The 286438-nt window shown below is 52.5% G+C and overlaps 1 protein-coding gene across 4 annotated transcripts; it reads right to left on the bottom strand.

Annotated features, from left to right (window-relative positions):
* Window positions 1–113564: 113564 nt before the first annotated feature.
* GRM4 (glutamate metabotropic receptor 4) lies at window positions 113565–230513 on the bottom strand. 4 transcript variants are annotated; one of them, XM_082732352.1, is made up of 11 exons: window positions 229686–230513; window positions 217888–218783; window positions 176092–176308; window positions 149192–149327; window positions 146560–146714; window positions 144299–144439; window positions 131697–131897; window positions 131353–131489; window positions 127354–128289; window positions 120661–120907; window positions 113565–114558 (listed from the first exon to the last, which is right to left on the bottom strand). In XM_082732352.1, exons 2-11 carry the CDS (start codon window positions 218404–218406, stop codon window positions 114509–114511), a joined length of 2739 nt encoding a protein of 912 aa, XP_082588478.1. In that variant the 5' UTR covers window positions 218407–218783; window positions 229686–230513; the 3' UTR covers window positions 113565–114508. The 4 variants fall into 4 exon arrangements, with proteins under 4 accessions (XP_082588478.1, XP_082588476.1, XP_082588477.1 ...); XM_082732350.1 differs by lacking the exons at window positions 113565–114558; window positions 120661–120907 and adding an exon at window positions 120914–124639 and having other exon boundaries at window positions 229686–230455; XM_082732351.1 differs by lacking the exons at window positions 113565–114558; window positions 120661–120907; window positions 229686–230513 and adding exons at window positions 120914–124639; window positions 229009–229105.
* Between the last annotated feature and the right edge of the window lie 55925 nt (window positions 230514–286438).

Here is a 286438-nt window from a genome sequence, read left to right as displayed (position 1 = left end):
GCAGCAGGATTGGAGCAAAGATAAAACCCATGAGCCTGAGGCTAGAGTTCTCAATTCATTCATTCAACAAATATTTATTGAGCACCTACTATGTGCCAGGCACTCTTCCCAGCACTGGCTGGGAGGTGAATGTTGGGAGTCCATTGGATTATTGATAGATGAAGATGGGAAGAAGAGGCTCACGTTGGCAAGGGGCCATGGGGCTCCCAAGAAGAAGAGGAAGCGTCACCAAGGGAAGGGCTAGAATGGTCAGAAAGATGAGGCAGGAAGTCAGGAGGGCAGTGCCAGCTGGGATGGACATAGGAAGAGGAGCAGCTTCTCTCCTCTAGAAGGAACTAGAAAGAGGAGCACTGTCACGGAAGGGCAGGCTCCAGAGGGGGTGTCGGCAGGAAGCTGGCGTGTTTTGCCTTTTCCTCCTGGCAGCCCACTCAGCCTTCCTTACACCTTGGGTGTCTCAGAATGGTCCGGAGCTCATGGAAGGAGAAATAGAAGTTTTTCCTTGGACACCATGAGGCTCCACCCTGAGAATCTGACCCCCTTTTCTGTGACTTCAGCTCCAGATTCCAGCCCTCCTCTGCCGTGTTAACAGCAGAGAGACACAAGAAGGGTCAGAGAGGTATGGCAAGACCAGATTACAGTGGTAGGAGAGAGGAGAGTCCGGGAGGGACGGGGACTAGGATAAAAACGGAGGAGGAGGAGCCAAAAGATATCCCCAAGCAAAAGGGGAGTGGATGCACACAGAGGACACAGGACTGGATTGGAGGAAGGCAATAGAATACAGAGACAAATGGGACCAAAAAGGAAAGAGGGTATCATGAGATAACCACCAGGCACACTGGGTTCCGGTTAGCCAGCCAATGTCCTTCCAATGGCTTTTTCCTGTACTCTGTCCTTCAGGCCACCTTGAAGTCACGGGAGAGGGAGAGGTCTGGGGGCAGTGGGGGTTTGGGGGGGCAGTGGTGCAGAAAGGGCCTGGAGAGAGGTGGATGGTAATGCCCCAAAGACCAGGGTTCACTCCCATCCTCAGAGAGGTCGCCCTTCCTTCTACCCGAGCCCCCCAACCCACAGCCATTATGCCACCTTCCACAATGAGCTCCACCTTCTAGGATCACCTGCTTTTATGCTGTCCCATTCCCTACCCTACTGACCTTGTGATTTGACTTGAGCATCCTAGTATTAAGTCTTGCCGCCTTGCCCCAACAACGGATGGAACAATCAAGTTGTGCTCTCTTAAATTCCACATAAAGCTGTGAGGCAGATTGACCTAGGACTTCTAGCTTCCCCTAATGGCCAAGAAGGCTCTGCTCCAGGAGGAGTGCCACTCTGAGTCTGGAATGGTCTTTCCGGAAAAGCTAGAGAAAGAAGTCATTGTGGGGGTTGGGGGGGTTGGGGGGTGAGGTGCTGAATTCCTGAGGTCTTTTTCCTCCTTTTGCCTTCAAAGTCTCTGGGATGACAGCAAGGCCTGGTGTGTTCCATCAGCCCCAACCCCGCAGGTCATCAGGTCTCTCTCTTCCTGCTCCTGGCTCCCATCTCAGCAACTGCTGCTTGTGGAAAAGGAAAACAAAGGCAGTCTCTGGAACTGACAGCAGAGAGTAGCAGGAACCACCTGGGGAGGGATGCTGTTGCCCCCCCACCCCCGCCAAAGAAGGGTGGGGAGGCGACTCTATCTTGTGGTTCCCAGGGGCACCTGTGAGTAGCCGCAGATAATTCCAAGGAAGAAAAAGAGGAGAGGCAAAAAACCTTGAAACTGCTTAGAAGAGGGCCCGAGGCAGAGAGTGGCAGAGTGCTGAAAACAGATCCCCTTCTGGGGTTGATGGGGATGGGACTCCCCTCCACCCACCATGAAACTCAGCTGGGTTTCCTTGGGGCTGGGGAGTGGGAAGGGGGGCATGTAAAGCAGGTTACCTCCCACAACCCACCCTCTTCCCCGCACTGGACTCCCATGAGCACCCTTGGGGTCCCCTCGCCCTCACACTCTCCAGAATAGCCTCCAGCCAGCTCCCCAGGTTCTGATCCGGCCTCAGGGATGTGGTCGGGCCGCCTGGGGTCAGGGGCTTCTCTCACTGCTTCTGGCGAACTGTCCCCACCCTGCCCCCACTCCCAAACTTTGGGCTCAGGCCCAACGGAGCTCTGCTTTCTGGGGAGACCATTGGGCTGATGGCTGCTTGTAAACCACTCTGATTCTTACAGACCAAACCTCTTCACCTGCCTTTCCTTCACCACACACAGAGGAAGGGCTCACGGATGACAGCTGACAAGGCATGCACATGCCACAGGGACAGGGAGTGCCGAAGGCTGACTTGTGGCAAGGGGCAGGACATGGCCCCCTCTGAGGCTGGGCCTGCAGTAGGGGCTCCCAGAGCTCCCCCCATAAATTTTATGGTGCTCCCTCATGCTCTCCATGTGCCTAAGCCCTTCTTTAAATGTATTTTCAGCTTAGCAAACACTCCCAAGAGAAACTACCTGCTTCGTTCAGTGGGTCCTTTACAGTTCCCGGGGTGTTTTACTCCCAGCAGGGCATGATCTCTTGAGCTGGTTCATGATCTCTGCTGATATGCACAGACCCTACATCAGGATTTGTAGACAGCCCTCCTCTTTCTAGAACCCCTTGAGCTTCCCAGCTCCCTTCTCTGGACTAGAAGAAGCCTTGTATTGTCCTGCTTGAGGCAGAGTGAACGGAACTTCAAGTGGGTGTCAGGTGTGGAAGCTGCTGGCTATGTCTGAGTCAGATGAGCTTCGACTGTGCTTTCTGCTGGTGATCTCACCCCATCACTGGCTTCACGTGCTCAGGAGTGCCCAGATCACGAGGCCCTACTGGAAGTTGGGCTTCCCCCACAGGCTCTAACATTTTTTTTTTAAGATTTTTATTTATTTATTTGATAGAGAGAGATCACAAGTAGGCAGAGAGGCAGGCAGAGAGAGAGGGGGAAGCAGACACCCCGCTGAGCAGAGAGCCCGATGTGGGGCTCGATCCCAGGGTCCTGGGATCATGACCCAAGCTGAAGGCAGAGGCTTAAACCACTGAGCCACCCAGGCGCCCCGGCTCTAACATTTTTCTACCCTGAAGTTCAAGTCGGCCATTTCCTCCCTCCTGCCCTCCCCCACAAGCCCCACTGAGGCCTTTGGAGCCCTCCCCTAGGGCTGGGCGTCAGGACTCTCCTTTGTGTGTCCCATTTCCCCAGGAAATAAGACGGGTCCCAGTGCAGATCCTCAGACTGCCCTCGTACTAACGGTTCTCCATCCTGAAACACCTTTGAGTTTTGCTTTTGGTGATCCATTTCTCTTCTCTATACAAGTGTCTGATGACGCATCTTCTGTCTCAGATTTCTTCCTCCTTAACACCCAGTCCCCAGGGACCTGCCTGTTTCATTTTTCAGCAGTTGCCTTGACCAGCTTTCCACCTTGGGTGGCACTTCCCAAAGACGAGACCCTAGAGGCAGGATCCCGCCGTCCTCTACCTTGCTCTCCCACTTTTCTTCCTACATGGATGTGAGTACAAAGATCCTCTCCATCAAAGGGCGGGTTTGACTGGTAACTGTTCCAGGCAATACAAAAGGAGGACCAAGAAGGTGGGGGTGGGGGGACGAGGCTCTAATGATGTCAGGGAGTCTCCCCAATTTTACTTCCTGGTCTCTATCGCAGTGTCAGAGAAGGTCCTCCATCTTCATTTATGTCCCAGGGGAACTGACCCATCACCCACTCACATTCTTCTCCAGAGCCACTCTCCAACGCAGTCCGAGGCCACTCTGTTCTGCTCCAGGCAGCAGGAGGCTGGTCTAAATGGATTGCAGCAATGTCTCCAGGGGTCGGGGGCAGGCAGGTTGAAAGGCACAGACCGCATCCACGGGGAGGAGGATGAAGCTGGAGAGAGGACAGGCTATGTCCCCTGTCGGGGGTAGAGGGAGGCCACAGCCCAGGGCCAACTGCCCTCGGCATATGGCTGTTCTCCCCTGTGCTTCCCTAGCTCTAAGGTCTTCTGTGTCCTATGGAAGCATGTTCTAAATCCCGTCATCATAGACAGTTAGATCACTGAGCTTCACTCAAGCTACCCCGGGGTGACGTGCCTTTTGTCCTTGCTGGTTCTCTAGCTAAGACGGCCCTCCTCCAGTGTGGTTTCTGAAATCCATGTTCCTTCCAATGAGCACACAAATCTAGCCCTCCACGGGGAATTCTGATGCACCTCTTGGGTAGTGCGGGGGGCCCCCCAGCCCGTGCGATTAGGCACCATGGAAGCTCAGGAGAGACAGACTGTTTGCTCTGCAACCCACCTGCCAAGATTTTGCTGGGCTTTCCATTGTGGGGTCTGTGCTATGAAAATACTCGATGGTTTGTTTTCTCATCGGATTGTGCTTTTGTTCACAAGGTATCTTTCTGGGGCTTCTGGGACCTTCGGATGACATGGCTGGGTGCTGGGTAGGAAGCCTGAACTCTGGGGTGGGGGGTAAGGTGGGACAAGGGATGGGGAGAGGTGAAGTGGGAGGGTCCCCATAGTTGGTGTTGCTGAGAGGAGGAGGCCGAAAATGAAGATTAACCCAGAACTCTGGGTCCAGTTGACACTTCTGGGGTGGGCACAGGAAGAGAACCAGGGAAAGAGGACTCTGAAGGGTGGGGTGAGGGTGGGGGGTGGTGGAGAGAGAGAGATTAGGAAAAACCATTATCCTAGAAATCAAGAGAAGCGTCTCCAAAGAGAGTACACCCATCACCAATGTCAGACGCTGCCTCAAGGTTACATTTTGAAGATGCCGGCTGTATCCGTGGACTCAGCAAGGCTAGTAGTGAGCTCGGCTAGGGCTGCTTCGGGGGAGGGATGGAGGGGTTGCTGTATGGCTCCAGCGGGGAAGGAAGGGGCTGCCCAGTTAGCAGCTGGAGGGGGAGATGCCGTCAGAGCCAGAGATGCCATCAGAGCCATCAAAGATTACTGGATTGAGGGAGAAGACTGAGGGCCAAGTCATGTGGGGCTAGGAAAGGGCCCCGGACCCTGGTCCGGGGATCTGAGAAACATCTGGAGAGAAGCAGGGGCGGTTGGTGAGCACATGGGAGGGGTGGGAGACAGGTGAAAGACACTGGGCTCCAAGCCCTTCTGTCCTCGTGAGACAGCTGCTGTGAGGGCATTTTCAGAGTTCTTGGCTAGTGGTTACAAGGCGCCTGGTGACTTCACAGCCAAGGAAGAGGGAGGGTAGGTCTTGAGGTCACAGACCATCCTGAATGGCAGCTTTCACTTAGAGGCCTGATCATCTGAAGTTGAAAGCCTGAGTTAGGGGACTGTTCCCCGTTGGAGGTCTCCAGCGAGGCTGAGACAAATGGGCAAGATCCCAGAGGGCTGAATCTTGGTGAGACAGGGTCCAAGCAGTGAAGGAAGGAAGTGAATCCTGGATGCTGAGACCACCCCACAATGGGACTCCAGGGCCTGGAATTCTCCATGAGATTGAAAAATGGGGACATGTTTTAAAATGACTCTCTGACTACGGGATTATCTTTGTAATCAGAAAAAAAAAAAGTCAATTTAAAAAGTCTGAATGTCCATCAACTGTACAATGGATAAATAAATTGTGGTATATTCCTACAGGGGACTACATCACAATTCCATGCAACAGCATAGATACACCTCAAAAACATACACCTGTTGAGCAAAAGAGGTCAGACATAAAAGACTGGGTGCTGTTTGCAATCTTTTCTGTAAAGTTCGACAAACTGGCAAAAGTCTTCTGCGGCATTAGGTTTCAGGAAAGCAACAACTCCTGGGGAGAGCAATCCCTAGAAAGGGGTACCAATTGTTCCCCAGAGGCTGCTAACTATTCTGCCCACTGATCCTGAGGCCAGCTCCACGGCCCGTTCAGTCGGTGAAACGCATTGCCTTGTACATTTATGGCCTGGGCCTTTTTCTGTGTGTTTATTCTACTTCAATGAAGTTTAAAGAGAGACTATCTAACATGAAGCAATTCCCTTGGGCTCCAAGGCTGGTCGCTTCTAAGCCACAGGAGCTGGACCTCCTCTTGTCCAGGGGGACACAAAAGCTATCAGCGAGGCTGTTACCCTTCCTATCTAGTGCGCTGGGTGAAGAGTCCACCACCTCCCCCTTCTCCCCTGCCCTCCTCAGTCATGGCAAAAGGCCTTCCTGATGTCCAACCATGTCATAAATACTAAAGGCCATTTCCCCTTTGGAATCTTCCCGGCTCTGTGTACCCTGCTGTCATTCTATCGCTGATGGAATCCTCCTGTGCCCCAATGGTCCTTTAGTTCCTGTTTTTGATGTCTGTGAGGGGCCCCTTGGGAGGAGCAAGGTGGGGTACGCGAGGAGCCCCCCGGGGCTATGAGCCCCCAGCACAGCCCCCCACTCCCAGCGGGCTTTCTGTACAGAGTGCCTTCGCAGTGGCCCTTCCGTGGCACCTGCTCATGGCCCGAGACTTGTTTTGTTCTGCAAGACACTTTTTTTTCTTCTGTTTTCAAGTATTCTCCGAGGCTTTCTGTGGAGTTCTTGCTCTTCAGACAGTTTCTTTTGACTCCCCCCCCCCCACTTTATTAACAGCCACATTTCATCCTAGATCCTTTCCCGGAAATTGAGTACCTGTGGGGACCCAGCTGGGCTCAGCCCTCTCCCGCCAGACCTTGAAATACCACGTGGTCCCTCACCCTCCCCCCTCTGAGGACCCCTCCCACTCCAGGGTCAGTCCCTTTGGAGAAGGAACCCAGCCTATTTCTTAGCTTTATGGATGAGAAAACTCTGTATTTGAGGAAGCAGCCATTTATCTTCACCAAGAGACTCACGTCCCGGCCTCATCTCGATGAGGCAGCCGGCAGCAGGCAGCTGGAGCCCAGAGAGGAGAGGGGAGCTTCATTCCGAGGAGTGAAATGGCAGCTGACTGATGGGAATAACCACAGAACTCATCACCCAGAAAAGCAGCGCTGGAAAAGATGAAAGTTCTAGAAAGCTTTGGGGACATCCCGGGACAATTAGTAAAACGAGATTCAGTTCTCGAAACCACACTGCCATGGGCCCAGCTGCCTTCCACCAAATCTCTTTCACTCACGTGTGCCGAGACTGCCCAAACTACCCCACCTGAGGGCTCCACTTGTGATAGGTGTGCGGACACAGTTACACGTTTGTCTTTGCTTTTCTGCCACTTCCCGGGCCTCCCGGAGGTCAGATTTTCATGTCCTTAGCATGTTCCTCCAATCCCTGAGCATTTCCTCATGACTACTGACCGGCCCCAGGGAGAGACCAGCCAGAATCCCAGTGCAGTGTGACACCAATGGTCCTTTTCTCCTGTTTTTGTCAGAAGACCACCCTGATTCCATTTGAATTCCATTCCCAGCCCTCTCCGTCCAGCCCGTGCTTTCGGTCTCAGAGGCCCTGCCTCTGTCTTGTGTCCTGCTTCAGCGCTGAAGAAGAATTAGAGGGAAATGAATCCAGCTAACAGAGTGGGAGCAGGAGCCGGAGAGATGGTGAATGAGCCTGGAATAAGCTGGGCCAGCGAGGGTGGCAGCAAGCACTTCCTGTGTGTGGCTTGACCTGGAGATCCACGGTTCCAGACTCCTGGGCAAGTTAACGAGGGGGCTGGGGAGATGAAGAGGGGGAGGCAGAGGGAGGCAGGTGAAGAAGATACCTGACGTATAAGGAGAAAGGGAGAGGTGTGAAGATTATGCTGGGGCAGGATACTCTGTCGCCATGGAGTGGTTGGGAAGATGGGCATTCTGGGTCTTGGGAGCAGAGAAGGGCATAGGGGGAATGGATGGCCACTGTTGGACCACATCTGAGCAAATGATCAGCAGTGTGACGGGAGCCTCTCTTCTGCAGCCAGACTTGCGCTGCTGCGGGCTTCCCCTCCGCAACCTCTAGAGGGCTTGTCTCTGGTGGCTGTGGCCACAGTGCCTGCCCACCCACCCCTCCCTCCGGACCCTCCCCCTGCACCAGCCAGGCAGCTGAAAGGGCCTCTTTTCTGGGCACGGAGGTGGGCATGCCCTGCCTGTCTCATTCTCCTGCATGCCCCCACGCCCCAATTCCCCCCACCCCCTACCCCCAGGGCCTTTCCCCCCACTTACTTCCTCATTCCCAGCAAACTCTCCAGAACCATCCAGCCCTCAGCCAGTGTGTCTCCTGGAACAGACCAAAGAGAAGGCTGGCTGCTCAGGACTCTCTCTAGGGTCCCCAGTGCCTCCAGCGACATGACAAGGAAGCAGCTGGAAACAGGCCTCCAAGGGCTCTCCTCCTTCCTGCCCCAGGGATTCATTCTCTATTGTTGCTGAAGAGTATGTGGCTTTTTTTCCTGGGGCAAGGGCTCATATCTAAACACCTGTGACTTCCCATCCTCCTCCTCAATTCTCCTAGCACCCCAACCTGCTCTCTGAGGCCTGCCTGGGTCCTTCTCCTCCGCTCCTGCTCACCACCATCTCCCCAGTCCTCTGACAACGAGGGATTTTATTGTCTGCACCCAATATTTTATTTAACGCTTTTGGGCTTAACTTGGTTTTAATCTCTAAGACTAAAGCAAGGTCTAGCAAGATAATATTGCAGGCAGCCCTGACATTGCATTATTTGTAAAGCCCCACCCCAGCCCCCTGGGGATAAACAGGGAGCTTCAGGGAAGCCAGGCTTTCTGGGTACTGGTGGCTGATGGTCCAGTATAAAAAGGTCTTGAGTGTGTAGAGGGCACCGGCCATAGACAGCAATGGCGCCCGTTAGCTCCAACAACTGATGATATCTCCGTGGGGATGGAAGAGAGGAGTTCAAGGGCAATGAAGGAAAATTAAACCTGGTGCCTGGGACACTCTCGGGAGCAAGGGAATGTAGGGAAGGCTCAGGTGGGTGCAGTAGGAGGGAGGTAGTGGGGATGGGGGGGCCGAACAGGGAAGACCTGCTCAGGAAGGATGTGGACTTGGACACTGGGCTGAGGGGACACAGTTTTAGGGACCAGATCATTGTTTCAAGTGGGCAGGCTGAGACTTGGAACCACTGCTTTGCAGAGGGGACCTGAAGGCCTCATCATCAGTCCAGAACCTGCCAGGGGCAGCTCAGAGGGTGGGCTGTGGAGGGGGCAGATATGGTTTGGGGCACAGGGAGGGGAAGGAGTGTCCCTCCCAGGGCAGAGCTGGGAACTGCAGCCAGGCTCTGGGATGGCTGGAAACGGGGCACAGCCCACGTAAGCCATGAATACAGGCCAAATTGAACTGAAAAATGGAGGCAATAATTCATCCCTCTGATGTTCTTGCATCTTAGGGAAGGACAGACAGAGTGGGGAGCGGGGGAGAGGAACTCCGATGTGATTTTTGTCGGCGATGTTCTTGCTCTCCCTCCGCAATAACAGCCAGCTAGAAGTGGGGTCGCAGGGGAGGCTCCTAGTGGGGTGTTGGGAGCAGGGTTCCCATCAGAGACAAGCCTGACAGACACGGGGCAGAGGGGCCTCTGGGGAGCCCTGGATGGCCAATGGCTTTTCCCCCTGGGGGGCAGAGAGCTCGCCTTCCTCTGACCCCTGATAGGTTCCCAAAATAGAAACCTCCTGTTTTCTCGTGAAACACTTTCCTTTCTGTGCATTGCTGGCTCATCCTCCTCCTTCCAGCTCGGCTAATGTCCTCTCAGGAAAGCCTTCTCGGATGCCTCTCTGCTCCAGGGCCCACCCCTGTCCCACCGCCCTCCTCCCAAGACTGTCCTGTCACCTTGCTGGTCCTGTTTTCTTAACATTATCTGGATTGATCTTGTCCATCACTGTTTCCTTGTTGGTTTCTCTCTCTCCTCCCTGGAAGATAAGCTCCATGTAGGCAGGGTTCTGGTCATTCTCAAAGGCAGCTGTACCTTCACTTCTAGGAGGGAGCCTGCCACAGATGGACACTCAATGAGTATTTGTTGAATGGATGAATGGGTGGATGACAGCCCGTGAACAAACTCTGGGGTGGGAGTCATATCAAACCTCCCCGATGCTCATCCCAGGACCCCCCCAACCCAATGGGAGCTCCTGGCTGGGGTAGAGAATGCATTCTGAGCCTGGGCTAGCCGGTGTTTGCTCCCTGACAGAAGGCGTGCTAAGAGATTTGCAAAATGAGATAGAAGCCTAGTTTCATTTGAGCCCGAACCCCTGGAGGCTGGGAAAGGAAGGACAAAAATGTATACTTCCATTCCCCCTGCCTAGGCATGGGGCTTGCTCTTGAGGGCCAGACAGTCCGGAGGAGTCTCTGAGCATCAGAGAGGGGAAAGCATGGTCTTCAGACTGTCTGGTGGAGTGGGAGGGGTGGTGGTGTGCCCACAGAGTCTCCGGGGCATCATAGCTCTTGGGCAACAACAGCTGGTCCGGTGATGGACAGCGGGAGAGCCTTGAGCTAGGTGCAGACAGGTGGGGGATACCCCACTTCCCACCCAGATGCAGGAGTTCTAGACAGTAACTCTAACCTGGACCCCTTGTGAGCTTTCACATAGGCAATTCGAGCCCTGTTCTCCTTTCTAGCTAACTGCGCCGCCACGGCTGTCTCTGAGGCCCAGCATGGCCAATGCAATGAGAAGAATAGGAGGCATCTTGAGATTTCCCCTTGGCCCAACGGGATCCCACCACCTCGCAGTTCAGGAAATATCAGACAGTGGGACAGGGAAGCTCAGAGAGGAACTTGAGAACTTCACCGAAGGTGGGTTCTAGAATAGGTTGATGATGCCTTTTTCTCTCTTCTAAGGGGCTCCCTCCCTCTTTTTATATATGTGAGGGAGATCAAATCTCTTATTTTTAAGAGAGGAAATATCTGGGTTTGGAAAGAGGAAACCCAAGTTGATACCAGTCTGAGTTGGGGATACTTGGGGCTAGTCAAAACTAGTCAAAGTGCAAGGATCAGGGGGCAGATTGCCCTTGACCCCATCTATGTCCTCTTGGTTTGTCTGGCTTTGGCCAGGCCCCTCACACCCTTACAGAAGGTCTGGAAGTGTCCTGGAGCACCCCAAAGAACATTTAAGGCTGAGCCTTGGAGGAACCTCTAGGGCTTGGTGTCTGGGCCCAGGAGCCTCAGAGGGAGGCATGGCTTTGAATTCTCCTCACTTGCCCATCAGGCACTGATCTGATAAGCCTCTGCAGCCTCCCTGTGCTGCCGTCCCCACAGAGCAAGGTGCCCATTGGGCATTTCCTCTACGTGGACCCACCATCTTCCACATCGGTTCCCCTCATGTCACCCCTAACTCCCAAGCCCACTCACTTCCCACTTCTTATCCCAGCCCCCTGTGTTCATAGCAGGGCTCTTGCCACTGAAGCCCCGTCCTGCTTCTCGGGCTTGGGGCCATCCCTGCGGGTCCCCCTCTTGCTTGAGCCTCAAGGTCTCAGGTCAGCGTCCTGTTTCCTTCACAGCTGCAACCACCCACTCTACCTTTGCAGGCTCTTCTCCCTGCCTTCAGCAGTGACCTTGGAGGGCACTCCAGCCACCAGGCCAATCACCTCCCGGTCAGGCGTAGCATCCTGTCCATTCTAAATGCTTCTCTACCAAGAACAGTGGGGTAACAGATCACCTAAAAGGTCCTCAAGAAATCCCAGAAGTGACATGAAGCCTTTGTCCCTGACTGAGCAGAAGTGTCAATGGCCGAGAGGACCTCATCCTCTGGTTGTTTCTTTGTGGCCCCCAGTTCACTTTCATACCTTTTGGGGATTTTCTTGAGTCTCCTGAAGGTCAGCTTTGATCCAGTTTGCTCTGGGTATTATATGTGTATTTGCAGGCTGTAGGGAGTCAGGGGGGAATGTGGGAGGGCCAGAATCAGCCTTGGGGCAGCACAGGAAGACCCCATTGAAAGTAGGGTCATCATCCCAGATGGTGGTTGCTGAGACAGCGTGAGATCCGTGTACCAGTCCCTGGGCCTCCCTGGCATCCCCCGGACTCCCATCAGTCAGAGAAGACCAAGTAAGGGGCCTATGCAACACTAGTACAGGAAGAGGGGGTTTCTAGGCAGGGACCCCCACACTGAAGGACTTCAAAGGAAGCAGTCACCTTTGGGACTGATCTTGCCTGATAGGCTGGTTCATTAGCAAAGGGAATGGAATCCAAGCTGGGACATCTGGCTGCAAAGGCTTTTGGGAATGCCATTTTTGTAAGGATCAGATATTAGGGTTTCTGAGCTTTGACCTCACTGCTGCTCTGATTTCTGGGAAATACATAAACTTAGTAGGTTAGAGTAAATAAAGTTAAGGGGATGGAGGGCTAAGCCCCAAATAGCTACCAAAGCAGAAACCTGTGTGTGTGGCATTTGGGATCCTGGCTGTGGGAAAGGTACATGAGTGATCGTGGAAGCTCTGAGGTGCCCCTACTAGAACAAGGGGCAGCTAAGAAGAGTGGGAGACTTGCTTCCTGCAAGGCTGGCTTGGAGCCAGGAAGTGCTTTAGTCCTAAAGAACTGTCCATGGTTGAGGAGCTTGGAAGTAAAGAGAAGCAGGGCCCTGTGTCAGGACAGTCCATGGGGCCACGCATCCTCTGGATGGTGGCCTGGCCTTGAATTTGGTCTGGATAGCCAGAGATGCTTAGTTTACAGGGCACCTGCATTCTACCAGCTTCAACTTTTCAGGAAGAGAATATATGCAAGAACAGGGATGGGGGGTAGTTTGAGGATGAGATGGGGCTTTGGGTTCGTAATGGACTAGAGTGACATCAACACCGTTGGTGAACTGATCAGTTCCCATGCCAAAAAAAGGAAAAAAGTACATCCAGAAACAAGGGAGCAAATCCAGGAATAAAGCCAAGACAGAGAAGTGGCCTGGCATTACAGCTAAAGTTAGCATATGGGAGCATTCCAATAGGTTCTAGAAAGAACAGAAGAGGCAGTAGAAATAATCACGAGCGTCTGGTTCTATAGCAGCTACAATCCCAGGAGTTAGCAAACTAGGTCTAAGTTCTGAAAGAAGGTGTCTAACTCTCCCAATCATCTTCAGAAGCATGTTGAGGGCCGGGCCAAGTGAGCTGGACTATGGAATTTTTACTTAAATGAGGTCCAGGTTGAAATAGAAGGGGCAGAGCAGACCCCACCTGACCAAGGGGATTCTGGGAAGAAAGGAGAAAGAGAAATCCTTCTTCCAGGGTTCAGCCCTGGAGCATCTGGAGGAGAGCATTCCTAGCTGAGTACGGCCAAAACAAAGGGCAAGGGTCCCACAGACACTTTCAAGGGACACCTTTCATGGACAGACTAAGGGGGTCACTGAGTCTGAGTTTTCATGCTCACTTCGGCTGCACAGTCTGAGTTTTCTTGAGCTGCTCTGGTTCCTATGTGCTCTAGGAAAGACCTGGAAGAGGCTGGCTATTCTGTTGGAGGTGCCTGGCGTAGGGGTCCCTCCAGCACCAACACCGTGCTGGACCACGAGGAGGCGGCAGCTGACACAGAGTGCCCACAGGAACACAGCTCAGGCCACATCCCTGACCCCTGCCCCCTGCCCGAGACGGGGGGGGGGGGGGGGGGAGGGGGGCCGCGGAGGGGGCGGTGAGCAAAGAGCCCCACCCTGTAGACTGGAGTAAGCCACATGGGGGCGGGGGTGCCTCAGAGACTCCGTTATTAAATGGGAGAACTTCAGACCAAATTGAGCGTTGGGGCAGGTTATTTTAAAGCTATAGACCAAATAAAGAAATGTCATTTTCTCTGCCCAATTATCCTGCGGGTTAAAGGTTGGAGCCCCGCTCCATCAGCCACCACCTTGTCCAGGGAGGTGGTCCTTCTGCCCTCAGGAGGGCTCCTTGGCTGCCAACATCTTTGATCCTTTCCAAGGTGTTTGCAGGGTCATTAGTGTTGAGAGCCAGAGAGCGAGGCGCTGATGATGACTGATCCCTGTGGCCTTGGGCTGAGCAGCCCATGCCAACAAGACCATTCTGGGCCCAAAGTCTGCAACAGAGGGGCCGAACACACACATCTGCGCTTGGATCCCAGACGAGTGGGCCTGGCTGCCCCTCTCTGCACTGCCAGCCTCGAGACCCAGATGACCCCTGGACAGCAGGGTGTTTCTTAGGGTCTCCTAATCCTCCCTCCAGAAACGGGGTATAGACCTGCATGGCTTGGGGTTTCTAGCAGCCACAACCAAGGTAGAGAGGGGAGCCAGACAAACCGAGTTCAAGATCAGTGTATGAGCCCTTCCTCCAGGGGCAAGGAGGACTACGGGGATCTCAGCTCAGACCAAGGCTTAAAACACAGCATCATAAAAGCTTGTAAGCCTGGTAATGTCCTGACTGGGCTCGTGGACCAAGAGTATGCCTGGAGCCAGGGTCTCCTGACCAGGGGTGAGGGCACGGTGGCAGGGAAAGGGGGGATGCCTTCAGATCCCCAGCAGGGGCAGCCAGAACATCTGAGGAAGGCAGGAGTGGTCTCCACCAGTATATTGTCCAGTGGCCCAGGCACAGCGCCCACAACTGCTGGGAGAATTAAGTGTGGAAGTGGCAAGCTGGGGTGGGGGCCCAGGCCATCGGGACCTTATCATTCTACCATCCTTAGTGTGTCCCCTCCACCCTCATGCCCACAAAATGCTAATGGTCCTCCTGGCACCAGGCCCAGAAGAAAGGGACAGAAGACCTGATGGGGAAGACAGGGCCCTTTGGGGCCTATCCCCTCCACTTATGTCTCATCGGTCAGAACCATCTACCATGCCACATCCCTATGTGCAGTCACTGAGGGTGGCCAGGGAGAAAGAAGGGACTTGGGGTGCAGGCCAACACCCCCAGTCAACCGCGTCCCAGCATAGCTACCTCCCTATCTCCTCCTACCTATGTCCTGCCGAAGGCCCTCAGGTGGAGGGCGGAGTCCTGGCTTCCCCAGCCTTCCTGCTGGCCCTTGAAGAGTGGATCAGGATTTTCTGGCAATTCAGCAGAAAACAAGATGGAGATGGCCTTTGCCACCATGGGAGTGGGCAGGGATCTTATAGGAGTAGGCTGGGGACAGTGCAGCAGGCTGGAAAGCACATAGAAGAGGCATGACTCCTAATCTAGACAGGGCAACGGGAAGGAGAGCTTCCAGGAGGTGGCACTGTCCTGGCTGAAGCCTAAAGATAGAAAGGAGCAAGTGAGGGGAAGGAATCTGAGCGGAGAAGCAAAATGCCACAGCTAAGGGACAGGGAGGAATTGCGCCAGAGGGTCGAGGAAAAACATGGCCGGAGCAACAGGCCCAGGGTACACATGGCCACACCGTGAGGAGTGAGCAGAGAGGGGACTCCCTGCGGGCTGGAGAAAGATCTTGGCTGGCCGGTGGCACAGGCCAGGCTGGGGAACCAGGGCCAGTTAGGGGATGAGGGCAGTTAGGGGACGAAGGCAGTTAGGCAGGGATGTACAAGTGGGTCTTTGCTTTCCTTTGGGCCACTGTCCAGTGCAGGCAGCCGGCCTTGGGTGGGCACCCCAGGAGAGTTCCCAGAGACCTCCCTCCCCTACTCCCACCCATCCCATCCCATCTTCTTGACCCAGGCCTGCCTTCTGTCTTCTGGCACCCCCAGGGGCCCAGCTCCCCTGTAGAGAGACTCAGATTGCAAGACTCTGTGGGACAGCGTGGGGAGCAGTCCCCTCAGGCCTTTCAGATTGTTCCCAAGGGATACAGAAAAGGCAAAGCCCCACCTCTATCAGAGTGGGCTCTGGTGCAGACCACACTCTCGAATGCAGGGACCTGTCCCAGACGCCATCCTCTCTAGGGTGAGAGTGGGATCATTACTCCCTGTTAGTTCAGAGAATCCAGAAAATTCTCACCTGGAAACTGTGATTTGGGCTTCCGTCACCAGATGTGCTGCTGGGAGGCTGTCTGGGAAGTTCCATCTTCCAGAAAATGAGGAGCCTTCAAGCTTTTGGGGGGATGAATAGGGTTTCTGGCCAGTCCCAGTGTCCCAGATGCCAAGCGGGGTAAATGGTGTAGAGAGCCAGCTCAGACCCCAGGAGTGGCCGAACGCGGCTTCCAGCTCAGCAGCACCTTGTGGCCTGTCCCTAGAACCTGTGAGCTATGGGACACCCTCCATAAATCCCCTTACCTCTCAAACCAACCCAGGGGGCTTTGCCACACGAGAACGGCAGTCAGGGGAGAAGAACCCCAGAGGAGTGGGCTTGACGAGGTAAGCCAGGCAGAGACAGAGGCAGAAAAGGAGCCCAGGAAGGCAAACAGGGAGCTGGGCCAAAGCTGGAAGCCTTGAGGGGCCCCATGAGGGGAGGGGCTGTTTTCAGCAGAATTGCGATGAGAACAGTTATTCGCTCACCCATTCATTCACTCATTCATTCATTGAACAAATATTTTCTGGCCACAACCACGTGGCCAAGGCCTCAGGAATACATCTATGAACAAGACAGACAAGCACCCAACTTTCTGGAGCTGATGTTCTGGCCGAAAGGGTGGGGGGGACAAAACGAATGCCAAACAGAGTCTGAGGGCTGTGGGTATGGGGTAGGACACAAAGCCAAGAGCTAGCCTGGGAGTGGTGCGGGAGCAGTCCCTCGACGACACGGGGTCTTTGGGAGGCTGGGGGGATGACAGGCCTCAGCAGACCCCTGTACCTAAGGCTCTGTGCGTTATGATGGCAAAGACAAGGAAAATGCTTAGCCTTTATTTAGTGCCTACTACACGCCCTCTCCTCCTTGGTTGACAGCAATGGCCCTTTTCTGCCCCTACTCTCCAGCCCGCCAAGTTCCCAGCCACTCCCAAGTGAGACAGCTTGGTGGGTTCAAGGGACAGCCACTGGATATGCTCTTTGCCCAAGAAAAATCCTGTCTGTGCGAGGCCCAGGAATGGAGGCACAGCCCTGGGGCCTCTCCCTCCGGACTGCCTCCTCTGTCCGACTGCCTCCCCCTTTTGACCACCTTCTGAGCTCTGAGTGGTGGGAGAAGGTGGGGAGGTTTCATTTGCCGGGGAGGTGGCAGTCAGGGAGGGGAATGGTCAGTGGGAACCTGCGGGAGCCTGGGTGAAGTTACACTGGAAGATGGGAGAGACTGAGCCTGAGTTGGAGGTGGGGCAGGGGGAAATAGGACACAGCTGGGGAGACAGCCCCAGGGTCTGCAGGGCTGTATGCTACCCTACCCTCCCGGGTTTCCTTCCATGGCCCTTCCCCCTTGTGTTTCATGGCAAGGCCGCTCAGCCTCTGAGCTGGGCATCCCACCAAGTGACTGAGCAGTGAAAGAATAGCTTCGTGTCACTCTACCAGTACCCTTTGGTCCATCAAAGGATCTCCTCCCTGCTCACCCTCAGGAGAGCCCTGGGGGCAGGTCTGCCAGCTCTCCCTGGGGCTTCCGCTGTGCACACCTGGGCTGCAAAAGCAAGATCTCCAGCTCCACAGAGGACCTGGTGAGGCGGCTGAGTCCCCAATCTAGAAGCAGGGAGCGTCTCATCTCGATGGCTGAAGAAGGAGGCAGCAGTCGGCCCTGGTTCTCCAGGCTCTTGCATTCTAACGCACTTCTGAGCATCTCCAAAAGGACTGTGGGGCGTGGCAGCTGACAGCCGCTGTCCGGGATCAGGAACCCTTCCACCCTCAGGGACCCTCACCATCCTGACTGTCAGGCAGTGCTGTAGTCCCATGCAACAGACCACTCTTGCTGTTTTGGTGGGAATGAAGTGTTTGCACAATCCCCCAGCTCCCCTGGGCAGCCAGGTGCAGCCTGATGAATGGACATGCCACGATGGATTTCCGGAAACACCTCAAGGGGACCATGAGACGGAGGCCACATCGCCCTTGCTGACAGTTGACCAAGGCACCACCAAGAACCTGTCCCAGTTTGCCCGTGTTAAGGTGAGAAAGAAACGTTTGTCTTCTTTGTCTTCTTTGTTCATTTTTGTGCAGGCAAACCCTCCCAACCTCTCTCCCTGCTTTCTCCTTCTCCACCACACTGATGCAGCATTTACTGTGTGGAGAGCAGAAGAGGAATATGGAAGCCTCTAGAAGCAATTTAGAAAGGGGAAGATCTCAAGAAACAAGGCAACGGAGGTGGCACAGAAAGAGGGGAACAGCGCCTGGGGAGGAGAATTTGTCAGTGAAGGGTGGTGGGAAGAACCTTCTAGAAGAGCAGGGGCAGCAGTAACTTCCTACTCACTCGTGCCTAACCCGGTTCTCCCCTGGAGGGCCCAGACCTCCCCTCACCTCTCTGCTGGCCAGTGAAGACACAGCACCCCTTCCTGGTGGGGGCAGTATGTGGGGGGTGGGAGTGCCATTCTGGTGAGAAACGTGTTGAGTGAGGGCCTGAGGCTGGGGACAGGGAGAGAGCATCTCCCCAGAACTACATGTTTTCCCAAATCAAGACAACGGGTCTAGGGTTGGCCACAGAGATCCCCCCTCAGTTCTGAGCCCATCATACTATCCACGTGGCTTGCTTCTTAGAAGTGGCCTTTTACTGGGTCCCTGCCAAACTCAGTTCTGGAAACACATACTCGTCCTACTGTATATGCTACGTGGACATGGGGCTGTTATGCCCCAGTAATGGGTCTGTGATTAAAGGAGCGAGACTGATATAAAGTGAAGGTCAAGCAAAGCCTTATTTCACGCCAAGCATCAAGAATCTAACCTAACCTAACCTAACGGTTCGGTTCGGGCCGTACCTCTTACAAGAGAGGGCGACCCTTCTCTGTTTCACAGACTAGTTTTTAAGGGCAAAAGGCCATGCAGTCGGGCCTGGCCACGCACAGGTGACCAATGAAATTGTAACAAACACAGGAAACTCCACAGTGATGCTAAGTGACCAATTGAGTTACAATTTACCCTAGTAGACATTTGAACCAGCCCTTTTGAACACCTTGATTGGGATTGGCGCCCAAAGGGCGGGGCCCATACTCCTTGGTAACCAGGGAGACGGTATGCATCCCACCACGCCAGCCACACCAGGCCACTGATCAGATGTCTCCACCTGGCCTGATCCACCCTTGTATCTGGGCTTTGTTACCTGAAGCTGGTTTCCCGGACTTTTCTCCAAGTAAATCCCGAGGGAAGTGGAGCAGAGACAGTTTCTAAATAGGTCCTTACAGGGCCAAGTGCTAAAACGACCCCATACCGCAACCCCCCAGCACAGGCTACCCTGACAGGCTGCCCCAGGACTGTGGTGTACAGGTACACGATTAACATCCGGGTCTCTGAGTGGAAAAAACGTCTTGTTGTGAAGTCTTTGCAGACTTCTGTGGTCTGCATCCTCCACCATGGCAATTTCATAAACAGGAAGTATTTTTAGGGTACAGAGTCGAACACCCCTCAATTAGACAGAGAACATTCTCAATAATTCAAGTCACACAGCGAGGTTTATTTCCAGCTAGCTGGGGTCCAAGTATCTGCCCCGCGCAGCGGGTTTCAACAAGGACCCCGAGTTCTTGGAGCCAAGGTTTTATATAGCATTTTCAAGGCACTTTTTCATAGTTACATACATATCTTGTGCCACACTTTGACAGTTTAATTTTGTTTAACTTTTTGCCCCCTCCTCCCCCCCCCCCCCCCCCCGTGTCACCCTGGCGCCATCATGGGGGTTAAGTGAGATTTGGGTTTAGAAGAAATCTAACTTTATTTACATTTCCTTCTGCCTCAGCCTCCTTCAGTTTTATGGCGGGGAGGGCGACCTTAGGCCCCTCAAGGAACTGAGCCTGTTTGTCTCTGGAATTTGGGCCATTGAAAAGATAGCCTCTTTGTTGTAAATCACCAGGACATTTGCAAACCAAGGGAGACTCCTGTCTTGCAGGATTGTGATCTCTGCAAGTTAACTATTTGTTTTTCTTTAACATCTGGTCCGCATGGCGCCACCACCTAAATGCCCTGGTGGTATATGATTAAGTTGTTTGTTTTTTTTTTTTTTTTTTTTTCCCAGGTTTTACCTAGTTCCTCTTATCTCAAGTCATGTGCTGGGTTAGGGACGCAACCCATTCTTACAACCCGCCTTTTAGTTGTTCACAATGAGGAATCTTGCTCATTTGTAGGGCAGTTGTGGGGGGCCCTCAGGAGTGGGCCACTTTTCATATTGTTGTCTTAAGACCAGGAGTTGGATGGTATTAACATGGTCCTTTACAAAATTAATAAGTTTGTTTAGAATGCAGGGGCCAAAAGTTAAAATGAGCACAAGCAGAATAAATGGCCCAACTAAGGTAGAAACTAGGGTGGAGAGCCAGGGAGACTTATTAAACCAAACCTCAAACCAGTTCTCTTGTGCCTCCCTTTCTCTTTTTCTCTTAGCTAATCATTCTCTTACCTTAGCCATGGATTTCTTTACTACTCCTTAATGGTCAGCGTAAAAACAGCACTCTTCTAGTGCAGCACATAGTCCCTCTTATTGGAGAAATAACAAATCAAGTCCTCTTCTATTTTGGAGGACGACTTCGGATAGGGAGGTGAGAGATTTTTCTAAATGACTAATGGAGGTCTCTATTCTTTCTATATCTTCATCTATGGCTGCCCTCAGGGCTGACATCCCTGCTTGGTGAGTGACCAGGGAGGTTATGCCAGTTCAGGTCCCAGCTACTCCCAAACTGAACAGGGTAGCAATGGTGAGTGCAGTGAAAGGCTCTCTTTTACTCCTTAGGCTCAGGCCTTGATCCCAATGGGAATACATGCTTTCCTCAGGGTGGTAGGTAATGTGGGGCATCACAGTCACTAGGACACAGAACTCTTTAGTGGCATTAAGGATCAAGGTCGAGAGGCACGGAGTGAGGCCAGTCTTAGAACATACCCACCATCCATTACTTTCTGGGGTTAGCCATCTTATGTTATTTTCCTAACTAGGGGTGGCATTTATGGAAGCACATAAACCTTGTTTAACCTGTGGCACTTTTCCTACGCAAGTCCCTTTACCACTTATGTGTTGTAGGGTTAAGCCTATTTTATCGTACTCCCAAGGACACTGAGAGGGGTTTGTACTAGCCGAACCAGTATAAGTAGCATTGAGGCCTATGGCTTCATAAAATGGAGGTTTTATATCATAATATAGCCAGCAGGAAGCCGTGAGGTTAGGGCTGGTGGCTTTAAGGGTTTTATACACAGCGCACATCAGTTTCCATAGGGGGTCCTTCGTGGCCTGCATAGCAAGTGCCAGGGGGATTACAGGGGTATTATTCTTATTATACTGGGGCTTTACGGTACCTGGGTTCTTGGTGAGGGCGGGAGGAGCCAATATCTGATTTGGACCCACAGGAGCCATGTCTTTCTGTGCCTCGCGGATAACCAGTTTAATGGTTAACAGTCCACTTGGGTAAGGGCCGGCCCCGGAGAGCCGGTCCATATCTAGCTGGAAACACCAAGTCACTCCGGACACCCAGGACTTTTCTCTTTTTGCCCGCTCCTGGTTAAATTGTACACGCACTTGGGGTACCCTGTTGTCAGGGTCTCTGAAAGTGAAATTAACTAAATCCCGATTCCCGTCAGCCCACTTCTGGGGCCCATAATTAGAGGTTACACAACTCCAGCTCTAACAGTGAACATTCTCTAAGCCACCACAGGTCTTCAGTTATTTTTTAAATTTCCAGGGCAGGCCCAGAATCCCTGTGCTCATCCTTAAGCTTAAGCATTTCACCTCAGGGTCCAAGTCCCTACTCTGCTGTTTTGGGTATACTTGGGCCCAAGCTTAAGCTTGTCAAATAAACCTCGCCGTGTGACTTGCATTATCGAGAGTGTTCTCTGTCTAATTAAGGGGTGGTCGACTCCATACCCTAACAGTATCAGAAGGCAGAAGGGGAACGCCCTTGACGGACCCTCAGGAGTCACTCCAGCCTGCCACTGTCACGGTCTTCTCATCACTTACAGCGGTATCTTGGACCTGAGGCCGAAGGTTGCCTGGCCTGCATTTGGACCCCTGAACCTTCCCACCAGCCCGTACCTTGTCTCTGGCAGGTTGGCCTCCATGGATGGGTAGAGAAGAACAGAGAAGAAAGAGGGGACAGTCAACCCCTAGAGCACCCTCCTGAGGTGCTCATTTTCCTTAACTTCGGCCGCTGCCCATTCATCCACCCCCCACACTCCCGCATCCCTTCCAGGTCTTCTCCTTTATCCATGGATTTTCCTCACCTTCCTGTTCTCCTCAGAAAGCATATTCCCTGGCATTTGGAGCCTGGGCTTCCTCCCAGCCCCCTAGCCCATTCTCTAACCCCCAGGCTCACAGGCCACACCCCCACACAGTGCTTTGGCAGCTGTCTCCTTCCCAGGCTCTCATCCCCACGGTCCCTCCACCCTCCTGACTGCCAACCCCCTGCCTGCCCTCGAGGAGGCCTCCTCAGACACTCGCTGCTCCGGGAAAGCTGCGGTTCCATCAGCTTTCCCCTGGCTGCCACAAACTGCTGTCTTCAAGAAAGGGTGGCTCGTCCCCCTCAGCCTCCCTGCCTGGCTCTGCCATCCCAGCCCCAAGCCTTCTGGCATCATCTGCTCCACCTCCAGGCAGCTCAGAGCCAGGCCCCCATCTGCCCTGGCAGCCTGCGGGCACTGAGGCTTTAGGGCCCCAGGGTAGGACACAGATCTGGGCCCCCAGGCCCCAGGCTCCAAGGTGCCCACCCTGCGGGGGGGCCGCTTAATGACCTTGTGAGCAGTAATTACACCCCAGGGCCCGCTCTTAATAACCACGTATTCTCCCTGTCAATGTGCCTTAATTGAAAATGAGTAGGCGATACAAGTTGCTGTGAAGTTGGCTGGCAAGCCCTTAACGTGATATTAATTGTAGTAATTAGTAGTCACTTTGTGTTGGAGTCATCTATAAATAGGGGGTCCATTAGTTTAGCAAAAGAGCGTGATTTAAAATGCAAATAAAAGCCCAATTAGACAGATAAATCACTCGTCTTTCCCAGCAAATTATCATCTTGAGGGTGGGGGGTGGGGGCAGCAGCTGCTCTGAGGATGCATGGGTCAGTTCAGGAGCGCTGGATTGTTACACCTGTAAGTGATCCCTCTGGGACACTGTCCCTTTAAACAAGTTTGCTCAGGCCTCAGGAGGCTGTTACTGTGGGGGGGGGGGGGGGTGCGTTTCCTACGGACACTTTATAGGCAGGCCTTGCCTGTGGCCCAAGTAGCTCCTCCCCCATCTGCTGATTGGCTCCCTCTGGCCACACCGGAGCCCCTCTTAAAGGCACAGTAGCAGAGCCCACCTCTAGGCCCGGGGAGAATGCTCTGGGGTGTGGGAGGGGTCCCATCTTTAAATGCAGCTCTTCCAGGTCCAGTGGGACCCCACAGATGCCATGTTATTTGGTGACGCTGAAGAGTTAAAAAAAACAGCCCCACAGCATTGTTCTGGGGGTAGACCACTTACTTTCCACTTCCCGCTCCCTTCCACAAAAACACGGAGGTTCCTGGAATCACACATACACACACACACCAGTATTTCTCACAGGCTTTGGGTGAACGTTGGACTTGGAAATGACTGGGCATAGAAGAGGCCAGCTGGGGAGGTGTTAAGGCCAGAGGGACAATGGATCGGCTAGTTAAGCCTTCATTTGATTAGAGCTTCACAAGTTCTCAACGCCTTCTCCCACACCTGTCTCCAATCTCACAGATGAGCTGCGTCTGGGCACGTGGGTCCTTCCCTCTAGGTCATGCAGCTGCCTCAGCCCTGGTGTTCAGAGCCCAGTTCTGAGCTCTTCCCGCCCCTCACATCTGCCTGGCACCACCCCCTCCAAGAGCCCATCACCCCCTTATGGACAATCAAGGCTGAATCCTTCACGGTATCTGCATTTTAATGAGTCAAAGCCTGGCAAAGAGGCAGCTGGGCCCAAACTCAGGTGAGAACAGCCCATTCCAAGAGGGCTTTCCTCCATTGTCCAAGAAATGAGGGGCATGAAGGCTGTTTGAGAGTATTATCCTTTCTTTTATCTATTATCCTTTCTTTTACAACACAATGCAACAGGTGGTAGTACTTGTGATTTTTAATGTCCTATTTGACAGCATAAAATGTTGGCAACCCTATGTGGATCCTAAAGACGTTTTTAGAAAATTTTGCCGGATATAAAATCCAACTGTTTGGTTGCTGCTGAGCTAAAAGACTGAATAGGAACTTGAGGCCAGATGACTCAGCTGGGGGGGAGGGTGGAGGAAGAGAGAGTGAGAGAGGGAATGTGTGTGTGTGTGTGTGTGTGTGTGTGTGTGTGTGTGGTGGGGATGGGGGGGCGATGAAATAGGAACGTGTATCAGCGAAGATTTCCCTCTCTCTGAAATAGCATAAGAAGATGGCTATAGGGGCGCCTGGGTGGCTCAGTGGGTTAAAGCCTCTGCCTTCAACTCAGGTCATAATCCCAGGGTCCGGGGATAGAGTCCCACATTGGACTCTGCTCTGCGGGGAGCCTGCTTCCTCCTCTCTCTGCCTGCCTCTCTGCCTAGTTGTGATTTCTCTCTGTCAAAATATTAAAAAAAAAAGAAAAAGAAAAAGATTGAGCTGTGCCAGTCACGGACCTGTTTAAAAAAAAAAAAGATGGCTACATCATGGATGAGGAACTAGAAGGTGGTCCAGGCACTGTCCAGCCCATCTTCCTACCTTATAGATGAGGAAATTGAGCCCCAGGGAAGGAAAATGACTGTGGCCAAGCCACATGGTGAGTTAGTGGTCTAGACTCTGGTCGGTGCACACCTCGTACCTTCCCTGCTGGCCCCTTGTCCTTGTGTGGGCCCCTCAAGTCAGCTTGAGAGTCAATGTCATGGGAGACATGGGGTCCGCCTTGGTTGGCTGGTGAAGGTCTAGTTCTTCTGCAGAGGGGACAGTTTGTAGGCTCCCAGAAAATAGAAAACGGCTCTGCTGACAATCAGACCAAGGAGTTCCCAGAGGAATGATGTCCCTGTTCAGAAGAGGCCACAGACCAGGCCACTGGGTGTGAGTGAGCCATTTTGAGGGACTGTGCTTCCCCACCGGTGACGGCTCTAGCCCTACAGAATCCTCCCACCTTTTAGATATAAATGAAGATCCTTACCACTGAATCGCACCCCACTTCTTGGCAACACCCATCCCCAGCCTGCCTCTGCTTTCTCAACCTCTCCACAAATCACTCAGCACCAGCCTGAACCCTCTAAGAGGACTCTCACAGAAGCTTCCTTTTGAGATTCTCTGGAGTTCCTGTGGGGTGGGTTCTCCTTCGCTTGCAGTAAGCTAAACCCAACTTTTTTGATTATGGGTGTGCTCCTAGTGGCATTTCGTGGCTGGGCTTTGAATATCCAGCATATAATGTGAACAGGCAGTGTTCCAGGCAATGCAGTGGTGACAAAAAGCAACAGAATTCACAACTGTGTGGTGATACAGGGGTAACTAGACTTACCGTGGAGAGCATTTTATAATGCAGAACGGTATCGAATCACTACGATTTTCACCTGAAGCCAGTGGGATATTGCATGTCAATTACTCCTCAATTAAAAAAAAGAATTCACAACAGTGTGGTACCAGCTTAAGGACAGATATAGAACGTGATCCATGGAATGGAACAGAGAGCCCAGAAATAAAATCATGTGTTCATGGTCAACTGATTTTTCAACAAGGGTGCCCAGACCATCCAAAGGGAAAAGAAGAGTCTTTTAAATAATTCTGGGCAAACTGGATGGCTACACCCCCAAGAATAAAGTTGGATGCTTAACTTACACCATATGTAAAACTAACTCAGAAAGGCTCAAAGACTTATCTATAAGAACTAAAATTATAGGGCTCCCTGGGTGGCTCATTTAGTTAAATGTCTGCCTTTGGCTCAGATCATGATCCGGGAGTCCTCGGATCAAGCCCCAAGTCAAGCTCCCTGCCTAGCAGAGAGTTTGCTTCTCTCTCTGCCCCTCCTCCCTGCTTGTGTTCCCTCTCTCAAAAAAAAAAAAAAAAAAAAAAATCTTTAAAAAAAAAAAACCTCAAATTATAAAATTCTTGAAAGAAAACAGGGATAAATCTTTATACCCTCAGATTTGGCAATGCATTCTTAGATACGCCACTGGAAGCACAAGCGACAAAAGGAAAAGGTAAATTGGATGAAAATTAAAACCTTGTGTGCTTCAGAGGATACTATCAAGTAAGTGAAAAGACAACCAAAAGGATAGAAAATATTTGCAAATCGGGTATCTGATAAGGGACTTGTGTCTAGAATAAAGAACTCTTATGACTCAATAGTAAAAAGACAAATAACCTGACTTCTAAATGGGCAAAAGGTCTGAATAGATATTCCCTTGAAAGAGATCTACAAATCACCAATAAATACAGGAAAAGCGGCTTGACACCCTTAATCATAAGGGAATGCAAATCAAAGCCATGAGAGGGGCACGTGGTTGGAACAGTTAAGTGCCTGACTTTTGATTTCTGCTCAAGTAGTGAAATCAGGTTCATAATCTCAGGGTCCTGAGCTCGAGCCCCACATCAAGCTCTGTGCTCAGCGAGGCATCTGCTTGAGTTTCTCTCTCTCCCTCTGCCCCTCCTTCCTCGCACACGCACACATGTACACTCCCACTCAAGTCTCAATAGAAAAAAAACACATTAAATATCACTTGACACTAGGATGGCCATGATCAAAGAGTCAGATAACAAATTTGGGGGAGAAAATGGGGATATCTGAACGCTCAAACTCTTCTGTTGTTGGGCAAGTAAAATGTTTCAGCCACGTGGGAGAGTAGACTGGCATAAGGGTTACCATATGATCTGGCCATTCCACCCCTAGTTATATACCCAAGAGAAATGAAAACCTATGTCCACACAAAAGTGTATACATAAATATTAATGTAACATTATTCACAAATGACCAAAAGGTGTGAACAACCCAGCTGTCTAACTGATGAATGAATGGATAAACAAAATGTGATCTATCCATACAATGGCATATTCTTCAGCCATAAAAGGAACGAAGGGCTCTTCTATACTGTTCCAACATGGATGAACCTTAAAAACTTTATGCTAATAAGCAAAGAAACTCAACCACTAAAGATGGTATATTATGTCCTTCCATTTATGAGAACTTTCCAGAATCGGCAAATCTCTGAAGACAAAGATTAGCAGTTTCTTAGGGCTCAGTGGTTGCTTAGGTGGAGGAATTATTGGGGGTGAGGGTGAATGATGGCTAAGGGGTACAGCCTTCTTTTTGAGGTGAGGAAAATGTTCTAAGTCAATGGAGTCCATGATGGCTGTCCTTACCTGTGAATATACTAATTCATTATACTACTGAACCGTATACTTGAACTGGAGGAATATATGGTGTGTAAATTATATCTCAATAAAATTGCTTGAAAGAAAATAGACAGGCCCTTCCCCATGAAGGGTCCCTCCTAGAGGAGAAGGTCTGCCTGAAAGCAATCTACAGTTTCCTCCCCACCCCCACCCCAGCATAAGAGATGTCCTGGGAAAGCAAGGCAAGGAGGGAGATGAGGCCAGGACTGTTGCATTTAGCAGGGACCCGGTGTCCTGCTCTGAGGGAATGACTCCTTAAAGATATCTTTTCTGGAGTGCCTGGGTGGCTCAGTAGTTAAGTATCTGCCTTTGGCTCAGGTCATGATCCCAGGATCCTGGGATCCCTTCTCCATGGGAAGCCTATTTCTCCCTCTCCCGCTCCCCCTGCTTGTGTTCCCTCTCTCCCTGTCTCTCTCTCTCTGTCAAATAAATAAAATCTTTAAAAATTTATATTTTTTTATTTTGTAGCTTTAATGAGTTATATTTTATATATCCTAAAATCCACTCCTTTCAAAGGGACAATTCAATATTTGTAAATTGACTGTGCCAGGCCTCTATCATTATGATCCAGTTTTAGATTATTTTCATCAGCCAGTAAGATTCTTTAAATGCATCTACAGCTAATATCATTCCTGGCGAACACTAATCTCCTTTCCGTTCCTGTAGACTGACCTTCCGTGGAAATTTCATATAGACGGAATCCTATGATATGTGATGTCGTTCATCTGGCTTTCTCCAACTAAGCCAGTCTCGAAGGTCCACGTTCTAGCATGTGGCAGTAGTTCACACCTTTTCGTGGCAATATGGGTAGACCACATTTTGTCCATCCGTTCACCAGGTGATGGACAACTGGGTTGCTTCCGATTTGGGGCTTTCATGAACAAAGTTGCTCCAAACATTTCACAGAAAGCCTTTGCTTGGATGGGTGTTTTTTGTTTCTCCTGGGTAGCTTCCTAGGAGTGGAATTGCTGGGTCCTGTGATGAACTTAACTTCTTAAAAATCGGCCACACTGTTTTCCAAAGCCTTAACTGTGGGGAAGTGACACTTAAGCTGAGCCCTAACAGATGACAAGGAGCTCGCCGTGTGGTAAGTGGGGAAACGAACGCTCCTGGGATGGCAGACTGAGACTGGCGTCCCATGTGAGGGCCCAAGGGCCCGGGACAGTGACAGCCCATGTGGACAGAGGAGCTGGATCGCCCCGGGAGGACCAGGTAATAAGACTTTGCATACTGAGCCACCTGCATGTGTATGAAAATGAGTCTGTCAGAGAGAATGAGCTTAGAACAGGCAGGCAGAGGAGGGACAGTCCTGATGTGGCCGTGGTGATCCTGGCAAGGATACAGGAACCCAGTGGAGGCAGAAGGAGGGGAGGTTGACAGGGTGGAGGGGCTACCTGGTGACTGGATTGGAGGCTGTGAGATGGAGTCCAACTGTCTCCAGGTGTCTGACTTGGGCTGAACACACAGGGGAAGACTGACGCCTGGGGGCAGTGGGCTTGGAGTAGGAGGAGGGGAAAGGGAGTGAGCTGGTCTATCTTGGACACACTGGGGGTGAGGTCCCTGTGGACAGTGTCCACTGGAGGCCTGGCAGATTTCCAGAAGAGAGGATTCTGTTTCTGGGAGACCCAGAGTGTGGATTCAGGTGTCCTCAAGAGTGGACTCCTCAGGCTCCTTGCCACCAACATGCCTGCTTCCCCAGACATCAGGAAAGGGCTGCTCTCCTTCCTCAAACATCTTGTCCCAAGCATGGGAAAAACTATTCCCTGATTCCCTGCCTCCCTGAAGGCTCCTGATTGAGCTAGACATACACCCACCCAATTACCACTGGATATGGTCATATGATTAAATCTGGCTGATGGGGTATAAGTAAGTGTCATTTCCAAGCAGTGTCTAAACAGGGAGGAGGTGTGGCCTTCATCGTCCCTCCTTCCTGACAGCTGGAATGCAGATGTCCTATCCGGAGCTCCAGCAGTGATCCTGGATCACGAGGCAGGGTGACCTTGGGAATGGAAGCCGCACAGATGGAGTGAAAAGTCTGGCAACCTTACATGGCCCAGCTCCGGTTTGGCACCCTTTCCATTGTATTTTATGGCAAACAGAAATGTGAAGAACGTCCCTTAGTTTGCAAAGTGGTGGCACTGGAGCCTGACCGCCCGACATAAGCATGCCACATCAGTCTCGACTGCTAAGGGTTCTGCATCCAATTTCAACACAGGGTGGGTGGGTGTGGTTTCCCCACATCACCAAGCAGTCCTCCAACACACCACTGGGGTGGCCTACACAACTCCATTCTGACCTGGTCTACCTGGAGATACCATCAGATTCCACAGGTTAAGGCTCCGTCCCAAGACTCCTCCCACTTCGGATGCCAACCCCAAGTCCAGGCAGTCACCTGTCCTTCCAGCGATTAAAGCAGACATTCACAGGACCCCCTCTTTGGGTTTTATTAAACTGCTAATGCAGCTCACAGAATCTCCTCCCCAGAGGTCAGTGGGGTGGGAATGTCCAAAAGCTACCTCATTAACATAACAAAAGAAACCATCAGAAGCTCTGTGCCAGGCACAGAGGACAAAGACAAACTATTTCTTTTTTTTTTAAATAAAGATTTTATTTATTTATTTGACAGCACAAGTAGGCAAAGAGGCAGGCAGAGAGAGAGGAGGAAGCAGGCTCCCTGCTGAGTAGAGAGCCCGATGTGGGGCTCCATCCAAGGACCCTGGGATCATGACCTGAGCCGAAGGCAGAGGCTTTAACCCACTGAGCCACCCAGGCGCCCCAAAATATTTCCTATTATAAATCACAATGTCACAACTGCCTACCTCTGGGCATTTTTTTGTAAGAGAGAAATGTACTGCCATTTGAGAATTTTCTGTTGTCCACAGTGGGACCAACTAACACCCTTTGGTCTAAGACCCAATCAGTCCCATGTCCTCCTTTCCCTTGCCCAGATCCATTGTGCCTTGGATGAGGGACTGTTGGCTCCCTTCAGAAGAAAGCTCAGCCTACCCTGACACTGGTCCCACAAGACGACCCAAAGTGCCCCAGCGGGGCGTCCCTGACGTTCAGACTCTTCTGCCTTAAGTTTCATCCAAACTCATCTCAGATTTGATTTCTCTATTGCCAATCATTCCAAACAGTGGCTTCACACACGATTTCTGTCTCACGGGTTTTCTGGGCTCTCCAGGCATTTCTAGCATGGGGTCCCCCAGAGATTGCAGTCAGGAGACGACGGCTGGGGCCCAAGGCATCTGAAGGCTCCAGGTTCAAGATGACTTCCACACACACATCCCCAACAGGTGGTGTGGGTGGGAGCTATGGGTTCCGTACAACACGGAGGTTGGATTCCAAGGACTCTCCCAGGGGTAAGGCGGTGAATGCCCCATCTCCAAACCCATGCAGCATCCCCTCTGACGTGATTTGGGTTGACCCAGGTTCCAGAAGAGGGGACTGGCCGGGACAAGAATACCAGGAGGTGTTTCCTGGGAGGCCCTAATATTGCAGAGATAGGAGTCTGAAGCTTGGAGACAGACTGGACCAGACCCAGACTGGGGTGTCAGCAGTGTTTCTGCGCTATTTGAAAGCCCAGGAATGGATGAGTTCCACGCGCCCTTGAGTGTGCGTGAGGTTTGTGTGGGTGTGTGTGTTGTGTGTTGTGTGTACATGCCCAGGGGGTGTTTAGTGGCACGTGCTGTGTGGTAGGAGCAGCACGGAGGTGGTGTGTGTACACGGTTGGGGGCGGGAGGCTGGCAGAGAAGAGACGGGAGTGGAGGGAGGGGCGTGTCCTTAAATTAGAATCTTCAGCGACTGGATTCCCTTTTCTGCCGCCTCCCACTCTCCTTCAAAGCTCCTGCCTCCTTCCAACCCACCCCTGGCCACTGCCAAGCAGGGAAGAAGTTACCAGGGGTCACCCGAGGGAGGAGCCTGGGTCCAGGGCCCCCAGGACAGCACATCTGGTCCCATCCTGCCCACGGTCCACACACACACCCCACTCCCTGAGTACAGCAGGCCCAGGTGGAGGTCTCACAGTGAGGCGGGCAGGGCTCACAGAGGCCCCTACCTTGCCGGTAGCTCCCACAGGATACCATTCCTATTGTACCTCTCTGCCCCCCACACATGGAGGCCTCTGGGGAGGGGGAGAAGGGGGTGCTGTCTGCTTGCCCAGGCCCTAGGGTCTGACATGCAAAGGTGACTGCACCTGAAGTCAGGAGTCCTGGCTTCTACCCTCGCCACATGACCGCAGGAAAGTCATGAGCATTCTCTGAGCCAAAAAGAAAAGACCAATTTAGATGCCTTCCAGAGCCCCAGGACTGAACACAGCCTCGCTGAGCCCCCCAGCTCTCTCCTTCATGCTCTTTCATTTTCACAGGGGAAACATGGAAGGGCCCGCAGAGGCAGGAAAGCACTTGAGCTGCAGAAGTCATCCCCGGCAGCCCCCTGCCTGGGTTCCAGGTGCCATCGCTGCCTGAGCCAGAGGCCCTCATCTGTCAGGCAGGGCCCAGCGGCTGCAGGGGAGGGAGCAGAGGGGGAGTTAATCTTCCCTGGAATATTAATGGCCCCGTCAGGAGTGCTGGGGACGAGGGGAGCAGCAATCTGCCTTTATTAACGAGGCAGGCGCCAGCTGGAGCGCAGGCGCCCCAGGAGACAGGAGAGGAAGAGCAGAGGCAGCTGGGAGGAGCGAGCGTCCTAGCCAGGAGGGTGGGGTGGCAGGTGAATAGCTGAGGGGGTGCCCCGTGCCCCTTAAGCCCCAGGCCCACTCCCACCTCAGCCACACTACCACCTACCCCCTAACCTTGTTCTGCCCCTTTTCTACCCCTTCTTCCAGTACGTGGTCATTCTCGGCTAAGACTCCCAGGTGGCGTCCTTCTGGGCTATGCCTGTCACCCCAGACCTGGTGCCCTCCCAGTAATTGTCTGACAGGGCGGTTCTCAGACCTACTGCACAGTAGGGTCACCTGGAGACTTCTAGAGGATATATCTGATATCTGCTAGATATCCTGATGAAAGTGGTCCGAAGAGGGCCTTGTCATGGATAACAATATGTGCCTGACTTAGGGGATCCCCCCACTTCTCCCCAGCAACCCCCTGCTGCCACCAAGAATGCTAACCCTTGTGTGTGCTCACTGCAGGCCATGCATAGTTGTCCGTGCTTTATATACTCATTGGACCCTCACAACAAGCCCAGCTGTGATGCCCTAGGTTATAGATGGGGAAACTGAGGCACAGAGGGGTTCAGGAACTGGCCCCAGGTCATACAGATTCAGGCAGTGGGACTCCAGAGCTGGGCCCTTAGTCTCTCTGCCAGGTGTCTGCACCAGAGACCTGGTGAGAAGGGCTCAAGCTGCAGTTACCTGTTCCAGTACCCATGTTACTGATGGGGAAACAGAAGCTAGGGGTCAGGTCAACTTCTCAGGCCAGTGCGGGCAGGGGTGCGGTGAAGCTGTGTGTGAGAATGTGCAGTACTGGGGTCGGAGGGCTGCCTCGCCGTCTCAGCAAGCATGTTCAGGCACGTGTGTGAGTAGGTACGCACATGCGCAGTACGTATGTGGGGCACACAGGCCCATGTGCACGTGCGCATGTGCGTGTTGTGGGGGTATGCACAGGTCTGTAGGCATGGGGGGCGGTACGCGGATGCCCTGAACCCATCTGGGGCCTGGCCCACACACCATCCCAGGACCCCGAGGGCATCGGGGTTCCCCGGGTCATTGGCTCCGCTAAGAAAACCAGCGAGGAGAGGCGGGGTCCTTTAGTCCACACACACTCTGCTTCGTTGTTTAAGGCACCACTGGGACAAGGTTAGGAAGCTGAGATTAACCTCTGGCCCTGTGACTAGAACCAACACATATGTCCCCTTCTTTCGCCTTTTTTGTTCACCACATTGTATTAGTTCATTAAAGTTTCTCACAATCGATTTGTTCTGATTCCCCAACAGTAAAAAAGAGAAATGAGGCGTTGGGCCCCAGAGCCAAATTTCACTCATTGCAGTGAGTGCCAGCTGGCCCAAGGGGGCTCAGCCAGACTGTCACATACCAGTGCCCCCTTCCCCCTGACCCACTGAGCTGCCCCATCCCCCAAGTTAAAGGCCACCTTGGCCACTCCCCACCAGATGGGACATGACCACACCCAAATGCCCCGCCCTCTGGCTCCAAACATTTCAAACTAAAACCAAATTCTGACCCACCTGTCTCTAGGGCGCTCATCCCATCACCACAAAGCTTGTCGCTTAGTGAGCTGTACTTTCCAAGGCAGAACTTCACAGGATGGGGGCACAACAGAGGCCTCGCCCCTGACACCTCATGCCTCAAACACCACCATCAGAATTGTTGATCATCAGGGTAATAATACTGACTAACATTTGTTGAGCGTTTCCCATATACCTGGTGCTACAAACTCGCCTAATGGTGGAGACATTAGAGGTCTCCCCATTTCACTGTTGGAGACGCTGAGGATGGAGCGGTTCAGTGACCTGGCCAGGGTTTCGCCAGCAGTAAGAGGTTGTGGTCCACAGAGCCAGTGAGCCATCCAAAAGCTATCATCAAACCTGCTTTCTCCATTTCGGAGTCTGCCTCCCAGGAACCCAGCCCATGAAGCCAGAGTTGGGAAGGCCTAAGACAGGTGGGCTGAAGAAAGCCTGCCGTCCATGAACAGAGACAAGAAGCAGGAACTTGGAACAGTGAGCGGTGTGAGACCACACAGCCCAGGGAGAGAACAAAATAAAACCCATCTCTGTGCTGGTGCCTAACATTGCCCAGCCCCTGGGGAAGCCCTCAGGTTCTGTGAGACACCCCTGATTTCTCCCAGTACCCTGTCCCCCTTTGCTGAGCTAGCTTGAGTGGATTTCTATCTCTTGGCGTCAAACTCTTCTGGAACAGGACATACTATTATTCTGTGTTTTATGAATAAGAAATCGAAGCCCAGAGGGAAGGGGCTTCCCTGAGGTCACAGCTCTTCAACCTCTACTCATGTAACAAACAGCTACTGAGGTCCTACTATGGACCATGAATTCTTTGGATTTGAGGCTTATGTCTTGTAACCAAGGCAAACACAATTCCTCTTATCATTGAGCTCCCAATCCAGTGAGGGAAAAAGACAAGTAAACAGATAACGACAATGCAGGGAAACAAGTGCTATAGCATCACTTAGGAGGGGCAATTATCCTGGGTGTAGAACCTCACAGAAACTCCTTAGGGGTCGTGACATCTCTGCCAAGGCCTGCAGGGGAGCCAAGCCCTCCAGGAAGAGGGAAGAGAATACCAAAAGGCTCAGAACTGAAAGGGAGTGTGTATGGAATCCACCCATGCTGGTTTTTATCTGCTCAGCATCTTTTCATTGGTCAGGGGAGGGGGGCACGGTTTCCCTGGCTCTGTGTGGCCTCTGGGAGGTGGCCAGTCCCATCACTGTGTCCCTCACCATTGATTCAGGTCCATGACACAGTCTAGTCCCATCAGCACCTCTCTTGAGAATTTGCATCTCTCCTGGAGACACACAGGGATGGAAGGTGGTAAGAGTTGAGGCAGTTTGGGGCAGTACTCGAGAAAGACTATGTTCCTCGGGTCCCCTGAGCTGCCCCTGCTCCCCTCCAGCCCGAGGCCCGTGGTCTAGCTTTCCCTCTCCCTCTGTGACCTGCTTTGCCACCTCTTCAATAAATCACCCACTCCTGTTTCACATCCTCAGAATCAACTTTCAACCAAATAATCCCAATTCAGAAATCAGTACCAAGAGTGAGATTCATGAAACTCTTCGGGATGTGTGAGCAACTTGGAATTGGTTTTCGTAACCCCACAAGGCCCACATCAGGAAAGCTTGGGTTCCTGTGATTGGACAGAAGAGAGGTTAACCGAAGGGACCATGTTTTACCCTCCAGTCACCCAGGACCGCATCCCAGCTGAAAGTGAACAAGGTGGCAGCTGCCACAGCCAGTGGATGAAGGATGACAGGTGCTGGGCCCATAGGCTGCATGCTTGTCCCTAACACTGGATAATTTAAAGCCAGCGAATGACAGGTGCAAATCAAAACGTTTGCCCCAAGGCACAGAATACAATTTAGAGCCATCAGATGACCATGTTGAAGAAATCTTTTATTGCACATAGCCAGGGAGTTGAAATTGCTGAAGACTGAACTTACAGACTGATTGGGAAGTTACGGAATGAATTCCCAACCTCACCAGCGCCCCTCAGTGGAAGGGCGGGCATTGGTCAGTAAACATTCATATCCCGTTGGAATGGAGATACCTGGGAAGATTGTGAGGACACTAAGCCCCTAGGTGGCTCACTGTTCCACCCCTGACTTCCCTTGTGACCCACCTTCAATTTCTCCCAGAATCTTGGGGAGTTGGGTGCCATGTCCAAATGGTACAACGCAGAATCAGAGGACTGATCTGTAGGAAGACCCTAGCTAGTACTTCTAAGGTATGAGGGATACACGTGGGAAGGAATTTTGAGGGTGCCTCCACCAAGCCAGGAGGGATGGGAACGTGGATTCAGCTACATTGATGGAGATGGGTGTAGTCACCAGAAATTCTGCATTCGGGGGTGCTCTCCAGGGCAGTTGGCACCAGTTCTGACATTTTGCTGAAGTCACCAATGCGAACCTGGGCCAAATGATGATCCTCGCTAATTGGGAAAAAAGGCCTAGAAAAATCCTTGGCATAATGAGAGGAATGGAGGAAAACAAGACAAGAATGCTGACTAGAGCTGTCAATCCCCATCCATGCCAGGGTGCTCCCTTCCTCCTTCCCTGCCAGCCAAAGGGGATCATAATCTTTCTTTTTTTAACCAAAATCAGTAACATATTTCAGACAAAAGGTACAAAGAATAATGTAACAAACACCCACGAACCTCTTATCCAACCTAACCTATGAAATGAGTGAATTCGAGTCCTCCATGAAAGCAGACATCAAAAGGGGACCCAGAAACGTCTGTGAAGGGAACCGGGGACAGAGGCGGAAAGGGGTGGCCGGGCCACCAGATTGCAGAGCCGCCTGACCACTGGGGAGGGCAGAGGGGAGGGAGGAAGCCTCGCTAGGAAGAATCCCAGATAGCAGTGCAATTCTGATCCATTCATCAAAGCCAATGGGATGTCTTCAACCCCAACTCCCTCGCAAGAGGAACCCTGCATGGGACAGGACAGGGCTTGCCCGGTGTCCCTGCCAGGCACAGCAGGGCTGGAAGCCGCTTGGCGCTTGTCGCCTTGACACAAGCCCAGTGGAGGACTCAGCTCCATAGCAAGGGCTACGGGGCCACGCATGAAACGTGGCCAGTACTGATCAAATTCCGTATCAACCGTCAATTTCCAAGTCTTTACAACGGGCTCACCTACCTGCTCTCCGTAGTTGAGGAATTCCTTGCAACAGGGTTTCTAATATTAGAGCGGGTGGAAGCAAGGAGCTTTGGGGGCCCTGCCCAGGAAAATCATCATGTGAAGATAGAAGGCACATTCGTCCCTGAGAGGCAGGGGTCATGTGGGAGGCAGAGATCACTGGGCATGGGTACTTGCTCGAGGGTCCTTTGGGACAGGATGAGCATGGAGCCCACTGAGGCCTTCCTCACCTCTCCGTTTGCTGAGTAACAGGCTCCCTCAGGGACCTGTGATGGGGATAGAATTCCCAGTCCAGGACTGGTTCCGACCCAGGGCCTCTCAGATGCAGGGGTGGGCAGTGCTTCTGAGCAAGGACCTTGTTACAACAGCACGCAGAGGATGTGACGAATCTTCCAGCCAGCTTCCCTCAAAGGACACTGCTGCCCTTTCCCTGGTTGCTGAAAACAGACGTGAGGGGGTGATTAGGCGAGGACCTGGCTAACTCACTCCTGGGGACGGGAATGCCACGTGGCCCCAGCTCAGAGATGACTTTGGAGTTCGGGGGTCACTGTGCCCCCCTGAAGTCACCCCACGCTAGCTCAGTGGGGCCTCAACCCCCTCCATGGGTGATGTCTCACAGGGGAAAGGGAGCTCTTCATGGGTGACAGAAAACCCACACCAGCTTCCCGAACAGAAAACTAAGTTCTATTACAAGAGGAGGGGCCTGGAGGAAGCCCTCACACCCCTGTTACCTACAGACACAGTGAACCAAAGCAGCACCATGACCCGAGGACACGACAGAGCTGAGTGCTACCCTCAGACACCAAAACACAGAGCTGTGATGGTCCTGATCACACTGTCACTCTGTCCCACCGCCCGGCCAAGGCAGAAAGCAGCCAGGTCTCAGCAAACCGCTGTGTCTTGCTGTAACCTTATGCAGGTGGTGACTCCGTGGGCAGCTGCTGTTCCAAATGGGGTCTCCCTGGCAGAGCAAATTAATTCAGCCCTAGTACTTGGTGTTCAGTGGCTGATCTGGAAAATGGGACGCCCTCCGTCCAACCAACAGAGCACATCAAAGGCAGGTCGCTTGCTCCTGACCAAAGTAGTAGGAGAACGTCACAGCTCTCCCAACAGGATGCTGGCCTTCCAGCTCCTCCCTGAATACCCTCCCCAGCCCACAGGGCTTCCCCCTGCCCATCATCTGTGCTCTGAAGTGTTAGCAACACCGTGACAGCATCCAACAAGAAGGACGTGTCACAGGTGCCCTAGACTTCTTGGTGAGATGTACGTGACAGAGATGGGGACATAATCCAGGGTCCGCCAGCTCAGTGAGGCTCCTGCAGCCCATGATCTGAGGCATATTGGGATATTCTTTCCAAGGTGAAGGAGAATTGGCTGAACTTGAACCTCCTGCCTCTGAAATGGAGGCACCATGCTTGGTGGACTTCTTTGGATTTTGGAAGCGGCCTTGAGGTCAACATTGCTGACATCTTTTCTAAGCGTCAAGCTTTGGGTCGTGTCCCAAGCCCACGGAGGCTCTGCAGGGGCCTGGACTGTGGCGTAAGCCCCGCTGACCTCAGTGCCTGCCCAGCCGGGCTCAGTGTCTGGGGCAGGGTTCAGTGCTACAGGCAAACACTTCTCCAGGGAGAAAGTCCCGGTGGAGTCTCTAGATCTTTCTCCTTTAAGGAAATGGGTTCTTGCCTCAGGCTCCACAGAGACTGAGTCACCAAGCAGTTGGCAGCCGGAACTATCCATCACAAATCAGATGCCACTGGTGCCCCCAGCCATATGTGGGGTGTGCCCAGCAAGCTCCATCTTTAGTAACCCCATGATTAACTCTGTGTCAGGGCTTCTCCTTTCCGTCCCACATTGGAGGGACTCTGTGTACTCTTTGATGCAGAAACTGGGAATATTAGGAGGGGATGTTTTAGTAGCAAGTAGCAGAAAATACTGGCTAAAAAAGTAGAAGGGCTCATACAATTTTGAAAAAATACGAAGTTAGCTGCTTCAGGTGAGGCTGGATCCAGCAGCCCAGTGATATCACTAAAGATCTTATTCCTGCCACTCCCCTGTGCCCTCCATGGTATAGATCTTAACCTAACATTACCCTCTCTGGCCCCCACAGAATGGCCATCAGCATTCTGTCCACTGCCTTCCAGTCTGCTGACAGCAAGTGCAACTTGGCTGGCAACTCTTGGGAAAACAGAGAGTCTCCTTTTCTGGAGTTCCCCAGCATCTTTGTGTCTCTTCCTTGGCTTAAACTGGGTCATGTACCCATTTATGGACCAATTTCTATGGCTGGGGAGTTCACTGATTGGTTGCAGACATCCAGAACCCACCACCACCCGCCCTGGGGCTGAAAGGAGCCCTAGCAGCATGACCAAGGGTAGAGAGGGGCAGTCTTCTAATGGAGATATGGGGTTTTATTGTCATAAAGTGGGGGAAATGGATGCTGGACCCCACAAACAGCAGCCTCCACAGTGGGAGAACAGGGAGAGGAATCAGGTTTGCCCCTCCCCTCATGATTATAAAATCACAGGCCCATGTTTTGGCTTGAATTTTATAAGCTCAGACTCTAACCCTGTTCATGAGGTTTTTCCTCCTCTGGGTCCTCTGTTTGGAGGGGATGAAGCTATGGTACCGGGGTGGGGGGGAGGGCAGAAGGGAAAACCCATGTGCTTTCAGCCCTAGCTGTTTCTCCTGAATTCCCGGGAGGGCTGGCTTCTCCTCTTACATCCCCCCACTCTGAGGGCACCCAGGGGGAGGAGGGTGGAGCAGGGTAAGCGTCCCTTCCGGACAAGGCTGGGAACCTGAGAGCGGCATTCTGGGAAGATACAGGCCTTTGTCTCAGGCTCTGCACTTGGAGACTTTTTGCCCTCGTGGCTCTAAAACAAGACACACAACTTTTCAAACAACTTCTCCCCTTTTTTCTGTAATAAAACCATTTCACCCCCAAACCCAATAATGAAATCAACCAAAAAGTAAAAGTTTTGCATGCTGTTTTCAAAAAAGACACTCTAGCCACCTGTTTGCTCATCTCTGCCGTCTCTAGGCAGAGGTCATCCTGTGGAATAATAAATATATCAGAGCGGGGCACCGCATCTGCACGGACCAAACCGGTTTGCTTTGTTACTGCGCACGGAACGAGGCAGAAGCAGTAGGAAGCTTCCACCCCGTCTAGCGGCAGCCCACGCATGTCCATCTGTTTGCGTGCGCACTCTGGTAAGCCTTGACTTTGGCCGGAAATCTGCTTTCTCTAGCTACTTTTCAGTGCAAGATAACCTCGAGCCCAGAAAGGCACCACCTGAAAGTGGGTTCCTTGGTGGGGGGTGCAGAGGGAGACGGGGGCGGGGGGTGCGCCCCACCCCTGCCACGCCTTTCCCACTTATGGCAGGACCCTGCCCTTCCCCTGCAGGAAAAAGAAATCTTGGTCACGTTATATTTTAGTTACCGACCACAGTGTTTAATTTCAGGTGGTGGTTTATTCCTTCCATAAACATGTTTCCCTTGTACAATTACTATGTTTTTCTATCTGTGAGAAATTGGGTGTCTTGGTATGGGATGGAACACACTGTAATTTTTTCATTAAAATTAATGAAAACATTTTTTCATCTTTATGGCTTTCCAGCCAGGGGCTGGGCTTTTAGAAATTAATTAAAGTCACCGAATGAGGGATAGGTGTATTTGCCCTGGAGGTTTGCCTCCTCCCTGCACCTCTGTTCCTGACCAAAAACCTCCTCCACTTTTGCCAAGGAGGCCTCTTGGGAAGGCAGGGGCTGTCCCCAGTAGGGTCCTCCAGGCCCCACATTTTCCCCTCCTGTCATGAGAGTATCATTCATCCCCACCCCTGGCCTCAAGGGTAGAGAGGTAAGTGTGGCCCAACAAGGTTCAGCCAAATCTAGCCTGCACTGGGCAGAGTGGGATGTTCTGGAAGGTTCCACCCTTCAGGGGATCTCCAAGATGACACTGGACTTCTCCCTCCACCATAGACTCTCCAAGGCGCCAGGAACCAGGCTCTTCCCTGTGTTCCCTGACCTCTCCTTTCTGGGCCATTTGGAAGAGTCCTGCCAGGCCATAGCACCCTACTCGAAGACTAGAGTCTGAAAAGAGTCTGTCCCAAACACACCTGCGTTTAGAAGGAGGTCCTGCCAGGAATTCGTGGGGAGAGGGCAGACTTGGTTGTTGGGGGAGAGAATAAGAGGGCACTAGCACCGTGAACAGGAGGCATTGGGCAGGAAAGGAAGCCAGAACACGGGGGTAGGCCTGCCCAGGTCGGGGCACTGGACTGGCAGGCGTTAGGACTGGGGCTGAGGTTGGTGAAGGGCTACAGTGGAGGCAGGCAGGGAGGAGGCACAGGTATTAGATTTGGATCATGTAGCAGGTGGGGTGTGTACTGGGCTGTCTAGGTGGGCATGTCTGGTGGGAAGCTAGGGGGAGAGTGTAGCTCTGGAGCCTGGAAAGAGGTCTGGGCAGAGACAGAGTGGATCTGGGGCTCATCAGTAAATCGGCTAGAGGATGGAGCCAGCTGCCCAGGCTCACTGGAGAGGCTAGCTTATTCTAAATATTCTAATATATTCCTTTCCTTGGCTTATTCCTTTAGGGCTTAAATATGTCTCCACCTCCAGAGCTCTTTCTATTTAAATCCAAATACCCATGGAGAGGTGACATCGTAAACCCTTGTAATAATCAAGCTGTAAGTCAGAGAAACTGTATACAAATTAGCTCAGTTTGCATTGGAGGGAGGTGGACTTATTTTCTCAAGTCAAGGTAAAGTCTGGAGCTTCAGGTACAGCTGGATTCAGGTGCTCAGGCAATGTCATCAGGATTGTCTTTACTCCTGGGAGCTGGCTTCACTCATGGGCAGGCAGGGAAGACCCCTGGCCCCTGCAGCTTTACCTTCTACTGGCGGGAAAACTCCCACAGAAAGAGAACACCTCTTCAAACCCCTGGCATTGATAGGTTTGGTGAGACTGGGGTCATGTGGCCACCTGATCTGGGAGTGGGAGCCACCCAACCCACACAGACTAAAAAAGAGGTGGGGGATCCCCAAGTAAAAACTGGGATTCTGTGGCTGGAGCTGAGGCCTGGAGGCAAGGCCCTTAGCCCAGCACAGGAGTTCCCAAGGGCAGGAACTGTGTGTTTGTTGTGTCCCCATGTCCTCAAACACATTTGTTGAATGAATGAATGAATGAATGAATCAATCAATCAATCAAGCTAAGCTATCAGACAAGGTCCAGAAACCCAGGGCAGAGAGGAAAACATTCCATAGCAGAGACTTTCCTCAAGGCTGTCCTCTGCGGAGCACTTAGTGTGAAGAATAAAGGAGGCAGAAATGTGGCCTGTCAGGAAGGACCTGGTGGGGACAAGGAGCAGCTAAAGACAAGCTTCACTTTGATATCAGCCAGGCCGTGAGAAGAGAAGGTGAGATATGGGAGAGGAGAAGGCAGGTTAAGAGGGGGATTCCCTAGCCCAGGGCCTTGGGGGCCAGGGGCAGAATGCCACTGAGTCCTCTTTGTTCTCTGCAGTGACAGGCACATGTACACCTTCTCTAGCTCACCTACAGGTTCCTTGGGCTCCTCTGTGCACCCAGCGCCTGGCCTGCTTCTCAGTACTTGCAGTACTTTGGAAATACTGACCGCTGAAAAGAAAGACCAGTGGTAGTCCTGCCCTCATCAGAAGTTGCATCTGGAGAACAAGGCTATGGGGAGACAGCCAGCCAGGCCTGGCTGGTTGTCTCCTGGACCCAGCATGCCTTACTAGCTCAGGCTGTCCTCCCCCGCACTTCACCCTGCCCTGGGCCAGAGGATGCTATAGCAGGTGGACCAGCACTGTCTCCCTGTAGGGTTACGTCCACAGAGAAGTTGGACAGGGACAAACTCCCAGCCCACATCCCCCTGGGTACTCAACCAGGAACAGTGGAAAAGGGAGAACACACTGAATGCAGGAGTCGAGCCCTGAGGAAAATGCTGCTACTGATTTCCAAATATCTGTTCCCCTGTCTTCCGTTTGGCTGTTTGGAGTGTCTAGGAGTGATTATCTAAGTTCTGGCCAATGGGACATATGTAGAGCTTCCAGAATTTTGCTTCAAGACAGTTGGCTTACACACTTGGCCCTTTCTTCTTCAGCCCTTTTTCTTTTCTGCTGGTGGAATGAAGATGAGATGGTGAGAGCTGTGGCAGTCCTTATGGACCATGAGGTGACCCTGGAGGGGAGACCATAGATAGTGAAGCAATAAGAAAGAGCTGAGGTCTCTGAGAACTGTAGTGCAGAACTGCTATGTCGTCCCTGAACTACTTGACCCTGGGCTTTTACATGAAGGAGAAATGTACTTTTGTATGATTTAACGTATTGATACTTTGTCTTTATTACTCTTGGTCAAACCTAATCCTATTGAATTCATGCTTTAGTCCTATGACTCTCTTAATGGGCCCATTATGAAAGCTGTGGGGCAGCTGTGGGGCAGTCGCAGAGTTCATATACACATATGAACCACATATACACCCCCATATTGGGATCCCATAGCCGGAGTAGACCTCGGAAAGCACTTGTGCCCCCTCACTCCCTTGGCAAAGTGTCACCACGGATGACTCTATGAAGGTCTCAGGGGTATATAGCCAACATGGCTTGGCTTCTCTGAAAGTTCTGTGTCACGGGAGGATGACAGGTGGGGAGCGCCACAGATCAGGTGGCCGCACGGAGTGAGAAGAAAGTCAAGGAGCAGAGTCTTCATGGTTGAGCCACATGCTGCTGGATGGGAAAGAGCATTTGAACCTGAGGAAGGAGCCCAGATGAATGTGGAAGGGCCGCACACTCAGGAAACAGGGAGAGATTCCCTGCAGCTGGGATGTGGGGTGCCTGGTGTAGGAAGATGGGAAGCAGGGCTGGAAAGCAGCTGAGCCAGGCCCCCCAAGGGTCTTGTAGGCTCACGGAAGATCCTGGGCTTCCAGTCCGTAAAAATGGGAGCCCCCGGGGCTCTCCTGGAGGGAAACTGAAGGTTGGACCTAGGATACTGATTTGACAGTTGAGGGAATTGGAGTTTAAAGAGAGGAAGTGACATCCCTGGGGTCTGATCACTCATTTATCAGAGTTTCCTGGTACACGTGAGCCCTGGATGTGCAGAGCTGCCTCCCCACCCCCCGCCACCCCTGGCTGGCCAGCCCAGGCTGTTCTCCAGGGGAAGGGCACATCAGAGGGATACACCTTGACTTCTCCCTTGTCCTTGCTCCCAGGTACCTGCCCCAGCCTGGCTATGAGTCATGCCCCCAAGTTGCTGGGCTACACTAGGTCACCTTGAGGACCGAGGGAGGAAGCTCAGGGGCCTCCTGGGAGCAGTGCCATTTTGGAGAAGGTTCTGCCCAGGCCCCAAGGCCCTGGGGTCTGTGTTGACTACCGCTCTGATCAGGCACCAGAGTATCAGGGACAAGCTGTAGAACCATCCCTGTCAGCCCCTCTGTGGTGCCAGACCCTGGCCAGGGACAGGGTGATAAATAAAACCCACTCCCCGTCCTCTGGAGGAGAAGTTGGATGTGTAGACAGTCGCCGAGGGAGTGCAGTTCCTGTGGCAATTTTCCCAATTGGAGTAGGGTCACCTCAACTGTTAAGCCCTCTGCTTGTTACCTGCCCCCCGCATCTGCTCGAGAGATCTCTGCTTCTCGAAGAGGCCCCACCCCCAGGGAGACCCCAGAGGGATGGCCCACTCAAACCCAGCACGCATATGCCCCTGGGCCAGGCTGTATGATCTAGAGACCCTGTACCCCAAGAACAGAGTCCTTGGCCCTCTGGCCTCCCACAGCACCCCACAGAGGCTTCTCTCATTGTCCTAATGTCCCTGTTTGGTCTGATTCCTATGGGTTTGCAGTTTGCTGATGACAAGAACCATTGTATCCCAGGGAGCCTAACCCCTGGCATTCAGTAGGTGCTCAAGAAGTGCCTATGGACTGAATGGGTGTGCTGGGACAGCACAGGAGGCATCCGCGGGTCTGTGTACACCTGTGTGTGGGGGAGGGTGTGGGTGTGCGCGGGTGCATGCCTGGGTAGGAGGGGCTGTGGGTGCCCGATGCCCAGTGTGGTCCTGCCTGCGTCTCACCTCACCCATGGAATTTTCTGGCAGGGCCAGGAAGGGTGGCCAGGTTTCTTTCCCGCTCCATTTGTGTGACAGGTGTTGGCAGTTTATCTAACTGTGATAATGAAGAGGATGGGGGGTGCTAATTCCTTCTCACTTTTTTGAATCCACCAATCCTTCACAGCCTCCGGGCCCTTAGAGGGGGTGATTAAAAGACACTTCAGCGCGCTGGTTATTGCCAATTAACAGACTTCAATATAAACAATTAATAAAGCCACTGTAGGAGGCGAGAGGAAGGGCTTCAATGCCCCAGCCTGGGCATTCTCCACCTGTTCCAGAAACCCCCTCACCCCCACTCCCGGGCCTGGCCACACTCAGAGGGCCCTGCCCCGGGAGCAGGTGTTTAAGGGTAATAAATACCTGGGAACGGGGAAGGAGAGACGCTGGCAGGGTCTGTCTTGTCTCAGATTTGGAAGTGGGGGAGGCCACCAGTTGATCCCATTGATACCAATAGATAATAGTCCCAGGGAGGACAGGGGGTTTGCCCAGATCCCCCGGGGACCACCTGTCCAATGCTCTTTGAACCACACCCTTCTTCCCCTGGCCGATAGGCCAGGGGTCGGCTGACTTGTTCCAGGGAAGGCGGGATATAAATATTTGAAGTTCACAGGCCACATACGGTCTGTCACAACCACCCAGCACATGGTGCAAAAGCCGCCGTAAACAATACGTAAACGAAGGAGCATGGCTGTGTGCCCATAAAGCTTTATTTATGGACAGTGAAATTTTAATTTCATATACTTTTCACACCACAAACTATTATCCTTATTTTGATTCTTGTTCACATATTTAAAGATGCGAAAACCATTCTTAGCTCACAGACCATCCAAAAACAGGTGGTGAGCCAGACTGGGCCCACAGGCCATGGTTTGCCAACCCCTGATCTAGGCTTTAGGAATTTTCCAGACTCCCCAAGCATCCCAAAGGGCATTTTTCCTGGGCTATGACCCCTCCAGGGGTAGGGAGTTGGAAGTCCCACGAGACAGCCCTGCTGTGGGAGAGCTGGGAGGGCACCCTGTTTCATGAGAACCAAATGGCCACAAAGCATGGCCATGGTGAGGGGCAGAGACAGGCTGAGAGGCAGGTTGTGATGGAGAGACGGACAGAGGAAAGGGTGTGAGTGTAGAGAGACAGACAAGAACTAATACCACCAGCTCCTCTGCCATCCAGCAGACTCTGGGGCAGGGCATGGGTAATCCAACATGGCAGCCAAGCTTCAGCATCAGGACCCAGGACAACCGCCTGATCTCACTTGGGTCTCTGGGTGCATCTCATGTTCTGGGACTGCAAGGTGTCTTTCTCTCCTTATTATTTATCTCATTCATTCAGTCAACAAGCATGTTCTGAGCATCTACTAAGGGTGGCTTGTTTTCCAGCTTGGGACAAAGTCTCCTAGTTTTGCAGCTGTCTTTGGAAATGACCCTGGAGGAGGGGGAGGTGTGTTGGAGGACGTTCCTGAGCTGCCTGGGAAATGAGAATAAATAGAAGACATCCATGTCAACAGAGCAGATAAGTAATCTCTTGAGGAAATCCCAGGGTGTTGGCAAAGCAAGTAATTTAGCAAAGCCAACACTATGCAGAGGAAGCAGGAAGGTGTCCTCAAAGACTTTTGTCAAAGGCAATACTGATTGATGGGAGAGGGAGAGCGTTTGTTCTGAAACACCCGAGGCTGAGCTGGCAATCTGGCCCCTGGTGGGGGTTCCCCACTTGTCCCTGCCTCCTGCCTCTGCTTCCACAGGACACCTTGAGGGGTAAGGATAGGCGGTGGGACCAGAGTTTGCACAGTGGGACCAAGTGCCCAGAACCTTTGGTCTCCCGCCAGCTCTCTGAGTGGGGTCAGGGAGTAGGGCAGGAGAGTCTCTCCTTTTCTCATTCTGACCTGCAACCCTCATCAGAGATCCTGCCAACTCTGCCTGAAAAGCCTGCACCCAAATCCAACTGCTCCTCCCACCCCCACTGCCATGACCCTGGATAGGAGCCTGGAAGAATGCGGTGGGTGATCTCCATGCAGCCAGAGCGCTCCTGTGACCACACTGGTCAGACCATCTGCCCCCACGGTCTCACTGCCCTTCCATTCCTAGGATGACTCCTGATTTTTAGCCTGGCTCAAAATTCTGCAACCTCATGGCCCCCTCTCTCTACCCACTTGGGCCCCTCCCCCCACCTCAGTGGCCTCCTCCCCATCCTCTCTTCCCCCAGATGCCCCCAAGAACCCTCCCTCACTTTAGCAGGGTTCCCCGGGGCTCTCTCCCTGACCTCCCCCTTGCTGGTTTTCCCTTTCTTTTCACCCCCTGGCTAGTAGCTGTTTGTTTCCCTTTGTCTCCTGCTCCTAGGAAAGGCTTCCAGTCCAGGGATTAACAACTGATCCCTGGGTATTCAGGGGGTCAGTGAATGGGAATGGGAAGGAAAAAAAATTATGTCTTTATTTTACTCATTTTTAGTTGGAATTTAGCACTTCCTTCACTATGCCTGGTAGCGACAAGCCATAGTAGTTGTCACAGAACCCTGGGGCTCTGTCACACACCGAAATCACAGATAATTTCAAATCCTATCATAATTGCAGCCCCAGTCTTGAAATATCATTTATGCTCAACCCTACTTCAAAGTGATAGTAGTTTTATTAGACCCACTGCTCAATCCTATTATTTAGTGCATTAATAAAGAAACCATGTATTATGCCATCCTAATTTCTCAATATTTTGATAATGGCATTTTATATAATCAGTTTCCTTTGACTCTTATAACTTTTATTGTGTGGATGTACAGATGTTATTCTGAGGGGTCCTTGGGTTCCTTCGGATGCCAGAGGCTCTATGGCATAGCAGCAGTGAGGGGCCATTGTGAAGAGAGGGCCCAACACAAAGCAAGAACTCAACAAATATGGATGGAAGGCAGGAAGGTGTGGAGGAGGGTGGAGAGAGGGAGGAAGGGAAGGCATGAATATAGCTCAGGGTAGGGTTTAAGTCAAAGTGGCCTGGATGAGCCTGGTCTCCAGTGTTGGGTTCATCACATAACCTGCTAGAGCCTCAGTTTCCTCACCTGGAAGATGGATCTAGTCTTACCTGCTTCGTATGGCCTCTGTGGAGAGAAAATAGTGTGATTGGTACATGACTAGGCATATGGTGGATGCTCGATAAATTATAACTCATTTTAATCAAGGCTGGGGCTTCCCTAGTTCTAGGCTTTTGCCCAAAGATCTGGCTCTTCAGCCGGGAAGGCAAAGGCATTCCACAAGCTCTAGCCCTGCAGATGTCCAGGAGCATGCTAAGGGGACTGGCCAGGGCTGGGCCATGGGCCGTGTCTGCAAATAGTGAGACAGGTCCACCGAGGCTAGGCTGGGGGTCGTGCCTGCATGGGCATTCTTGTCTGCGGGAGTGGGGTAGCATTCTAATCATGCCCTGGAAGGGGAAATCTTCTAAGACCCTAACTCGTGAGTCTGGAGGCATTTATGAAGATGGCCAGGCCAGGAAGGCATCTGGTCCAAACCATTAGGACAGCAGGTCCTGAGACTGGGCCAACTGGGCCTCACTGGCCAAGTTCCATCCTCACTGCTCTGTAGTCTGAGTTTCCCCATTTTATGCTACGGCTGTATCCCAGGGACAAGCATCCTTGCCCTTCCCGCTCAGTGAGCCCTGGGTTGGCATCTCTATGCTCCCTGGGGCACCTCTTGCCCGAGGCCCTGCTTCCCAGCCTTCTGCCCACTACGGCACATACAGAAAATAAGAACCATGGACAGCGTCCACAGTGGCAAAGGAGATCAAGGGAGCTAGAGGCAACTAGGCTTACCAGAACCCCGATGGCAAGGGCTGAGGACGCACACCGTAGCAGCTCCTTGTCCTTAAACAGCCCAGCACATTCCTGCCTCAGGGCTCTGGCTTTGGCCTTGGCCAGACCCTTCTGCTCTAATCCAAATAGCTACACAATTTGTCACCAGTACTGCTTCTCCTCTCGGCCCAGATTCCAACCTTCTGTGCAGCCTACCAGGCGTCTGAGACAATGGAAAGACCCTGGCTTTCCAGTCTGCTCATCTGTAATTAGGACAATATCATCAGCATCCTGGAGTTGGCCGGGGGGACAGAGATAGCATCTAGGCCCTCCTGGGTATAGCAGGTACACAGCCACTGGGCCTGGGATAGCCCACGGTCCTGGCTGCTAGGGAGAGAAATGCTCATTGTTCTGGGCTGGGACCTCCACCCAGCAAGGGGCCTATCCCTCCTGGGCCCCAAGCAGCCCTGGCATGCCTTCCTATTCTGCCTCATAACTTCCCCAGCACGAGCACACTTTCGCTGATCAGTTCCTTCTACTATTCTTGGAGGGAGGTGAGGAAGACATCATAGTGCCCATTTCAAAGATGGGGAATTGGAGGCTCCAGGGGGTGACGGAACAGAGCCTCCAGGCCGGGCTGTCATCCCTTATGCTAGACTGCAGTGGGGGTTGGTTCGGAGGCTATGTTGGGACCCTGTAGAGGAGGACCGTGTGAATTCAGGGCTCTGCAGTGATGTCTGATATTCTGCATTTCTTGAGCCCCGACATGGAGCCAAGCGTTTGACTCTGGAACTTGTTAATCCTCACACGTCTAGGAATAGGCGCAGCTGTCCCCGTGCAGTGCTGGGAGTGAAGGCTGGTCTTCGTGCTGTGAACGTCTGTGCTCCTCCCTCAGCGCAGCTGGCAGAGATGGGGAGGCGGGGACCGAGGGGAGGGCGTGAAGAGGAGAGAGAATGCTGTCTTGAAGAAACTTGGAGTTGGGAGAGTCTGGGAGGCTTGGGGGGGAGGCGGCCCAGGGAGCTGATTCAGGAGACAGCTCTAGCCAGGAAAAGCAAATCTGCAGCCACTGGGGAGCAACCCAGCAGGTCAAAGGAAGAAGGAAACATTTAGCCCCAGGATGTGCTCAGCAGAGCCTGAGTGGTGGTGGCGGCGGGGGGGGGGGGGCTCCTAGGGACACTGGGGTGATGCTAGGTAGTGATCCCCATCACTTCACCATCCCTGCTCCACCAAGCATCTCAGTTGTCCTGACTCACATCGTCCTTCTCCTGAGCCCAGAGTTAGGAGCCAGGGATCATCAGAACAGTAGGTCTATGGGTAGACAACTGTAAGTTTTTGAGGTTAGTCTCCCCAGGATGGGGTAGTAGCTGGGCCAGCCCAAAGCAAGAGGGCATTTTGTCACTTTTGGTGTCTGGGTGTGAGTGCACGTACTATGTGGTATCTGTGAATGTCTTCACGCAGGGGTCCCCTCGTGGGTTTGCACGTGCCCATCCTGGGTTGGCACAGGCATACGCAGGCATGTGGTCCTGGGCTCCAGAGCCCCACAGGGAGAGTCCTTGAATAATGGCAGGAGGATCCCTGCTTTCCCATCACCCCCACTGAGGCTGACGGATGGGGCCAGGCAGGGAAGGCCTAGGCAGCCCACTCCCAAAGGTGCCACCATCAGCCCTGAGAGGCAGGAGGGAGGAAGTGGCACTTTATTTAAATGCAAATGACCAAAATACAACTTTCTTTATTAAAATGCAAACTGCACTTCAGTCTCCCACCTCCTAGGGCCAAAGCCATGGAACACAATCAGGAATCAAAGCGGCAGTGCCCCCAATCACCTGGATGGTCAGAGACCCCCCTCTTGCTGGTTACAGGAAGAAATGGGGGACAGAGGAGGGGTCTCAGTGGGGCTTGAGATGCTGAGCCAGAGCCAGATGCTCGTCCTGCCTCTAGGGCTTCTGGGAGACCAAAACGGCTCCTGATACCAGAAGTGGGGTGCGGGAGACTTGTTGTTGACCTCATGGTAGACCAGGTTGGAGCTCGCCGTGGGTTCCTCGTGAGCGTGGGCTCCCTGGTTAGCCTGGAATCTTCCATGGGGTGATGGTAAGAATAGTTTGTCTAGTAGCCAACATGGTTCAACGGATTGCCCCTTGGATGATCAGAATCTGGCTGCCAGGGAGCTGAATGTCGCGGTCCACCTAAAGCAGCCCCCAGCTCTGAGCTCAGGCCCCAAGGCAGGCTTGACCCCCTCTGCCCCTCCTCCTGCTGGGGACTCAGGAGCAGGCTGCCAGGCACAATCTGTCCAGGCCATGATGGGACTACAATAGGGAAGCCTGGTCCCCAAGCTGCGTGACCTGGCATGGGGCCACATCCTCTGGGAAAAGGGGTGACTTTCTCTTCACCAGCAGACACGCTTGACTTACATCCTTTTCTAACTCTGTCCTCCCACAGAGGGCGCCTTTTCCTAATTTGCACACAGTGGCCATGCTAGTGTATGGGGGCATGTGTACCCCTGAGACCTCGGGCTTCTCTTCTGCTCTATACCTCCTTCTCAGATCTTACCTCTCCTCCTTGCTTCTTGGTCCCCCACCACCCCCATGTCTCTTCAATCTGTTCCCTGGACCCCCTCCTCACTCCCTATCTTCTGGCCATCATCCACCTCTCCATATCGTCTCTCTATGGCTCCCTTTGGTTTGTTCCCCCCTCTGAATCAGCTGGACATGGAGTCCTTACCCGCTAGGGTCTGAGTCAGGGGCAGTCAGCCCAGAAGGGTGGACCAGGCCGCCACTGGCTCAGGGCCGTCCTGGCACGTGCAGAGAGCCCAGGGCGTGGGGGAGGGTCCTGGCTCCTTCCATCTGCCAAGCTCCTAATATAGGCAGCAGCCTGGGTGCAGAGCGGGGGAAGCAGGGGAAGCAGAAGGCAACTTGGAGCTGAGGGTGACAGGGCTGCATTTCCTCCATATAAATAGTCCCGTCTGTCTGTCTCCCTGGGGGCGGGTGGCTTCCTGGGGCACCTCTGATGTCATCAGCTTCCCAGAAGAGCTCTTCTGGTGTAGCAGGGGGTAGGGGGTCAGGGGGAGCTGTGACGAGGAGACCGCCAAGGCGGGGAGGCCCCCAGTGTGCCTCGGGGCCAATGCCTTGGGCGGTCCTGGCCTCTCTTCTTGGTTGCCAGAAACCCAACACCACAGGCTGTGCGGGTCATGACGTGAGCCCCTCTGAGGGCTCTTCCTTGATGTCATCCCCAAATCACTCTGCTGATATCACCAAGCCCCAGGGACCCTGAGGAGATGCCTGCCTCATTTAGATCCCCACCTTGCTGTGAGCCAGGTCCAAGCATGACAGAGCCAGGTCCAAGAAATGACAGAGATTTTGGTGTGAGACACAGATGGCTCCTGGCTCTCGCCATCCCGGCCTCGCCCTCCTCAGCATGGCCCTGCCTGGGCTGGGCTCTGACAGCTCCGGGAGCAGAGCGTCCACATCCACCACAGCCCCACCCGCCCCAAGTGCCAAGCTGCTGTCTGGTGTTTCTGTGTGTCACTGTGGGCTTCTTCAGACCCTGCTACCCTGCCGAGAAGGTAGAGGAGACAGACCAGGAGTTCCCAGTGGACAGGGACTGCTCCCTCCATCAGAACTTTGAAGGGGAACCAAGGAGCTCTGCCACTGTCCTCAAACCAGTTTCTGTCCTACGAAGATGGTCCCGCTGGCTGGCTGATGGTGCCCCTTGGGATCCTGTCTCGAGAGCCTAATCTGTCCTTGAAAGTCCCTGGACGGGGGGTCCTTACCAAGACCCTGACTAATAAGAACAGTCTTAGGAGGGCACTGCAGTGGGAGAGAGGCCCTGGGTGGCTGCCAAAGGCCAGTGCCTATCTCTTGCCCCCACTTCTGCCACTGGCCTGAGCTGGGTGTAAGTCACAGCAGTACTATGACTGGGAGCCCTGGGGAAATTGGTCCAAATGCCCTCAGAGGAGGAAATGGGGAGGCTTGGGACAATCAGGCAAGAGACTGTGGGCCCCTCTGGGCCTGGTGGGTTTCCAACAGCATGGATCATGCAAGCCAGGGAGCTTGGGCTCTGGGGCCACTCCACTCTGCACTCAGTAGCTCTGTGATGATGAGAAAGACACTAACCCCTTCTGAACCTCAGCTTCCTCTGAGGGGACTCAGTGCCGCCATATCCCCTAAGCCCTTTACACACAGTGCCTGCCAGCTCAGTGTCAAGCCAGGAGTATCCCCAAGCTCCATGACAGGTCAGTGTTGCCCTCCTATGCAGCAGCCCTGAATTGGAAGCCCCTGGTGGAGTAACCGTGGGCTTGCTCTGCACCCCTTCCAGAGGACCCTAAAGGGCTTGAGCCCTCACCACCCATGGGACTGCCTTCCCACCTCCCAGCGTGTCCCAGGTTCCCCTCTCAATTAATCTTGAGTGTAATTAAATTTGAATTCTGGTCTCAGAGCCTACCTCTGGGGGAGCCAAACTGAGAGTTTCCCAAGGTTGTGAGCTAGTTCTCCCCAAGACCAAGTGACTCAGAGGCTGGACTTAGGTCAGAAGGAGGGCTCCTCCTTCAGGGCCTTTGAGGGTACAGGACAGGGCACTTTGTCACCAGGCTCTGCAGACCTTCTGCTGCCTTTGGTGCTGTGATAAGAGCTGTCTCCTTTCATGTTCTTGCTCCATGTGTCAACATCCTTTTATCAGCCCTTGTAAAGGAGGTTTTCACCAGTGTGTGGTAACAGCAAAGTCATGCCCAGTTCTTGAGGAGGTAGGGTCAGAAAATTGGAGGATTACAAACATAAATTAGAAATGATATCTTATTTACTCTCATAACTACCCTGGAAGCAAGGCTGCCACAAACAGTTGGGCAGGTTGTGCATTGCACAAGAGCATCTGGCTAAGAGGGCAGCACATGTTCTTCCTAACAAGCAGCATCCCTGGCACATATCCGTGTCTCACTGTGTGGTGAGGGGAAGGGAAGGAAAGCTTTTTGTCATTTGTCATTTGGAAACTGAGGCACAGAGAACTTAAGTAATTTGCCCAAGATTTCTTAGCATGTAAGAGGTTGGACTAAGCTCTGATTCCAAGAATTCTGGCTTCAGAGCCTCCAAACTTTACTACGTGACTTCATGAAGGGCTGAGCCATTAAGGAGGGCTGGAAAGCTGGGGAAGGCTTTGACTCTTGGGCACCAAGTCAGTCCTGAGACACAGGGTCTCCAAAGAACCGAGGGGAGACAGTCATTGCCCCTCAGCTGACCCAGGATCTGGGGGCCAGGCCTGAGCTACCTGCCACCTGGGATGAGACCACAGCCAGAGGCAAGGAGCCTGGCATCCTGTGGCTTCGTGATCCTGAGCAAGCCTCACACAGCCTCAATTTTCCCATCTGTAAAATGGAGTTTACAGTTCCTGCCCTGCCTGTCTCCCTGGCTAGGATTAAACTAGATAGTTGAAGGATTTCAAAGAGAGGGAGGTATACTCCAGTGCTTTAAATCACACCTAGAATTGCCTAAGTTAAAGCTTAATACATATTTTCCATCTGCTTAATAAAACCATTATTTCCCAGGTCTGTCAGTGGCGACACCCTCCCCACCCCCGCCTTTTACTGCCTGAGAGCCTGTCCCTCTCCGTGCCTGGTGCCTGCTGGCTTCCTTCTACTGGAACAGCAGAGAGCCCGAATGCCAGGGCGCTCCCAGCTAATGACTCAGCCTCCATAACGAGTCCAAACATCTGGCTGACAAAGGGCACGGCTTGCTTCCGAAGTGACGCCTTCTGCACAAATATGTTCTTAATATTCAATTAGTATTTATCCACCGTGAACAACAATTACACCACTGACTCTCAATGAAGTGCCTGGTTGATTAATTAGCGCCGTCTTTAACACGCCAGCAGTATTTCTCTGTGAGTGCACTGGTTAATAGGCATGGCGACGCCAGGACGAGCGAGCCGGGGGCTGGCGGGGGCGCCCTGGGTTCCCCGGGCTCCAGATGTGAGTCTGGAGCTGAGCATGCGTCAAGCAAGACATCTTCTGGGGTTAAAACACACATGCACCCTGGGATTTGTAGCAAGCCACTTAACCCCTGCCCGCCCCAGCCTCTTTCCCCCTGAGCAGCAGGAGGATGGGAAAATCACCAAGGCTCCCTGGAGTCCTGACGGCATGGCCTCCGTCTCTGATACTCACATCTGTATTGACCCCTCCCATCTCCCCACGCAAGGACCATCTCGCTCCACTCGGCCCCATCTGGGTCAAGGGGGAGCTGCTGACCACACCCCAAGCACCTCCTTCCCCTCCACCAGCCCCCTTCCCTTGCTCCCTAAATGCATGTTCCCCGGTGCTAAGTCCCCCTTCTGCTTCTGCTTCTGACCTCTGCCTTCTCCCAGGCTCCGGGTCCAGTCCCTCAGCGAGCAGCCTCCAGGTCCCCATGGCCCCCTTCTGCCCCCACCTTCCTAAGAGCCTACTGAAGGGACAGAGCATGGGGACTAAGCTGCCTGGATTCATCCTGGCACTCCAGTGCTGTGTAACCACGGGCAAGTCACCCAAGGCCCAGTGCCTCAGTTTCCCCATTTTCAGAAAGCAGATAATCATGTGGTTGTTAGTCAGTGTAGGCTAAACTGTCGTAATCGACCCAAAATGCAATAGCTCAGTTGTCATAGATGCCCATTTCCCACTCACAGTTTAGCCTGGGAAAGGCAGCCCACGTCGGCAGATGGGTCAGGCTGGCTGCCCGCAGCCCAGGGACCCTGCCGTTGTCCTCCCCTGGTTTCAGCAGGGTCTCCTCTCTGTCCCACTGGCGGAGGGGAAGGAGCAGGGAGACAGCGTGGTGGCACACCTCTCTTCTACTCAGATGCCCTTGCTGAGAAAGGGTTACATGGGGCTGGGGCTCACTGGGCTGCAAGGCAGGCCAGGAAATGGGTCAAGCTATGTGCCCAGGGAGGAGAGAGGGGACAATGATGGATGGAGAGCGGCCTCTGCCACATGCCCTCAGAGAGCTGCTAAGGAACATCAAATGAGTTAGTAAATATAAAACCCTTACCACCTGGCACATGGTAAGTATCCTACAAGCAATTGCTATGATGTCTCCGTGTTCCCACACTAGGTTCCGTGGATCACAAGATGAAGGACACACCCCCTATGAGTGAGGACCCAAAGAGGAGGGGGCAGAGGAGGGACACAAAATTCAGAAGGTGCCACACCTTCAGATGGTGTGGCACCTTCTGAATTTAAGGTGCCTTGGGTGGGTGGAAGTGAGGGCCTATGAGGGGACATGGGGCTGAGTCTTAAGGAATGGTGGCAGGTCGCATCTTGAGGACAGACACTGATCGAGGCTAAAGAGATGAACTTTCTCCCAGGAGCATTGGGGTTTGGGGGAAGTGAGCACAGCGAAGTGACATTATCTGACCTATATTTCAGAATGATCCTTGGGTGCAAAAAAGAGGGAGGACCTGAACAGAGCAAGGGACTGGCCTCAGCACCCCTTCCCACTCCCATCTGGCATGCCCGCCTGCAGGGCTTGGCAAGCTAGACACATTCCCAGACTCCCTTGCAGCTAAGTTCTAAAATCTGAATTTTCTGAATTAAGTTATGCCTAAAAAATCTGAATTGAGGGGAGGGTGCCTGTGTGGCTCAGTTGATTAATAAGAGTCTGCCTTCAGCTCAGGTCATGATCCCAGGATCCTGGAATCGAGTCCCACATTGAGCAGGGACCCTGCTTCTCCCTCTCGCTCTGCCCCTGTCTCCCACTTGGGATCTCTCTCTCTCAAATAAATAAATAATATATATATTTTTAAAAATCTGAAGTAGGTTCTGGCAGGTGGAAGCAGTTGCCCATGAGCTGGAAGGCACAGGGAGGTGGGGCCATCTTTCTCTTGCTTCGTCTGTTTCCTGTTGGCAAGGAAGAAAAGACACAGGGTGACTCTGCAGTGTCCAGTGTCCAGCCTCTAGTGCCCTACAAAGACCACTGCAGGAGACAGGGGCATCCTCCTCATGGCTTCCCAACCCCAGCTCTCAGCTCCAGGATATGGGATGTGTTCTTAAATGAACAGATCTAATGTTGGCCTTGAGATTCCCGATCTTCATGATCAGACAGAGGCACCCCTTTCTGGGGGGCCAGTTTTGCAGTGCAGGGCACTGCAATGCAGGGACTACATCAGCACCCGATAGCCTGAGATAGGTGGCTTCAGGAATGCTCTAGGTAAGAGATGGCTAAAAGTGGAGCACCTGGGTGGCTCAGTCGGTTAATCATCTGCCTTAGGCTTGGGTCATGATCCCAGGGTCCTAAAATCGAGGCCCCTATTGGGCTCCTTGCTCAGTGGGAAGCTTCCTTCTCCCTCTGCTTGTACTCTCTCTCTCTCTGACAAATAAATAAATCTTAAAAAGAGAAAAGAGAGAGATGGCTAAAAGCTTGAAACAGGGCTGTGGCCGCAGTCTGCGCATTTGGAAGACCATTCTGAAGACTCCATCTGGCTCATTGATTTGCTGGAGGTAGATGGGGGATTAAAACTGACTCCAAACCTCCTCATTTGCCTGGCTGGGAGAAGATGAAGCAAGCCACTGGTCAAGATAAGGAAGAAGAGGGGAAGAGTAAGAATGAGAAGGAAGGTGAGGATTCTGAGATGGCCCATTGGTTTGAGGCCTTGGGGGGTGTCAGATGGAGGTGTCACCAGTAGGCAGGTGCACGCTAGAGTCTGGAGGGGAAAGACTGGGAGATGTTGGCCCAGAGGTGGGGATTCCGGCCCCGGGGTGATGGGTGGGAGGATGTAGATGGAGAGGAGAAGAGGGTCCTAGGGTGAATTCTGAAGAACCCTGATATTTGAGGGGCGAACAGTGGAAAAGCAACCCAAGGAGAGATCTGAGAAGGGGTCGAGGATGGGCCAAAGGTGTCAGCTCCTAGTGTTGGCAGCAGTGTCACAGAAAGCCACCAGCAGGGGCAGACCAGGTCAGGTGGTGTTAGACGCCTCTAGGAGTCACACGCCCTGGGACAACCCCATCCTATCAAGAGGCTCCTTGCAGCCAGCAGCATGGAAGCCAGCAGCCAGGGCACCTGGGTGGCTTAGTTGGTTAAGCGGCTGCCTTCAGCTAAGGTCATGGTCACGGGGTCCTGGGATCGAGTCCCACATCAGGCTCTCTGCTCAGTGGGGAGCCTGCTTCCCCCTCTCTCTCTGCCTCTGCCTGTTGTTCTCCCTGCTTGTATTCTCTCCCTCTCTTTCTCTCCCTCAAATAAATAAATAAGACCTTAAAACAAAAAAATAAAAGAAGCCAGCAGCCTCTTGCATATACAAGGCTGAAATGAAATTTTATTATCTCTGTTTCCTGAAGGGTTTACTCATAAATTTAGCTCCTCGGTGGGCTTCCTGAGAAAATTGTCAGTATAAGACAGGCTCAGAAGCCACACTGTGAGGGACTGAGGAGCAGGTGGGAGTCCCGTAGACGGGAGAAGAAGCTACTCTTTCTACACGTGTGCAGGGGACTGGGAAGGTGAGAGAGTGGAAATAGCAGGCAAGGCTGAAAGGGGAGACACCACTTTCTCTTGGGGGGGGAGCAATACCAGAGACCAGGAGGAGGGGGAACCTGAGGAGGTGCTCCCTCCTCTCCACTCCTACTGTCCCCACTATCACTCAGATTGGGAAGCCCACACTGACCAGTCTCCTTCTCCAAGGCACACTCCAGGCAAAGGGAGTGAGCTCAAACTCACCACACCTCACCCTCCCTGACTGTGAATCACTCATTGACTCCTGGTGCCCAAAACTAAGTCCTGGATTCCTGGTGCTCCCAGACAGAGCGCGCCCCAATCTCCCCACCACCTGTCTTCCCAACCATTTGCCCTGCTCCTTCCTAACTGGAAAACGTGTTGCGGCAGCCAAACCACCGGGGCTTAATTGCCTCCGGACAAGCCATTGTCCCTCATGTGTGTGCGAAAGCCATTTCTGACTCTTTTGTTGTTGTTTTGTTTTTTAAGATTTTATTTATTTATTTGAGAGAGAGACCGTGAGCGGGTCTGGGTGGTGGGGTCAGAGGTTGATGAAGAAGCAGACTCCCCGCTGAGCAGAGAGCCCCTCACGGTACTCAATCCCAGGGCTCTGGGATCATGACCTAAGCCGAAGGCTGCTGCTTACCAGACTGAGCCACCCAGGCGCCTACCATTTTTGACTATTGAACACTTATCTGAGTTCCCCTGAAGGTCTCAGGAAGTGGGGAAGAGAAAGGTTTGACCCTTTGAGAAGCTGAGAGGTCACACCCACCAAACAGCTACGCCCTGTCTTTCACGGTGGGGGCTCAAGGAAGGAATGCTCCTCCCCCAAGGCCAAAGCCAATCACAGCTAGGGCATTGCCCCTTTTGCCAGTGATTGGTTTAAAGGTGGATATGTAGCCCAGTTTGAGCCAATAAGTCATTAAAGAGAAGTTTGCCGAGGGATTCTGGGAACATTTTTCTCCCTGCTGAAAAGAAAGCTCTGTGCTAGAAGGGGATCCTTTCTTTCCTGCTTTTGGATGCTGAGGTGTGAGTATGTGATGTGGCATCCACTTTGTGACTATGAGGGGAAACATGGTGGACACGCTGAGAATAGCTGAAGGAATAATGAGCAAGAATGAGGTCTAAGATAATGGGCTGAGCCACTACCCTCTATCTGCTCAACCTCCTGACGTCTTGTTAAGCAATCAACTTCGGCCTTCCCCATCTGTCAAATTTAGAAGGAGAGGAACCTGCAGGGAGAAGGAGAAGACCTATCTGATAATGTTGCTGTGCAGATCGAAGTAATTTGTAAACCCTTTAGATATATGCCTGTACATACACCTGGAAATACTGGTGTTCAATAAATAAAAATAATGAAAACTAAGCCCCTTTGAACTGACTTTTCTGGCACTTGGATGGTGAAGAATGAGCTCCTTAAGCAGAAGGCTGGGGCTAGAAAGCTGACATGGGAGGAGCCTATATGGGGGGAAGGGGTAAATGTGCAGACTTGGAAGGATCTGGAGCCTCTGGGAGGACAGTGTGGCACACTGGCCTCTGACATATGGTGGGGGGGGCAACTGCATTGTCTGGTGGTGGGGGACAACCACCACTCGCCTCCGGCAGCGCCCCCACCGCACAGTCTTGGCTCAAGGGGCCAAAGCTGTGCCGTTTACAGAAGGGTTAGAGCATGAACGGGGAGAAGAGCAAAATGTCTTGTCAGAAAGGAGCAGCAGAAGGCAAGCCTCTGTGCCCCTCAACTTCCCTTGCAGACCTTCTAAGAGCCGGTTTCCTAACCTGACAGGCCCTCCCCTACCTCAGCTCTGAAGACCCCTCCCTTTCCCCCAGTACAAACTGCAGTGCTGGTGGCTGAGGGTCCTGTGAGCACCTCAGGGTCTTCTTACCAGCTGTCTGAAGGCCACGGAGCCTTCCTGACTCTCCTGACTTCGAGCCATCTGCCAGATTCTGTGAGCCAAAACTGATCCCTTCCTGGGCGGGCTTCACAGCCTGTGACCTGAGCAGTCCCACTGACCCCACACTTGGCCTGATGTCCTGCTGTTGCTGCCTTGGAAGTATTCCTGATTTTCGAACAAGGGCGCCCATCGGACCCTACAAATTATGTAGCCAGTCCGGCTCTCCATCCCAGCTGCCTGCACTGGGATTTCTGTTCTTGTGACCACAGCCCTGAGCAAACGAACGTCCCTCCTGGGTCCCAGCATGAGCCGCCCTCAGACACGGATGCCTGGTAGCCTCCCCACCCCGGCCCTGGCAGTCTCCCAAGTGCCTCTCCCCAAGGCACCCTCCTGGGTTCAGATTCCTGTCGGTCTGGAAGACTGACTGTCATTTTCCCTAACCGGTCTCCTAGCTTCCAGTCTTCTCCCTCCTCTGGGAAGCAGCCACCAAATCTTTCTAAATTCCAAAGCTGATAATGTCCCTTACCTGCTTATAACATCTTAGGGGCTCTCAGCAGCTTAAGCTATAAATTCCAAACCCCTGTGGTCCAGGGCATGGTGCAATTCCTGATCCAGCCCCTGCCTATGTATCTAGAAATCACCCCAACCCATGCCCTCCCTGTGCCCCGCCATCCTCCCTGCGCCCTACACCCCCCCACCCCCATGCAGCATTGCTTCCCATTCCCAGAAAGGGCATGTCCCTGCACGAACCCTTCTGCTGCCAAGCACTCGCACTCCTGCTTCATCCAGCTAACACCTGCCGCCTTCAGAATTCAAGAGCCACCTCCTCCAGAAAGCCTCCCCACAGCTCTGAGTGCCTCTCAGGGTGGTGGACCGTCCTGATCGTTCACTTGTCTTTCTCCCGGGGTCCTCGCCAGACAGCACAAAGTCTCCCCGTACGGCAGGGGCATGCTGACCCCTCTGGCGCCAAAGCCACTTCTCCTCTCTGGGCCTCTGTCTTCCAGTTCATTGCGGACACCTGCTGCACAGCCGGGATCCAAGCAGCCCCAGACCCTGGCCTCAGGGAGCAAGATGAGCAGAAGGGGTGACAAGCATAAACATTGTGCAGGTGTGTGAACACCTGTGACAATGTCCGCTGGTGATGCCTGCTCAGCAGACCACAACAGATCAGAGAGGGACAGTGGTACTGTCGTCCATCAGGTCCTCGGGAGGGCCTCTCTGGCAAGGGGACACTCCTGAAGGAAGTGAGGAGGGAGCCCTGCTGGTGTAAGGAGTGCGGTGGTGGGGGTGTGGGTGTGGGTTCCAAAAAGAAGGGACAGGGAGGGCAAAGGCAGGAATGTTGGTGAGATCCAGGGACGGTTTAGGAACCAGTCTGGCCCGATCAGGGTGAGTGAGGGGGAGGATGGAAGATGGGTGAAGTCACAGAGGAACATGCGGGCCAGTACAGGCTGAAGTGGAAGCCCCGCCCTGTCCCACTTGGCCTTGAAACCCACCCACATGGATCTATACCCACTCTGACTTCTCTCGCTCCTTCAATGAATAGTTCATCCCTCCAGACCTTCTACCCCCTGCCCCTTGGCTTTCCCACCACCTCCTTCCTTCCTGCTGGGGGAACCCCTAGTGATCCCCTCACCTCCCTGCCTGTTGACTGCCCACCCATCCCTATAATAATGATTTGAGTGCCCTGCTCCATATCCCATCGGCCCTCCTGGGATCCCGGGTGTAGACAGCTCTCCATACTCAGACACCCCACCCCATCCACTCTCTCTGGGGGAGGGGCAGGGGCAGGACTCACGCAGCCTGAAGAGACAGCAGACCATGGGAGTAAGGGGCCAATACCCCAGGGGCAACCTCATTCATGGAAGATGGGAGCGGACAGATAAATATCCTCTGGACAAGGCTGGAATGCGTTCTGTGGGCTTCTCATGTCCCAGAAGGGGCAACCTCCTGTTGCCCATGGTGGTGAGCAGCTCAGTAACTCTGTCCTACCTTAGCTTTTCCTTTTCTTTCTCTCACTCCTTCTACTCCCTCATTTTTATTTCCTGGGATCGTCTCACAGACAAACCTGTCTCTGAGTTCAATTTGAGTTTAACTTGTACCAAGTCTTTTCTCAGGCTCTGCTTCCAGGGAATCCAAATGAAGCCAGTTTTTATGATTACATAATGGAGAAGGGGTCCTTCCTCTCAGCCAAGGTCACGCTTGCCACCACCCACCTGTGCAGTATAATTTCTTTCTTTTTCTAGAGAATCTCCACAATCCAGCCACGAGTGGCTCCTCCACGATCACTTACTCTCTCTCTCCCATCATTTACGTTTAAATAGACTCAAGTCTCTCCCATCAGAATGGAAAAATTAACTATTCTTCAATCCCACTTTTCTCTGGCTTCTAGGGCTCAGCTTGCTCTGCCTACCAGGTGGTTTGAGACCACTACCCACTCCCTACACCTTGAGACACATTCCCTGCTGGTTGCCCTCTTCCTTCTTGAGATGCATCTTCTCAGCCTCTTCTGCTGGGTCCTCCTCCTTGACGGGGCCTCTTGTATGGCCTAGGCAGGGCCCTCTGGTCCTCCGTTGCCCACACAGTGTGCTCTCTGCTTGGGGGACCCCACAGACACCTGTGTCTGTGTGTGTCCAGCCCAGGCACACCCTAAAAGCCAAGCACATGCTTCTCACCTCCACTTGCATGTCTCAAAGCGCACTAATCTGTACATCCCAACTTCCCATGGCAGCTCAACCCGCTCCTTCTCTTGGTTTCCCCATCTCAGCAAGACTGCCAGTCTCTATCCAAAGAGGCACAAGTCACACGTTGCCATGGGGCCATGCTGACTCCTTTTCCCCCGCACCCTACGTCCTGTATATCACCAAGTCCTCCTTTACCTCCTAAATCTTTATGGATCAGTCTACTTGCACCCATCTCATCGCCACCACCCCTCATCCTGGGCACTTTCCCTCGAAATAACATCCTAACTAGGGTTACCAGATAAAATGCAGGATGCCCAATAATGGATTTCAGATTTTAAAAATTCTTTTTAAAGTATAAGTATATCCCAATATCACATGGGACATACTTACATGGAACAATTTTCATTGCTTATTTGAAATTCAGCTGTATTTTTTCATGTTCTTTTCTTGTTAAAATTCTATGAAATTCTCATAGTATTTCAAGGATCATCTTGTATTTTTATTTGCTAAATCTGGTGATCCTGACCCTTACTGACCTCCCTGCAACTCCACATTTAGGGTGTGGGGGTGACATTGTTCAAACAAAATTTGCTGAGTAGTCAGAAAAGTTAAGTATACGTATTGTAATCGCTAGATCCACCACTTAAAAAAAAAACTATATGTAATGTACAACATAGTGACTATAGTTAATCATATTGGATAGTATATTTGAAGGTTTACTAAGGGAGTACATTTTAAAAATTCTCACCACATGAAAAAAAAATCATTAGTATGTATGGTGATGGATGTTAACTAGATTTACCATGGTGATCACTTCCACTTCCTAACATACACAAATATTGAATCAATATGTTGTACACCTGAAATTAATGTCACATCTCAATTATATTTCAATTTTTAATATAATAATTAAAATTAAAATTTTCTTTTTCCAAAAAAAAGTAAGTACAGAAAATTCTGTTTAAAAAAAAAGAAAATTCTGTTGATGGAAATAAATTAGTTAGTATTATCTTGAGTGTCCCCTGTGTGCCAGAAATGCCTGGAAAATGAGATGTTCCATTTAACCAAAAATCCTGATTAGTCAAGTTATCACAAATAATATCCACCAAACTTGGCATCACTATTTGCAAGGATATAACAATATAAGCAGCAATAATCTTTAATTCAGCACTTTGAGACCATGATGTTTCAGAGTCACCACCATAAAATACCTTAGGAGCACATTAGCCTAGAATCTGGAAAGCACATTGGACTGAGTGCCAGGGACACAGGGAGACAGGTCCTGGTCTCATTCTTACCTTACTATTGGATTTAGGCAAATCATTTTACTTCTCTCCGTTGCAGTTTCCTTCTCTGTGAAACGAGGGGCCACATTAAATGATCTCTAAAAGCTCTTCTGGCTCCGATTCAATCACCTTATAGGGTGATAGACTGAAGAAGTGCTGCCTCATGGTGTTTCTGTTGAGAAAATGCTGAATATACTAGTTTCTACTATATTTCTATAAAAATGAAAAAATCCATAACTTCATATCTTTGAGGAGAAAAGAGTTATCTTCATTGGACCAGAGAAAATACAGTCAATTTATTATGATTCTGGACGAAAGGAAATGGATTAAGAAATTTCTGTGGGGTCCCCAGAAATCCAAGGACAGAGCAGACATTAGATATCATTAATTCCAAGGGCAAAAGTCCTTGAAGAAAATCTTTGGGATCTACTGAAGCCAACATCTATGAAATGGGATGCCGAAGTCTGAAGAAAGTTTGCACAGCCTTTAAGCAGAGCGCCTTCCTCCTAGTTCAGGGAAATCCAGATGGATCCAGGTCCTCAAAGGCATGTATGTAGTAAAATAATACAATGTGTTTCTACCACATTTGTTTTCAAGTGGTAGCTTATGTTTCTTTCTTTTTCTTTTTTAAATTTTTATTTATTCACTTGACAGAGATCACAAGTAGGCAGAGAGGCAGGCAGAGAGAGGAGGAAGCAGGCTCCCTGCTTCACAGAGAGAGAGCCCAATGCGGGGCTCAATCCCAGGACCCTGGGATCATGACCTGAGCCAAAGGCAGAGACTTTAACCCACTAAGCCAACCAGGCACCGCAGAAGCTTATGTTTCTTTAAGAAGTCTTAGAAATTAGACTCTTGACAGATTCTTTATTAAACTTAGTTTGTATTGTCTCAAGGAGCTATGTGAAAACTTGGGAAAATAATTTAGAATCTATTCAACCTTCCTAAGGTAAAAGAAAAAAAAGTATACAAGGAGATAAATTTAAACACACACACACACACACACACACACACAAAACAAACCAAAAAATAAAACAAACAAAAAACCCTCAATAAATAAATTAAAATAGAATACAGAAAAATAGTTCAACAGAAAGCAGACATGGGGAAACAGAGGAACTAATAACATAGGGAACAAATGGAAATCAAATTATAAAGTGGAAGTTCTAGGGGTACCAGGGTGGCACAGTTCATTGAGCAGCCTACTCCTGGTTTTAGCTCAGGTTGTGATCTCAGGGTCTTTGGATCATGCCCCTCATTGGGCTCCACATTCGGTGAGTAGTCTGCTTAAGACTTTCTCTCCTTCTCCCTCTGCCCCTCCTCATTGTGCTCTCTCTCTCTCTCTAAAACAAACAAATAAATAAATAAATAAATATTATTTTTAAAAAAGGAAGTTCTAATCTAAGCATATCAATAATTACATTAAATGCAAATGACCTAAATTTCCAGTTAAAAATCAGAGATTTTCAAAATGAATAAAAAACTAGTAAGACTCAACAGTATGTTGTCTATAAAAAAATTTTATAGTGGACAGTTAATAGTAAAAGGGTGGGAAAAGATGTACCTTGTAAACAGTAATTAAAAGAAAGCTACAGTAGCTATTTTAATAACAGGCAAAGTGAATTTCAGAGTAAGGAAATTTAACAGGAATAAAGAGGGATACTGATAAAATGGTCAACTCACAAAGAAGACTTAACACTCCTAAATGTATACATATCTAAGAACAAAGCTTCAAAACACATGAAGCAAAAACCAACAGAAATGAACAAAAAATAGAGAAAACCTACAATTATGGGTGGAGATTTCAACAATTCTCTCAGCATTTGATCGAGAAAGTATACAGATCAATAAGGATATAGAACTGGACAACACCATTAACAAACCAGATCTAAGTAAATTTTTAGGACCCACCGATCAAGAACCAAGAACACATTCTTTTCAAGTGCACATGGAACATTCACCAGTATAGACCATATCCTGGATCATAAAACAAATGTCAACAAATTTTAAAAGTTGAAGTCATACAAAGTATCTTCTCCAACCATAATGAAATTAAAGTCAGGAACAAAAAGGTACCTGGTAAATTTTCAAACACCGGAAATAAAACCACACACTTATAAATAATCTACAAGTCAAAGAAAAAGGCCTCAAGAACATTGGAGCTGAGCAAAAATAAAATTGTAAGTCAAAATTGTGACATGTCGCTAAAGTAGGACTTAGAGGGAAATTTATAGCTTAAAATGGTTACATTAGAAGAAAGGTCAAACAACCTTGGAACCCAAGTTCAATTTTGAGAAATTATAAGACTGGAAACTCTAAGACTGGAGCTTATGGGGCTGGAGGAGGGGGAGGGCAAAACAAATCCAAAGCAAGCAGAAGGAAGGAATTAAGGGCAGAAACAATGAAACTGAAAACAGAAAAAGCAATAGAAAAAAATCAATAAAACAAAAAGTTGATTATTTGAAAAGATCAATAGAATTGATAAACCACCAGCCAAATTGCCAAAGAACAAAGGAGAGGACACAATTATCAATATTAGTAATGAAAGACATATGTCACCACAGACTCTGACATTAGAAGGATATTGAGAGAATACTATTACCAGCTCTACAACATTACATTCAAACAGGGTAGATGAAATGACTGACTCCTCGAAAGACACAACCACCAAAACTCACTCAAAAAGAAACAGATCAGAAGAAGGAGGAGGAGAGGGGAGGGAGAAGAGGAGAAGGAGAAGAAAAAGAAGAAAAAGGAGGAGGATGGGGAGGAAAAGAGGAAGAAGAAGAAGAGGAGGAAGAGGGAGAAGAGGAAGAGGAAAAAAAAAGAGAAGGAGAAGTGGAGGAGGAGGGGAGGAGGGGGAGAAGAAAGGAGAAGAAAACAGGACAGGTTATCCAAAGAGTATCCATTTTAAAAAATTGAATTTGTAAATTCAATTCAATGATTACAAAAAAAGAACTCTCCTAGCCCAGACAGCTTCGCTGGCAAATTTAACTAAGCATTTAAAGAAGAAATAATGCCTATCTCTTCCAGAATATAGAAAAGGGAACACTTCCCAACCTATTTCATGAGGCCAGCATTACTTTGATATGAAAGCCAGATATAGGTAGTAAAGAAAAATATCCTTTACTGTCCCTTATGAACACAGATTTTTTAAAAATCCTCAGCAAAATCTTTGCAAATAGAATCAGCAATAAATAGAGTGAATAATATACCATGACTAAGTGAGGTTTATTCCAAGAATGCAAGGCTGGTTTGGTATTTGAAAATCAATCAATATAATCCATCATATTAACAGATGAAAGAAGAAAAATTACATGATCCTATTAATTGAAGCAGAAAAAAATCATTTAACAAACTTCAACATCAATCCATAGTAAAAGGCTCTCAGCAGATTAGGAATAGAAAAGAATTTTCTTAATCTGGTAAGGGACATGTACAAAAAACTCACAATTAATATCATACCTAATAATGAAGAATAAAATGCTTTTTTTTCCAAAACCAAGAGCAAGGCAAGGGTGTCTACTCCCATCACTCTTATTCAACATCAACACAGGAAGTCCTAGTCCATGCAATGAAGAAGAAAGAGAAAGAGGTATACAGATTGGAAAGGAGGAAATAAAATGGTCCCCGTTTGCAGACAGTAGTTTGCTCAATGAATTGTGCCACCAGGTGCCCCTAGGACTTCCGTTTTATGTCTTTGCAGAAAATATGGAATCAACCCAAAAAGTTCCTAGAACTAACAAATGAGTTGAGCAAGGTTGCAGAATATAAGGTCAATAAACAAAAATCAACTATATTTCCATATACTAACAATGGACACTTGAAAATCAAAATTTTAGAAAACAATATCATTTACAATATTTCCCTAAAACAAAATTCTCAGGTATAAATATAACAAGACACGTGCAGCATCTGGGCACTGAAAACTACAAATGCTGACAGAAGAAAACAAAGAAGACCCAAATAAATGGCATGACATACCATGTTCATGAATTGGATGACTGTAATTTAATATCAATCCTCTTCTAGCACAACCCTAGTAAGATTTTCTGGTAGACATAAGCAAGCTGATTCCAAAATTTTTATGGAAAGATGATGAAACTAGAATAGCCAAAACAATTTTGGGAAAAAAAAAAAAAAGTCAGATGAATCACACCACCCAATTTTAAGACTTAATAAAGGCAAGATGAGATTAGCAAGGGATAAACAACTAGGGAAATGGAACAGAATGGAGAGCTCAGAAATAGACCCATGAATATGGCCAATTGATTCTTTTTTTTTTTTTTTTTAAGATCTTATTTATTTGACACAGAGAGAGAGAGATCAGAAGTAGGAGAGCAGCAGGCATAGAGAGAGGGGGAAGCAGGCTCCCCGCTGCGCAGGGAGTCCGATGCGGGGCTCTATCCTAGGGCCCTGAGATTATGATCTGAGCTAAAGACAGTTGCCTAACCCACTGAGCCACCCAGGTGCCCGTGGCCAATTGATTCTGACACAAGTACAAAGGCAATTCAATGGAGAAAGAGTAGCTTTTTCAGTGAATAGTGTTGTATAGATATATATCTCCACTTGTTCCCCTTGGACATATATATAGATATATATATCTATATGTATATATATATATATATGTATATAGATATATATATCAACCTAAACCTCACAATTTATATAAAAATTAACTCCAAGTGAATCATAAATCTAAATGTTAAGTGTGAAACTATGAGACTTTTAGAAGGAAACATAGGAGAAAATCTTCACAACCTAAAATTAGGCCGAGGTCTTAGATATGACATCAAAAGAGCAATCTATAAAGAAAACAATGGATAAAGTGGACTTATCAAAATTAAAAATTTTTGTTCTGTTAAATATGCTATTAAGAGAACAAAAAAGCAAGCTACAGAGTGAAAAGGAAATATTTACAAATCACTTGCATCTAGAATATATTAAAAACTCTCAAAATTCAACAGTAAACAACAACAAAAAACCCCACAAGTTTTAAAATGAGCGAAAGACTTTAAAAATAGTTCATCAAAGAGGATACATGAATGCCAAATACACCCATGAAAAGATGCTCAACAGCATCAATCATTGGAGAAAAGCAAACTAAAATCACAGTGAGATATCACTGCACACCGGAAGAACAACTAGAATTAAAAATATTTGATGCAGGTGAGGATCTGGAGCAACTGGAATTCTTCTGCGTTGCTGGTGGGAATGCAAATTACAGAGCCACTCTGGAAAACAGGCTAGCAGCTCCTCATAAAGTTAAATATACATGTATCATAGGACCCAGGAGTCCCACTCCTGGGCATTTAGAGAAATGAAAACTCATAGGCAGGGGTGCCTGCCTGGGTGGCTCAGTCGTTAAGCGTCTGCCTTGGACTCAGGTCATGATCCCAGGATCCCGGGATCGAGCCCCGCATCAGGATTTCTGCTCAGGCTGGAAGCCTGCTTTCCCCTCCCCCACTCCCCCTGCTCATGTTTCCTCTCTCTCTCTCTTTCTCCCTCTCTCTCTCTGTGTCAAATAAATAAATAAAATCTTAAAACAAAACAAACAACTTAAAAAAAAACAACTCAGGTATTGCGCTTGCACACACACATACACACTGTAAATGTGTGAATGTTTTATAAACATTTTATAAATGTTTTATAAACGTTTATAAACGTTTTATAAACTGAATGTTTATAGCAGCTATATTCCTAAACAAATACCCATCAATAAGCAAAGAGCTAAACACCCTGTGATGCTTCTAGTCAATGAAATACTACTCGGTACCAAAAAGGGACTGAGATCAATCCCAAAGGCATGAGTAAGAGTCCATCCCCATAACATTCTGGAAAAGGCTTAACTGTAACAATGGAGAAGAGACAAGAGGTTTCCAGGGTTTAGGGGTAGAGGCTAGGATGATTGCAGAGGGGAGTTCTGGGGGCTGATGGAATTGCTCAGTGTACTGAGTATGGTGGTGATCCCGGGAATCTATACATGTGTTAGAAACTCATAGAACCATATACAACCCCCCCCCCAAAAAAAAGTCCAGCTTACTGTACTTTAATTAAATTTTTTTTCTTAATTTGACATCATTTTTTTTAAGCTTGATTTTTTTTTAAAGATTTAATTTATTAATTTGACAGACACACAGTGAGAGAGAGAACACAAGCAGAGGGAGAATGGCGGATCCCAGAATCCTGGGATCATGACCTGGGATCAGCTGAAAGCAGGGGCTTAAAGACTGAGCCACCCAGACTCCCCTGACCAGCTATTTTGAGGCCTTCCCAGTGCGCTCCAACAAAAGCCAGACTCCTCCCCAGGAAGGGTCTCCAGCTGGCAGAGGGGCCAGCCCTCATCTCCTCCGGGCCAGCCTCATTTCCCACCAGCAGCCTTGCCTTCTACACAGGAGCCTTTCTTTTCTCACTTCTTTGAGAAGTGGAGGCTCTCTCCCCCCTCAGGGCCTTTGTCTATGCTGGGTGTCCTTCCCTGAGGTTTCCTTCCTCCAGTCTGCAGCCAAGGGTGAGTTTCGGGAAGGGAGTGGGTGAGGAGGCGCCCTTGAACCTCCCTCCCCGCATGCCCCCTGGCTACCCTGTCACCACTCCCCTGCTTCATCTGCCCTTGAACCTGTGCTGGTCCCCAAGGACCACGAGTTAAAGATGCAGATTGTAAGGTAAACCTTAGAACATACCGCTCACCAGCGGTCTTCATATTGGGGTACCTCAGAGAAACGGGGAGCAGGGAGGGTGGCTGCTGAATGCAGATACAGGTCGTGTGTCTCCCCACCCCTCACCCGAGGGGCCTAGTAGGGGAGGTGGGCCCCAGAAGCCAGCACGGTCCTGCACCCCCCGCCTGGCCTTGCTGCTGCTGCTGCTACATGGGAAACTGGGAAGCCCAGGTAGAGCCCTCTTTTCAGGCAATCCGTAAGCTCTTCATTGTATTCCTTTAAAAGGAAAATGGAAAACAAGGCTCATTCCTCTCTGCTTGTGTGGGAGCTCAGGAGAGCCCTGAATAGGTTGGAGGGCATGTGGGACCCTGAACCTGGGCAGTGGATGCAGGACAGAAGGACAGAAGTTTGGGGTAAGGAGGCTGAGGATGTGCAGGGACACCTTCCCCCAAGGTGGCACCTCCCTATTCTGACTGCCCATCACCCACTGCCTCCTCAGCCTTAAAGAGCCATTCACAACTACCACCCCTACCCCACCCCAGGATCTCCCACTGTGGCAGGAAAACACAAGTGCACATGAACACACACGCACACACACACATACATACACACATATATACACACACACACATACACACATAGATCCCCCTTGCCCATGGGGAGGTGGCACCTTCCTCCCAGCCCCACTCAAGACTTCAGACCCCAGGGTATACAGCCAGTGTTCATTCCCCTGGGGTTGATAATGAATGGGAGGGAAAGACCTTGGGTGGAAATTCTCCCCAGACCATAGACTTCCCCAAGGCCCCAGAAGTTTCCTAGAAGAGGCAGAGGGGCCAGTCATCCAAGGACAGTCAAGATACTGAGGGACAGGAAATGGGCTGGGTGGGAGGCTTGAGTTGGCCAGAAGCCTGAGGAAGACAGGCCAACCTGGACTCAACCCTGGGTCTCTGCTTCTAGTTGGTTCTACCCTCAAAACATATCCAGAATCCCAGCCCTTCTCATAGCTCTGTTGTCCCCACCCTGGTTCAGGACCCCATCACCTCCTACCTGGACACCTAAAGTGGCTTCCTTCCTGAGCCCTAGCATTTTTACCTGCCCTTTAGACTCAGTTTCCCCTCAGAAGCCACAGAAACCCTGCTAAAACTTTGTCCTATCCGGTTGCTCTCCTGCTTAGTACCCTCTCTTGCCCCCTATTTCTTCCCAGTGAAACACAGTGCACACAGGTCTGTGCCCTTAGACCTCCCTGACATCATTCCCCCACCTCCCCACTCTCCCCTCAAGCACCACACTTCCACTTGCTCATCCTCTGCTGTTCAAACAGACCAATCTTGCTCTCACCTCGGGACCTTGGCACTGGCTGTTCCCTCTGCTCTGATGCTGTTCCCCAGACACCCACATGCTCCCTTGCTTGGTTCAGGGCTCTGCTCTGATGTCATTTTCTCAGAGAGGCCCTCCCCAACAGCCCCATATGAAAATCAGCACCCCTTCTCCTGATACTGCACACTCAATGTCCCTCTCTTTGTCCACCCTGATGACCAGCATCCAAGCCTTGGTTTAACATCAGCTCGGTGAGGACAGGCTCTTTGCTGGTATCACTGTGTGTCCCCACATACAGTAGGTGCTCAATCCGTATCTGTTAGAAGAATATGGGATCCCGGGTCAGGATTTCTCCTCCCATATCTCAGCTCCCTCTCCCCTTCCTCCCACTCAATCTCCACCCACCACCCACCAAGGAGGGCCATCGGGTATGGAATAGCATGGGCAGGAAGCTAGAGCCTGAGGCACTGCCCCCCAGATGCAAGCCTGGGATTCAAGCCGGGGATCGGGCCCTTGTCCCCCAGAATCGTCATTCCTCATGGCCTCAGCAGTGGGCCTCGCCCTCTCCTGGGCCCCCTCCACCTCTCCCCAGCTGCTCCTCTCCCCCAGGGGCTGCCTGGCACACCGTGGGTGAGACAAGCAGAACTGTCGGGACACCTGCTGCCCTACCAGGGGCTCAGCAGGGTCTCCTGATACCTTACCAGACCTCAGGACTCTCCCTGAGCCCATTTTAGAGGTGAGGAAACTGCGGCCCAAGAGGCTAAGTGACTTGTCACAGAACATGCAGAGCATGAGATTCCTACCCACGAGGCCAGACGCGGGGACCTCTTTTCCCGAAGCCACACATTCAAGTTCCAATCAGCCTATAGCCCTCCCGTGCCCTGTAAGTCCGGAATTGCCCAGTGGCTCTTATTCCCCGCTCAGTCCTTCCTCTTCCCTCTGTCCAGCTGACATTGGAACGGGAGCCGTGGTTATCTGTGAGGGAGAGGGAAGGAACTGTTGTCCATTGGGTTCCTGCCACAGGCTGGTTATCACGTGGAACGTTTTACACATATCACCTCTGTGATCCTCATGTGACCCCACTACACAGATGAGTGAACTGAGGCCAGAGAGGTTAAGTAACATATCCCACACTGCTTCGCAAATAAGCAGTGGAAAGGGGTTTCCAGGCTGGCCGCAATATCCCGAAATGGTCTGTAAGTCCCCGAGGCTTTCCTGTCCTTCCTCTTGAAAACTCCAATGCCCCCTGCCCCAGGGGGAAAATGTCCCTGGTAGCCCCTCCACGGGCAGGAGAGTGTGAGCGGAGGCAGGCCAGGCCCTGCCAAGAGAGGGCAGCGGGGGCAGCCGCTGCGTTTATTAATTTTCTGCCTCAGTGGTTCGGCAGCCCCGGCCGGAGCCTGCAGAGTTACCGTCCAGTCTATTAAATAATTCTATCTGGGAAGAACCTGGCATTCGAAGGACCATGCTGATGGGCTTCTAAAATTTAATTGCTCTACTAAACGAGATCAGAAATGGGGAGGTGAGCAGGGTGAGCCCGGCTGAAAGGATGGCTGGGTTTCAGGAGGTGAGAGGGACACAGCAAACATCTTTCTGTCAGCCCCTGTCGGCCTGGCATCGCACACCCCACCCCCGCCAGACGGACCATGGGAGTTGGAGGGGAGCGCCCAGACCTGAGCTCCCTAAACCTCCATCACCGGCAGAGCATCCACTCCCTTGTGGTCCTGCCATTCTGGCGCTCCTTCCCCACCCCACAGGCTCCTCCAGGCCTGTCACACAAGTTGAGACACCTTTCCCGAGAAAGTTCCCTACACTCCCTAGCCTTTGCTCATGCAGACCCTTCGCTTAAGGGGCTGTTCTCCCTTCAACAAGCAAACTCCCCACTCTCCACCGATCGAAAGCCCCCCCAGGGGCACCTGAGTGACTAAGTCAGTTAAGTGTCTGACTCTTGGTTTGAGGTCATGATCTCAGGGTCGTGAGTTCAGGCCCCACATCGGACTCCGTGCTCAGAGTAGAGTCTGTTTGAGATTCTTTCCCTCTCCCTCCCACAGCTTGCACTCACGTGCTCTCTGTCTCTCTCAAATAAATAAAATAAAAATTTAAGGGAGAAAACACGTTCTCCCAAATCTCCCAGACAGAGCCAGGGGCCCCGTCCTCTGTGGGGTGGGACCCCTGCAGGGGAAAACAGAGTTCCCTCAGGGTTCTGAGAAAGGCAAATCGTGTGTCTGTGCTAGCCACTGGATAATACTGTGATTGGATGGTATTTTGATATTTTAAAAGCTCTTTTTCTGATTTTCTCCCTCCCTGCATTTCTCCCTTCACCGTTCTCTCAGCAGAAAAGTAGCCACCTCTGGGTCTCACTTCTCTGGAAAGCAAGGTCTAATGAGGGCCAGGAACAGGGCCCCAACTCTGTGCTCTCTTGCTCTGGTGTCTTCCTTTCACATCACTGACACCCAGAACCTTCGGCCTTCCTGCTGGCTTTCCCCGAGAGCAAGTTTTAGGTCTTCCCTCATGCCAGAATTCCTGCTTCCTCTCCCTCATACCAAGATGTCACTGTCTACGCAGCGTTGCTTTCCCCTCTGCTTTCCCATTGTAAACCCCTCTCTCCATTTCCCCATTCAAGGCTCTGAGCTTCTGTGCTTAAAAATGAAGTTCCCCCATTTCTCAGGAAATCATCTCTGAAAAGCATGCCCAGCTCCAAAGCTCTGAGTTCCTTGATGACACAAGCTTTTGTTGAGTACCTACTGTGTGACAGGCACAGTGCAAGGGACACAGCAGTAAACAAGGCAGATGAGGTCTCTGTCCCACGGAGCTGACATTTGAGCGTGGACAAACAAAATACTCCACGGAACAAGTAAACAAGATGTGACTTCTGTTACAAAGAAAAGAGAACCCCAGTGACAGAATGGGTAGAGATGGAGCAGGGGAGGCAGCACTGGTTGAGGTCGACAGGGGAGGCTGTCTGGGGAGCCTCAGACTCCTGAGACCTGAGACTGAGAGGCAGCCTGCTGTACAAAGCTTTGCAGAAAAGAACTTCCAGGTAAAATACCTATAGTAAGTGCAATGGTCCTGAGGTCGATGCATGCTTGGAGAGGATTGGAGAAGACCAAAGACCAGTGTTGCTGAAAGGGAGAGAAGGAGTGAGTGATAAGAGATAAGCTTGGCATGATCTCCAATGATCTCATGGTTTGATCCCCAAACCTTCACTCAGTCAAGACCATGTCTGTCTAGGGGCTGTTTGGAGAGAGGGCCTTGAGTCTTGCTGGTCTGGCCAGATGGCCTCTTTCTGTGTCGAAGTCAGAGAATCCATAGGGCAGACACACATGATGGAAATGAAGCCAATAGACATCTATGTGACCCCATAAATAGCCCTAAAGCCCGGCAGGGCCCAGAAAGGAATTCTGGAGAAGAAGACAGTTCAGGGCCCAAGGTAGCCACAGCCTCGGGGCCTCTGTCAGATTACAGAACAGAGCAGGATCAGGGATGGAAGACCTCAGCAACCTTTGTATTTTTCTCCTACCTATGGCCTCTTCTCCCACAGTATTTCTGCTCACCCGTGGCCTGTGGCCCCTGTTTCAGACACCTGCATACAACCACTCCTGAAGGTGACTAGCCCCCTCCCCCCCATCCACCACCGCCTCTCCTCCAGACCTCCTTCCTAGGAAAGAACCAGCCAGAAAGTTCCTGCTGCCCAGCATCTATGTATCCGGAGAGTCAGGGGCTGTAAATCTGAATGCCAACCCCTCACCCCACCTTGCTTGGAAAGAGCGCAAGCGCGGGGGTGGGGGGTGGGGGGTCAGCCTGGGTCACTTCCCTACAGTGACATTCCAGCGTTTTCAACAGCAGGGCTCTTTTCTCCCACAAAATCTAGGTAGAATTACAATGGGCAAAAACAGATAAAAGTCATATTTTGCTGGTATAAGTGCCCTGGATCTGCTACACGTATGCCATATTCTTATTGTAATAAGAGAGAACAATTGTAGCAAGATTAGATAAGATGAGAACAAGGTTGTTTTGTTGACTGTAAAATAAAGCCAATGCCTTACGGATGACGGTTTCTGTCCTCGCTTCCAACTTGTTTCACATTTGGTTTGTGTTGTACACAATTTACTCGTGCAGATAAATAATTGCAAGTTAAGAGAGGCTGTCTCATTTCCTCTTTTATCCCTCCTTGCAATACTCTTTAATTAAACACAGATGCGGGACAGTATTTAGCCCCAGGTCCCCTCAAAGCAAACTTTCTGATGATTTCAAATGGGTTAAAAGTTGTATAACCTAATTGCCAGCCTCTATCTATTTTTAAATACTGCTTTATCGTTAAAAACGATACCGGAAAGCAACTTGAGTCAGACATTTGTGGGCTCTGCCTCCCAAAGACCCAAAGGGGTCCAGACAGACATGATTCAGAAGTGTAGCTTTGAAGCCACATCTCACTCGGCAGTCCCTCCACCTGGAGCCCTGGGCCCTACCCCCCAAACCCAGTTCATTCCATGTTTCCCAAAGACTAACACAATCTCAGGGTAGGGAAAGACCTTGGGGCTATGTACGTACAAAGCCCATCTTCTGCAGAAATTCCTCCATAGCCCCACAACAGTTACTCCTTCAGCCTCTGCTTGAATGCCCATAGTGATAGAGAGCTCAGCACCTTCTGAGGCAGCACCATCTGCCTGGCCTGGTCCATGATAAGGCAGTTCTACTTGTTAAACATGGCTTCCTCTCTGAGCCTCTTTCTTTAGCCATAGGATGGACATAATAATACTTATTAAGCCAGGTTGCTGTGAAGACCAAACGAGACAGCACAGAGCTGACACATACGAAATGTGCAACAATGCTTATGTCCTTCTCTGCCCCCCAGAGCGCCCTACTTTAGAGGAATGGGCAGCCTTATGCCTGCAGGGGTAAGTACACAGTGTGGAATGTGCTTTGCAGAGCTGGCAGGGGTGGGGTGGGGTGGGGTGGGCATGCGCATTCTCTTGGGAGGTCCCTATGTGAAGCCTGCCTGGAAAGGCTGCCCACAGTAGCAAAGAGCACTGTGTAACCCTCCCACCTTCTATTCCCCCGCCAACCCCCACACCTCCCTGTGGGCTCCAACTCCACCCCCGCCCCAGCCCCCTCCCCTCACTGCCCTCAGAGCCTCATCTGTCTTCCCTCCTGTCACCAGAGCTGGAGGCTTGTCCCAGAGGCAAGGGGATTAAATCCCAGGGCCAGCCGCGCCCCGGCCAAGGAGCTGGCACTTCATTACCCGCCTGCCCAGCTGTCTGCGGCCATCGATCGGCCCTGGCCTGAGTGACCCCTGATTGATGGGCAGCACGTTATTTACTGGAATCTGTCCCAAGTCAGCTGGGAAGAGGGGAGAGCCTCTGTGCTCCTGAAGAATCAGCCACCAGCAAGCCCTGCAGTGGTGGTGGTGGGGGGTGGGGTGGGGACAGAAAGCAGGCGGTGGGGCATACTCCCCTGGAAGTCGGGGGTCCCGGGCCCAGCACAGCAGGGCGATCTTGGCTGAGGTCTCTGGCCTTCCCTATCCCTGGGCCTCAGCATCCTCTATAAGCAGGGCTCACAAAGTTAGTGGCCCTCAGGTAAAGAGAACAGAGTGGCAGCAGGTAATGAGAACAAAGTAAGGGGGCAAGCTGGGGCTGGTGCCCTGTTCAAAGGGGGCGACTTGCTCCCTCCATCTTGCCCCACGTCTTGTCTTCCCACTTGTCCCTGACTTGACTGTAGCCGGGGAAGCTCCTTTGTCCTCTAAAGGTAAGGGCTGGCCCACCTCTTTTCTCTTCATTCCTGCCATGGGCCTTCTTTTCCAAGCCAGCCCCTGTGCCCAGCAGCCGGAAACTGCAAGCAAGTTTGGCTTCCTGGTGGAGATTATATTTGAGAAGGGCTTTGACATAGCAAAGGACTTGGGGGACATAAAGACAGGACCGCTGAGGGTCATCAGCCGTGTCCCCATGGCTATGCCCCAGCCCCTTGGGTAGGTCAGCCTCATGAGGACCACATGACCTCATGCCAGCCACACGTGGACCAGAGCAAAACAACTGACTGGGGCAGCTAATCTCCAGTGACAGAGGCTGCCTTGACCTACATGGCTTGTGCTGGAGTCTGTCTCGGATCTTGACCAAAATGCAGTAGACAAGGCAGTTACCAGCGCTGGAGGGGCAGAGGAAGTACAAGGAGAGGCCACGATGGGCCCTGTGGGATCAAACCCACACAATACCACGTTCTACAAGAAATGGGGGAGCAGGCAGCCACTGGTGGCACAAGGAGAGGGGACCATGCAGAGGCAGGGGTGCCCAGCGAGGACTAGAGACACTCACTGAATGGGCCTCGGGCTCCAGGCCCCATGCATCCCTCAACAAACCTTTGATTAAGGCAATGTGAGTGTCTCTGCTCCTGAACTAGGACTTGAACCGGAAGGGCATTCCCAGCCCTGAGCGCGGTGTAGGCAAAGATGCAAAGGCAGAAAGTTGTAAGAGGTGTTCCCAGAGTAAGGATGGTGGACAGTGTGCCCAAGCTAGTGCCAGAGCATGGTATGCGGGTGCATGTATACACGCGTGTGCACAAATGTGCACCTGTGCCCGCCGGGTTCAGAGATGCATATGTATTGAATGGGTTAAGAGGCCAGAAGAGCAGGCCGGGGCCAGAGGACGAGGGCCCAGAGCAGCAGGAAGTACCTGGAACAGGCAGATGAGTGTCCTGGACAGAGCTGGGAGTGGGGAAGGAGGCTAGAGATGCAGATGGTACACGGAGCTAGGACAGGGCTGTGGAAGTCAGGATGAGATCAGGCCGTGCTGGGGGGATGTTACCAGGGCAGAAACCTGGCATCTGAGGTCCTAGTTCCAACTTGGCCAACCAAGAGAACTGCAGGGCTACCGACCCAGGAAAAGATGGTTGGATGGAGTCAGGCTCTGTGGCTGTAGGGTGGAAACAGCCAAGGCAACTGATCAGGAGCTCAGGAGAGAAGTCAGTGGTTCAAAACTATTTCAGAGACATTGGCAGGCAGGGACCTGCGGAAGAAGAGTTCTCCAAGAGTAGATATTTGTGTCCAGTAAGCCTGATTGCCTGCTCACCTTCCACTCTGAACCTAACCCCAATTCTGACATCAGTTTGGAACGGATTTCCCCCACACCAAGCGCTCTGTTGACAGCAGCTGGGTGTCCTACGATTTGACTCAACTGAGACACTGTCTCCCTAGAGATTCAACCTCCCAGCCTCCTTCTTTGGAAGTCTTAGGGTGGGACCAAAAGTTCCAGTCGTTTGTCCTGGCAATCAGCCCCCAGGTTCAGGTGCAGTCCCCAAGTTGCATCATTAACATAAGATGCACTTCTGCCTTCATGGCTTAGGAAATTCCAAGAGTTTCAGGAGCTCTGTGCCAGTAATGGGAAGCTCTGTGCCAGTAAAACCACCCTTTCCAAACTCGCTTGCAGCTGGTGGTGGCCACATGACCTCTGGGGGCAGCTGGGCCAGCCCTCCAGATTTCTTGTTCTGTTCGAGAAAAATAAAAAGGTGCCTGTCAGTCAACACTTCCTTGCTGGCTGCTGTGGCAGCTATACACATTCCCAACAGATTCAGGAGTCATGAGTGGTCCCTGAGACATGAGACAGCAGGGTGTGGAGAGTTAGCAAAAGCACTGGAGATGTGGTGAGCCAGCAAGCTGGAGGGTGCTGACTCCGGCTTGGAGGCGTGGGGGTGGGAGTGGACAGAGCATCCACGGGCTTCTCTGCCAAGGGTCATAGGGAGCGGGCCGTGCTGGGGGCAGCTGGATCTTTCCACAGAGTGTCTGTGGTGCACAAGGCGTCCTAGGAGGGAGGAGTCCATAAATCTGATCATTTTGATCTGGGGAAAACAGCTCAAAATGTTGGTTTGTAATGACTGCAACTTCCCAACAGCCAGGACAGGAAAAGTCCCTATAGCAACAGAAGGCCTGGAAGACCACACCAGACACCTCCCCTCCCCTCCCAGGATCGTGCTCTGAACACAGACGGATCGCGCACCCTTGCCTGCTCTCTCCCACGTCACTCCTTGACCCTTTCCCGTAAAATGCTAGGCGTCCATCTCGTGGGCAGAGAGGTCAGCTGTTAAGGCTTGAACTTGCTACCTAGCCCCGTGGTACACACACGAAATAAATCTCTCCCTTTCTCTTTTCCAAAGCCCTGTCTCTTGAGTTACTGGCCTCATTTACGACAAATGAGTTTATCCGAGTTTGTTCTGCAACAGCATTGGCAAACACAGCCAGGAGCTTGCTTTCCATTTCTCCAGACCCCTCAGGATTCCCCAGGCCAGAGCAGATGGCCCCAGTAGGGCGCCCGGGCTCACCTGTTTCTTTCCTGAGTTAGCAGCTATGATAGATGGATCAGTAACACTCCCAACAGCCTCTTTTCTAGTAACCAGGATAATCTCCTGTCAGCCACACTTAGTGGAGTTTTAAGGTAACCTCCCCCTGGGAGCCCTCCTGACTTGCCTTCTACTTACAGCAGTCAGTCCAGCTGCCTCCCCATTCAGCCTCACCGGGCTGGCTATCATTGTTTGCTTGTTCCCCACCCCACATGAACTAGACCACTATTTCTCAAGACTTTTGGTGTCAGGAACGCTTATCCTCTTAAAAATTACTTAGAACCCCAAACAGCTTTTGCTTATGTAGGCTTATCAATATTTGACCACATTTGAAATTAAAACAGAGAAAAATATAAGTATTCATTTATTAATTCAATTAAAGATAAAAATAATAAACTCAGTACATGTTAATATAAGTCATATATTTTTGTGAAACATAACTCTTCGGGGAAACAAAAGTGAGAAGAGGAGAATTTTTCACATTTTCGCAAATCTCATTAATAGAAGACATCTCGATCCTTATATGTACTTTTACATTCCATCTCCGGCAGTATGCTGTTTTGGTTGAATTAGATAAAGAAAATTTGGGGGCGCCTGGGTGGCTCACTCGGTTAAGCATCTGCCTTCAGTTCAGGTCACATCACGATCCTATGGTCCTGTGATGGAACCTCACATCAGGCTCCTTGCTCAGCAGGGAGCCTGTTTCTCCCTCTCCCTCTGCCTGCTGCTCCCCTGCTTTCATGCTCCCTCTGTGTCAAATAAATAAAACAATTTTGGATGGAAGGAAGGAGGGAGGGAGGGAAGGAAGGAAGGAAGAAAGGAAAGAAAGAAAGATGAAAAAGAAAATCTGGCCTCACCCAGATAGGGAGCTGGGAAAGAGATCATTTTAGTAGCCTCTTCCATTACTGTGGACATTCTTCTTTGATATTACACCAAACCTTGACCTGTCGTAAGTTCTTTTTTTTTTTTTTTAATTTTTTTTTTTTTTTTTGAATTTAGTAGTCTCTGTGCCCAACATGGAGCTTGAACTCATGACCCTAAGGTCAAGAGTCACATGCTCTACCAATTGAGCCAGTCAGGGGCCCCCATGTGTTGTAGATTCTTGAGGGTGATTGAGGTCTGGAATCTGAAATCTTACCAACCAACTTTTCATATTCTGGTTACATTAAAAATCTACTGGTCTATCTTACCTCTGGAATGCGTCTTTTCCCCATGTAAGATTTCATAATACCATATGTTAGCCATTTAGAAATAAGGTCTTGAAGTACTAGCAAACTGTCAAGTTCCCGGTTACAGAAAAAAGTGGTCCAAAATTCCAAATTTTGCTTGAAAGCTCAGATTTTATCCTTGGCAAAAAATACTGACAGTTGTTTTCCTTGGTGAGACATGCTCACTTCATTCATTTTCAAGAAAATGTATGTCAAATATCCAAGAAAAGTAATGAGCTTATCTACAGGTTTCTTTTTTTTTTTTTTTTCCAAGTAAAAATGAAAATGGCTGCTCTAGCTTCCAACTCAAACCATCCCAGAAGTGGAATTCTTTGAGGCAATGACCATGCTTCAAAATGCTGCAGAAATTCTTTAAACAAACTTCCCACTGGCTCTCACAGAAAATGGAAAGGATGTGTACTCAAGGATAGAGATTTAACAAGGTTAATGATTTTTATTGGCAAATCAAGGACTCTTCATGAAACTGGTGATGGGGTTCAGGACAGGCCATCCCAAATATGCCACTTTGACATATTGATTACTTGGAATTCTTGTCCTGGAAACAGCCAGGACAAGAAGGACACTCTGACCCTCCTTTGTCCCCTTGAAAGTAGCAAATAAATCTCCCGTGTGAAAGGAGTCCTCCCTGTGCTTTTGTCACTTCTCTGAGTCTTTTTTTTTTTTTTTTTTTTTAAGAGAGAGAGAGAGAGAGAACATGGGAGCACCCAGAGGGAGAGGGAGAGAGCATCTCAAGCATCCTCCCAGCTGGACATGGAGCCTGATGCCAGGCTCGATCTCACAACCCCAAGATCACAACCTGAGCCAAAATCAAGAATCAGACGCTGAGCCACCCAGGCACCCCTGAGTCTCATATTTCATGAGCTCCCATATGTGAAATTAAATTTGTTTTTCTCCTGTCCATCTGTTTTCTGTTGATTTACTTTTTAGACAGGCAGAACAACCTAGAATAGAAAAACAGAAAAGTTTTCCTCCCCTTCCTGCAGGGAAAGAAAACCATGGCCGCTGTTTATTTAGTACAGTTTGATGCCACTGCCTAAACATTTACTGAGCATTTTTAAGCACCCCAGAGCTCTGTCAGGTACCATCAGGTGCAAATATAGCACACAATGACAATGGCGAATAGCACCTGAGTATTATTGTGAAAATAATTTTGACCTTGAGGCCTCCCCAGAGAGACTTAGAACCACATCTTGAGAACTGAGCGCCTGAAAGGGGCTCCTTTTTTTGTTATAAGATTTTATTTTTAAGTAATCTCTACCCCCAACGTGAGGCTCAAACTCACAACCCCGAGATCAAGAGTCACGTACTCTACTGACTAAGCTGGCCAGGCACCCCAGGGGCTGTGTAATCTTGCCCCTGTGTCCTTGGCACAAAGACAATACCCAAAAAACACTCACAGAGTAATACTCCACCCTGCTGAGCGATCCCTGGGAGCTTTCAAGGGATGGACTCACTCCCCTCAAAACAAATTTTGAGGGGGGTACTTTTTCTATCACACCCATTCCACAGGTGAGAACACCAAGGCACAGAAAGGTGCCTCTCTCTACCTCCTTTTTGTTAAAAAGAGAACCAGCCAGCCTCCAAGAAACGAGGCTGGAAAATGATGACACTCTGTGTTCCTACTTAGCTCTTCAAATTCTACAGAGTTCCATCGATACCTGGAAACCTCCCAGAGAGCCCTCACCTCCCTACGCAGCAGCCAGAGAAACAAGAGACCCCAAGTGGGTCTCAAGCCCAGGTCTGCTTGGATCCTGGACCTCAATGTTACCAGATCAGCGGGAGGACACCTCCAGGGCTCAGGCAACAGTGCTCAGCCCAGCCCCGAGATCGCTGGGCTACAGTAGCTACCCAGCCCCAGTCCCTCCCCAGAAATGCTTCCCCCCATGTTTCCCTCTGGCTCTCCAGTGCTGAGCCCTCCGAGGTGTTGCCAAGCTGCCCAGATCCAGGGTGGATGCCAATCGCCTCCGGGAGGTGCCCAGCCGGCTGACAGAATCAGTTAACACACAGACGCCTCTGCGCTATTTGCTGAGGCCCCTGGAGGCCCCATGCTCATTTTCTCCCCCTTCCAGAAACCCAGAAAAGTAAATACCTACCCAGAAACGCTTTGGTGGGTAAACAACCTAGAGTTTGCTCTCCAAATTGCCACCTGCCCCCACCTCCAAAGGCTGACAGGTTTCTCTGTAATTCATTGCCCTGGATTCCCCTGTCACCCACACATGCTGCAGGCTCTCAGGGCAGGAGAGCCACGGGGCCCCAGGGCGGTGGGAACGACCTCTGTGGGGGAGCTCAGAACGGTGACATTCGCAAGCTCAGAGGGAGTGGGTCAGGCCTGAGGGGTGCAGACTGGAGGAGACTGAGGTCACCTGCAGCCCTCCAGGACCAAGGACTGTCTCTCAAAGAGTGGCTCACATAGGAGCCAACCCCCAGTGTCCTGCCCAACCCCCCCCCCCAGATCTCTGCCTGTTCACCAGGGGTCACCTCCCCAAAACTGGCCGGATCCCTCTGCTCTGCTCTAAGACTCTCTTCCCTTGTTCCCAACTTACTGTCATCCTGGCTTCTTCAGATCTCTGTCTCTTGCTACCCTCATGTCCACACTGTTCCCTGTTCTTGCCTCCTCAACCTCACCCCATCCTAACGAGGCCCTGGGGCTCCCACTTTCCCACCCTTGGGTCCCTCAGTGTTGGTCAACAGAATCACTGGCCACTCAGGTAAACAAGGTAGCACTGAGTAAGGTCCTGGAGGGCCAGCCCCAAGGAGCCCCTGCCCTGGAGAGCTTAGGACACAGACAAGAGGTCATACAGATCATGTCTCTACATCCCATGCATCCTTCTTCCCACTTGACAGATTCAGAAATCCAGGTGCCTGAGGCAGAGGGCCTTGCCCATGGTGACATGGCTGGCGAGTGACTGAGCTGGACTGGACTCCAGGCTTTTTCCCCAACTGAGGAAAGGAAGGACCTAGCCACAGAGCCACAGGACACTTTGGCTGGGAATCCAACCCTTGGAGGTGCCTGTTAACACCTTCGAGCCTCGATTTCTTCATCTGTAAAATGGAAGCAAACAATTCTTGCCTCAGGAGATGTAAGGACATCTGTCACCTACTAGGCATTTAGAGAGCAGTAGCTATAAAAATGTCTGACTCTTGATTTCAGTTCAGGTCTTGATCTCAGGGTCATGGGATCAAGCCCCGTGGTGGGCTCCAGGCTGGGTGTGGAGCCTGATGAAGATTCTCTCTCTCGGGGCGCCTGGATGGCTCAGTCGGTTAAGCAGCTGTCTTTGGCTCAGGTCATGATCTCAGGGTCCTTGTATTGAGCCCCAAGTCAGAGGGTCGAGGGGTAGGGTGGGGGGGTCCCTGCTCAGCAAGGAGTCTGCTTCTCCCTCTGCCCCTCCCCCCCATTTGTGCTTGCGCCCTCTCTCTCAAATAAATAAATAAAATCTTAAATAAATAAAAAAAAGATTCTATCTCCCTCTGCTCCCAGCCCCCACTCCCCACTGTGCTCACCCGTGCAAGTACATTCTTTCTCTACCAAAAAAAAAAAAAAGAAGCAACAGCTGTAACTACTACTATTACTGAAGTCGTTATTGTTGCCAGTCTAGTCAAAGTCCCGAATCCAAGAGTGACTTTCAAGGGATACAGATAAACAGCCCCTGGGATGGCCAGCTGGCAGAGTGGGGGAGTGGAGCGGTGACATCTGCAATCAGGAGCCGAAGGCTGAGAAAGCAACAGGCATGGAATCTGACAGCTGCGGGTGAGGTCGGCCTAAGGAGATTAAGATTTGGTGTGTGAACGTCACCCAGACCTCAGCAAGAGGGCAGGAGGCTGGCTGATAACCTGCTGCGGGGCCCCGATAAGAACTCACCGCCAAATCCCCAGGCCCCAGGAGGAGGGCCCTAGAGGCTGAGAGATTTTCTGGGAACAGAGGGCGACAGGGAACCAGCCCAGGAGCACAGGCTGAGAACTGGCCCAGCACCAAGATGCCTGGACCTGGGAGCCCCCCAACATTTGGATGGTTTTGCAGCAGGCTGGAGGGGGTCCTGCCCAGCGCACAGGCAGGCCAGAGGCACAGTGTGCTGTGGTCGCCTCAAGTGGGAGCCCCAATGGCAAGGTTTTGTGTTAGAAACTGCGGCTGCCCCACTAACATGGAATGTTGGGAGAGTGGGAGCTGGCTCAGAGATCTATGCTATTGGCTGGCTCCAGTTTTTACATGTGGAGAAATACATTTCTATCTTGTTTGAAGCCACTGTTAATTTGGGTCTCTGCTATGCATCACCAATCTGCCGTTGTCACTAGTGCCACCAGCTGCCGTGTCAACACAGCTCTGCTGGGGCGGGAAGGGCAGAAAACAGTCTCTCCAGCCAACTCTCCTTATTTGTTTTATGTTTACTCTTGTGTTATGATTTGTTTTTTTTTTTTTCTTTTCTTTTTTTGACTAGGTCATACGTGCCCATAATATCACATTTTAAAAGCACGAAAGTTTGTCATTAAGAATAAACTTGACAGGGCGCCTGGGTGGCTCAGTGGGTTAAAGCCTCTGCCTTCAGCTCAGGTCATGATCCCAGGGTCCTGAGATCGAGCCCCACATCAGACTCTCTGCTCGGCAGGGAGCCTACTTCGTCCTCTCTCTCTCTGCCTGCCTCTCTGCCTACTTATGAACTCTGTCCAATAAATAAATAAAATCTTAATAAAAAAAAAAAGAAGAAGAAACTTGACAGTACGAGACCGTCGTTTGACGGTGGCTGAAACCAGGGGGCTGTTTATTTCTCTCTCACCTGAAAAACCTGGAGACAAGCAACCCAGAGCACTTATCCTCCCTCAAGAGCTCAGGGGCCCAGGTGCCCTCTGGCCCACTGCTTCCCCCCACTCAGGTGTATCCTCTTCTCTGTGGTCCAACATGGTGTCCATGACAGCTGTGTCCCAGGCAACAGGAAGGAGGCCGGGGCCAAGGACACACCAGCTATCTCTTATGGACGGTTTCTTGAAGCTGCTGCACGAAGCTTCTACTTACACTCCATAGATAAGAGCTTAATCACATAACCACACCAAGCTGCCAGAAAGACTGGGAGATGTAGTCTTCTCTGGGCAGCCGGTGCACAAGGGGAGAATGGGTGCTGGTGAACAACAGTCATACAAAAGAGGTACAGGGAAGAGTCTCTGGCAGTTTCTCTGGGAAGGGGCATCAGGGAGCTTCCTGGGGCAATGGCATGTTCTCTATCTCGATGGAAGTTGGATTACACAGGTGTGTCCATTTTTCAGAGCTCTAGAAATGCTCCACTTTAGATCTGTGCCTTTCACTTTATGTAAATATCTCCAAACATCCCCCGCAGAAACATTAAAAAAAAAAATCCTGTAAACAAATATTGGACTCTAGTTAATGATGCACACCCTGCAGGGTTTAGGGATGGAATATACTGATGCTTGCAACTACTTGGAAATTTTTTTTTTAATTTTTATTTATTTATTTGATAGCGAGTGAGAGAGAGCACCAGTTGGGGTGGGGAGGCAGACAGAGGGAGAGGGAGAAGCAGACTCCCCGCAGAGCAGGGAGCCAGATGCGGGGCTCGATCCCAGGACCCTGCAATCATGACCTGAGCTAAAGGCAGACACTTAATGACTGAGCCACCCAGGTGCTGTGAAACTGCTTTGAAATGTTTCAAAAAATAAGATGGATAGAGACCTGTGGGATAAGGTCAGTCTAGCGAAATGGTAACCGTAGAATTTAGGTGGTGCATAGATGGGTGTTCTCTATTCCATTCTTTCAATCTTTCTTGAAAGATTGAAATGAAACTTATCATGATAAAATATTGGGGGGGAAAGTCCCCTTGTCCCCCTCCCATCCTCAAGCCACCAAATCCTCCTACCTGCTTCTCTTGGAGCCCAGTGGCAATAGCCTAGACGTGTGCAAAAATACCATCTATGCAGCAGTCTCTGTCTTATCCTTCACCAGCCTGGTATGTGTGCTGTTTGCTCCCAGGTGGAGAGAATCCCCTGGATCAAAACCCTCCTTGGAAGCCGCCATCCTCTGGGCTGGCCCAGGTTTAAAAAATAAAAATGGTGACTCCTCCAAAGACTTCCCCTCGTGACCTCAGATCCCATGGCTTCCTGGCTGCCCACCAACCCCCGCTCCCAGGAGTCCCATCAGCTCTAATGCTCTCCCTCCCCCAAAACCCTCCTTGGCTATCACCATCTCCCTCTCTCTGAGCCTTCCTGTCACCACAAGGCCTTGTAAAATCCAGATGATTCCCTCCCAATACTGCTCTTCATGGCTCCTGCACCCTCCCTGCCCCCTACTTCGGGATAAATGGGGCTGGAAGGAATCCTTTGCTCTCTCCTGAGTTCCTTGGTCCAGATCTTTCCTTCAGGCTCTTGTCCCCTAGGCTTCCTTGTTGATCTTTCTAGTCAGTTGTCCGGGTGACCCACTGCACAAAGGAGAGGCTCTGACTAGGGCTCTGAAGAGGCTCCTCAGGGAGGTGCCATCTTGGCGAGATCTGGAAAGGTTTCTACAGAGGGAGAATGGAAGTGGCGTTCCAGGCTGAGGGGATGGCACAAGTAGAGGTCGGAAGTTGGGGGAAAGCAGGTTCGGTCAGGGTACCTGAAGTCCCAGTCCTCCCTGCCTTTCCCTCCATTCCTGTCCTCCTCCTACCCTACTCTTACCAGGCTCACAGCTCCAGCCTCTGCACCTTACCCCAGGAACTCCTCCCCCGGAAGCCCTACCCAAAGCCCACATGGGCAGTGAGAGCCCCTTCTCTGTGGGCTGTGCTGCATGGGCTTGCTCCACCTCCACACCCATCTCTGTGTGTTGCAGCTCTTGGTTTAAAGCAAAGTCCCATGAGCTATAAGCAATTTGGTGAGTGCAAGTCTTCCAGCTTCCAGGCGGCCATCCTTCCCCTGAGGCCCTAAATTCATAGTAGCTATTCAGCCATCACTGCAGGTTTGCACCCTGCTGGTAGAATGGCCTTTCTCTATGTTTCCTTTAAAAGAGGACACAGCCGGGATGCCTGGGTGGCTCAGTCACCTAAGCGTCTGCCTTGGGCTCAAGTCATGATCCCAGGGTCCTGGGATCAAGTCCCACAACAGGATCCCTGCTCAGTGGGGACACTGCTTCTCCCTCTCCCACTCCCTCTGCCTCTTCCCCAGCTCATGCTCTCTCTCTCTTTCTGTCTCTCTCTCAATTAAATAAATAAAATCTTTAAAAGGAGAAGAAGAAGATGTTGATGACGTAGCTGTCACAAGCAGGGTGTAAAGATTTGGGTGGAACAAGTGGTTGGAGTTCAGTTTCTTGATGTCAGATTGGGGCAGGGACAAATCCAAGAACTCATAGCCTATGGATATGACTGATCTAGAGAGACTGACGGCGAGTAACTACTTCATGCACGTTTTCTTATCATGAGGAGAGGAGAAAGACACATGGCGCATCATGAAAGAGAAGACAGAGGGAAGACCCAGAGGAGTCCAAGCTCAGCACTGAGGCTCTGGGTTTGTCTGTTACTGCAGCATAGCTGGGCCTATACTGACAATGGCAGAATCAGATAGGAGAGCAGCCTCTGGCTCCCTTTATACAGACAAAGGGAGGTGGTCATAGAGACACAAGGCAACATCTTCAGCCCCAAGGCACTCACCAATCATTCAGTGAATGTTTATTGAGCCTGAACTGTGTCAGACAAGTTGGAGGCACTGAGAGTACTAAATAATGAACAAGAGTCAAAAGTCCCCGCCCTCACAGAACTTATAGCCCAGTGGGGAATCGACAGACAATGAATAAAAAAGCAACAGATATGCAGAATGTTTTTATAGCATTTACAAAGGAAGAAAAAGTGACACCAGAAGATAAGAGGCCTAGAGAGTGTGTGCTATTTCAGATGGGGTGGTCAGGAGTGCCTTACTGAGATGCTGACATGTGAGTAGAGACTAGAAGGAAGTGGAAGAGTGAAGCACGTGGTTATCTGGGAAGAGAGTGGTCCAAGCAGCAGTGATAGCAGGTGCAAAGGTCCTGAGGTAGAGGCTGCTTAGTACTTGGTATGCATCCTGGAGGCTGAAACTGGGACCAAGACTGAGGACTCTCTGTCTCACTTTCCAGCAACTAAGAAGGATAATATTAGAACAGATTCAAGAGAAGCAAGTCAGGAAGGCTGCCCTAGGAACTCCTCCCTTTGAATCCCCTAAACCATAGCCCTGGATGCCCGCTGCCAGCCCTGGTGCCCTCCCTAGGCAAGAGGTACCCACATAAGCTGCTTCATGCCAGGATTCCAGAACATGCCTTATTTGCAAACACCATAATGCCTAAATGTCCAGAATAACTCTCCCCAACCTGGATACTGTGGGCCAGGAACAAGACAGGGCCTTAGGCAGCCTCTTCAGTGTCCAGGTGTGGGAGGAAGGAGGAAACCTTGCAAGTAGATGCCTCACTCCCAACCCCTGGGAGCAACTAGCTAATGAGCGCCCTATAGAGGGCTTGGAGCTTGTGGCTATAGGCCGGTCGAGGGTCACCGCCCCATGTGCTTCTAAAATGATGCCACTCTGAGGCTATCTGCCCAGAGATGTATTCCAAGCATGCCACCAGGGCTAAAGATGAACCATGGGGTTATGGGGTCAGGCTGCCTGGGCCCAAGTCCCAGCTCTGTCCCCCACTAGCTGTCCAACTTGAGTAGGTTAATCACCCTATATGTACCTCTCACCTATAAACCAGGGATGGTAACAACAGAGTTATGCATGGCTAAATGAGATAATATGTAGTCCGTGACAAGTGCTATGGAAGTGTTTTTAAAGCAAAAAGGAAAGTGCTTGGTAAAGTGTATTTTAAAATCACTCTCTTCCATGTAATTGTATTTAAAATGTTCAGTAAGAAAAGGGTTTGCCCCCCTTTAAGAACAATCTGGGAAGAAACTTTTTATCAGCACAAAGTCAGTGATCAGGAACCAAAGCAAGAGCTACCAACGGTTTAATAAGGTCCTTTCAGCATTAGAGCGAAGCCCTCTGCACAGGTGTGAGTGGTAGCCAGCTTCAGGACAGCCAGCACCAGCTCTCCTGTGGTTTTGGGGACGCCAGCTGCCAGGGACCTGCCCCCTGAGCCTCAGCTGGCAGACTGAACTGGGCCCAGGGGCTGGAAGCTCAGCCTTTGAGCAACTGACCCTCAACAGCCAGAGAAGACCAAGGTGAGGGGTCTGTGGGGGTCCGGGCCTTGACCCTGGGTGATAGAATAAAACATAAGTGCATTGAGAAAATGAACAGTCCAGTGATAACAAGAGGAGAACGTCAACAAGCCACCTGAGCCAGACTTCCATTATCTGTTTGAACTTTATCGATAGATTTCATCTCTCTTTTTCCAGCTCTTTGATAACTAAGGCACTTTCAGTTTGCCCTTAATAGGGAAAAAAGGACTGGAGGGAGGTAGGCCTGAGCCCGGTCCTTCCCAGTTCTATGTCCATACTGGTGGCCTAAGTCTTCATTTGAGGACCAAACAAGAACCACTATCATTAATTGAACATCTACTAAGTGCCCCGCACTGTATATTCTTCACTCCTCACAACTGCTATTCCATACTGAGCCCACACTCCCATTTCCATCTCACAGAGAGGAAGATACCATAAATGGCTGCTCTGAGACATGGCCGAGCTCAGAGATCTCTCACGGAGCAGATTTTCCGGAAGAGCGGTGTTCAGTGACCAGGATTGTGACTAGGGTCCTGTCTGCCTCCTTTCCCTCCCTTCTTCCTCTCTCAGGGCCCCATACCCAGGGTGTCCCTTGGAAGGGCTGCAGCCAGGTAGTCCCTTCGAGTGACAGTGGTCACAGGGATGGAAGTTAATTCCTGCCAAGTGCCAGAACACAGTGGGGTTTTAAAAAGAATCCAGGTTGCCAAGAGGAATTAAGGAAGACATCTGTAAATGGAGAACTACATCATGCTCATGAGCTGGGTGATTCCATATGGGTAGTGTTGATTCTCCCCAAAATTATCTGTAGATTCAGCATAAGTCCAGTCAAAGGCCCATTTCTATAGAAATCGACAAGCCTATTATAAAATGTATATGAAGACACAAAAGACCTAAAAGAACCAAGACAATCACGAAGAAGAGCAAAGATGAATGTCTTAAACAAACATATTAAAACTTTCTGTAAAGCTATGGCAATTAAGACAGTGTTATTGGTTTAAGGGTAGACAAATAGACTAAAATAATAGAGAAAATCCAAAAATAGATCCACACATACATGGTCAAATGATTTATGACAAGGGCACTGAAAGGGAGCAGAATACATGACCCCAAAATATGCCACTTTGGCATGTAGATTGTATTGAAATGAAAGCAATCAAGACATAGCAGACTCAAGAAGAACTTTGACTTTTCCCTCAACTACCTCAAAGAATTTGAGCCTGACTCAGATAGAGAGCTATTACCAGAGATAACTTTCACCTGAAGGACCTACCTCTATGGCAGGGTAAACATCTAATTACCAAACATCTGCTTTTCTTATTGCCCTGTGAATTACCCTCTTCCCCTTTGAAGCCCCAGGGCCCTATTCCATTCCTTAGCTCAGAACAGGGTATAAGCATCAACTGCCCGACTTATCCTTGGGGCTCATATTTTTATGAGCCTCCCATATGTACAAAATTTAATTTTTTTAAAGATTTTATTTATTTACTTATTTGGGGGGGGGGCAGAGAGATAGAAAGCATGAGCAGGAAGAAGTACAGAGGGAAAGGAAGAAGCAGACTTCCCACTGAGCAGGGAGCTCCATTCAGGGCTCGATCCCAGGACCGCGAGATCATGTCTGAGCTGAAGGCAGACACTTAACTGACTGATCCACCCAGGTGTCCCAATTTGTTTGTCTCTTGTTAATCTGTCTTATATCAGTTTAATTATTAGCTCAGCCAAGAACCTACAAAAGTATGAAGACATTTTTTCCTCCCCAACAACACCATCACAGTTCAGTGGAGAAAGGACTATCTTTTCCATAAGTGGTGCTGGACCAGTTGGCTCAGTTGGATCATACAGGGGGAAAATCATACTATACACAAAAATTAATTCTAAATGGATCATAGATCTAAATGTTAACAGTAAAATAATTAAACTTCCAGATAAATATATGAGAATATGTGCATGACTTTGGACAGGCTAAGATATCTTATACATAACAAAAAAACACTAACTAGAAAAGAAACAATAGGTTTCATTGAAATTTGAAACATCTGTTCATCAAAAGACAGCCATTAGGTGACCCGGGGGTGGCTCAGTCTGTTAAGCAATGAACTCTGTCTCCATTCAGGTCATGAACTCATGGGTCCTGAGATTGAGCCCCTTGTCGGACTCCAAGCTCATCAGGGACTCTGCTTGAGATTCGCTCCTTCTGCCCCTCCCCCTACTCATTCTTTCTGACCCTCTCCCTGTCTCCCTAAAATAAAATCAATAAATCTCTCTTAAAAAAAAAAAATGAGGAAAGTGAATAGGCAAGCCTCAGAACAGCAGAAGCTACCTATTCATACATACATCTGACAATTCGTGTCTAGAATATATAAAGAGTTCCTACAAATCAAAAAGAAAAAGACAACCCAGTTGAAAATGGGCAAAAGACTTTACCAGGCACTTCACAAAGAAGCTGTCCAAATATTCAGTAAGCTATGAAAAAGTTCTCAACAACACTAATCATATTTAATTTATCTAATTTAATTTTGATTTAACTTTGATTTTAATCAAATTTAAATTAAAACCAAAACAAGACACCACCGTACATCCACAAGAACAGCTAAGATGAAGGGGAAAAAAAAAATCTGATCACACCAAGCATTGGGGAGCAAGTGGAGCAACTGGACTTCTCAAACACTACAGGGAAGAATGGAAATTGGTAAAGCCACTTTGGAGAATTATTTAGCTCCCTCTCCTAAACCCAAGCCCAGGTCAAACTTAAGACCCAGCAGTTCCATTCCAAGGCATTTACTGGAGAAAAATAAAAACCTTACGCTTACAAAAAGACATATGCAAGAATGTTCACATTCAGGAGGGAGGAAGAATAAACAGTTGTGTATAATCATTCGATGGAATACTACATGGCAAAGAAAAAGGACAAATTTCTGATGTCTATGATGACAGGGATGGGTCTCATAGATATTATGCTGACTGGAATAACACAGACACAGAATAGTACATACAGTACAATTTCCATTCATTTGAAGTTCAAAACCAAGCAAAATTAACCTATGGTAACAGAATACCAGAGGTTTGTTATTAGCTAGACGGGTGCACAAGGGACCCCTCTGAAGTTCTGGAAATGTTCTATGATTTCATTTGAATAATGGTGATATGGGCGTATACATGTATAAAAATTCATCAGACTATAGACTTCTTTTGCCCCTCCCCTCCTCAGCTCTAGACTTCAGATTTGTGCACTTGACTGTAAGTCTGTTTTATCGCAATTTTAAAACTAATAAGAAAGAGTGATAGACGCTTAGGCTCCCAGGGGCTCAGGCTCTCTCCACAAAAGAGCCCAGGAAAGCCCCAGAAACCTGAAAAGGGGTGAACTGTATATCTTTGATGAGTCCTTGGCCCCACCCTTGGGCCCTTCCTCCATCTACCTCTCATTCCAGCCCATAAAAAATGGTAAATTGTAGGGACGCCTGGGTGGCTCAGTTGGTTAAGGGGCTGCCTTCAGCTCAGGTCATGATCACAGTATCCTGGGATCGAGTCCCACATCGGGCTCCTTGCTCGGCAGGGAGCCTGATTCTCCCTTGGCCTCAGCCTGCCACTCTGTCTGCCTGTGCTTGCTCTCGCTTGTCTCTCTCTCTCTGACAAATAAATAAATAAACTCTTAAAAAAAAAAAAAAGAATCTCTCATGGTTTAAAAAAAAATGATAAATTGTACAGCCTGGGGTTATGATCCTATAGGGTCCTCTACCTTTCATTTTCTTAGAGCAGTGTATACATCTCTGTAAGTTGTACACATGATAGTAAAGCAGGCGATTCTTTTCCATAAAGATGCAAATGACTTTTGTCTGGTAGGGGCACAAATGATTATTGACTTATGGTTATTGACCAGTTTCTCAACTATTTGTAAATTCATTTCCTGGTGTCCCATATATGGACTTAGGTTCTCCTTTGAACCAGTTGTAACGTCTTACTGGTTTCTACTAAGTCCTTCATACATGTTTTTTTTATTTGTATGAAAGCTGTGATATTTTAATGTCCTCTTGCCCCACTTCCCTCTCTACCATCCTGTCCTTTGGTGAAAATGTTGGCCTCTCCATCTCCCACATGAATTCAGGCCTGGGTTTCCTGGAGCCTCTGATTCTTGAAATCCACCCACATTCATTAAACACTTGGTGCTGGCTGGGTTCTGCAGACATATAAGAGAGGGATACCCAGTTCTGCCCTCCCTCAAGCCAGGAGGGAAGACCTACCCAGCTTACAAGAGTTTCCTGGACCTTGTTTGGTCCTTGCAATGACGCTTCAAGGCACTGATCATTTTTTAAATGATTTTATTTTATTTGAGAGACAGAGAGAATGTGCATGAACTAGGGGAGGGGGAGAGAAGTAGACTCCCTGCTGAGCAGGGAGCCTGATGTGGGACTCAATCCTAAGAACCTGGGATCATGTCCTTGGGAGCCAAGGAAAAATACGTAACCGGCTGAGCCCAGCAGCAATCATTAGTATTAACGCCGTTCTTGCATCTCCCTTTACTGGTAGAAAAACGGACACAGAGAAGTGAACTAGCTGACTCAAGAGTGGAGTCAGGCCTTAAAGCCAGGACCTCCGATTCATTAGAATCACTGAGTGTTTAAATATCTATTTCACACAGGCCAGCAACTCCCTGCTCCTCCAGTGGAAACCACTGAGAACCTGAAGTCCCTCTGTCCATCTCAACACCTTTGTGTCCCCCTCCCACCCTGCCCCAGATAGCCTGTTCCCATGATGGGCGTAAGAGGGAAGAAGTACACTGGAGAACAGGTAACCAGGAGGGGAAGAGCGGAGACTCACCCAGGTGAGATGAGGTGTGTGTGTGTGTGTGTGTGTGTGTGTTTAAAGGCACTGATCTTTCCGTTGAGACAAGGCCTGGAGGGCCCACTCACTGAGATGAAAGCCTGAGGGAGCTCTGGCCCTCCTGGGGAGACCTTGAGACCTGAAAACCTTCCTAAATCTTCAAAGGCACTTTTTTTCCCAAAGGGAAACCACGCTGTTGCCATACCAGACTGAGCCCTGCAAAATCAATGGAGCTTGCTAGTAAGGAGCCGCTGTCACCAGGAGCGCTGATCAGAACACCCCAGGTCCCTCCAGTTCCAGAATCTGTTTGGTCCAAAACCCAGGCCAGCCCCATCATCCTGCCTCCCAGTCCCACTTGTCCACTAAGGGTCTCTCTGGAGACCAGAGCAGAGGCAAGAGGCATTAGATGCTGCAAGAGGGCTTGTGGGCAGTAATGAGGGAACACAGGAGCTGAGGGTTGGGGAGGCCAGAGGCTGGGGTGTGGCCATGGACTAGTAACAAGAGGGGATCTCTGTGCCCACACAGGTGTCCTAATCCCCAAAGACTAAAGACAGAAGGAAACCACCAGAGACTTTTGTAGGAGGCCAGGTGATCAGGGGCTGGGGCAGCTCTCAGAGGAGAGAAAAGGAGAGACAGGGCTGGGAACAGGGCCTCCCTTCCCTATAAAACCCAAGGCCTGAGGTTTGAAGAATCCAATCTGACACTTCTTGAAGACTCACCCCGTCCTAAAACTTTCTGTAGTTGGATGGGTTATTCTCTACAATAGCACTACGAGGTCAGTACAATTATTCTGGTCATTTCCCCATGAGCCAACACACGGAGATGTGAATATTCCCAAGATCACACAGCTTTAAGTGGGGAAGACAGGATTCAGACCCAAACAGCCAAGCTAGCTGACCTATTTTCCAATATCCACCATGGTATAATGTGGGTCCCCCCTTTCATCACTGAGCAGTCCATGCATATGAAAGGGCATACCATTGTCCGGTGTGCAACAGGCCACAGACTACAGCAGAAAGAGCTCGAGATAACAGTCTGGCGGACCCCCAATGCTGCTGTGGGCCTTCTCCCCTTGTGCGTGTAAACAGGCACAGCGTGTCTCCCCAAAGCAGCTCAGGGTCGAAAGTCTATCAATCTGCCATCACAAGCACGGTTCCTCCTTATCCTCACCCTCACCCCAACCTTGCACGGAAGGAATAAGTATTGCTCTTATGGAGGAGGAAATGAATGAGGACAGAGGGGTAAGTGGTCTGCCCAAGGTCTCAGAGCCAGAGGGGGCAGGCAGAATGGGAACCTTCCACAAGATGGTTGCAGACTCTCAGAGGCAAGGCTGCCGGTTTCCTAAGGCTAGGCAATTATCGCAGCTGGTAGCATGTTGAAATCAAGTTTTGGGGTGCGGTTCAGTTGATGAACCAGCCGCCTCTTGCAGACACACAGACACACACACACACACACACACAGACACACACACAGTCTTTCGGAAGAGGTTGTGTGGTGGGTGCAGGTGAGCTAACCCGCGCCGAATGTGGACGAGCCACGACAGCGGGGGTGGGGCCTGGGCGCTGGATGTGGGGGAGCAGAGGGGCGGGCTGGAGCAGAGCGGGGTGCGGTGGCTAACACGGTCTCCATGGCGATGCGGGGGCGGGGTGGGGGAGAGAAGGAGGGAGGAGGGGGGCCTCTGCGCATTGATCTTGCTCCAGTCAGATTCAATCCCGAGTGAAAATGGATTTTTTAATGCGTCTATTAGCTGCTTTGAAAACGCAAATTGAGTTCAGGAGAGAGGGGGGCCCGCCATCAGAAGACAATTTGGCGTCTGAGGCTCTGAGAGACCAGAGACACCGCAGCATGGGGTACCCCCAAGCCTGAGTTTAGCCTCAGTGGGGGAGAGGGTACTCTGGGGGTCCTTACTCCTCTCCAGCCCCCAGGGTACTGGGGATTTAGCAGGAGTTGTGGGCCAGAGCTTCTAGAGAAACTAGCAATTTGAGGCCCCAGAGGAAAGCCAGTTCCTGGGAAGGGCACAATCCGGGAAGGCTTCCTGGATGAGGCAGGATTCTAAGGGATATTTGAAGACACGCACTCAACCCATCCCGGGATCAGGTAAAAAATAATGCCCAGCGAGATTTGACCTAGCGCTCTGCAATTTATAAAACGCTCTCCCTCGCTTGCTCTTAGTTGTAGTCGTTTTAAACACTGCAGAGTGCTGGTGTGCGAGCCCATTTTGAAGTTAAGAAAATCTGAGTTGAGAGGGAAAGGAGCTGCAGGGGCGGCCTGAGCCGGCGGTCTTGGGGAGTAGGGTCCTGGTTGGCAGGTTGGTCTCTCAGGCAGCTTCCTAGAAAGGCTTAGGAGGGGCTGGAGGAGGCAGGAAGCCGTGGGGAGAAATGGAGGGTGTAGGTCAGATACACAGCTACCTTCTCTCTATTGTCATTCGCTGCGTAGGGAGCCTTCTTTGCATATGCAAATGAGTTCATCCTCCTACAATTACACAGTAATCAGAAGCAAATTACCTTCTTGCTGTTTACTTTCAATGTTCTTAATTAATCTGGTTATTAGACGATTAATGAAGCTTGTTTGGTGAGAAATTCATAGCAAGAATAGAGAAGAGGTATGTGTGTGTTTGTGTGTGTGTGTGTGTGTGTGTGTGTGTGTGTGTAGAAGAAATAGAGGTAGTCCCTGGGTTTCCCCTCAATCTTCTGAGCCTCTCTACCTTCCCCTGGTTTCCGGCAACCCCCCCACCTTTCCCCCAACCATCATTCTCATGCTTCCTCCACTGTGCCTTTGTGGATTGGCAAAATGAACACCACCCAACCCCACACCCCTTCACTCTCCCCACCCCAGCCCCACTCCTCCACCCCCCCACCCCCACCCCGTCCTCCAGAGTCCCTTGAGGACACTGGCCCCAAACAAGCCTGGAGGCAGGGCAGTCAATTCCCAGAGCCACTTCAGATAACCCCAACTCATAGTCCTCCTGTTTGCTGTCCTCTCTGGGCTGTGTCCAGGCAGTGTTCCAAAGGTGGCCCTCTCCCCTCTCCTGCAGCCTACAGGCCAAGCCCCTGCCCAGAGGTGACTGAGTGTGCCCCCCCACACACACACCCACATCCTGGGCTGTGCAACCACCAGGCCCTGGCTAAGGGGATACTGAGATTATATTTCTTTTAATATTAGAACCGTAAGGATCTGAGGCCCCACCCCTTCATGATGACAGCAGTCCAGCATTTCTCCTGAGCTACCCTTTCCCAAGGTAATCTCTGAGGGACCCAAGGCCAAGTGTTCACACCCCACAGTTCCACCCTGGGCCATTTGTGATCTGACTTTTCCTATCTAGCTGCTTTTAAGGTCTTCTCTTTGGAGTTCTGTGGTTGTACTACAATGTTTCTAGGTCTGGGATTCTCCTTATTTACTATGCTTGAATTCTTAATGCTTCCTTCCCAGTGTTTGTTTGTTTGTTTTAATCATTTCTGGAAAATCCCTAATCAACATATTTGTTAAATATTGCCTTCCCCAATTCTCTCAACTGTCTCTGCAGGAATTCCTAGATGGTATTTGTTAAATTCCACATTCTATAGCCTGTGTCTTTTTCCCACTTGCTCATATTTTCTGTGTGCTGCATTATGGCCAAAAATTTCTTCAAATCATTTTCCCAGTTCACTGTCTCTTCAATGGTATCTAATCTGTTGTTTAACCAAACATTGGGTTTACATTTCAGCATTACCACTTTCACTTCTGAGTCTTTGTTCAATGTTGTATTTGCCTGGTTTTCCTGGTAGCATCTTTATTTCTCTAAACATTTTAAACAAGCTTCTTCTTCTTCTTCTTCTTCTTCTTCTTCTTCTTCTCCTTCTCCTTCTCCTTCTCCTTCTCCTTCTCCTTCTCCTTCTCCTTCTTCTTCTTCTTCTTTTTTAATATTCTGAATCTGCGGGTGCCTGGGTGGCTCAGTGGGTTAAAGACTCTGCCTTCAGCTCAGGTCGTGATCCCAGGATCCTGGGATCGAGCCCTGCATCGGGCTCTCTGCTCAGCGGGGAGCCTGCTTCCCCTCCTTCTTTCTCTGCCTGCCTCTCTGTCTGCTTGTGATCTCTGTATGTCAGATAAATAAAAATCTTTAAAAAAATATATATCCTGAATCTTATCATCTCAATATCTTGAGTTTTGAAGGCTAATTCTACCATTTGTTATCTTCATTGACTCACTTGTGAGATTCCTCATGTGCTTTGTAATTTTGTATTGTAAACTCAAGCTTGGTTGAGCGCTAGCCCTCAGAATCCTGTACAGCAGGAGTCGAGGGTGTGCCTGTCTCTGGAGAATTTGCATTTGCTTCTATTAGGTGTCCTAGGTACTACCAACATACCTGGGGTTAATTTCACCACTTGGGAGTTTCCTGGAACACATAGATAAAGCAAATGTTTACACTATACCCCTGTGTAGGTTTACAAATGTAAAGTCTTTTCTTTCTACCCTTTGTAGAAATAGACAATGCAGAAATAGACAATTATTCTTACCATTTCTCTTTGCCACTGGATGGATTTTTCACCCCTCTATCCTTTCACCCAAGTGCAGCCTTTGAAAGCCCTGCCTGGTTTTTCACAGCATCTCAATTACAACTCCCTTCAGTGAGTGCCTGCAGTTTGTTTCCTTTTTCCCCTAGGCCTTTATTTCTGGACCTGGACAACTCTGGTCCCTCAGGAGACATTTCTGGTGGTCACAACTGGAGGTTGTGCTATGGGTATCTCTTGGGTAGAGGCCAAGGTTGTTGCTGAACATTCTACAACACACAGGACAGTCCCTACCCCAACAAAAAAATAATCCAGCCCAAAATATCAACAGTGCTGCTACTGAGAAACTCTAATCTAGCTCATGGGGCTATATGTGCAAATGACCTGAGGTCTCCCTGCAGCTTTGGAGCTCCCTAACACCCAGGCTTCCAGCACCCTCTTTATGTTGGACACTCTAAAGCTTTTCCCTTCATTCATTCCTGTGAAAGGATCGTTGTCTATTTTATGAAGCATTTCTGGGTGTCCTGTATATCCATTTGTCACTCTTACCTGCATCCATCCCTCTAACATTTGCTGTTCCAGTCACCTCTTGTTGTCTGGTAACCACCTTCTCTATTTTCCCCCCTCTCCCTGCACCTGTGTGTACCTGGAAGCCCCGAGAATGTTACTGCAGGCTTGGGAGACCATGAAAAGAGTCCTGAGGTGATGTAATGTGCCCACCTGTAGCAGTGACTCTTGGGGCTCACAAAACTCTTAAATCCTACCCTCATGGCCCTTGCCTGATTCCATAAAGTCGAGGCCTGATTCCTACAACCTCCCCCCTCCCCAGATCTCCAGGTCTCTTCACTTCCCTGACCCACAGCCTCCTGATCCACAGAGAGTACCCTTTCTTCCTCCCAGCCCCAGCCCAAGCAGTTCCCACAGCAGGAATGTTCACCCTGTCCTTGGAGTCTGTGTTGGCCTTGTCCACTCTGGTGTCCAGTGCCTGGCCCAAAGGAGGCGCTCAGTATGGACTTGTCAAACGGATGAATGAATGAATGAATGAATGAGGCCAGGTTTTTCGGCCCAGGCAAGGCAGTCATAGTAACTGCACGTAGATTTCCCATAGTTGGATTATTCAACTTCAACATGACACTACGTTGGGGAAAGCTACAGTTTAGCTGAGTTCCCCAAACACGCATTTAGGGAAAATGGTTCTCTAATGCTTTGAGGGCACAGCCAGGCTAGAAATGCTCCCAATTTACACAGCTTAGCGCACTTAACCTCATAAACTGCAACAGCCACACTCCAATTTGTGGTGACTTTATAGTTTCCTCTGAGAACAAATAGGGGTGGGCTCTTGTTTGTTTGTAACCGCAGGGCCCAGCCTGGGATGAGGGGAAAGCAAATGAAGCCTGTTCCAAAGCCATTAGTTCTCCACCTCCGAAAACCCAAACTCCACGCAACCCTGCCTCTTCCTGATAAAACAAAACAAGGTTCCTGCAGCAGTCCCTTGAATTCCAAGGTCATTCCCGACATTCATTCATGCAACAGGTATTTCTAGAACATTTTCCATGTGTTGGGCACTCTTTCAGGCATTAGAAGTTTCATAGAAAACAGAGTAGAGTCCCTGCCCACTCAATGCTTTTGTTCTCCCCTGGGAAAGAGACAAAATCAGAATATTGTGTGATGCCCGGGAGGGATGAGGTCCGTGAGGAAAAATGAAATGGGCTGGCCGGTAGGGATGGGTGTGATGTTGAGGGGCAATGCGGAAATATGTCTCCATGAAGACAGCTCAGTTCAGTGACGCTCACCAGAATTAGGAAGAAGAAAGTTCCATGGTGGAAGATCAGAACCTGAAGCACTGGGAAGAGTGAAAAAGGGGAGGGAAAGAGGAAAGTGAGGGAGGAAGGGAGAGAAGAAGGAAGGGAGGGAGAAGATGGGGCAGGAGAAGCATCAAGGCTCACCTCCTGAGTCGCCCAGGCTTGGCCAGAGGTCTGAGGTGGGGACACCTGGAGGGTTTCAAGCAGGAGTGGGAAAAAAATCCGACTTCTTTTTTCCCAACATCCCTCTGGCCGCAGCTTGGGGAACAAAGTAAGTGGTCAAGATCTGACCCTGAGGGCCATTTACGAGGGAGTCTAAATGACCCATCCCAAGGATCATGGAGGTTTGCACCCAGCAAGAAGCAGCTAGACTCAGAGACGTCCTAAAGGCCAGCCAACAGGATCTGCTAACATACTGGATGAAGGATGGGGATTAGGGGTCAAAGTTGAGCCCAAGACTTCCTTCCCAGTGTTTGTCCATCCATGAGGATGATGGGGTCTTTTATTGAGAGGAGAGAGGAGGGAGGAGCAGGTTGATGGGTGTTCAAAAGTCTGGATCCACCCACACTAAGGTGGAGGTGTCTGGTAAGGGGGTTCAGGACACAGTATCCTAAAATATGGCACCCTGGCCTCTTGGAGGTTTTAAACTGAATGGGTTTGAGGAAACAGCTTTCTCCCGTGAACAGGTCATAAAACTTTCAGGTAAGAGGCAGCTTCCCTATACCTAGAGGAAAGGAGCTTCCTTTTCTGTGAAGACAAAGCAGTGAGAGAAGAATCCCAACAAACAGGCATGTTACGTTCCCATGGTTTGCTACACTTCCCTCACACACTCTAACCCATCCTATTTCTACAGGACTGCCCACTCTTCATCAAATCTAGCATAAAAATACTCAGGTCTGACTTCTCTTTGGGTCTTCATTTCCTTTTTTAAGATTTCATTTATGTATTTGAGAAACAGAGAGGGAGGGAGGGCAAACACAGAAGAAGAGGAAGAGGGAGAAGCAGACTCCCTGCTGAGCAGGGAGCCTGATGCAGGGCTCAATCCCAGGACACTGGGATCATGACCTGAGCTGAGGGCAGACACTTAATCGACTGAGCCACCCAGGCACTAAGGCCTTCATTTCTTTATGAAGACTCCTGCATCATATAAAACTTACATTAAATAAGTCTGCATACTTTTCTCTTGTTAATCTGTCTTTGTTTTAATTTTCAGACCCAGCCAGGGACCGTAAGAAGGTGGAGGAAAACTTTTCCCTTCTTTACACTGGCAGAGCTGAGGAGTAGGCAGGGGGCCACATGGGTAGAGTTCAGGTGCAAGAACTGAGCTAAAGATGCAAATCTGGGAGTCAAAGCCACAGGACCTGATGAGAGCCACTGGCGGGGAGGTTGGCGGGGAGGGTCAGTTAGAGATGCAAAGGAAGCTGTGGCCTAAGCCCTGGATGTACAAACATTTCAGAAGTCATCTAAGGTGCATGTCAGGCCCCATCCTGGTTAAATCTTTCCAGAAGCCTTCTGGCAGCATGCTACCAAGTCCTGGGCCTCTCTAGCCTCACTTCCTTCATAATCCTCCCAAGTCACTCTGCACCAGACTCAGCCTCCTCATCACACACACTTCCCACCTCAATGCCTTTGCACATGTTGTTTGCCCAGAAAGTTCTTCCCACACCCTTGTCCCCTGACTTCCTTTCTCTTGAGTCTCCTCTCAAAGGCAACCTCCTCAGAGAGGACTTACCTGACTCTCCATTCTAATAAAGGCAGACACACACACACACACACACACCATTATTCTCTTCCATGGGACCCTGTTCTTTGTTTTCAGAGGACTTACTACAAACTGTAATTACTTATATATGAGTGTGATTTGAGAAATGTCTGGCCCTCTTCCCCCACTTGACCATGAGCTCCATGAGACAAGGAATATTAACTGTCTTTCATCACGCTATACAGTGAAATACGTGTTGAACAATGAATGGCTAGGGAGCAAAATCATACCGTGGTTCATCACTGCACTATGTTCTCAATACTGTACCAGACCTGTTACATAACTGACTGTGGCAGACATCACCACTGCTAACCAATGTGTCCAGTTCTCTTCTCCTACTGGGTACACAGGATTATAAATCCTCATCCCCTTGGAGTAATATAGGGTTCTGGAACCTTCTTTGGCTGACACCCTATGAGTAGAAAGGATTGCATCACTTTCAGGTGGAAGCATGTAAGAGCTGGTATGCAAATTTTGCATGTGCTCCTTTTCTGCTAAGAAAGCCTGTATGCAGATGAGGAGTGAGCCTCCAGCATCTGTGCTCCCTGAGTAACTGTGATGGAAGCAGCACCCTCTCCCTGTGACCTACAAGCAAGGCACAAAATCTTTGTGGTTTTAAGCCCCTGAGAATTTGCAGTTGTTTGTTACACAGCAGAACCTAGCCTACTTGACTATCACAGTGGGCTCACTGAATTTCCTAACAGCCCCATGATGTGCTCTCCACACTCACTTCTCAGAACCATTCTGCCACCATGCATTGATATAGTTTCCCCTAGAAGGGGGCACTGGCCACACAAAGAGGAATAAGACATGGCCAGCCCCTGAGAAGCTTGCAGTCCTGGATACAGAAGTAGTCAAGAAAACACTTGTCCCAGATAAAGAAATACCAGGGTAGAATCTTAACTTGATGGTGCCCATTGTCCAAGCAAGTGCAGGTGGAGGTGGCAGAAGGAATGGCTCTCCTGGTACCAGGACCAATATAGGGAAAGGTTAAGTCAAGGGTATGAAAGTCAAAACAACATGATGGAGAATCTGCAGAATATAGGTGCATTAGTTCAAGAACAAGCTAAGCTGCTCTTACAGAGACTGTAAAATATAATGGCTTGAAGGCAGAAGTTGGGTTCTCCCACACAAACAGTCCAGAGCTGGGGGGCTCCTAGGCTATAATGTAGCCCTGCCATTCCTTGACCTTGGTTCCAGTCTCTGCGTTCAAGATGGCTCCTCCAGCTCCTGCCATCATATCTGCACCCCAGGCAGAAGGAAGGGGAAAGTGGTAAGTGGCATGCATGCCTGCTTCTTATAGTGCGAGAAACACAAGTTGTCACTCTTCCCTTCCAGCAGTTCCACCATGCAATCATCCAAGCCAGCCTCAGCCACTCCTGTTTCCCCTCACCTATCCTCTGCATCCAACCAAATCTTTCCGCTCCAGCTCCTCACTTTTCTCCAGGTGCTCACCCCTCACCAGGGCCAAGGCAGTGGCCTCCACACAGGTCTCCCAGCCTCCAGGCCAGGCCCTTCTAAACCATCATCCATAGAATGGCCTTCCCACTCTGCAGTTCTGAACAGGTCACTCCCTCTTCAGAAGAAAGTCCAGGCCACTTGCCAGACCCTACAAGGCCCTCCTCCCCTGACCCTTCCTCACTTCTCCAGATTCATCTCACCCTTACAGTGCTCATCCCCATCTTCCCAATGTCCCCACTCGGCTCCTCCTCCCAAATATCATGTTATTTATCACCTCTATCCCTTTGCTCATCCTTGGAACAGTCTTTCCTATTTCCAGCTTACAGACCTCTCATCCTTCTGGGACAGGCTCAGGGGCTACTCCTTCAGGAAATGGACTCAGAGCCCCTGAGCTCTGGGCATGGACCTCCCCTCCATTTCCCCCTTGGTTCATAACTATTTCTTCCAGCTAGTTGCTCCACATCTCTGGTAACTAGCAGCGAACCTGGGCATGTGGCAGTGCTCAAGAAAAAACTGAAGGAAGAAAGAACATCAGGTTTTTAGAGAAGCAGTACAGATTGGAGGCTAAGGGCAAGCACCAGAGCTGGGCCACCTCGGTTCCAATCCCAGCTCCACCGCCTCCTGGCTGTGTGCCCCTGAGCAAGCCTCTCTGAGCCTCAGTGTCTCCATCTGTAAAATGGCAACAAAACGAGAGCTCTCCTCACACAGTCGTTGCAAAGATGAAATAACCTGACGCATGTTTACTCAGAGTAGTGCCTGGGACTGAATTAGCCATTCCTGTATTAGGCCAATATCACCCAGGAACCTTTGACAAAAATGAGCAGGAAACAGCCTAGGCCTGTCTGCATCTTAGGAAGACGGGAGGAAACTTCCACTTCCAACCAAAATGAAGTGGCAGGGCCCAGATTTATCCTCCTGTCTGGAACAGCAATAAAATGCACGAAATACATGAAACCCTGTTTCTCAAACATTGGACATCAAGCAACAAATAACAGTGTCCCTGAGAAGTGAGAACAAATGAGGAGAGCCCAGCAATTGTCCCCCAAACGTCCAGAGAGAGCTTCCAGGCTCTGGCCTGAGGAGAGAGGACCCAGGCAGAGCCTGGAGTTTCCTGTGTTTGGGGAGACAGAGAGACCGAGGTGGGTACAGTTCACAAGTCAGAGAGGAGAGGGCTACATAGAGAGAATCCCAAAGAATCCTCCCTCCAGAGGTCAGCTGCAGAGAAATGAGGTTCCAGCCGGAACCACACTGAAGCTGCTTAGAGGGAACGATCCCAGGATTATGCATACCCCACCAGCCAGAGCAGGAAGCCTAGAGGTTTTTCTCATAGTGGGAAAGAAAGAGCCCTAACGGCCGCTCTGGTCCTCCCTAACACAGGTTGAAAGGAAGACCTAAAAGAATTGAACCATTTCCAAGTCACTTAACCACCTTTCCGGACAAAGCTCAAGAATATTTATATGTATACCAAAATAACCAGCACCCTATGAGATAAAATTCATAATACCTGGCATCCGATATGGAAGTCCTGAGTGGCTCAGTTGGTCAAGCTGACTCTTGATTTCACTCAAGTCATAATCTCAGGGTCCTGGGACTGAGCGCCACACTCAGTAGGAAGTATGCTTGAGGATTCTCTCTCTCCTTCTCCCTCTGCCCCTCCCCACGTTCACTCTCTTGCTCTCTAAAATAAATAAATAAATCTTCTTAAAAAGGATGATCAGGTACACAAAGAAGGAAGAATATGCAGCCCTTAATGAGAATATCAATCAATTGAAACCAACCCATAAATGACATGGCATCAGTAGACAAGGATATCCAGTTATTTTAACTGTATTCCACATGTTCAGGAAGCCAGAGGAAAATGACCATTTAACTAGAGACATCGAAGGTATGAAAAAGACCTACTCAGACCTCTAGAGATGAAAGCTACATACTGAGATGAAAAATGCACGAGAAACAATTAACAGCAGCTGGATACCGCAGGAAAAAATGCTTAGTGAACTTGAAGACAAAGTAATAACATACAAAATGAAACACAAAGAGAAAAAAGACCCAAAATGAAAGAATAGGGCATCACTGAATTATTGGACAACTTGACACCTAATACATGTGTATAGAAGTCCCCAAAGGAGAGGAGATAGAGGACAGGACAGAAACAGTTTTGAAGAAATAATGGCCAACAACTTCCTAAATATGAAAACCATAAAAACCCAGAGTTCCCAGAAGCTCCTCAAAACCCAAGCACAAGAACCATGAAGAAATCCCATACCAAGCCAGGTCACGATCAAATTGCTTAAAACCAGTGATAAAACCTTCAAAGCAGCCAGAGGAAAGTGACTCTATATACGAAAGGACAAAGATCAGGATGATGGCAGATTTCTCCCAGGAAGGACATGAGCCAGAAGGTAGGGAACAACATGCTTAAGGAACCGAGATGAAGGCTGGAAGCTGGGAGAGCTCCGGGGGTGTGTGCCCACCGTCCAGGGCGACAAGTTGTGAGGGCATGAAGTCCAGAGGCTGCAGGGAGAATGGTGGAGACTGAGCCACCGACCTGAGGTGCGAAGAGAGGTGCAGGGCAAGGGGCGGGGTTTTTGGCTTGGGAGGCTGCTGGATCACCAAAATGGGGGACGTGGGAGGGGAACACATTTAGGAGAGGCTACGGCTTCCACCATGGATGATTCTGAGTAACGAGCAGGGAGCACAGAAGGAGGTTTGGTGGCTGAGAGAGAGATATAAATTTGGCAGTTGCCTGATGATACATTAGTCAGAACAGGAAAAGCTAGAACTTACAAACAAATAAATCCTGAAATCTCAGCATCTTAACAAAAAAGCTTACTTCTTCTTCATACGAAGTTCACAGCCGGTCGGCAGAGGAAATGCTCCGACCAGTAATTCTGAGACCCAGGTGCCCTCCATCTTATATGCCACCATCTCAAACGGCGACGTCCGCAGCCGCCACAGCAAGAGATGCCTGCCCAGGAACACCTGCGCCCCAGGAGGGATGGGCGTGGTCGCTCCCCACAGCTCATTGGTCAGAACTGTCACGAGACCCCAGCCCACCTGCAAGGGAAGCTGGGAAATGTCGGGGGAGATACGGAATATTGTGTAAGCACTGAGGCCGTGAGGTTAGGTAGGAGAGATCACGGGAGTTTTGAGGTAGGAGAAGAGAAGAATGCGTGGACAGGGGCCTGGAGCCCCGGAGGGAACCGCAGCATTTGAGGAATGGGGGGAAGAAAAGTCCTAAACCGGAGAGGAGGGCGAGCGGGGTCTTGGAGGCTAAGGCAGCCAAGGCAGCAGGGCAGGCGCGAGGCCTCTCCTGACCTACTGTATGACATTTTGGAGGCTGGAGATAGTCTTCAGTAGATGCTATTACCTATGTTTCACAGATGCAGAGACCCAGGGTCAGAGGGCTGAGTGTCTCAGGCGCCTGAGTCAGGACTTGGCCTAGACCAAAGCCGGGATGGTTCCCTCCCAGCTCTGCTGCCTGCTTTCCCAAGTGTTTCCGCAGAAGGGATGGTGTTTACCAGGGAGCGGTTTACCGGGACCCTCTTAAAATCGTGCCTCCCTAATGTCCTAGGTTGACCAGGATGTCGGTGAGGAGGGGCTGTCCAGGGCCCCTCAAATCTGGATGAACTTCTTGACCCTCTGGGCTTCAGTTTCTTCCTCTGCTGCTGTGTTGTTTCACAGGTAAGCACACCACACTGTGGTAGAGTGCAGGGCTGGGAGCGCCCCTCCCCCCCACTTGACCTGCTCCCGGAAAAACCTCCACCACTTCTCCATCCTCTTCTCCTGCCCAGGAATCTTAACAATAACTCCTCAGATCACTCACAGACAACCAAGACTGGGGACGCCAAAGTAAGGGCCTGATTTGCATAGCAAGCCCCTCCCCCACCCCTTGGTGTGTGCACAGTTGCCATAGCAACATGCCCCAAAAGACTCTTCTTTGCAGTCACCTCCCCTTCCTGTACTGCTGGAATGCTGGCTCCCTACCCAGGCTGGGAGGGCTCAGAGCTCAATGTCTCATTTCATGGATGAAGAAACTGAGGCCCAGAGAGGGGAAGCAACTTGCCCAAGGGCACAGTGTGCATTAGCAGCAGAGCCTTACCCAGAATCCAGGTCTCCCCATTCCAGCTCCAAGGTGCCTGTCACCCTGAGTAGGTCGTGGGGGTGGCCACCTCCCTACCCAGTCACCAGCGTGCTACATCCTCGCTCACCTCAGGCCTCTAGGGAAAACCTTGGGCAGTACAATGAAGAAATGACCACTCGACTCGGGGCAGAGACTCAGAGATAGAGGCAAGCACTGGGGATTGTGGAGGCCGGGATACAACTAATAAGATTCCCCCTGGGTCTCCAGCCCAGCTCTTCCCGCCCAATTCATTCATTGCACAAATATTCATTATATGCCTGCTGTGTGTCAGGTACTGTTCTAGGCCCTGGGGGTTCTGCTGTGATCAAACTGTTTCAAAAATCCCTGCCCCAGTGGGGCTGGCACTCTTATGGGAGATTGAAGACGATGAACAAACCACACAAACGTGGTGTGGTGTTCAGAAAATGGTGGAGGGACCACTTGCTACTTGAGTTAGGGTAATCTGCATGTTCTTTCACAACTTACCTGTCCCCTGTTCCACACTCCCAGGCCACCTGGTGTCTGATACCTGTCCAGTAAGATTGCCAACAAGTTGATGTGTTTTGGATGAACACCCCTTGGGCCATGAGCCTGAGGCTTTACCAGTAGAATTTTCAGCGGCCTAGGTGGCAGGTGGGAAAATGCTTGGGGGCAATGGGCTCCCTGATGTGAGCAGCTGCCTTTCCCATTCCAAGTATGGCCTGCAGGCTCAGAGAATCTGATTTCAGAGGCCCGGGAAAGATGGCCTGCCACCACTCACCAGCATCAAAATACTGACTGCTGTGTAGTTCCTGGTGCAGAAAGATAGCCCTGCACCTCATAGTGAGAAAGAGCAGCAAGTCACAAACACCCCTGAAAGCCGATTCCAGATGCCGGCTCCCCTTCCTGAGAGGGGAGTTTTATTTCACTTCCTGTGGAAATCTTCAAACATACAACAGAAGCATAGCATAAAGCACTCCAGGTGCCTGTGTGCATCAGGAAACCAACTCATGGCTATCTCTGGTTTTAGCCCCACCCCCTTCCTCCCCACTGGAATGCTCCAAAGGGAAGTGGGGCTGGTTTTATAAGGAAAGGGGATGAGCTTGAAGGCCCTCTCCACCAAACCTGGAAGAGAAGGATTGCAAAAGTGCCAGCAAGGCAAGCCAACAAGGAGGCTTGGGTCTTGGGCAGGGAGTACCCTGGGTGGACCCTTAAGCCCAGGAGGCTGAGGGGTTGTTGCACCCAGAATGGGGGTTCTGGTTCTGCCAATGGGGTAGAGGACCCTGGTGAAGGGAGCCAAGCCCCATTTCCTGCCCCAGTTTCACCTCTTTGTTGTCTTTCCCTCCTCTTTCTTCCTCCTCACTCGCAATAAAAACATAATTACGGGCTTTATAAAAAAAAAAAAAAAAGGCAAATTATGGTGACATGCTTTAATTATCTGCCGAGCAATGGCGGGCTGAATTACACAGGCAGGGCCTTGGAGGTTACCTAAAAATAAAGCAAGAAGCCTCATTAAATGCTAATTGCTGCTTTTGCCAACCAAAGTGAGATCTGGGCACCATGTGCCATACAGTGCCAGGCTGTCTGCAGGGAGGTCCGAGCCCTGGGAAGCTCAGAGTGCCAGGGCCAAGCCCGGCTGGGCAACCAGGGCAGCGCAGGGCAGGTGGTGGGGGCAGAGAGAAACTCTAGATGCCAGGGAGAGCGTCCCAGAATCCTCTGGACATTGAGTGGGGAGATGGAAAACCCAGGCTGCGAGGAGGAAGCCTCAGGCCTCAGTGAGAACATCTAAAAGCAAGGGCCCACGGCCTGTCCTCTGGCTAGAGAGGAGCCACAGCTTTCCAGAGGCTCAGCATCTTTCTGTGGGCTCCGAAGGGCCCCTCCCTGGACCTGGAGGCCAAGATGGCACGGGGGCGGGGGCCAGGGGACACCTGGCACAGTGCTAACAGGTCACTTTCTGGTCCCCTTTGCCTCTGCCTCTGGGGCCTGAGAAGGCAGGATGGAAAAGCAGATGTTGAGACATTAGAACTCCCCAGCAGAGCTGGAAGAGACCCAAGCTTGTATCTTGCCTCTTAGGCCGAGTCCCCAGGGACCTGGGAGTTTCACAGAGGTGACCTGTGAGCCCTGCTGACTGGATAGCTTTGTGGCCTCCTGCCCAGGGCTGGTAGCAACCTAATCTTGGCTTTGAGCCCCAAAAGCTCTTGAGTGGCGGACGTCCCCTCTTGGCTACAGAAACCCCAAGGTCCAACACCACATTGGTCTCATTCAATACTGTGCACCTGGGGCCTGGCCTATAGTAGGTACTTAAACCTGTTGGATATACATGGTTAAGAAGGGGTCTGACGGGCTGGCCAATCCATCTAGTTTTTCCAGGACTTTCTTGGTTTTAGCACTGAAGGTCTGACATCCCAGGAACTCTGCCACCCGACCCCAAAACCCCAGTCCCAATACCCCTAGGCCTGAACACCACCTCCACCCACCACCACCACCTCCTCCCACTCACTGCTCTCCACCCCTGACACATTGCAACCACACCTATTAGCTTTTCCACACACCATTAGTTTTAGGCAGTGGTTCTCCAACTTAGCCTTGCATTGCAGGGACCTGGAAGGCCTACAGAGCAGACGTCCGGACATTGCCCCCAGTGCTTCTGGTTCAGCAGGTCTGAGGTGGGGCCCATAATTTGCTTTTCTAGCAAGTTCCCAGGGATGCCGATGCTGATTTAAAGGAACAGTTGTGGTGCTGGAAGAGCTTGAAAACCACTGATGTCCCTGGCCCACTGCACTGCATAGCCCGTACCTGGGGAGCTGGTAAAAATGTCTTCTCACCGACACCCCCCCTTACAGAGGAGGAGACTGCAGCCCTGGGGACCACCACTCCTGGTACCTCTAGGCCTCTCCCTAGGAGCTTGGGGAGACCCCATCACCCCTCTTATAGAGCAAAGGTCTCTGGGGGCCACCAGGTGAACCAGGTACACTGCAAACCCACCCCCCATCTTATTGAAGTGTAAAATTATTAAGGTATGACTTATCCGTTCCACTCTCCGGAGTGTCCACTATGAGCCTGGTAAGTTAATAGCATGGCATAGGGAGCAATGGGGAGCAGCCATGGGTCTTCCCCACTCATGCGCAGGCTCACCTGGCTGCAGGATCCCAGCCCAGGCTTCTAGGTGAAGGTGTGGCACCCGCCCTCCCACACTGCTGCAGTTGGTCTGACTCCCAGAAGTCCTGGGGAAACTGGTCCCTCCCCTCCACCTCACACCCACAGAGCCTACACACCTCTCCTCCCTTCCCCGCAATGTAGCTGCTTGGAATTCACACCCCACCCGAGGCTTCCCCACTTAACCCACCCTATTCTCATAAGGATGTTACTTTGGGATATCCAGCATTTCTAGGCTATAGAAATATGCTGGGGCTGTGTCTCCCCCATTGGACTGGAAGCTCCCTGAGGGAGAGGCTGTGCTTCTTCTCTCAGAAAGGGCAGTCCCTACAGGTGGGGCTGTGTCTCATCTGACTGGTACCCCTGTGAAGGCAGGGCCTGGGTGCCTCCTCCCCACCTGCCCTTCTTAGAGTTCGGGGCAGGCTGGACCACACCAAGCCTCAGGAATGTCTGATGGGTCTAAAGGCCACTAGGAGCCTCCCCTGATTCTGGGGGCTGAGGGGAGCGGAGGGGGCAGTACGCCCCTTGGAAAGAAGGTGATTCTCCCCCACCACATGTGGACGTGTGCACACACACACATGTGCATGTGCGTGTGCACACACACATACACACACATGTGCTCACACACACGTGCTCACACACATGGCCTGGGAGCTTCTGGCAAACACTCTTGGTCTGACAACCTAGTTTTGTCTGATTAGGCTAGAGCACTGGGGTGCTCTCTTCTGGGGTGCAGTCTTAGGAACTGTCCTGCAAAAGCAAGACAATGAGTGAGAAACTCCCTTTTCCCCCTCCTTCCCTTACAAACACTTACGAGCATAGGGTAGATGCTCTCCACCTATGCACAGTCTCACAGACCCTCCAGGGGACCTGATTTCCTGAACAGAGGTGTGGGTGACACCCATCGTCTCCCAGTAGTAAGATGACTCACCCATGGGGTGCTACCCATGGCACAATTCTATGCACCAGCCTTATCTCCACCCACACCTCCCACACCCAGTCCCAGCCTGGCTCTCCCCCACCCAGGGCCCTCCAGACCCTTGACCTCCCAGCCCCGCACTTCAGTCAGCTGGCCAGGAAGGGAGGGGGCGTGGGGTCCCAGGGGGGGCCCAGGAAGGGGCGGCTCAGGAAGCCTGGGCTTCAGCTGCTGCCTGTGGCCTCATTGTGTCACCAGCTCTGTAATTTACCCCTGGCAGGGCCCAGCCCCTCAAATGCTTCCCGCTCCCCACCTCCCAACCCGCAGAGGAAACCAGCTGCTGAGAACACACACTCGCACACCTGCCGCTGGCCAGTGGCTGACATCCTCACGAAGTGGGTGCTCTGTGTCCCACCCCCAGCTTGAGTCTAAGCAGATAGTCTTCACAACAGACACACAGCATACTAGCACCTGTAACCTGGAGACAGGACAGGCAGGAGGGGAGGGCTGTGGGGCCTGGGAGCCCTGGAAGCCAGTTTCTCAAGAGAGGTTCCAGGCTGGAAAGAGGAGAGGTTCGGGGTACGGGGTGGGGGTCAGAGTCCCGGTGTGAGGAATGTGAGGCAGGGAAGAGGCAAGGCAGAAACAGTACCACCTTAGGGGCTGCAGGGCAGGAGACAGGAATAGAACATGCTCCTTCCTTAGGGGACCACCAGGGGCTGATTTCTGGAATCTGCTGTGAAGTCCTGGTCCCTCCCTGCCCAGGGCTGTCCTGTGCTCCCACTCCATGCCAGCCCCAGAGATAGCTTCTAACCACCCTAGAGCCCTCGGTCTCCATCATTGCCCATTTTCTCCTTGCTTCCAATTCCAGGCTCTCCCGCTGCAGGTTGAGACAGGGGTCCCCCTGCAGGACCCTCAGCAGCTGTGGAGGCAGGGTGCAAAACCATGTGTTTATTTTTATTAGAAATGTTCTCGGTATAAAAACAGTCATGCGCTACACATTGTCATCAATAACCATCACCAAACACCCAGGCACTGAACTCCGTGTCATCGGCAGGAGGGGCAGGCGGGGGGCAGGCGGGGGCAGGACACGCGGCAGACGGGCAGGGGGCAGGCGGGCAGGCTGCGGGCCACGGGGACACACACAGAGGCCACCGGGAGGATGCGGCACTTGGCAACACACTTGAGATTGGTTTTTGTTTTGGCTTTTTTTGCGTTTTGGATTTTTTTTTCTTTTTCTATTTTGCGACATGTAAGATTTGGTGAATGGGGGTGATAGTGGCAGGGAGAAAGCAAGGGCTGGATGTAATGAAGGTGAGGAGGGGGCTGAGGACTGGAAAGAAACCTGCACGGGAGACCCAGGGGAGCACAAGAGAAAAAAACTGGAAAGACCTGGAGACGGAGGATGCAGGAGGAAGAGGGGGCAGAGGCAGAAAGAAAGCAGCTAGGGAAAAGCAGAGCACACAGACAGGTGCAGACGCAGAAAAGGCAGTGGTAAAATAAAGACAGGGATGGAAACAGACTGGGACAGTCACCAGTGCGACAGCAGAGACGAAGGGAGAGAGAAAACCAGCTCTGGGGCCCACGCAGCCTGAGCCCCTGTCATTTGGGAGCTGGGAGGGGCCATGGTCCAAGATGCAGGCTCTTGGGGTGGCCTGCAGCCGGCCCGGCCTCTTGTCCTCCTCCTGTCACCTGCCCGGCTTGCCCAGGCTGCCCAGCAGTGACTGCCGGGGGCTCTGCTGTCCTCAGCACCAAGCCGCGTCCGTGGGCATCCACGGGCAGGCAAGACATCAGCTGGGCCCCTGGGAGTGGCCCTGGCCCAATGCGTCAGCCACAAGTGTCTCAGGTCCTCCTCCTCTTGTTCGGCTCTGGTGGCCTAGCTAGATTGCATGGTTGGTGTAGGTGACGTAGGTCTGTTTGGTGGCCAGTGCTGGAAGGAGAGAGACCGGGGTACCCAGACATCAGGGGCAGGCTTTTTCAAACCCCCCTTCTGCACAGTCACTGCCCTGCACACAGCATCAGGTCCAGACCCCTGAACCAAGCTGTTGACATCCCCCAAACTGAATGGTGGCCCCACCCACCCATCCCATTGCTTCCCCACTTCCCTTCCCCTACTCTGCACTCCCCCCACCGCAACTAGTGCCTCATCCCCCCAACCGCACCCCCACCAAATTCCCCCACTCCCTGAACCCATCCCCTGTCTGAACATCCTTCCCACCTCCACACCTTCGCTGAAGCTAGGCTGCTTCCCTGGAGGGCCCTGCCCTCCTCACTCTGTCGTTTTAGTTAGGATCCCTCCTTTGATGGGCCCTCCCTCCCAACCCACTGCTCTGGGAGGGTCCCCCGACACCCTGCCCCCAACAAAGTCTCCGCCACCTCCCGACTCCACCACACTTGAGGAGAATCATTTTTATTTGTGATATTAATTATATATAGCCTTAAAGTATTATCAACAGAAGGATTTCAGGTCCACAGCACACATTCTTGGAAGAGCACATGCGAAAAACAGACATTAGACAGAGCCTGGCAGCCTAGGGGATGGGAGTGGAGAGCCGGGACAGAGAGAATGAATGATGGAACCAGTGGCCGGGCCCTGCCACTGGAGGCTAGACACTGACTAGCTGACCAGGAGGCCCCTCCGACTGAGTCAGCCCCAGTCCCTCACTCAAGGAAGATGGAAGACCTCCAGGTCCCATCAGGCCTCAGTATGGCTACCCTTCTCATTTCTAGGTGTCCCTGTCTCACCCCAGCTTTGAGTCTCCCTTATCTGCACCCTGAGCAAGGGCCAGCCACCACCAGGACCTGGCCTCTGTGTCTGGGTACCCTCATTTCCCAGTCTCAGCCCCGTGTGGGCCCCCCCCCCACCCAGCTGGGTGACAGTCTCTTTCCAGCATGAACCTCCCCTCCCTCCACCCAGATGGGGTTCAAACCTCATGGCAGCCTAGTGACAAAGCCAGATAAGGGCCACCCTCCTGCGACAAATGAGGCACTGAGGCCAGTTGGGTGAGGAGCCTGGCCAGGCCCTTAGTTTTGTCCTGTCAGGATCCAGGGTCTCCCTGCATGGCTGGGGACAGCTCAGTGATGAGTCATGAAGGTCAGAATTGCTGCGTGGGGTGGGAGCTAAGTGCTGGTGCGTGGAGGCAGCCAGACAGGAGATAGTTATGGTGCCCTAATGCGCAAAGCTGGCCTAACACTCCATCAGGGGCCTCTCCACCCAGAAAAGGACCGTCCCTGCCAGCCTCACCCAGGGCGTCCAGCCCGGAATGGAGGACACAGAGGGGGAGCAGTGTGGCTGGACTCTCTGATCCTCTACCCCATGCGCTGGGCCCACAACTGCTGAGTTAAGACCATACTTCCCACACTCCCTGCTGGATGACATTCCTGCTAATGACGTGGGAGTGGAAGGGCTGTGTGTCATTTGATTTGCATGTCATTTGATTAAAACTGTTTCTCCCATACTTCCCCTCTTATGCCTTTCGGGGGCAGAGCAGTCACTGAGAGGGATCAGCCTCAGCACAACCTTTCTGGGAGCCGCTGGAAGAGACCCAGGTCCCCAGGCCTGCCCACCCACTACACCAGCATAGCCAGAAGCCCACCGACATAGGCAGGATTTCTGGGTCCCACTCCCAGAGGGTCCATCAAGTGTGACCAGAAGCGAACTTGTGGGGGGTGGGGCAAGCAGAGGGGTACCTCGTAGGACCAGCAGGGCAACATGAGGTGTGAAACACAGGGGAGCTAAAGGAAGAACTTTCTCCTGAGTGGAGAGGGTGGCCTTATACAGTAGTTCAGCTGCCTGTCAGCTGAAATACGCAAACAGAACATGGACAATCACTTGGCTGGGCTGCAGCCAGGAAGCTGCAAGTCTCAGGTTCCCCCTGGACAGGTGGCAGGAGGAAACGGGGCCCATGACTTCAGAAGGAGGCTTACAAAGCATGCCAAGACTTGCCACCTTCATTTCTAAAATGACCCGTCTGCCTCCAGGGTGCTGGTGACCACGAGAGAAGGACCATGGACAGGGCAGTTTTGAGGGAACAGCATCCAGGAGGGTCCTGGGCTGGACAGACTTGGGCAAAGGAGCCCAGACACAAAGGCAGAGGTGCTGAAAGGGGGGCAGGGGCGCTGTGCAGATCAGCACTCTGGGGACAGGAGTCTCTGACCCCCTCCCTCTGTGACCTCCTGCAGCTCCTCCCTCGCCCTCCTAGGCCCCACCTGTAACACAAAAGAGCTCAGTGGCCCTTTGGCCCAGACTTCTTTCCCTGAGGGCCTCCCCCGGCCCCACTCTCCACCCCACTCTCTCCAGCACGATCAGAAAAAGAGGCAGCGGCTGAATCAGTTCCCCGGGGCTCCATCACCCCCTGGGTGAACTGATAAAATTGAGTCTCCAAACCTGCAAACCTGCCAGCAGCCTGGCTCAGAGGTGAAGGAAAACAGCAGTAGGGGCAGCCAAACCTCCACCAGCTGTAGGGAAACAGGCCCCTGGAGCCAGGGGCACCCACGCAGGCAGAAGGAGGAAAATGGCAGGGAGGTTAGGGACAGTTGGGCCCTGCCGTCCCTCTAAGAACAGAGCTGTTTCCAATAGAAAATTCAGTCCTTGGGTTCCAGAACCTGGAAGTGCATTCAGCCCTCAGCTACAAGCCAGGGGCCCCAGAGTCCTTCAGCGCAGCTTCGGTCTCACCATCTGGAAAATGGGAGCAGTGAGTCTGCCCGCCCGCCCCTCCCACCGGGAGCTAACTGTGAGACTCTCCCACTGTGGCTGGGAGTCAGGAGGCTTCGGGTCCGGTCCTGCCCTCCCCAGTACAGTGGGTCGCAGCACCTGCCAAGCAGCCCTTCCGACAAATTGAACCTCTCAGCACCTCAATTTTCTCATCTGTACATTGGGTGGCTCTCAGCCACAAGGTGGAGGGAACCCTGCAAAGTGGTGGGCAAAGGGGCAGGGCTGAAATAACTAGAGCAATGAGGACAGGATGAGGACAGTGATGCTCCAGAGGCATCCTCAGCCCGAAGGGAGGGACACAGAGCAGGAGCCAAGGGCCCCAAACCTATGCCTTGCCCGTGACAGACCCTTGCTGTTTTTCAAGCCCTGCCACCTCAGATAATAATTAGCTGGGTGGTGGCAAGCAAGAGCTGACAGCCCCCATTTGTCGCCCTGTGTCTCTGTGCCCAATCTACCCACAATCAGGCCCCTGAATTATTTATTCTGTTGTTTGTGTAAAGATACGTGGCCTCCCAGTGACAGAGTGAAAAATGGCCCTGCTGCACAGGAGTGACATCTCTCCACTCTCCCTGCTCATACCCCCTCACTCTGGCATCCCCAGAATTAATCACCAGGCTCCCACCCAGCACCCCCACAGCTCCTGCTATCGCCAAGCTAAGGGACAGTGGTGACAAAGGGTCCTGGCCTCTGGCTCCCACAGGTGGACGGAGGGAGCAAACAGCTCTCGTCCTTCCCTTGCAGGAAGGTTCCCTTGCTGGGAACCCTGCGTTTCCCTTCCCTGGGCCTCCATTCCCCTCCTTGTCTGGTGGGGGGTGGGGTGGGAAGGGGTGGGAATTCTACCCTGTCCCCATGGGACCAACCTCAACAGAGACAGAAGATGCCATGTCAGTAAGGAGCCATCAAAGCTGTCTGGGAAGGCCCTGCCCTCTGGTTCCCTCTGGCCAGTGACAGCACCATGAGGGTCACACTTTGGGGTTAGGGTGTTATCTCCAGTTAAATGCCCATGGTCCCTGGAGGGCTCATGCCCCATTCAGACGAGCCCTGGAGCAGAGCTCATTTAACACACCTGCCTGCAACAGGGTAGTAGGGCCTGGAGGGTGGAACCCGGGACAGGTAAGTCTCCATGGGAAGGAGGAAAACTGAAGGCAGGAGTGTGGGGTGGGGAGCAAGGAGGGGCCCCTGCTCAGGACAGAAGGGTCTGGTGAGGGGCTGCATTTGGGGTTTCTGCAAATCTAGACACAAAAGGCCAGAGATGGGGCATCCTGGGAGGACAAGGCCCCTTCCCATCTCAGAGCGGAGGCCCCAGGGGGCCCCTGAAGGGAGTCCTAGGGCTGTAGGTCCAAGGGGAGCTCTGGGAGGATTGGAACCAGAGGTCATCTGGCAGAAGATGGGGGCAAGGGGGCAACACATGGTCTTCAGCATGTCAAAGAAGGAGGCATGTCAAAAGCCACCTATACTGTTCTGCACAGAGAATGGGGCCCCAGAGATAGGAAGACCATGTAAAGTTGGGGCCAAAGGAAAGACACTGGGGCCAGCGAGCCACCGACTTGCTGTGTGACCTCAGGAGAGTCACTCACCCTCTCTGGGCCTCAGCTGGGGATCAAACATCTAGCCCCACCCCAGCCTCACAGGACTGTTGTGAAGAGCACTCAACAGAGCAGAGGGCTTTGGGTGGGAAAAATCCTGTCTGGATGTAGGAAGAGACTTCCCTTCTTTACACAGATGGCTGTCTCTCAACACGTGGGAGCCATGATGAGAAAGGGAGGGAAGATGTTTCCCCAGGGCCACGAGGTGGGGGAGCCTATGAGAGGTGCTGCCCCAGCCAAAACAAACAAAGGAGGCTAGGTCTCCTGGTCTCCTGACCTCCTTGTCAGTGACACAGGGCCTCCTCTTAGAGCCTGCACTCCAGACACTCCTGTAGTCTAGCCCATAATCCTCCTGCTGCCATCAACAATGTCCATTTCTGGCCTTTCCCCCAGGATGAAAGGGAAGCAGCTGAGTACTAACTCCCAGGTCCCACCAGGACTGAGTCTCCCCAGAGGGAGGGGCTCTTCTTCTCCTTCCCCACCAGTGGGAGGCCCCCCACCCAGGACTTTCAGAGAGCAGGGGAGGCAGAAGCTGCCACATAAACTATTTGGACACTTGCACGATATCCAGGGAGGGAGCCAAGGTCTCAGTGAGCAGGGTTGACCACGGCTACCCTTTCGTCTCACCCCCGCCAACCACTGGAGCAGCTAGAGTGGAGGCCCACCCCACAGGTGGGAGACCCCATGGCTCACCCCAGGGCAGAGGCCTCCATCTCCAAGGAAGCAATAGGGACATCACCGTGAAGGTCAAGTCCAGCCCAGCTACCTGGTGACTATGTGACCCACATGAATCCCTAACCTTACTGAGCCTCCCTTTCCTCATCTGTATTACACAGATGATAAATAACTTGCCTTTTAAGGTCGCATGGCTGTGTGTCACACAATCAGGGTTCAAGGAGTGGTTGCCACCATGACTGGCGCCCCCGAGGCACCCTCATCCCTCGCATGCCCTGCCCCTCTCTCCCCTCCATCTCTTCTCACAGAGGGCTGGCTGAGAGGGGGACCAGAGAAGCTGGCAAAGATGGCGGCCTCACTCCCTCATGCACATTCCTGCCCAGGCCCAGACCTTGGGCCTGCCCCTCAGATGCTGAGGTCCCCCTCAAAGCATGACCCTCTACTGCAGAGGTTTCCTTGAACCATCCCTTGGGAACACCCAGCCTCTGGGGAACTGAGGCCTATGGAGGCCCTCCGTCCAACCTACTTCTTCCCTTACCCATCCTGGGGACCCACCTCCTGGGTCCCCATCTCTCAGGGCCCTGTTAGGGCGTGGCCAGGCAGGCACCAGAGCCTCTGTGCCCAGGTCACTAAAGGGCCAGAAAGCAGAGGCCCTCCAGACAACCCATTCTCCCAGAGGGACGGAGAGGGCACAGGCCCAGATCTTGGTCCCAGGGAAGAGAAATCCCAGAGCCCCCATCACCCTGCATGAACCAGGTTCCCCCACAGCCTCACCCTTGGCAGTCAGATCCCTGGAAGTGTGCAGCTAAGGCTAGGTGGGGTGGGACCTTGAAGTTCTCTCCTGGTTACCAAGATGGGGCGGGGCAGAGGGGCACTAACCTGGCGCCTCAAGAGAGAATCCCCACTCACCTGTGGCCTCAGGGCTCTCCCAGGAACCCCAGAAAATGGGCTTAGGGACGGACGTGGCCAGGGTCCCGGTTATGGGGGCTGGCCTTCTCCGGGAAGGAGGAGAGGCTGGGTGGGGCCCTGAGGGAGAGGGGAGGACCCGGACACTCACCAGGAGTCTCGAGGTTCTCGCAGAGCTCAGACTTGGCTTCACCATTGGGCCGGAAGCTGCCCTTCTGCGTGAACTTGTTGGACATGGTGGCGGCGGTGACGACGGCTTTGAGGCTGCGCTTGCGCTTGGGCACATTCTGCTCCGGGTGGAAGAGGATGATGTAGACCTTGGGCATGTAGAGCATCCCCAGGGACACCGAGGCGCTCAGACTCACCGAGACCGTCAGCGTCGTCGTCTGGATGTACAGCTGGAGGTGGGCCAGGGGCGGCGTCAGAAAGAGCTCTGCCCCAGCCTCAGAGTCCCGACCCCAGGAACAGACACAAGGGGGACAGACCCTGGGAGTCCTGCCCCATGTCCCACTGACTGGGCAGAAGGGAGTCGTGGTGTTGAGCTGGGACTTTAGATCAGACTCTCTGGATTCAAATCCTGACTCCACCATTTCTAGCTCTGTGACCTTGGACAAGTCCCACCCTGTGCCTCAGTTTCCCCATGTGGGCATGCTGCTATAATACTCACCTCATAGGGCCGCTATGAGAATGAAACGCCTTGGTAAATGGTGATCCTATATACAACAATGCCCAGCCCATGGTACGTACGTACATGGAAGTGTTTCCCACTGCTTCATGCCATGTGGGGGTAGCACCCCTAAAGAAGGGCCCTCAGGGAACCACAGCTGACCCTCCCAGCAGCATCCCGCTACACAGGGCTGGGAGTGAGATGAACATCTGTTGGTGCCTTGGGGTAACTCCCAGGGGCCATGCCACAGCCCCTCGACCAGGTCCCCATTCAGTGACTGCAACCTGTACTGTTGCCCTGTGCAGAGCAGGCCACTGACACGGGAGCCACAGCGCCCAGTGAGATATGGCGATGGCGGCACAGTCAAAGCCCATTTCACGCTCGCTCGCCAGCACTAACGGTGACAGATGTTTAGCAAAATGAAAGTCCATTAATCTGGGTGTCGGATAATCCATTCTTCAATAGCGGGGCCTTCCAGGCAGGGCCTGACAATTCCCACTGCCCCCTGGGGTCCCCTCCCTGCCTCCTCCATCACGCTTCCCAGTCTTCCAGGCCTCTGCTGTCCCGCCAGCCCCCCTCAACCTCCGTGCAGCCAGAGGAGACCTGGGCTGTAGCCCCCAGGTCTGGGCATGGGGAAGGCAAGAAATGTTCTACCCCCTAAATCTTCCATTTCTTGATCTGGGCCCCCTCCCTGGGGGCCTGGCTGATGTGTCGTCTCCTCTAGGAAGCTCTCCCTGAATCCCAGCTCTATCTGACCCCCTATGACACCCATTCTCATACTCTGTCCCATCTGCCCTTCTCTAAAAATGATTCATGACCTGGATCTGAAGGCTGTCTTTCCAGCTGTCCTTTGAGAGAGAGGCTGGAGAAGCCCTGGGGTCTGAAAGGAAAGAGGATGTGACCCTGAGTCTCAAGCCCTCTCTAGCCCTCAGTTTACTCATCAGTGCAATGGGATGAGAGCTGCTACCTCTCCCAACCCACGAGGTGAGCCAAACCCAGACTGTGAAGCTCTGTGAAGGAGGCTGGGAGTGTGGAGAAGTGGTTTTATTTGTCACTGTTCAGAAACTGTCACAAGCCCAGGGAAATGAGAGCCTGGTCCCCAGTCAACACACACCCATCTGACACAGTCATCTCCTGTCCTCCCGTGCAAGCCATATTCTTACTCTTGTACCACAGCACTCCCTCCCAGCATGACTGGCCCGTAGGAGGGTATAGGCTACCTCTCCTGCCCCCTGAGATGGGGCTGATGGCAGTGGGGGAGGGGCGGACAGGTTCCACACCATGGGGAAAGTGATGAAGGTCTGGGCTAATCAAGATGACGCTTGTTTTCAGGACCTTCACCATTGGACTGGGAGCTCCCTGGGTGAGGGTTCGTCTCCCTCATTAGACCAGGGCCTCCCTGAGGGCAGTCTCCCCTCTCACAGGGGAGACTAAAAATGGTTCTTGGGTGTCGGGGTTGTGTTTCCAAGTCAGATATCCATCTTGGGCCCTCTGCCCACACTTTGTTGATTGGGGGGTGGGGCGTGCATTCGGGCCCATTCGGAGTTGGTGGAACCAGGGAGAGAGGCCCCCTCTCTGGACAGAGTGAGCCCTGTGTTGGGGGCGAGATTCCACTCTGCCCTGAGCCACTGTGGGATGCTAGACCCCCCCACTAACACAGGCAGAAGAAGAGCCCAAGGGACACACATGTGGTTCCATGCCCTGCTGTCACCATCTTAAATCCTGAATCATTTTTGAACAAGAAAGGGGCTTTTACTTTCTTTCTGTATAAGGCCCTGAAAATCAGAGGGCCAGCCCTGAACGCGGAAAACAGTACAATCCTTGGTGTTCTCTTTTGCTTTTCAGAATGGAACCTTTTTGCAAAGATACAAGATGGGGCATAAACCAATCCAACCTAAGCGAGCTGCCCCCACCTGCTGGGGCCCTGCCCTTCCAGCAGGGGCCTCGGAGGCTTGTCTAGCCATCCCAGGCTGAGGGGCAGCCGGCCCTGTGCAAGCACAAGTAAGGCTGCACACCCCAGTCCCTCTCCATGCTCTGGGGTCTGGAACTCCCACCCTCCCACCAGCTCACACGTTGTCCCAGAGCCCCCTGTGTGAAGGCGCACGTTGTGACCAAGAGGTAGTAGCATGCTGATTCTATCAAAGAAGGAGCAGCCCTCTAAAACCTCTAGAACCCAGCAGACACCCCCAACTCCCAGGGATAAGGCCCAGGTACGGATGCAGCCCTCCAAGGCTGGTGGCCTGAGAGGTGACCTCCAGGATCTGATTTCGTCTTGTTTCCCAGCCAACCTGTCTTCCAGATGGGGGTGCCTGGATTCCTGCCCCCCTTTCTGGTCAGGCCCTGGCTACACTCTGTCCTCTGCAAGAAATCCTGCCTTTGCCTCACAAGTGGCTGCTCCCCAGAGCAAAGAGGTTGTCAGAGCTAGGTCTGATGGGCGTGGACAGAGGTAACCGCAGGTGGGGCAAAGGGCACAGAAAGGAGCTGCTGTAGAGGGAGATGAGGAGTCTCCCATTTCCCTGTGAGGCCTGCTGGGCAGAGGGTCCAAGGGGCCCGCCTGGGGGTGCCGAGGAGATCTACCTGCTCCGCGATTTGGCCCAGGCTGATCCTAGTGGCCACAGAGATCCTCGGAATCTGTACAAACCAGAGAAATGAACCTCCCCACCCCCTGGTCAGCCTCTGTGGCTAGGTCCCACCCAAGAGCAGCTAAGTGGGAACCCCATGCCGTGGAGAAAGCATGCTGTGCCCAGCTCTGGGTAGTGCTGCACGGCGGCCATAATAACCCCTGGCGACTGGGGCTAGCATGGGGAAAGCCATCCACCTGCTCAGCCCAGCAGCACAGACTGCTTCGCTCCACGCCACCACCTGCCTGCTGGGGAAATGGGCGCCACGAGCCCCTGCACACACATGTGCACACAAGCCTGGGCACGCCCACATACCCACAGACACGCATGCCCATAGACACATGCATCTCTGCATTCACACACACACACATCCCTGAACTCACAGCTGTGCGCTCATATGTGACTCAGACTCATGCCAGGGGGCACGTGTACGCACACACATGCACTCCCTTCATGCACCTAGGTACACTCGCATGCAGGCACCCAGACGCATTCATCCATATCTGTACACATACCTGAATACGCACCTACAAGTGCACACACACACATCTGCACATACATGGCCAGGCACATGCAACTCGTCTGCACACCCACATGCATCCCAGCCATGAAGCTCTCAATGTACACACCTGCCCATCCCCACCCAGTGTACACAAACGCAGCCACCTGCACACAGATACACACACCACCCAGCCACCACCAACCATGCACAAGAAGGCACACACACCTCTGTAACCACACAACTCCCCGCCGCGGCCCCACCCCTCTCTCTCTCTACCTGTTTGCAGGGCTGGCAGAGCCCAGTGGAGATTCAGAGATTCAGCTCCTGGTGGCCTGTGCCTCTAGGAAGTTGGGTCCCAGCATGGGGTGGGAGAAGAGCTCATATCCCGGCCCCTCCTTATGCAGAAGCCCAGAGGGGAAGGTCATGTCCCATGTCCCCCATGATCAGGACCAGAGCAGGATCACCTGTGGCTGAGAGGCTAGCCTGCTGTGTGACCCCAGGCAAGTAAGGGCCTCTGCGCCTCTCTGGGCCTCAGGAGAGATCATTTCAGAGGTTCCTTTTCAACATCTATACTCAGGGAGCCTCCTAAAAAGGAAGAAATTAGAGGCAGTCCGGGTAGCCTGGAGAGATGTGGGGGCTGAGCAGGAGGCGGGGCCTCAGCAGCTGGAGGAGGGAGGGTCTGACAGCCCCCTGGAAGGGCAGGAACCCCACTGAGGAAACTATAGGAAGGCAGAATCAGGGGCTCAGCCAGCATGTTGTCTGCATTCTAGCTGTTCACCTTTACTCCCTGAGGAGGCAGGGGAAGGAGACTCCTGGTGTTGCCAAAATTTCTCAAGCTGTCAGCTTCCTACAATGTGGGGTGGCTTCCCCTGCTGGCTCTGTGGGCCCCCTGGGCACTGCGGGCCACCGGGCTCCGACTGTACCTGTCCTCAGCAGGGAGGGCTTCCCGTAGGCCTGTGGGGGCAGGAAACCTGGCTCACAGGGCAAGCTAGGCCTGGTGGCTGCTTTGGCTCAGGTTTGTGGGGTGACATGGAGCCAAACCTGATTTCTGATCTCAGGGCCCTCACTGCCAACCCCAATGTCTGCTTCTCAGAGCCCCTCAGCCCACTGGCCACCTTTAGAAGGCAGGCTACAGGCCTTTACAGGGCCAGGTCAAGGGTTTCAGCATGGAGGGCAGAGGTCTTGCCCTCAAGGAACTCTTGGAGCAGAGGTGGCCCTTACCAAGGAGGCTTGCAGGGCAGGAAGGTATTCCAGGGCTGCAGGGGGGCAGTGTGGACTGGGTTTGCGGAGGGGGTTCCTGAGTTAGGCACAGCAGGGTCAAGTTCAACCATGCTACCTATGGGCTGTGTGATCTCAAATGAGTCACTTGGCCTCTCTGTGCCTCTGTGTCTCATCTATAGACAGGGATAGTGCTATCCACCTTACCCTGCTACTGTGGATAGGGACCATCAGGTAGAGTGTCAGGTCCATGACAAGCACCCCATCCGTCACGGCCTTGGCAGCAGCCTCACTGAAAGCCAAGGATCCTGAGTAGCTCACAGCTGGGCAAGCTCCAGCTTCAAATGCCAGCCATGGGCTGGTGACAACACCAGCTCCAGCTCCAGCCCGGCCCTCAGTCCTGAACCCTGGCCCTGTGTATTCAGCAACAGTATGTGGACCTCTTAACAGGCACCCCAAACTTAGCACATCCAGAGGACCGCCAGATCTCGGCCCCCAAACAGACTCCTCTGTGCTCTTCCCCACCTGAGAGTGCAGACGTTCCTTCCTCCCGATCCTCACGCCAAAACCCAGAGTCATCCTTGATTCTCCTCTGCACTTCTTGCCCCACATGCAATCCGTCCCAAATCCAGCCGCCTCACCTGCAGACACATCCACAAACCCCTGCTTCCCATCACCCCCGGCCCCAGCAGCCCCCTGCTGGGCTTGCTACAGTCCCCTCCGCATTGGCCATCCAGGTCTCAGCCCACCTTCCTCAGGGCTCTACCCAGCAGCCAGAAGGATCCTTCTAAACCCGCACTATGTCATGTCCCTCACTGCTCAGAACCCCAGCATGGCTCCCTTCTCACTGATGGTAGAAGCCCACATCCTTCCCACAGCCTCTGAGTCCTCCACCATCTGTCCTGTCATCTCTCTGACCTAGTCCCCATCACCCTCCCCTGGGTTCCTCAGTACCAGCCACCCCACAGAGGGGTAAACGGCTTTCAAACCCATCAGGCCATGTGATTGTGACAACCCTTAATGACTGAAAGAGAAGGATCATGGCCCCAACATACTGATGGAGAAACTGAGGCGGAGAAGCCAGCTGTCATGCCCAAGATCCCAACATAGAACTCGGACCAGGAGCTGGGGTCCTTGGTCCCAATAACCCCTTGCCTATCTCTAACCTCCGGCTTCAGTGACCCTCAGTCCTTCAAGATAAAACCCTGCAGGTGCCAGGCAGTGCTGGGGTGGGGATGTGGTCAGAGTGCACGGGGCCCTGGGGTCTGTCCACGCCCACAGGATGGCCTGACAGAGCCAGCAGGAGGCACCCTGTCTGCAGCTCTGGCTGGTGGAGGGAAGGACCCTCAGCTGACACCCCAGGCTCCCAGGCTTCAGAGGCTTGGTGACCAGGAGAAGAGGAGTGAGTGTTGATCCAACCCCCACCCAGGGACCCAGGGGGATCCTGCAAGGGCAGAAAGAGGGGCAGGCAGAGGACAAGGAAGAGAGGAGTGGATGCAGGGAAGATGGGGATGAGCAGGGCGAGAGTCTCTTCTCCAGGAAAGAGTCTAGAAGAGATTGAAAGCTGACAGAGAGGAGAGAGGGAGGCAACGAGAGGTAGAGGCAGGGAGGGAAGGGAAGAAGAAGGAGAGAGTTGAGATGGGTGGGAAGGGGAAGCCAGAAAAGAGAAAGGGTAGGAGAGAAGAGGGACAATCCAGAAGCCAGAGAACAGAGGCAGAGGAAGCAATGAGGCATGGAAGAAGTCCTCTCCAGAGCAGAAGGAAAGGCCAGCGAGCCCCCACAGCTGCCCGCAGCTCGGGGCCCTCACTCTCCCCCACCCCCATCCCCACCATTCACCTTGTCTGCTGACTGCGAGGTGCCAAAGAAGATAGGGATGAAAGCGAGCCAGACGATACAGGTGGTGTACATGGTGAAGCCGATGGGCTTGGCCTCGTTGAAGGTCTCGGGCACGCCGCGCGTCTTGATGGCGTACACGGTGCACGTGACCATGAGCAGCATGCTGTACCCCAGCAGGCAGATGAGCGACAGGTCCGAGATGTCGCACTTGAGCACGCCCCTGGCAAAGCGCGGGTCGAGCGTCCGCTGGTCCTGGAAGTCCACCACCGAGTGGGACGGGTCCACCACAAACCACACGCAGATGCCAAGGAGCTGCAGGGAGATGAGGCTGAAGGTGATGGCCAGCTGTGAGGCAGGGCTGATGAAGCGCGGCGCGCTCACTGACCGCTTGCCCTGCTCGAAGATGCGGTAGATGCGGTTGGTCTTGGTGAGTAGGGCCGCGTAGCTGATGCTCATGCCCAGCCCCAGGAAGATGCGGCGCAGAGAGCACGTCCCCAGGTCGGGCTCAGCGATCATGAGGAAGGTGGTGGCGTAGCACAGGAAGATGCCGGCCAACAGCACGTAGCTCAGCTCGCGGCCCGAGGCCTTGACGATGGGCGTGTCATTGTAGCGCACGAAGGTGACCACTACGAAGAGCGTGGCAGCGATGCCCACCACGGCCAGGAAGAGGGGCAGCACGGCCCAGGGCGAGTCCCACTCCAGCTTGATGATGGGGATGGGCCGGCAGCCCGTGCGGTTCTCGGTGGGCCGCATGTCGTACGGGCAGGTCTTACAGGTATAGCGGTCCACCTGGTACTGGTACCCTGTGCACGGCTCACAGTGCCAACAGCACGGCATCCCCTTCACGGTCTTCTTCCGCTCACCCGGCTGGCACGGCAGGCTGCAGATGGAGCGGGGTGGTTGCGGCCCATTCCCCGGCCAGTGCATCCGCTCTATCTGGCAACAACATCGCAGGGGAGCCGGCCTCAGGCTATGCCAACCGCTGCCTGGGGCCACCCCACCAGCTGGCATCCTGGCCACGGCAACGACCCGCTGGACCCAGCAGCTGGACTTAAATAAGCCCACCTGCATGTTGCAGCCCTGGCTAACCTAGGAGACATCCTGAGCAAATCCCAAACCCTCCAGGACCGTACAGAGACCCTGAGCACAGAGAGCGGCAGGGAGAACCAGGAGTCCCACAGGGAAGCAGAGGGAACTAGGGAGCCCAGATTACAGACCCACCCCAGCATCACCCAGGAGCTTGCTGGAAGTGCTACCTTTGGGCCTGCCCCAAACCTACTGTGTCAGGATCTGAGTCTTAACCAGACCCTGCAGGTGACTTGTGTGCTTGCTGGGAGATGTGCCGTCCCCGTGGCTCAGCCCACGGTGTCTCCTCTGGGTGGGACAGGAAGCTGTGCTCAGCAGAGAGCAATGATAGATTTGCTCAGAGGACACAGAATCTGTGCCCGGGGGTTAGAATTTCTTTATATCTTGCTCTAAATTAGCACTAGTCATGGTTATATGTCTCCGAAGACACAGTCACTGCGAACAAAGGAGCCACAGGGCGTGTTGGCACCCCTACCAAATTCAGTGTTGCAAAAAAGTCTGGAAAGTCAGTGAGAGGCGCAGAAGAGCTCCAGGCCCTGAGCAAAGGGAGCTGGACTACACTTGGGAGCCATGTTCAAGGCATCTGTTCCAAATAGAGCGGCTGCTAGTTCACACTTGGCGAGCAGGGGGCCTGGCCAGACAGGTGCTCCTTTGTGCTGGGTCCTCGCTCCCAGAGAAGGAATAAGCAGCTGCTTGGGCAAGGGGATGGTTTCAGAGCTGAGGAAAAGGGGAGGGGCAGCCAAAGATGGGCTCCCAGGAGTGGGGAGGAAAAGCTCAGGGCAGCAGCTTGTCCTGTGGCTCTGGGCATGACAGGGCCATGTGGTCCCCTAGAGCCAAAGAGCACAGGAACAACCTGGGCCACAATCCCTATAGGAACAATGAAGCAGGACAACCCTGGCCACTGGAGCTATGAGACTGTAGGGAAACAAATGGCAACGGTGACTGTTCTAGAAAACTCTGGCTCCCATAGAAAGAGCCATAAATGTAGGTAAATCCTGGGATCACAGGTGTGTTGCCAGCTGGCTGTGAGCCCTGCAGCAAACACCTCAACCTCTCTGAGTCTTTGTTTCCCCACCTGATCCAAGGACACCAGAAAGAGGCTACTCTGCCCTTTGCTACTTATTGCACCTTCTATTTGGAAGTCATCACAGAAATTCTATTTCCCCAGAAGCTCAGGCCCACGAGGCGCGGGGCTCTGTGCCTGTCCCTTGCCTCGTGTCTAGCCCCCAGCACAGGTCTGGCATGCTGGGGACCCTTGGACTCTCTGTGGAGTCTATGACAGAGGAAGTGAGGCCCAGGCACCAGCCGTGAGAGGCCATCTCAGTTTCAGACCCGGAGGAAGACGGGGCGGGCAGGGTGAAGTCTCTTCCTCAGGCCCCCACCCCAGCCCGGCCTGCTCTGTGACCCCTGCAGCACAGCCCAAACTGAGCCGTCAGGAGAAAACGGGGAGGATGTGACAGTTGAAGTCCCGTCCCCCTGACCTTACCCCTGCCCCGACTCCACACTGGCTGAGGGGCCTTGTATCATCAGGGAGGTTTCCGCTGCCCTCCCCACACCGAGGCCCTGCCTTCACTTACCACAGCTGTAGAATGGGATAAGAACAGTGCCTGCCTCACGGGGCTGCTGTCCATATAGTAAGGTCCCACACTTACCACAGGTGCTGTATACAGCAGGCACTCAGTAAGGCTGAGCTGCCGATGTTGCTGGTGAACTGAATCACAGGTCCCCACTGCTCCCCTCACTGGACCCCACAGAGACACTCCTACATATGGGATATCATCCCCTTGGCCAAGTGCTCCCACCGGCCCTGTTTTGTCTGTCTATCTCTCTTCAGGAACCCAAGGAACATCACCGTGGGAATGGGCTCTACTCCCGCCCTGCCATGTGGCTTTTGGAACATCCCTCAGGCTGGGCTCGCAGAAATACTGCCTCTAACTCAGAAGATTGTCAGAGCCAAATGGGCTCACGGGCAGAAAGTGTTTCGAGGAGCTTGGGGGCTTGTCGCTGGAAGAGATTCCTATAAGAGGAGACAGCAGGGACGTGAGGCAACTCTCCCAGGATCGGCAACAGGGAGTCTGAGGCCAGACATGGGCCTGGGCCTTCTGGCCACTCTGGTCCATCCATCTGGTTGTCACATTGTGCCTGCCCCAAGCACGGCTCACCCCTTCACCTTGCAAGGTCGGGGCCAAGTGCACTGGCATTTTCTCAGGAAATGAACCACAGGCCCTTTCTCTCCAAACACATGCTCTAGTCACAGCTAGGTACACTGAGGCCAGAGAGGGAGAGCTGCAATGTCCCGGGGACAATCAGGGGCCGGGAAAATGCAGCTAGGAGGATTCAGGAGAAGACCCCCCCCCCCCCAGCTGCCCATAATACCCAGAAAAATGATGACCTTCTAGATGCAGTTTGACGGCTTTAGGAAAACCTCTCAAACAGCCCTCTACCCCCAACCAGAAACCCCACAGGATGGTGCCCTTTGCCTTAAGACATTGTCCTCCTTTGTCCCAATGCAGCCCTCCCCCGCCACCCCCAAACTCCCATCCCCCCACAACTCCCTGCTTCCCTGTACCTGCTGAGCCCTTCAGTCCAGGGTAAATTGTCCAGATTATCCAGCATTTTCCTCCATCAGCAGGCAGCAGGCAGGAAGGCCCCAGGCCAAGGAAAAGGGCATATAGCAGAAAACCCACAGCCCTATCCCTCCATTTCTGGGAGGGACGGCACTCAGGGCCCTTGGAGGCCTGGACTGGGGCCTGGAAGGAAGCCTGGGCTTGGTAGCAGCAAACTGGGAGTCAGGGCTGGTCCTCGCCATCAGCGGCCACCTCCCCTTGGTCTTACTTCCCAGGGGTTGGGTGGCACACGTGACTCTGTCCATCCCTCCTGGGGCCCCTCCCTGCCCTCCCACCATGTACTTACTCTGAGGTGCAGGTGGTCCGTCCAGGAGCCGATAACCTTGTACTCAGCCGAGCCATTGCGCATCTGGTACTGGTAGATGTCATAGCGGCCAGGGGCATCTCCATTCTCATTGAAGGTCACGGGATTCCCCGCAATGCCTGTAGGGGCCAGTGACTGTTACACACTCCGTATCTTTGCTGAGCTCTCACCAAGAAGCAGGGAGGATCAGGAGCCCAGAGCAGAGACACCTCTGGGGAGGCCCCTGCGTGGAACATTTTAGGAGGTTCCCTCGCCCTCCAGAGGCCCCAGCCCCTCCCCCCATGGCACCCTGGGACCCCTTCTGGTGCACAGCCCAGGACAGCCACCTGAGAAGTTGACGTTGCGGATGTACTTGAGGAGCTGGGTGCCGTCCACGGGGTCCATGCGTGGGCAGAGCCCCACACGGCCAGGACACAGGTCGCGGTGCATGGCGTGTAGTGCGTGGCCCATAGCATACACGGCGTCAATCACAAACTGTACCTTCCCCTCCTGCTCATACGCCGAGTCCTGCCCAATGCGTTCTCGGTCTGCAACGAAACGCCCAGCACGGGGGCCATACATGAGGCCCACCATCCTCACTGACCCCGTGCTGGACGCTAGAGCCAAGAGAGGTGACACAGCCCATCTCTGCACACGTAGGCCTTCTGGCTTCTGGCCCAGTGCCAGCTCTATCTCCCCCGGGATGGTCTTATGGGGGATGATCCCACAAGGGGACAGGGAGGGTCCACTGCCCTCGCCACTGTGCAGCCATCTCTGTGCCCTGAGACCCCAGAATAGCCAGGGCAGGCCCCCATGTCACGATCACCCTCAGAAGGCTGTGGGTCAGGGGGTCTCCCTACGGCTGTGGAAGCTCCCCGCCCTCCCCCTGCCTGACCTAGACCAATCGCAGGAGCCACTGGGAAATCGCTAGGACAAGAGCTGTGTGCCTCAGCGGTACACTCTGGCAGCCCACAGATGGGCAGCCACGCCAGCCAGGGCACACTGCCCCCGCCACAGAGTATGGAAGGGGAAACTGAGCCCCAGGAGGGTGAGAGCCTGGCTGCAGATCCCTCAGAGTTTAGGACCCAAGCCACCTGGTGCCTTCGATGGCTTCCAATCGCCCCAAACACTAGAAGTTACTATCATCCCCACCCACTCCTTCCCCATTAGGCAGGTGAGTGAGTTCTGCCAAGTGGGGAACCCCCCTCCCTCACCTCACTCAAACAGCAGTGGCTCCCTAGGACGCCATGGCCTTGGGGCTCTGGCTTCCCATCCTTACCCCCAGGCCCTGGGCCCAAGCTTCACAGCTGCCTATGGCTTCAGTGTCCTCTCAATAGAAAGGGATCATAATCCTGCCCCCAGAGGTTTAACTGAGAATGCTTGGCACTGAGTAGGTGACTGATCCACATTGTTATTGTGCTAAGTGGTCAAAGGTGGCGGGGGGGGGGGGGGTGGTGGTTCTGAGACAACCAACAGACGTCTCTGGGCCAGAGCAGGCCAGGAAGGCTTTCTGGAGGAGGAGGCATTACCCAAGCCTGGGCCCAGGATAACAATCATCATGAAGAATAGGGGCTGCTAATGTCTAGTGAACACCTGCTCCATGCTAAGCATCTTTTTAAGCCCTTTATGCATATAAACGCATTGAATTCTCACCAGGGTGCCATGAGGTGAGTAATTATCCACGTATCAGAGATGAAACTGAGGCACAGAAAAGCCCAGTGATGTCCCAGAACCACCAAGTGCTGAGCCTGAATCGCAGTACTCTGGCTCCCAGCCTATGTGCCACTCTACACCTAAGGGATTCTAAGAGAGGGGTTGGGATGGAGACGGGAATGCAGGGAGGGGAGAGGAGGAGGGGACAGGAGGATGCAAAGTGGAGGCAGGGAAAGGATGGGAAGAATTCTAGGGAAGCCAGGCTTCCCCTTCTGGGGCTTCCCCTTCTGAGGTGGTAGGCCCTGCCCCCATCACAGCCTGTAACTCCCTGGAGACCAGGACAAAGACATTAACCCCATCACCCACCCCGCCATGTACACCCACTGCCTCCCTGTTAGGGGGCCAGTGCCATACCTTGCAAAAGTGATTCCCCAGTGGGCTGCAGGATGAGGGGCTGCACCCCAGCCTAGCCCCCTGGCCCACAGCCATGTCTACTGTGTGGGGGCTGGGCTGGGCGAGCTCCAGGCCCTGGGAACTCCAGAGGTCACTGCGTCCATCTCTGCCCTTGGATACCTCAGAGGCAGACACCTGCCCGGGGCTCCCACAGAGCCGGGGGCACATTTCATATGCCTGCCTGCCTCGGCCACCAAGCCCCTGGGACCAAGGGCAGAACCTGACCCCAGTTATCCCAATCTCGGGGTCAGAGATCAAGACTCACCAGCACTCAGATGGGACAGTTGGGGACACATACCCTGTTGGTCCTTGTGGTACCATTCAGTCAAGATGACCCACAGCTCTTACAGTGCGGCCTCAGGGCTGGAGGCCAGGCAGGCTTGGGAGCCGTCTCCCTGGCTCTCTCCTGGTCACCAAAGGCCCTCACTACCCATTGTCCCTGCCCTACACTTGCGGGGGCGTAGACTTGAACCTGGGAGCTGGAACCCCAGCTCCACCAACCACTCTGGCTGTGTGACCTTGGACCTCGGACTCCAGCTCCCTCCACTACAAAATGAGGATGATGATGGTACTTGCCTCACAGGGTCAGGTTAGGGTCCCTAAGGAGGATTAGTGGGTTAATATTCACAAGACCCAAAGAGAGGCGTGGTGCTTGCCAAGTGCTACAGAGGTTGGCCAGACACCTGCGGGCACAGATGGATGTAAGTCCAACCCTGCCTCAGAGCTCCTGGGCCAGCAGAGCCTAGTGAATCAGTCAACACAATTTCTAGGACAAGGCACAGACGGGAATAAACATGAAAGGCAAATCCTCCAGCTTAACTAGCCAGCCCTCTTGTCTGAGCTCCTGATGACAAGGTTCGGAGAAGGAGGAGAGAAGCCCAGTGACAACCTTGTCCCCAGAGGGAGGGGAACAGAGGGGGCTGGAACAGGTAGAAGGCTGTAGCCCCACCCTGGACCGCACCCAGCCCCCAGGTCCCGCTCCCCTCAGCCTGAAAAATGGAAAACATAAAACGCTACTCAACAACCCCGCACTCCCATCACATCCTCATTTCCTATGGGTCAGAGACTGAATTATTAACCAGGATGGAGGGGAGGCTGTGGCCACTGCAGAAAGCAGAGAGTTCCCTCCCAAAGCCAAGGATACCCTGGCTAATGGGATCTGATTACACCTCCCCACCTGAGCTGCTCTCAGCCTCTCCTCTCTCCTCCTTCATGGGTCCTCCCTCAGTGGGTCCCACTGAAGTAGCCATTCTGGGCCACTCTGGTCCAGGACCAAGGGAGGGGTTCGCAAGCCGTCTGCCCTGAGGCCAGAGTGAGGATGAGCCTTACCCTGGAGAATCCACCTCTGCAGGGGGACGCTCTCACGAGAGGGGCTCTGGGGTCCTGTCATCCCATCGGGGCTGCCCCTCCCGAATCCCTACCCCAGAGCTGTCACAATGACAGCCATGGACTTTTAGAGACTTCTCGACACACTTTCACATCCTTGACTTTTGTCTTGAGTCCGGCCCCAATTATGGATGAGAAAATGCACCGTGAGGTGACCTGCAAAGCACCTTTTTTTAACAAGGGGACACCAGGCCTCGAGCATGCCCTCCACAGACACCCCTCAACCCCCAAGGGCCCTACCCTTTGGAGAGCAGGAATCATAAATACAAGTTAAACAAAGACGAGATGCTCCATCCCAAATGTTCGAAGCTGTGCCCATAACCTGCACAGCTCTCTCCACACACTCTGGACTCCTCAGCAAATGACCCCACACCAAGAGCTTCACATGCCTGGAATTTCTCTTCCCCGGAGCTCGGGGAGGTCAGCTGAACTGGCCCCCTCACAGAGGAGGTAACTGAAGTTTGCGAGTGGTCAAGTGATGTACCCAGGATCCCACAGGAACCCTGTCACCCAGCATGTGCTTGTGCACACCGGGGATGGGCCCGACTGGGAAGTGGCAGAGCTGGGATTTGAACCTGGATCTCTCTGGCTCTTTAACCATTTCTACCACCCCACACCCTCCCACCCCGGTCGTCCCTCCCCTTCTTCTTCCTCTAACCAGTCCCTGGTCTGCCTCCTCCCTCTTCTCTGGGGCCCAGGCCTAATCAGAAGTTCAGGATCCCTGTCTGCAGAGTCAGAGCAGGCAGTGGTCATGGAAAGAAAGGGGTGGGGGGTCAGAAAATCCCCTCCTGGGTGGGCAGGAGCTCCAGGCCCAAGCAGCTCTGGGAGGAAGCAGGACGCACATTTCTGAGTGCTACTGGAGGAGATAAATCCCAGACACATGGTGGCAATGACAGCAGCAACAGTTTGAAGATGTCCTAATTGTGTCCCGGGGTACCGTGAGCTGGAGATGCGTTTGGCTCTGCCACGGGTGACAGCCAGCCGGAGAAACCATCGGGAGAGGATTTTCTCCATCCAAACCCCGCAGCTACGGTTACTACGGTGACTGCAGCCTTTGTCTGCAGGTTGTAAATTGTAATTGAAATGAGTTTTCAAGGTTGAAATAATCAGAGTTCCTCTTGTCTCCCCCATCACCTCGCCACAACTCACCCCGCCCAACCGCAACCCTCCTGAGCCGTTGTGGTCACAGGCACGCACCAGCGCACGCACGCACGCACAGTTCTTGAAGAGGCTTCCTCGCATAAAAGAAGGCAAAATCAATTACGCACACGTGCACGTATTTCCAAAGCTACACGTCCAAGGTGGCTACCCACAACCCGGCAGGCACTGAAACACACGGCCATACTCACACTCATGTCTCAACGCATATAAACACAAGTAACACAGACACGGCTGCTCGCCCAGTTCGGCATGCATCCAAGCATCCTGTCCTCCAGATTCACCCATGGTCGGGCTGAGAGGCCCACGGGTATTTCCTCTGGGAGATGATAATGGATGCATCAGTGGGGCTCGATCCCACTAGAGCCCTCCAGGAGACGATGTGGAGGATGCCTCGTGGTTGCCCATCAAAGAGAACAAACACTAGGGCCCCCCCTCAATGTTAAGCCAAGTTCTGCTCCCAGGGGCACTGACTCTATTAACAAAGATGGGGCTGGCGAGCACTGAGGGGACCAGGGGGTGCCGGCGGTCTCTGTTCACAGGTAGAGGCCCACAGGTGCAATCCAGCCCAGGTGCGCGAACACACCACACACAGCTGCACGCAGAAGCCTGCGTTCATGTACAAATATGCAAACGTGCACACCAGTTTTCAGCCCTCGGGCAAACTTCCAGGGAGTAGGATAAAAGATCCCCCCCTCCCCGCCAGGAGCTGAAGTCCAGCCAACACAGCTGGGCCTGGCTCCCGGCTCCGCCGTGGATGGCTAGATGACCCAGGTCAAATACAATGTCGGTTCCTCCGATATAAATTCAGGGTAATGATACTGACCTTGCAGGGGCCTCTGGGAGGATTAAGGAGGAAGAGGCAGAACACATATACCATCACACCTTAAGTACGTTAATCCGTTTCCTCTCCTCACAGGTACCCCTTCACTGGGAGAGATCCCCCATCCCAGGCCTCCCCCTCCAACCTGCATACAGCCTGGTTCATGCGGGCTCCCCCCACTTCAAGATGAGATGAGCACAGGGTACCCACCCCACTCAGACAGGGGCCCAGGTCAGCCTGCCCGCCGATATACAGATGGGGGGGCAGCTTTGTGCTTCCAGGCCCTTCTCCCTCTTTCCTGACTCACCCATGGTTGAGCCATTCTCCCAGTCACCTCCCTGAAACCCAGAGGTTTCTCTGAGGGTCCTGGGAGTTCCGCTCCTGGGGTTAGGCTCCACACTCCCCTGTTCTGCCCATCATGTCCCCAGATCACAAGGTTGGCTCTCCCTTTCCTAGGTTCACATTCTTTCGTTGTTTCTGCGGGGCCCTCCCTTCCATCAAGACACCTGCTTTCCAGTCTGAGGCAGCTCTAACTCCTGGTCCCCTCTATGTTTCCCCAAACTCCCAAGCCCCCAAACCCAGCCTCAGCTCTCCACCCACTCGTGTCTCAGAGCCAGCTCAGGTGTCTCCGGGGATGACTGGTTGGGGCAGAGAGGGAGGGACCAGGGGAGGGGTGGGACCCCCCAGGGGACCACCGCCTGAGCTGGGAGGAGGGGAGGTGACTGGCTCAGCAGGAGGAGGGGCTCCTGACTCTCAGGGATTCCCTCTGGCTCTGTGCTAGCACAGCCCACGACTCAACCTTGAACCACCTGCAGGCCCCTAGAGACCCTCAAGAACATGACCCCAGGGTGAAAATACAGACATGGGAAGCTGAAGTCCCTCTATGACTGTGAATTCTGATTGCAAATGCTCATAGCAGCAGAGAAGTTTGTGTCTCTGAAATTAGCAAGCATCACTTCTGGATGGCCACTGACCAGCCCCGCCAGTCACCTAGCCATGCTCCTACCCCTTTCAGCATCTTTTCCCTCAACATGGAAATATGTCTTCATTTCCCCCACTTACATAAACAAAAACCCTCTCTTGACGCCCTCTGCCCCCAACTAGCATCCCGCTTTTTCTTTCTCTGTGTACAATGCAACTTCTCGAAATCACTGTCCCTACTCATCCACCATCAATTTCTCCCTTGTTTCCCTGACCAACTCCAGAGTTTTGTGCCCATCTCTCCAAGGAGTCTCCAGGCTGCCAAATCCCCTCACCCATTCTTCCTCCCATCTCACTTGCTCCCCCTGCCCCTACCCTCCAGCCTGACAGCAGGTGATGGGCCTGAGCGCTGGTTTCCCTCCTGCCTCCCTACTGGCTCCTCTCCTCAATCTCTTTGACCTACCAGTGCCAGTCCTGAGACCCCAAATCAATTCCCTCCCTTGGGGTTCCCAACCAGCCCCACCCATATGCTGGCAACTCCCCAAATCCCAAAGCCAGCCAGGCCCCCCAGCTTACACCAGCTCCCCCTCCCATACCAGAAAGACATCTCGTGCCTGAACCAAGCCCCTGACTCTCCTCCCCGGCCCAGACTTCTCCCACATGTCTCATGCATAGTCAAGAACCCTGCAGCCATCCCTGACTTACCGTCCGTCCCCTTTCTCTTCACTCAGATCCTTCAGCCAACTCCATGGCCACTTGGCAAAACTGGCAAAGAACCTGACCCCTTCTCACCTCCAAGGCCACCACCTGCTCCAGACCCCATCACTTCCCACCGGGACCAGAGCACCGGCCTCTGAACGCGGTCTCCCATTCTGCCCTCAACCCTACCTCCTCTCCAGGCAGCGGACAGAGTGAACCTCTTAGAACATAGATCGGATCACATCAATTCTCTTTCAAACCCAGCAACGGCTGTCTCATTTGTCGAAAAAGGACTAAATCCCTACAAATTGCCTACAAGGCCCCCCCAGCATTGGCTCGCCTGACCTGCCTCTCTGACCTCATCTCCTTCCTGTTACCCACTCTGCTTCAACCACACAGGCCTCCTCACTGCTCCCCCGACCTGCCAGGTATGAGCCTACCTCCACACCTTTGCATAGGCTGAGCCCTCTGCCTGGCATGCTCATCCCTAGGCCTCCACATGCCTGGCTGTCTTACTAGCTTCGGGTCTTTGCTCCAGCATCACCTTCTCGGTGAGAACTTCTGACCTCCCGATTCAAAAGTGCAACTTCCTTAGTCTCCCAGAACTCTCCATTTCCTTCCAAGGGGCTCCTACTCTCTCTGGTTTCATGGTTGGGTCCTCCCTGGAAACCCGAGGCACTGACCGCCAGAGCTAGCCCACCACTCACCTCCTTATCTAGAGAGATGAACTGTCTCCCAGCGGCAGCAGGAGCTGCCCAGCACAGAGCCCATAATCAGCCTCTTAGTGAAAGCTGCTAGAACAAGGGAGAAGCAGCACGGAGATGGCGGACCCGGGATCCCTCCAGCCACCCTGTGGCTCATGGTTTGAATAAAAGTGAGTTCCTCTAATGGGTGGCACCCACTGGAGATAACGGGCAGTTCCAAATGTTGGTCCCCCTGGCTTTCCCCAGGGAAGGATGCTTTCTCGGGTCCCTTTGGGAATGTGTAGATCAGCAGAACCTTCAAAGTCAGGTTGGAATAGCCAGGAGGGCCCCGGGGCTAGGACATCAGCTGCTCTGAGGCATTACATTTCTGGAGCTAAATGGCCCAGTTTCAAATCCCAACTCTGTTACTTATGATCTTGTGACCTTGGGCAAGCCTTTAGCCCCTCTGGACCTCAATTTCCCCATCTGCAAAATAGGTTGCTGTGAAGGTTAAATGCCAAGCACTAGAACAGGGCTTGACAAGTGACAAATTCTGTGTAACTATTAGCTGTGATTATTTCTGGTGGTGGTGTTGTGGCTACTGGAGCAGACCGGGAGACAGGGGTCTCCCCACAGGTCCCCAGCTGCCATGCAGTCACCCTCCCTGCTGGAGCTCCCAACCCCTGAGAACAGCAGGCAGTAAATTTCTCCTATTTCCTCATAAACCGGGCCTTCCTCCGCTCAGCCATCACCTGGCTGGCAGTGTTGTCAAAAAGATGGATGCTGTATCTGCCTTGTTTACGGCTTTCATTCGCAAATCCTCTCCTCGTGTTGGGGGGGGGGGGACCCGGGGGACTGAGAGGGAGGTGCAGCCCTCCCCTGGGCTTGACGGCTGCAAAGATCCACCCTCCCAACTCGGTGGACCCTCCCTGGCTCAGGTGTGGGGCAGTCCCAGGGCAATCTGCAGGTGCTTCCCACAGATCATGTCCGATTCCTTCTTTGGGAAAAGGTGAGCATGGCAGCTCTGCTGGGGATGGGGCTCTGGGAGGATGGGCCTGGGTAACAGGACTCCCATTTCACAGATGAGAAAACTGAGGCCTAGAGAGGTAACATGCCCTGCTGAGGTCACACAGGTCTGCAGGACCCTCCTAGCTGTACGTTTGAGAAAGAACGTGTGATACCCTCTCTCTCTTACCACTTTGGGACACACCAGCCCCATCTCCAACTGCCAGCCTCTGCCACTCTTCTGAGACTCTCTGCAGTCATGGCAGCTCTCTGCCCAGCCAAGCGCCCTCCAGGAGCAGCTGAGGGATGGAAACAGGCAGAGGCCAACCACGGCATCCGCTGGCATCAAGGGTACCACAGGGGGCCAAGGTAAGGCCACCAGGGTCAGGCAACAGGCAGGCATCCGGGAAGAAGTGAATGGGAAGGCCGCCTCTGGAGACAGAGTAGGAATAGGAGGAGACCACAGAGCATGCCTGGGCTGGCTGGGGGCAAGAGTGAGGGGGTCTGGAGGAGGCAGAGGGCAGGAAATGGGGGAGACTGGGCAAGGTACTGGCGCTAGGGCAAGGTTGCTGGGGTATAAAGCCAGTTCTGCCAATTCTTTAGGGCTGTGATGTTCTCAAACGGCCTCAGGAGCCTCTTCCGTGGACTGGGTGCTGTCCCTGTGACAAGCTATACGAGCAGTCCTCTCTCACCGGGGATCCTACAGCTGACAGAGGGCCCTGGTACCAACAGACCTGGGAATGCCATTGCTCCCACTCCCTCTCCGTATCAACCACAGTTTTACCAGCACCGATCGTGCATGTGGTCTTTTAGCCAGCCTCCTCATGCCTTTGCTTCGTCTCCAACCCTCGCGGCAACCCACTGAGATGGACAGCAACCTCCCTGTCTTCTTGGAGACTCAGAGAGAGGTTAAATGACTCAGCCAAGGTCACACAGCAGGGAGGATAGAGTTGGATCCAGTTCCGGGGGTAAGTTCTTCCTCTGCCGCCCACCAGGCACCCAGTGCAGAGCCAGCCCTCCATGGGGGTCACCCCAGCCCTCCCGGCCTAAGACATTCTCCCAAGGGAGCAGCTAGGTTCAAACCCAGGCAGGGCCATGGGAAGCCAGAGCTGCCTCGCCCTCACCTAGGGTGGTTCCCAGGTCCCAGGTTCCAGTTACCCTGAGACGGATGGGCTCGCCGCTCCTGACTTGGGGGCCACTCCAGGATTCTAACCAGCCTCGGCTGGTGCTTCAGATGCACAAAGAAGCATCAAGGTCAGCTGTAAGGCGCTGTCCTTCCACCCCTCCATGTGATGCATACCCACCCCCTCCTCAGTCCAGCTTCCTCTGATTTGCTCATGCCTTCCCCCCTGCCTGGGGTGCATGCCATCTTCCCTCCCATCACTGCCACTCCCTTTGACCCAGGGACTCCCACACTTTGTTGCACATGAGGATGGTCTGGGGCACTTCGGAAAAAATCCCAATGCCCAGCTTGCACCCAGGACCCACTCACTGAGGACGTCTGGGGTCAGGCATCAGTAGCTCTAAAAAAATTTCCTGGGAGATTCACTGCGAACCAGGCTTGGGGACTTCCCAGCCCTAAATCACCTAGGGAGCTTTCACGAAACCCACAGCCCAGACCCCACTCCTGAGGTTCTGACTGAATGGATCTGGAGGTAGAGGGCTACTATATTTTCAAAGCTTCCAGGTGATTCTAATGCATGGCCAGGCCTGAGAGCCACCATTTTCCAGTTTACAAAGTGCCTCCATACCTTCTCATTTCCAACCCAAGACACCCTCTGGGCTGGCTCACCCAATCCCATTTCTCAGACAAGAACACAGAGGCCAGAGAGGGCATAGAGCTGGCCATAGACTGCCAGTGAAGCTCTACACTCTTCTGAATTGTACTCTCACCCTCCTTCCTCCGCGGGCTTGGACAGCCCAAACGTCCTCCCTTAGGGCTGCAGACAGGCGCCCCTCTCCCCGCCTCACCAACCAGGTGGGAGATCTTTGCTGATCCCGACCCGAGGACTAGGAGTCTGGGTAGAGCCTACAGGGGCTGAAAAAGGCCCTCCTTCCTCCTCCCCCTCCCAGGTCAAGAGGTCACTCCAGAAATCCCCTCGCCCTTGGCAGGCTGGACACAGGAGGCCCCGGCTACACATCCTGACCCCAGTTCCAGGCTCCCCTATCCCCATCTTTAAGTCAGGTCTCGTGACCTATAATCAGGGTGAACATACAATTTTCCATCCCACCTAAGTGGGATCCTTTTAAGAATAAAAGGGATGTTTTTAGGGACACCTGGGTGGCGCATTTGATTAAGGGTCCGATTCTTGGTTTTGGCATAGGTCATGATCTCAGGGCTGTGAGACTGAATCTAGCATCAGGCTCCATGCTCAACGCGGAATCCCCTTGAGATCCTCTCTCCCTCTCCCTCTGTTCCTCCCACTCATGCTCTTTCTCTCTAAAATAAATAAATCTGAAAAAATAAAATAAAATAAAATAAAGTAAATAAATATGGGACATTGGGTGGCTTAAACCTTAAAAAGTAATAATAAAAGAGATATTTTCTAAAATTATGCCAGGAGAAAAGGAGTCATCAAGACACATGGTCACCCTACCCACAAAGGCTGTCATGTTTGCACTTCTTAAAACCCTGCTGTGATTACTGCCTGATGAAGGCATTTGCTGTGCAGCCTTTGGCAAGTACCTTGGTCTCTCTGACTCTCCATATCCTGCTCTAAAACATGGGGATCACAAAGACCCCTACGGCTTTTGTAAGAGGGAAATGAGATAACGTCTTTAAAGTGTCTGAATCACAGCAGATGTACAACAAATAGTGGTATTTATGGTTATTATCTTGCCCAGAAACATAAGTCCCCACATCAGACAAACACACACACGTCTCCCTTAGACGTATTGACTCATGTACACACAGTCACATACACCCGTGTCTGCACACATACACTACCACGTACAGTACACCCACACATGAGCATGCCTGCTGGGCCCCAGGGAGGGGAGGAGGGATACCCATGGTCCTAAATGGCCAATATTCCTGAGTCCCATAGGGCCCTGGCCACCAGAGGGCAGCATCCTCCCCACCTGCCCACCAACTGTCATCTACCTTCCTCCTCCTGGGCCCTGGGGATCACCCTGGTCCCTAAGATTCCATGCACCGAGTCCCTGCACCCTTGCAGTGGTCACTTGCTCATCTGGCCCTCCGCCCAAGCTACACCGATCAGTCCAGGAGGATACAGGAGGGAGTTCACCAGGTACCACTCATGTTGAAAGTACCCAGAGCTCCCTCAAAGTCAGAAGTAAGGTCCTGTGGCAGAGCTGCTCAGACTAAGAAGAGTACAGAGGGACCCACATCTGAATGTGTCTAAATGTGGACACACTGTGATGGCTGCCCCAGGAGACTGAGGGCCTGGAGCTCAGACCTAGGTTCAAATCAGGCTCTACCACCTTCCCTCTATGGGAACCCAGGTGCCTTTACCTACCTGAGCCTGTTTTCCAATCTGTAGAATGGACCCATTGTCCCATCCTCCTGTGACCCATTCCCTATCCTTTTAAGGACTTGGCTCAAATGTTACCTTTACGCGAAAGCCATCTGTTTGCTTTAGTTGTTTCTACTGAGCATTTGCTTTCTGACATACTCTATAGCTTACTTATTTATCTTGTTTAAACATTTTCCTATTAGGATGAAAATTCCAAGAGATTTTTGACTCTCTCATTCAGTGCCATATCCACAGTGCTTAGTACAGAGCAGGGCACACCCTGGGAGTCAGACTGGTGTTTGCTGAATGACTGAGGAAACCGGGAGGGGTTAGAGATGATTTCTCCAAAATGCTCAGACCAGCGAGTATCGGGGCTCCCCCCGGGGTCATTTCTATGGACTCTTACTAGGGACATTTCAGATAAACCCCAAGGTTTATCCCCACAGGCCGGACAGAACCCCTTTCCCCCCAGCAGCACTCACGGACTGCTGAGAGCACCACGGTTTCTAAGATTCTAAGCCCTCCCACCCCCGCCCTGCAGACCGAAAGGCCCCGCCCCTGCCCCCTCAGACCCTACCCCTTGGGCCCCCAGCACCGCGCCCGGGCGCCAGCCCACCTCCCCGCCCCGCTCAGGCTGTAGGCCCACGCCCCTAGCCCAGGGCCCATCCTGGCCCCGCCCCGCGCGTGCTCACTGGTGCACTTCTTGACGTGACTGCCCTTCTTGAGCGCGTGGCGGCTCAGCTTGCAATGGAAGTTGTCCTCCCAGAACTCGGCAAACCAGATGTTGCGCCGGTTGTTGTCCAGCGTGCGGCTGGAGAAGTAGCGGTCGAAGCCTGACAGGGAACCAGGATGTCAGTCAGGGCCTTGCGCATCCATTCCCCTCCTGTCCCCAGCCCTTCCCGCTTCCCCCCTCCACCCCCCAACTCCCCCCCAGCTTTAGAGATGGCCCAGGCAGAGGGTGGGAGGAATGGAAGAGCAGAGCCTCTGATCCAAGGCCCAGCCGGAAAAAAACAAAACGTGGTGCATTTCATTTCATTCAAAATGAAAAGAGCTGTACTAAGTCCCAGGGGGAGCATGTGTAATCTTACAACCGCTGTCTATGGAAAAGGAGTGCGGTTGAGGGTGCTTCTCGCTTCACCTTCTAACCACCCAAATGCTAACAGGGGACCTTTTTGAGAAGCAACCATCTGGGGGTGCTGAGATTAGAGCAGAGAGGCAGGTGGGAGGGCTGACCAAAGCTGGGAGCACCCGCGATCTCTGGTTTGAAAGAGGAGACAGGACAGGAGAGGGGAGGGGATGACCCAAGTCATACAGCAAGACCAGGGCCTGGATCTTCTGTGTTCGAGTCCAGAACACCCCCATCACTGGCAGACACGACTTCCTCCTCCAGATGTTCCAAAGGGAACTCACCGCCTCTGCTCTAAGCCCAGGAAAAAACCCACCCCACAGCGGGTGGGCTGGTGAGTGAAGAGCGCCTGCTCTCTCCCCTCAGTGCCCCTCCTGCATGGATGATGTTCCCAGTACCGTTGCATCGTTGACCGAGTTGCCAGGGGTGGGCCAGGAGGCCTGAAAGTTCAGTAGGGTCCACACTAGGGCAGGGTTCAAGTCAAGCGACTGTCGGAGCTGTAGGAGAATGCTGACATTGGTGAGGGACTGGGCGAGGGTGGGCTTTCCCAGCCTTGGCACTACTGACACTTAGGGCCAGATCATTACAAATTGTAGGGAGCAGGACGTAGAGTAGCCTCACTCCCTAGGTGGGACAACCAAAAATGTCTCCAGACTTTGCCAGATGTCCTTTGCGGGTCACATCTCCCCCTGGATGAGAACCATGGTTCAAAGTCTTCGCTAATATCTCAGAGAGAAAAGGGACTTGTCAGACAGGTTCTGGGTTTCAATCCCAGCTCTGCCGCTTAATTGCCACTATATGTCGCTTTGATTCTCTGAGCCTTAATGCATTCATTTACTAAATGTGGAAAAAAGTGTCTTGTGGGGTCACAGGAAAGACTAAATGAGATGTCTCCCAGTAGCCACAGTCACTACTGTTTAGTGCCTACTGTGGCTGGAGGCTGAGAAGGGTAATGTGGGAACTTCAGCGCCCTCTGCCTCAGGGTAGAGAGAATACAGTGCCTTGTGACCTTCAGCGGGTGCCCCCCATGCTCAGGCCTTGGTCTCTTGGAAAGTTCTATAGCGACAGATGTCTGCAGGTCTTCCCAGCAACATCCATGCTGGCTTCTATTTAACGAAGCAGGAGCAGGGGAGAAGGCCCTGGGAGCCTGCCTCCCCCGTGGTGAGGACAGTGAGGTCCCTGCCAAACTGGGCCACTAATGGGAACTTCACGCCTCACTCACAGTGAGGTTCCAGCCAGAGCAGACCATTCCTGTCCCGGGTGACTGTGGGTTCTGTCCCAAGAGGAAGGGATGCTGGACAAGACAGACCCAACGCTGACACCACCACCACCGAGGGCCGGCCAGACCCGGGCAAGGCCTGCAGGGAGAACGTGCCCCCTACAGCACAGCACCTTCTTGTCTCCAGCTGGTGGCTCCCAGGCCCTTCTGACAGAGGACATGGTCCAGGCAGAGTGAAGGCCTTGGCTCTCTGTTGCAGATGGGAGAAGGGATGGTGGGGTGTGGGGATGAAGGAAGGACCTTGATAAAGAAGCTTCCCGTATGGGCCACCCATCTCCTGCACCCAAAAATATCTGAGAAGGGAGAAGAAAGCTCCTGAATCTGGGTTTGAATCCTGCTGGGTCGAATGCAGCTAGAAAGTCCATACAGCCTTGAGCATGAGCACAAAGAGGCTGTGGGCCAAGGAAGAAGAAAGACAGAATGTTGGAAGATGAGGAGTGGGTAAGGAATGGAGTGGGGGGACAGTAATAAGGAAAAGCTGGCGAGCACACCAACAGTGGAGGCAGGCGAGAGTGAGGTGGGGGCGCGTCCGGGGCTGCGGGGCCTACCTCGCACTGACATCCTCTTGGGGAGGATAGTGACAGCGCCCTCGGCCACCTCCTCCAGGCGCAGCACGGGGGCGCTCTTGGAGCCCCAGCTGTCGGAGCCCATCCAGAAGAAGTGGCCTGTCTGGTTGGCCTTCCGTGCTGCCTCCAGCACACGCCTGTGGGAACACACACCAGCCCAGCCCAGCCGTGTCTGCCCCTACAACTGTCCCCCCAGGGACCCCAGCTCGCAGGGGCCCTTGACTGACCCACCCCCCGGCACACACATGTCCCCTGAATAGCCCATGGTCCCCCTGCCCCTGGCCCATGCTTGCCTCTAGGTCCAAGGTGCTCCCACCCCCACTCGATCCTACCCCCAGGGCCACAGCTGTCCTTGCAAAGACCGTCCCTGTTTCCCTAGGTGCATGCACACCCCTGAGCTGACTCAGGCCCCAGGACTACACCTGCCCTGTCTGTGTCCTCAGGTTCATGCCCCTGGTCCTGATTCCACAGACACATCTCGTCTCCTTCTCACATTTATATGTGTGCATGAGCACACACACCTACCCACATGGTTACCCCTCTGCACTCGCCACTCCCTGCCGGCACAGCCTTCTCTGCCTCACCTCTTTCTGTGCCAAAAGTCTAGGGCCTCTGAAGAACTGCTTCCCACACCCTCCTGGATGGATGAAAGGGCGCAAGGCAGGTGATCACCCCCTCCACTGTCCTACTGTGACAGTGGCTGTCATCAGGTCAGGGACCCTAGAGCCCAGCACAGGGCAGTGGCCAAAGGAGACACTCAGGGAGAAGAAAACCAGGACTGTGCAAAATTCCCCCAACCCAGCCTCTCCCATAGTGGGGTGGGGAGAGTGGAACACAGAGGAGGCGAGCACCTTGCTCAGGATCACAGAGCAAGCAAGAGGGTGTGATACTAGAAACTGGGACATGGCCACCAGAGCTTAGGAGCGGCTGCTGAGCCCAGGACAGCTTGGGGATGCCAGGGAGAAATAGGTTTCCAGGCCCCAGAGCCCACGCCTTCCCTCCTCCAACAGCTCCTGACTCTCCACGGTCCTAGACCCCCAAACCTATTGCAGCTGCCCCTCACCCACCAGAATCTGGGGTGGGGCTGTTCCCAGAAGCCACACCCACAGCGCTATCAATACCCACTTGCATCTGGCCAGCCAGACAGGACCAGAGCTCCCAGGCCTCCCTCCCTGCAAAGTCACCTGGGTTTATTTTTACTTCTGTTTGCTTCTGAAAATGCATGTGGATTTCCAGAAATGCCTCTGCTCCCCCCTCAACTTCCTGCTGCCAGTTCCCTCTGGAGTCAGTCCCTTCCCTAGGTGCCTCTTGTCTAGGACACAGGGCCCAGTGCCTTCATCCTCCCCTCCCAGCATTTGGGTCCATCTGAGCTAAGCAGGAGGCCTGGAACAGGGCGCACCTCTGGGCAGGGACCTGGCAATGTCTCTCAGGGGAAATCTGTTTTGCTGCAGCTCGGGGCCAGGATGGGGTCTTTACCAAGTGAGGAAAGTGCTGGAAAGAATGGGACCCGGATGGACACTGGTTAGCTACAGGGAGGGAGGCACATGGGGGCAGGGGCAGACAGGCAGCTTTGGCTGGGCTGGAGGGCAGGAGGCCTGTGGGCACAGCAGGCTAGGACACCTCAGGCCAGCCAGCTGAGGGAGGAGGTCTGGGGAGGACTCTACTGTCTTACTCTGCAAGTTCAGGGGCTGTGTCTCCTCTGCTCAGACTGGAGTGCCCTGAGGGCAGGGCTGTGTCTCCTGTCTCCCCCCTCAGATTGGGGCTCCCTGAGGGCAGGGCTGTGTCTCCCTCCAGACTGAGGCTCCCGGAGCTCAGAGCTGGTGTTTCTCTCCCCCTTGAACAGGGCAATCACAGAGGCCTGCCCCCATCTTGGCCCTGACATCAGCCTGAGAGGTAGCAGCAGGAGAAAAGGAGGAGGAAGAGAAGTGGGTTAAGATGGGGCTTTTCAGTGCACCCAAACTTCTGCCTGGGGGACAGAAGCAGATGTGCGGAGTGGGCAGGATTGGCACTGCACGGTCCTGGCACCCAGAAGTCCATCCATTTCCTGTGCAGAGGCAGAGACTGAAGCCCAGGGAGGGGACGATGCCGCCCCCTGTGAGCATGTACCCAGGCCAGGACTAGACCCACAGCCCAGGCCTCTTTCCACTACTCTAAGCTTTGCCAAAGACTGGAGGCAGGGGCTGACAGGGGATCCGCAGGCCCCGGGCCCCTGCTGTGTGCCAGACTCTGCTTCCTGTGTTCAGATCTCAAATAACATTATCAGGCTGGCATCTCTAGCTCCCTCCGCCCTTTTTTTTAAAGCAGAAAAGAAGCACAGAGAGGTTGAGACACTTGCCTCAGGTCACACAGCAAGGAGGAAGGAGAGCAGGATTAGAACCTAGGTGCTTTGGCTAAAAACCCAGGGCCTTAGCAGTTGGCAGAATGGATGCAGGGAAGAGGGAGGCAGGGGAAAGGGGGCCCATCAGCAGCTGCCTGTGCCCCAGCCTGAGGAATGTTGCACCCCACCTCTCTGGAGCCTGCAGTGGGCCAGGCTCACTAGGAAGGTCTCCAGCAGGACCACTGACTCTCCCCATGACCGACTCCCAACCCCCACCCGGCTGCAATCCACTCTCACCTGATGTCATCCTCATTGGCAAAGATGATGACCGCCCTGGCGTTCGAGGTCTCCAGGAGGCGCCGGATAATCTTATCGAACTCCCCAGGCTTGGGCTCCCGGGGTATCTTCACTGACTGTGCGATGCACACGCCCCCTGTGGGAAGGGTGTCACTCAGCCCCAGAGTGGCCAGAGTATCTCCCCACTTCACTCCACGCCCTCCCACACGCGGTCCCCTCCAGGAGACGAAAGCCAAGGGCTGCCCACAGCCCTGCAGCTGGACTCCTAGATCCCAGGTCCAGATCTCCAGGCACAGGCTATGCGGTCAGACAACTTTGGATTCCACCTCTCACCAGCTGGATGACCCTAGGCATGTCACTTCAGTTCTCTGTGCCTCAGTCCTCCCATATATAAAACAGAGGCTCTAACAAGAGGCAATATAGCATCGTGTTTAGGAGCTAGATAGCCTGGGTTTGAATCTCAGTTCTGCTACTTACTGCTGTGTGACCTCAGGGCAGTTACTGAACCTCTCTGTGCCTCATGTACATCATCTATAAAGTGAAGATGATCCTACTTACTTCACAGGATCATTACAAAGCTAAGTCAGTTACTGCTTACAAATACAAGAATATCAGACACACAGGGATTACTTAATAAATGATGGTTATTTTCATTGAAACTAAGATTTTTTTCGAAGAGTAAATCTGAGAAGAGCGCAAGTTGCCCACCCTGGGCTATTGGTACACCATGCACCCACAACCACAAGTACCTCCCAGGGCTTTTGTCCCCAGGTCATGCGCTCATCAATAGGCCCCTGGACAAGAGCTCTGCGCACTGCCACTGACTCACACCTGTCCATCTCAGGCCCATCCCTCTGGGGCGTCCCAGGGTCTCCTTTCTCAGCTCTTCAGTTCATAGGCTCCCCAGCTCCAACAGGGTGCCCTGATGCCTATCCTCGCAGTCCCAGTTCAAGAGCTCCCAGGAAAGCCATTCTAACAAGCTGCTTCAAGCAAAGTGACCCAAGGAGCTCTGAAGGGGTCGGGGGGTCTTGGAGAACCTTCCTGTCTCTCCTCCTCTGGCCCACTGCCACCTGGCTGGCTCCTGGAGGCGGGGCCAGGGGCCTATCCCTTGAGCTCATTCCCCCATGAGAAGCCCAGCCCCCATGCCTGTGGAAGCATCCAGAACAAAGAGTCAGTACCTTGAGGGCCCGATTCACACCCAGACTGTGCGGCTCACAGAAACCCTGGGAGTACCTCAGACTTCACCCAGCCAGTTCCCGGCTTTAGGCATGTGTCCACTGCTGGCGGGAGACAGGTGTCATCCGTGCGCTGAAATGCCACCTGACTTCCTGGTACGAAAGCACTTGGGGACCACTGTTGCTGTTATCAGCAGCCGTGGATAGATGAGGACTCTAGAGAGGAGAAGGAGCTTGCCCAAAACCACACAGTCCCCTGCCCCTACTGTGACACAGAGCAGGGAGCCTCCCAGGATTAAGAACCCCAGTGTCCCAGGTGGCAGAGTCAGGACTCAGCTGATAGAAAAGCAAGAGGGATTACTCTTAATGAAGCCGATCCTTTATCTAAGACTGTCCATCTCCTCTGGGCCTTCGCAAGGGTCTTTGCCCAGCTCCACCCCAAATAGGAACCAAGCAATGCCTAAAACCATCCACCTCGGTTGGGTACCTGGCTGCTGCCCCTGGGCCTCCGGATGGCCTCCGCCCATGCTGGGGTCACCTGATGCCCCTATACAGACTCCATGTGTGTCAGTGGGGGGTCCACACCTTCCCCCAGCCCCACCAGGAGAAATGCCAACACCCAGCCTCACTCAAGAAGGAGCCTCTACCCTTGGGCAGGGAGGGGGCAACCAGGGAAGGCTGCCCAAAGGCGGTGACCCTGAGCTGACTCTAAGGGCAGAGGCATATGCAGCCAGATGGAGGTCATTCTGGGGAGAAACAAGATACACCTCCCTAGAAGGGAGGTTGTTCTGTGCCGGGACCTGCGACGCCTAGGGCAACACGACACACACACACACTCATAGCCCTGTCCCCAGGAAGCAGACCCCTTGGTTCTCCATAGCTGGCTAAGTAGCCGTGGCCCTCTGGCCCGGCCCCTGACCAGAACCCACCTCCCTTACTTTCTGCCTTTTGCAGGTTGACCAAGCTCCTTGGCTCTCTCCTAAGGCACCAAAGAAGTCCCAAGCCCTAGAGAAGACCAAGGGAGGAGAGAGAAGGAGGGAGGATCCTTCGCAGGGCTGGCCTTTCCAGACTGGGGTCCCACAGAGAGAGCCAAGGGGAGACAATCCGCTTCCCACAGCGCTGGCCTTGCTCTAATGGCGGCTGGGCAGACATTCAGCTCCTGGCTAAACCCTCCATATGGTTCCTTTCCAGTTAGAAAGTGGGCCAATTGTGACATTTCCCCCCATCTGGAGAGACAGATGGACAAGGGGAGGCGGCTGGACAGGGGGTGAGGGCAAGCCACCTGGCTCCAGGACAGGAGGGAAGCAGGGGTAGGAGGAGGGAAGCAGAGAATGGGAGTCAAGTGTCCTCAATAGGGCAGAAACTTGCAGATTAAGTGTTCTTTCTGGGCCATGCCCCCCCAGGAGGATCTGTGGGATGGTCCCACCTGACAGCCCAGAGCAGATCTTTTTTTTTTTAAGATTTTAATTATTTATTTGACAGAGAGAGAGAGAAAGACACAGCGGGAGAGGGAACACAAGCAGGGGGAGTGGGAGAGGGGGAAACAGGCTTCCCGCTGAGTAGGGAGCCCGATGCAGGGCTTGATCCCAGGACCCTGGGATCATGACCCGAGTAAAAGGCAGATGCATAATGACTAAGCCACCCCAGCACCCCCAGACCAGGGCAGATCTTGCCTGCTTCGTTTCTCTGGAGGAAGAAGAACTAAGCGACCACAGCGCCATCATCTAGAATGTGAGTGAGCCTCGAGGTACTTCAGACAGGAGTATGGTCTGAGCAGGACACCCTTACAACCACAAGAGAGGGTGGCAACGGGAGAGGAGTTTGGGGATTTCTGCAGAGATTGAAAATACCAGCTAATATTCAGGAAGCGTCTAATGTGTGTTGAAACTTATTCTGCAAATTTTACATGGCTTCGTTCTACTGGGGTGTCATCAGCACATTTCTAATTTCTAGATGAAGAAACTGAGGCACAGAGAGGTTAAGGGGTTTCCCAAGGTCACACAGACAGCCAAGGGGTAGGGTGGAGGTTTAAACACAGGCCACCTGGCTCCCTCAACCACCCCCACAGCCAGTCTATTGTGTCACGGCTCAGGCTATACGGGAAAAGGGTTGGGGGCCAAGGTCAGAGGAACACCTGCAGCCTGTAGACAGGGACACGTCTGGGCCTGCTCTGGAGGAAGTGCCCACTGGTGTCACCACCCTGAGGTGAGAAACCAAGGTTCTATAGGGTCCCTGTGCGGCCCAGGTGTCATACTGGCTGCTCCAGGGACCCCAGAACTGGAAATAAGCAGCTGGCTCACCAGGGGCTCTGCCAGCATGACACGAGCTCCCAGCCCTGAGTGGTACAACATCTCCTTCATCTGCCCTCCTGGCCCCTCGCTGGAGCGGGAGAAGACCGGAGGAGCCCCAGAGGGACCCAGGGAGTCCTCACACCCCCCCAGGGCAGCTGCTAATAGCCCCATCTTACAGATGAGCGCTGAGGCTCACGAAGTCACACAGCCTGTAAGCCGGACTGCAATCTGTGTCCAGACCCTCTCTCAGGCAGAGAAAGAAAAGGCCTGGGTTACAGAGTCCCTGCAGACCCTGACTTCCTGCAGCCCTTCCCCCCCAAAAGACCCCAAGCACATGCCAAGCCCCCAGCCCTCTTGTCTGCCCATGCCCCCTACCCCCGCTCCCGCTAATGCTCCCCTGGGATTCCTTCTTCAAATCTCTGTACCATGGCGAGCGCCCTTCTCCACACCGTTATTCCTTCCGCCTGCCCCCTGGCCTCTCTCTTTGGATAAAATATGAACCCATGAGTCCATACAGACAATAAACAGAATTAAATTAAACCCAAGCAACAAGAAACGAGCCCACTCCCTATCTCTGCTCAGAAGCTCGAACCTTCTACCTCTCCCAGACTCCAGGCACAGGATCTTAAGAAGGCCGGGGACATGGAAGAGACCAGGGTTCCCCCAAAACCCCCCTTAGCAAGCTCCTCACTCCACACTCCAGCCTCCCAGCCCTCCCCGGTGAGCACCCAGCTGCCAGCTACGTACGACAGCTCTGCGGTCCACCAGTCACTGTGTCTACTCACAGGGCCATGGGCACGAAGCCACAACCACTTGCCAAGCCCATCTGAGCACATGGAGGCGTAGGGACCTCAGAGACCTCCAGGCCTAAGCTGGGCAGAGAGTGAGGAGAAGGAGGCCAGAGAGGAGCAGCACTCTGTCCAGGGGCACTCGGCCGCTGGGGTGTAGAGCCCACCTCCTGCTGAGGTTTCAAATCCTGGCCAGCCCTCTGTGGCTTCCTGCCTGCTTTTGTCACTGCATCAGCAGAGCCACCCCGACTAAACCAGCATGGAATGCTGGGGCAGCCCTTTCACCTCCCTGGGCCCCACCTCCCTTCCCCCTCCATCCCCCAGCCCTGCAGTGGGTGTCCAGGCCACTCCCAGCGGTGAAGACCCAGAGCCCTGCCCTCTCTCCACACCTTCCCCTCCCATTGGTCAAAACAGACCCTTCTCGGTCAGTCCCTTAAGGCCCTGCAACTGCTCCCAGAAAGCTGGACAAGTCAGGGGGGAGCAGCCACTGAACACTTTGGAGATCACATGGTAACATCTAACAAAGTGGGGTGTGCCGGCACATCCCGTTCAGCATTCCTCCCACAGGAACGCACACTGGGACCCAGGAGCCCCACACAGACAGGCCCTGCAGCGCTGTCTGAAACAGCAAACATGCGGAAAGTATCTAAATATTGTACAGCAGAAGAACGGATATACTGTGGTGTTTGTACAATGGAAAGAAAACAGCTCTCATGTATTGGTACAATAACATCTGGAGGACTGGAAGTTGATTGAAAAGGCAAATCGCCATGTGATCTGTCCCGTTTATAAGGAAATCAAAGACCACATGTGATAAGACTCAGCATACACGAAGACACACATCTTTAGGAGCAAAAGCTAAGCGAAAGCAGGAGCTTCTGTCTGTCGCACTCACTGCAACTTCCCCAGTGCCTGGAACAGTGCCTGGCATACAGTCAGTGCTCCATAAATGTGCAATGAATGACTAAGCAAGTCCAAGAAAGGAATCCTCTGAACCACCTTCAGTTGCGGTTGCCTCAAGGAAAGGAAGCAAAAGAACCAGACCGAGAAGGGCTCCATGGAGGAGCTCCATGCCCTCCATGAAGGGCAGCATGGAGGTTGGCTTCCAGACAATCCACATTATATTTCTCCAAATAATAATCAGAAGCAAATACAGCAAAATGTGAATGTTTAGTAAACATGGACCCCAGAACCCAAACCAGACAAAACTTTCAGACAGAAGCAGCAGTGATGGGATGGTGTTCTAGTCTTCATGTGTGCTGCCTGACGGAGAACACACATGGACTGGACACACCCCAGTCTCCTTTTCCGTCTGTGAAATGGAGCCCTTCAGCCACTCTCAGCCCAGTGGCCTCCACTGAGTACTCCACAGTGCGCTGGAGTGGAAGGGAGTGGGGTGCCCGCCACCCTTCTGGCTCCTGAAATCCTATCTTCCCCTCAGGCCCCTGCCTTGACTTGAATGTGACATATAGACTCCACTAGCAAAACTTGATCCTGGTTTCCTGTTGTATTTTGTGGTCTCTGAGCCCTTTCCATTTGCGGTCTGATGACCTTTCCCAGTGTTCTCCAGGTCTAGCCGGTGCTCCTGTGTCTGCCTCCAACTGCACTCCCCAAGGGCAAGGCCAGGTCTGTACGTTTGCACATTCATTCACTCGGGCATGCGTTCATTTGAGACGTGCCCTGCTCAGTTCCTGGCACAATCAGATGCTGAGAAATGGTAACAAGGAAGATCCCTGCCTTGGAGCTTATGCGCTGTTGGGAAAGGCAAGGCCAGAAAAGAGAGCGATCCGCCAGAGGAGGAAGGCAAGGGGCCAGCCTCCTGGACAGCAGACGCATACAGTAGCAGGGGATGGCCCCTCAGGTGCCGGGCCCACTGCCTGCTTCTCCGTGCTGCCCCACACACCCACCAACACACCCTGCCTACGTTCAATTTCCCTTCATGGAGTCAACAGAGGTTTACTGAGCTCATTAGGTGCCTGGAAAGTTCCAGATGCTAAGATCAAACTGTGAGGAGGCCAGACCCCCACCCCCAGACAACCTACTGGAGGCAGGGCAGAGGAGGAAAGCAGCAGGGTGACGTGAGGGCGGGAGAAGGGGGCTGTAGCCGCTCATTCCACCCCTTGTGTCCTAGAGGACACGCAGGCTCAGGCCAGGCCTGCAGCTTGAGAGGCAGAGGCAGCTTTGGACTCGGGGCTCTGACTTTTTCCCAGGAGCTGCCGCCTTGCCCAAGAGCCAGGAATTGAAAACACTTTGGACCTGTAAGTCCCACCCTCAAGTGCACACCCGCTGCTGAAATGACCTCGTTTTTCTGTCCTCTGCTGGCCGGGAGGGTGTGTGCCTGGCTCCCTCCATGAGCCCGAATGATCGGGGGAGCCTGCCTGAGGATGGGAATGCGGAAACCAACAGGCGTGAAGGGACCCCCAGAGGGAGTCGGTCCGCCAACCCCCTCCCCTTGAAGGGTCTCCCTAAGCCCCTGGGGACAAGGGTTTGCACACATGCACCTGCACTCAGCCTCTTCCTCCTCCCCACACCTCCCTGTCCCCCACCAGATGGCTCTCCCCACTCCACCTGTCTAAATAAGCCTTCCCCACCATCCTGCCACCCCCTCCAAGCAAGCCCCAGATCCCCGGCCTTCGCAGCACCTCCGCTGTGCCCACCCTGGCAGCCAGGACAGGCAGGAAGAGAAGGCCTCCCACCAGAGCAGCTGGCTTTCAGCCATGCCCACTGTCACGTAGGGGACAGTCAAAAGACCTGGGCTCTCTGGTTCCTCCCCAGGGATCTCATCCTCCAGTCTTGGGCATCTGTCTCCCAGTCCTATCCTCATTCTCTCACGCATCAGGAAATGTACCCTCGCTGGGCCCTGAGGAAGGAGCTAAGCAGTTAGCACACAGGCGGGGCGGGGTGGGGGGCAGAGCGGCCAGGATAGAGCGCCGTATTCATGGCTCCCCAGGAGGTCCCTACATCCACCAGTTTTCTTTCCAGCACCCAGGGCCCTAGGATCGCACTCTGCAACCCGGGTGCTGGGCTCCAGACCAGGAAGGAGGAATTTCCCTGTGGCAGAAGTGCGCAGGTCGCTCGGGAAGGCCTGTCCCCGTCAAGGCGCAGGCCAGCAGCCACGGGGACCAAGCACATACATATAGGCTCCTAGCACATACGGGCTCCTCTCCTCTTTCTTTTTCTCTTTGCCTTCCTTTTTTCTTTTCTTTTCTTTTTTCTTTCTTTTTTTTTTTTTGTCCTTTTAAATTTAAAAAGGGGGGAAACAAAAGATAAATCCTGGGAAATCAAGTGGAAAAATCTACATTATGGCAAAATGTGAAGACAGCAAATTGCAACACAGAGAGAAAGCTGGGGAGAGTTAGATGAGCCAAGGGGGGCCCCCAGGCTCCCACAGGCTCCCAGCAGAGAGGGAGGTGAGGGGAAGGCTGGGAGTTCCCCTGGACCATATGGGGACACACGCACACACACACACGCACGCACGCACGCACGCGCGCGGCCCTGCTCTCCTTTCCTCCTCGCCTTCCCTCCTGATCCAAAAGCCAGGCCCTCTTCCCAAATCTGCTCTCAGGAAAGGGACCTACTCAGAGGGGCAGTAACTAACCCAATGCCACTTTTGTTTTCAGGCAGCAGAGCTATGGCTGGAGGGGGCTTTGGGGTGGGAAGATGAGGCCAGGCTCTGAGAGAATGCCCCTGACCCGTGGCTTTTGTCGGGTAAGAAAGGCTGGGGGGAGACAGAGTGAGAGCGGGCCCAGACTCCAACCAGCTCTGGTTCCAGCTGGGTCTGGGGCTCCACAGGAAGCTCAAGGCCTGGGGAGGAGGGAGAGTGGGGGGAAGGCAGCAGCTCAGGCCTGGTTCACAGCCACGTCCTTTTCTGTTCCTGCTCCCGGACCTTACTCCCCACTATCCAGTCTCCACTCCAACCTCCATCTGACACACAGCTCCCTGCCTGCAACCTTCCGTGGTTCAGTGTGTGTGTGTGTGTGTGTGTGTGTGAGAGAGAGAGAGAGAGAGAGAAAGGGACAGGGTCAGGGACTCCTCCCACGTTTGCAACATCCAGTCTTCCCCAGGTCCCTATGAGAACGTGCCATCTGACCATGTCTGCCCCCTCCACGGTCCTTTGCAGAGGCTGCTCCCCCAGCCAGGAGGGACCTGCCTGATGCTGCCCTCCCTCCCTGGGCCTTGGTTATCTCCTTAGTGTCTGCATCTCAGCTCAGACCCTCAGGGGGCCCAGCACTCATGCTGCACCTGCTCGAACAACGAGCCCTGATTCATCCTTGCTGCATGAACGAGCCACTGAGTACCCACCTGGTGGGGATGGAAGGGGTTAGAGGCAGAGACTCAGTGGGAGTCCAAGGGGGGTACTTGCAAAGGCTCAAACCCTTCTACCTCCTCCAGGAACTCCCTGAGCCCTGCAACCTCTGTGACTTCCCCTCAAAGCCATCCCCTGGTCATGCTGAGGGCTCAGACCTCTGTACGCACACGCACTGGGCACCCACTTTGCACCTGGCACCAACTCCATGCCAGGCTCTGGGCTACAAAGCTAATCCACTCACCACACCTGCCCTTACAGGACAAACTTGTGAGCTCTGCACACGCGTGGGGTGGACACCACACACACCCGGACATCTCTCGGTCCCACCCTGCCTTGAGATTCTACTTCTCCACCTAGATGCAAACTCCTTGCTCTGAGTGCTTTGGAAATACATGTGCAAAAGAACAAGGGAAGGGGCGCCCGGTGCAGACTTGGTTGGTAAAGCACGCAACTCTTGATCTTGGGGTCGTGAGTTCAAGTCCCTCGTTGGGGACAGAGTTTATGTTTAGAAAAACCAAGAAGAAGAAGTAGTGAAGACAAATATAAAACAGCCATGCAGGGGTGCCTGGGTGGCTCAGAGGGTTGAGCCTCTGCCTTCCGCTGTGTTCATGATCTCAGGGTCCTGGGATTGAGCCCCGCATTGGGCTCTCTGCTCAGCAGAGAGCCTACTTCCCCCTCTCTCTCTGCCTGCCTGCTTGTGATCTCTCTCTCTCTCTCTCTCTGTCAAATAAATAAATAAACAAACAAACAAACAAACAGCCATGCAAACTGACAGGTCCTCAGAGTCTAAAGTTGCCAGGGCCAACAGAGAAGAACCGAAACTAGAATATTCACCCTCCCCGCTGACTCCAGCCCCGCGGAGGTAGTAAGCCCACTGTGGGAGAGGTGGCTGGAAGACCCAGGAAGACCAGGAAGGCCCAGGTACCAAGGGACAATGAGGAGAAGACAGTCCCCTGGTTTCCCACCTGCAGATGCTTCCCTATCAAATTCCATGGAAGGTGTGTGCAAAACATGAATACTGCACCTGCATTCAGCTCCCTCCACCCCTCCACCTTGACCCAGAGCATGCTGGCTCCACGGCTCACTCACTGTTTGACTTTGGACAAGTCACTTAACCTCTCTGAGCATCAGACTTTCCAACCACAAAATGGAAAAGGACTTAAAGAAGCCGCGTGTGGTGGAGTTGGAGGGAGGATCAAGAATGGTGGAGTCTGTGAAGGCCGGGTCTGCCTTCTGGAGCCACGGCCTCTGCGGAACAGGTGAGGCCAGCGGGGGCAAGAGCTGCTCACGCAGGAGGGCAGGAGTAGGGAAGATAGAGACCTCTTCGCTCGGCCCAGGCCAGGACCCAGTGCCCCGGTGAGGTACGTTCTAGGGACCAAGGGCACTGTGCTAACCCAGGAACTGTCCCCAGAGACAGGGTGCTGGGCGGAAGCCAGGGTCAAAGCAGGGAGGCCCAGGGACTCTCCTGGGCAGAAGGGCAGAACATGCAATTTCCCTTCCTGAACAGTCTCAGCACCTCCCACCACTCCCAGCCACGCCCTCCCAACACACACACACACACACGCACACGTGTGCACGTGTGTGCACGCGACAACACAAACACTCTCACATCCCGTATCACAATCTCACACAACCTGATGACAGCTACGTGCAGCCTCATGGCCACCAGGACCCACACCTGGCCACATACAGTCCCACTCGCACAATCCCACACAGCCACACAAGCTCCCACAGCAACTGCACGGCCTCACATGACCACTCGCGGCACCCGGCCCCCCCACAGTCACACAGCCACAGAGCTGGGCACACCGGCATGTGAGCTGTTGTGTCCGCACCTCCTCGAAGCTGCCAGGCTGGCCGGACCACACCTGAGCAAGAATCATGCCTCCCCTTTGCTATGGTTCAGAGTGAGGCCTGGCTAGGGAGTGCCATGGGGGGTGGGTTAGTGACTGACAACAGGGTCCAGCACCCCCATCATCCAACAACCATTTACCAAGCTGCTTCAGTGACCCTTCGGCGGAGGGAAATCCTGTCTTCCTGCTGAAACCCTCTCCCTCTGCCTCCACTCCCAGCCAGCCGTGCCCCTGTGGAGAACAGGCCGGCTCTGGGGGTGCAGGGGACACAAGCATCAGAGAGCTGGGGCACAGCGGGGCCCATGTCCCACTTCAACCACTTACTTGCTTCGTGATAAAAGCTCCTTTGCCCAACCTCTCCAAATGTCCATTTCTGCCATTTCTGTGTCTGTAACACGGGATGGCATTACCCCCCACCCCCTGATGCACAGGGCTGTTGTGAGGATGGAAGGTCCACCCCCAGGGGATATCTGGGGGAGGGGGAGGGCGCAGGTTTGGGGGGACTCAGCAGTGCCTCTGAACTGAGCGCTGCTGTCCCAGGCCATTGGGCAGTGGCAGCCTTCTTCGGAGCTGCATTATTCATGGCGCTCAGCTCTGAGCAGAGGGAAACTTGCTGAGTGATCGACCTAATATCTTAACACAAACCCATTTAGGCAAAACACCTTTGAAGCGAGAACGGCAGAAAAAAAAAATAGAAAAGGAAGCAAAGAGGTTTGGAGGCAGGTGGTGGCAAGAGGCTGTTTCCTACCTGCCCCCACCCAATGCACTCCCCGCCCCCCAGGAGAACCCCCGCCCCGACCCAGCACCCCCACCCCTCCCACCCCAGCCCGCACCTTTCTCCGGACTCTCAGTGGCCAGAACTTGCATCCTTTGATTGAAGGAATTCTACTTACCTCTCAGATTTGACTCACATAGAAGGCTCACATAGAAAGGCAGGGGGCAGCCGGACCCAGGACGACGGGGTGTTAGCTCTGAGTCCTCTGCCGAGCAGCTCGTCACAGAACAAGACCACCAGCTCCAGGGATGCCCCTGCTTCCTCGGCCTCAAACTCCACACTCTACCGCATCAGGACCTCTTTCTCCAAGTCAGCTAGGCTGTTCCCACCCTCAGTCCCTCTGCCAGAAATACCCTTCCCTCCTCCTCTTGCCCCTGGAAACATGCCAGATCTCTGCCCCAGCCAGAACTCATCACGCCCACTTAGGCTCCTCTGCCTAGGCTGGGCCCCTTCTGTAACTGCCCTGCTTCAGGGCAGAAGGCCTCCCCCCTCCGCCATGTCTTAGCTGGGTGACCTTGGACCAGTTACTCACCTCTCTGGGTCTTATCTCCCTATACTACAGTTGAAGAATATGTGGGTACAGGTTAAGGTTCTCTGAACACTGCCAGGTACATATGCACTCAGTAAGTGTTTGCTACTATGATATTATTGTCAGTTTCCCCCATCAGTCCCTAAGCCCCTTTAAGGGGAGACTACGTCTCTCCTGTCTAACTTCCCAATTTCCAGCAGAGTGCCAAGCACACAGTAGGCACTAATCTGCATTGGTTGAACAGAGCCTCATTTCCCACAATGTTGTGTGCCTGGCCTCCTCACACCAGACGCCTTGAGAAGAGGAGCCAGTGAGGGGCTGGTGGCAGGGACCCCTGCGTGGGGCAGGGGTGTGAAGAAGATGACCTCTGGCCAGCTCCACCCCCAGTACAGGGACGGAGTCTCAGCTGTGCAGGGAGGGGCCGGAGCCAGGGGCCTGCTGCCGGGCCTGCGGTTTGGCGGGGGAGGAACGGACGGCTGCAGGCCGGGATAAAATATTTAGGAGCCCACATCCCCAGGAAGTGGAAACTGACAAGCAAAATGAAATGTTGAGATGTAATTACCCAGGCAGGCCAAGCATGTCTCCCCGCCGGCGGCGGGCTCGGCACTGCCCCCCCTCACCTGCCACAAGCAGGCACTGGGTAATGAAGTCCTCCTGGACCCTCTCCCACACCAGTCCTTGCCCCCTCCACTTCAGGCCAGGCCAGCAGGAGGCGTGGCAGAACAGGAGGTCGTGCAGTGAACGTGGGGGGGCCTGGGTCCAGCTCTGGCATTGACCTATCCCAGCAATCCCATCGCCCCACTGGGCCTCAGCTTCCTCAGCCAGAAAATGGGGCCGCTGAGCCACGCCTGAGAGGGAGGACCCAGACAGCAGATGTGCATGTGCTTCATTAACTGGCTTTGGTAAAGGACGGCGGAAGGACAGCAGTAAGGACACCAGCGGACACCAGCCTGACCCAGCATGCCATGAGAGGCTTTCTTGAGGTGCCTCAGGACTCAGGTTAGTAGAGGCTGATGGATAAAGGTCTGGGGCTGAGACCCCGATGTGGGCCCTGAGCTGCAGTGTCCACCTCACCCCAAAAAACTGTCCCTCCCGGGCTCTCCCAACACTGTAAGACCACAGCTTGGAGCAGAAAGACAGGGACCCGGACAGGGACTCCAGGCCTAGATCCAGGGAACAGCCTTGAGTGGGTCTCAGGAGGGCATCCAGGAGCAAGGGAGCTGGGGACAGATGCTCAGCCAACCCTCACCCCACAGAGCAGAGTTGAGGGAGGGAGTGCTCCTTTTTTATTGAAACCAGCACCCAGAGAGGGACCATGATCAGCCTAAGGCAGTCCACACACCCACACTGCCTGGGCCCCTCTCCAGGCTGGCTTGGCACTCCTGGGCAGGTCCAGCCTCATCCCTCAGCCACAACCCCCTGCACACCCCCATTCCTGTCAACACCATCTTACCAGACCAGAGCCCCACACCTCTGCACAAAACTCAGCCTGCCCAGCGTGGCCCCTGGCCTTTCCACCAAAACTCCAGTCCCGTTCCACTACTTCCCTGCCTCAGTGGCTCTCACCTCCCTCAAGGCAAAGTCCAAATTCCTCACCCCAGTCCCACCTGAGGCCCTGCAGCCTCGTCACGCATCTCTCCACACCTCCAACAGCTCCTACAGTTTCAGATACACTGGGTACCCCTATCTTCCTGCCTTTGCTCAGACTCTCCTCTCCGCCTTTGTGCCCAATTCCCCTTCCCAGACCCCTCCTTCCTCAAGTCAGCACCTGTCCATTCTTGAGGATTCAGTACATGGCCCACTCTTCCAGGAAGCCTTCGTGGGTCTCCCCAGGCTCCTTCTCCCTTGGGCACCTAGGAGCAATCCCAACATCTCAATCACTGAACCTAATACAGTGAATGAAAATTAGGGGGGATGGCCGCTGCGGGGCTCAGAGCATTCACTGAATGAGCAACGTAAGTCATAGCACCAGGCACTGTCCTAGACACTATGGGTACAGTTAGTAATAGAATAATTCAGAATCCTGCCCTCATGGACCTGGTAGTCATTTGCAAAGCAGACAACAAATGCTGAGGAATGTACTAATTAATTTATTAAGAGTTGGTCTACAGGTGCCTGGGTGGCTCAGTAGGTGAAGCACCTGCCTTCGACTCAGGTCATGATCCCAGGGTCGTGGGATGGAGCCCCACATCAGCCTCTCTGCTCAGTGGAAAGCCTGCTTCTCCCTCTCCCTCTGCCTGCTTCTCCCCCTGCTGTTCTCTCTCTCTTTCTGTCGAATAAATAAATAAAATCTATTTTTTTAAAAAAGTTGTTCTACTGTCCAGAAAGTTGCTTGGCTTCATCTCCAGCTCCTGTCCCTCTGTTTTCCTCTTCTGTCCTCCCCCACCCCATCCTGTCTTTTCTCTCATTCTCTCCCTCTCTCTCTCTCTATCTCTCTCTCTCTCTCTCTCTCACACACACACACACACACACACACAGACATACACACAGTCCCCCATTAATCCACAGCCTCTCGTGTTCATGCAGAGCTCACACTTTCTCTCATTAATTCCTCCCAATCAGCCCACAACTTAGGTGACCATTTTACAGATAAAGAAACCAAGGCCCAGAAATGCCAGAGCCTCATCCTGGCTGCCTCCACCTTCCCTGTCTCCAGCCCATCTTCCGCCTCTCCTCCACCTTTCCATCTTTCTCCCACTTTCTGGGGTGACTGACAAGTTGCCCCCTCGGCAGCCCGAACTGAGTCCCTCTCCATCTTCATGCTCCTCCCTCCCTCCCCTCTCCTCTTGCTTGTCACTTTGTCTTGCTTCCTCCCCAATCCCAAGGCCTCCCTTGGGTCCCAAGATATCTGTAAAATGGTCGTTAGCTTTCCTTCTGGCTCATTAAAAATGAGAATTTGCATAGAATATCCATATGATCATTCTGTCTACAGCAAAACGGGACATGGATAGAAGGCACCATGCAAGCCGGGGAGAAAGGGGAGGACACTCACAGTAGGAGGGGGGAGAACCCCAATCAGGAAGAGGTCAAGTGCTCACCGCTGGGGTCTCAGGCTTCAAAGCCAGCCCCCCTCAGGCCCTTTCTTGGCCTTTCTGATAGCTAATTACTTGATTTTGTCATTCTTACAATAACCAGCAAAGTAGGGACTGTAATTATCCCCATTTTACAGATGGATAAACTGAGAGCCAAAGAGGAACAGTGGCCTGTCCAAAGACACACAGTAAGTCTATGGCAGTCCTGGGGGGCAGCACTCTCTACCATGGAGCCAGGCTCCCCCAACCCACATAGGCCTGCTGCACTCCCAGGAAGCCTGCCCGTCCTCACTCTCAGGAGGAAAATGTCATCAAAAGACACACCACTCATGCAGTTCTCCCACCCAGAACACCCTCCAGCTCCTCTGAGACAGGCCCACCTTTTCCATCGCTCCTTCCATCACCCCCTCCTCAAGGAAGCGCTCCCTCCCCAAAACCACTGTTTAGCAGATGCAGAGATTTGGGGAGACAAAGGTGTCCAAACCTCTTCTTCCAGCCATACACAGTTGGCCCTCTGAACAAGTGCAGGTCCACTCGCCTGTGGATTTTTCTTGATATGACAGAGTACTGTATTTACATTTTCTTCTTCTTATGACTTTTCTGAATAACATTTTCTCCTTTCCAGCTTGCTTTATTGGAATAGCACGGTATATACACATAACAGACAAAATACGTGTTAATCCACTGTTTGTTACCAGTAACACTTCCGGTCACCAGGAGTCTACTGATAGTTAAGTTTTCGAGGAGTCAAAACTCAGATGCAGCTTTTCAACCATACAGGGTTGGCACCCCTAGCCCCTGTGCTGTGCAAGGATCAACTGTAATTGCATTCAAACCTGCCTCATCCCAAAGAGAATTCCTAGCAGCGCCCAGAAATATACTTGGCAAAAAGAATTTGATAACAGAATCGAGGGAAAGGAACCTGCATTTTACAGATGAGGCTTTGCTCAGCAGCCACAGACTGGCCAAGAAACGGCAGTTTGATGGGACCAGAGCCCACCTGGGCTTTCTCTGCTGTCCATGGTGCTGAAACCCCAGAGCGCATGGGCCACCTTCATTCCACACACAATCTAAGAGCGAGTCCTTCAGGCTTGAGCTTCAAAATACACCAAAATCTGTCCCTTCTCATCACCCCCACCCCTCGTCTAATCCATCAGCACTTCTCACCAGTGGAGGAGGACTGGCCTCCTCACTGGCATTCCTGCCTCAGCTGTCCCACCCCTCCCCCAGTGTATTCCCTACACAACAGCCAGAGAGATTATAATAAACCCAAGTCTGTTAACATTCCTCCCAGCTCACAACCCTCCAATAGTTCCCGTATCATTCAGAACAAAAGCTAAGGTCCTCCCAGTGGTCCACAAGGCCCCACACGATCTGCCTCTCTTCTTCTACTTCCCTCTACCTCACTCACTCTGCTCCTGCCTCTTGGTTCTTCCCCAAATGCCAGCAGTCTCCCTATTTCAGGGCCTTTGCACCTGCTGGTTCCTCTGCCTGAGGCACTCTTCCTGGAGATCACAAAGCTCACTCTCTTACTGCATTTGGGGCTCTGCCCAAATGTCATCTCTGCAGAAAGGCCTTCCCTGACCTTATATGAGATTATCTCCCCTACCTCATCCTCTCTGCCCACCTATGGTATTTTATTCTTCTCCATAGCATGCCATCAGCTCCTATCTGAAACTGTATTATATAATGATGCATTTACTTGTTTGCTCTAAGTTCCTCTGGCCCTCTCCCCAAATGGGAGCTTACAAGGCCAGGGATGATCTTCTGTTTGGTTCACTGCCATAAGCCCAGCGTCCTGGCACACACACAATAGGTGCTCAATAAATATTTATCCAGCAAATGAATGAATTATCATTCAGAAGTGAGGGATGAAGGAACTGAAGAGGGGAAGAAATGCCCTACTCTCCTCCTCACCAGCGACATCCCACAGAGTTGGCTCTATGTAATTTAGAGGCCTGGAATCCAACTTTCTGAGTCCTTGAAAATCCCAGGAACATGAGGGGAACCAGCCCGGAATAAGTGACCACCAAGGGATGTGTCCCTCCCTATCTCTGGGGCCTGTTAGACAGGACCTCTCATAGGCTCATACACAGTCACCATGACTTGATGACTCCTGACCCATCCCCCCCAACCCCCCCACACACACTCCTCCACCCCCTCCTTCTCTGAGCAGAACACCTGGCTTTTGTTGGGGGAAGTCCTCCTAGGTCTCTCCCCAGAGCTGACCCACCAGTGTTTCCCTGGAGAAAGCCAGGGAAAAAGGAAACAAATATTTCATTGAAAGAAGGCTCCACCTTTCCTCTCTCGAGCTCCAGAGTCACACAAACCTAAGCACCAATCCCAGCTCTGCCACTGACAAGCAGTGGGGGCCCAAGTAAGCCTGTGGGCAGTCTGAGCCACACTCATCTCTATTTAAAGGGGGAGAGGGGGACATTTCTCAGAGTGGCTGTGTAGGGGCTGACACTGGGGCTAGGGCCTGGCAGCTTCTGTGAGGACAGTTAATGAGATGTCCCCAAGAAATATGTATATTAAAACACAAGAAGAGGGACACCTGGGTGGTTCAGTCTGCTAAGCATCTGCCTTTGGTCCAGGTCATGATCCTGGGGCCCTGGGATCAAGTCCCGCATTGGGTTCCTTGCTCAATAGGGAGCCTGCTTCTCCCTCTGCCTGCTGCTCCCCCTGCTTGTGCTCTCTCGCTCTCTGACAAATAAATAAAATCTTTAAAAAAAAAAAAAAAAAAAGGTGATTTAGGGGTCTTCACCCAGGCCAGTCCTGCTGAGGGGCCAGTGCTGGAGTCAGAGCTTGTCGGGGCTCAAAGACTCTAGGAAGAGGGCTGGAGGACTCAGAATAACAAGCAAAAATGGCTACGAGTGTCCCTCAGTGTGTTCACGTGCACAAGCCCATTGAAGAAGGCACCCAGCCCCTTCCCAGTCTGATGAAGATCTGGACGCTCAGGAAAGGATAGGGGCTTGCCTGAGGTCACACAGGAGTAGAGGGTGAGTCTGAGACCTCACCCAGGATACTCAGCAGCCCCAAATGGGCCTGAAGCAAGAAGTCTCAGGGCGGTGAGGAAAGCAAGCAGTGAGTTCCCAGGGTCCTTCCCCAGCTGCTGGGAAAGAACAGCACAGGGCATGCTTCAGCTACATCTCCAAGGAGCTCAGAGTAGGGATCCAGGGAACCCCACCTCAGATAGGAAAGCAGGCTGAAGTCGAACATTCAGCCAACAGGGGAAGAGGGTCCCTGGAGGTGAACTCCCAAATCCGAGCAGGGGAAGGTCGCTGGCCTTCACTGCTTCACTCTTTAACAAAGGGAAAGAGCTCAGAATGGATCAGGTTAGTGTGCACAGGGCTCCTCTGTGGGCCCAGGTCAGGGCCCAGAAACAAGAAGACACACCGGAAGCTGGAGGCCTATGATACCTGGACTTCCACGTGGCGAGGACAGATACAAAAGCCAAGGGAGGTGCACCCTGGTGCCGCAGTCAGTTGAGCATCTGCCTTCAGCTCAGATCGTGATCCCCCAGTTCCTGGGATCGAGCCCCATGTTGGGCTCCATGCTTCTCTGCCCCTCCCTGGCTCATGCTCTCTCTCTCTCTCTCTCTCTCAAATAAATAAACAAAATCTCCCAAAAAAAAAAAAAAAAAAAGCCACGAGAGGTGAGTGAAGAAGCATGCAGCGATGCACACTGAAGGACCTCAGAGGTCCCCAACCCATCACCTTCATGTGGGTCATCAAGCTGACACTCCACAAGGGAAAGTGAACAGCCCAGGGTTACACAACCACCCAGAGACAGAGGCAGCACTAGACTGGCCCCCCACCCCCCCATTATGATTAGTCATGGCAACAACTGACACCTTTGGCAGCCTGGTGTTTTGTGCAGGGCCCAGACTATGCAGAAGGCCTTACACTGATTCATTTACTTCATGTTCCCGGCAACCAAAAAGGCAGGTACTATCGATATCCCCCTTTCACCAGGGGGAAACTGAAGCCCAGAGACCCTTAAGGGACCGCTCACCACAGTACAACTCCTGGTGGGCAGAGCCAGGCTCTGGGCTCTCAACCACTCCGCCCTACCGTGGCGTCCAGAGGACAGGATCCGGAAGGTCAAAGCCACAATGGGGCTGCCACCAACAAAGGGAAGGGTTGGTTTTTGTTTTTTTTTTAAACCTCAAAGAAATCTTCAAACATGTTCCACAAAGGAAGCTGGCGAGAGAAAATGCTGCTTCCTGTCCAAGAGGGCAGGCATGCAAATTCAGGGCAACAAGGGCTGGGTGGCTAATGTCTTCTTTCTCGTCACTCCCGTCTAGCTTGGAGGCAAACCCAGAACGGAGCGCAGCCCCGCCGTGATAGGCCAGGGTGGGCACATCAAAGGCACACCGGAGAGAGCAGGAAAAGTGACCCACTGACACCCAACCCAGGGGATACGCAGAATCAAGAGGTGTCAGCACCCTGCCAAAGGCCAGAGTGGCAGAGAAATCAGAGTGGACAGGCCAAGTCCCCAAGGCGGGCCGGGCAAGCTCAGGGTTCATCTTCACGTCAGTATGAAGATTGACCTGGCAGTCACCAAGCAGTCACATTGATGCCAGCATCTTGCCAATCTCCAAGCGCCGGCCAGGAGACCCAGCCGGCACAAGGTAGGCCTCGTGGCTCGGCAGGGGGTGCCCACACCAGGTCCACTTAATTTCTACCTACGGTAGAGTGAAGGGCGGCAGACCAATGCGGTGGAAGACAGGACGTGTCTCCAGTTCAGAGAGGCCTGGTTGCTAAGCTACAATGATGGCGACCGGCTGCAAGACAGGGTCCACTTCCCCTCTGCATCCTTGGAGGATGCGTGGCCAGTGGGTAGGGCATCCCTGGGCCCTGGCTGCCGGTCCCAGTGCTGTGACTCCAGGAAGCAGTGAGGAGAGAGTCCACAGGTCTCCCCATGAGAAGATGCTACAAGCTCATACATACGAAGCTAAAGCCAGTGGCAGGACCCCTCCCTGCTTCCGGGTCCCTGGTCTCTTGGGGCCAACCCCATTCCATCTGATTGGGAGCGAGAAGATTGCATGCTCCAGCCTCTGTCCCTGTGCAATTGGTCCCAATCATCCCTGAACTCAAAGACCAAACTTGGAAGCATCCCCGTTTGACACCCATTCTTTTAGGTCCTGAGGGTTGTCTTCTTTTCCAGCACTTCTCAGAAAGCCTTTCCTTACAGAGAAAAATGCCTGGAGCCCAGGGCCACAGACTGGGGACGCCGCCTGTAGGGAGCAGAGCTAGATGCTGGCGCTGAGCTGACTCTCCTGCACCTGTTAACAGAGGTAAGAAGGAGGCCCCAGAAGGGCAGTGACGGACCCAAGGACACAGGGCTGGTCATCCGTTGGCTCACGTGTTCATTGTACAAACATCTATTAAGGCCCCGCTGTGTGCAAAGGGGGGTGAAGAGCACAGAGAAAAAGTGAGCCCTGTCCTTCCCCAGCCTCGGGGGGTGGGGGGGGAGGTGCCCAGAGCCTTATGGAAGAAGCCCAGGGAAAGTTCAGTAGGCACCGGGGTGGGGGAACTTGAGGCTTCCCATGTGGTGAGCCCTGGGGACCGTCAGCCTCTCTCCAGGTGAGCATCTCTGCCCAGGAGAGAGCAGATGAGGGAAGACTGTAGGGAGGCAGGGCCTTGGCCTGAGCCTAAAGGGCAAAAGGACCCCCCACACACACACAGGGCCCTGAGCAAGTGGGACACAGAAGGTGGAGACAGTGTGTGCTAAAACACTCCCTCGGATCAGCAGACATGACCCCAGCTGCCAAAAAAAAATTTAAAATACAAGATTGGCTTGAAAAAACTCTGCTCAGCTCCATCTCGCATTGGTTCCTGTCCTGTGACCACTAGGACCAGGCCAGGCCCCTCAGCAGTGGCCGATCTGCCTGACTCACTCCTATCTCCAGCCTCTTGTTCCTGCTGTTCCCCCAGCTGGCATGCCCTTCCCCTCCTCTTCACTTGTCTAAGCCTGTCTCACTGCGCCAGGCCCTGTGCAGCCCTACAGCCTAGCTCTTACTTTAACAGATGCATCATTACATCCCTCCATTCACTTACTCAGGCAAACTCCACGAGCCCTCGCTGCATGCAGGGCAGGGCGTGGGTTCTGGTGGTTTTTACCGCTCCCCCACCCCCACCCACCGAGAGCCGGCGGTGCCCCCTGATGTCTCTCCTCTCCTCACACGGGGCTGCCTACACAGAGGCTGTATAGCCCGGGCCGGCCGGGACACTCAAGCAAGTCTGGAAGGCTGAGCCGCTTCCCCTTCCTGGCCTCTGGGGCCAGCAGCCCCTCAGGGTAAAGAACCCCAAGACAGGCACTGGGCACTGCAGCAAGAAATGAGAGGAAGTGGAGCCCTGCATCTTAGCCTGACGCAGCTGCAGAGTGGCCTTGAGCTCTCATATCCCTGCTTCTGCCTCCAGGAAAGAATTCTGTCCTCAGAGAGTCAGGAGCAGGCCAGGGCCAGCCAGGGAGCTCAGTGCGGGAGGGAGCCAGGGTCCCAGGTCCACCCGACCTAACCCCAGGTGCCTCTGCTCTGTCAGCCTCAGTCTGCCCTTCTGCAGGCAGGGAGAACAACCTCAGGCCTCCTGGGAGAAGGGCGAAAGAAGTAAGTAGCCGGGAGCTGGGTTTTGTTATTGGTCAGCCATTCCCCAGACATTTACTAGGCAGCTACTATGAGCCAGGGACAGTGTTAGTGACGCAGCTGAGAGCAAAATGAGCAAAAAACCCTCTGCCCTCATGCACCATCAACAAATCTGAATTTACTTGTCAAGTGCTACAAGAAAGACTGAGCCAGCAACAGGGAAAGGAGAGTAACAGGCCAGAGGAGGGGCTGTCTTCAATACTGTGGTCCCAGAAAGGCCTCTGAAGACAGCAGGGACAGCGGGGAAGACACCTGAATGTACTGAGCATGCAGGCTACATAGATATTCAGGGAAAGACAATTCCAGGCCGAGGCACCAGCCAGTGCAAAGGCTCAGAGGTAAGCTGATGCCCAGAGTGTTAGAGGAGCAGTGAGGAGGCAGGTAGAGAAATGGAGGGGAGAAGGAGGAGAAAAGGCCAAGGGCAGCGGGAAGGGAAGCAGGCATTCTGTCCACCTGTAAGGGGTCTCTGGATCCTGCGGGCACGCTGGGGCAAACCTGTCCTTTCTGGCTTCCCAGTTACACGAGCAGTGCGAACACTTCCAGCCCCGGGGCCACAAATCTTTCCAGCTGGCCAAGCTCTTCTCCCATCCCCTTGGAGCCTCCAGGAAGTGAATGTCCCCTTTACACCCGGAGAAGATGAGTCCAAAGATGTCACAGCAGTGGGATGAGGAAGCACCCCAGCCTTGAGACAGCCCCGCCAGTCGCCGCCCTTGCTGACAAGAGCCATCTAAATGCAGGTCTGAAGCTCCACCCTGGGAGCTGGAGCTGGAGGTCAGACCAGCAACAGCTTGACTCACCAGTGTCTCCGGAATATCAATAGGGGACGCGGGGACACAGCGGGGAGATAAGGCTCTGGAACTTCTCACTGTGCAAGGGACAGGATGTCCTCCAAGGAACAGACCTGACCCATCCACCCCCGCCCCTTCCTGCCCTGTCACCACGCAGGGCAGGCCATCTTGCTCCCACCCTAGCAGCACAGGCCCAGATATGCTCAGGGTGCTTGAATCACTCACCAAAGAGGACCAGAACCAAAGCCCCCAAGTGACCCCCTGGAGAGGCGCCTGCCAGGAGCTGGCCTGTGTCCTTCCTGTCACATGCACCAGAAGTAAAGGAACCATCTACTGGATTCAAATTCTACTCTTGCTCTTTTCCAGCTGTGTGACCTCAGGGGAGTTGTCTCACCTCTCTGATCCTCAGTATTGCCATCCATAGAATGGGGCTGTCTTGAAGGCTAAATGAGTTAACATGTATGAGGTACATAAAACAAGAGCTGGAAGGACTCTGTCAGTATTACCTACTAATAACGTCCATTCTTCCCTCACCCACACAGGAGGCCTGGGCTGCTACTCAGCACTTTTGTTTGACCTTCAGCAGATCCCTTAACTTCCCTGAGGCTTTGTTTTCCTTAACCATAAAATGGAGCACTATGGGAAGTAAACTGAGGCTCACGTGGGGCCCCTGGGGCAGAGAGAGGCTGTGGGGGTGTAGAAGTTTATATACCCCAGACCCCAACCCTGAGCGGCCCAAGATGGTGGAGGGAGGCACTGAGGACAGGGCCACATGGGTACTACCCCCTCAGGCCTGTTCCTCCCTCCTGGGGTGACTCACTTGCATTATCTCCAGAGCCCAGGCAGGGCCTGCTCTGCATGCCTAATCCCAGCTGCCTGGCAAGGAGGAGGGAGTCCTGGCGCTCAAAGACGGGGAAAGGCACCAGACGCCTCACGCGAGCACGCATGCGCACACAGGCCTGTCCACAGACTCTACTACCCAGGCAGGCCCGCCGGTCATGTGTCCAGAAAATCACATACGTGCACCCCTCTCCCCTACACGGGTCCCGCCCTCACTGCCTTTGGAGCTCACCTCACCGCCCTGATGCCACAGGACCAAGTGTTCTGTGAGAAGCAGGCTGGCCCTGGACTCCTGAAGCTTTGTCCCTAGCCTAGTCCCTGACGTGACTTACAGCTTCCATTAGCACCCAGCCTGATCTTCAGCTCTCCCCAGGGTCTTCCTAGGAGTGGCCAGGCAATGGGGACGGGGAGAGCTGGAACCTGTGCACCCCGATCCCTGATAAGAACCCTCTGGTGTGTATTCCTGAGCTCCCACAGCCGTGGGCCAGAAGCACGTTCTGTTCTGGCAGCAACCAGGTTTATCCTCATTTCACCGGTGAGCAAACCAAACCTGAGCAGCAGAGTGACTGTCCCAGGCTCTCACAGCCAAGAGGCCGCCGAGCCAGAGCCCAGATCTGTCTTCCAGAAGCGGCTGTTAACCACACGCTGCCACCTCTGTGATTTGGGCAGTGTGGAGACAGAGCCTGGCTCCAAGTTCTGCCGCAACACCTCGCTGTGTGAACCTGGGCAAGCCACCTCACCCCCTGAAGCCTCAGTGTTCCCCTCTGTGAAATGGGAACAGACACACCGGACCTATAGCGTTGTCTCTAGGATTCACAATAGTGCAGGGAGGGTGCCTGACACAGGGAGGACTCAGTCAAGGACCACAGGACGGCCTGGGGAATGAGCCACATGACTGAATGATTAGGGTGGGAGAGCATGGCACTGATGGGGAGTGGGAAATGCAGGCCCGGGGCTTCCGTTAAGCCCTGTGCCAATGGCTCAACCCATACTGGGTGCTAGGCAAGAGCTCCCCACCCAGAGGACAGAGATCCGCCATATCCTGCTTATATGCCCTTGGGGAAATCACCTGCTGTCTCTGGCCTCAGTTTCTTCATCCATAAAATGGACGCAATGGTGCTCCCCTGCAGGACCTCAAGCCTACCGAGCAGGCAGGCACCCAGGACTTGCTGGCCAAGCTCTCCCCTCAGCTCTGATGTACATCCTCAGTCTGGCAAGCACGCCTTCCCCTCCACTCCACTGCCTGGCACTCCTCTGGGCAACTCACAGATGGCTTATACTTCAGAGGACGAATCAATACCATATACAGCCAAAGACATCTTTAATCTTTCACAGGGATTAGGCTACAAGGTACAGCAGCCTCTTTCTACAGGCCGCTCAATTCTGATTTCAATTTGGCCAGCTGGAGCACTGCTTTCTCTCTCCTTTTCTTTTCACCCATGTAAAGACGTTCCTCCAAATCAAATTTCATTTAGCAGGTGGGGTAGGGACTAGTGACCCTTACACGAGGGCAGGCCCAGCCAGGGTCTTAGGGCTGCGAGGGGAGCCAGGAGGAGGTTCTAAAGACGTGGGAGGTTAGACCCTGGGCAATGGGATGGGGCGCAGCGGGCAGGGGGCACTGGGAGGGACACCTGTGCCAGGCCAAGGGTGTCCCTGAGCCACGGACCCTGGCAGCAAAGCTAGTTTTCTTTTTCTAGAATTCCTTTTTAAAAGTCTTTAGTAGACGATATATTTTCTGACCACCAAATACCTTCTAGATGCTTGTAGAAAATTCAAACAATAGTCTGGGTTTTGGCCAAAATGCAGTACCTAGGGATGCCCGGGTGGCTAAGCATCTGCCTTCAGCTCAGGTCATGATCCTAGGGTCCTGGGATCAAGCCCCGTGTCAGGCAACCTGCTCTGTGGGGAGCCTGCTTCTCCCTCTTCCTCTGCCTCTGCTCCTCCCCCAACTTATGCCCCGCCCTCTCTATAACAAATAAAAATTTTTTAAAATGCAATACCTAGACCTCACCCCAATCCCATACCTCTCCTGCTCTTAACACATCAGCAGGTGTCCCTCCAGGCTATGTGTGTCTGTCTGTCTGTCTGTCATGCCCCCATCTGTGGGAAATGGGGGCAGAAGATGGACTGATGACTATAAAAGCTGTTAAGACCTCTAGTCCTGAAGCCAGACAGCCTGGGTTCAAATCCCTTCTCTACCTCTTTACTTATATGACCTGGGGCTGGTTATTATTGTCCTCTCAGTGCCTCAGCTTCTTCCCCTGTAAAACGGGGAAGTCTACCTCACTGGGTAGGGAGGGTTACCCAGGACAACAAGTGTCAAACGTGCGCTCAGTCGGTACGAGGCACCTAGGGAGAGCTACATAAGCACTGGGAGGGGCTTCTAGGTCCCTTGTGGCTGGGACTGAATACCACTGAACACTACAATTCTAGACTTTCTGTCCCTCCCTTTAGCACCTTTGTCCACAAATCCCGTAAAGATTGCACCTGAAACAGAAAGGCAGTGGACTTGTTTGGGAAAGGATGCCAGCCATGGAGGATGGGTACCAGCAGGGCAGGGTGGGTGGGGCCAGCCCAGAAAGAGGTCCCCATGCCCTGTCAGAGCAGTAAAGGACACGTGGGCAGCCAGCGGGAGGTGGCTGCGTCCCTGGGGGTCTGACACCGCCAGGGGACCCCAGGAAGCTGCAGCACGGCCCACGCTCCCCTCTGCCTGGCCAGCTGCCGACATGGGGAGTGGCCTGGAGCCCAGCCACTGGTCAGCACCACCCCACTTCCGTCCTCTCCACCAAGGTGCTGGCCCCTGAGCTGCTCTAGCTCTACAATTAAAGGGGCTTATCTGAGATTTATAGCAGGATTATGCCCACAGGGTGTTACTAACGCCAGGCTCTGGATGCTCTGTGGTCCTTAGGAAAAGCAATTAGAGTCCCGAGGTTCTGCGGGTATAAATATACAGATGCCGTCCTCCAAGGTCGAGGGCGCCACAGTGAGCTCTTTAGAGACTGAGCCTTGGGAGAGGCCTGGGCCCCTCTGCCAGGAGTTGGGCCTGTCAGAAGGGGAAGAGGCTATCTGCTTCCCCCAACTCAACACTCCACCCTCAAGGAGCTGGCCTGCTTGGCAAGGTGCAACCGGACCCAGGTAGAGCCCCATACACAGGGCCTGACTGGGCTGGCCGTGGGCTGCACTGGACGCCCACGGCCAGGGTCCCCTGCAGGCCGCCCTCCTCAGCATAGACAGGCCACAGAACTGACCCTCTCAGGGGGCCAGGCTTCAGGATGCCCAAAGGTTTAACCCATGTTTTGCCAGCCTCTTGCTTGCTGTTATCTAAAAGCTTTATCCATGGAGATTTTGAGGACAATTAAGGAAATGCAGGGAGCTTAAGGGGGAAAGGTAGTCTGTGGCAAGAGCCTGTGTCCCAGCTTCTCGCATCCCATGTACCGACACCGATTCCCCGATGCCACAAGGAAACAGCACAGCCCAGCCCACCCCAGTCTCTCACTCCCACACACAGCTCCACCCCTCATACAACCCTGGCTCCAAGAACCTGCTAGCTGAGCCCCCATCTCCTGAGTCCCTGAGACCCTCCCTAAACAAGGCCACCTCCGCCCATCCCATCCTCCCTCTGCCTAAGAACAGCAGCCTTTCCGCTGGATCCCACGCCAGGAAAATCAATAATCCCTCATCCAATACCCTAGCCCTAGGGGTTCCCTAGCCGGCTGGCAAGACCACAGACGGCTCCCCAGGGCCCAGGAGACAGGCGGAGGTCCATGAGGGGAATGGCCCAGGGCAGACTGAGCCCATGGCAGGACGCAGAGGACCTCTCAGGCAGCACTGGGCCACTGTGCCCTGCCATCCCCCATTCCCAAGCATGACTCACCATCCTCCCGGGACTTCTGGATGAAGGCCTCCACGCCGCTCTCGCCATAGCTGCCCTCCGAGGCCAGCGTGGACACGTAGTTCCACTTGAGGGCGCGGACGATGTCCACCATGGCCTGGGCCTGGTACGTGTCCGAGGGCACCACGCGGGAGAAGAAGTCGTAGCGGCTGTTGTCACTCAGGTCGGGGGCTGTGGAGGCGTAGCTGATCTGGGGGATCTGGGGGCGAGAGGGGCCGCTGATGGGGGCGGCTGGTACCCCCACCGTGCTCAGCCAACACCACACCACTGCGCACCAATCTCCTTCCCATCCCCACAGCCTCGGGACTGCCCCAGCCCTTCTTATCCTAGGGGAGACCCTGGGGTGTGGGCTGGGTGGGTCCTAGCCCACCTGACAGGGGAAGAAACTGAGGCCCAGAGAATGTAAGCACCTGGCTAGGTGGCCCTCCCCTGGCTGCAGCTCAGAGTCCCAAGGCCTCCCACCTCCTCTCAGCTCCCCCCACCGCCCAGCCTCCCCGTGTCCTCCCCATCCCCACCCAGAATAAGACTGGCATCAGGATGAGAAGTGACTGACGCATCAGCCTTCAAGCCCTCCTCTTTCAGAAAAATATCCCAACCAGCTTCACCTGGATCCTGTGGCTGGTGGTCCCCAAAACACACACACACACACACACACACACACACACCAGAGCCTCTGCGTGCCTCCATTCACACAAAGAGCTAGAAGATCCCAGCAAGGGAAAATCCCTAGGTGGACAACATAATTTATCCCAGGGCTGGGGTGGGGATGAGGGTGTCAAGAGGGGCACTGAGAGGTCATTTGGCCCATCACCCTCTCCCAGGGAGCCCCTCATGTCACCACCTAGCAGACCCTGTCCCCACAGGTCCATTGTCCTGCCCAGCTCAGGAGACCAGGTCCCCGCCATTATCCCATGGCCCTGGCCACCCAGAGGATGGAATCACAGGAGGACAGAGCAGGCAGGGCCCCTGGGAAGTCCCTCTGTCCTGAGCCTGGGACCCAGGGCCCAGACAGGCCTCCATGGAAGACTCCAGGCCCTCTGTCCCTCAGGCCTGGCTCTCCCAGCCACGGAGCACCTTTGTGCCCCCACAGACGTCCCCTGGGCCCTCTCCATGCAAAAGTGAGATGCAGAGCCCTTAAGCTGTCCTTCTTCCTGTGGCCAACATCCAACTGAAGGACAAAAACCTCCTGGCCAGTCTGTGACCACTGAGGGTGGGAAATGTTTGGGGGGGAACAGGATTTGGGGTGCACCCTGAACAAGTGGTTGCCCACCTGGCCCCATTCCCAGGGACAGCAAAGGTCCACCTTCCACCAAGGATGCCCATGAGCTTGGTCCCCCCATGATGCCTCCTAAGGTGGGCCCCAGTAGGCCCCTCACTGCTTCCCGTCACTGAACTTACTCAGGAGAGAGGGAAGGATGGGGGAAAACAGATGATGGCTTGTCCGGATTGGCTGAGCAACTGCAGGGAACCCCCAAACCCTCTCATCGTAACTCTCGTGGTCCTTCTAAGTTGGCATATAACCACCGTGGTGCTGTCTGTAAGAGCAAACTTTTGGAAATAATCCGGTAAAAGAAACCACAGCCCCTCAAGGAATACTATTCAGCCGTGAAAAAGATCCTGGAGGTTTCCATGCCTGGCTCTAGACAGTTCTCCAAGACCCACAGCAGGAACAAAGTCGATTGTGGGAGGAGACGGGACGGGCTTCCCCCGCCCTCTGAAACAGAACAGCCTCTGGAAAGGGAACCAGGTGGCTAGGAGGCAGGAACAGGGAGACGCGTCCCCTGACACTCTTTGTGTGTTCTTGCATGCAGAATCAGGCAAACATACCACCTGCTCAGGAAATAAATCACACTATAGTCTTCCCGAGCACCTGCTTCCGTCCCCCCTCCTACCTGCGTCAATGGCCCCCCAAAACCAGCCAGCCCTCTGCCATGGAGAGCACTGAGCATGAACACAGCGCCCTCTAGAACAGCTTTGGGTTAATTTCAGGAGAATCGCTATTTTCAGGGTCTGCCAAGGGGTATTAGGGTTGTAGGGGTTGGTTGGTGTTTACGGGTCTGTCATTCAGAGCAACATCTCTCTGCCTGGGCACTATTAACGCTTTGGGGGTCTGATTCTGTTCTGGGCACTGAAGGACGCTTAGCAGCACCCCATTCCCCTACCCACTAGATGCCAAGAGCACACTCCTCCCCCAGTCACGACAACCAAAAATGTCTCCAGACATTGCCAAGGACCCCGCAGGTTGCAGAACCATCCCCAGTGGAGACCTGCTGCTTTGGATCGGTACTGAAACACGGAGTGGGGAGGTGCTATGATGAGGTCTGGGTTCGCTTCAAACGCATCACAGCAGGAGGGCACAGAGGAAATGATGATGGCCAGGAGCGGGGACAGCTCTGAGTCCCGTGTACTTGGGGGCTCACCACTCCCTTTGTTTTGCAAACGCCTAAAAGGTCCCGATTTAACACATTTTAAACAATAAAACTAAACAAAATTGACAGCACCCCCGGGGCATGCCTCTGAACAAAAGAGCCCCGGATTTGGAGCTGGAGAGAGAGCAGGTGGTGCAGAGGGAGGGGCCAGGACCGGCCCTTCCAGCCTGCCTTCCCAGCAGGTCTGGATTGTCGGCTGCCCTCTGTGTCTGGTCTTCAGCAAGGAGCATTCATCTCATGCCTGGGGACCCGCACTTTTCCTAATTAGAAAAAGCTTGTCTCCTACTTCTGATGTTTTCTCCCAATACAGTGCTGGAGTCAAAAGGGACTGCATCCAACAGAAGGGACAGGAAGCCCAGGGAAGTCTCAGGGCCCCTCGCGCAGGAGACTTCTCACTCATCACCCCTCATTCTTCCCTCCAAGCCACCGCCCACCTCTCCTCCAGTTCAGGCACTCAACATGGACTGGGACGGCACACAGACACACAGATGTCCAGATATTAGGACCCAGGCCCCTGCCCCACTGCCTGCCCCCATTCCCACAAAGGGTGGGAGGGCCAAGCATGGGGTTCCTGCTGGGTAAGCAGGTCAGTCTGCAGGGGTGCCCCGGCCTTGGCTTTCAGGAGCCCAGGAGGGCCCCTTGCTCTACCCCCAATAATTCCAAGACCCTGATGCAGGGACCCAGCCCTGAAGCGGCAGAGAGGGAGGAGACAACCTCCTAAAGCTGGCATCCCCTCCCAGCCCCACCTCCCTGGGCCCCTCGCAGGCTCCTTCTCAGCTTCGGGCCCTCCAAGCTTCCCAGAATGGTTGTTTCTGGTGCAGTGATTTGGGAGCTCAACTGCTCAGGTTCAAACCCCGGCTCAGCCACCCATCAGCTGGGAAGTCTCCAGCAAGTTACTTCTCTTCTCTAGACCTCAGTTTTCTCAGCTGCAAAATGGGAATAATCACAATCCCTGTCTCATACAGTTGTGAGGGTCATGTGAGGGGATTTTCATGAACTGCTGGCAGTGAGTAAACCCTTGAAAGGTTAGCTCAGAGGTGAGTTAAAATCCCTCCTGCCACACCTCCCTTAGCCCTCTGTCCCCAACCTCCCAGCCCCTCCCCCAGCATGCTCCCAGGGATGGGGAGCCTCCTTCTGGAATGCTGGCCCAGCAGGCCCTTCAAGGCCCTCCTCCTGGTCCCACCCAGGCCTGCAGGGGGAGGGGGAGGGGAGGCAGGGCCCACCCTCGGATGCCCTGGACAGGGTGACTGGGACAAGTGACCCCACGGGCCTCTGAGGTCTCCTCAGCAATCTCTTTGCAGCCCAGCTGGAGCGGGAGGGGTGCTTGATTAACATTCTCCTCAGAGAAGTCCTCTCCTCTGACGACAGCCAACAGCCGCGTGACAGAGGAGGGGACAGCCACACCCATGCCAATGCCCACATAGCATCAGCCAGAACCCAGATTCCAGCAGCACCTGACCAACCACAGCTGGCCTACTCTCCTCAGTCCAGCTGCCTGGCTTCCTCTGCCCACAGAGTCCATGTCACCTCCTCCAGGCAGCCCTCCCTGAGCTCCAGAGAGTCTGCTCAGACCTTCCACAGCACCGAGTGGGGCTGCTCCAGGGGCACAAGGCATGTCATCCTGGTATGAGGAAGTCTGGCCTCTCTGCCAAGTCAGCAGGCATTCTGAGGTGCCCCAATTGTACTGGGCAATGTCACTTGTGGGGACGCAAAGAAACACCCACTGCATCCCCAGAAGGGGCATCCCAGAGTGAGACACAGTGTCTGGAGCTGGCACCCAGCAGAACTTCACCCAAGTGACAGAGGTAGGGGAGAGGGAGGAAGTGAGGAAATCTCTCCCCACCCCCGTGCGCACTCTCCCTCCCCACCATGTGCTCTCACGCTCTCCCTCTCTCTCCCTCTATCTCCCCCTCTCTCCCTTTCAGGCTTCTGGAGTGACAAGGAGGTCCATGCCACGTGGGAAAAGACAAAAGCTGCTTCCGGGCTTGAGCAGCAATGAAGATGAATGCCAAGTGCATCTGTGTGTGTGCGCAGCGCGTGTGTGCGGCACGTGTGGGAGCACACGCTCTCAGCACGTGAGCGCCCTGCCCATTCATTCATTTACTCCTCCTACCGGTAAGTCACCGAGTACCGACAGCCTGCCAGGCATAGTTCTGAGTGCTGGCGATGGACAGGGGGACACTCTGTCCTCGTGGGGCTCCCAATCTCCACAGAGGCAGGCCGTGGAAAGGTGATCCCGAACTGTTAGATGGGAAGAAGGGTCCAGGAGAAAAAGGGAAAACAGAGCAGGAGACCATTAGAGGGGTCCAGGGGATGTCTCTCTGACCAGGCTACATCTGAGTCAAGACCTCAAACCGATGAAGGAGGGAGCCATGTGGGTATTTGAGGGAGGACATTTCAGCCTCCCTGAGGCTGAAACAGCCCATGCAAAGACCCACGCATATACGTGTGCATGTGTAAATGTTACATGCCTGTGTGTCCAGGTGTACACATGTGTGTTTAGAACCTGAATGTGTTCTCAGGCTGTCCCAGGCCTGGCCAGCAGCCCCACATCTCCCACTAGGTATAGCATCACTGGTGGGCCCCAGGATGTCCCCAGCTCAGGCTCTGGCTCACTGGCTCCCAGACTAGCAGAATCAAGCCCCACCCTCCCAAGAGGGGCTGCTCCATGTCCAGCACCACCCAGCAGAGGAGAAGCAAGCTGGCAGTGAGGCACCTTGCCCAGCACCCCAGAGCCACACACAGCCCAGTTCCCCAAAAGCCAGTATTTCATTCAAGGCTGTTTAGAACAGCCAGGGATCAAATCTCTACCTTGACCTCCACAAGGTCCACAGCAACCCAAGACACAAAGCTGGGTGTCCGTGACCATCACCATGGGCACCCCAAGGCCACCCCCACAGTAACACCAACCCTCTTGCTATGAGCTCTAGTGTTGAAAAGCACCTTCCCTTCTGTTCCCTTCCCTAATGCTTTGCACGGCACAGAAGCTCCCAGGGCACCCTGCAGCCAGCCTGCCTGGGGCTCTGCAGTGACCCAGCCTTGTCACCTTAGGCAAGCAAGCAGCCACTCTGGGCCTCAATTTCTTCCCACATAAATAAAAGAAGACTGCACTAGCATGTACATGCAGTGTCTGAAACACGTGGGCCCTCAGCAAACACTAGCTATTGACAGGAGAGAGGGAGGCAAGGCTAGGACCATTGTACCCATTTTGCAGATGAGAAAACGGAGGCTCAGAGATGAAAAGTGCCCCCTGAGTATCACAGCCAGGAGATACCAGAAACAAGGCAGAGACTGAACTATTCTGCCTCTCTGTTCACCATCCCTGAATGGGGCCTGAGACCCTGCCCACCCTCCCAGCTGACTCTGATCCTTCTGCTCCACCTGCCAGCCAGGCCAGGAGGCCACAGATTGAAGCCGGACCCTGCCACCACCTCCGGCCACCAGCCCCAGCCAAGGCCCACGCAGACTTTGGGACCCCCACCTGGCTAGCTGTGGCCCCACTCACCAGAGAAGCGGGGAGACCCTGCACCCGGCCAGGCAGACCCTGAGCTGGCTTCCTGCTCCTCGCCCTTCTGATCCCGGCTGCTCGAGGCTTCGACTGCCCAGCTCTCAGCATCCACTCTCTTCCTCCCAGATGAAAGGCAGCCAGGCTTTTAGGTACATGAAAGCTGCACGAGCAGGAACTGGAGTTCAGAGAGCCAGCGAGAGGAGGGAACGCCAGCTTGCAAAGGCCTGGCCTGCATGGTCAGGGCTGAGGGACACAGTCCCCCAGCCCCAGCCCCCCTCACCCACCGGAGCCAAGCACCATCTCCCATGGGGCTTCTGTGGCAGACACACAGTGCCCAGAGGAGCGGGAGACGCCGCCAGCCACTCCTTTCTCCCTCTACGGGGCCTTGGGAGGGGCAGGGGAAGAGTGTGTCTCTCTCAGAGCTGGGCCCACAGTCTTACGGGGTCACCAACGAGAACTAGTGTGGTTGGGGCTAGAAAAGGGGGTCCTCAGACATGCCTCCAGGCTGACATGCCAGATCTGGGACAACAAGAGATTCACTGGGGGCTTTCCAGGGGAGCTGTAGGGACAGAAAAGGCTGGCAGTGTGGGACGAGGGGTGCAAAGAGGGGGACAATGGTCAAGGGGGGAGCATGAAAGCAGCTAGGCAGGGCCTTCACAGTGAGAGACTAGGGATATGCCTGGGGGGGATGGGGAAACTTAAATGGGGGTGTGGACCAGCACATGGAGGAGTGTGGAGAGCCCCCTCATCCTCAGCCCTGACCAAGCCCACCTCGGACAAAGACCCTAAGGTTTAAAAGTAGAAGAGTGACCCTACTGCTTAGAACAGCCACAAAGCCTCACACACACATACCCCACGGAGATGCCCCCCCAAAGAACAGAGAAGCAGACTTCCAAGGCCTGGGAAGTCGGGGCAGTGGGGAGGGGCACCCTGGGCATGGTGCTGAGCTGGCCTCTGGGTGGTCTTTGGGAGGACTAGGATAGACCTGGATAGGCCTGGCCCAGGGCTTTCTCTCAGCCCACAAGCCGGGGGCCATTCCCCACACGCATACTAAGGGCCTCCACACTGGGGCCACTGGCCACTTCCCCACAGATCCTCTGGGAATTCGTGTCACCCTCATTAATCAGATCTCATTACCCTGCTCTGCAGACACAGACCTGCCACCGACTCCCAGCCCCAGGTGTCCAGTCAGTCACTCAGCCCCTGCTGGGGGCCATGCCCATGGTCTCCAGTCTCTGTCTCCATCTCGGCAGCTGGGGCACTCAGCTTCCCTTAGCTTTGCCACCCCCAGGCCTGAAGACCTCCTTCCTCTCACACTGTGACCTGCCACATTTCCTCACTGCGACTGAGAAGGGGACATCAGACTTTCCCAGGAGCCAAAGGCTATCTTAAAAGACAACAAAATTTGTCCACAAGGCCCCTGCAGTCCCTGCACCCCGGCTGCCCCTGGGGCCACCAGCCTTCCCCTCCCACACTCTCCCGGCCCACCCGCACTCCTCAGAAACTCCAGGGATCCGTTCATTTATTCATTTGCCCACTCGATAACGGTTTATACAGCCCTCACACACTCTGCGGCCCCAGGGGAGAACACGCAGAGACAAATCCCTGCCTTCATGGAACAGACATTCTAGTGGGAGGGATAAATAAATACACACACATTAACGTTGTCCTTAGAACTGCTGGCACCACGGTGAACTTCAACTCCCGGACCCTTGTGGTTGGCTGTGGCCATGTGACACGTTCTGGCTAACAAGGCCGGAACAGAAAATGCCATTCCTAAGGAGCCTTAGCATTTCCCTGCAGTCGTAAGACCCTACAGGGTACACATTCCCTCAGCTACCAAGACCTGCAACGATCCAGACAAGCCCGGGTCCCTGCAGAGGGAGAGAGCAGAGCCCTCGGCCGAGCCACACAGAGATGTGAGGCGATGAGTATCTACTGTATGTATTTGAAGCCCAGAGACATGAAGGAGCTTTGTTCCCAGCACAGCCTCACCGATGCTAACAGAGCAACAGAAGCCTCATGCTCCAGCTACAGGACGCCCGGAAACAAGTCTTCTTTATCTCTACCTCACTAGCCTGGAGATGCTGGGTTCACATTCAGCACACACTGATTTGGGCGCAAATTAATTACATTCACTCACACTCTCTCTCTCACACACACACACACACACACAAGCATACAGTCATCATCACCATGAAAACTAGCAAAATAGCATTCAGGAGCACCTGGGTGGCTCAGTTGGTTAAGCATCTTCCTTCAGCTGTCATGATCCTGGGGTCCTGGGATCGAGCCCCGCATTGGGTTCCCTGCTCAGCAGAGAGTCTGCTTCTCCCTGTGGCTCTGCCCCTCGCCCCACTCATGCTCTCTCTCTCTCTCTCTCCCCCTCTCTCTCTCTCTCAAATAAATAAGATCTTTAAAAAAAATAAAGAAAGAAAGAAAACAGAACTAGCATTTATTGGGTGCTTACTACATACGAGCAACTGTCCTAAGTGGTTACAAATGCCTTCACCCCTTTGATCTCACAATAACTATATAAACCAGACCCTCTTATTCTTCCCATTTTCCCAAAAATGAGGTGCAGAAAGGTTAGGAAACTTGTCTAAGGTTACACGGCTAGCAAGTGGCCGAGGCAGGATCTGAACCCAGGGGGACATCCTCCAGAGCGCAGGTTACTGTCGTATAGAACCCCAGCCTCCACCTTGCAAAAGTAGGCCCACACATAAATGTGCATGCACACACGCACACTCACACACACACACGTGCCCAGCCATGCGCACACACAGAATCCAAGGGCCAGCCCTACTTCCTCTGAGCACTCAGCTCCCCAATCACTCCTGGCTGCCACAGGCTGGGCTGAAGTGGCCCATCTGTCTCCAACACAAAGGATCAGGCAGGGGTGGGGGCCAGGGGCCCCAGAGGGTTGTGTAAATGGCTCTGCTTTGAGCAACAACTAATTTCTAAACATAATTATTAATTTCATGGTTATCATATGCAAACCTCTGTCTCCCAGACGAGATGAAATTGATTTAATTAGAAATTCCATCATCAAGCCTTTCGGATCCAAGCTTTTAATTAGGATCACCAACCCCACCCAAGGCTGCCAGAAAGTGGGCTTCTGACCCCGGCTTCCTTTCCTGAGGGCCCAGGCAGAGCCGGGATGTGTGGGCAGCTCCACGGTCACTGGGGATCCCCCTGGCCAGGACTGGGCCCCTTGCCAGGACCATTATCCATCTCCCACCCCACATGGGGTGACACGGCCCCACAGTCACAAGTGGCCTCTTCCCTCCTGGAATCATAATGGGGGAAACAGCCTGGTGAGAACGCATACCACCTTGCAGCAAGAAGGACTGGGGTGTTGAAGGTGAGCAGAAGACAGTAGAAATAACAGAGCTCCCCTCTTCATGCAAAATTCACATAGCAGCCTCCCTATTGGAGCCCCTGCCAGGTGCTAATAAAACGGCCCTTATAGCTCAGCTCAGGGCTGTCTGTCAAAATTATCAATAGCACTTGGCCTTTTAACAAAGCATTTCCAACACATTACCTCTGACCTCATCTCCAGCCACTCCCATTCTGGCCTTGCTCACGTTGAGGGGGCCCCCAGTTATAGCCATCTCCTTGCTGAGCCCTGCCTCGGGGCATCTGTGCTGGCTGTTCCCTCGGCCCTAATGATCTTCCAGCAGACACAATGAGGCTCGCTCCCTCACATCCTTCCCTTCCAGAGAAGACTGCTCAATGTTACCTTTGCCGGCGTAAGTGCCCCCCCACCAAGATGGTGTCTGGCACACACAGATGGTTCTCAGAGGTCTCCTTCCTCCCTCCTGGATTCAGCCAGGGTGTCCCTCACCTCCTGGGGCCTGCTGAGCCCTGTCCCCACCCCTCTGGACTTCCCCGATTTCCCAGCAGCAACCTAGAAGGCAATCACGTAGGGCTGGCCCACACCCACCCCTGTCTCCCCATCCTGGGGCCCACCTGGCCTCTTATCGGGAGAGCACGCAGACACTTGGATTAATTTCCAGGACTGTTCTGAATTATGTTTTCCAGGAGAGAATCAGAGAGAGGCAGGCAACAGGCCTTTGAACAAACATTTCCCCAGAAAGTGCTTTATTCAGTCCCTTGTCTCACCCTTTTAAACATCATATGCTTTCTCAGGAGCCCAGGAAAAAATGGGGTCCCGATAAGGCACTGAGGCTGGTGAAGAACAGAGGGCCCTGAGTGGAGGGCCTGGGGGGGCTGACAAAGGAGCCGTTCAGAGGCAGGCTTGGAGGAATTACCGCAGATAAGAGCACAGGCTGGAGGAGGTGGGCGTGGGGGGCAAGGAGCGGGCGGCACAAGGGCCAGAGCAAATACGATCCTCAAATCAGCACTTGTCCTATTTTGTAAGCAAAATGTAGATCAATAAATTACATTCACTTTTGCAGGTTTTACATGCTAATTCCTTCACCTTGTCAAGAGTAATACACATTGGGGGAAGCCAGGGAATGGAGGAGCCCAGAGGCCTAGAGAGGAAAGGCCAGGAGTCTGGTGGAGCCCCTGGGGCCTCAGCGCCTGCACCCATTTTCCCAAGAAGGGCTCAAAGCCCAAGTTATCAGAGGCGAGGAAACAGGCTGCCACACCATCCACCCACCACCAGTCGCCTCCCCTGTGGGCCTCCATCTTCTCATCTGTCAAACGGCCACAGCAATGAGAGTCTGGGCTCTGTTAAGCCTCACTTTGAGGCTCATATGGGAGGACCACATGTTAAATCTTAGAAAGGGAGCAGCTGTCCAAGACGCTAGGAGTCATGATGACACGTCTCGCAAGTACATTGGGTGCAGTTAGCTGATACGGACTCTCCCTTTGTTGATTCTCACCACAGCCCCAAGACAGGAAGCCTCAGCCCCACTTACAGGAGGCTCAGGGGGCTGGGGAGCAGACCCGGAGTCACCCAGGCCCATCTGATGCCAAAGCTGGGCTTTCTCTGTGCCATAACACTGCCCACGAGCCAGGGAGCTAGCCACACATGGGTTCCTGAGGGAACCAGCCCAGAGTGGTCGCAGCACCTCAGGGGGCCAAGGCGTATTGCTGAGCAGGCGCTGGACATGGAGGGAGGGGCAGCAGGTAAGAGGATGCTCAGGTGTTAGTGGTAGTTGTGCCTTAATGAGCACCTAGTCCGTGCGGAGCACTTCACAGGGATTATCTCATTTAATTCTCACACGATAACCCCATGAAGCGAACGCTACTGATTACCTTCGTTTTTCAGAAAGGAAAACGGAGGCCCAGACAAACACTCCTTGGCTGGTCCGGAGTGCTGGATATAAAATTAGAGCAAGTGGCAAAGCAGGACCTAAACCCACGGCTATCTTGACTCCAAGCCCCTGGTGCTCGCACACAGCCCTTCACCACACCTCCCAAGCCCTCTGCTTTCATTGCCGGCTGCTGCCCTTTGTCCACACCATCCTCATGCTGTGGGGGAGGGGGTAGCCAGGATGGGGAGTCAAAAGAATCCGTGCCCAGGTCTCTCCCCAGCACATCCCCTTGCACATTGCTTCGCCTTCGCCTCTCTGAGCCTCAGTTTCCACATCTGTTCAAGAGAGGGCGTGGTTAATGACCCCTGCAGGCTGGACTTACAAGGTCAGGACAGAGGAAGGGGCCTCCACAACCTGGGAGTGACATCTGCTCACAACTGTAAGCCATTAGAAGTGCAGGCAAGGCTGGGGACAAGCTCAGCAAATGGGGAGCCCCTGAGAGGTCTGGAACTATGCCTGTGTCCTGCGCCCCTGCTGCTGCCGCGCTCTTGCACGCTGAGCAACAGAGGAGGGGGCGCGGCAGGGCGGAGGGGAAATTAACCAGAGCGGCTGCCCCAGAGCTCCCGCCAGTTAATGTGCAGCGCCGTGTGTAATATACAGCTCTGTATTAATATAATATGATATAATGGGATGTATTAACATTATTGAACACATGAGCCGATAAAAGTCACATCACCGTCACTCCGTGTAATTTATATCACAGCCTGGGCCCGAGCCAGGCTGGCGGGGGAGGGGAGGCCTCACTGGAGCTCTGGGGCTCCCTCAGGGAAGGGGAGGACGGGGAGGGCGCCTGAGCCCTGGGTGGGGGAGGGGAGCCAAGACCAGAGCAAAGGGGACCTGCCACAAAGCAGGCAAGGCCAGGTGATACCCCAGCCAGGGTGTCAAGCAGTGGTTTGGGGGCTCTTGGTCTGATCCATCCAACCAGTCCTCATGGCACTTGACCCCCCAGCAACATCTGACCTGCAGTCCCTCCACTTGCCTGCCCATCCCCGCCACCTGTTTGCTGCCCTGGTGCCCTCTTTCCTCTAAGACAGCACCTCCTCAGCCTCCTTGGCTGGTCCGGAGTGCTGGCAACCCCAGGACTCAGTCATTTCCAGACTCACTCATTCCCAGGCCACCTATAGCCTGACGACCTACCCCCAAACCCCAGGCTCCCACCCACTGCCTGCTCCCCTTGGCCATCTACTGGGACCCCCAGACCCTCCCAAAGTCCTTCCTAGCCAGGTAACTGCTGCTCACTCTACGGGATCAGACATGTCCTTGATTCCTCTTTCTCTCACGACCCTGACTTATCAGTGAATACTGGTAGCTCTACATTGAAAATAAAACCAGAATCCAAGCATGGCTCAGCCACGCTGCCACTATCACCCTGGGGCACAGCTCCAGCATTTCTGGCCTGGACTATCCCACCATCCTCTCACCGGTCCCCCACCTCCCATACCACCCATCCCATCCCACTGCCCCTTCCCCAGCTGGCACCCATGTAAAACCCAATTTAGGTCATGTCCCTCCTCTCTTCAAGAGGCTCCCATCTCAGCCAGAGTTCACCAGGCCCTATGCGAGCCACCCCTTAGCCTCCTGCCCTCACCACCCACCCCTCTTTCCCTCACTTGCTCTGTTCCAGCCACTGAGGGGCCTCATGATGTCCTTTCCAACACACCAGGCGGGAACCTGCCTCAGGACCTTGGCACTGGCTGTGCCCTCATCACTGCCTGTTGATACTATACATTCCATTCATGTGTCCTCTTGATCATCTACCTCCCCACTAAAATGTCAATCCCACAGGGACGGGAGTTATTATCTGCCTTGCTCACTGCAATAGCCCCAGGACTAAGGATAGTGCCTAGCACCCAAGCCCTTATTTTGCAGATTCTGCAAGTAAATACGAATGTTCGACGAATGAGCAGATGACTAAAGCAGCAGTCCACTTTTACCTGATTCTCATAAATGAGTTTCTCGACCTGATTCTGTTGGTGACATGTATCTGCTTCTAGAGAAAGAATTTGCAAAACAAATTTGGCCTGGTCCAAATGATGAAACCCAGGAGTGGAGAGTCCAAGTGGCAACAATTTAGCTAAGATCACAGGGTGGGCTGCCAGTGGCTGGCCAGCCTAGCTCAGCTCTCTGCTGCCTCCCCTCTGACCCAGCACTGCCTCCAGTGAGGTCCCAGGGTGAGAAGGCTGCTGAGCCCCCAGACTGTAGGGGGCGTCACCAACCCTCCCAGGGCTTCTCTGCTCCCAAGCTGCCCCCGCCACTATCCAGGCACCAGCAACCCCTCTCCCTGAACCACCAATTTTCTTCAGCACCATCAGGAGTATGTGGCATACTCCTGGTGGTGTCCCACCCGAGGGGTCCCTCCTCAGGGAGGAAAGTCCCATATCAGCCTGCAAAACAAGGGCTTCTGACCCCTGGCAAAGGTAGAAGGGATATGGACTTCCCACCCCATCATGCATTCATTCAAAATATGTTTACTGAGTACTCACTATGTGTCCGGCACCATGATAAGCACCAGGCACACCAGGGTGGGCAAAAGCAAATATCTGTCCTCATGGAGCTGAGTCCAATGGGAGAAAAGATATCTAACCAGATACGCACACCAACACAGACATAATCACAGCCTCTGAGATATGCTGGGAAGAAGAGACAAGGGGCCTGTGAGAAACTGGAGTAAGAGCCTGATCTGGTCAGGGCACCCAAGGAGGCTTCCTGAGGATAGACAGTAAACTGACACCTGAAGGATAGATAGGCAATACCCAGGTGAAGAGGGACAGGAGGAGCATCCTGGACAGAAAAGATAGCGAGTGCAAAGGCCCTGTGGCCAAGAGCCCTTGGCAGTTTAAAGGAAAAGCAAGAACACAAAGAGGATGGAAGAAGAGAACATGACATGCATCTGTACAGAAAACAGATGTGGGAACAAGATGGGGACAGAGGAGAACAGCAGGAGTGCCCCTGCACTAGTCCAGGTAAGAAAGGAGGGCAGAGGGCCAGGGAGTATCTGTGGAGATGGATAGAAGTGTGCCCTCCCAAAAGCCCTCCGCCTTCGAAGCATCTCTTTGTGACACTCCCATTTTGTGAGCCCTTCGCTAAACTCCAAGATCACCAAAACTAAAAGAAAGGCATGGAGTCAGAAGACAGGCAAACATGTTCTCCAGATGCTGGCTTCTCCTCTGAGCCAAGCCCGTTCCTTCCAGATAAATAGGCACCTAGAGGTTCTCCAGCTGCCCCAGAGACAGGCAGGGTGAGGAGGCAGTCAGAGAGTAGGCCCAGAGCAGGAAAAGACCAGCCCTGCCTCTCATCTCCACTGCCATCACCCTCTACAGCTCTGCGAGCTTGCCACGATGGAAAGAACCTGAATTCCAGGCTGTCACCGACTCACCGCGTGGCCTGGAACTAGACCCTCCCCCATCCAGGGCTCCAGCATTCTCATCTAAGGGTCGTAACAACTACACCGGTGCTTCCCGTGTGCCAGACTCAGCTCGCAGCATTAATTTATTTACTCTTCCCCAGAATCCCGCCCCAGGCAGAGTACGGGCATTCGCCCATTTCATGGGTGAGGGAACCGAGGCCCAGGAAAGCCAAACTACTTGCCCAAAGATATAGGCATCTGGCATCTGGCCACGCAGGGACTTGACCCCTTGCAGCTGGGCTGTACCGCACCCCCATCACCACCACGGAAATAAGGATTAGATTGAATTCCCCTCTGGAACCCTCCTAACGGCTGTGGCTTCCTCCTCCGACTCAGCCCAGAGATCCAGCCTCCAGCCTGGAAGGCCCCAGCATCTCCAGAAGGACGCCGGGTATGCATGGCGGTGGATCTCTCCCCAGACCCTTCTACTTCTCTCTACTTTCTCCAGAAACCTCCAGATATTCCATCCAGTTCAGCGACCACATTCCACCTGCCCACAATGGACCAGATATTCGGACATGGTGGGGCAGGGCACCGTCCCTGCCCAGTACCAAGGACCTGCTCTACACCCGATCCCAGCAGTCCCCAGTGGCATGGGCCCTGCCTCCTCCCCCCCCCCCCCCCCCCCGCTGAGCAAACCCACTCTTTAAGACACCTATACCGGCCCCTTCCCCTCTCCTCTGTCTCTGGTACATCCTGAGGTCACCTCCAGGGGTCTGGCCCCAGACAGTGTTTTCTACCATTACCTCATTTAATTTACTCATAACAAAACCCTTCCATGGAGATGTTACTATCTGCATTTTGTAGACAAAACTTGGGGACAGGGAGAGAAGTCATCCTCCCTCAATCGCTCAGCTACTGATTAAAACCCAGGCCCATCAGACAGAGCCCATGGCAGGAACCACCAGCGCATCTGGGTCCTGTCCAGACAATGAGGGGACAGGTTGGAGATGCCCACAGGCTCTGCCTGTCCCAGCCCAATGTGTCCAGTTTCCAGCAACTGGTAATCTGAGCTGACACCACTCTCTGGAGGGAACCCCTGACTGGATCTTGGCCCCTTCCACCCTGTCTCATCCACTCAGGCCCCTACCCCAGGATCTCCGGGGTAGACAAAGTTCTGCACATTAACCCAGGCCTCCACAGGTCCCACTGAGGGCAACCTCGGGTAGCAGAGCCTGGAGAAGGGTCAGGGCACCCTCATAGGTGGGAACACTGGCCCTCCCTTCATGCCAGCAGACAGCAGGCCTCTACAGGGTAAATTCAGAAGAGCATAAAGCTCGGCTCAAGTCCCCCAAGCATTTCCCAACACCTCCTACAGGGGCCAGAATCCCCATCACTGGGATCAAAGTAAATTCTTTTGAACCCACCCATGTTACCTGGAAGAGAGAGCCTTTAACCACAGACTCTTAGATGAGGACAGTGGGACTGCCCTGCTACACTGCCCTTGACAAGGACCTGGGCTTACTCACCTCCTAGGACAGGCAGCTCACCACTTCACAAGGAAGCCCACCCCAGCTCCAATACCTGCCAGGCTTTTGGGGACTCTGAATTGAAATCTGCCTCTCTGTCACTTTCATGTGTTTTATGGGGCTCTCTGGAGCCGCAGAGACCCAGCCTGTGCCCCCAGCTGGAAGGCCCCCCCAGGGCTCTTCGATTCTACTGTATTTACACCACCATCTGCAGCCCTGCTTGGGCATCTGGCCTGTTCTCCTCCATTTGTGGGTCTAGGTTCACACGTGGGCCCACATGGACATGCAGGGGACACAGAGGGGACACCCCCAGGCAGGACCACCTCTTAAAACATGAGTCAGGCCACATCCCTCTCTGCCCCAACACTCTCCCCAGCCCAACACCCACCCCCTCAAACCCCCCGTGCTTAGAAGGAAATCCCAAGCTTTCTGTGGGTCCTGCTGTCTTGCTGACCTCAAGCTCTGACCAACCCCTCCCTTCCCTCCTGAAATGGTCCCTGAGCATCCGTGCATCTCTGGCCTCAGGGCTTTTGCACTTGCAGAGCCCTCTGCCTAGCTGGCTCTTCCCCCACATAGATGCAAAGCATTCTCTTCCACTCCATCCTCACCTCGGATCAAGGGGCACCTGCCAGAGACACTGTCCCTGAATAGCTCATCTCAAGCAGCCCCACCCAATGCCTTGTCCCCTTACCAATGGCCCACCTCACCCTAACTTTATATATCATGTGTTTCTTTGAGTAAGTGTCTAGCTCAGTCCTTTGACTCTGCTTCACAGGATTGGCAGCCCCGACAGCCCGAGAGCATAGGGGCCAAAGCCCCCAGGCACTGGAGATCAAGATGGCATTCCACCCCTCCCTGGCCCTGGCTGCAAGGGCCATCTGTCCTTCACCGGACCTGTTCCTCAGGCGCCCACCTGGAGATAGGGAAGACAGTGGGAAGGCCCTCCAGGAAGGGCTGGAGATGTGGAGCCCACAGGAAATGGCCCCTCTCCAAGGGGACCCTGTGCCCCATGGGCTGCAAAGACCCAAGGAGAAATGGGCTTCTCCCTGGTCCCCCTGGGGGACTGCCACAGCCAGGCGGACAGCTCCAGAGCATCAGCTGATGGTGACAGGGGACAGCAAGAAGGAAACACACACAGACAGACAGACAGACATGCTAGAACACAGCCCTGCCAGGCCCCACAGACTCAGAGTCAGTACACCCGAATCAAAGGACTGGCACACATGCACGTATCACACAGATATTCTCAGAAAGGCTCACTCACGTGTGTACATGCAAACACACCCCCCCCCACTCTGGAACAGTCAAAACAGGTAACATCATCATTCACAGTATATCTGGGGAACAGAATAGAGCATTCATAACCCCCCAAAACTCACTGCCTGGCCCAGGTGCCCATCAAGCAGCTGTAACTACTAACTGCCCACGAGTGAGGAGCAAAAGTGCCTACATGCTATCCCCCATTCACACCCGGCAGGTAGCAGGATGGGCCAGTGGGAGATCTAGCCCCGCAGAAGCAGAGTTCAAGCTGGGCAAGAGCTGATGGGCCCGGAAAGGGCCAGACCAGGCAGTGGCCATGGGCTCTCAGGGCGGAGGAGGACAGAGGGACTGGGGCACCACCTTAGGGCAGCCCAGAGACTGTGTGCTCACCTGCTCTGCTTTCCCTCCGGGCCTGCTCCTGTGGATACCGGGGGGTGGAGGCTGGGGTTGGCAGGCCTGCCCCCTGCCCCAAACACCAGCTGCCCAGTTCACCGGGAGGAAGATGTGCTGGCAAGCCTCCCCCACCCCATGCTCCTTTTCCTGGCTGTCCAGATCTTCCAGGAGGCTATAGGGACGTGGTAACTCCATCAAGAAATAGGAGGGTTCTGCCCAGAGACCCTGCAGGTGGGAGGCTTCCTTCCTCGCCCCAAGTCACACCCAAATAGCCATAGTGGAAAGCGGGGGCGGGGGGGGGGGGGTGCAGGAACACTCCCTGAGAGCCAAGCCCCGCTCCAGCCTAGGGAGGAGAGAGCAGTGTCTGTAATTTGTTTTAATAATCCTGCTGAACTGGGAGAAAATTAATAAACGAGAAACCAGCTCGAAATTAATCAAACTTCTCCCTGTCCATCCCCCACCCTCCATCTTAATGAAGGTTATTTATCCAACGAGCAATAAAACATGGAATTAAATTAAACAGGCCTTTTCTTTTGGTCCTCTCTCCCGCCCCAGGGAGGCGGTGTCTCCTGCTTACAGCTCTATAAGCCAGGCCGCCGCCACCGCCGGGAAGACCACAGCTGAGCCGTGATTCCCAAATGCCAATCACAGGGGTTTCCCTAGAAGGAGCCCCTCAATTAGCACACTCCCAGTTTAGGTCTCACTGCCAGCTCTCTGCCAAAAATATGAATGGCAGTTAACTCAACTACCCTCCGGAGATGGGACAAAGGGAGTTTCCTATGGTTGGGTGCAGGACTCACCCAGGTTTCCTGCAGGGAAGAGAAGGGCCTGGATGTGGATGGCATTGAGCATAAGCACACACACCCCACACACACACGCAATGAGAACACTCTGATGCCTACAGTTCCAGCTGTTAACCCCCTTCTGGTCCCAACCTCTTGGTAGGAAGGTGGTGAAGGGGTGCAGAGCACACAGGATGAGGAAGGACATTCCGCGAGGACAGGACTCAGTCTCCCCAGCTCAGGGCACCAAGTGCACAGGTCATAGCACGTTACCTCAGGCCAAGAACGAGGCCCCATACCCCCCGACTTCCTCTGGCGGCTTGTGGGGCAACTGCCTCCCAGAATTTCTCTTCCTCGCAGACTTTAAATCCACTTCTGCTTTTGCTGGACCACCTCTTAGAGTCACAGGTCCCTAAATAATTATTCTCAGGGTCCCCACCACCACCACAACTCTCTCCGGTTTTCCCTCTGGCTTTGAAAATTGTAAGAGTAATTGCCTGCCATTTAGAGCTTTCACATACTTTCTCCCATTTAAACCTCACATCAACCAGGGGAGGGAGGTATTTGTCACTGATGCTCACTTTGGGGGGAGTGGGGGACGCTGGGGCTCAGAGAGGTTCGTGGGCAAGGCCCGGATGGGGGGGGGGCGGGGGACAGGGACCAGGGGGGCTGGGCGGGGCACAGGGCGGGGCTCTTCAGAATCCCCAGGCCCCTGGGAAGCCTCTCGGGAGCGGGGCTTTCTGTGGAGGACCGGAGGTTGACTGCCCCCCTGGGAGGAGGAGAGGAGAGGAAAGAGGGGAGGCAAAAATGGAAGAGAGAGGGATGGAGAAGGTTGAAGAGTCATTACCAAGAAACTCCTCCCTGTCAGCTGCCCTGACAATGCAGCAAATCCAGTCTACACAGGACAGCCAGTGAGCACCGTTTAAAGCATTTATCTGATCCCATCACTCTCTGCTTCAATTCCTCCAAAGGCCGCCCACAACAATGGGAGGGGATAGCCTAACTCTGTCCTGGGACCCAGAAGTTCTTGGGGATCCACGCCTGTCAACCCCTTCCCCTCCTGTCTGGACAGCGTGCTTGTTGTTCCTCAGATAAATAAGTGTTCCTGCCTCCGAGCCCTTGCACTGGCTGTGCCCTCCACCCAAACACCATCCAGCCACCTCCCCCCTTCCTTACTTGCCCAGGTCTATATTCAAACACCCTGCCCTGAGCACCCTGTTTAAAAGAGCCCTTCCAGGGTGTCTGGATGTCTCAGTCATTAAGCGTGCCTTCAGCTTAGGTCATGATCCCAGGGTCCTTGGATCGAGCCCCACGTCAGGCTCCATACTCAGCGGGAAGCCTGCTTCTCCCCCCTGCTTGTGTTCCCTCTCTCACTGACTCACTCTCTGCCAAATAAATAAATCTTCAAAAATATAAAATAAAATAAAGTAAAAGACCCTTTCCCCTCCTCATCTCTCTCAAAACCCCTGACCCTATGCAATGTTCCCCCACAGTGCTTGTCAGCACCTGAATTATTGCTTATCTTGTTTACTATTTTTCTTCCCCTCTAGAAGGTAAGCTCCATGTGGGCAAGGACTGTATGTATGTGTTTTCCTTCACCGAGGTATTCCTAACTGAACCCCCAGCATCAGACTCATTATTTGACTGGTGAATGAATGAAAGAATGAAGGCCCAAGGCCCCCATTCAGGCCTCCATCACCTCTAGTCGGAAACTCTTCCACTGGCCTCCCAAGCCCTCTCTCAGACTCGGGCCTCAGCCTCCAAACAACCCTCCACTCCACATCCAAAGGAATATTTCTAACCCCCAAATCTGACCAGGGTACTGTTCTATAGGCCTAAGTTCCCAATCTACCCCAGCCCCCCTCTCCACTTACCCACTACCCAACTCCCACACCCCAATGCTAGAAACCTTACTGCATCCAACCAGACATACCTGAAGTTCCAGCTACCCCCTGCCCTTCAGAGCACTGTTATGACTCCCTCTCTACCTGCAGGACACTAACCACCTCCTCCAGGCAGTCCCCCCACCCCATGCACACCCTGTCAGAAGCGACTTCCACCTCCTCTGCGGCCTCATAGGATCTCACCTGCCCCTCCACCACAGCCCTCCCACACCCCAACTTGAGCTATGACAAATCACATGGATGTCACCCCTCCCCATCCAGGAAGGACCCAGATTTATTCACTCTGGCAATCTCTCCCATCCCTACCACCTGCTCCGGTATCTTGCACAAACTTGGAACTCCATAAATATTTGCTGAATCAAATGGAACCCGTTCAAAGGCAGTCCAGGGAGAGTGCCCATTAAGAGGGGCCTTTCCTCCAGTTTGCTGGCATTTCAGGCTGGTCTGAGGACAAACGGACCTTTAAGTGCCACTTAATTGCAGCACATGGGAGCATCTGGCCCCACATTCCACTAACCTCTCCTTGGGGGATGCCTGGGAGAAAACCGATTCACCAAGGCTGAGAGGTGGCCAGGGCCCCGTGAAAATGGCAATGCACTGCCTCTGGTGCAGCCCATAATAGCAGCTCCTGGCTCACCCGGCAGCCTGCGTGTACGAGCACAAATGTGGCCACCCCCATGGGTGAGGACAGCAGGCACAACACAGCCACTGCTGAATTATTTATCTCATACATTGTTAGCGCAGTAGAGAGAGCAACCGTTGTCTCCAGGCTTCAATTAAAATATCAAGGCACCCGCACCGTCTGCCCGGCCACATGCCCAGCTCCCACCAAAACTGGCAGGATAGCAACCCCTGGGAAGCTGTAAGCACCCCCAAGACCAACAGGGCTGCCCTACCTTGCCTCCCCACAGCCAAGTCCTGTTTCAGAACCGCGGACAGTGCCCCCTCAGCAGGGGCACCGAACTTAACCCACGGGCTGTCCCTGAGACACGTGGCAAAACCTTCAGCGCTCAGAAAAACCATTTAGTAAATCAGTGACCTAAAAGAGCCTCCCCAGCTTCCCAAAGTAGCCCTGGGATAAGTTGGGCTGGGTTTGAGCCTTACTCTGCTCTTCTATCAATCCCAGCACTCTCTGAAACCCTTTGTAGCCCATGGCTAGAAGGCAGGAGTTCAAGGCGCACTCCCACCTCTTCTCCACCCCCCACGAAGAACTCTGGGCACATCACACCACCTCCCTGGGCTCTGCCTTCCTCATTCGGAAAATGCAAATGACGATGCCCAGGCTGTGATGCCTAGGGAGTGTGACAATCAATGGAGAGGGACTTGGAAAAGCTAAAGTGAGGTACAAATGTGGGCCATGCTAGCTGAGGGCTTTCATTTCCTAAGAGTGGGTTTCCGCAGCCTTACCACCCATACCCCAACCTGAAAATCCCCGATTCTGGAGCACAGACACCCGACGAAGAAAAAGCTGGCAGCTCCTTCAGGAGCTGGCTGGGTCACAAGCTAACTAGGTCACCCACGAGATTTAATTCAACAACCCCCGGACTGGAATATGAGGCCGAGTGAAATCAAAGTGGGCGAGCTGAAAAAGAGCAAGAAATTGCAAACACATGCCGCCAAGAACAGTGGAATGAGCGCAGGCTTCGGGGACAGGCGCTGCTGCAGGCCTCCGCCGTTTCCTGGACAAGCCCGTGTCCTCACCTGTAGGAGCTCCCAGCTGGTCACTTACATTCGGTAACCTTTGTGAAGCTCTGACTCAGGGCCAGGTACATAAATTCAACCGCTGGTGTTAGTAAGCACCTAGTACATTCCCGACCAGGAGGGAGAGTGCTGAGGAAGACAGAGACGGCCCTGACTTGTAGAGCTGACATCCAAATGACTAGTTTTGCCATTCATCAAGGTGATGGGAGATCAAGGTTACAGCGTTTCAGATGGGCCTTGAAGTACAGGTGGAATTTCCAAAGCAAAAAAAAAAAAAAAAGTGGCAAGAAGATATAATCCTTTCAGGGAAATGTATGGCGGTGCCTTCTTTATTTTTTTTAAGATTTTATTTATTTGAGAAAGAGTGAGAGAGAGAGAGAGCATGAGCAGGGAAAGGGAGAGGAAGAAGCAGGCGCCCCACTAAGCAGGAAGCCCGATGCAGGACTCGATCCCAGGACCCTGGGATCATAACCTGAGTTGAGGGCAGATGCTTAACTGATTGAGCCACCCAGGGGCCTCTGGGCAGTGCCTTCTTAAGCTCATAATTCATGTAGCAATTCTGTGTGTGTGCACGTTCATACATGTGTGGGAAATGAGTGCTTATGTCCACTAAAACACATGCATACAAATAGCAGAGTAGCTTTATTCATAATAGCCAATCACTGGATTCAGCCCAGACGTCCAGCAGAAGCAGAATGGGTAAAAAAAAATTAAAAATGAGGCAAACATTCACACCATGGGATAGTACGGAGCAAAGAAGAACAACACCAACCACACAGAAGAATCTCCCAGACAATGTGAATAAAGACTTACTGTGTGATTCTGTTTCTACGAAGCTCAAAGCCAGATGCAAATAATTTATGCTGTTAGAAGTCGGGCTAGTGATTAGCCTTGGGGAAGGAAGGCTATTGACTAGGAGAGGCTTGAGGGAACGTTCTAGAAACATCTGAAGATGTTCTCTGTCTTGATGTTCATGTAGGTATATGCATTTATAAAAGCCCATCAGGTGGTACTTTCTTACATATAAGTTAGACTTCATTTTTTTTTTTTAATTTAGAAGAAAGACAAAGTGGCCAGAGCATTCTTAGGGACCAAGGGAACAGCAGAAGCAGAAGCCAGCAGATCGGACCTTGGGAGGTTTAGGGAGCAATTCGGGGGATCCAGAGCAGAATTCCCAGGGGCCTGAGGAAGGACTGGGGTGGAGGGTGGCCGGATGGACCGAGGAGGCAAAGCCAAGGAGGCCAAGGAGGCCTCTACCTCCTTCTTCAGGCATCGCCTGTCACGCGTCCCACCTGTCCACGCAAACCGTGAGGTCATTTCCCCTCCCTGCCAGCCTGGCCCCCTGCCCACCTGCTCCCTCAACCACCACTCTGGATTGGAAGCACTAAGCTTCATTTCTGGGACTTTGGGGAACTTTCATCCTGAGCAGAAATAAAGTGGGAGCCACAACCTCTCAGCCCCATCCCTGTAGTTGAGCTGAGCATGTTTCTCCGGGCCTCCCTGTCCCACACCCACGGCAACACTGAGGACACCTGGCTCTCCTCCCACGCTCCACCTGCCGTGTCCGCCTTCCCATCCGCCCTCTCAGGGAGCGCACCTTGAGCACCTGTCTCTCCCAGGATAACTGGTCCAATTAGGTAGGACCCTCCCACCTCCTGCTTCCCACCACCCAGCACCCAAGCCTTCACCGTCCCATCGCCTCATGGAGAGAGAGCCCACTGGAAAAGCACAGACACGGCCCGGGGAGCAGCCCGGAACCCACGCCTCGCCAGCCACCAATGAGACGTGGCACATAAAACATGATAGGATCCCCCGATGGGGCATTACGTAGCCATTACACACCATGTTTCAAAGACAAAGACTACTTAAGGATAGTGGGAAATGTTCCCAACTGTAGTCGGGTGGACAAGAGCCGACAACAGAACCACAGAGATGTTATGGTCGTGACTTCATAAATTATACACAAGAAAGGCTAGAAGGAAACACACAAACGTTTCAAGTTTGTCACTCTGGATGGGGGGATGAGTGGGCAATTTTCATTTGCTCCTTTATGCTCTGCTGTTTTCTTCCAAATCTGCAATGGACGTGCTGGCTTTTAGAACAGCACCAACAGGAAGGACTCAGGGGCCACTGGGTCACAATCACACATAGGGACCTGGGGCTGGCTGTCCTGTGCTCCATGGGGACGAGGGAAGACTGACACAATGTCAACCCACAAACCCCTTTCAGCACCAGCTGCCTCCGTGCAGCTCCTGCACTAAGAGCGGGTGGCCTCAGAGGATCTGCCCATGACATTCAGGAGTATGCAGGGGGCAAGCGTGGGGCTGGGAATGCAGGACCACGGTCCTAAGCCCAGCTCTGATTCTGACTAGCTAGCCAACCCCCCCCAACACATTAACTTCTAGGGGCTTCAGTTTCTTTGTGTTAGGTAGGACATCTGTCCTGACCACTTCGTAGGCCCGTCGATCATGTGGAATGACCCAGAAGTAAGTGTGAAAGATCGTACACTGTCAGTGGTCGCAAGTGACTCCTGTCTCCCCGGTTCCCATTTTCCTCCGGGCCCCAAGGCCCTACACACAGTTTCTGAGAAATGCTTGGAAGTTGCCAACAGTAGGTGCCTGAAAGTTCCCAAAATCATGGGTCATAGTCGTGTGCTAAATCTCAAGTTGTCCAGAAGACGTATGTATTTTTAATTAAACTGGAAACCCAACAAAAGCTAAGGAAGAAGCCACTTCATCCTTCAACATTGCCAAAGACCACTGTACAAACTGAAGCAAAACCCGCTTGTCTGATCACTCAAGAAATAGGGAAAATTTCATTGTCAAAGCAAGGACCTGTCTCAGCTCCGGCCAGCTCTGCGTCTGATTTCTTTTAGGAACAGAAATTTTCTTTTTTCACATTGACATCATTCTGTTAAAAATATTTTTCAACTCGAGGGGCACCTGGATCGCTCAGTGAGTTAAGCCCCTTCCTTCAGCTCAGGTCATGATCTCAGGGTCCTGGGATGGAGCCCCACATCAGGCTCTCTGCTGGGCGGGGAGCCTGCCTCTCCCTCCCACTCTGCCTGCCTCTCTGCCTGCTTATGCTCTCTTTCTATCAAATAAATAAATAAAATCTTTAAAAAATAAATATTTTTCAACTCGGGACACCTGGGTGGCTTGGTCTGTTAAGCAATTGCCTTGGGCTCAGGTCATACATAATCCCAGAGTCCTGGAATGGAGTCCCATATCAGGCTTTCTGCTCCACAGGGAGTCTGCTTCTCCCTCTGCCTGTCGCTCCCCCCGCTTGTGCACTCATTCTCTCTCTGTGTCAAATACATAAGATATAATACATAAGATAAAATCTTGAAAAAATAGATTTTTCGACTCATCCCTCTAGCTTCTGTGAGGACCCACAAAAGGATCTGGTGACACAGCCCCTAACCTCAGGGTGTCTCTCAGCAGGAAGCCTACAGGGAAGGAAACCCCAGGGGCCAGCATGGACTAAGGGGAGTTGGAATCCATCCAGGTGAGGACTGGTGTGGGCGAGAAGGGTCCCAGGGGAGGAGGAAGTTTGAAGCTAGATGAAGAATGGGGAAGAATAAAGAGGGTTTTCAGTAAGGGAAGCCACGTCTCTTTCAAAGAGAGTTTGGTGAATTATGCAAAATTAATATAATAAATATGTACGATGTACTCAGGGACAAGGCTTTCCTTGCATCTCACTGTGTACCTTGGGGTGGGAGAAAGAAGACAGCAGATTCCTTGATGCTTCAGAGGAAGTATCACCTGGAAAATTTACATAGAAATCAAGAACTGTTTCAAGCCCCCTGGAAAGGAGAGTTTTGAGGCCCTCTGGGAAGAAGGGGGTATACCTCCTGCCTCACCACCCTCAGGAAGTTCTTCAGTGAAACTGGGTCTGGATGCATTGTGCAGATGGGAGCCCAGAGAGTCTGAGTGATTTTGTCAAGGGCCCAAGGCTGGTTAGAACAGAAGGCGGGCCCTCCCAGCAGAGAGAAGCATCTAAACCAAGGTGCAGATGGAGAGATGGGAAGAACAGCGGGCCTGGGCTAGGAGCTCTCCTTGAGGAACCAGCGAAGCAAAGGACCAGCCAAGCCGATCTCCAGTCCTGAGCCACTGCGGGACCCAAGGAGTCACCACCCCTCCAAGCTGCACCTGTTACAGGGATACACACAGCAGCCATGGAGTCCAAATGCAGCAGAGTATGGGCACGAAAGCGGTTTTGCTAGGAGTCATCACACCTGAATGATGGGGGGTAGGGCGATGGGTGGGCAGACAGTGGAGCCAGGCCAGAGATGGTCACCCCCACCCCCAACCAGTTCTCAGCACCTTCCCAGAGCATGTGTGGGATGGAGGCCCAGGGGCCCAGGGCCTCCTGCTCCTGCCAGACCTACACAGAGGCCTGGAGCAGCCCCTCTCCCCACCCCCTAAGCACACACACACTCACTGTTACAGGGGACCCACTCACTCCTCTGGACAGCTCCCATGATCTATTACACAAGGCCTTACAGAGGCCAAGTTCAGCATCAGCCTCAGGGCCTCTTCCTGGTGATGGAGACCCAGCCCAGACAAGGGAGTCCAGGCCTCTTCCCTGGCTGACGGGAGGCCAAGAGATTACAACTATACTGGCCCTTGAACCCGGCGCTCTGTAGGAATTCTCCCTACACAGACGTGCAAAGGGGTCAATGCACCCAAAGGCAGCGGTGTCCGCTCTGTTCCCAGACAAGCAAGGCTGGGAACTACCTCGTGTCCCTCACGACAGCGGAAGTAGGGAGGACTGTGTGGCCATGCAGAGGACAAGCTCCTTACTCGCCACTAAACAATCCCCAAGTTCACCAAGCAGGTGCTGCGGTCGTGTGAAAATGGGGGAGAATGTAGGTGCACACGCATTCCCCTGATATGCTTGTAAATGGTGTCCCCCGACTGTGCAACACAACAGCCCTGAGTCCAGACCCAAGCCCTCTTTGGAAGGAAGCAGTGGCTGCCTCCGTGGTGGGGCCGGGGTTCGTCCTTTGGTACCTTTAAATGCCCATGGGAATGTATTATGCGCTTCAAAAACAATACTCTAGGGGCGCTGGGTGGCCAGCGTCTGCCTCCAGCTCAGGTCATGATCCCAGGGCCCTGGGCTCGAACCCCGCATCTGGCTCCCTGCTTGGCGGGAAGCCTGCTTCTCCCTCATCCTCTGCTGCTCACCTGCTTGTGTTCCCTCTCTCACTGTGTCTCTGTCAAATAAATAAATAAAATCTTTAAAAATAATAATAATAATAATATTACTCTAATATTATAGGCTCCACAGCCCCTGGATAAAAGGCACATTCAGGAGAAAGAGAAGCATCTTTAAAGGAGACCCCCTCCACATACAAACCCTCTGTCTGCTTCCCACCCCTTCCCTTCCACACACCCCTTCCTCCCCCTCCTGCCCCTCCCCACTTCTCAAAATGCTTGAGAAGCCAGGACTCAAGGCAAGGAGGGCCCAGCACAAAGGCTGGGGGGCTCCCTGGCCTGATGCTGGAAGTGAGAGGAGGGGTCCTGGTCCAGGCTGACTGGCCAGGCCTAGGTGGCATGAGGGAGGGCAGGCAGGGGAGGGGGCTAGTCTCCCTTTACTGAGGCTTGTTGTACTTTCCTAATTGATTTTGTGTCTGTGTCCCCAGGATACTTAGGACCATCTTAGAAACCACTTAAGCAATTTAAAATAATCAAAGTACTTAGAAGGCACTTAACATTTCCTCACACTTCAGGCTTCCCATAAACCCCCTTCCAGCTGCAGCCTGAGGCCTCAGTCAGGAGCGACCACGGCCAGGAGGTTGGCACCTGTGTCAGGCCCAGGGCCCTACAGTGTCACCCCAAGACTTGGTGGTGCCCGAAGCGAGGCAGCCAACCCCCACACAAGCACCAGGCTCTCCCTCTCACCACTAGGCCTTCGGGCTCCTGGGTCCCTCTGCCTGGAAGGCCCTCCCCTGCTGGCCAGCACACCCCCCCCACCCAGCTCACTGTATCCTGGCCATCCTGTCCTCTTCCAGGAAGCCTTCCCTGACATGTCCTACCAGGCTGGTGAGGGCACCTCATTTACCTCCATGAAAGCCCTCATCTCACTGTCATGAAATCACTGATCACCTGACTCCCAAAGTCAGAGGCATTGACCCATATGCCAGGTTTTCAAAGCCTGCTCTGCATGTTTGTTGAGTGAAACAGTGAATCCAAGCCTGACTTCACAGATGGAATCAAGAAGGTATCACCCTTCCCTGGAGGACACGAGAGCCTAGTCAGGCTGTGGCAACACTGGGCACATCACAGTCCTCAAAAGCATCACGCTGACCCCAGCAGAGACAAGGGCAAACACTGACTGAGTCCCCACCATTTATCATTACCCCATTCTATAAAGGAGAACACCCAGGCTCAAAGAGTTCCAGCAACTCACCCAACATTGCACAGCGAGTGAGTGGGAGACCCAAGCGAGACACCTCCAAATGCAGGTCCACCAAACCCCCAGGAGCTTGCTGAAATAGGTCTTCTCACCCTGAGAGTCCCCTTAGCAAGGCAATGTAGACCCAGGCATCTAGTGAAAACTTGTGTTTTAACAAGCCCCAGGAGGTTCCAATGGGGAGGCAGGTTTGGAAACCAGCACCCTTGCATACAATGTAGACAGCCGCCCCCCCCCCCCGCAGCCTCTGGGAAAGTTCAGGAGGCGCATTCCCCCGAGAGTCTGCAATTCCGCTCCTGGGTGCGACCCACAAGAAACTCTCCCAAGAGCACAAAGTCACGCTGGCAAGGACGGTGGTGCGGCACCATGGCTAAAACCAGGAAGATCATCAGGGAACTTACCACGTGACCACAGCAGATGAACAAGTAAATGCGCGGGGCACTGTTGCAGCATGGAACTACATGGCCAAGAGAAGGAACCAGGCCACTAAGGAGCAACATGATACCGCGCAAACACAGCAAGCCACAGGACATACAAGACGATCCCATTTTTAGAGGGCGTAAAATATGTAAAACAAAACTACTTTAAGTGCACGGTCATTAAAAGACTTAGAAAAAATCCACACAGGGGACACATGGGGTATTCAGTAGGTTAAGCGTCTGCCCACATTGGGCTCAGATCATGATCCCAGGGTCCTGGGACAGAGCCCCAGCATCAGGCTCCTTGCTCAGAGGGGAGCCTGCTTCTCCCTCTGCAGGCCGCTCCTCCTCCTTGCGCTCTCTGACAAATAAATAAAATCTTTAAAAATAATAAATAAATGAGAAATAATCCATGCAGGACAGGGCAGTGTTGATGCTATTAGGGCAAAACTTCATTTGCCCAAGCCAGGTGGTAGACACAGAGAAATTTATTAGGCTCTATAATTCTCCATATGCTTGAAATTTGGGGGTAATACAATTCATGAAGCCTCGTGAGAGAGGCAACCTCTTTCCTATCAGGCCCACGTGGGAGATGCCACTCATGGGAGATAAAAGGCTCCTTTGTGAAACCTGCGCTGCACTTGACTTCCCCCACCTCCTCTCAGAACAAGCCTGATCCTGGAAGCCACGCCCCTCACACCCACCGGGGGGCGGGGCCCAGTCCTCACCCTCAAATGTCTCCACTAAGTGTGGGGAGGAGTGCCTTCCACCCAAATTCCTTCCTAAGGGTCCAGCCTTGCGCTCTCAGTGCTGCTCTGGCGCGGAGGGAGGAGTGGGGCCGCGGTATTGCCCCAAGCTGATCTCCTGACAGTTCTCAGGACCTGAATTCAGAGGGCAGGAGACAGCTACATTGAACACAAACACCCACCATTCTGACCCTGACCGAGGTTAATGCTGCAGGGCCTCTCGGAGAAACCACAGCCCCCTGGGCGGAGGGGGGGAAATATTGGAGAATGAGGTAAGTGCTGTCTCTCTACTCCGCAGCCCTGGCCAGAGACACCAGAGGACCATTAGGGTCCCTCGATGCTCCTGCCCAGCGTGGGGGTGGGGCTCAGCGGGCTCCTCCAGCATATTTCAGTCATAAGGAGTTTTAAATTCTCCTAGGCCCCTAGGGATGGCTGGAGAGCAGGCAGAGGGCCGGGTCCCACCTTCACTGCACCTTCACATCCTGCCTCTTGCGTCATCCAGGGACACCTCTCAGTGGACCCCAGGAAAAACTAAAGCCTGGGGAGGACACAGTAGTGGGGGGGCAGCAGTGGCAGGAATGAAAGATGAGGGACAGGGAGAAGAATCCAGCCTCCCTCTCACGCGTGAGCACACTTCCCCACAGTCACTGTTTCCCGAGCGCCTGCTGCACACTAGACACTGTGCTAGTCACTTTGCCTTATCTCATTTCAAGCTCACAACTGTCCTCCCCATTTTAAAGATCTGGAAATGGGCTCAGAGAGGTTACGGGACCTGCCTAAGGTCACAAGCCAGGAGTGGCAAAGCCAAGATTTGCCTCTTTTGTTTTTTGGTTTTTCTTTTTTTCTAAGATTTTATTTATTTGAGAGAGAGAGAGAATGAACAGGGGTGAGGGGCAAAGAGAGAGAGGGAGAAGCAGACTCCCCACAGAGCAGGGAGCCTGATGCAGGGTTCGATCCCAGGACCAGAGCTGAAGGCAGACACTTAACCAACTGAGCCACCCAATGTCCCACAATTTGCCCTTTTTGAAATAGCATCACATCCCTGCAACTACTCGACTTTCCCACCACCCCAGGCCATGTACAGAGCCAGCCCACAGTCACCTTACAGACAAGGAGAGCAGAGCCCAGAGCAGCAGCTGCCCACAGCCAGGCCCCATTTTCAATCAAGGGCAAATTTCTGGAGCTATGTTGAGGTGGGGGGACAATCTGAGTCGGGAAGGGGGGCCTGGAGGGGTCGGGTGCCCACCAGGGTGCGCTCAGTCCTGAGACCCTGATGGCCATAATCAAGGGGTGAGGCAGGCAGGCGGCCAGAATGGCCGTGAGGCTGGGGCACACTGTCCAGGGCCAGGTGAGCTTGGGGGCCACTCCTCCCTCTTGGCCTTAACCATGGATGAGGCCCCCACATGATACAGAGAGAGGCCCAGGCAGAGCCAGAGAAGGCATAGGGGCCAGGAAGGAGAGCGATGTGGGGAGAGCAGGAGAGGGAAGCAGAGAAAGCCACAGAATCCCACAGAATGAGGCAGGGGCTGGGGACCTGGGAAGGTCCTGCTTCCCTGCTCCCAGCACAGCTCCAGGGGCCACTGTCCCCCGCAGCCCCAGAGCCCAGAGGCTGGAGCCTGCATCTCATCACCTCACCGCAGCCAGGGGCCCCTGAGCCAAGTGGCAAGCGTAAAGGTCAATTGGAATATGAAGCAGAATTTGCCTTCTTCTCATTTCCAGCATGTCTGGGTCATAAAAATGCTAGTTTAATAAATTGGGAGGAAACCGAACAAGCACACAGCTCATTCAGGGTTCGGCAGGGGGAGGTACGAAGAGTGTAACCCCTCAGACAGCATGGGCCCCACCCCTGCTGCAGGTGCAGCTCTCTCACTGGTTCCACGCCTGGTCCCAAGGCTGACACACAGGGCCTCGCACAAGGGGAAGACCATGAAAGGTCCAGCCCGATCCTGCCCTTGACAAGCCCACAGACTTCAGGGAGACCCACAAGAGCCACACAAAGGACCCCACGTGCCCCAGGATCACCTTTGCCCTTGAAGGCTCAGGAAAGTCTTGGATTTGAGTCAGAGTTTGAAGGAGTCTGGCCTGCCCATCAAACATGGAAAGGGGATTCCAGGAGGAGCTCACACCCAGGAAAATCCCCAAGGCAGGTTTTGGGAAGCACAGCACAGGCTCAGAGAATATGCAGGGTCGAGGGAGTACCCTGGAGAGACAACCAGAAAGGCCACGGGGGCCGTGACAATCTGGTGGTGACCCAACCACAGGGGAGTAAGCTCAGAGCTCCTTCTGCAGGAGAGGAGTGGAGTCAGCCTGCCTGATTCAATGCCCTCATTCCACCCAAGGTCACACAGTGAGTTGGCAGCAGAACCAGACCCAGAACGCATGTCCCTGACCAATGGGAGGCCTCAGTGGTAAGAGGACCCATAGCCCTCCCCGGAGTGGGAAGTCAGAGATCACCCCAGCACCCCCCACCTCACAGTGAGGGTCAGGAGAGCCCCAGGACCATCTCACTGGGGACACTCAGGTACACTCACGAGTTTGCCCTTTTTGAAACAGCAACCCCTTTTTGAAACCCCTGCCAGAAGCCAGCAATCCACCCCTCGGCATAGCCCAGCTCCCCAGCCTACATGGCTCAGACCATGCCCTGCCCCCAACCCCCTCTTGGAAGCTCTGTCAGCAAATGAGGAGGAACACTCCTGAGCCCTACTGAGCCCCCACCACAGCACTAGCTCCTCACTGCATTACCCCACATCCTGGCCCCGAAGTTACATGCAATTCTGCCCATTTCACAGATGAGATGAGCCAGGTGCAGAGAGGTGGAGTGACCTGGGGCCAAGATCTGACCTACCTATGGTGTGGCTGCCTCCAAGGCCAGGGAGCACTCCAGGCTGCCAGCCACAACCAGGCATGCAGCTGCCACCTACAGCCTACCTGTTCCGTGCCACCCCAAGCACTTGCCATGCATTCATGCCATCTTCCCAGTGCCCCGTGATGTGGGTTTCTGGCACTTCGCAGACAAGGAAACTGAGGCACAGAGTGGTGCCCCCAGGTGATAAATGGCGGAGCAGGGGTTTGAAACCAGACCATCTGGCCCCGGAGCCCATGCCTTCACCACTGCACCCTCTGCCTCCTGGGGCCCCCTGTCTGGCTGGTCCTGCCTTGCTCCTATCTCCAGCTCTCCTTCCTCAGGCCTGGGTAGGGGGTGGGATGGAAAAGGAACAGTGGGGACGTGGGTGGGAGGAAGCCAGCAGGCTCCACCCTGATAGGTCCTCCCCCATCGATTCTGTGGCTCTACAGTACCATGCAGCGACCACTTGCCTATTTTACAGGTAGGGAAACTGAGGTCCTAAGAGACCCAGTGATTGCCCAAGGTCATCAGATTCCTGCTGACCCCCTTCCCACAACACGTTTTGCAGTAATAAGGATCAGGATGTGGGTTTTGGGATCCCCTTGATCCCCCTCTCCCTGTACCCAGGGCTGTCTTGGTCCTCTCTCTTGAGTTTCTAGAACAATAACCAGGGAAAGTCCTGTCCCAGGGCCTTTGTACTTGCTGTTCCTTCTACATAGAACACTCTTCCTCCAGATATCCACAGAGCAATTCCCCCTTACTCTATTCGAGCTTATGCACAATGTCCCCTCTTCAGGAAAGCCACCCTCAACCATCCCATCTAAATTAGCCCCCCTCTCCCTCACCTCTCTAGTGACTTCCCTGCTTCGTTCTGCAAGGAACTGCCTCTCCCCAGGAGATATTTATATGTTTTACCTGTTCACTGCCTGCCTTCCCCCTCAAACACAGAAGCCCACTATGTTGTGTCCAGCTTTATAAAGATGCTTGGAGTGGTAGTTCTTCACCTGGGCTGCGTGGGTATCACCTGGGGACCCCAAGCCCCATCTCAGACCAATTGTCTGAATTCCAGGGGTGGGGTGCAGATCCTAGGACTTTTTTAAAACTCCCCATGTGATTCCAGTGTCTGGCCAGATGGAGAAAACTGAGAGTTTTCTCAGTTTTCTTGAATGAGAGTGAGTGAATTAATTTTTACAGATGGAAAAGCCAAGGTCCAGGCAGGAGAAAGAGCCAGATGCTAGCAGTCGTGAACTTGAGTCTCCCCAGGTTCAGTCCCACCTCAGCCCCTCTGCAAAGCCCCACACCTCACCCAAGGGCCCCGTCAGCTCCTATCTTGACTCCAGGAGCCCACCAGCCTCCCTCCCTCAAGCATTTCTAGGAAGTCACCCCAGAGGCCCCACTCCCTCCTTTTAGTTTCACAGTAAGGTGCTTCTTTGCCAGTCTAGTCGCCAGAGCCGAATCTTCCACCCCCAAACCTCCCGTATTCAGAGCAAGTCTGCAAGCCCCGGAGTGGGAGGTGGTGGGTACCTGGGAGGCAGCAGGCTGGAGAGGACTGCAGGGTGAGTGGGGTGCCCCCTGGGGAAGCCAGATGAGTTGGAGAATACTCGGCCAGCTCAGAACACCTGATCTGATGGCCAGCCGAGTCCCGGGCAGGTGCACATACACAGGACGGGTCTTCAGGTCTCATCAACCCCCTGGGGGCTGAGGAATCAAATTTGCTCGTAAACTCCTGGGTAACTGTGATGAAGAGCGGGGTTTGAGAACCACTAAAGCCACACAGTCTCTCCCCCAGCAGCCCTACCCACCAGCCTTCGGCCACCTCTGTCTCTCCGGTATCTGACTATATGCCGGGGCTACCCCTCTACCACCGCAACGTCCAGGTGGCTTGGACAGAGCTCTGAGGGCACAGAGAGAACAGGCAGAGGAGTAGTTGGGGTTTGGGGGGATGTGGGGGGGCCTGCAGCTTCTTCCCGGTGCCACGTGTCCCCCCCCCCCCGCACCGGCCTCCGCTCTCTGTGCAGACTCCAGCCTGACCCTTACGTCTTGAGATCTCCCTTCCAGGCCTCTCCCCACAGAGGGACACCCAGTGCTTGGGGGCAAGAGGGAGGTGGTAAAAGCAAGGGCTATGTGCTCCCCACCTGAGGACAACAGGCCCTGACTGTCACGCTCAGCAAGACCCCTGCCCACACCTCTCCACTCCTTCCCCAGCCCTCCAGGGGCCCAGCACCCCACAGGCACCAAACATCCATCAGAACACCAGCATCCCCTAAGCCCCTACTCCTGTCTTTGTACACATCAGCACCTCTGCCAAGTGAATCCCAGCGTGGTGTGAGTAAATGGAGGCTCAGAAAGGCCACACAGTGAGTATCAGGACAGGTCTCAAACCCAAGTCTATCAGAATGCCAAGAGATAGGAGTGCAAGCTGGCAACATGGCTCAATTCAGGGCCAAACAGCTTGGATTCGTATTCCAGCTGTGTGACCTGGGGCAAGTTGCTTAGCTTCTCTGAGCCTCAGTTCTCCATCTGAACAACGGGGATAACAGCTGTACCTCGGGGTTACTGTGAGGATCAAGATGAGCCCTGGCACAGGATATGGGTTATGGAAAAGTTGTGATGACTCCAACTCACATCCCTCCTTGGGAGGGTCCCTCCTTCACCCCCAAATATTTATTGAGGAAGCTCTGTTGGGACAAATCTCTAACAACAGCCTCAAGTGGCACAGGGTTACATATCCTCCAGCAGGGAACAAAGCTTTAGGAATTCTGTAGGCGGGGGAGGAGCTGGAGCTGTTAGGGGGTGGAAATACACCCAAGGGGCCCTGGGGTCACCAAAGTTGGGGGCGCAGGTGGGCACTGGTGGGCACTGGCTTGACCCAATGGTAAGACCGGCCAGGCTGTACACATACCCACAACCAAGGACTTACACAGGACTCTGCGGACCATGGCGACCCTGCTGATGTCCCAGAGTTTGGGGGGAACATGGGGACAGAAGATGCCTCACTCTCCATGACTTTATTTGGCTGAGATTCCCGAGAGCCCGCTATGGGCTTGGCACCAACCAGGGGCTCTGTGGGTGCTGCTGAAAGTCTAGCGGTGTCGGCTGCTGTCCTCAGCCTCACCGATTCAGTTCCCAGGTGTCAGCTCCACAGCCCGACACCAGGCTGGCTCCGTTGGTAGAACACATGACTCTCAATCTTGGGGCTATGAGTTCCAGCCCCACGTTAAGGTTACTTAAAAGAAGAGTTCACTTAAAAAGTAAAATCTCTGGGGCGCCTGGGTGGCTCAGTCAGTTGGGCACCTGCCTTCAGCTCAGGTCATGATCCCGGGTTCCTGGGGTCGATCCCCGCATCAGGCTCCCTTCTCAGCGAGGAGCTTGCTTCTCCCTCTCCCACTCCCCCTGCTTGTGCACTCACTCTCACTGTGTCTCTCTCGGTCAAATAAATAAATAAAATCTTTAAAAAATAAAATAAATAGGGGCACCTGGATGGCTCCATGCGTTAAAGCCTCTGCCTTTGGCTCAGGTCATGATCCCAGGGTCCTGGGATCAAGCCCCACAACAGGCTCTCTGCTCATCGGGAAGCCTGCTTCCCCTTCTCTCTCTGCCTACTTCTCTGTCTACTTGTGATCTCTGTCTGTCAAATAAATAAATAAAATATTTTAAAAAATAAATAAAATAAAATATTTCCAAAAAAAAAAAAAAAAAAAAAAGAGTAGCCCTAGATAATACCTAAACGTGGGCCTGGTGTATACCTACAAAACTTTATTTATGGGTATTGAAATTTGAATCCCACGTGATATTCCTGTGTCATGACATATGATTCTTTTGATTTTTTCTCTTCAACTACTTCAAATACCAAGGCTATTCTTAGCTTATGGGTCACACAAAAACGGGTGGTGGGCCAGATTTGGCTCTTGAGCTGTAGTTTGCTAACTCCTAGTCTAGAGGGGGGAAGCCAACAGCAAAGAGGAAAACGAGGAAATACAGACAGAAGTACAAACTGTAATGAGTGCCATAAAGGGGAAAATGGGCAAACAAGATAGAATAATTGGGAGAGGTGGGGGCTTCTCTGAAGGGAGTCCATTTAAGCGTAAGGTTGGATGAAAAGGATCTAGCCTCGTAAAGTCAAGGGAGATTCCATATAGACGGAACAGCAGGTGCAAACGCCCTGTGGTGGGGAAAACAGTGTCATCAAGGAGAATAGGGAAAACCATATGAGTGTGTAGAGTACATCCAGGAGAGACAAAAGATGTGGTTGGGGTGTCAGGTAGCACAGAGCCTCTGAGACAGGCAGGGGTGTGGAAATTTGCATTTTAAGCTAAAAGCAATGAAAGGTTTAAATAAGGGTGAGTAGAATTAATCCAGCTTTTAGAAAGATCGCTGTGACCTCTGGGCAAAGGTTTGGCTGTGGAAAGTCCTGTTTGGAAGCAGGAAGAAGAGAAGTTTCCTGCAATGGTCTGGGGGAGAGGCCCCAGGGGTGGAAAGGGTGAGGGGTGCCACATCCAGGACACATTCTGAAAAAAAAGCCTGTAAGGTTTGCTGACAGTAGAAAAAGGGTGGTCAAAACTATTGCCAAGTTTTTTGGCCTGGGCGCTGGAAGGAGGAAGGGGTCTTCAAGGGAGAGGGGCTAGCTGTGGGAGGGGCTAGCTGTGGGAGGGACTCTTTCAAAAGTTCCTCCTGGTTGTGCAGTGAAAACACTTCGAAGACCCAAAGCCACATCCTCAACAGAATATCTCGTGTTATCTAAGCCACAAAGTTTCCCCCGGAGTCCTGGGCCAGGCACTGAGGAGCAGAACAAGCCAAGCACCAGAAAGACTGCTTTTTCCAAAAGCAAGCCACAAACCTTTATAGCTCTCACAGCTCCACATGGGTCAAGAGCATCACCAGGCTGGTGGGGGCGGGGTGCACGGAAGGGGTAACATGGCTCACCAGCACCCCTGGCCCGGCCTCTCCTCTAGGAAACTGGGGCACCTGCTCATCTCCACCCTCCCCCTTCCCCCGCTCACTGGTGTCCCCTCCGCCCCCTTCTCCTGCCTGCCTGCTCCTGCCCTCCCTCCACTGCGCTTCCTCCCATGCCTCACTGTGTGACAGCAAGACATAGCTCCGTATCTAAAAGTTAGGTTGGCTGCTCGGTCTGCAGGAGGACACGAGAGGCCCAGCAGATGGTGGGGCCGCTCCAGGATCAGTCTCAAAGGTCACCGTCTGTCACTGCCCACCCGCTTCAGCCTCTTCCACATCAGTGGAGTGTCTCATGCTGATCTCAGGCCCAGCGACAAGCTGTGCAGTAACATTTCCTGCGGGCTGACTGTGTGCCAGGCACCGTGCTAGTTCCCGCTGTGGACATTAACTTTTAATTCTCTCCCCTGGCCTACGAGACCATTCCCATCCCCATTTTACACATGAGGCAACAGAGGCACAATCAGGAGAAACCATAAGCCGAGGTGGCAAAGACTATCTGGTCCCAGCATCCAGATTCTTAACCACCATGCTGGATAGACACCCCCCTTTCTTCAAGTCTCAGGTTTTCTGTCTGTTGCAAGAGAATGAGGGACTCAGTGCAGTGATTTCTGGATTGTTCTAGCTCTTACAAGTCTGGAATTTGAAAACTGCTTCCTTCCAAGGCACTTGATATCTTCTTTCTCCCCCCAACAAAGGCTGCTCTCAGGAAAAGATCTTATTGGTTCATTCACACTATGGTGTAAATGACCTATAGGGTGAACGGAAGTGAGGGAACTCTGGTGAAGAGAAGATTTAAACCCAGACCGAACCTGGGCTGTCCCAACATAGCATTGCACCCATCACAGCCTTGGCCTTTAGGATCTCTTCTAAAAGGTATTCTTTCCACCCATGAATAGCCCCCATCCTGGGAAGAGAGAGCCAAAATGAGGATGAAGGAAGAGAACAGGAACAGGAAGTAAGGGATAGAAGCTGTCAAGCCAGACTCACAACTTCCCAGAGTCAGGGCTTCTGGTCCCCAGGAAGGCCTGGGTCTCACTTCCAACCCACTTTATTGGACAGGCCTTCCAGAAGGAGTCAGACCTGGGAGCTGGGGACCAGAATTCCAACCCTGCCCTGTCACTTAATCAGGGCTCAGATCCCACATTGGCGTGGTGGGGAGCTGGCCCCTCCCAGTGCTGCTAGTTTTGTGTCTTGCTCATACCCTGACCCCAATAGCACCCTGTTAGCTTTCGCCCTGGAGGAAATCTCGTCTAGTGGCCCCAAGCCCAGAGCTCTTCTCAGAACTGCGCCCAGGAAGCTGACCTCTTGGAGGAAGGGGAGCCATTATCAGAGCCTCTGGTGGAAGTTGTCAGCAGGCCCCACTCACTGGCTGTGGCAGAGCCGGGCTGGAGCTGCAGCGGTCCCCTTTGAAGGAGACACCTGACCCAGCAGCTACCCCAGCTGGGGCACCCCTCGCTCACACTCTCCAGCCAGGGGCCCCAGCTCCCAACCCCTCCCACCAAAGTTCAACATTTTTGCCTTTATAAATGGCTTCCAAGTTTCTCACCCAGCCTCTCATTTCTATCAGTTTAATGATTGAGAAGCCGTCTTGTCGCCAGCCTGGAACATAAATGCTGTTAAAAGGAACCCAGGGAATACAGACCACAGATGACTGCCTCCCTCTGGCTCTCTCTCCCCAACTCCCCTGCCCGGCCCCTCCCTCTCCAGCATGTCCCCCTGCCCCCCATCCCTTCTCTCCTCCCCAGGCCTCAACGTCCCAGGCCCATCTGGCTTTCCGTGCAGAGACTCTTGACCCTCGGCCCCAACCCACTCAATTCTCTGCAGTCCAAATAGGCACAGATGAAACCAAGGCCTCGGCCACGTTCCTAGGTAACCAGATGCGCAGAGAAAAAGGAACGTCTGGGGACCCCTAGGCTGGTGAGTCACCCTCACCCCCCAGAGACCTTTCCCCAGCCAGAGAGGTACTAGCACAGAGGTCACACTGTGACTTCTCACAGGTGACAGGACAACTCTAGTCCCATGTGGTGTCACTTGATGCCTCATCCCAAAATATCCATGTTTCCAAGAACATGCTTCATGCCTTAACACTCACAGATACCCTGCTAGGAGCCTCTACCCCGTGTCACAACACCTCTCCACTCCTCTGAGGCTCCCCACCTCCCTATGAAGTGGGCACTGCCTCTCGCCTGGGAGATGATGGCAGGGCGGCACTCACTGAGGCCGCAGCCATGAGGGCACCATCAGGCTGTCTTCTGAAACACCCAGAGTCACCAAAAGGGTTTCATAAAAAGCTCCACTAAGGAAACTGCAGCAGCCCTACCTGGAGTCTTGGCCTTCTCCAAGGCTGGGGTCTAGGCCCCACCCAAACAAGCTGACAAGGAGTCTGGGACTCATCGCCTCTGCTGATGGCCCCAGGTGGCCTCTCCTCTCAGGCCTGGGACAGGCGGGCTGGAGCAATGAATGACTCAGCTAGCCCAAGCCACCGCCAAGCCCTGGCCAGGGCAGCTGAGCCCTGCTTCCTCCTCCCTTCTGGGTCTCTACTCCTCGGTCCAAATCAGGGCAGGTGGGAGAACAGGACCAGGCTACCTATTCCCAAACAAGCTAGGAGGAATGACCTCTGGCAGCCCAGCCCCCCTAGGGGTTGTTCCAATTGTCTATGGCAAGGGCAAGGTTTCCTTCAAGCTTTCTGTTTTGTCTTAATTTGGCATTCTTCATAATGCATCCATTTGCCTGAAAATTAAAATAGTGTTTCCATCTGGATCATCGCATAAAACCTACACTCCAGGGAGAAGGCACATAAGTGAGGACCACAGGGCACATGACCGCCCCCCCCCCGCAAAGTCTCAACCCCCACCCCACACGGTGACAGGACAACTCTAGCCCCCTTTCTTTCCCATCCACCTCCACCCCCCTGCACAACATGGCGGCCTTCTACACCATTCATCCCCGCTTCTACCAAGGCCCCTAGAAATGCCCGCCAAATACTGCATATCATGAAACTGGACAAACAGGCTCCAGAAAGGCTGCAGGTGGGAGAGTTCCAGCCGTAATACTTCCACTCAGCATGGCCCCAGACAGCCCACTAAGCCTAACTCGGAAGACTCTGAGGAGGGAAGGGGACATCTCCAGAGGTTGAGAACCAGACACCAGGGTGAAGGAGGGACGCAGCAGCTCCCTCAGTGTATTCCTTCCTCCTCCTCCAGCATATTCTCCTCTCTCTCTCTCTCTCTTTCCCCTCCCTCATCCCCCCCCACCCCTTAAACACACACACGCACACGAGCACATGCACACACAAACACACAGAGCAAACAAGGCAGGCTCCAAGAGAAGAGCGGCTCATAATTATTGGTAAAATGCTTGTAATGTTTTTCTCTCTACCCGGTAGCTTTCGGTTGTTTTAGCAGCTTAGCGAAGCACTTGGCTCCAATTGAATTGCAAATCAGCAGCTCTTGCCCCAGGAAGAGAGGAAGGGAGGTAGCAGGAAGGGGGCAGGGAAGGATTCCAGAAGGAAAGGGAGAAAGGTGTGCAAGAAAGAAGGGCAGAAGGAAGGAAATGAGCAAGGGAAGCTTGGCTCCGTGCGGGGAGCAAGAAGAGAACCAGAGACTGCCTGTCCCTGCCCGGCCCTTTCCCTGTCCTCATCCATCCTCTGCAGGTGCCATAGCCCAATGCTCCCTCCAAAAAATCAAGACACATTTTATAACCATAATCTTGGGATGGAGTGGGAGGGCCACACTGGGCTTTCTCAACTACCAGAAGAAAAACATATCTTTCTTGGGAATCGCAATTATTTGAAAACAACATCAAAACAAAAGTCTTGCTTTATGTCTCTGGCAATCTCCAACATTTGTATTTCCATTCGGCCTGTCTATCTCTCTGACCCTGTTTCCCTTTCTGTCTACCCGTCTTTCTACATATCCATCTGTCTGTCTCTTTTTATATGTCTGTCCACCTATCTCCTCACCAGCACTTCCTTTTCCTCTCTTGGTTCAGAATTCCCCACAGAGGAGTGGAGTTGATCAAGGAGGTCCAGGCAGCGTTTCAGCACCACGGTCAGCACCATAGACCGGGGTCCCTCCCTAAACTCTGACCACAGATTCTCAGATACTGCTCCCAAGGGAGGAAAAAAATCAGTAACTGTTTTCCTCAGAGTCCAGGAGGAAAAAGGAGAAAGAAATTAGCCAGGCCCCGCACCCTGCATGTGGAGGACTTGGACTGCCAGTGGAAGACCAGCTCTGGGGCCAACCAACCAGGCACTAACCTTGAAGAGGCGAAGGATGTTGGCCACCATGATGGAGACCGAGCTCCCGGAAGCACCAATGACGCCCACCACACGTTCAGGTTTGGTGATGATGGGTGGGCCGCCACTGCCACAGCGGACCTCCGTGCCATCCTTCTCGATGAGCGCCTGCACAAAGGTCAGTGACTGCTCGAGGGCATGGGTGTCCCTCGAGCAGGTGTCCAGAATGCGGGCGCCCAGCGTGATGTTGGGCAGCAGGTCCGGGTCATTGTTGATGCGATCCAGGGCAAAGAGCATGGCCTCCAGTCGGTGGATGCCTTTCTCCTTCTTAAGTTCCCCGCAGGCCTTGCCCTCCGAGCCCCGGCCGTGTACCGGGAACAGGCCTCCCAGTGTGATGTCCCCATCTATGCGGATGGAATTCATGTGGGGGTGGCCCTTGGGCTTCCCCAGGGAGGAAGGCACCCAGGGGCCATAAAGGCTAAGGAGCAGGCAAAGAGGCAGCCGGGCCCACCACCAGCCCCAGCCTGTCTTCCCAGGCATCTCGGAAATCCCTAGAGACCCATGAATGGCAGGTCCCACTCCTAGCCTTGGCAGGCCCCTGGGCCCACAGCCTGGAGCAGCATGGGTGGGGCAGCCCCCACAAGTCTCTCCGGGGCAGCTTCAGCAGCGGGGGTGCTGAGGGCGGCCAACCAGGTAACCCATGCTGGTGCTCCTTGCCACTCAGGCAGTGCTCAGTTGCCGACACGGGCCATGCCCCCAGGCAGCCAGGAGTGGCCAGGGAGAAGCAAGGCTCTAGTCTTGGTCCCCACGTCCTGCAGGCCTGTTCTTGACGGATGAGTGTGAAAAGAGAATGCTCCTAGTTTGACATATCTTGGCATCAAGGAGAAAACAGCTCCAATGCTCTCCTCCTACCAACCCTAGAAGGGAAAGAGAGAGAGAGAAAAAGAGAGAGAGAGAATCAAACAGAAGCCCAAAGAAGACATTAGCTATTCTGATCTCTCATCAGGAGCCTGAGAGAAGGAGATGCCGGGGGTTATGGCTACAGGCTCCACAAATCTGAACTTGGTTTTCTCCCAGCTGCTGCTCACCTTTGGTTCAAGTGGGAGAGCCTGAGGCAGAAATTAGGTCATGTTTGAAGATTTCACAAGGTCTGTACCCACTGCCATCAGAAACCTGGGCATCAGATAGCACACGCCCCAGGATCAGCCTGGGACTGACTTGGGAGGAAGAGGGGTCTTCCTCATCTTCCTCAACACTTCTCACCACATGACAGAGTAGCAAGAAACCAGTTCCACTGTATCCGACCCCATTTTAGAGATGAGGAAACTGAGGCCCAGAGCAGGGGAGCATTTTGCCCAAGTCACACAGGTAGTGAGAAGCAAAACATCATGCAGAACCCAGTTCCCCAGCTGCCAGCTCTGGGACCAGAGATTCTTAGGTTCCTTGGGGACCCAGGGATAAAGAAAGCCTGCACATAAGAAACCAGGTTGGCATCTGCTCACTCTGAAGACCAGGTACCAGCTGGGGCTGTCCGGGTTCAGAATCCTCCTCCTTAATCGGGAAATGCAAATTTCACATTTCCACCCCAGCTGCCAGCCACCCCAGGGTGAGGAGGGTAACCCCAGGGGGCTCCAAGCCCAAGAAGACAAGCCTCCTTTTCATTTGCTTAGCCTCCCTCCCCACCATCTTTCTCAAAGTATTTATCTCTCAATTTCTCCACTGCTCCTCCTCTCTCCCCGACTTCCTCCCTCTGAGAGTGGGGCTCAGGTTACAGCCCAAGCTACTGTACATTAGGATCATTGTCATTATTATTGTTGTTATGATTAAATATTTATCTGCAAGGGTAGAGGAGAGAACACCAGCTCTTCCTCATTCTCACTGCTAATTTGGGCTAATTTCCCCTGGGGTTCCTTCCCTTGCCCCAGCCTCCCGCTCAAAGCCAGCAACCTCCCCCCCCTCAACTTAGGAGGCCACAAGGAGAAAAGCTAGAAGCTGAGTCAGGGACTGGTTGGGGCGCTGACTCCCAGGCTCCCCTCCCGATGGGCTTGTCAAAGGAAGACCAGCAAGTCATGTGCACATGCTATGCCTCAGTTTCCCAAGCTATTTAGAAGAAAGGTTTGCGTTTGGATTGGGGGGTGGGGTTCCTGAGATGTGGTCCCTGCATCCAGCCAAGCAGGGGTCTCGGAGCTGCTGGTCCCCAACTTGTAATCCACCCCCTAGAGGCCCTGACTACTGCAGTTCTGGGGAAAGGAGAGGGAAGAGGGTACAGCACCCGAGTCTAGGACTCAACTCCCGGACTTCTCTGGCAAACACCTTCTCAAACCTCACTTCACATCTGACCCCTCATCAAAATGCTCCCTCACCTGTTAGCTCCTCAGAGGCCAAGAACACAGCTACTAATTTCCCTGCAGCCCATTTTGCAGGGGAACCAGAAGTCCAGAGGCCTCCCATATCCCTCCCAAAGGCACAGAGCAAGTCAAGATGGGGCAAGACTCGGGGAGAGACCTGGGGCAGCCTGCAGGAAAGCTTCCTAATACCACGTTAGCTCATGAAGCCAGGAACCAGTGACCCAGCACTGGCGGAAGGGCTAAGGAGAAGGCTGAGAGTAAGAGCCTTTAAGATGCTGGGAGGGAGGGAGACCCCTGGATGGATCATCTCCAACCCCACCTCCCTGTGCATGAGCTTATCAGATCGCTTCCCCCAGGGGCTGTAGGGAGTGAGGGGCTCTGGGGGATTCGCCAATGATGCCAGGGCCCCGTAATTCAGACAGGAGGAGCCTCAGACAGGAGGAGCCTCGGACAACTCCCCCAGTCCTGCGCCCGCCCTGCCGTCCCCTGGAGAGGCTTTGGGTCCCAAATCTCTGAGACGGAAGGGCTGGAGGAGGAGGCGGCCTGGGGGGCATACTGCCCCTGCAGGGGCACATTCTCAGCTATCACAGGGGAGGGAAGGAGTACCACAGGTGAGTCAGCCTGCACAATGCAGTGCTGTCCTGTCCAAAGGCTGGAGGGCCCGTGGAGCAATGACAAGGCCGTGTGCTGTGCTGGGCCCCAGACTAAGTGCTTGGTTTACATTGTCAGGAGCTGGCTGGCGTCATCCCTCCTGCACAGATGAGCCCACACTCACACAGTGACCTCCACCCCAGGCACACGGCGCCACACAGACCCCTCGCAGCCCCCCGCCCCACCGTGCCAGCCCAGAGGCCTCCTCGAGTCCCCTGCAGGTCCAGGCTTGGGTGGCCTGGATTAAAACTGGTGGGATGGTCGGCATCACTGTCGTGATGTGGCCGTGCGCTGAGGCCACAGCAGGGCAGAGGCTGGCTGGGAGACTGACAGATAGCCGCTTCTGACTGTCCGTCCTCCCGGGCTTCCAGGCTCTTCGTGAGGGCTCGAAACCGGCTTCTCCTAGAAACTTGAGCCCCTCCCCAGGCCAAGCAGCCTGCGCATGGAGGCACGGGTACACACACCACACACACACAGGCACACATACACACACACACACCACACACCATTCAGAAACATATACACACCACACACACCATATGCACACACATATCCCACACCTCTTATACAAGACACATGTACCATACACACACACACACACACAATGGAGAGAGTCAGAGGCTACACAGAGAGTAAGGAGGACTCAGTAAGAAGAAAAGCAAACACTTGCAGAATTAGAATCAAGACCCCAAGGCCCCAGGCCCAGCGCCAGGCTGCAGAGCCGGCTCACAGCCCTCCCCCCCCCAGCAGCCCTGGGCCCCACTTCATCCCTCAGTCCTGCCAGGCCTGCCTTTTCTGACCATCTCCAAAGAGCTTGGGCAAACCACCGCCTCTTTTAGCCTCCCCTCCTTCCTTTGATCCTGTAGCAGGAACAAGGGAAAAGTAAAAATACTCGGACTGAAAGGAGCCACCAAGAGCAGAGGCTAGGGGTGGGGCAGGGACAGCCGAGGCCATGCTTCCAGATGCCACAGGGCTATCTCAATCTTAAGGCAGGGGGACGGAGTTCTCAGACAGCCCTCCAACCTCAGACACCTCAGACGTTCGGGGGGGTTGGTGGAGGGGGACATATCCCTCCCCAGATGAAGTCACCGGGAAGGCAGGGGGTCTAAACAGGTGCCTGCCACCCACCTCCAGGGAGTCTCTCATTCTGTCCTTTCTCTCTCCATCCCTACCTCTCTCCTCAACCCCTATATTCCTCTCCCCTCTACCCAGGGCCAGATCTTTGGCTCCAGACAAGCAGGGCAGGACGAGGAGAAGAGGGAGGAGCACGTGGTCATCTCCACATACAACAGCCTTTCTCAGAACATCCTCTTCAGTGAAAGGGGGTGTGAGAAGGCGATGGCTGTCATCTACCCTCCCCCCACAGCCCAGGCACCACACTATCTGAGGGCGTCTCTGATATCTGCAGGCCCGCAGGGAGGAACTCCCCCAACCTGTTTCGGTGACCCCTTCCACGCCCTAAGGAGCTGGATCCTGTGCTTCCTCACATCTAACCTAAACCCTTCCCTCCACAACCAGGGCCCGGGCCAGGAGGAACCACAAACCATAAAACAACAACCCGATCCACAGAGAGCCACTGTGATTTCCTAAGGTCTGACTTATTTTCCACTAAGCTGCTTTTGATTCTCCCAAAGCTAAGGAAAGAGAATTCTCCCCAAGCCCAAAGTCAAGGCCAGAGTCAGAGGAAATGACCCTGCTCTCCACTCCCTGGGATGGGGGCTGGGGCTGGGGGCTGCTGGCAGAGCTGCTGGCTCCCGCTCTCAGCCTCTCAAGTTCTGGGCTCTTCCACCCGCCCCACCTCCCAGAACTGCCCCCACCCCAGCCACTGCCTCTCTTGAGTCAGGCCTCCTCCCTCCCCTCAACTTTTCCACTTGAATCCTCCCTCTTCACCTTTGCCTCTCTTGTGGCCCAGCCCTGGTGCTCAGAAAAGCTAGGCATCACGGATGGATGAGTGGAGTCTGTTTGGAATCTCCTGAGCTGTTTAGATGCCTCATCGCCCACATCTCACACTTCCCCAACCGGGGCTGGCAGCTTCGCTCCCCAATGGGAATATCGAGAGAGAACTGGAGGTCTCCTGTGCCCACAGGAGCCCATGGGGACCTGAGACACGGGCCTGCACGCCACCTCTGCGGCCCCTGCTCTCCTAACCCCCTGTGGGACCCCACACTGGTGTGTTCTGCTGGACAGTCTCCTCCCAGATGGACAGGGGTAGACCCAGGGAGCAGCACCCTACCTTGCTCCACCAGCAACAAGGCCCATAGTTTGATCTCCACCAGTGTGACTCCAAGTCTGGGGGTGTGGCCAAACCCCAGCAGCCCAAGTTGGGGGATCATGTCGTACTCCACTTGCTGTCTGCTTCCCAGCCTGGCACAGTGCCAGGAACTGTGGACGTGAATGAATGATGTGATGTTATGAAGGATTCTAAGCTCTTCCCACCCTCTCTCTCAGGGCATTAATGTAACAGGAACAGCAGCCCAGTTCCAGGCCTGAGGCACTCCCCAGGCTAGCCAGGCTAGGTCTGAAAAGCAAGAAGAAGCCACAGTGGGGGTCTGGGCTCCATACCCCCTTCTCTTCCCAGCTCCAAACAGCTCCAGCTCTCCAGCCTGCATCAGGAACCCTCCCAAGGGCAGAAATCCCAGATCTCGCTTCTCAAGTCATCACTTCCCCATTCCCCGGAACAGCAAGGGCCCGATTCTGAAGTGACTGGTTCTGTGCTGGGCATGAGGTGGACACTGCCATGTACGTGGACGGAAGGAAATGGCCAGAGGAGCGGAGAGATGAGGATATCATTCCTCAGCTTAATGCCCATAGAAACTAAAAAGAAAACTTCAGATCCATGGCTGTGCTTTCCCCACTCCATGATTCCCTATAGCCTCCTCCCTGTGACTCTCACCCTTCAGGTAGCCACTGGACTCTTCCTCCTCTAAGAAGCCTGCCTGGATTATCCCAGTTCCTGATTCCTCCTCACACATGCATGTCTCTCTCTCTGTTGCTATTTGGCAAGGATAAGCCTGGAAGATTTTAAGGGCCTGCATGAACCACTCTCATCTCTGTATCCCCTGTGCCTAGCCCAAGGCTCAGAACACAGAAAATTCTCAATAAACAACAAGACACGGGCAGGTCCATGCCCAGAGTCAGCCGGCAGCCAAGGGGGATCCCAGAGCAGAATCTGCAGCAGCATTCCCCATCCGCAGAGTAGGTCTTGGACCCGGCACCAAATTCTTACAACTCCCCTGTGTGGTCAGGCATAGAATACAATCTCATCTGCCACGGCAATCTGGCAATCTGGTTATTGACCTGTGTCATTGGAATGTGTGGTGAGCACCTGCTGTGTGCCGGCTCTGCTCTGGGCACTGGGAAACTAGAAGTTAGGAGCAATGGACACCAGCTCCTGCCCTGTGGGGTCAATCTGGGAGGTGGCACAGGACAGGCGATAAACAGACCACACAAAGATGTGCGGCACTTTGGGGAATCAAGGGGTTAGGAAGAAACCTAAGGCGGGGAAGGAGAGAGGTCAAGACCCTAGTGCTTTTTCAGAAAAAGATAGGGATGGCTTCTCTGAGGAGGTGGCATAGAAGGAACAACAAAACACAGAAAAGGTGTGAGCCTTTCCTGGGGAGAAGTGTCCCAGGGAGAGGGAAACAAGTGCAAAGTCCCTGAGCTGTGCTAAGTATTCATTGTTCTAGGACCAGCAAGGAAGCCAGTGCACCTGGAGGGCTGTGGGAAGGGTGAGAAATAGGAGAGGTCAGAGAGGGCATCGAGTACAAGATCTAACAAGACCTCTGTGGCTGGAGAAATGGGGGCCCACTGGAGGGCTTGGAGCACAGTGACAGGCAAGGATTCACGACAAACTCCAAAAGCCGCCACCTGCTAAGGCCACAGCAGCTCACAGACACTGGAGGGCAAAGCAAGCCCATCTCATCAGCTCTGGGCACTCCCCACCCCTGCCAGTTCAGCCCACGAAAGGCCCAACACTGATCCTCCCCCTCCCCAAGAGCCAGAGCCCAAATCTCCTCCACCTACCAGCCCCCACTCCCATGCAGACCCCAGGGCCTCTCCTTCTTGCCCCAACTCGCCCCACCCCCACCTACCGCCACCCTCCCCAGTGTTCTGGCACAATCCAAGTGGCCAAGTATCTTTGTTTGCAGCTGGTGCTATTGTGGGCTTCCGGGCTAATGTGGTTTCTTCCTCTCTCCTCCTTCTTCCTGTCCCCCCTTCCTTAAATCAGAGCTTCCCCAAATCCGGCACTGCCTTGGAAGGCTAGGGCCCAGACTAGCGCAGCACGTCAAAGCCCAGACTCCACTGTCTGGCACAGCCACAAACATGACTGTGGCTGTGGGTGACACTCCCATTCCTAGGCCACACTGAAGCCAGGCAGGGAAAAGGCACCGTGACACCTGAGAAGTAATCACTCACTGAAAACCTAAGAATCCAGGTCAAGTCCCCAGTCTTGTTTCCAAAGATCTAAAATACCTGGGGCACCTGGGTGGCTTTGTCAGTTAACCGTCTGCCTTAGGCTCAGGTCATGATCCCAGAGTCCTGGGATCAAGTCCCAGGTCAGGCTCCCAACCCAGCAGAGTCTGCTTCTCCCTCTCCCTCTAACCCTGCTCTCTGTCACTCTCTCTCTCTCTCTCTCTCTCTCTCTGTAGTAAATAAATAAATAAAGTCTTTTTTAAAAAGGAATTTTAAAATCCCTGGTAAGGATGTGAGCCACAGGGGCACCTGGGTGGCTCAGTGGGTTAAGCCTCTGCCTTTGGCTCAGGTCATGGTCTCAGGGTCCTGGGATCAAGCCCCACATCGGGCTTTCTGCTCAACAGGGAATCTGCTTCCCCCTTTCTCACTGCTTGCCTCTCTGCCTGCTTGTAATCTCTCTCTCGCTCTGTCAAATAAATAAATAAATAAAATCTTAAATTTAAAAAAAAAAAAAAAAAGATGTGAGCCACAGCAATGACAGTGTTTTTACTAGAAGCCACAGCTCCCATCAGAAAACAGGTGTGAGGGCTAGTTCCTGTCCCCCTGTGGGGTGGGGGCGGGGGGAGGGAGGACTAAGGGTAGGGGACAGGGCAGGACCCAGCTTGGGACCCGCAGCTGGCCCGGCTCTCCTGGGACTCCCCGCATCACAGCCAATGGACAACCAGAGCTTTGTCCAAAACAAGCAGGCTTCATGAAACGCCACACCAGCTAGTCCGCGTGGCTCAGCCCAAAACGGCATGGGCTGGCATTGTGGGCCATTAAAGCAGATAATATCTACCTTAATTGAATGGGGTCCAGATAATGTCATTACACGCTGCATTCCCCAATTTATTTAATATACGTGTGTACACATATATTTACGCCTCGCTGCTGCCATGAGATCGCCAAACGGTGAGGTTAATAATAAAACATTTCGACGGGAGTCATCAGCTTTAATTTAAGGGGTGATTTTTACTACCCTTGCGGTGCTCATCTTTCCAAGGAGCCAAGAGAAACAACGGAGAGGCTGAAGAGGCTCTCTTAGGCCCTTGGGCTAGGAGGCAGGGCAGGCAGGGCTGAACCCAGCAAGTTCTGCTGATCTGTCTCCTTCTCATGTGCGGGGCCAGGAAAAGGGGGGGGGTGTCTTAAGGAAGCTTGTCTGGCTTGCAAAGCTCTGAGCCTGGAGTTGGGCCGGGAGGCAGCAGGGGCACCCTGGTAGAGAGGCAGAGTGAGAGGCCAGAGAGAGGCCAGAGATGGTAGACAGCCAGGAAAAAAGGAGTTCCCAGGAGCTGAGAAAAGGCAACCTGCACTCTACAAGGGCCAAAGGCAGTGAAATCTCTAAATTAATTTTTGATAGTCCCCTGCTAACTAGGGCAGAGTTGACATGAAAACAAGCCCTCCTTGGTCTTTCCAGGAGCCGGCACCAGGCTGGGTGGGAGCCACAGAAGGTTAGTGTCCTTGACTCCAGGCCGAGCTGCCCCTCAAGGGAAGCAAGCCCCTGGGTCTCCTGTCTCAGGTCAGCCTAGCCAGCTGCCATCTCGCCTGGCAGCCCCATTGAGCAAGGGCCCGAGTCCCCATGCCAGCTCCCCCCACGCCTTCTCCAGGGCGGCAAAGGCAGCTTCCACTCTGCAGAACAGAGATAACCTTCCAGCCAGCAGCCAGCGGGGCCCAGCTGCCCAGGCTGCTAGCGGGGCCTGCCCACTGCAAAGTTAGGTTCTCGGCCAAGCAGAGGAGGACAGCAGGGTGGACAGATGTCTTGGGGTGGGTGGTAATTAGGGGCTGCCAGCTCCGAGCGCTTTTCTAGGGGAGAAGATGTGTCTACTGGCTGTAATTATAAAGCGCAGAAACCCATGGGTCCTGGTCCCGTCTTTTCCTGCCAGCTGACACCCAGCAGGGTGGGTTCCAGTGTGGCTGAGCATCAAGGAAGCTGGGCTAAGGACCCCCCTCAGAGCTTTCTCGCCTGGGCCACCCCCCCCTTCCCGCCAGCAAGATGCTCACTCCCTCGTTCTCTGGCTCACTTGCTCTCCCTGGTGCTCTCACCTACCTCAGGCTGCCTGTCTGCTGCTGTGCTCTGTGAGGCGCTCCTCCTGGGGACGTCATGCCTCCAACAGAATGAAGCCGCCCCGACGACGACGCAGGGTGGGGGAGGAGGGATGAGGGAAGACAGGAGCGGCCTACGCTAGGCCACTGAGGCCGAGGAAGCTGCTCAACATCTGACATGCTCCCGCCTCCCCACCTCCCCTTCTCCCCCTCCGCCTGCTCAGGACCCTTCTCTGTGCCAGCTGCCTGTCCCCCTCTGCCCCCCATCCCATACATCTCTCTCCTGAGACCCACAACCAGTAGGTCAGCGTTGCCATCTCCCTCTCTGGGCCTCTCTTAAATGTAGGTGTCCCGGGGAGAGGTAGCCCTTGCAGTAACTAGAACCTCAAGGGGGTATAACTTTCTGGTATTTTTGTCTCTGAGAGGTTAAAAGTGGTGACAGGTGGGGGAAAGTTTATGGCTTACAGACAGAAGTTGGAAGAAGATGAAGACAGCGGGGGAGAAGAAGTGGGCAGGCACGCCCATCCAAGGCTAAGCAGAGGTTCAGGGGTACCAACCCCAAAGACCCCACCACCCACACCAAGGACAGGACTCTGACTAAAGCCTAAAGAGGTCCTCCAAGGACCTGCGGGGCCCTGGGGAAGGCACAAGGGCTCTGACCCCCAGTCTCCACTGTAGACATGTCCACCTCAGGGGCCCTCACCACTGTCCCCCAAAGCCTGCCCAGGGGAGGCAATCACATCTGGAGCCCCCAGACACCTCTGCGGGAATCCTCCCTGCCACCTCAGGAAAGGTCACCAGGAAAGGCTCCCCACGGGTCCTCACCTTTTAGTGGAAGTTCTCCCAGCCACCCAGGCACTGGCCTCGGAAGAGCTCAGCACTCAGACCCCAGGCCAGAAACCCCACATCCCCTGTGGATCTCAGGGGGGAAAGTGGGGCAGAGCCAGCACGCACCCTGGGAGAGTGAAGCCCAGCAGGCTGTGGGAAGGGGATGCCCAGTATAAGACTGAGACCACTAGCCGCCCTGCCTGCCCTGGGCCCCCACTCTCACCCCAGAATGGAGACTACGAGGGGAACACACACACACACACACACACAGAGTACTCCCTCTCCCATCACCAAGAGCTTTCAACAGACGACAGAGGGTCAGTCAGACTAACCACCGCTCCAACAAACACGTGGATTCGGGCACCCCACTCGCCAAGCCAGCTCAGTCCCAAAAAGCAGCTCTCCCCGCACCCAGGGGCAGGCATGGTGACGAGAGGGGTACGGAAACCGGGAGCCTCCTCCAAAAAGGACCTTAAATCTGAAGGAGGGGGTGTCACTCGTGGCCTGGGGGCAGGGGGCGCTCGTACGTTGGGCCTCAGGACTCCCTGCCGCCGCTGCTGCCGCCCCATTTCAGCACAAACAGCCTCAGACAGCCCCGGTGCGGGGGCGCCGCTCTCAGGCCGGGCCTCCACCTCGCAGCCCCGCCCCCGCGCGGGGAGGGGGCGCAGCCAGTTCCTGGGCGCCGGGGAAGTCCGACCCCGGAGGGGACCCCCCAATAGACACATACACACACAAACACGCGCGCGCACACACACACACACACACACACACACACACACGGCCTGGCTACCCGCCCGGCGTCTTCGTAGAGACTCGGGTTTACCAGGGTCCCAGAGAGGGTCGGTGCCGAGTATCCCAGGAGCACCTGACCCTGAAGTCCCCGAGCCGCGGGGAGACCCCAGACCCTAGAACGCAGTCCCAATCCGCCGCGGCCGCGAGCGAGCGGCTGCCGGGCCGGCCGGTGGCGAAGGTGGCTCTGGGGCGGCCGGAGGAGCGGGACGCGGTGCAAGGGAAAAAAGCCGAGGCGCGCGAGGCTGGCGCTACCAGCCCTCCCGCCGGGAGACGGCGGGGAAGGGGTGCAAATAACGCCGCGTGCCCCCGCCTGCCCTACTCCTGCGCAAAGGAGGCGCGCGAATGCCGCCGTCCACACCTGAGAGCTGGCGCGACCCCCCCCCCCCCAATCCGGCAGAACCTGACATAACCCTCCTAAACAGAGACACTTTTCCCCAGGCCCGAAAAAAAAGGGGGGGGCGCTGCCCCATTCCTTCTCTCGGGGGCATTCGGAGACACTGCCCCAGCCCCGAAGGGAGACCTTCCAGCCTCGGTTCCGCGCCCTCCAGCCCCGAGGGCTCGGATCCGCCAGCCCTCCTCCCGGCAACCCTGAGCGCGGGAGCCAGTCAGAGGCCACCTCCCCGAGCCCCGATGTCCCCGCCGCAGCCCGCGCCCCAGAGGCCGGAGGGCACAGTCCCCTCCGCCGGTTCCCGGCGGGCTACAACTCACCGCGCGCCGGCGAGGGCTGTGCCACGGCGAGGGGTCGGTTGCGCTCCCGCCTGCCCCGGGGGCGCAGAGAGGCGGCGGCGGCGGAGGATGGCTGCTAGCGCTGCCCGGAGCCCGGGCCGCGGCGGACGGCGCTGACGCTGCGGACCGAGCCCGGCGCGGAGCCGCCCGGAGTCCGGGACGCAGCGGGGATGAGCTGGCTGCTGCCCGGCCGGAGCCGCCTCCAAGCGCGCGGCGTTCTGCCGCTGCTCCGGCAACAGCGAGCCAGCTAGTCAGCCCTGCTCCGGCCCCGCCGAGCCCGGCGTCCGAGCCGAAGGGAGCGGGCGACGCGGCTCCGGGCAGCGGGGTCCAGCCGGGGGCTCCGGGCGGGGAAGGGAGTGGAGCGGGAGCCGAGCGGCGAGCGCAGCCGGCCGAGATGCGGGCGCCCGGCGGCGCCGCGGCAGCAGCAGCAGCAGCAGCAGCAGGAAAAAATGAGAGCGAGCGAGAGAGCGCGCTGGAGAGCGAGCGAGAGACAGGGGGAGCGAGGAAGACGCGGAGAGGGGAGGCTGCGGGAGGGGGCGGGAGCGCCCGGGAGCACGAGGGGGCGAGGGGACCGCAGCCGCTCAGCCCCGGCGCCCACTGCCGCTGCCGCACTCGGGAAGGCGTGAACCCAGCCCGGCAAGTTTGCGCGGCGAGTGCGGGCCAAGCGCGCGGCGCTTCCGCTGGCCTTTTAAAGAGAGGGCACCTGGGAGCCCCCCTCCCGACCCTGCACCTCCACCGCCCGAAGGCCGGAGCTCCCAAAGCGCCCCTCCACCCCGCCACACCCCGCCCGCAGTCTTTCCCCCTCCCACCACGCCCCACCGGCGCCCTCTCCTGGAAGCCCCCTTCCTTGCCCCCCCGCCCTCAGGCGGGAATCAACTTGGCGACCCGAGGACGTGTAGGGAGCCCTCCCAACTCCAAAGGTCGAGGGTCAGGGAACACAGTCTCAAACACACACCCTGGGAAGTACAGCAAAGCACTGCGATGCAAAGGGGTTGCGCTCCTCCCCACCCCTGTGCGTCACTAGAACCCCCATCCGCAGGGCCTCTCCTCACACATCCGCATGCACGTTGCGTGTGCCCCCATGTGGCGTGTTCATTTGCACGCCCCACCGCTCCTGATTCGAGCCTATCACGCACCTATCACGTGGGGGAAAACTGAGGCCCAGTGAGGCAAATCCACTTACCCCTAGTCTCCCAGCCTGTCAGGAGGGCTTCTTTCCGCTGAGGCCCCCTCCTCCCCAGAACCCCACTAAGCTAGGGGATCCCCCAGCCCATGGTCCGCAGCCCGCTGGTCTCCCTCCAGCACTGGTTTGCAAAGTGTAACAGGTGGCCTGGCCGCAGGCTAACACAAGCCAAGGAAAGAATCCCTCAGTCAGGGAGAAGCCAGAGCCCCAGCAATCCGAGGCGGGCGGGGGGAGGGGGGGTTCCTGTGAAAAATCCCAGGAGAGGGCCTGCCTCAGAGGCAGGCAGGGGAAGAAGAGGAGGGAGCCATGCAGCCCTCTTAGGATTACAAGAGCATCTCGTCCCAGACTGCAGAAGCGGCTTCAATTAGAGCTGTGACGTGTGACTGTCCTTGTCCCAGGGAGGGAGCTCAGCACAGTGCCAGGGAGCTGGGGGAGAGTGGCCAGCAGTGACCTCCTCCCCATCAGCACCTCAGTCCTCCTGGCTGATCTGCAGGGGGCACCCCGCTCTCAAATGTGCCTCCACCTGGGGGGACTCAGCCCCTCTTACAGCCCAACCCCTAATTTCCACAGACAACATCCTTATAGGTCAAGGGAAAGTCTGGGGAGTCTGAGGATAGCAGGAATGACCCTCCCCCTACCAGCCTGCCCTCTCTGGCTCCATGCCCCTCATCCCACACCCCTGCCCCTTCTGAAGAACCCCTCAGACAACCCCCTCCTCCAGAATTCCAGAGTCTGCCAGGCTAGAACCGCAACTTGTTCACCACGGTTCTTCCAGTGCCCGGCACCCTGCCTGGCCCATGGTATGAGCTCAGTGAATGTTTGGTGAAAGAATAAATGTTGACAAAGCCGGAGTTCTCTTTGCCGACACACATAATGGTCCCAAATGCACGTCTCATTTACCCAGTCAGCCTGAAGTCTCTGATGGAAGGATCTAGAGCATGCATTCATTCATGCCTTTTCTTAATGCAACCAGCACTGGCTGGGATCCTGCTCCATTCCCAGCCCTGGAAATCCACAAATGACTGGACACCGTCCTACCTTTGAGCCATGCACCCCACGGCCACGCACGCCTCAACCTGGCGCATTTTATAGAGACTGAAGTTAAGGCCACGAAAGCTCTGCCATCCAGGCGTCTGCCAAGCCAGAAGCACACCTGCTCTGGGCTTTCGGGACACTGGGGTCATTCCCAGAGAGGCCTGGTCCCTGGGCACAGGCTGCCCAGGTCCTCCGGCCCAGGGTTCCTCTGTTTCCCACCCGGGGGACAAGGACCACGATGCTGACTTCCGAGGGCAGGGCTGGGATGCAAGATGCCACCCATCTAGAGAATGACAGGAGGCTTTAACTCATTCTGCCTGGGGGCTGGCGAGCGGCTGGTCTTACCTTGAGGCTGTGTCTGGCCAAAACGGGGTCCTTCGTCTATTTCATGGAAAGTTACCATAAGGGCGAGCACCTGGGTATGAATGAAACAATGTGTGTGGACAGCCCAGTCCTGTATCTAGGAGCCAATAAGTGGGAGCCCCATTTTTAACACAGGATATACTCCTCAATATCCTTGTATCGAGTTAATTAAAAAATTAGTTAATTAATCAATTAATCTGTAAATAAATGGGCCATGGTTTATGGAGAAGCCCAGCTAATGCAGCCATTCTTCCCACCCCCTGCCCCTCGGTGTTGCTTTCACTCTGGCCATAATTATCCGGCCCCCCGCCCCCCACCAGCTGTGTCGCAGAAGGCTGGGCAGGCTATATTTTTCAGGGGTTAAAAAAAGAAACACTGTTGGCTGGCAGATGGCTGGGTTTGTGGACTGGTCCAGTTTGAAGGTGCCCAGCCTGAAGCCTCATTCTTCCGGGCAGCCATCCTGGGCCACTCCAGGTGTCCCCCCACCCCCTCTCCACCAGAGTGCTCAGCTGCCCACTCTCTCCGGTGAGCTCTAGCTTGGTCTGGCTGGGACACCCTCCTTCTCCTTCCTGCTGACTTGGGCTGACTTGTCATGCAGACAGACACAGAAACACACAGACACACAGACACACACGGATAGGCACATGCACACAGAGACCCTCAGAACCAGACACACATACACCTCAAGGAACTTCAGTTGGTGTGTCCCAACCTGGGGGAGCTGGGGAGCTGGAAATAAGGGAGCTACAGAGAGCTACAGAACCACCTCTGCAGGGGAAGAGGGATCAAAATGGACCTCAAGGGGCCAGGGAACAAGGATCCTGGCCCGGGGCCAGGTGGCTCAAGGGCCTGAATTCCCAGATGCCCCATTGAGCAAGCTGTACCCCGATGGGGGTTGGGGGGGGCGCTGAGGTGGGTAGAGAGAGCCCAGGGCTAGAAGCAAGAGGCTAGGTCCTTGGTGCTAAGCCTGTGTGACCTGGGGTAAGTTGCCCAGCCTCTCTGAGCCTTGGTTTCCTTATCAGTGAGATGAGACGCTAGGCTGAGTTTTCCCTAAGAATACGGGGTTCAGGGTTGGGTCTCATTCTGAAACCTTTAAAAAGGCTGGCCTGATTCACACCAGGAGAATAAGCACGGTGTCATTCTAATCCCCCAATCCCATGTGTACAGGTTACCCAGAGAAAAGGAGACACCATCTCAGGTTAGGGGTTTGGCGGGAAGGAGAGAAAGAGGCAGATAGTCCTAAAGAAAATAATAATACAAATAATAATACACCTGTGTGGAGCACCTGGGTGGCTCAGTGGATTAAACCTCTGTCTTCTGCTCAGGTCATGATCTCAGGGTCCTGGGATTGAGCCCCACATCGGGCTCTCTGCTGGGCAGGGAGCCTGCTTCCCCATCTCTCTCTCTCTCTCTGCCTGCCTCTCTTCCTACTTGTGATCTCTCTGTGCCAAATAAATAAATAAAATCTTTTTTAAAAAAATAATACACATGTGCTTCCTATCTTTGTGACTGGAAGTTCTTCCTGAAGTCTGACCCAACTCCCTCATGCTGCAGTAGAGTCTTCCTTTTGGCTCTTATTCTGACCTCCCCTGTGCCAGAAACAGCTTCTCTGCCCCTTCCCACCCACTGGGCTGACACCTGAAACCCATCAAGTTGCTCCTCTGACTTTTCCATTTCGAAAGAAGCCTAGTAGAAGAGGGCAATTGCCTTTGAAAATCCTCAAGTTTAGAATCTGTTGAAATAAACCAAAATGGGGCGCCTGGGTGGCTCAGTGGGTTAAAGCCTCTGCCTTCCCCTCAGGTCATGATCTCAGCGTCCTGGGTCTCAGCAGGGAGCCTGCTTCCCTTCCTCTCTCTCTGCCTGCCTCTCTGCCTACTTGTGATCTCTGTCAAATAAATAAATAAAATCTTAAAAGAAAGAAAGAAACCAAAGTGAGCATTAAGGTGCAGAGGCCAGGGGAGAGCCTGGCAGGTCCAGGATACCTAATAGATGGTCCCCGTGTCCAGTTGACTCAACCTCCTTGTCCGAAGGGCTTCAGTTTTGGTTTCCTCTAAACCAGGCCATTACACAAAAATGCCTCTGAAGGGGGGAGGTTGTTTTAACAATAACTGTCCCTAGGCAGGACATTCCCAGGATGAAGAGCCGACTGCAAGGGACAACAGTGACTGCAGGCTCTCTAGAGGGGCATAAGTCACTCTGCAAACAGGGAAGAGTGGAGAAGAGCTGGGGTCAGAGGCAGGGACCCTGGGGTTAAGCATCCTGGGCTCAGTCATTTCTTCCCTACCTCCCAGGATCACACCAGCCCCTCTGCTTTGACCCACGGAGATACTGAGTCTCAAGAGCATGGGTCCTCTGAAATCCCCCCAGCCCAGGTTGTGAGGCAGGCCAGGACAAGGTGTGAATGACTCCCCTCCTGATACCCCTGAGGGTAAGCGGAAGAGGGACCCAAGGGTTCTCTCTTCCCTTAGGCCAGTGTGGGTCCAACCTCCAGGAGCACTTCGATGAGCTCCAGAGTCTTGAGCTGGCTAAACCTGCAATCCCCTTCCCACAATTCCAAACTCCAGAAGGCTCTGAAAACCACAAGTCTGTCCCTAAGTCTCCCATAAACTCATTTGGCTGCAAAACCAGATGTGGGAGCAAGTCATTGCCACTGTCTGGCTCCCTCGGCGGGAGATATTCTGTTTCCCTGCAGGAAGAGGAGCCAGCATATTTGTTTTGGGGATACTGCTCCACGGCCTCCTGGGGTGTTATATGATATCTAATATTTGTGCCATGTTTTCTTTCTAAATTCCAAAAAGATCTAGACCCAACAGTTTCTGATTAGGGTCTGTGTCCCTGGAATCATCCCATTGGGGAACTTTCCAGGTTACACAGCACGGTCGCAGCTACACACTCCCACCTGCCCCTGCAAAGGCAAAGGGACTGGACAGAGCAAAAAAAGAGCAGATTCTGAACACAGCTCTGCTAAACCCAAGTGCATGGGGCCAGAGACAGAAGCCAGATGAGGTATGTGGGGATTTAAAGGACTTTCAGCACCAGCTTGCTAGAGAGAGCTTAACTCAGGCTGCAGGAGTACCCCACGAGAATGGGGGTACAGAACAGAAGGTTAAACGCTGAGCTGGGGGTCTCTGTCCCTTCCAGCTGAAGGCAGCTGGGAAGGAGGGGAAGTTCCCCAAATGGGTGGGCAGGGGGAAGAGCTGTGGGTGGGGCAGAGGAAGGGAGAGAAATGGTCCAAGGTCAATTTTAGCTACTTCCATCTGCCTGGCCTCAAAGATGAAGCTTCCCCTTCCCTTCCTCCACCTCGCTCTCCCCCACCTTTTGGGCTGAAGAGGGAGGGGAGAGAAGAAAGGAAAAGCAGGAGAAGCATCTGCACTGCCTAAAGCTCAAGGGTGGCGGGGAAGAGAGGTCACAGAAGAATGTCCCTTAGACCTTGACAGAGAAGAAGAAATTAACAAGAGCTGAGAACCAGAAAGGGGCAGTGGGGCGCACAGCCCAACTTTTGATCCTCCACTCTGAGACGGTATAGGGTATGCAGTAGGTGCCCAATACATGTTCACTTGTTGAATAAATGAATGGCTGAACCCCCCCCCCCATAAAGAGAATGAGGCTTCCTCTTTTTCCTCTCTGAATTCCATTTTCACCTCCTCCTCCTCCTCCCCTCTCCCGTTCCTCTCCCTCTCTCTTTTTTCCTTAAGACAGGATTCTCCAGCCTCTTTGCCACACTGCAATTTAAAACTACTTATCATCTCTCTCTCTCCACATGTCCGGGGGCTGTCAGCTGCGAGCCAAATGTCATTAGGATGGATGTCACAAGCCAGGATGTCAAAATACAATTAACATTTAAAAACCCCTCCCGCCCTCCCAGGCCCTCGTGTCCAGCCTGCTGCATAGGCTGAGTGGCAGGGCTCCGGGCCCCAGGGGTAGCAGCCAGGTGACAGGCACAGAAGGGGATGCGGTCCACTGGCCATGTGGAGGGGGACAGGCCCCAGCTGGAAAGGGAATGTTTTTGCTTGCCCGTGCCCCACCTGCGGTGCTTGGAACCAGGGTGTCACCCCCCGCTCAATTCTCCCCGATTGCAATCATGCAATCATGGACTGCCCAGCTGCACACAGGCCCCACACCACCGTTCTAATGACGTCCCATGCCACTCCCCGTCTTGGGGTCTCAGTGTTCTGCCTGTCAAATGTGGATCCTGCCGCCACTGGGGCTCCGGCCAATTTGGGGATGGAAGGAAAGAAGAGAAGAAAGGCTTTTTAAGTGCAAGGGGCTCTGTGATTAGAGCCTTAGATTGTCCTCCAAATGGGCCCCAGGCCCTTGGGAGTAGGCAAAGGCCACCCAGCCTGGCTGACCAACTGACAGCTGGGCTGGAAATTGCCACCGAGCCTTTTTGTCAATCCCCGCCATGCAACACACACACACCGCTCCCCCCGAGACCCCCCAACACAGTCCAGCCTTAGGAACCTCCTAGAAGTGCTGGAAGGAAGCCCCAGCATTGGCTCCCTCTGAAGGGGGATCCAGACAGCTGATGGGAGAGAAGCCGGAAATGACCCCCAGGACCTCTCAGAGCCACCTTCGTGCTCTCTCCAAGGCTCTTGTCCTCATTGCCAAGGTCTTCTTCAGCACAGCCCATAAGAGCCAGGGAGGCAGAGCCAGCCTGGAACGCATCCAGGCGGCAGTCGTGATCAGGTCATGGGTCTGGGGTTCCTGCTGCAGGGCCCCTCCTCACCCACAGCCTCAGTTATCCTGGAAACCTGAGCCACACTAGGGATCTGATTGCCTGCCGAGGCTTCCGCATTCCTGCAAATACCCTTTGCCCTCCTCATCCAATCCAGTTTTCTCTCGCCTCTTGTACCCCCTCACAAAGACCAACCCATCGTGCAGACCCCCGCCCCAAAGAGGACAAAGCAGTGCTGGGAAAAGCAAAGCCCACAACCACCAGCTCCTCCCCTCGTGGGCTGCATTTTAATGGCGTTTGATTGGATCAGATGCGCTTTTAATTCCCTCCTGGGACATCAGAGGGAGGGTGGAAAGAATCTTTAATTCATCAAACTGAAATATTAATAGAACTCCAACCAGCTGGAGTGGGGTACGGGACCCTCCACCACTAAAGACTTAGGGATGAAGGAGCAAGGTAGGAGAGCAGCGAGGTTGGGAGTGAGCTGGGACACGGGGCTCCCCAGCCCTCCCTGCCCATGCACGATGCCCCACCCTGACATCCCCACACCTGGGCCTCCCCAGCCCTCACCACCTCAGGGGCCTGTACTGCCCCTTTGGGATACAGATGAGCAACAGAGGCCCAGGAAGGGGGAGCCACCTGGCCAGCGGGACACACCAGCTTCACTGAGTCCCAGTTCAGTCTGACCTCTGTCTGGCCCAACTCTGCAGAGCCCCAGGTCTGTGCTTCTCTCCTCTGGACCCAAGGCATCTCTGGCCTCCAGCCCCTGGGGGTCACAGGAGGAGTGGGCACCCTGAGGCCCTGGCTTGGCCCCACCAAGTGTTTCTCTGCTGGCAGAGCCCAACTTACCCCCACCCCCCCACCCCCCCACCCCGCTCAACAATGCAGAGGTCATGGCTGATGGCAGGCCCCCTCCCAAGAGCAGAGTATGAGTGGGGAAAAGAAGGGGCAGGGGGAACTCGGAGGCACAAAAGTAGAAGCCAGGGCCAGGAAAGACCCCCTTTGTTTTTGGCAGGCCAGCATCCGGGGGTGCAGGACTGTGAGCTGAGGCAGGCTGACCCCAGCCTGGTGTGGCCGGTTCATGAGCTCTGTGGTTCAAGGCCAGGTTCTTTCTCCATCTGAGCCTCATACACCTGTATCAGCCCCTGGCCATGACACTCAAGGTGTCACTGTGGGGCCAGAGCCGGTCCCTTGACCACTCCAGCCTCAGTTTCCTCAGTGATAAGGAGGGGCTGATCTGATGACTGGCCTGAGACAGCGGAGCTCCCGGCACATGTCCTCCCCCTTTCCTCCCTCCCCTGCACCTTCCAGCCTAAGTGAGACGATGGCCCTCCTCTGTCTCACCTGCATGGATAGATCACTTTCTCTTCTGCGTCCAGAGACCCCCTCCCTGACCTTCAAGGCCCAGCTTAAATACCACCCCTTGTAGAGAATTCTCGAGCTTGCCATCCAGTGGTCTGCTCCCCGCAAAGAGAAGGATCATCTGTCCCCCCCACCCCAGGTCCTGTGCCCAGGGATTTACAGCCTGGGAGTAACCCCAGGTACCTGAGTAGAACCTGAGTAGACGGGTGCGCGGGACACACAGATTATAGATGGTCCTGACATCCCCCCATCCCAAAGTTCAGAATCAGGAAGCAGGTGGGAAACAGGGGACAAAAGAAGAACCAGGAGAGCAGGGATGGTGGCCCCGTTTCTCTCTCTCTGTCTGCTCCTGCAGGAGACTAAACGCCCCGACCTGTGCTCCAGCCAGCTCGGGAAGGGCCCATTCAGCCCCCCCACCCCCCACCCCGCCCCAGCATTTCAGGGAGACCACATCTCAGGGCACTCCAGATCGGCGTGAAGAGCTCCACCAGCCGGCCAGTGCGCCAGCAGCCGCGAGCGCGCCCTAGCGCGGACCAGCAGCGCCGCCCGGTGGCCAAGTGTCCTCACTGCAGCGCTGGCCCGGCCCGGGGAGGGTCTGCGCAGATCGGGAGCTGGACCCAGGCCCGGACCCACGCGGCGGGGAGGGCTCGGCGCCTCCTCCCTCCGACGCCCGGGGAGACGCCCGGATTGAGAGGCCTGTTTTCACCTGAGCAGATTCCAGGACGAGGCAGCGGGGGCGGCGAGGGGTCTATTTCAAGGCTGCTTCCCAGCTGGGCCACCGCCCCCTCGGATTCGTGTGCTGCCCAGCTCACCTGTTCTGACGGCAGGGAGGGAGGGGGCCTTTTCTGATGCCCCACCAAGTCCAGAGGGCTGACCCGGGGCTGACCCGGGGCGGAAGGCAGCAGGTGAGGGATGTCCAGGGTTCCTAGGTGGGCAGAAGGCAGAGTAAGGGGGTGGGGGGAGGAATGCAATGAGGAGACAGGTAAGGGGAGTAAGAGGGGGGCGCCAGCCACGGGAAGTTGCACACCCCAGCCTTCCAAACCAGCGTTGCCTCTCTCTCCTTCCAAAGTCAGCATTGACTGCGCTCCCATTATGCACCAAGCCTGTGGCTGGCAAGCTTACTGCCCACTAGAGTCACCTGGGGAGCTTTTAAACTCTCCCTGTCCAGGAGCCTCCCAAACCAATCAAATCAGCCCCTGTGGGAGGGCCGAGGCTTCCAGACCTGCCCCAGACTTCAGCGTTAGGCAGCGCAGTCACAGCATTGACAAGTCCTGTCATGGAGTAGCCCCTGTCATCTTTGCTATGGTCCCAAGGGGCATATGGGGGTGGTCCCCATCCTGAAGAGCTTAACAGAGACCTGGGATGGAGCCCCACTCCCCTCTCCACACCCCCTTGCCTGTGCAGACTCCCACTCCACACAACTGAAAGAAGTTGTCGCCAACACGCAGTTATTCATATAATATTTGTACTAAAAATGCAGCCATGTCCTCCCAGGACCCCAGGACTGCATTCTGAAGGGACAGGATGGAGAGCAGGGGCAGGTGGGCACTCCAGGAAAAGAGTTGTTTCCAAATTTGGAAGCGCAAATGACAAGGGACTTATGGGTATGTGAGATGAGAGGTATGTGTGTGTGCGTGTGTGTGTGTGTGTGTGTGTGTGTGTGTTTCAGGCTGGGGGTGGGGGTGGGGGAGTTCAAGGACTCAAGGTCACAGCTATGCTCATTGGACAAAGGGAGTGGTTCCCAGGGCACTGAATAAATCCCCAAAATAGATCCCAAATCTACTCAGTGGCGTGGGTGAAACCCACTGTCACAATATTGAGCAAAAAGAAGCCAGACCCAAGTACACATACTGTGTCATTCTGGTGATTTCATTCATACTAAGTATAAAAACAGGACAAATAGCCTATAGCGAGAGAAGTCAGAGGGAGGTAGTGACAAAAGGGACATGAGGGGACTTCCGGATGACTCGTATGTTCTATCCTTCATCTGGATGCTAACGGCACAGGTGTATTCATCCTGCGACAATGTGTTTTACTTCAGTAAATGTTTTGATAAATACACAGAATTGTGGAGCCGCCCGGTTCCCAGAAATGCACCCTGGACCTCAGGATGGCTTAAAATCAGGACTCCAAAACTCCTCCACCTCTCTCTCCAGCTCTCATCTATTTCTCCCTACCACCCAGGTCCATCTAGGGTGGCCAGAAACAACGTTACAGCTAGGATTCTTTGGTTGCAAACAACAAGATAACTCTGCCAAATTAAACAAAAGTAAACTAACAGGAACTGGCCTGATAACTCATCTGTAACTTACCAGTGGTCAAGGCCAGTTCACTAAGAGGACCTGAGCTGGGTGTCAGGTTCCCTTTAGGATAATGACCGCAGCCAATACCCAAATCCTCCCAAAACCACGCAGAAGGAAAGAAAGTCATAAAGGCACCCTTGCCCCCCTGCCTTCAGCATAACCAGGAATGGAGTGCCAGGAACTTCAGTCTACAGCTAAGTAGAGAAACAAACCTCTGAAAGCAGCAGAACAAGGTCTGGACCCCACAGAGTAGAGAAGGTCAGGTGGAGAGTCTGTGCAAAAGAAGTGAGGGCAGCAAGAGCCTGGATGGGAGCACAAATGAAATGATCCTGAGAGCGAGCAAGCCCTGCCCCGGTTGGAAATGCTGCGAAGAGGTCTGACGCCCAGTGGATAACAGCACCGGCTTCTGGCAGAATTGAAAGGAAGGTGTTTGGCGGGTGCCTGGCTGGCTCAGTCGGAGGAGCGTGTGACTCTTGATCTCAGGGTTGTGAGTTCAAGCCCCACATTGGATGTGGAGATTACTTAAAAATAAAATCTTTTTAAAAAGAGAGAGAGAAAGAAAGAAAGAAAAGAAGGAAGGTGCTTTTGAATGTGCAGGAGTGGCTCTGTTGAAAAGGCACCAGTTCTGGGTGACAGAAGCGACTGGGGAAGGGAAGGTGGCCCTGGGAGGCTTGCTGATGGACAGAGGGAAGGGAGTGAGCTGTGGGCACCAAGTAAGGGAGTAAGTTTATGGAAACACATCAATCCTCCCTCTCCAAAAGGTGTCGTCTCTTTGTTCAAAATGCCACCTCGCTCTTCCAACAGAAGAGAGTGTTCTTTTTTTTTTTTTTTTAAGATTTTACTTATTTATTTCAGAGAAAGAGCAAACAGGGAGAGGGGCAGAGGAGAAGCAAACTCCTCTCTGAGCAGAGAGCCCGCCTCTGGCTCCATCCCAGGACCCTGAGATCATGACTAAGCCAAATGCAGACACTTAACTGACTGAGCCACCAATGAAGTAGGTCACCCAAACCTCTCACCCGGTCTGCTCATGCCAATAATTGTTGGTCAAAGAAAATAGAAGATACCTCAGCGTGAACAGAAAAAAAGCAGACACATCGCTACCAGTCCAACTCAAAGAGAAAAACAGGAAATGAGAATCAAAACATCTCAGATGAAAATTCTGGTTAAAAAACGGATCAGTCACAGAGATGAAAAGTACAGCATTGGGAATTTAGCCCGTGATGTTGTAGTAACGTTGGGTAGTGACAGATGGCGACTACACTTACCACGGCGAGCGCTGAGGAATGTGGAGAATTGTCAGATCACTCTTATGCACCTGATGTTGATGGAACATTGTCAACTACAATAATTTTTTTAAGTTTCTTTCTTTCTTTATTTTAGTAATCTCTACACCCAACATGGGGCTCGAACTCACGAGCCCAAGATCAAGAGTCACACACTCCACCAACTAAGCCAGCCAGGTGCCCCTTCCTATGGTTGTGGTTTTTGGGTTTGGTTTTGTTTTGTTTTGTTTTGTTTTTAAAGACAAATCTTTCAGCTGATGAAAAGTTCTCCAGAAAAACATCACCAGGCAGAGGACAACTCTGACGCAATATTCCAACCTGGACTACATTCTTAAACAACATTTGCAGAGATGAAAACACTTTAAATCAGAAATTTGGGAGCATCCAGCAGAAAGGAGCCAAAAAATTAGAAGCCAAAATAAGAGTTAACAAAAATCAGGAAAGAAATTGAAAAAGGCAGAAATGAAAAAGTTAAAGTCTTCTCAGAACTAGCGATTAAATTGAAAGGTACTCAAGAGAAATTAAATTCAACCGAGAATATAATAAGAAGCATTCATATCAAAGAAGGAATGAAAAGATCCAAGAAAACAAAAATAAAATCAATTACAAATTAGGGGCACCTGGGTGGCTCAGTCAGTTAAACATCTGACTTCTGATTTCGGCTCAGATCATGATCTCAGGGTCCTGGGGTCAAGTCCGACAGGGGGCTCCCATGCTCAGCACAGAGTCTGCTTGGGATCCTCCCTCTCCCTCCACCCCTTCCCCCTCTGAAATAAACAGATGAGCCTTTAAAAAAAAAATCAGTAACAAAGTTTAAAAAAAAAAAAAGGTAGGGTGTCAGAAAGTCATGGCAGAAAACACACAAGGAAAATACAAGCACAGGAGTGCCCAAAGAAAATGAAACAACTGAAAAGAACTCATATCAAACAAAAACAGAACTCCTCCACCCCAAAACAAGGAAATTTCTAGAAGTACACAACATAACCTGCATATTAAAGGGACATATCACAGACTTAGAAATGTTGACCTGGAATGGCCATCAGTGGGGTAAATCTTAATAACACCCAGAAAAAGAGGAAAAGGTACCTTTACTGGGAGAAAAGAGGTGGGCCCAACCTTAACCCGGTGACGCAGCTCAGCCTTCCCAGGGAAGGTACAAACTGACATCATATGGCCAAGTACACTGCGGGGAGCCCACGACACCATTGAGGTGGTAGTCTTGCCAGGAATACTTTAGCTGAATCTGTGCATGAGGAGACTGCCAGGTAAATAGGGACTAGAAAATACAGAGACCAACAGATGGTTCAAAATTGGCAGTGCTGTGAAAGACAAAAGACATGGGGACGAACTTAAATAGAGACTGTGTTTTGGGTGATATTATGGTGTCGACATGAAATTGGCAAGGTTGTATGGTAGTTTGAAAACATAGCCCCCAATTTTTTTACATTCCTCCAATCAGTGGATGGGGATCTGTCCTAAATCTGGGCCCCGTGACTGCCTGCCCAGGAGAATATGGTAGAAGTGATGCCATGCCAGGACCAGGCCTGAAGAGAACCCAGCAGCTTCTGCTTCCTGTCTCTGGGGCCTCGGCTACCACGCTGGGAGGAGCCCAGACCACATGGGGCGCTACCCGTAGGAGCTCTGGCCAACAACCCCAGCGGAGGTCCCAGACAGCAGGTAGGCTCGTCCACCAGCCACGAGAGTGAGGAAAACACAGCTGGCTCCAGCCCCAGGCAGCCGTCTGACTCCAATGACCCACAGAACCAAGATAGATAATAAAACAGCTGTTGCTTTAAGCCACTAAGATTTAGGTCATTTGTTGTGCAACAGAGAATAACGTGCCCAACTTTGCACAACTGTATAATGGGGTAACAGTCTTACGGTTACAAAGGAGGGTGTCCTTATTCTCAGGAGAATTTGCTGAAAAACTTAGAGATGAAGTGTTACTTAACAAAGGACTCCAAAGGAGAAAGAGGCTTCCAGTGATTATGGGAACAAATGTAGTAAAATGTTACCAAGTGGTGAACCGAAGCCCAAGAATTCCATTGTACTCTTCTTCCGTTGTGTGGTGGGTGAGGCTTTGGAGAAGAGAAAAAGGTAGCATTTATTGGAAACTTCTGGCTTAGAGGATTGGGGGGGAAACACAGTTGACTAACCAGGTCCAGGGAAGACAGAACGGGGGCCTCCAATCTTTGGGGCCCTGCTGGGGAATGGCTGAACCCCAACCTTTTGGTCTCCCAATGCATTTCTCTACAAGCTTCAGAGTCCCTGGAGGGAATCTGATTCCCTCTGATTCCCAGTTCCAGCCCAGCTGATGGACCCAGCCCCTGGGATCCCATCAGACTACAGAGAGGGGAGGAGGGCACTTCCCAAAAGACCAGGAGGCTCTCACCTCAAAATGAGGGAAGAAACCACAGATGTTCTACCCACCCAGACTCCAGCGCTTCTAAGTGTGGATTCTTACTGCTGCCCACATGAAAAGGGGATTGACCACTGCTCCTTGGGTTCCAGCTTTAAAAAGCCCCCAGGCAAGGGATTTATTCTCTTCTGGATCCAGTTAGCTTTGGCCCTGGGTAAGGGACCATGTCTGGCCCAATCCAGATATCCTTCCTCCTCCAGAACCAGCCAGCTGTGGCCAGGGGTTTGCGTCGTGTAAGAGCGTGGTGGCTCTGTACATTATGGCAGGAGCTTCTAGAGCAGGGAAACTCTGAGCAGACTCGGTTCACTGTGCAGGGGTGAGCCCGGGATACCTCAGGCCCCAGAGGAGAAGCACCAGGCCTGTAATGGTGGAAACTCCAAACCCACGTGGAGCCTCCTCTCTCACCTCCTGGGGCTCCTTCCTTCACCCACACCTGCAATGAGCTTTGGCAGCTGGGAGCAGAGGAGGGGGGTCCTCAGAGTGCAAAGGTCAGATTGGGGGACTGGGCATCCCCACCACTGCAAATGTGCACGGGCGGCCGCTGATACCTGACTCTACAGGGACGGAAGCTGCTCCCTCCTCCCCCTAAGGGTTCTCAGGCCGGTGGATGGGACAGCTCTGTCCTCATCTGGCCCCCGTGCTCCCTCAGAGCATGTGGATCCGTTTCTTGAGCAGTGGAGGGAGCCCCTCCTCCACTTTGGCCGCTTCGACTCGTCCTCCGAGCACTGGTGACCAGCAGGGGGCGCTCCCACACCTTTTGGCCATTTCCAGCCTGTCCTTTCTCCTTTCCATCTATTCCTTCCTTGGACAAGCACTAGGACCCTCGCAGGTGGGAAGGGAGGAAGTAGAATAATAACCTACCATTTACTGGGCACCTACTGTGTCCCAGGCTCTATGTACTATTTCATTATCCCTCGCACTTCATTGCCCCCATTTACCAGGGAGGAATCGTGCTCAGGAAGGGATGTCTTCACAAAGGTGGTCCGACACGTGTACTCAGCTCCTGAAAAATGTCCACCTTCATTCACTCCGCAGAGCGGGGGCTTAAGTCAAAAGGCCCTTCAAAAGCACTAAGGGAGGGCTCCTGGGTGACTCAGTGGGTTAAGCCTCTGCCTTTGGCTCAGGACATGATCTCAGGGTCCTGGGATTGAGTCCCGCATCAGGCTCCCTGCCAAGCAGAGAGCCTGCTTCCTCCTCTCTCTCTCTGCCTGCCTCTCTGCCTACTTGTGATGTCTGTCAAATAAATAAATAAAATCTTAAAAATAAAGAAAAAGAAAAAGCACTAAGGGAACCTCCCCCTCATCCCCCACCCCCCACCCCCCAACCCTGCCATGTGCCCTCAGTCAGGCCTGGGCTTCGAAACACCAGAGGAACGGATGCCCGGTGTCTCTGCCCTGGCCAGGGCCTCCCTCCTCCCACCAAGTCCAGGGGCTTTGCTCCTTTAGGCCCCAAGGACCTTGGCTATGGGCTCCCCCTCACTAGGGCCTGACCCTGAGAGGGAGAACGGGAAAGCAGGAGGGAGAGCGGCCCCAAATTCAGGATACAACTTCCGGGGTGGGAAGTTGGTTGCTACCCAGTGTCAGGCGAGGGCAGGGGCTCAGCCTCACTCTGGGGGCCACTCATTCCCCTGCATTCTGTGCCACTCCTCCCTGAGGGCCCCCTGCTGAGCCGGGGAGGGGGGGCAGGAGCACAGAACGGGGGCCCTCAGGGAGGCTGCTCTGGTCACTGGGTTCCCATGGCACTCAGCTCAGCAGAACTCTATCACAATTTCCCCCCAAATTCAGCCTTCAGCCTCCCTTTCCCACCCCTTGCCATCATCTTGGCACGTCCTGTGGCTTTCTGGTGATTTTCAGATACAGAAAAGTCTAGTCCCATTTAGTGCCGATATACACTCCACCTCTCAGCGAATCAGACGCTCCCTCCTCCCTCATGGTGGGGGGAGGCTGCATGAAAAAGAGGGAGGGAAGATGAGGAAGGGCTCTGTGTTTCACTTCCCCCTGGTGTAATGGCCTCCTTGGGGTGTCAGAGTCTCCCTTCCATGAGGCTGGTGTCCAGAACTGGGCCTCTTGTAGGATGCACGGTGGGCTGGCAAAGGTCTGGCTGGGTGCCCCTGCCCCATTCAGGACCCCATGCACATCTCCACCACCTGGGGCCCATCCTACCACTGTGGGTGCGGGAGGTCCTCTGCCCAGTGGCCAGCCCTCCTGGAGGGATCACGTTCCCACAGGGTCCATTGGCGGTACAGGGGAGACTCGTCTTTGCCCTGCTTGCCGCTGTCCCCACCCCAGCCCCTCTGTCTACTCCTCTTTCCCCTGCTCAGGTGGGCATGAGGAGGCTCAGATGAACCACTGAGGAAGCAGATGTCCAGCCAGGAAGGAGATGCCAGGCTCCCGCCCCTCAGAGAGAGGACTTCCCGATGCTCCTCTTCCTGGCTGGCCCTCTGCCCTGTGTCCCTGACTCAAATCATGGCTCTGGGTTTCCTAGGGTCCTGCTCATACAGACCCATGTGGGACTTGGGGAGGCAAGTAAGGGTTGGGATGGTAATAAGAATAATAATAGATATATACTGCTTCCTAGGTCCTGGTCACTGTTCTCTTTTACACATATGGCTCCTTAAGCCTCACGGCAACCCTGGGAGATGGGCACCATTTTGCAGCAAGGGCCCCTGAGGCTCACGGTAGTTCACTGGCTCTCCCGTCACCTGGTTCTGTAACTGCACCATCCCTGCTGGAACGTGGAGAGAAGCAGAACAGGTTCAGCCGCTTTCCAGCAGCCCCTAGAGAGGAAGGTCTGCTGCCCTGGAGTGTCTTCTTCCTCTAGAATGTGAATCCAAACGCTTCTTTGTCCTGACTTTGATTCCGAAGTGACAGCAGGGACAGTAACGAAGGTAGCAGCCTTTTTCACAGCTGGTCAGCACCTGCCATTTAATCTTTCCTCCTCCCCCATCGAGACAACTCACTGCAGGGACGCCTGGGTGGCTCAATCGGTGAAGCATCTGCCTTTGGCTCAGTTCATGATCTCAGGGTCCAGGGATCGAGTCCTGCATTGGGCTTCTTGCTCAGTGGGGAGCCTCCTTCTCCCCTCACTCTCTCTCTTCCTCGCTCTGAAAAATCAATAAAATCTTAAAAAAAAAAAAAAAAAAAGACAATTCATCGCACATTGATTCTGTACTCTGCCTAGTCTTTGCAACCCTGCATAAGACCAAGCATGGAGCCCATTTTACAGGAGAGGAAACTGAGACTTGCTTGAGACCACACAGCTTGCTGGTATCAGAACCAGTCAAAGAAGGACATGGGATGCCTGACTGAGAATCTGAGGCTGGCTTAAGTCACTTATCAAACCATTTCTTGCCGGTTTAGTGATGGGTGCTGAGGACACCAGCTGATGGAGGCAGCCTCTGAAATGTCACCGTGCAGTGAGGCAGAGGCAGTGTGGGGAGCCTCAAAGCCACTGCCGTATCCATCAGGACCACCACAGACACTTGGCACAACCAAGGCCAGGCTGCTTTTTTTGAGGAAGGATGTGTCTCATACCATTACCAGAATGGACACGTGACTCCTCAAGCACTCACCGAGTCCCTGCTTTAGCCAAATCCGACGTGAAGATTTCATTTCACAAAAACGAATGGGGGCCAGGGGAGGTGCCTGGGTGGCTCCATTGATTAAGCATCTGCCTTAGGGTCATGATCCCGGGCTCCTGGGATCGAGTCCTGTGTCAGGGTCCCCTGCTCGGTGGGGAGCCTGCTTCTCCCTCTCCCTCTGCTCCTCCCCCTGATTGTGCTATCTCTCTCTCAAATAAATAAATAAAATCTTAAAAAAAAAATCAGGGTGAGGCTATTCGCTTCACCAAAAAAAAAGTGAATGCAGGATTTTTTAACATTGCATTTGTTCTATTGTCAAAAAATACCTAGATAGTAAAACATTTTGAAAATACAGGAAGGCAGAAAACAAAATAATAACCATCTATCATCTCGCTGTGTGAGAGGCTAGACAGTAAACGGCAGAAAACCTGAGCAGCACGTGAGGATGAGCTGGCGCACGTGATCAGACCACAGATAGTTGGGGACTAATGCAATCCCCACCCTCTCTTGCATCTTCTTTCATCTCTCAGCACCTTGGCTCCGCCTGCGCGGGAAGTATGACTGCAACTTGGCTGAGCTCACACCCTTAGGATGCCCCATTCAAATTCGGAAATCCCCAGTAAAGGACTCTGATTGGCCATCTTGGGTTATGTGACCCACCCTGTAAGTCTGAGGGACAGAGTTCTATAATTACAAGTCATGTGATGGGGCCAGGAGAGAAACCTGTAGTTCTCCAGAAGAAGGGACTGCTCTTCTTGCAGACAAAAGCATGGATGACCGCTTTATACCACCAGGGGGGAAATCACTCTTAATATCTGGTGGTTAGTATAGGCAACAGAACCCATGCAGAATGGTTTACATAGAGAGGAAATGATTCGAGAATAGGAGGAGTCTTCTGTTTGAAATTGCATTTATTTGAAATACAGCTGATCTAACAAGAGGTAGGGGTGTCCCTAAGCACCAACCGCCCCTCCTGGACAAGGGATCAGAGCCTGGCCAGGGCTGGGGCAGCAGCCAGCCAGGTAAATGTCCTGTCACTGTGAAACTGAGCTTTGAGCCAAGCCCAAAATGGGGAAGTGAAGGGTTGGAGTCCCTCAGTCCAGGCAAAATGAAGTAACCCCAGATCGAGGCACTGCCTGGTGCTTGCAGAGGTAGAAAAACAGATGCCGGCTACAGGACTGCTTCGCAGTCCTCAGCTGAGACCCACAGGAATCCAACCCATTTTAAACCAACAAAGAACTCACAAAGATCACAGGCACATAAGGAGGCAAGTTACTCTGTCTGTGAGTCAGCAGAAACAATGAACAGGCAAATTTAGATCTCTAAGAACTGAAGATTGAAGGATTTTCAGATACAAAATATGGAACTGACATTTATAAAAGACTTAGAGAGATAAAAGATGCAGGATGCCTGGCTGGCTCAGTCGGTGGAAGGTGCAACTTTTGATCTCAGGGTTGTGGGTTCGAGCCCTACACTGGGGTGTAAAGACCGCTTAAAAATAAAATCTTCTGGGGCATCTTGGTGTCTCAGTTGGTTAAGCATCTGATGGGCTTAGGTCATGATCTCAGGGTCCCACATTGGGCTCTGCCTCAGTGGAGAGTCTGCTTGTCCCTCTGATCCTCCCCTGGCTCACACACACACTCTCTCTCTCTCAAATGAACAAATAAAATCTTTAAAAATACATAATAAAGTAAAATCTTTTTAAAATGTTATAAATAAATAAAAGATGCAGTCACAAAGAAATCGTTCAACAGGAAACAATTAGGAACGAACAGATGGATTTTAAGATGGAACTTCAAAAATGAAAAATATAATGGTTGAAATTAAAAACCTTATTGAAGGGGTGCCTGGGTGGCTCAGTCGGTTAAGTGTCCGCCTGTGGCTCAGGTCATGATCGCAGGGTCCTGGGATCGAGTCCCAAATCAGGCTCCCTGGCCGGTGGGGAATCTGCTTCTCTAGCTCCCTCTGCCCCTCCCCCCACTCGTGCATATGCGTGTGTGCTTGCTGTCCCTCCCTCTTTCTCTCAAATGAATAAATAAAATCTTTTAAAATAGATAAATAACACTAGGGCACCTGGATGGCTCAGGGGGTTAAGTGTCTGCCTTCGACTTGGGTCACGATCTCGGTCCTGGGATTGAGCCCTGCACTGGGCTCTCTGCTCAGCGGGGAACCTGCTTCCCATTTTCTCTCTCTGCCTACTTGTGATCTCTCTCTCTATCAAATAAATAAATAACATCTTAAAAAAATAAAATAGATAAATAACAAAGTTAAAAAAAAAAAAACCTTTACTGAAAAGATATAAGACACTGTTGAAGAAAGAATTAGAGAGCTAAAACTACATCCCAAGAAAACACCTGGCAAACAGCACAGAGAGGCAAGAAAATGAAGAGTTTAAAAGAGATTTTAGGGGTTCCTGGGTGGCTCAGTCAGTTGAGCATCTGGCTCTTGATTTCGGCTCAGGTCATGGTCATGACCATGGTCATGGTCTCAAGGTCGTGAGGTAGAGCTCCACTTTTGGGCCCCTTCCTCTCCCTCCCACTTTGCCCTTCCCCCAGCATGCACGCCCCCTCCCCCCTTAAAATAAATAAATTAATCTTTAAAACAAAAAATAAAAAGTTCTGAACCTCTTGATTTTATTTTATTTATTTATTTGAGAGAGAGAGAAAGCGAAAGACAGCATGAGTGGAGGGGGAGGGGCAGGAGGAAAAGTAGGTTCCCGGCTGAGCAGGGAGCCAGATGTGGGGCTCAATCCCAGGACCCTGGAATCACGACCTGAGCCAAAGGCAGATGCTTAACCAACTGAGCCAACCAGGCACCCCAAGAAGATCTGAACTCCTAAAAAGAGAGAGAGAGAGAGAGATTTTAAGGAGCACATGGGTGGCTCAGTTGCTTGGGCATCTGACTCTTGTTTTTGCTTGGGTCTTTGCCTCAGAGTGGTGGGATCGGGCCCAAATCAGTCTCCACACTTAGCATGGAGTCTGCTTGGTGCCTCTGCCCCTCTCCCTGCTTGGGTGCATTCTCTCTCTCTTTCAAAATAAATAAATAAAATGTTTTTTAAAAGAGATTTTAAGAGACGTGGACAGAGTAAAAAAGGGTAAGAAAATGTAACATAGGGGAGCCTGGGTGCCTCAGTTGTTAAGATTCTGCCTTCGACTTGGGTAAGGGTCCCAGAGTCCTGGGATCGAGCCCCGCATCAGCTCCACAGCTGGAGGCCTGCTTCTCCCTCTCCCATTCCTCCTGCTTGTGTTCCCTCTCTCACTGTGTCTCTCTCTGTGTCAAATAAAAAATTAAACTCTCCAAAAAAAAAAAAAAAGAAGAAGAAGGAAGGAAAATCTAACATATATTTATCAGAATCTCAGAATGGGGGAATAGAGAAAAGGAGAAAATGAAATATTTAAGGAGATAATGACTGCACAGCCTTCAGAAGAGATGAACAACATAAAACGACTAAGAAAGGGCACATCCCACGCAGCTAAATAGGGAGGGACCCACAGCCAAGATACCTGATTGTGAAACCACACAACACAAAAGACAAAGAGGTCTTAAAGGAGCCAGAAAAAAAGGACAGATCCACCTAGACTCAGAAGTCACGATGGGTGTCAGAGACCGTGAAATATCCGCCAAATGCTGAGGACAAATAAAGTTCAGGTGAGAATTCTGCTCCTGGGGAAAACCATCTTTCAAGAACCAGGATAAGGGGCACCTGATGGGCTCAGTCAGTAGAATGTGTGGCTCCTGATCCCGGGGTCATGAGTTCAAGCCCTACATTGGGCGTCGAGATAACTTAAATAAATAAATAAAAACTTGAAGAAGAAGAAGAACCAGGATGAAATAAAATGATTTACACACATAAATAAAAACAGGGAGAGTTTTACAACCCGACAAGCCCAAATGTTGTCAAGGATGTGGTGGGAATGGAAGTGGGTGCTGGAGTGTAAAGGAGGGTAACCTGGGACATTATCTAGCGAAATTGAAACTATACCTAACTTATAGGCCAGTAATTCCACTCTTAGGTAAATAAACTGGACTTGAGAAGTTCATGCACGTGTACCTGCATTTGTGTACACACAGGGTCATGTTCTGAAAGCACTCACAGCAGCCTCACATGCAATAACAATCCACACACCCACCAGCAGGAGACTAAATAAATAAGTTATGACCTATCAATACGGTAAAATGCAATACAGCAATAAAAATGAGTGAATTGTACCAAATGCAACAACCTAGAGGAAATTTACAAGCATAATGCTGAGAGAAAGAAACATACAAGAACACATGCCGTATGGCTCCACCTGCATAAAGTCCAAAATTGGCAAAACTAACATCAGTCATATTAGATCATATATAAAAAGACAGTTACTGAGGCATGATTAAAAAGGAACATGTTGGGACGCCTGGGTGGCTCAGTGGGTTAAGCAGCTGCCTTCGGCTGGGGTCATGATCCCGTTGTCCTGGGATCAAGTCCCACATCAGGCTCCTTGCTCGGCAGGGAGCCTGCTTCTTCCTCTGCCTCTGCCTGCTGCTCTGCCTGCCTGTGCTTGTGCACTCTCACTCTCTCTCTCTCTTTCATAAATAAATAAAATCTTAAAAAAAAAAAAAAAGGAACATGTTGGGGATCTAGTGTTCATTTTGTAATTATTCTGTCCATTTGTGTCTTGGGCACCTTTGTATACATGTGTTCTATTTTATGTAATTGTTCAAAAGTTCCAAACAAAACACAGCTGGGAGTGCATACCACTATCAGACCTACACTAAAGGACATACTTCAGGAGAAAGTAATATGAACCCAAAAAGGAGCCTAAAAAGCATGAGAAAACAGTGAGCAAATGTAATGACGGCCATGTGAAAAAAAAACGAAACAACCCTAGCATATAAAATGACGAAAAGGTAGAATTTGAGGGTGCAAACCAAAAAGGACAGAACTAAAATACAGAACAAAAATAAGTCAGGCAGGAGAGGATAACCAGCACCCAAGGATTCTGAGGTCTTTCTTGCATTATTCAAGAAGGATGATCATATACTGCCCAACTATACATTCTGTTAAGCTACATATGGATTTTTTAAATTTGGCTACATGTTGTTTATGAAAGACCCATCTAAGGCATAAGACAAAGAAAGTTTGAAAGCAAAAGGATGGAAAAGATATAGCACGCAAATGTTAACATCCTTCCGCCACAAAAAACTTAGCATACATTTAATAATATCAGACAAGACCAGTTTTTAAAAAAAAAAATTGTTGGGGATACAGAAAATCATTACATAATGTTTAAAATCAAATTGGTTGGGTGTCTGTGTGGCTCATTTGGTTAAGCCACTGCCTTCAGCTCAGGTCATGATCCTGGAGCCCCAGGATCCTGCTCAGCCCCTGTTCAGCAGGGAGTCTGCTCCTCCCTCTGACCCTCCCCCTCTCATGCTCTCTCTCTCATTCTCTCTCTTTCAAATAAATAAATAAAATCTTTTTTTAAAAAGTCAAATTGGGGGGCGCCTGGGTGGCTCAGTGGGTTAAAGCCTCTGCCTTCAGCTCGGGTCATGATCTCGGGGTCCTGGGATTGAGCCCCGCATTGGGCTCTCTGCTTGGCAGGGAGCCTGCTTCCCCCTCTCTCTCTGCCTGCCTCTCTGCCTACTTGTAATCTCTCTCTCTGTGTCAAATAAATAAAATCTTAAAAAATAAAAAATAAATAAAAAGTCAAATTGGTTCAAAGACATAACAATGCTAAACACCTAATTAGACAGCTTTCAAATACATGAAGGAGAAATTAGAACCATGAGCCAAAATAAAGAATCCGACATCTTTCTTTTTAAAGATGTTATTATTTATTTGTCAGAGAGAGCACAAGCAGGGGGAGCAGCAGGCAGAGGGAGAAGCAGGCTCCCCACTGGGCAGGGAGCCCAACACAAGACTCAATCCCTGGACCCTGGGATCACAACCTGAGCCAAAGGCAGATGCTTAACTGTCTGAGCCACCCAGGTGTCCCAAGAATCCACCATCTTAACAGAACATTTCAATAGATCTTTTCCAACTATTAACAAATCAAGTAGACAAAAAAAAAAAAAAAAAATCCAGCAAAGATATAGAAGATTTGAATGACAGAATAAACAAACTCAATCCAACGGACACATAAACAAGCCTATACAACAAAATAGGTACTATTCTCGAATATACGTAGACTATTCCCACAAGATGATCCCATGTTAGATCAAGTCTCAAGAAATATTAATAATTCAGTATCATGAAGACTGTACCCTCTGACCACAATGTAATTATGTCATCATGCATTAACAAAAAAGATAAATAAAAATTCTCCATACATTTAAAACACACTCTCAAAATAAACTAGGTTTGACTTGGGAAAGCACATGGGAATACAGATGAAAATAGACTGGCCATATGTTCACAATTGGACCTGGCTGTAGATACCTAGGGGTTCGTTATATATTCTCTTCTCTTTTACATATATTTTTCCATGATAAAAAGTTTTATAAAAAATACTCAAGAATAATCTGTGTCAACGAATTAAAAGTAATTTTAAAATATTTTACAATAAACATTCATGAAAATACATGAAAACTTGGGGGATACAGTGAAAACAATGAGTAGAGTGAAACATATCGCCTTGAAAGCTTTAAAAAGAAGAAAGGCTGAAAATAACACATTAACTGTTCAAGTTAGAGAAAGAACAGCCACAGAAATTCAAAAACAGCAGCAGCCAGAAAATGACAAAGATAAGAGCAGAAATTAATAGACAATGCAAGAGAAAGAAAATCAGTGAGATCAAAAGTTAGTTCTGTGAAAAGACCAATTAAATTGGCAAAACTCTGGTGAGACTGACCAAGAGAAAAAGAGAGAAGTCACAAATAAACCATGAGGAATGTGCCAGATAGGAAGCCCCTGCCTAGCAGCGGAAAGGAAAGGATGAAGGGCATGCAGACACCTGTGGAAGCCAGGGTGGGGGAGGCGGAGTCCAAGACAGCCCAGATGAGCTACCCAAGGTCACTCTGCTGAGCTCAGCTGCTTATGACCCCATCCCTGAGAGCCCGAGCCCAACTCCCCACTGTCCTCACCAAGAAAAGGACTGCCAGTGCCCACATCCCTCTTGCCCGCCCACCACCCTTCTGCCATTCACAGCCCCTCACAAGTGTCTGAGAGGCAGAGCCTGGCCATAGCCTGTGCTCTAACTGGGAGAAAGACTCATGGTTCCACCTTCTTCCTTGAATAGGTAGGCTTCTTTCTCCAAATTTAGGGAATGTGGTCAAAAGATGCCGGAAAGGGGATACCTGGGTGTTATAGTCAGTTGAGGATCTACTCTTGGTTTTGACTCAGGTCATGATCTCAGGCCCTGAGATCGAGCCCCACATCAGGCTCCATGCACAGTGCAGTGTCAGCTTGTCCCTCTCCCTCCACCTCTGCTCCTCCCCATACTCAAGCTCTGTCTCTCCCAAATAAATAAATAAAATCTTAAAAAGAAAAGACTCTCCCTCTTCCCATCCCCCGCGCTATGCTCACACATGTGTACATGCGCTCTCTCTCTCAACTAAATAAATAAGCAAGCTAGAAAGGTTAAGATGGTAATTTTTATGTTACATGGATTTTTTTTTTTACCACAATTAAGAAATGTTTTAATGCTGGAGCAGCCAAAAGACATGTCAAGGGGCCACTACAGATAGTATTAACCAGGACCCTGGGAAAGGCTGCAAAAAGTCTGAGGTTTCGCCTTACTAGCAGGCTAACAAGTTAGTCTGTCACTGTTTCATGGATACCAGCGGAAGACAGGAGATCCATGGGTGAGAGACAAAGGACCTCACTACCTTTTTTTTTTTTTTAAGGACTTTATTACTTAAACCACAACAGGCATGGTGAGTTCCATGTTTGCATTGTTCCTCTTGTGCCACAAGTCCCAGGGGGCAGCGTGAAGCAGCCCAGGTGGGTAAATCAGAACAGAGGAGCTCCCAGGCTAGCAAACTCAAGTTTTTTTTTATAATGAATTACAAGCAAATCTGCCTAGGCTTTGCCCTGAAAGGAGACATTATTATACAGCACAGTAAATGTTAACACCTGCCTTCTGCTCTGGAGACAGGTATTATCTCCATCTTCCAAGACTGTTCCATATACAAACATCCTTTGTCCGGAACAAAGGTGTGTGTGTCACGGAACTCAAGAGCAGGACAGGCCTAACATGGCCAAGAACCAGGCCCCACAGCAGTGGGTCAAGGACAAGGACCAGCCTCTTCCCATGTTTTCCTGGGACTGAAGGAATCCCAGATTTTCCCATGAGCCAATGTAATGGGGCTAGAGATGCAACACTCGCTGCTGCTGGGTGCCTTGCCAGCCAGGCAGGGAGTGGCTCCAAGCCAATTTTAAGTTTATTTTGAAAAATACAGAAATGTGACACTGCTCTGGCCCAGGTGTTTTGGAAACAGCTCTCACCGCTAATAGCCTATTCCCATCTCCCTCCAAGGCTACACAATGGCCCACGCAGCATCTACTCTCTGCTCCAGCCCCCTTCCAAGTCCCTGACCTCTTTCTATCCCAAGACGGTAGAGCATCGGCAGAGTGAGTGGGATATTACTTATTTTTACCCCATCTCATCCCGAAAGGATTCTAAGTAACAAAAAAAGCATACAAATCAAGATTTGTTAAATCAAATAAGAGGCAAAAACTGGGGAAAAGTAGCCTTAATCTTGTATCCTATTACTCTACGGGTCTCTGGATTGGGCTCTGAGTTACCTGGTGGCCAGAGCAAAAGGGGAAGTAAGGTCAGATCCAAAACACACGGTTATTCAGAAGAAAGGCAGCCATTCCTGTACTAACCTGGAGAGAGATTTCTTCCCTAGTCCTCTCTGCAAGAACACCATGAGATGTAACAAAAGCATTCTCGACACTACCCCTGCCGCAAATCCATTAATAGGTCTGCTGTGACTCTTCTGCACAGTATCCCTTACTGAAGGATACATCAATCCGACACTTCAATTCAATGAGCAAAGTTTTTTTTTTTAAGATTTTATTTATTTATTTGACAGAGAGAGATCACAAGTAGGCAGAAAGGCAGGCAGAGAGAGAGAGAGAAGGAAGCAGGCTCCCTGCTGAGCAGAGAGCCTGATTCAGGACTCGATCCCAGGACCCTGAGATCATGACCCAAGCCAAAGGCAGCGGCTTAACCCACTGAGCCACCCAGGTGCCCCCAGTGAGCAAAGTTTTAAGGGGCTCAAGACATTCCAGCCATGGGCTTCTTAGAGGTCTCTTGGAAAGATTGAGAGGTTCAACCTGGTGACCATGGCCTCCCCAGCCGGCCTGACTTGCTAGACCTTTCCTGGTCTCATTACTGAGCTTTGTGCCTGTGATGGAGTTTCCTCAATGGCCTTTCTCTAATAACTGGGTCTCCCCACTATAGCCTTAACCCAAAGCCCCTCCAGCTTCCTCTCCTACACCTGTGCCAGACATCATTAATCCATCCCAGCGCCAGTCCTCAGTCCCTGCTCTGGAGCAGTTGAAGAGAACTGTAAAAAGCTTTGCAATCAGTGTACCCAACAAAAGATACTCAGAACACCGACATAACAGTAAGAGAAAGATTGACAGCCTAAAAGGAAAATAGGCAAAAGATCTAAACGGGCCTTTCACAGAAAGGAACCACCAATGGCCAATCCACGTGAAAAGTTGTTTAGTCTAACTAGCAATTAGGGAAATGCAAATTAAAACAAGAATAAAATACCATTTCATACACAACAGATTGGCAAGGACTAACAGGTCTCATGGAGCACGAGAAGAAACAAACTGTAGCTGGTTGTGGGAGCGTAGATAGGGGCTATCGCTTTGGAGAACAGTTTGATAATTCTTAGTAAAGCTGAAGATGCATAAACATTATGACCCGAAATTTCTACTTCCAGATGACAACTGCAGAGAAACTCTTCTTTGTGTGTCCACAGAGACGCGTTCAAGAAGGTTCTCTGCAGTGTTGACTGTAATCATGAAATATTACCAGTAACTATTCTTAGCAGGAAGTAGACACATTGTGGTGGTCCTTAGATAAAAGACACAGAGATTACAATGAGTGGATTTGAGTTAAGTCCATCAGTCCTCATAGATCTCAGAAGCATAATGTTGGGATAAAGCTGTCTGCAGAATGATACCCAATGTTATGATACCATTTGTGCAGAATTTTATTTTATTTTAAGATTTTATTTATTTATTTGACAGAGAGAGATACAGCCAGAGAGAGAACACAAGCAGGGGGAGTGAAAGAGGGAGAAGCAGGCTTCCCGCTGAGCAGGGAGCCCGACTCGGGGCTCCATCCCAGGACCCTGGGATCATGACCTGAGCCAAAGGCAGACACTTAATGACTGAGCCACCCAGGTGCCCCTCATGCAGAATTTTAGAACACAAAACAATACTGTTTATGGATATACACTTATTTGCTAATTTGTCAAGCATGTTTGGGAATGAAAGAATACCTGAGGGACGGGAGAAAGAGGGAGGTCAAGGGTGGGCAGTAGTCTGTTCTATGACATTTTTTTCTTCTCAAAAAAAAAAAAATTATATATATAGGGGCACCTGGGTGGCTTAGTGGGTCTTAGTCTCTGTCTTCGGCTCAGGTCATGGTCCCAGGGTCCTGGGATCAAGCCCCACATCGGGCTCTCTGCTCAGCAGGGAGCCTGCTTCCCCCTCTCTCCCTGACTGCCTGCCTCTCTGCCTACTTGTGATCTCTGTCTGTCAAATAAATAAATAAAATTTTTAAAAATATATCTATATATATTGGGACACCTGGGTGGCTCAGTCAGTTAAGCATCTGCCTTCAGCCCGGGTCATAATCTCAGGGTTATGGGATCGAGCTCCGCATCAGGCTCTCTGCTCACAGGGAGCCTGCTTCTCCCTCTCCCTCTGCCACTCCCCACACCACTCATGGGGGTGCACATGCTCTCTGGCACTCTCTCTCCCTCTCAAATAAATAAATAAAATCTTAAAAAACACATATATTTACATATATATGATATGAAAAAAATAAGCCAAATTATTTCGAACAAATAACCTCATTAGAGGGTGATAGATATGTTACATCATTTTCTGTATTTTTCCATGTTTCAAATATTTCAAAGTTTGTCATTAAAAGCAAAATAAAAGGAAGGGTGTTATAATCCCACAGCGACGGTAGGCAGAGCGGGGGGAGTGACAGCAAGAGGTCACCATTTCTATCCCTGCCTGGAACCCCGGTTTCTCTACCACACCCACACACAGTGTCCCAGCACTCAACCATGCCCACCTGACCATAGGCCTTGCTGGCACCTCCAGGATCCCTGGAGGTCACAAGCTCCTGGTTTCCTGCTGGAACCCCACCCCCAAGGCCACCCATCACTCATCACACAAGGTGGAGTAGAGACTCTAAGATTTAAAGCCAGAAGATCTGGGTTCAAACAGTAGGTCTGCCACGTCTAGACTGTGTGACCCTGGACAAGTCACTGCACTTCATGGCAGGGATGATAAAAGAACAGGAGAGAAGGAAACTGGGTCCCTCGCATTTGTGCCCCTGACCCACTGGCCCTAAAAAGCTCCCCTCAGTCTTACTGACATTTGAGAGAAAGCAATTCTATCTTGTTTAAGCCACTATTATTCTAGGGACTGAGGTCATTCCACTCTCTCCAGAAGCCCCTAACTGTACCCTGTATGTGATCTAAGTTTGGCTTCTCAGAGTGTGGTCCCTGGACCAGTAGCCTCGGCCTCTGCTGGGAGCTTGTCAGAGACACAGAATCTCAGGCAAGACTCTAGAAACTCCCCTGCTCTAGGCCTGGGATATGGAGAGGGACTTTCTGCTGCCCGGAATGCTACAGTTGCGAAACTGGGAAAACCAGGAGCTGCCTTACTCCCTTGTTCTAAACTTGCTCGTGGGGCAAACAGGCCTGCTGCGACCATTGGCACCTGCTCCCCAGGAGCCCTGGTGAGAGGACCACGGGCAGAGCCCACCAGCAAAGGGAGAGTGTCGTGGCTTCTCCCTTTCCACGGCCCCTCCCGCCACCACTGCCCCTACCCCAGGCCAGTCAAGAAAAGGACTCCAAGATGATCTGGGAAGGCTGACTGTGAGAAGGGGAACCTAGCAAGTGTCTCATTCCCTGGAGGGGTGGCTCAGTGGTCAGCAAGTGACCATCCCGCAAACCACTTGGGCAGGACACTGGGGAAGGAGGAATGTGTGGGAAGGGATGATCTTTTCTCCCCAAGGGATGCAATCACAGTGCACCAAGAATGTGATGTCCCAGGGGGCGTCACTCCGTCCTGGGGCAGGCCATCTTCCTTCAGGGAACAGAAGGGATGGCTCCTCCCAGGTGTCTGTGCTGCTGGACTCCCCTTACCCAATGAGGTCTCCATGAATGAGAGCACTCATGGCGGGCAGGCGGCCCCTCCTCTCTCTGCCTGCCATCTCTCTCCAACTCTTATCTCCTGCTCACGTGGAGGACCCGCTCAGGAAAGCCCACGCCCGAACTGCAGGAAGTGCAGAGGAGAGAGCAGAGAAAACAAAAAACAGAAGGACGGAATGTATTCGACCATAATAGCCAAAAAGTAGAAACAATGCCAATGTCCATCAGCTGATGAATGGGTAAATGAAACACGGTGTCTCCATTTAATGAGATCCGCTTCAGCCATAAAAAGAAATGAAATATCAGCACGCTACAAGAGGATGACCCTGGAAACCATGCCGAGGGAAAGAAGCCAGACACAAAGGCCATGTATTATATGGTCCCAGTTACGTGAAACATCCAGGATAAGCAAATCTATGGAAACAGAAAGTAGAAGAGTGGTTGCCCAGGGCTCAGGGGGTGGGGTGACCACTAAGAGGGGTGGGGTTTCTTTACAGAGTAATGAAAATATTCTAAAATCTGTTGGGGTGGCCAGGGCACGACTCTGTGACTATGCTAAAAGCCGTTCAGTTGTACACTTTAAATGGGTGAATTGTGTGGGATGTGGGCTATATATCAATAAAGCTGTTTGCAAAATTAAGAGGAAAAAAAAAAGGCAAGCACTCAAGAACATTTCTCTGGGGGCGCCTGGCTGGCTCAGTTGGTGGAGCACGTAACTCTTGATCTTGGAGATGGGAGGTCAAGGCCCCATGTTGGGCATAGAGATGACTTAAAAATAAAATCTTAGGAGGAAAAAAAAAAAAAAGAACATTTCTCTGAAGTGAAGGATTTGGGTATCCAGACGAAAAGGGCCTGTCAGGTGCCAATACAATGGACAAAAATAGACCCTCACCAGAGCCCATCATCATGAAATTTCAGACGTGGATACTTTATAAGCTTTCGAAGAGGAAAAATAGGTCACTTTCCCAAAAAGGGGCAGGACTGAGAAATGGCTCCTGACTGCTCAGCCTTAGAAACAAGAAGCCAATGCATCATCCCTTCAACCTTCCAAAGAAAAGTGATTTCCCACCCAGAGTTTTCCAGCCAACCAAAGTCGCAGTCAAATGTGAAAGTAAACCAAGGACATCCTGGGACCTGCCCTATCGTGAAAGGGTTCCCTCCCACAGCCCTTCTCAGAAAGCTAGAGGACATGTTCCACCCATAGGAAGGGATAAACCCAGACCAGGTCGGGTACAGGGAAGGCGGGGAAGGTCCAGCACCTGGTCCTGGTCCTGGAAAGGGACACCAGGAAAGGTGGAGCAGGGAGAGCCCGGGGTCCCAGCTGAGCGTCAGGCCGTAATGGCAGCCAGACAATACTGTCTTTTAAAGTAAATAAAATAGGCACCTAGGTGGCTCAGTTGTTAAGCCTCTGCCTTCAGCTCAGGTCCTGGGCCGGAGCCCCACATCAGCTCCCTGCTCAGCGGGAAACCTGCTTCTCCCTCTCCCATTCCCCCTGCTTGTGTTCCCTCTCTTGCTGTCTGTCTGTCAAATAAATAAAATCTTTTTTTTAATAAGTAATTAATTAAAAAATAAAAATTAAATAAAAATATATTCAGTAGTCCTCTAGATAAAATCATGAGTGCTGATTATAGAAAATATGGTGTACAGAAAAGGGCAGCTTGGCCCAACTCCTACCTGTTCTTGATCATTTGCTGATGAGGCACCTCTCGCATCCCCAGGCCAGGCCGCCTCTGTCAGCTGGGGACCTGCTTTGACACCTGGCAACGGAGAAGCAGAAACCCAGGGTGTCCAGTCCTGCAGGACACCCAGGCACAGGCCTTCACCACAGATCTGCATGGAGCCCAGATTTTCAGGACTCACTCATAACCTTACCGACTTCTCCAGAAGGGGCTCCAGGCCCCTCTCAGGAAAGCGGCAGGCAGCCAGTGACCAGAGGCTCTGTCCAGTCAACCCTCCCCGGCAGCCGTCCCCTGACAGTACTAGACAGCCCTTCTAGGGCTTCGACCCAGTTTGTAGGTTGGCTACCTTTTTCATTCATTTATAAGCAAGTCCTGCCTGATCAAATTTTCCAAGGTTTCCTTTCCATGGAAGAAGAAATGAAGAGGTGAGAGAAGAGTGTGCCCAGAAGTCTTAAAGCCAGTGGGCAGAGGAATCCAAAGAGGGTGCCTTAAATGGCAAGTTTGAGGCAGGTGGTGGCAAGAAGACAAGCCAACCAGGTGAGTTGGAGGACTGACCTCTGGGGACTATGGGGGCCTCCAGGCCTGTCTGGGAGGTGAACCTGCAGGCCTGTAGATGCTCCCACCTTCTCCCGGGGGTCATTCCCGGACTGCCCTGGGCACTGATGGTGAGAGTCCCAGGACATCCCGGGACATCCCGAGACATCCTTCAGGCGTCCAGGGGCCCCCACATCGCAGCTCTGCTGCCCTCGACTGCCTGGCCTGGAGGCAGCTGAGGGCAATGGACAGACACACTCCCATGCCTAAGCCTGAGGTGCCTCAGCACTGGAGAGCAGGGCTGGCCCAGGGGGCTTGCCTCTGTTCTGTGGCCACACCATGGGTTCGGTCCCCAGCAAGAGATCCGAGATCTCCCTCGGAGATCAGGAGAGAGGGGACAATGCCATCCCCATCCCAGGTCGTCTCACCTGGGCCACAGATGAACATCTGGAAATGGTGGGATTAGACTTATGGTCAAGAGAGCCACATTGAGGTACTGGGGTGTCTTTCTCCTCCTGGGCCACGAGGTGGCGCCAGGAAACCGCCTGAGAGGCCCAAACCCAGCCCCATCCAAGCTACACTGCTCTTCCTCTCTTCCCGCGGGCCTGGTCCCCTATGTTACCGCGGGCCAGGTCCCCTCTGTCTCCGCTCGCACCAGAGCCCTAGTTCACGGTGGAGCCCGGGCCCTGGGCCACGGGCTGGGGAGGAGAAGGGGGAAGCCGAACGGCCGTGGAGACATGCTCGTGGAAGGAGCCTAAGGACCGCTTCGGTCCAGAGCCACCTGGAGATTGGACGGCACCAGCCAAATCCCAGGTTCTGGAGGTGCCCGTTAGGTGTGCAGCCCACCCTCCCCGCAGGACCCGTTGAGGTCCTCCTGGATGGTGAAAGGGAGAGCAAAGGAATAGAAGGTGGAAGAGAAATAGAGCACCTTGTCATTGGCAGAGAGCCTCCTGTGCCCCGCTCTGCCGGTGTCTAGCTCTGGGCCAGCCTGAGTATTTCTAATCTCTACAGGGATGTTCCGATCACGAGACATTCTCCGCGGCCTGAAGGGATCCCATTCCTTATCCAGGCTGCACAGCTCTCAGTGGTGGGAGCTCGCTGGCATTGGAGCTCCCATCTGTATCTGCCGCCTAGCCCCAAACTCCAGTCCGGGCCACCCTATCCACACCTCCGCAAGTCAACCCCATGCAAGGGCAGAGGTGCTGACCCACTGTGCTGGGCCAGGAGTCATCCCGGGCACACAGCACACGCCTGACCTTGAACCCCAGGCTCCTACAGCCTGGGGAAGCTGGGTCCCAGGGCCAGGCTCCCCACCCCCACCCAGTCCCACCCCTGAACTGCAGTCGCTTCCCTCACAGCCCGCAGACCCTGTTGCGGAGGTAAGCTTCAGACCTGGAAAGAATGGGGTCGTTAGAGCCCATGGAGACCTGGAGTAAAGTTCCTTCTGCACTTCCTGGCTGTGTGATCTTGGGCAAGTCATCTAACCTTTCTGGGTCTCACTGTCCTCATCTTACCCTGGGGAGCTGTAACAGTTAGAGAACATACCCATGAATATTTAAAAAATAACAAATACATAAATTAAATAAAATAATTTTTTAAAAGATTTTATTTATTTGACAGAGAGAGACAGTGAGAGAGGGAATACAAGCATGGGGAGTGGGAGAGGGAGAAGCAAGCTCCCACCCAGCAGGGAGCCCAATGCACAGTTTGATCCCAAGACTCTGGGATCATGACCTGAGGTGAAAGCAGACGCTTAAAAACTAAGCCACCCAGGTGCCACAATAAAATAATTTTTTTATAAATTTTTAATGTTCTTTTTAAAAAAAAAAAAAGATTTTATTTATTTATTTGACAGACAGAGATCACAAGTAGGCAGAGAAGCAGGCAGAGAGAGGAGGAAGCAGGGGCTCAATCCCAGGGCTCTGGGATCATGACCTGAGCCAAAGGCAAAGGCTTTAACCCACTGAGCCACCCAGAGGCCCCAATAAAATAATTTTTTAAAAAAAGAAACCATACCCATGAAAGAATATCCCTGGTGTGTTGTGGGTGTTCAGTAAACTGTCTATCCGAGGGCACCAGCGGACTCAGAGGAACTCGCAACTCTTGATCTCAGAGTTGTGAATTGGAACCCCACGCTGGGTGTAGAGGTTCCTTAAAATAAATAAATGAATACATAAACAAACAAAGTCCACTTATTGGGTATTCGTCGACTCCTATTTTGTGCCAGGCCCTCTGCTGGGCTTCAAGAGAACCCAGAGATGAAGGAGAGGTGACTGCTGTCCTCCAGGAATGAACTGTGGGCCGGATAAAACTCAGGCTTCAAAATTCAGGCGGCATTTTCCTGATGTTAAATGTGGTGGCGTGCAAACATTTAGAATATTTCGGGCTCAAAACTTGCTGCAGAGAAGAGTGAGTGGAGGTAGCCTTTGCTGAGTCTATGCCCTGTGCCAGGTTCTTCACCTACCTTTGTTTCACGAGGGGTACTGAGGCCCACGTAGGTGCCGAGTACTCTGCAGGGACCCAGGGCACTCAAGCAGGAAGGTGACCCCCTGCAGGGAGCCCACAGGCCAGTGTGGAACAGATGACAAAGAAGTCAAGACAGAGAGTGAGTGCCTCTGAGGGAAATGGAAGGAGTGGGTCCCAAGGAGGGCGCCCCGAGGGAGGGGAATGGGAGCGGCTGCCCAGCTACAGGCAGTGAGAGGGGGTGTCGTCAGTAAAAAATTTTAAAACAGTAAGAACCCACTAAAAATCGGTCTGCTTTTTATTATCGCTACATACCAGCAATTCTAAACAGCGATCTCCCCCCAGAATTCTTTTGTTGGTTTAAGACCTCAACAGTGGTTTCTGTTACTGTTAATTTTTAGTAATATATATGTAAGTTTTAAATTAGTACACTTGTATTACTGAGCCTTTAAAAACCATTGTATTCTGCTTGGAAGTTAATTTGGGAGAATTCCCAGCCATTGAGCCACTCCTGGGACCAGCTCCCCACCGTCATGTGGATGCAAGATTGCTCACTCTCACTTGAGAGGAATGCTGTGTCTCCAACCCCTGTTGGACTGTCCTTCATTGAAACAGTCGGTATGAAATAAACAGGAGTAGTGTAGTCGGGCGCGCACATTTGGAGCTCTTAGTTGTTTAAAAATTGTCACCTGGGAAGATAGCTGGAAGCTGCTAGAATCCATCCTGAGGAATTACATGCGGACAGGACTGCAGTTTCTGGAATTTATAGTGAAATGGACGTTTTCTGAATTTCTGCCAAACTTATCCTTCTGTTTAAGGCTTTCCCTAATTATTTGTGTACCTATCGCTTCGTGTGAGAAAGAACATTTCTAAATAAAAACTAATAAAAAATATTCTTCAGTTCATTATGACCAAAGATAAACTGAGAAATCTGCCTTAGCTACTTCTTGAACATAAAAATATGGAAAGATGGTTTTTGTTTTTGTTTTTAAGATTTTATTTATTTATTTCACAGAGATCACAAGTAGGCAGAGAGGCAGACAGAGAGAGAGAGGAGGAAGCAGGTTCCCTGCTGAGCAGAGAGCCCAATGTGGGGCTCGATCCCAGGATCCCAGGATCCCAGGTCCCAGGTCCCGAGATCCTGACCTGAGCCAAAGGCAGACACTTTAACCCACTGAGCCACCCAGGCACCCCGCAAAGATGGGTTTTGACAAAGTCACTGACAAATTTGCAGAAGGCTGGAAAACAGAAAGTGCATTGCTAACATTCATTCCCACAATTGATATGGATATACACTTTCCCCTTTTCTGGAAAACATATTCATGTAGGGGCGCCTGGGTGGCTTAGTCGGTTGAGCATCTGCCTTCAGCTCAGGTCATGATCTAGGGTCCTGGGATGGAGCTCCGCATCGGGCTCTCTGCTCCGCGGGGAGCCTGCTTCCTCCTCTCTCTCTGCCTGCCTCTCTGCCTACTTGTGATCTCTGTCTGTCAAATAAATAAATAAAATAATTTAATAAATAAATAAATAAAATATTTTTAAATGTGCTTGTGTAATTAAGCAGTATACATTACTTAAAATTTTTTATTGTACTATATCTGTTTTTCTTTATTTTTTACTATGATGATTACACATATAAAATTCAATAAAAGAAAATTTGTGCTACATTTTTTATTGGCCACTGTTCACTATTCATGTCATGACTATGATTGAAAATCATGTATAGGGACGCCTGGGTGGCTCAGTTGGTTGAGCAGCTGCCTTCGGCTCAGGTCATGATCCCGGCGTCCTGGGATCGAGTCCCACATCGGGCTCCTTGCTCCGCAGGGAGCCTGCTCCTCCCTCTAACTCTGCCTTCCACTCTGTCTGCCTGTGCTCGATCTCACTCGCTTTCTCTCTGACAAATAAATAAATAAAATCTTAAAAAAAAAAAAATCATGTATAGAATAGGGATGTTTAAAAAAAATCTATTCTGGATATCAAGTACTCTGGGTGTGCCCCCTGAAGTCAGGGAAGGGTTCCCTTGAGTAAGTGAAATCCCAGCTGAGCTTTGAAGGGTGAGTTGGAGATGGCCAGGAGAAGAGGGTACTCCAGGCAGAGAGAAGAGCATATACAAAGGTCCTGCATCAAGGCAGAGGAAACAACTCAACACAGCACTGAGCAGAGTCAGCAAAGGGGAAGGGTCACAAGCTGAGACCCCAGAGGGCAACAGGAGCCATGTGATTGGAATGGGATTTGGTTGGACTGTGGGAAAACCCAAAATATGTGACTTAAATTAGATTACATTTTACTTCTCTCTCCCATAAGAAAAACCGCAAGGTAGGCCTGTGTGTGCATGGCAGTGTCAGGGATCAGGCCCTTTTGTCCTGTTGCTCCACTGGCCCCAGTATTGGCTTCCTCCTCATGGTCCAAGATGGTTGCTTGAGTGTCAACCATCATGTATGCATTCTAGTCAGCAGGACAGGAGAAGGGACAAAGGAAGCCCCATCCTGGCAAACACATAAGAACCCAACATCTGCCTCCATCCAGTCAGTCGGGATGTGATCATTTGGCACAAACTAGCTATAAGGGAGGCTGGGGAATGAAGCCTTTATTTAAATGGCTTTGTGCCACTCACAGTGGGTTATCTTCTAATGAAGATAATGGGGAGGGGTACATGTCTGCCACACCATGAAAAGGAGCTTAGCCTTTTTCCTAAAAGCAATAGTGAGCCACTGAAGGTTTAAAGAACAAGAGTAGTGTGATCGTACCTTCATTTGAAGATGGTAAGGAATGGCTGGCAGGCTGGGGTGGCTGCAGGGAGCTAGAAGGAAACTCCCACAATGGCCCAGGCACAGGGGTATGGAGGGAGAGTGGACGTGAGAAGATGGAGGAAGATATCAGAGATGCCAAAACTGCTAGCTGAGGGGTGGGACAGTAGCCAAGACTGGCCAGAGTGGAAGAGAAGCAAGTTCATGGGGCTATCATGAGTTCAGTTTGGACTTGTGATGTCCGAGGTACCTGTAAGACATCCAAATGCGGCCATTGGCAGGCAGGTGGATTTACAAGTCCAGGGCACAAAGAGCGGTCCGAAGGGCAGATAGGTTGAGGGGGTCATGGTGAAGAGACGCTATTTAATGCCACAGGTCAGAAAAGCACACAGAAGTGCAAGGGGAAGGCTGAGCCAGGGAACTTCCCCCGTGACAGGCTGGGAAGAAGTGGTGCAGGAGACAGAAAGGCCAAAGACCAAATGAACAGAAGAGACAGGACTTCTACAAGCCAAGGGAATTCAGTGTTTAAAAGAGGAAGAGAGGGCTTTCCCTGCCATGGCCTTCCCTCACCTGTACTGAGGCAGAGGCAGAAAATGAAGAGAAGAACCCAAGTCAGAGTTAGCAGACCTGACCCTAACACTTCCCTTACTGGAACTCAATTCCTCATCTGTAAAGTGGGGCCAAGGCGCCAATCCTACTGTGTAGGCCCTCTTGTTGCTTCTCCAATACCATTCCTCCTGATTCCCTAACAGAACCACAGTTTCACTTTAGTAACTATGGCAGGGACTGCCAAGGTCCCCCATATCCCTTCTCCCTTCTTTCATAGATATGGAAATTTAAGCTGGCTAAAGACTACATTTCCCAGCCTCCTTTGCAATAAGGGGTGGTCATGTGACTGCAATGAGTTGTGTTACAGGAGGGGAACCCTGAGCTTAGGGAACCTGAATCTTAACAAACTTGCCCTTCAACCTGGAGGAAAATACTATCTTCTAAGGCTGTTTGCTATATGAACCTCTTCCAGAGATGTGCAGAAACAGGAGGGACCCACGGACAATGAGTTCTTTTCCAGCATTGCAATAATATTGGATTTTGAATGAGCAGTGGTATAATTATGACCACTGAGCTATGGAGATGAATTGTTGAAGCTGTTAGCAGCTTCCAGGAAAGCTCTCCTTTCTCACCGTCTGTTGTTACATCAAGACGTGACACTTGCTGACAGGCAGCCATCTTGTGACCGAAAAGAAAAACATGGCTGACCCCCTGGCAATGGCGGAGACGGAGGTTGAAAACTGCCTCAGTGCTTGATGGTGCTGCAGAGCCACTCAGCCAGCCCTGGAACCACTTCACCTCTTGCCGTCTTGTTATAAGAAAGCAGAAGTGTCCTCATTGTCGGAGCCCTTTGAGTCAAGTGTCGGCTTGAGGCATCCTGAATCTTGCTCCTTTGTGGTGTACCTTCCTCCTAGAAGTGTGGGGAGGCCAGCCCATACAAAAGCCCAGCTGGGAAGTGCTTCCTCATGAGAGAGGGCCCTGGACTCATCCAGGGGGATGAGGTAAGACAACTCAGTGAGGGGTTTTCCTCATCCCAATCAGCCGATGATAGTACCTGGCCTGCCTAACAGCTGAAAGCTAAACCAGCTGGCTTCTTGGGGTCCCTTCTAGCTCTGAGGTCTACAGTTGGGTGACACCCTCTCACTCCATCCCAGCACAGGGCTCCTACATCCTAGGAAGCTCCAGGGAGGGACCCCTGCCTTTCTACTGGCCAAGTGCATGGGGGAGTGGAATGGGAGCTAGGCCATTTCCCCTGCAGACTCCAAGGGGAGCAGATTCTGCCTCGCATTTGTTCCCACTGGAAGCCCCAGCAGTGCACTGCGGATGGCCCTCAGTGGGGAGCCTGCATAAACTTAGGGGTAAGGTTACTCAGAGGGGAGTTTGAAGCACCATGGGGTTACGTGGGGGATGGTGAAGGGGACCCTGAGGAGAAGCAGAGCCAGGTGACACACACAGCAATTTCAATGTGGCTTGGGGCTGTGGGGGACAGATGGCTTGTCAGATCAGTTCGTCAGGACTAATGGGCTGCTCTGTTACCACCCACGGAACACGCTGGGAGCAGATCTGAACATTTGAAAGGGGGCTTTCTGGAGACACAGGCTTTTAAACCAAACATCAATCTAATGCGGAGGGGGGGTGGATTTCAAGCACCTTGAACAAGCTGGTGGGGCATAGTTAGGGAAAAGGCAGGGATTTCATCACTCCTCAAATCCTCAAACGAACCTCCTCTCAATTAAATTCAAAAGCAGGGGCACCTGGGTGACTCAGTCCTTGGGCAGCTGCCTTTGGCTCGGGTCATGATCCCGGGGTCCTGGGATCGAGCCCCAAGTGCAGCTCCCTGCTCAGCAGGGAGTCTGCTTCTCCGTCTTCCCCCTCCCTTGCTTGTATTCTCTTTCTCAAATAAATAGAATCTTTAAAAAAATAAATAAAAAATAAATTCAAAAGCAATTACTGAGCACCTAGAGTGTGCAGATAAAAGACACCAGTGCTAACCAGTGCTGGCCCAACACCTGGAGGTGGCAGCATCATCATTTACCACCCCCACCCCAGCTCAGGTTTGCTTCCTCTGGGCAGTTTTTCCAGAGATGCACCACTCACCCCCAGCCGCACTGCTCAGCATCTCAGCTGGGTTACCCTCCTGCTCCCCCTGGATGCCCTCCAACTCCACTGAGTTAACCAGCCCCTTCCCCCAAAACCGGGTCAGTGTGGGTGTTTCCCTCAGCCCCCCAGGCCATGCCCCCCACAATGCCAGGCCCAAAGAGTGGGCAGGGGGGGCATGGCCTGAGAGCTGCAAAGGAAGGTGAGTGCCATCTGGGAGATCTCACCAGGAAAGGCTCCAGGAAGGGTTGAACCGAAAGCAAGGGCTGGGCATGGGAGTGGCCTGTGAGGGAGAGGGAAAAGGGGTGCAGGAAGACAGGGACCAGGCCCTGAGCGAAGTCAGTAAAATCAGCTGGCAAGATTAGGCGGAAGAGGCTTTGGCTGTCCTTGGTGCGACAGCATGGGGGAGCCCCTGGAGAATTAAGCAGGGATATGAGCCTCACAGGGGCACGCCTCAGAGACACTGTGGGTTCGCTTCCAGACCACTGCTGTAAAGCGAGGCGAGTGAATTGTGGTTTCCCGGTTATATAAAAGTGATGTTTACACGATCCTGCGGTCTGTTACGTGTACAATAGCATCAGGTCTGCGACAACAATGTACATACCTTGAATTAAAACTACCTCATTGCGGGGTGCCTGCCTGGCTCAGTCAGTACAGCGTGCGGCTCTTGATCTCAGAGTCACGAGTTCAAACCTCACGCTGGGTGTAGAGACTACTTAAAAAAAAAAACCAAAAAAACCACAACTTTATTGCTAAAAAATGCTAACCATCATCTGAGCTTTCAGTGAGTTGAAATCACTGATCGCAGATATAATAATAATGAATAACAAACATAGTATTAATGAAAAAAAGTTTAAATATGGTAAGAATTACCAAAACATGACACAGGAACACCAAGTGAGAGCAAAGGCTGTTGGGAAAATGATGCCAACAGGCATGCTCAATGTAGCGTTGCCACAAACTCAGTTTGTAAAAACTGCAGTATCTCTGAAGCACAATAAAGCAAGGCCCGAGAAGACAAGGTATGCCTGTGGAGCTTTATTTGGACAATTGTGATATGCCAGGCACCAGCTTGGATGTTCTATATGTATTTCCTTTTTTTTTTTAAATGATCTCTGTTTCCAGCGTGTGGCTCAAACTCACGATCCCGAGATCAAGAGTCACATGCTCCACCGACTGAGCCACATGTTTCCTTTTATTAATCCTCATGCCAGCGCTCGAAGATGGATATTAGTATCCCATGTGGCTAAGGGATGGAAGCACCACAATCACCAAGTAGTAAAGCTGGGATTTGAACTTCAGTCTCTCTGACCCTATCCCCAGCAGGAGCTAACGTTTGGGTCATGTGCCTTTTGGACAGCACTCCCCTTAACCATCCTAGCCACCCTTGGTGGGCCCATCAGGGGTCACCATCATGCTACACTGGCTCTCCCCTCCACTCCTGGAAGCGACATCAATCTTTACTCCAGTAAGTCTTTCGACAGAGCTCAGGGTGCAGCAGCTGAATGAAGGAGTCATCCTGGAAATCGCTCCCCCTTCAGGCCTTTAGATGACTGCAGCCCTGGCCAACACTTGAACTACGATCTCATGACAGACTCCAAACTAGAAGCTAGAAGCTCAGCAACTCCCAGACTCCTGACTCCCATTCATTCATTACATATCAGAGTGATTTCTTACCCATCAATAGATAATAAGAGCACACCTCTTTTGGGGTCCAACCCCTCCTGGCGGTGTGACCCTGGACAACTTTACCTCTCTGAGCATATGGTTTCTCCAGTTGAGACCTTCCACTGAACTCCTGACCAATGCAATCAGCAACCACCACTAAGGTCCTTCCAGTATGGGCACTCAGCATGTCTCAAATATCTCATAAATCCACTTCCCACCATGGCTCATCAACTCTCCCTTCAATTACCCAAAAATGAAAAATCCATTTTTCAGTAAAAGATGGACAGAAGACATAGACCTTTTTCCAAAGAAGACCTCCAGATGGCCAACAGGCACATGAAAAGATGCTCATTATCACTCATCTTCAGGGAAATACAAATCAAAACTACAATGAGAAATTACCCCGCACCTGTCGGAATGGCTAAAATCAACGACATGGGAAATAACAGGTGCTGGCGAGGATGCAAAGAAAGGGGAACCCTCTTACACTGTTGTTGGGAATGCAAGCTGGTGCAGCCACTCTGGAAAACAGTATGGAGGTTCCTCAGAGAGTTAAAAATAGAACTATCCTCTGATCTAACAATCCCGCTATTAGATATTTACCCGAAGAATACAAAAATACTAATTCATGCACCCCTATGTTTACAGCAGAATTATCTACAATAGCCAAATTAATGAAACAGCCCAAGTATCCATAGATTGACGAATAGATAAAGAAGATACACATACACACACACACACACACACAATGGAACACTACTCAGCCAAAAAAAAAAAAAATGAAATCTTGCCATTTGCAAAAACATGGATGGAGTTAGAAAGTATGATGCTAGGTGACATAAGTCTGTCAGAAGAAGACAAATACCATATGATCTCACTCACATGTGGAATTTAAGATCTAAAATGAGAAAGGGGAAAGAGAGAGAGAGACACCAAGAAACAGACTCTAAATTGTATAGAACAAACTGATGGTCACCAGGGGAGAGGGAGGTGGGGGATGAGGGAAACAGGTGATGGGGATTAAGGTGTTTGCTGGTGATGAGCACTGGGTGACATATGGAAGTATTGAATCAGTATATTGTGCAACTAAAACTATATTACACTGTATGGTCACTGGAATTTAAACTTAAAAAAAAAATCCCCAAAATGCCAGTGGATTACACTAGACAGAAGTATATTTCATGTTCAAGAAGTCCAAAGGCGGTGCGCCTGGGTGGCTCAGTGGGTTAAAGCCTCTGCCTTCGGCTCAGGTCATGGTCCCAGGGTCCTGGGATCGAGCCCCACATCAGGCTCTCTGCTCAGTGGGGAGCCTGTTTCCTCCTCTCTCTCTCTCTCTGCCTACCTGTGATCTCTATCTGTCAAACAAACAAATTAAAAAAAAAGAAGAAGAAGAAGAAGAAGTCCAAAGGCAGGGACTCCTCGGTTAGCATGGTGTACTACAGAGCCAGGAACCCAGGCTGTTTCTATCCCGTGCCTCAGCAATGTGTGGCTTTCATTACTGTTTCCTCATGCTCTAAAGAGCTGCTAGTGTTCCAGCCATCATGTCCACATTCTAGCCATTAGAAAGGTGTAACTGGAAAAAAATAAAACATCCTTCCCTTTAAAAACACCTTACTTATTTCCCCCTGACCACATCTAGCAAGGGAGGCAAGGAAACAGTCTATTTTGAGAGTCATCGTGCACTCGGCTAAAAATACAGAAATTTTGTACTCAAGAAGAAGGGGAGTTCAGGCATGTAGGCTGATCAGCAGCCTTTGCAGCATCCTCCACACTGCTGCCCAGTAAAGGGTTTTATTATTACTTCGGATTTTGTTCTTCATTATAAAAATAATATAATATAGAAAGCTGAGACCCAGAGTGGGGTCACAGAGAGTTGGTGGCTGTGCCAGAAGTAGACTCCACAGCCATGATCCCTCTCCACTCTGTCCTCCGTTTTCCCAGCAGGGATTATTTTATAATTGGGGCAATGAAACACATAAACACACAACAAAAGAACATTCCAGTTTCGACCTAAGTTACAAAGGAAATTGAAAGAAAATATTTATAGTTATATCTTTTAAAATAACAAAGAAGGGTGCCCCCATATTTGAAGGAGGCAAATTCTTTCCTGGCTCAGTTCTTGGAATCAGGAGAAATGATCACACCTTTGCATCTCAGGCTCTGTGCCTCAAACCTGTAGAACAGAGCCTGATTTCTTCCTTATAAATATAAATCTGTTACTTTTAGGTGATAGTAATGGGAAGCAAAAACGGAATATGTTTGAGCTGCTTCATTTTTCAAAGCTGACATGATATGAAAGAAATGAACCTGAATTTAAGATTTATCCTTTAAGGTACACACAGAGTATTAAGAGGGTTGGGACTGAGTACAAGGGACTTTCTCTGTGGGGTTACCTATCTTTGTACCATTTGAACCTTACAAGAAGCATGGATTGCACATATAAATGAAAAAATAGACACTTAAAATCAAATACAGCCAATACCCTCTCTAAACAAAATGACAGGTGCTCATTATAGAAAATGCAGAAATATATAAGACAATTTTATTTTTTTTAAAGTTCTCTTTTTTTTTAGGAGTTTATTTACTTATTTGACACACAGAGAGAGAACACAAGCAAGGGGAGTAGTAGAGGGAGAAGCAGGCTTCCCGTTGAGCAGGGAGACCAACGCAAGCCTCAATCCCAGGACCCTGGGATCATGACCTGAGCTGAAGGCAGATACTTAATGACTGAGCCACCCAGGTGCTCCAAGAAAACAATTTTAACTACCCCAATTTCACCCTTCAGAGAGAGCTCCACTGTTAATATTTTGATATGATGCCTTCAGTCTCCTAACTTAGGATCATTCTGGATGTAGCTCTTTCCAAGATTTATTACAAGAATTTTCAAACAGAGAGCAAAGCTAAAATAATTGTTCAGTGACCACTTATTCCCACCCCCTAGAGTCTCCCATTAACATTGTACTTTAGCTGCTTTATTGCATAATTATCCAACTGGATACAGTTGGCTTTTTAAATTATCATACAGTCATAGTAACCTCTTTTCGTGTGCAGTTCTATGAATTTTACATGTATATACATACATAACCACCACAATCAGGTTTCAGAACAGTTCCATCATCCCCAAGTAGCTCCTTTTATAAAAAAATTTTTGAGAGGGAGAGAGAGAGAGAATGGGCAGAGGGAGAGGGAGAAAGAGGATCTTCATCAGGCTCCCCCCACCCCAGCACAGAGCCTGCCACGGGGCTCGATCTCATGACCCTGAGAACATGACCTGAGCTGAAACCAAGAGGCAGACACTTAACCAACTGAGCCAGCCAGGTGCCCCGCAAATGATTCCCTCTTGCTATCCCTTTCTAAGAATGCCTTCCCCCACCCTGAAGCCCTGAGAACCACTGGTCTGTTCTCAGCACCACTGTTTTGTGTTTTCTAAAATGTCACATAAATTGAACCATACAGCATGTATCCTTGAGACTGGCTTCTGGCAGTCACGCTCTGTGTAGCAAGAGTTTGTTCTTTGGGAGGCACTTAAATATATAAAGCAAATCTTTACAGACATAAGGGGAGAAATTGACAATAATATACTAATAGCAGGGGACTTTAACACCCCACTTACATCAATGGATAGATCATCTAGACAGAAAATCAATAAGGAAATATTGGCCTTAAATGACACATTAGACCAGATGGGCTTGATAAATTTATATAGAACTTCCGTCAGAAACAAAAGAAAACATATTCTTCTCGAGTGTACATGGAACATTCTCCAGGACACATTAAACTACAAACAATCCCAGTAAATTCAAGAAGACTGAAATTATATCAAGCCTCTTTTCCAAACCCAAGGCTATGAAACTAAACATCAATTACGAGAAGAAAACACATACACATGCAAAGACTATACAACATGCTACCAAACAACCAATGGGTCAACAAAGAAATAAAATAATAAATTTTAAAATACCTGAAGACAGGTGAACATGGAAGCACAGCTTTCCAAAATCTATGGAACGCAGCAAAAGCAGTTTTAAGAGGGAATTTCATAGCAATACCGGCCTACCTCAGCAACAAAATACTCAAACAAACAATCTTATACCTAAAAAAGAACAAAGAAGACCAAAGTTAGCAGAAGGAAGAAAATAATAAAGACCAGAGGAGAAATAAATGAAATAGAGACAAAAACAAAAACAAAACAAAAAAAGACATATACACATGATAGAAGAGATCAGTGAGGGGCACCTGGGTGGCTCAATCAGTTAAATGTCTGACTTCTTGGTTTCAGCTCAGGTCATGATCTCAGGGTCATGAGACTGAGGCCTGTGTTAGACTCCCTGCTCAGCATGGAATCTGCTTGAGATTCTCTTTCCCCTCTACCCCTCCTCCTGTCTTCTCTCTCTCAAAATAAATAAATAAATAAAATCTTTAAAAAAAGAAAAAAGGAAAGATCAATGAAACTAAAAACTGATTTCTAGGGGTGCCTGGGTGGCTCAGTCAATTAAGCGTCTGCCTTTGGCTCAGGTTATGATCCCAGGGTTCTGGGATCGAGCCCTGCTTTAGGCTCTCCACTCAGCCAGGAGTCTGCCTCTCCCTTTTACTCTCCCTCTGTGATCTCTTGCTTTCTCTCTCTCTCTCAAATAAATAAATAAAATCTTAAAAAAAAAAAAAAGCTGGTTTTTGGAAAAGACAAAATTGATAAAACACTAATTAGACTCATTACAAAAAAAAAAAAAAAGAGGGGATGGGCCCCCACTGGCTAAGTCAGGAGAGTATGTGACTCTTGATTTTGGGCTTATAAATTCAAGCCCCACATTGGGTATAGATTAGTCAAAAATAAAATAGTAGGCGATCCCAGGTGACTCAGTTGTTTAAGTGTCCGACTTTTGGTTTGGGCTCTGGTCATGATCTCAAGGTCATGAGATTGAGCCTGATGCTGGGTTCTGTGTTGGGCGTGGAGCATGCTTAAAATTTTCTCTCTCTCTCTGCTGCTCCCACCTCCTGTGCTCACAATCTCACTCTTTCAAAATAAAATAAAATAAAATAAAATAAACTCAAAGGGATTAAAGACTTGAATGTAAGACGCAAAACCATAACAATCGTAGATGAGAACATAGGCAGTAAGCAATTTGACATTGGTTTTAGCAATATGTTCTTAGGACAAGTCTCCTCAGGCAAGGACAACTAAAGCAAAAATAAACAAATGGGGCTACATCAAACTGAGAAGCTTTTTCACAGTAAAGGAAATCATCAACAAAATAAAAAGGCACCCTGCTGAATGGGAGAAGATATTTGCAAATCATATATCCAATAAGGGGTTAATATCCAAAATATATTAAGAACTCATACAACATAACATTAGAAAGAAAAAAAAAAAAACACCCTCATTTAAAAATGGACACGAGAGGGGCTCCTGGATGGCTCAGTCTGTTCAGCATTTGCCTTCAGCTCAGGTGATTGGGATCAAGTCCCACATTGTGCTCTCTGCTCAGTGGGGAGCCTGCTTCTCCCTCTCCCTTGGCTGCTCCCCTTGCTTGTGCTCTCTCTCTGTCAAATAAATAAATACAATCTTTAAAAAAAAAAATAGAAAATGGGCAGAAGACATTTTTCTAAAGAAGGCACACAGAGGGGGCGCCTGGGTGGCTCAGAGGGTTAAGGCCTCTCTGCCTTCAGCTCCAGTCGTGATCTTGGGGTCCTGGGATCGAGTCTCGCATCGGGCTCTCTGCTCAGCGGGGAGCCTGCTTCCCCCTCTCTATCTGCCTGCCTCTCTGCCTACTTATGATCTCTGTCTGTCAAATAAATAAATAAAATTTAAAAAAAAAAAAGAAGAAGAAGAAGGCACACAGATGGCCAGCAAATACCAGAAAAAGTGCTCGACATCACTCACCATCAGGGAAATGCAAATCAAAACCAAACTGAGACATCACTTCACACCCGTCAGCTCAGCTGTTATCAGAAAGACAAAACATAACAAGTGTTGGCAAGGATGCAGGGAAAGGGGAACGTTCGTGTGCTGTGGGTGGCAATGTAAATTGATGCAGGCACCTGGAAAACAGTGTGGAGGTTTCTCAAAAAATTATACCAAAAATGAAATCACCAATTCGAAGAGATATCTGCACCCCTATAATCACTGAAACATTATTTATAATCACCAAGATATGGAAGCAACCTAAGTGTCCATCAATAAATGAATGGGTAAAGAAGATGTGATACAAACACACACACACACACACACACACACACACAATGGGATATTACTCAACCCTAAAAAATGAAATCTTGCCATTTGCTACAACATGGTTGGACCTAGAGGGTATCATCCTAAGTGAAATAAGTCAGACAGAGAAAGGCAAATATTATATGATTAAATTCATATGTGGAATCTAAAAAACAAAATAAACAAAACCAAAACAGACTCTTAGATACAAGAAACACGTTGTTGGTTACCAGAATGCGGAGGGGTGGGGGGATGCACAAATTAGGCAGAGGGGTTTAAGAGGTACAAACTTCCAGTTATAAAATAAATGTCATGTACAGCATAGGGAAGGTAATCCAAGAATAACTTCCTATGTGGACAGGCAGTAACTGGACTTATCCAGGGTGGGGGGAGTCATTTCATAATGTATAAAAATATAGAATCACTTAATGTACACCAAAACTAAAATAATATTCTATGTCAATTATGAAAGGAAGGGAGGGAGGGAAGGCAGGAAGAAATTGTTTTGTTCATTTTTACTGCTGAATAGTACTCCATAAGCGAACGAGTTCATTTACCCACTCGCCCCTTTGGGTTGGTTCCAGCTTTGGTGATTCTGAATAAAGCTGCTACCAACATTTTGCATGGCTGTGTTTTCCAGAACGTAAGAGTCCATTTCTCTGAGGTAACTACCTGGAAGTGGGCTTGCTGCAAGGGTCATGGCAGTTTTTGTTTTTTAAAGATTGTATTTGAAACAGAGAGAAAGATCACAAATAGGGAGGCAGGCAGAGAGAGAGGGGGAAGCAGGCTCCCTGCTGAGCAGAGGGCTCAATCCCAGGACTCCATCCCAGGACTCTGGAATCACGGACCTGAGCAGAAGGCAGAGGCTTAACCAACCAACCGAGCCACCCAGGTGTCATAGCGTTTGAATTTGCACATACCCAGTGGCTAACGATGTGGAGCTTCTCAGTGTGTGCTTATTTGCCATCTGCTCATCCTTGTGGATGAAGTGTCTGTTTAACCCTTTTGCCCATTTAAAATTGGCTGGTCGTTTTCTTACCGCTGAGTTTTAAGAATATTTTGTGTATTCCGGATAAAGGTCTTTGGTCAAATCTATGATTTGTAAATATTCCCTCTCAGCAACTGACTTGTCTTTGTCTTCCCTTAACATACACTGTCAATAAATTGATGAAGTCCAGCTTGTCAGTTTTGGGGTGTTGTTTTTTTTTTTTTTTTTTCTTTCCTTTCTGGGATCCTAGTTTTAGTGTCATGTGTAAGAACTCGACAAACCCCAGGCCAGGAAGGTTTTCTTCTGTGCTTTCTTCCAGACATTTTATAGTTTTAGGTTTCAGATCTATGATTCACCTTGAGTTAATTTTAGTTTAACGTGTGAGGTTTAGGACAAGGCGTCTTTTGTGTTTGGTGGGGGTTGTTTTGTTCTGTTTTTGCATATTGGTGCCCCGGTGTTCAATACCGTTTGTTGGCAAGTTGTTAAACCTCGTCAAAGCCAACTGACCAAATTTGTGCGGGTCTGCTTCTAGACTCTATTTTGTTTCACTGGCCCATTCACTGTGTCCACTCCTCAAAACACGCCACTCTCTTTTTTCCCTTTATAATATGTGTTATTTTTTTATGTAAGAGTTTATTTATTTGCGAGGGAGAGCGACCGCGCATGCGTACAAGAGTGGGTGGGGGCGGGGCTGAGGGAGAGGGAGAAGCCGACTCCCCACCGAGCCCAGAGCCGATCCTGAGGCCATGACCTGAGTTTCTCCACTGAGCCACCTGAGTGCCCCAGAACGTATTACACTCTTGATTCCTGTTTCAAGTTGTGTTGTAGTAAATGCTAAAAACAGACAACATAATGCCTCCGATTTTATTCTTCCTTTTTGAAATTGTTTGGGCTATTCTAATTTCTCTAATTTCCATTTAATTTTACAATCAGCTTGTCTCTCCAAAAATTCCTATTGGGGTTGTATTGGGGTTATGTTAAACCTACAGATTACTTTTATGGGTTGAACGTTGTCCCGTCTTTTTGTTAAAAGAACGTTGGAACCCCAACCTGGGCCACATTTACCTCAGAATGTGATTTTATTTATTTATTTTAAATTTTTTTTATTTATTTGAGAGATAAAGAGGGTGCTCAGGAGGAGGGGCAGAGGGAGCTAGAGAATCTCAAGCAGACTCCACGCCCAGTGCATGAGACCAACTTGGGGCTCGATCTCACAACCCTGAGATCATGACCAGAGTTGAAATCAAGAGTCCGATGCTTAACTGCCTGAGCCCTCCAGGAGCCCCCCACCATGTGATTTTATTTGGAAATAGGACCATTGTAGATGTAGTTAAGATGCAGTCATGGGGTGGAACAGGGTGTGTCCTTAATCCAGTATGACCAAGGTCCCTATAGGAGAAGGGACATACACAGAGAATGCCAGGTGACGAGAGGTAAATGTGGAAGTGCTGCTACTTCAAGCCAAGGACACCAAGGATTGACGGCAAGCCACCAGAAGCTGGAAGAGGCAAGGAAGGGTCCTTCCTCCCCAGAGACTTCAGAGAGTAATCAAATCCTGTGGATTTCCGACCTCTAGCTTCTTGACCTGTGAGACATGAGTTTCTTTTCTTTTTTAATAGATCTTATTTATTTATTTATTTGAGAGTGTGGCAATGGGGCAGGAGGGTGCTACAGGGAGAAGCAGACTTCCTGCTAAGCAGGGAGCTGGATGTGGGGCTCCATCCCGGGACCCAGGATCATGACCTGAGCCGAAGGCAGATGCTTAATGACTGAGCCACCCAGGTTCCCCATATAATAGTATTGTCTTTTTAATTCGTTTTCAAGTTCTCATTGTGAGCATAATGAAATAGGATTGATTTGTGTATAAACCCTGTAACTTGCAGCCATGATGAAGTCAGTTATTGCTTGTAAGAGTTCTAGAAATTTTTTAAAAGATTTTATTTTAGTTCTTTTTTTAAAAAAGATTTTATTTGTTTGACAGAGAGAGATCATACGTAGGCAAAGAGGCAGGCAGAGAAGGGGGTAGGAGGCTCCCTGCTGAGCAAAGAGCCCTGGGAGTTGGGGGGACACAGGATGACTCCATCCCAGGACCCTGGGATCATGACCTGAATTGAAGCAGGTCCCAACTGGGCCATGCAGGTGCTCTTAAATGCTTTGTGCTCAACAGGGAGTCTACTTCTCCCTCTGTCCCTCTCCCTTGCTCATGCTCTCTCTCTCTCTCTCAAATAAATAAATAAATTTTTAAAAACCTGCAAATGGGGGCATCTGGGTGGCTCAGTGGGTTAAGCCTCTGCCTTCGGCTCCGGTCGTGATCTTGGGGTCCTGGGATCAAGCCCCGCATGGGGCTCTCTGCGCGGTGGGGAGCCTGCTTCCACCACCCCCCATCTGCCTCTGTCTACTTGTGATCTCTCTCTGTTGAATAAATACATAAAAATCTTTATAAAAAATAAATTAAAGGGGCGCTTGGGTAGCTCAGTGGGTTAAGCCTCTGCCTTTGGCTCAGGTCATGGTCTCAGGGTCCTGGGATCGAGCCCCGTGTCGGGAATCTCTGCTCAGCAGGGAGCCTGATTCCTCCTCTCTCTCTGCCTGCTTCTCTGCCTACTTGTGATCTCTGTCTGTCAAATAAATAAAATCTTTTTAAAAAATTAAAAATAAAAATAAAAACCTGCAAATAAAAGATTTTAACTAATCTCTACACCCAACATGGGGCTCCAGCACACAAACCCAAGATCAAGAGTCACATGCTCTACCAACTGAGCCAGCCAGGCGCCCTGAGTTCTAGAAATCTTTAGTACTTCTCTCTCTCTCTTTTTTTCTCTTTAGCACTTCTGACGGCATTTACTCTCTTTGAAAAAAATGTATTAATTGCTAAAAACATTCCAAGATACTTCACTCTTTAGGTTAGCAATTCCCTCCTGTTAGATGTTCACATTGTTTTCTTTTATTATTATTATTACTATTATTACTAACGATGGAATAAATTTGATTCTGGGACATAAGTCCCTGACCTCTTTTCTAATTGTGTGAGAGGAAGGATTCCTAGAAATGGGGATTAGCTGGTCGAAGGGCTGTGCCGTCCTCAAGTACTACTCATGGCTCAGCAGCTTTCCAGAAAGGTCAAACTAACTCATTCCCATCAGCTACATGTGAGAGCACTCAGCATGCTGAAACATTGCCAGCATTGGGAATTATCATTTTAAAGCTCTTTGCCATTTGATAGGAGAAAGACAGTATTTCCCTTGCACTTAAAAGTAATCCTTTCTAAAATGCAACCTGTACCATCCCTGCTAAAAACCTTCCATGGCTCCCTATTACCTTTGGAATAAAGCCCTAGCTGACAGGTGAGCACCCCAGTATCAGCTCCCATTTACTCCACTTTAAAATTCTGTGGCTTCCTTTCCCTCCCCTGTACTCAGTACTACAGTGTGGCTGGCTGTTTCCGAAACCCACTGGAAAAACTCCTTCCCTCCAGGGCTCTGCCCACACCACTCATCTCACTCCACCGTGTTGCTTCTTAAATGCATGAGCCTCATGTTTCTCACTGCAATGAAGCTAACCACCCTGCACACCTGTTCAGACTCTCTGTGATGATGTAAAGTTCTAGGGCTGCCTGGGTTGCTCAGTGGCTTGAACCTCTAACTTCAGCTCAGGACATGATCTCAGGGTCCTGGGATCGAGCCCAGCATCTGGCTCTCTGCACAACAGGAAGCCTGCTTCCCCTTCTCTCTCTGCCTTCTTCTCTGCCTACTTGTGATTTCTTTCTGTCAAATAAATAAATAAAATCTAAAAAAGAAAGAAAGATAGATAGATAGATCTAATAGGTATCCAAGTGCTTTTTAATGTTCTGCATCACTCTGCCAAGGACGGCCATCTCTGCCCACCCCTCCTCTTGGAAGGAAGGAGCAGGATGGGGAGAGCTACAATTCCCTGGGTGCCCAGCTCCGTGCTGCCTCACTAAGGGCACACCCGGAAGCCCGGCAGTCAGGGCCCTGGCAGGACTCGCAACCCAACCCAGGGACTTGCAGAGGCTTTAAGGGAGGGCCGCTAGTGAAGTAAAGAGGATCCATGGGGGGGGGGGGGTGCAGCTCCGGAACCAGCAAGGGCAGGTTGTCATTGTGGCTCCCAGGGCTGAAAGGATAAAGGTCAGATGTATGGGGAGCTTGAAGATATAGGGGGAGTCATGGAGGGATACAGCCGCAGCCAGACCAGAGGCAAAAGTCAGGCAGGGGCCAGGGCAAGAGCATCCTGACTTCTCCTTCCCTCCGATCCCTTAGAGTGGGTGCTGCCCAACAGAAAGCCATTTGGCAAGGGGACCCAGGCACAGAACCTGGTGAAAGCAGGGAGAGATGGGGAGGGTAAGGGGGTGGAGGAAGGAGGAATAACGGGGGCCAGGATTACTGTCCACCACCACCTCCCATTTTGCAGATGAAGATCTTGAGGCCCAGAGACAGGAAGACACTTGCCCCCCTGCTGCGGAGCTGGTAAGGTGGAGCTGGGAGAGGACAGCAGGCTCAGAGGCATGGTCGCTGGACCCAACCTCCCAGAACAGGAGGCTCCTGCTGTTAGCAGCATGCACTGTGGGCAGCGCCAGGCACCCCTGCCTCTCTGCTCTCCTCCCTCCCTCTCACTGGTCACTAGTCCCTTCCTCTCTCTTGCCTCCTTCCTGGGTCTCTGTGTCCTTCTCCACTTTCTCTCCTCCCAATTTCTGAGCCTTCTCGTCTCTGGCTTTCTGTCTCTACATTTCTCTGCCTTTCTTTTCTGCATGGCTGACTTGCCATCCACTCCGCCCCACCCCTCCAGAGCTCAGTGTCTCTGCGACTCTCCTCTGGACTGTCCTCAGTGCCCCTCCGTCTCCCATCTCTGCTGCGAGCACCCCATCCATACACGCCCCGCCCCCTGTCGCCGGCCCGTCCCTCCGCCCTGCGGCTCGGTGGCAGGGCCCGGGGGCGGGGACAGCAGGGCTGGCGAGGCGCCTGGCCTGAGTCACACGCATGAGGCAGCGTGAGTCAGGCGCGGAGGGAAGTCCCTACGGAAGGGGCTTTCGGAGCCGCAATCGAATCACAGGGAAAGAGAAAGTGTTCGGACGTTCCTTTGACACAGTGACCTTGTGTGAGCCCTAGCTGGGCACACCCCCGACATCCTATCCACAGACAACAACACGCGCCCCCACCCCCAGCCCACCACCCCCGGGGTGCACGGCCAGGCCCCCCCAACCTCCACTGGGGCCCCGGTGGCAGACACTGTCTGTTCCCTGTGCCTCCACCAGGCAGTCCTTCTCCCAGCTTCCAAAAGGCCTGGCCAATGCCCCAGCCAGCACCCCTCGGTGGCGGCCAGACCTCACACGCCTTCCCCCCACCGGTCCAGACGCTGTGTCAGGAAGGACCCCTTGCAGATGGATCAGGTCACCTTGTGCAGCCCGGCCTTATGGCAGGAGATAGGCAACTTGGGGTCCTTTCGGGGGTTAAAGATCCCCTCCCTCAGGCTCTCCTCCTCACCCTCTGAGCCTGGCCTGGGATCAGATCAGCTGGATTCAATTAAACAAATCTTTATTGAACACCTATAATAATATCCAATGCCAGACTCTAAAACTCTAAAACTGGGGACAGGACGAAATATGTTGCCTCCCGCCCTCAGAGAGCAGATATTGGGGCGGGGGGTAGGTGGACAATAAACACTAAGTGAAGAATCAAGAATCTAGACCAGCACTGTCCATGGATACAGAAGCTGAGGCACATCCGTGAGCTCTCTGGTGGCCATATTAAAATGGTAAAAAAGAAATACATGAAATGAACTTGAATAATATATTGCGTTTAAGGCAATATGCCCAAATATAATCATTTCAGCATATACTCAACATACACGAAAATTAGTATTTCTATGTGTGTGTGTGTTTAATCCTAAATCTTGAAATCCAGAGTACTTCAGACTTCCTGCACATCTCAATTCACACTCCGCACATGTGTCTGGGGATAACAGTAATGGGCAGTGCTGTCTAGATGCCCAATAAGGAGTATGGAATAAAAAAAGTAGAGTAGAGTAAGCTGGTGGGGAGCGCAGGGTGGAGGAAGGGAGGGATTCAGAGCCCCGAGAGGTGGAGGTATTCTGAATCCAAGTCACCTGACCTTGCTGAACCCCAATTTCCTCCTCTACAAAATAGAGACAGGAACCCTCCCCTGTGCATCAGACTAACGAGCACTCATTAAATGTTATTTTGGTCCTTGCCCCTCCAGCTGTCTGTCCTAGTGGCCAACCAGCTTGCACAGAGTCACAACCCTCCAGGCTGGACATTTAATGGCCACCAAGGGCGGACTCGCTTCCCACCCCACCCACCATCCCTCTACCTTGTATCTATTTCTACCCCTTGCTATAGCAAGATGACTTAGCCTCTGGACTTGGCTGTCACGATGGGAGGGATACTTAGAGCTCCTAAGAGCAAAGTATGGTAGACTTCCCGGGACCAAACCACGGTTTAAGCTGAACCCAGGCCGATGCCAAGGCATGTGGGGGGCACCAGGTGCCAACTTCATCATACTGGGAAGGTGAATTTCCTCTTTGAGAACTAGTAGAAGAATTTCTGCCCGTGAGACATGCTGCTCCCTAAACCTCCTACCAAAGGCAAAAAAGTGCCAGAAAAAGACCCATGGCAGCTGTGGGCAGAGCCCAGGAGCAGGAGTGGGGGGGTAGGGGGGTGGGGGGATGGGATATGTGGAGAAAGGGCCCCAAGCCCCAGGTGTTGCTGTGGGAGGGGTTCTGAATCACCTTTACACACCCCACCTTCAGGGCAGGTAGATCAGCAGGCCCACAAGCCCAAGCCCAAGCGAAGCTCCAGGATCAACCCTTAGCCCCTTCCAGGGGGACTCCTGGTGGGGAGGAGGCCCCAGCAAGGCTGGAAGTGGGGGATGGGAGCAGGCCCAGAAATTACCCAAACAAAGGAGATGGCAGGGTCTGGGCTTGGGACGCAGACCGCCCTCGCCCCTCACCCCACCCCACCCACATGGCCTGGGAATTGGCAGGGCACCCTGGATGGTGACCCAGAAACCTGGCTGTCAGCAGCTCCTGCCTGGCACTGCCCACACTGAGCTCCCCTGCTTCCCGCAGGAGTCCCTGGCAGCCGGCGGAGGGCAAGCCCTTGGATTTTCTCTGCCCACCGGCTCCCTCCACCGCCCCTAGAGACCCACCCCAGGTGGCCCGGATCCTAGTCTCTGTATTTCCTCTCATCCAGACCTCAGAGTGGGGAAAGAGGAAGGGGTGTCCAAGCCT

This window comes from Mustela nivalis, assembly GCF_964662115.1.
Source record: "Mustela nivalis genome assembly, chromosome: 5".
NCBI classification, from domain to species: domain Eukaryota; kingdom Metazoa; phylum Chordata; class Mammalia; order Carnivora; family Mustelidae; genus Mustela; species Mustela nivalis.
This window is presented reverse-complemented; position numbering and strand designations above follow the sequence as displayed.

Coding starts and splice junctions, on each gene's coding strand:
- GRM4 (XM_082732350.1), bottom strand. CDS start 218,406: ATGCCTGGGAAGACAGGCTGGGGCTGGTGGTGGGCCCGGCTGCCTCTT. Junction 146,715..149,191: donor GCCAATGAGGATGACATCAG/GTGAGAGTGGAT, acceptor GTGTTCCCACAG/GCGTGTGCTGGAGGCAGCAC. Junction 124,640..127,353: donor CCTCGCAGTCAGCAGACAAG/GTGAATGGTGGG, acceptor CCAACTTCCTAG/AGGCACAGGCCACCAGGAGC.